The sequence below is a fragment of the Poecilia reticulata genome, chromosome 11 (genome assembly GCF_904066995.2).
Source record: "Poecilia reticulata chromosome 11, P_reticulata-male-v2, whole genome shotgun sequence".
In the NCBI taxonomy this organism is placed as follows: domain Eukaryota; kingdom Metazoa; phylum Chordata; class Actinopteri; order Cyprinodontiformes; family Poeciliidae; genus Poecilia; species Poecilia reticulata.
Genome location: NC_088840.1, coordinates 25,073,819 through 25,343,941, shown reverse-complemented (window position 1 = coordinate 25,343,941; position 270,123 = coordinate 25,073,819). Strand labels below are relative to the sequence as shown.

At 38.0% G+C, this 270,123-nt stretch overlaps 12 protein-coding genes across 29 annotated transcripts; 9 read left to right on the top strand and 3 right to left on the bottom strand.

Moving 5' to 3' along the window:
• The first annotated feature begins 4,963 nt into the window (after positions 1-4,963).
• On the top strand, positions 4,964-12,295 carry LOC108166090 (uncharacterized). The gene has a single exon (XM_081612904.1). The coding sequence runs from the start codon at positions 5,720-5,722 to the stop codon at positions 11,576-11,578; it is 5,859 nt and encodes a 1,952-aa protein (XP_081469030.1). The 5' UTR covers positions 4,964-5,719; the 3' UTR covers positions 11,579-12,295.
• Positions 12,296-33,529: 21,234 nt separating this feature from the next.
• LOC103472874 (voltage-dependent calcium channel gamma-7 subunit-like) lies at positions 33,530-60,969 on the top strand. 2 transcript variants are annotated; one of them, XM_081612129.1, is made up of 6 exons: positions 33,530-33,858; positions 45,138-45,333; positions 47,716-47,802; positions 49,751-49,891; positions 54,893-55,038; positions 57,881-60,969. In XM_081612129.1, the coding sequence occupies exons 2-6, from the start codon at positions 45,138-45,140 to the stop codon at positions 58,400-58,402; spliced, it is 1,092 nt and encodes a 363-aa protein (XP_081468255.1). In that variant the 5' UTR covers positions 33,530-33,858; the 3' UTR covers positions 58,403-60,969. The 2 variants fall into 2 exon arrangements, with proteins under 2 accessions (XP_081468255.1, XP_081468256.1); XM_081612130.1 differs by lacking the exons at positions 33,530-33,858; positions 45,138-45,333 and adding an exon at positions 45,344-47,191.
• A 4,228-nt stretch (positions 60,970-65,197) lies between these two features.
• LOC103472852 (voltage-dependent calcium channel gamma-4 subunit-like) lies at positions 65,198-79,254 on the top strand. The gene is made up of 5 exons (XM_008422704.3): positions 65,198-65,977; positions 68,938-69,192; positions 71,598-71,681; positions 73,503-73,643; positions 73,852-79,254. The coding sequence occupies exons 1-5, from the start codon at positions 65,947-65,949 to the stop codon at positions 74,697-74,699; spliced, it is 1,359 nt and encodes a 452-aa protein (XP_008420926.1). The 5' UTR covers positions 65,198-65,946; the 3' UTR covers positions 74,700-79,254.
• A 4,648-nt stretch (positions 79,255-83,902) lies between these two features.
• Positions 83,903-95,772, bottom strand: LOC103472851 (voltage-dependent calcium channel gamma-6 subunit-like). Of its 8 annotated transcripts, none has more exons than XM_081612131.1 (7): positions 95,506-95,772; positions 92,384-92,901; positions 90,059-90,169; positions 89,770-89,878; positions 88,058-88,132; positions 87,436-87,573; positions 83,903-87,321 (listed from the first exon to the last, which is right to left on the bottom strand). In XM_081612131.1, the coding sequence occupies exons 2-7, from the start codon at positions 92,591-92,593 to the stop codon at positions 87,101-87,103; spliced, it is 864 nt and encodes a 287-aa protein (XP_081468257.1). In that variant the 5' UTR covers positions 92,594-92,901; positions 95,506-95,772; the 3' UTR covers positions 83,903-87,100. The 8 variants fall into 8 exon arrangements, with proteins under 8 accessions (XP_081468257.1, XP_081468259.1, XP_081468261.1 ...); XM_081612133.1 differs by having other exon boundaries at positions 92,384-92,898; XM_081612135.1 differs by having other exon boundaries at positions 92,384-92,634.
• Positions 95,773-104,514: 8,742 nt separating this feature from the next.
• On the top strand, positions 104,515-120,572 carry LOC103472850 (uncharacterized). Its single transcript, XM_008422701.2, has 6 exons — positions 104,515-104,673; positions 110,972-112,202; positions 114,295-114,952; positions 116,127-116,377; positions 118,443-118,622; positions 118,716-120,572. Exons 2-6 carry the CDS (start codon positions 111,468-111,470, stop codon positions 118,923-118,925), a joined length of 2,034 nt encoding a protein of 677 aa, XP_008420923.1. The 5' UTR covers positions 104,515-104,673; positions 110,972-111,467; the 3' UTR covers positions 118,926-120,572.
• Positions 120,573-123,301: 2,729 nt separating this feature from the next.
• LOC103460997 (C-type lectin domain family 4 member E-like) lies at positions 123,302-127,590 on the top strand (the record flags this gene model as incomplete). Its single annotated transcript, XM_008403313.3, has 5 exons — positions 123,302-123,398; positions 123,999-124,163; positions 124,780-124,931; positions 125,443-125,567; positions 126,808-127,590. Coding segments are annotated over 5 exons (693 nt in total), but the record flags the coding sequence as incomplete, so codon positions are not given.
• A 98-nt stretch (positions 127,591-127,688) lies between these two features.
• Positions 127,689-130,902, top strand: LOC103460996 (cytochrome c oxidase subunit 6B1-like). Of its 2 annotated transcripts, none has more exons than XM_008403312.3 (4): positions 127,689-127,784; positions 129,108-129,222; positions 130,276-130,376; positions 130,771-130,902. In XM_008403312.3, exons 2-4 carry the CDS (start codon positions 129,117-129,119, stop codon positions 130,822-130,824), a joined length of 261 nt encoding a protein of 86 aa, XP_008401534.1. In that variant the 5' UTR covers positions 127,689-127,784; positions 129,108-129,116; the 3' UTR covers positions 130,825-130,902. The 2 variants fall into 2 exon arrangements, with proteins under 2 accessions (XP_008401534.1, XP_008401533.1); XM_008403311.2 differs by lacking the exon at positions 127,689-127,784 and adding an exon at positions 128,358-128,507.
• Positions 130,903-132,528: 1,626 nt separating this feature from the next.
• On the top strand, positions 132,529-150,366 carry LOC103472873 (solute carrier family 2, facilitated glucose transporter member 1-like). The gene is made up of 11 exons (XM_081612804.1): positions 132,529-132,765; positions 133,035-133,176; positions 139,108-139,209; positions 140,231-140,391; positions 140,514-140,754; positions 141,104-141,266; positions 142,156-142,343; positions 142,745-142,849; positions 142,935-143,033; positions 143,785-143,988; positions 144,596-150,366. The coding sequence occupies exons 2-11, from the start codon at positions 133,165-133,167 to the stop codon at positions 144,932-144,934; spliced, it is 1,614 nt and encodes a 537-aa protein (XP_081468930.1). The 5' UTR covers positions 132,529-132,765; positions 133,035-133,164; the 3' UTR covers positions 144,935-150,366.
• A 509-nt stretch (positions 150,367-150,875) lies between these two features.
• Positions 150,876-169,167, top strand: LOC103472849 (polyhomeotic-like protein 1). Of its 3 annotated transcripts, none has more exons than XM_008422699.3 (15): positions 150,876-151,194; positions 152,734-152,858; positions 154,572-154,688; positions 155,016-155,084; positions 155,942-156,070; positions 156,143-156,307; positions 156,407-156,488; positions 157,191-158,161; positions 158,464-158,599; positions 159,454-159,626; positions 159,719-159,809; positions 161,218-161,305; positions 163,377-163,614; positions 165,787-165,994; positions 166,510-169,167. In XM_008422699.3, the coding sequence occupies exons 2-15, from the start codon at positions 152,736-152,738 to the stop codon at positions 166,659-166,661; spliced, it is 2,742 nt and encodes a 913-aa protein (XP_008420921.2). In that variant the 5' UTR covers positions 150,876-151,194; positions 152,734-152,735; the 3' UTR covers positions 166,662-169,167. The 3 variants fall into 3 exon arrangements, with proteins under 3 accessions (XP_008420921.2, XP_008420920.2, XP_008420919.2); XM_008422698.3 differs by having other exon boundaries at positions 150,877-151,194; positions 152,701-152,858; XM_008422697.3 differs by having other exon boundaries at positions 150,879-151,194; positions 152,701-152,858; positions 163,395-163,614.
• Positions 169,168-170,184: 1,017 nt separating this feature from the next.
• Positions 170,185-180,390, bottom strand: LOC103472848 (tyrosine-protein kinase STYK1-like). Its single transcript, XM_008422692.3, has 10 exons — positions 179,180-180,390; positions 177,403-177,458; positions 174,869-175,117; positions 174,312-174,791; positions 173,936-174,117; positions 173,261-173,329; positions 172,939-173,150; positions 172,250-172,290; positions 171,312-171,408; positions 170,185-170,685 (listed from the first exon to the last, which is right to left on the bottom strand). Exons 2-10 carry the CDS (start codon positions 177,455-177,457, stop codon positions 170,490-170,492), a joined length of 1,581 nt encoding a protein of 526 aa, XP_008420914.2. The 5' UTR covers position 177,458; positions 179,180-180,390; the 3' UTR covers positions 170,185-170,489.
• A 1,917-nt stretch (positions 180,391-182,307) lies between these two features.
• Positions 182,308-221,545, top strand: LOC103472845 (chloride channel protein 1-like). The gene is made up of 24 exons (XM_008422691.3): positions 182,308-182,450; positions 187,015-187,303; positions 187,373-187,504; positions 187,697-187,825; positions 188,419-188,552; positions 188,659-188,736; positions 188,868-188,946; positions 189,247-189,372; positions 189,625-189,709; positions 190,088-190,189; positions 190,389-190,473; positions 203,931-204,086; positions 206,582-206,651; positions 207,900-208,010; positions 208,799-209,012; positions 209,752-209,885; positions 210,112-210,203; positions 211,677-211,769; positions 212,068-212,155; positions 212,998-213,080; positions 214,271-214,315; positions 215,410-215,514; positions 217,293-217,379; positions 218,627-221,545. Exons 1-24 carry the CDS (start codon positions 182,343-182,345, stop codon positions 219,146-219,148), a joined length of 3,147 nt encoding a protein of 1,048 aa, XP_008420913.2. The 5' UTR covers positions 182,308-182,342; the 3' UTR covers positions 219,149-221,545.
• Positions 221,546-222,964: 1,419 nt separating this feature from the next.
• On the bottom strand, positions 222,965-267,848 carry LOC103472844 (uncharacterized). 7 transcript variants are annotated; one of them, XM_008422683.3, is made up of 11 exons: positions 267,606-267,848; positions 248,866-248,903; positions 237,008-237,043; positions 233,279-233,384; positions 229,489-229,707; positions 228,917-229,051; positions 225,971-226,126; positions 225,694-225,866; positions 225,089-225,223; positions 224,187-224,318; positions 222,965-224,065 (listed from the first exon to the last, which is right to left on the bottom strand). In XM_008422683.3, the coding sequence occupies exons 1-11, from the start codon at positions 267,631-267,633 to the stop codon at positions 223,835-223,837; spliced, it is 1,389 nt and encodes a 462-aa protein (XP_008420905.1). In that variant the 5' UTR covers positions 267,634-267,848; the 3' UTR covers positions 222,965-223,834. The 7 variants fall into 7 exon arrangements, with proteins under 7 accessions (XP_008420905.1, XP_008420907.1, XP_008420906.1 ...); XM_008422685.3 differs by having other exon boundaries at positions 233,288-233,384; XM_008422684.3 differs by having other exon boundaries at positions 248,866-248,900.
• Between the last annotated feature and the right edge of the window lie 2,275 nt (positions 267,849-270,123).

Genomic DNA, 270,123 nt, shown 5'->3' with positions numbered 1-270,123 from the left:
GATTTTCATCATTCCAGAACATAAAATCCAAATTAACTGCCTTTCACCTAAATCAATTTAATAATCATTTATTCACTCTATGTTCTTTTGTTAACATCTTACTTCAGTATTCCAAGATGCAGAGAAGTAATTCATCACCTTGTTTTGCTAACAGTAGCCAGTCGGAGCAATGACCACATAAATAAACTGGTCTCACTTGTTTTCTGTCTTTGGAACTAAAATGTTGTTAGACTTTGTGATGCCATGATGGCGTGATAGGAGGAGGTCTGAATAAAAGGAAAAGAGCTAAACATGCAGAAAAAAATATGTGCGTTCCAGTTGGATAAAAGTCTTCATAAGGATACAAGCAATTTATTTTTTTCATTAAATCAGTTCATTCCCCCTTTTTTTCATTAAGGTTCAACCAGGATATAAGTCACAAGCAACTCTAAACTTGTTTGTGGTCACTTTGCAATAAAAACAATTTATTTAAACTGAAGAATGTACACTGCTAAAGTTTATAACATCATCCCACTCCTAAATTCAGAGTTATCCTGTAAACTCTGAACAAATGCTAACCATGTTCCTGTTCCTGGTTCACTGTCTACCTTAATATTAAAATATCAGTACTTGCCATTTTTCCTGAGTACTAGAAGCAGTGAAACTATCCACAGTGGTGTTTGTACCACAGTTTGAGAACCATTGAGTTAAATAATTTTCTTTTTGCTGCCATAATGAGTGTAATCTAAAACATTCTGTTTTATATCTTTAATCCTAAAACAAGTGATGTCATTGATCAATTTACTCCACATTGAAAAATGAACTCTGACCTTTGTAATTATGCTGTTTAATTGTTTTCCAGCACAATAATTAACGTTACAACTAACAGAACAGTGCAGCTTGTAGTTCCTTGGTGTGGCCAGATGGTAAATTACCCATTAAACTGGCATTTTCACATTGGTGTCCCAATTAGATGTTAGTGTATTTTAATCCTGGTTTGATTATGTTGAATTATTGAAGCATGACTAGAATACTGAGAGCTTAGCTGTGTTAGTAAAGATCAGGAATCACTTTCAGGCTGTTGCTTACACTTAGATTGAGGTAACGAAACAATACTTTCAAACACATGCATTTGAGTTTCATATTATTTTATTTGTGTTACAATAAGTCAAGCTCTTAGCCAAATGCTTTTCCTGTTACCAGTTCATTGGGAATTTGATTCAAGACTGTTTAATTATATTTACACCATTCTGTGTTTTTATTTTAACCTGAAATGTATAGATAGAAGAAGAAAATAAACTGTACAACTGTCAGGGAGACATATGCCTCATTTCATTTTCTTGTAAGATTATTTTCAAGTGACATATTAAAATCAGGGGTCAGGATTGCTTATTAGATATCTGTACATTTAGTCACTAAGGTAAAAAAGATCAACACTGTTACTAACATCTCACACAAGATTCCTGAGCATCAAAAATAAAACAAGAATTTTGTTTCATTAGTAAAAAAAGTATTATTATTATGTAGGTAACGGTTACTGGATGGGCTGCACATTAGCACAGATGGTAAGACGTTTGCTTTGCAACAATAATTGTTCTGGGTTTAAATCCCTACTTGGGGCCTTTGCATCTGGTTTGCATGTTCCCCCCATGCATGCGCGGTTTATCTCAGAGCACTCTGGCTCCCTGCCACAGACTCCATTAGGTACGAGTATGTGTGTGCTGATTGTTTGTCCTGTGTGTCTCTGTGTTGCCATGTGATGGACCAGAGACATGGTCAGGGTTTCCTCCGCCTTCCCATCTCCCACACGACCCTGAAAGGACGACTGGAGATAGAAAATAGATGGATGGGAAGGTGGCACATTTCTTTGACCTGTACAATCTGAAGTGTCCCATTTAGCAATAGATTTGATTTGAACATAAAGACCGGCCATAAACCTCATTGAGATAGAAGTCCATGTCACTTCTATCTGATTTAGACCTCAGTTCCATCCAGTTAGAGACCAATGAAAGATGCCTGGTGCAAACTTAGATTTAGATTTCAGAATATTCATATGGTCCACAAATGGGTTTAGCTCATACACAAATGCCAGATAATACTGGTTGAAGCTGAAGACAGTTTTTTTTTTGTGTGTGTGCTTATTACTGTAAAAGAGAAAGAGTCTGCATGCCCTGCTGTGAGAGTTTAACAGCCTGGTAACCACCCAACAAAATCACAAAAGTTTTAGTGCATGAAACAAAGTGAAAACTCTACATGTAGCTATGTGTATAATAGAGCCAAAACCTGAAAGAATATTGTTATATACAACAACATAATTGTACTATTGTAGCAAATTTAGACAAAATGCACTGTAATGTCACTAAACATTTGACATGTATGCAGGCAACAGGACACTTTCTGGGTATCACCAAAGACTCCTGTTTTCATAGCAAATGTTTTGCAGCAAGGGCAAAAGTTTCTGAACCGACTGATTCTCTGCTGATGTGTCAGAACCCCTGTGATCGGGTTTCTTGTGTCACACAGTGCTGCTGTACTATCTTTGAAAAACAAAGTTTATTTGGTATTTTTAAAAAGAAGTTTATTTATTCCAAAGAAACTGCAATGGAAATAATATTGGTATACTTTAAAAATTACATGTTCGTAGATTATTTGATGCATGCTTTAAACTGTAAATGTAATATTTGTTAATAATCAAGATGTTCTAAGTTTGAGGCCAGTTCATGAACCTTGGTTTCCTCTGGTTGCCATAGTAACTCTACATTACAACTTCTAAGAAAGATCTAGACATGTCAAAAATGATCTGGTCCAGGCAGACCAAATACATACCAGCTTTAGAAATTCCAATAAATCATTGTATTTTCTGACACAAAGAGCAATCACAAACATATATGTATCTTTCGACAATATGTCAGTTATGAAATTATATTTTTATAGTAGAAAATATCAGTTCCTTTGCTCAGGAAATGGCTTAACAAGCAACAATGTTTACTCAAAATGTCTGTGGTAAATGTGACAGTCGCTATATTCACATTAATAAAAACACTGTAAAATCAGATTGTCAGTTTTGTCACATTTATTCAGAGGAGTGACTGCCTGTCAAAACATTTTTCACATTTCTTGCCTTTCTTTTAGCATGTGGCTTTTGGAGACTGTTAGTGGTTGGGATCCCTTTTTTGTGAACATGTTCCAGTGTCATAGCGTGAAATGAAACCCAACAATGTTCTCAGTTTGTGTTTAGTAGATCATTTTCAGTAAAAGAATTGGGCCAAAACAGGGACTGGTTGGGATTCAGTGAGGGAATAATGAGGAAAAAAAGCAATGCCTGAAATAAAAAGACTGAGACAGACCAGGTTAGTTTGTTGGAGCACAAAAAGCAGAGATGTTTTTGATCATAAGGCATGACTCCTAGAAAGCTTGAGAGGTAAATGGAGATGAAAGGTAGGAAAAAGGAGACGGAGTGATGGATCAAAAAACAAGGGCTGGCACAAAAAAGGAAAGATCTCCACATATTCTTTTACTGGTTTATTTTTCTTGTTAGATTTTATTGCAGCACAGCTTACTATCAATGATTCGGATAGTTATGGTTTGACTTTGAAGAAACTTCTTGTCTTTTCTCTTTAGATGATGAAATACCTCGAAATAACCAATACTATTTACAGCCTGCATGGGTTGTGGCTTGAATTACACTGATCTTATATTTTCAAAGGTCATTCCTCAATAGGTGTTAAGAAGGCAAATAAAGATTTTCCTATAGATTATTGCGATGCGTTTCAGTAAGTCCACCTACCTGTAATTGTAACATCATTTCAGCATTTTTCATGTTGAAAAAAGTCCAGTAAGAAGTGTTTTTTGGAGTGTTTTCTAAAGTGAAGAATTATGCCTCGGCTCTTAAAATATGTGTGCAAATGTTATGCAGTGTGTTTGTCAGTTTCCAAACTGACATGATGTTCTGAATTGATTGTGATCTGGAGGGTCTGTCCTGTGCATCATACAGAACACCTGTTGAAAAATGAAGCATGTGCTGTTAAACATTCTGTATTGTTAAGTATGCAAAGCATTCATGATGTGCCCACATCATAAAGTTCAGTATGAAGGATATTAGATGGATGGGAAGGTGGCACATACTCAATTTGCTTTTTACTCTTTGTTCAAACCTGATCGTCTTGGATTTAAGGTTTAGTCATCTATCATGTTGAAATTCAAACCCTGATTTTTTACATTGACCAGGCTGTGGAGTGTAGCGCTAACCAAGACGGGCTACTAGTGATAGCGCTAACCAAGATGGGCTACTAGTGATAGCGCTAACCAAGACGGACCATTAGTGATAGCGCTAACCAAGACGGGCTAATAGTGATAGCGCTAACCAAGACGGGCTACTAGTGATAGCGCTAACCAAGATGGGCTACTAGTGATAGCGCTAACCAAGACGGACCATTAGTGATAGCGCTAACCAAGACGGGCTAATAGTGATAGCGCTAACCAAGACGGGCTACTAGTGATAGCGCTAACCAAGACGGGCTACTAGTGATAGCGCTAACCAAGACGGGCCAATAGTGATAGCGCTAACCAAGACGGGCTAATAGTGATAGCGCTAACCAAGACGGGCTACTAGTGATAGCGCTAACCAAGATGGGCTAATAGTGATAGCGCTAACCAAGACGGGCTAATAGTGATAGCGCTAACCAAGACGGGCTACTAGTGATAGCGCTAACCAAGACGGGCTAATAGTGATAGCGCTAACCAAGACGGGCTACTAGTGATAGCGCTAACCAAGACGGGCTAATAGTGATAGCGCTAACCAAGACGGGCTACTAGTGATAGCGCTAACCAAGACGGGCTAATAGTGATAGCGCTAACCAAGACGGGCTAATAGTGATAGCGCTAACCAAGACGGGCTAATAGTGATAGCGCTAACCAAGACGGGCTAATAGTGATAAAAAAATCTCCAGAGAATAGGTGAAACATAAGCGTGCAAAATGGGAGGCACTACACATGTATCTGTCAAAGCAAGACTCTACTTACTGAGTAAAATGGACAGAACAGAGTGAATGTATCATTTACTGTATGTTGCATCACAACGCAATGCAGAGCGACGTGTGGAAATGGCATGACGGACCTTTACACTGCAGGGGGCCGCTGGCTAATGATACAAGATCATAAGTCAGGCCAGGGCAGGAGTGAGACGCAGTCACATAAAAGTGTTTGTGCTGACTCCATCATTATGTTTTTGTTTAGTATTCCAATGTTACATTGTAAGTGAAAATATAGACCCTTAGTGACACCTAGTGGACATCGTTCACACACTTAATTTGGTCAGTCGAGCAGAACTTGTCCAGTTGCACGCATGGTGTCATCGATTGTCCGTCAGACACGTTTGTTCCTTGGACACTATTTGTCTGTAAGTTCATTTTATTAATTGTAATTTCAGTATTGTGTTATATTTTATAAGAAAAGTTTGATGTTTCCCAACTAGACTTTATTGCTACATCGTTAGCTAATTGGTGATAATTAAGAACCATCTGTTTGCTGTAGTCTAGTTGTTTTCTGTATATTATCTAATGGACATGTATGTGCTTTGTTACAGTTTTACAAAAATCAACAGTTGAAAATAAAACAACAAAACTATCAAGGACTGGATTATTTTCAACTAAAGTGTTAGCTAGCTGTCTAGCTTTGTAAGTACACACATCGTGAGGGCAGCATAGTAAAAAGACAACTACGCAGCGGGTTCAAACAAGTCATGAGTCTACGTTCTGGCAAGAGATATACGAAGGACTACGCCAAGGACACCATGGAGCCACCAAATGCGGCAGAGCAAGACAGAGATGCCAGTCTGCCAGCTGAGAGGAAAACCCCTCTGCAAGCAAGTTATGTTGCATCGCAGTCATCCAAAAAATCATCTCGTTCTTCACAACGGTCAAGCAGGACGTCAGTATCAACTGCTTCGTCAGCAGTTAAGGCACGGGCCAAAGCTAAAGCTGCTCAGGCTCAACTGGCGTATGCGGAAAAGGAAGCTAGCGTGATGAAACAGAGAGCTGACCTTGAAGCCAGTCTCCACATTCTTCAAAGCCAGAGAGTTGCTGCCGCTGCTGAGGCCGAAGCTGCGGCTTACGAAGAGGAGGAGATTGAAAGCGGGGAGAAGCTAAGAGAACTGCACACTCCAGAAAAACCACTCAGTCCTATTGAGCGTACTAGCAACTATATCAAGCAGCATGCAGAGCTATTTCGTGACGCTTCGCCACTGGAAAGAGCTCCTGATTCTAGAGAAGCAGTTGTGAAACATGAGGCAGAATCCACCACACGGCAAGGATACAGATATCCAGACTTGGAGAAAATGGAGTTGAAACGCGAAAAACCAAGCATGTGGCGTCAACCTCACACATTAGACAGAACTCAGCAGCCTCATCAAGCGGATAGAGGGTTTGAAGCAGAGCCACAAGGAGCACAGGATCTTGCAAAATACTTGATGAGACGTGAGTTTGTCAGTTCTGGTCTTTTAAAATTTGACGACCGCCCTGAACACTATTGGTCATGGAAAGCATCTTTTCGTGGTGCCACGCAGGACTTGAACCTGACACCCAGAGAGGAACTGGACTTGATGGTTAAATGGCTGGGGTTAGATTCATCACAACAAGCAATGAGAATTCGTTCTGTGCACGTTCTTAATCCCACAGCAGGACTCGGCATGGTGTGGCAACGTTTAGAGGAATGCTATGGAATGCCAGAAGTTATAGAAAATGCACTATTCAAGAAAATTGAAAACTTTCCAAAGCTAACAAACAAAGACAATGGAAAGCTACGAGAACTTGGTGACATTCTACTGGAGCTAGAATGTGCAAAGGCAGAAGGATATTTGCCTGGCCTTGCTTATCTGGACACAGCTCGTGGCGTGAATCCCATAGTGGAAAAGATACCTCACAGTTTACAAGAAAAATGGATAACTCGAGCATCCAAGTACAAAGAGGAATATGCAGTGCCATTTCCTCCATTCTCTTTCTTCTCTCAGTTCATCAGAAACCAGGCTAAGGTGAGAAATGATCCTAGCTTTGTGTTTACCACCTCAAGCAGCTACATATTCTCAAAGTCAGATAAGAAGACCAGGTACAACAGCAGTCTTTCGGTGTCAACACACAAAACAGAAATTCCTTCAAAATCTGCAGATTGCACTACTCTTTCCTCAAAGAAAAAGCTCATAGATCCAGCTCGGGAATGTCCAATTCACAAAAAGCCACATCCACTTCAGAAGTGCAGAACCTTTAGGAACAAACCTATTGGAGAACGCAAAGCTTATCTTAAAGATAACTATATCTGCTACAGGTGTTGCGGATCGACTCAGCACATGGCAAAGGATTGCAAGGCAACCATCAAATGTTTTGAGTGCCAAAGTGAGGCACACGTAACAGCTTTACATCCAAATCCTCTTTCAACTACAACTGAGAGCTGTGAATCGGACAAAGAGGAAAGCGGGGAGCCAGGTGAAGATACACCCATCACAACAAAGTGCACAGAGGTTTGCAATAACCTGAAAGGTTCACGCTCATGTGCTAAGATTTGTTTAGTTAAAGCATACCCTGCAGGAAGACAGGACAAAGCAGTTAAAATGTATGCCGTTCTTGATGAGCAGAGTAACAAATCGCTCGCAAAGACAGAGTTTTTTGACTGGTTTGGAGTTAAAGCCAGCACAGCTCCATACACATTAAAAACCTGTTCTGGAACTACAGAGATGTCCGGCAGAAGAGCTGATAATTTCATTCTCAAGTCTATGGATGGAAAAGTACAGATACCACTTCCTACCTTAATTGAATGTGACATGGTGCCAGATGACAGACTGGAAATACCTTCACCTGAAGCAGCACAACATCACTCTCATCTAAAGTCAATCGCCCATAAGATTCCAGCAGTGGACCCAGAGGCTCCCATCCTACTGCTGCTAGGAAGAGACGTCCTACGAGTCCATAAGGTGAGAGAGCAAATAAATGGACCTCATGACGCTCCATATGCACAACGACTCGACTTGGGTTGGGTTGTAGTGGGTGATGTTTGTGTGGGAAGTTTTCATGGATCTACAAAGGTCAGTGCTTTTAAGGCTAACGTGCTGCAGACTGGGCGCACATCCTTTCTCAGTCCATGTCCAAATGGTATCCAAGTAAAGGAGAGCTATGGCACCTCACAACAGCATCAGATCCATTCCCTTGTTTGTGGAGACATTATTCAACCTATGTACTCAGAGAATCAGGACCATTCAGTGTTCGAAAGATCCAAGGATGATAATAAATCAGGATTGTCAGTAAACGACAAAGTTTTTCTGAGCATTATGGACAAAGAAGTCTACCAAAATGAGGATCACAGTTGGGTAGCTCCTTTACCATTTCACTCTCCAAGACAGCTTCTTCCAAGTAACCGGAAACATGCAATAAAGCGTCTTGACTCACTCAGGAAAACGTTGGAGAGAAAGCCAGAAATGAAAGAACACTACAAGGAGTTCATCCAGAAAATGCTTGATAAAGACCAAGCTGAACTAGCACCCCCTTTAGAAGAAGATAAGGAACACTGGTATCTTCCAACATTTGGTGTCTATCACCCAAAAAAACCAGGACAGATCAGGGTGGTGTTTGATTCAAGTGCTGCATATGAAGGAGTGTCTTTAAATGATGTACTTCTAAAGGGCCCAGATTTGAACAACACTCTGATAGGAGTTCTTCTGAGGTTTCGAAGAGAACTGGTAGCTGTCACAGCAGATGTACAGCAGATGTTCTACTGTTTTCTTGTCAGAGAAGATCATAGAGATTATCTCCGTTTCCTCTGGTATGAAGATAACAATCTTGACAAGAACATTGCAGAGTACAGAATGAAGGTCCACGTGTTTGGAAACACACCATCACCTGCCGTTGCTATATACTGCATGAGACGAGCTGCTGAAAAGGGTGAAAATGAACACGGTTCTGATGCAAGACAGTTTGTGGAGAGACAGTTTTATGTTGACGATGGACTAATTTCAGTGACCACACCTGATGAAGCAGTAGACCTCCTGAAAAGGACAAAACAGATGCTTGCAGAATCCAATATAAGACTGCACAAGGTAGCATCAAACAGCAACCAAGTCATGGAAGCATTACCTAAGGAAGACCGAGCAAGTGACCTGAAGGAGCTGGAGCTTGGTGCAGATCCACTCCCTCTCCAGCGCAGCCTTGGACTTTCTTGGAATTTAGAAACTGACAGCTTTACATTTCAGGTTTCAAGCGAACCAAAGCCATTCACTAAGAGAGGCATTCTGTCAACAGTAAATAGTCTTTTCGATCCTTTGGGATTCGTGGCCCCAATAATAATGCAAGGAAAAGCACTTCTGCGTGAACTCTCATCACAACAAGACGAGTGGGATTCTCCACTACCTTCTGAGAAAGAAGCAGAATGGAACGCATGGAAAAACTCTCTGAAAGCCTTGGAGGTTTTACACATCAGGAGGAGTTATTTCTCCATTTCACCCACATCACTGCAAAAGAAAGAGTTATGCATTTTTTCAGATGCATCTACACTCGCGATAGGAGCAGTAGCCTACATAAGAGCAGTTGATGTTGATGGAACATATCATGTTGGCTTTGTCATGGGTAAGTCCAAGCTAGCTCCAAAGCCTGTACACACCATTCCACGCCTTGAACTCTGTGCTGCTGTGTTGGCTGTACAGTTGTACGAGGTGATCCAAGAGGAAATGGATGTTAGTGTGGATGCAGTTACGTTTTTTACAGACAGCAAGATTGTGCTTGGCTACATCCATAATTCTTCAAGAAGATTTTATGTTTATGTTTCCAACAGAGTGACAAGAATCAGACAATCCTCTTGTCCAAACCAGTGGCGTTATGTTTCCACAAATCAGAACCCTGCAGACCACGCTACCCGGTTTGCTGCAGCAGAGTGCTTTCAACAGACCAGCTGGTTTACAGGTCCCAGTTTTTTGACATCAGACTCTGCAGAAAAGCCCCCTGAAACCAACAACTTTAGTCTGGTGGAACCTGAAACAGATGTTGAGATCCGACCCATTGTGACAGTGATGACCACCAACACCTCATCAGGTCAGCTAGGTTCGCATCGATTTGAACGATTCTCAGATTGGACAAGACTCGGCAACACTATCGCCAGACTCATGAGTGTTGTTGTTTCCTTCAAGAAGAACCACGAGGATGCAAAATGTGAAACAGGAAAATGTTTTACAAAAATACTCGGCACAGAGGAGCTCAAAAAGGCGGAAACTCTAATAATTTATGTCATCCAACACGAGGCTTTCAAAAAGGAAATTAAGAGCCTGGAGAAGGAAGAGACATTTCCTAAACAAAGCCCACTTAAGAAACTTAATCCTGTAAAGGACAGTAAGGATTTACTGAGAGTTGGAGGTCGTATTTCATCTGCAGAGATGTCAAACGAGGAGAAACATCTGCTGATCATTCCCCGAACATGCCACATTGCTACATTACTTGTGAGATTCTTTCATAAGGAGGTGGCTCACCAAGGCCGCCACATAACGGAAGGAGCGATTCGAGCCGCCGGCTATTGGATTATCGGAGCCAAGCGTCTGGTGTCTTCTGTAATCCATAAATGCGTTATCTGCCGAAAGCTACGGGGACATCCACAAAATCAGAAAATGGCAGATCTGCCTACAGACAGACTTGCGCCTGAACCCCCTTTCACAAATGTGGGCCTTGATGTCTTTGGACCATGGACCATCAGTACACGTCGCACAAGAGGAGGAAGTGCTAATAGTAAACGGTGGGCCGTCCTTTTTACTTGTATGTCTACCAGAGCTGTACACATAGAGTTGGTGGAATCCATGTCAACAGATAGCTTTATCAACGCTCTGAGGAGATTTTTCGCTATCCGTGGTCCTGCCAAACTTCTCCGATCTGACAGAGGAACCAACTTTGTGGGTGCATGCAGAGAACTGAACATCAACTCCAAAGATGCAGCAGTTGAGTCCTATCTCCAAAGCAAAGGATGCACATGGATTTTTAACCCTCCGCATTCATCGCACATGGGTGGTTCATGGGAGAGACTTATTGGTGTAGCCAGACGCATTCTGGATGCTATGTTACTCCAATCAGGACACACTCATCTCACACATGAGGTTTTGAGCACTCTCATGGCTGAAGTCATGGCGATCATGAATGCCAGACCTCTGGTGCCTGTGTCTAATGATCCTGAGATGCCAACCATCCTCACTCCAGCTATGCTGCTTACTCAGAAGACAAGCACAGTGTCAGCTCCGTCTGGTGAATTCAAGGTGGGTGTTCTGCAAGGCAAACAATGGAAACATGTCCAGTGTCTTGCAGACACATTTTGGAAGAGATGGAAACAAGAATATTTGTCCACTCTACAAGTGCGCAGGAAATGGACTCAGCAAGAAAAGAATATAAAGGTGGGAGATGTTGTTTTGCTTAAAGACAGCCAAGCCCACAGGAACGACTGGCCCATTGGGATCATTGTGAAAACCCTACCGAGCAGCGACAAGATCGTACGCAAGGTAGAAGTGAAGATAACAAAAGGAGGACATGCCAAGATTTTCCTAAGACCCGTTTCAGAGATTATTGTTCTGCTTTCTGAAGGAATTTGAATGGACAAGAGACAGTTTTCTGTTATTATGGTGACAAAATAATATTTTGTCAAGCGGGGAGTGTGCTGACTCCATCATTATGTTTTTGTTTAGTATTCCAATGTTACATTGTAAGTGAAAATATAGACCCTTAGTGACACCTAGTGGACATCGTTCACACACTTAATTTGGTCAGTCGAGCAGAACTTGTCCAGTTGCACGCATGGTGTCATCGATTGTCCGTCAGACACGTTTGTTCCTTGGACACTATTTGTCTGTAAGTTCATTTTATTAATTGTAATTTCAGTATTGTGTTATATTTTATAAGAAAAGTTTGATGTTTCCCAACTAGACTTTATTGCTACATCGTTAGCTAATTGGTGATAATTAAGAACCATCTGTTTGCTGTAGTCTAGTTGTTTTCTGTATATTATCTAATGGACATGTATGTGCTTTGTTACAGTTTTACAAAAATCAACAGTTGAAAATAAAACAACAAAACTATCAAGGACTGGATTATTTTCAACTAAAGTGTTAGCTAGCTGTCTAGCTTTGTAAGTACACACATCGTGAGGGCAGCATAGTGTTGTTGAGAATTAAAACCTCCAACTCAATGCTGTAATATCTCTTTGATGGCTTTCGCTTTGCTCTGAGAAAATAGGGCCATGAAACACTCACACTTCCATCACTCAAACACATCACCAGACCACCTGGTCCAGTTTGTTATTGACAACAAAGCTGATTGAATCACTCGGATACCGGCCCTTCACCCTCCCCCCTACCATCACTCCATATTATTTTATGGAAGAGGTAAAAAAAAAAAACTTCCAGTATTTCCTGATAAATTGATAAGCTACAAGTCAAAGGAGAATTTCATTTGACCTTGTAGCCGTTTAATCAGACTTTCTATTTCAAAATGTATAATTTAATTTGTGATATGCTTTAAGCTCTAGTCAGGAGCTTCACATTCTCATCCCTTAAGTATCTCAAACATCACTTTATTTTGATCAGGTCATGTTTCTGATTTAATGTTGACTGGATATTTGCTAAGTTTTCTATACTTCACTTAAATGGCTTCTTGCTGGCTTTTAGGCATGGTTTACACATTTTCTGTAATGTTGATTGTGGAGCCTTGGTAAGACCTTCAGAGCTTCTAACAATGTATCTGTTAATGGTAAAACTGGCTTAAAGCTAGACAGTGAAAATACGGGGGTTTCATTTGAGGGTGACAGCTTGAGTTATCTACGTCAGCAAAGCAGGGGTAAAATACAAGTAATGTGTTGTCATTTACAGCTGCCTGAACTAATAATTTTGGAATCAGTTTGCTTGTAAGCGGCCCTAGAAATATTTTATCTCATATTAAACTACATTTCTCAATCTGAGGTATTTGGGCTTTTCCCTCTGTTCAGATTTTTGGTCAGCATAATGATTATCAAACTACTCGAGCTTGCAAAGAGATTTTACCAGCAGAGGTGAGTCATGGACATTAATAAAAAGTCAGGAGGCCTTGGCCTTTGTGAGTTAAAGCACGTCTTATAACATACCTCAACACCTACTAATTGAGGTTAAACTTATGTACAATTTTGTGTCGTGTGGATCACAGAAATTCCAGAAATCCAAACATATGCATCTGATTTGTGTTTTGTCTTTTTAAAATCATAATGTTTTCATGTGGTCTGAGCATTTCAGCATTGAAGAGTCAGAGAAATTATAAACTGTTAAATCAAAATGAGACGATGTCAAATTCTGCAATAATGAAAGTTGGATAAGTTGTAAATGTCACAACTAAAATGTCACATTATAAGCATTATTACTTCATTTTCTAAAACCTCTCAAGATTAAGACCTTTAAAGAAGCAGAGTTTGTAGTTTCTCACAAAATAATGTTTTTATGCGAAAACATTATTTTTGCACAAAGTGTGATGGAAATTTTCTCTTTGTTGTTATCAGAAACAACAAGATAGTAATACTTGAACTGCTGTATGTGTGCATTTCATTACTTACATGCTATTATGTGGAGGGATAATACTGAGTATTAACCTGCTGGATTTCAAATTGGAATCAATCTGTAACGTCTATAGTTCAATTATTTCTACAACAGCTGCATCCACCTCATCAGCACCTCAATTCAAACCAAAGCATTTTCACATTATACTCTAGTAGATGCTTGTGTATGTATGTATTATTATGCGTGTATAGAATAGTGCACAAAGCATGAGTAATTTTTTTGTGGACTCAGTCTGGAATGGAAGCCATGCTGTTTACAACAGCTAAATTGAGTTTGATCGAAGCTTCATGGGGCAGACGGGTTGTCGTGACCTCACACACACACTGAATGTGCCATAAATGATGTATTTCTGATTTCAGTGAGGCGAGGTGAAAAGAAGGTGTTTTGATCAACGGGTAAGGGGCCAAAAGGAGGCAGAACAAAACTAGAAAATAGAGCACAGACAATCCATCAATCTCCTGTCCTAACAGCTTCCACTCTTTTCTCTTTTTTACAGCAGATGTTTGACTGTGTCTTCGGGGATTTGCTCCCATTCAGCCACAAGAGAAGATTAAGGCTCACGCTGAGCCATCCAGTTCACCCCAAAAGTGTTGGACAGATCTGAGTTCATACAAGATACGTTGCATAAAGCGCATTACATCAATGGCTTTAATAGTGTCGCTTTAATTCTGACTTGCTTCAAAAGCTTTGTTAGAAATGAACAAACATTCTTTAGATTACTGATTAATCATGCATTTTATATATGTAGCATGCTTATTATTGTTTGACAGATTGCTTGCTGATATTCCTGTCAAAGATTCTGAACTAGTACTATATCTAAAAATATGATTGAACAAAATTAGAAGCAATTTCTCTGAAATGTGTTTTGCATTAGTTTTGCATCTGGCAGTATCCTGCCTAATGGCTTCCCTTCTGAGGTCAAAGCCGCTATAAGTTAAGTAGTATTTAATCATAAAATGATTTCTGTCAAGGCAGAGTTCCTAAGAAGCAGTTTAACATCTGACCTTAGAAAAGCTGTACACTTCAACAATCTGTCCACTAGAGGACGCCAGATGCAGGAACTTCCACATTATGTAAACCTTTCGTGGCTGAACACTTAATCTTTGCTTCAACCTGATGTGATAAATCATATTACGGGGGCCATTGGTGTTCGAGTCAGACGTGGTGGGTATGTGAGTGTGTGTGGGCTGAACTCTGAGTGGAAATGACAGAAATCCAATGGAGCAACCGGAGCCGGATTCAGGTGAGCTTTAATAAAAAGAGAACGACCTGGGAAGTCCACCACAGACAATTCTGCTGCTGTGTCAGAAGCCATTTAGTCTGTTCAGTGTTTAGCATATGTGTGGGCGGTTTGCATGTAGCCGTTAGAGGCTCCCCAGTTTAAACTTAAGTACCTTGATGCACTACTAAGGAATTGCACATTACATTCACTTTACATGTTTTAAGATAGGAGATTAACCATTTGTTGACCATTTGGAGACATTGATGCATGAAAATCAGTTCCAAAATATTTGCAGCAAGGTTGGAATGTCAGGAGCTGAACAAAGCTTGCCCCTTTCAACTCTTTACAGACTGAAAAATTGACAAGCGATGACAGCACAGTGAGTTCTTTCAAACACCAGTCAAAAACAGGTAGCTGCTGAGTTTGTCACCGTTTGTCACTTGAAATAACATCTATTTCAAACAGAGGGGGACTGTGACATTGGTATGAACTTTTTAAAATACTTTTTTTGGCACCAGTAATCTAGCCTCTGTGTGCAGGACTCCTGCTCTAACTGCACCACCCAACGCTGCCATTCGTATGAACTTTAAAGACCTTTAATTCTGGGAGCTAATGTCCTCCTAATGTAACTGACCCAGTATTTTAATGTGCAAAGCACATGAAATCAGAACTATGGGAACATTAAATGGAGAAGGATAGTAAAAACTTTTAATCTCATTATGTGGTTATATAGTCTGATCTTACACACTTATAGAATAAGTTGAAAAAGTGTAATGGTTTGCTAGTGAAACCTTCACCTCACCAGATCTTTGTCCTTCTCTGTGGAGTCTTTGAAATTGTGCCAGAAACATTTGGATCAACAAATGTAATAGAAACTGGATCAGAAGGTGTGTTGAGATTTTTATTGTTGTCTGAGTCAGAAGACCAACCTGTTTATTTCAGTATCTAGGTTAATGCCTCTACCTAGAGTTAAGATAATGTTTGTATAAGGCATAAAATAAACACAAGGATGACCATTTACTGAATATTGTTCTTTCAATATCCAACATTTAAAGTAGAATTATTTTTAATCTCCTTGAAATGGGTGAAAGCTGTTTCTTTCCATGTTTCTGAGAGAGGATGAGCTTTTATCTGCATCGGCGTGTTCAGGAATACAAACATCTTAGTTTTTCGGTGTGTATGTTTGTATGAAAGAGGTGCCTTGGTTGATGACAGCCAGCATGACGTCTAGCACACCCTCTGAGCCCAGCTCTGTCTGAGAGAAAAGGAGACGGGCAGAAATGAGGACGTTGCACATATAGGAGAAAAGTGAGATGCTCACAGCTTGTCATGTGATGATTGTGCAGTAAAATGGCAATGTTGTTGTAGATTTTGTCTTTGACAGTGAGACGAATTGATCTTTGGAACACACCGTAAATATTTATCATAAATACATCATGGAAAATGTCTCAAACAAAACACTTTTTCTGCTTTATGACTGCTGAGAATATATCACTCTTTAAAAAGGATGATCAGGGTTGAGAGTTTAAATACAGAAAACATTAAAAAATTACCAGGGGGGAAGACTTCTTCATTGTTTCCTCATGCATCTCTTTTTGTCCCTGCTTGCACTTCAGACTTGGACAGACTTGGACAGGGTAACCAAAAGTACGTTTTTAACGCCCTCTCTTTCTTGTTACTATGATTTTCATCATTTGGAGTAGAGTAAAAGTCAAAATTGTTTGATTGTTAACTAAAACCTAAACAGTTTTATGAAAAATAATACCTTTAAACATGCATACTGCCTAAGAAATTGGTTTATTTACCATTTTCTGTAGCAACAGAAACTTTTTGAGTTCTCAGTGGGGCAACTTTCAGGAACAGACAGGAAGATAATAAAAGGCAGAATGTAAGTCAAAATAGAATAAGACATTTCTTAGAGTCTTGTTTTAAAAAAAAATCAATGTCATTCAATTTTTTGAGGTTAATCAGAAGCAAGTCTCGTCGTGGAATTGCCAATTGTGCTTCCATTAAACTCCTTGATGATGGAAGCTTTTCTTCACTGCTCTGTTTTTCTTCGATTTTGAAAGTACCTGTGGAGAAGAGCTTCTGTTTTTTTCTGTCTGGTCTGACTCAACCCACAGCGGCTCGCAGCAAATGGCTCCTCACTGTGTTGGTTCTGCTGAATGTTTCTTAAAGTTTAAAGGGCAGTGAATCAGGATTGCAGCAAAGTTTATGCCCAGTTAGTGAATCAGCCATCCTCTGTCATCACATGCTTGCAAAACCAAACCCTTGATGTAATTTGCTTTCTTAGATAGACTGCTCTTGAATGTAAACTGGATTTGACTGCATTACATTATGAGTAGGAACAAACTGGAATGTATATAACTAATAAAATTATGAATTAAGATTCTGATTGTGTTTAACTGATTTGACTAGATAGCACTCCGGCTTTTTCCCAAATTCCAAAAACATAAATTCGTGGGTTTATTGGTCTCTCCAAGCATTCCTTAGGTAGGTGTGTGTACTTATACTTCTGTTTATAAAAGGGATTTATTTTGTCTTTCATAATCTTTCAATAATGTTATATTTTGGTTTTAACTAAACTGAATGTATTCCTTTGTGTATGCCAAAAATCATAAATAAATAAATACAGAGATAGACACCAGGGGGCTGCACAGTGGCACAGTTGGTAGAGCTGTTGCCTTGCAGCAAGAAGGTTCTGGGTTCGATTCCCGGCTCCGGTCTTCCTGCATGGAGTTTGCATGTTCTCCCTGTGCATGTGTGGGTTTTCTCCGGGTACTCCAGTTTCCTCCCACAGTCCAAAAACATGACTGTCAGGTTAATTGGTCTGTCTAAATTGCCCCTAGGTGTGAGTGTGTGTGTATGGTTGTTTGTCCTGTGTGTCTCTGTGTTGCCCTGCGACAGACTGGCGACCTGTCCAGGGTGACCCCTGCCTCTTGCCCGGAACAATAGCTGGAGAGGCAGCAGCAACCCTCCCGCCCCCACCAAGGGACAAGGGTGTAAAGAAAATGGATGGATGGACACCAGCACTCCTGCCGACGCCACTAGGAATAAACGTGTATGATAATGGATGAAGGGATGGATTGAGGGATGGAGTTTTCAGCTGCTCAGTAAGCCTCACCACCAAATGACACCTATAATTAATCATTGTTTAAATGTGAGAGTATTTATTGAGTAACAACTTTAATAAGTATATTAATGTGCTCATGAAATGGTAAAGCAACTAATTCTTCCACAGTGAATCATGGAAACTGACAGTTACTTAGCAGCAGATGGTGGGACTTCATGTTAAATTCTCTTTCTAATTTATTATGGCACAGTGTGTATCTTTCCTATCATTGTCATTTAAAATAAGATCTTCTGAGAACTTTTTATCACATTCTGCATCGCAGTTAAAGCTTTATTATACAACTTTATCTGAACTGTTACAGCAGATTATCCCTTTCATTTGCTCACAAATTCAAATATAGCAAAACAATAAAATAAAAAAAAAATACTTTTTCCTTATAGGGAATAAAACTATTTGTTGCATTTATTTTATTTTAAGCAAAGTTGCTGGAATAACACAACTATGTGTGTAACTATGTGTGTGTGTGTTTTTGTATTACAGATAATTCTTTTTTAGATGGTTTGAAGTTTTTAGGCTTGTATCCCAAAGCTCATTAAAATTGTTTCAACAGTAATTTCCCTGCATTATTTCTCTCACTGTTTTGGACTTGTCACGTTATTTTCTTCACTGGACTGAGTGGAGTGGTATGATTTAGCTGTACGCGTTCAAGTGATACGGTTTTGTTCACAAATGTGTTGAACCTCATTGAGGTTCAAAAGTAAAATCTTGGCAGTGGAAACAGACAGTAAAATCAAATCAGAAACTGAGTTTAATAAACCTTATTTATTTACAGTACTATGAGATCTATAAAGAAATGGAATGTAATTTTTTGTTTAGATATTTCTATGTACCATCTGGTCAAACAAAATGCAATCACATCCTTGATCTCTGTTTTGCACCTGTTCTTTCTCCACTCATCTTTGTTAGGAACGGATAAATAAGCCAGTGGTAAGAGATGCGCAGATACTGAGGTGGACAGATGTACTTTATCATGGAGGGATTATAAAATGTACATGATTAGACTATTAATAAGAAGATGGTTTGCTGCCAGCTAGTGGTAACATGTCTTTACTGCAACCTTCGTTTTTTCAAGTTTTCATAACCTTGTCTCCAGCAAGGATGCAGAGAAAAAACTCTTTGTAGTTTTTGTGTATTTGTGCATTTTTACAAGTAGAAAAACTCAGAAAATGACTTCAATCATGTAATTTTACTAGTGTCATACATTTGACCGTTGATGTTGAACTTAAACAAGAATGATAAATGTTTAGCTGACAGTTCAGCTTCAGACCATCGGTGAAGAGGCTCTCCAGGTCCAGCCTGCGGTCCAGCACTCTGTCACAGATGTGCTGTAGCCGAGTAGCCGAGGGCTAAAAAACAGTCAGCCGCTCAGCCATTCGGCCTCTTATTTGGCTGAGCAGGAGGCCCAAAGTGGGTCAGGAGGCATCACAGACCTGAACACACACACACACACACATGCTTACATGTGTGCACATGCACTGGAGCAGCGATATTTTAATATTCATGGGTCACATTTCAGAAATGTCATCATGAGGCTTCTCTGGAAAAAAAGTCATTATTAGTAGATCTCATTTGTCATCAAAGACTTTTATTACCTGATCTGTTTTATTCATTTTGACAGAATGCCTCATGTCATATGGTATTCCATCAAATGAGAGACAAACATTTTTTATTTGTTAACCAACGCAAGCATTAGCTACTACTTTGCATTGGTGCATCTGAATTAGCTTGGGCAAAATACATAAAGTGCATGTCCTTATCATCTATACACATCTTTGCATTGGGGTGATGAGGTTAAATATAGCCCTTTGGAGAGAAGGAGCAACATGAGAGCTTCAGGGTCCTTCAGGCCTTGGCAGCTTCTGCAGATCCAATGTGGCCCCTGGCATTTTCTGAGAGGAAATAGCCAAGCCGTGGAAGCTGAGGCATCAGTCTGGCATTTTTCGGGAAATGCAAACACTTCCAGTTATGTAAATAAAAACAGCATCTGTTTCACTAGATTTACTTTCCTTCAAGATGAGGCCAGGAGAATTATGTTTGTCTTTTTATTCCCAATGCCAGAAAACATTAGTTTTATTTTACTGTAAGTAAACAGACACATTTCTTTTGTCTTTATGCAGAATGATCATCCTTCAGAAAGTTGAAACTCTGTGTTAGCCTGTAAAAGATTTGGGCATCTATGACTTCACCCATTTTCTGTTGCTATAAAAACATCAGAACACCTTGAAGCTATACCACCGTCTCTCTTTATCCTGAAAATGTTGTATTCAAGGTGATGTGCAGTTTTTTCACAACACATAGCATTTTGTGGCCAAACATAAATGTTTCTGTTCACAGACGCTGTTGTCTCAATTTGACAGACCCTGAGCTTTGTTGAAAAGAAGAATAGATACACTTCACTCTTTTGATGTGTAAAGATGGTTAGACTCATACTTCAGGATTTATCTCCACCACTTGTGGCTGTTCCCCTGTTCAGGGGACCTAAATCCAAATGCGTGTCGAAGTCTGTTCATTTTGAACTTAAGGATTTTTTTCCTTTCAGTTCAAAATAATGCACTACTTTGTGTTTGTCTCGCTTGTTAAATCAAAAGAAAACAAAATAAATGTTTTTGGTAGAATACAACGAGGAAGGATATTTTTACAAGCGTTTGCCTATGTCAGGTTTATTTTTTTTAAACCTGCGGTTCACAAGGTTTAAACTGAGACTATTAGCATTACTCTTAAAACTCGGACTCATCAAAAGCTCTTGAGGACACAGGGGCCGTGTCACATCTTATGTAACTGAAGCCACGTCAGTGCGCTTCATCTCAGCCTCTAGCTGTGATCACAGCCATATTTTACTTTAAGAGTCTGGGTGCTCTTTGATGGAAGCATCCTGGGGCGAGATGCTGCTGTCATCATATTCATCACATTAAAACATTCCACAAACTTCACATCAGTGCACACGCTATATGGGTTTGACACTGGTATCTTAGCTGCTGATTGCCCATTTCTCGGCTTCATTTGCTACACGGCTCCCACACCTCATCTCTTCCTTTATTCAAATTTCTTCCATTGTTATTAGTGCACTTTCAAAGCTTTTATTAGTGCCCGAGATAAGTTACTCGGGCACTGTAGTGGGAATATATTAGGAGGTTTCTCACAGTTGTCTCTGCTGCAATACAGTACATGAAAGTTGGAAGGATTAAGAGAAAGAAAAGCCTTAGCTGAGACATAATGCCTTTCTGAAATCCTTCACACACCATGCAGTGGACTAATTTCCCATACACTCAAAATGAGTCTTACTCTCTATGTCTTTCTAAATCCACCTGTCTCTCATTATAACAGTTGTAACAGTTAATATTTTCTGCTATATCACTTCTTTTTTTGCTCAAAGTATATGCTAAACATTTTAAACAGCTCATGAAAACCCAAAATCCCTGTCTCAAAAAATTAGCATATCATGAAAAGGTTGTCTGAACGAGCAGTTAACCTCATCATCTGAATCAACAAAGTAACTCTAAACACCTGCAAAAGATTCCTGAGGCTTTAAAAAACTCCCAGCCTGGTTCATTACTCAAAACTGCAACCATGGGTCAATGATGACCTTCTGCTGTCCAGAAGGTCATCATTGACACCCTCAAGCAAGAGGGTGAGACAGAAAGAAATTTCTGAACCAATAGGCTGTTCCCAGAGTGTTGTATCAAGGCACCTCAGTGGGAAGGAAAAAGTGTGGCAGAAAACGCTGCACAGCGAGAAGAGGTGACCGGACCCTGAGGAAGATTGTTGAGAAGGACCGATTCCAGACCTTGGGGGAAGCAGTGGACTGAGTCTGGAGTAGAAACATCCAGAGCCACTGTGTGCAGGAAAGGGGCTACAGGTGCAGCATTCCCCAGGTCAAAGGTCAAGCCACTGTTGAACCAGAAACAGCGGCAGAAGCGCCTGACCTGGGTTACAGAGAAGCAGCACTGGACTGTTGCTTAGTGGTCCAAAGTACTTTTTTCGGATGAAAGCAAATTTTGCATGTCATTTGTAAATCAAGGTGCCAGAGTCTGGAGGAAGACTGGGGAGAAGGAAATGCCAAAAGGTCAGAAGTCCAGTGTCAAGTACCCACAGTCAGTGATGGTCTGGGGAGCTGCTGGTGTTGGTCCACTGTGTTTTATCAAGGGCAGGTCAATGCAGCAGCTATCAGGAGATTTTGGAGCACTTCATGCTTCCATCTGCTGAAAAACCTTATGGAGATGAAGATTTCATTTTTCAGCACATCCTGGCACCTGCTCACAGAGCCAAAACCACTGGTATACTGACCATGGTATTACTGTTGGCCTGCCAACTCTCCTGACCTGAACCCCATAGAGAATCTGTGGGATATTGTGAAGAGAAAGTTGAGAGACGCCAGACCCAAAACTCTGGATGAGCTTAAGGCCCATCGAAGCATCCTGGACTCCATAACACCTCAGCAGAGCCACAGGCTGATTGCCTCCATGCCGCATTGAAGGCTGCAAAAGGATTCCTGACCAAGTATTGAGTGCATAACTGAACATAATTATTTGAAGGTTGACTTTTTTGGTATTAAAACACTTTTCTTTTATTGGTCGGATGAAATATGCTAATTTTTTGAGACAGGGATTTTGGGTTTTCATGAGCTGTTTGCCAAAATCATCAGTATTAAAACAATAAAAGACCTGAAATATTTCAGTTGGTGTGCAATGAATCTAAAATATATGACAGTTTAATTTTTATCATTACATTATGGAAAATAATGAACTTTATCACAATATGCTAATTTTTTGAGAAGGACCTGTGCTTCTTATCTTTGTTTTTCTGAGTCTTCTTGTGGTTTGGATTTGTTGAATGGGTGGAGAGTTGGAAAGGGCAAAGAAGAGGAAGATTAACTAGAGTCTGTTGTTTCCTTGCATTTCATTTTATCACACACAACCACTACTGTACTGCTGACTATTTCATAAGTAACAAAATCTGCTTGTTTTGAATGTATTGGAGTGATACGAGTGGAATGAAATGAATCTGGACTCTATTGGATTGAATATGATTATTCAGACGGACAGTATTTATCTTGGAAGCTGCCTTGAGTTTGTTCTAAATTGGTCCCACAAGAATATAAAATGGAAGTGAAATGCAGGATGGAATGTGTTTCCTGTTCATTAGGGCTGGAGTCTGGATTTTCAACTGGATTTTCTAATTGACCAATGGCAGCAGCTCTAGTCCTATATTATGTCCTGTGCTTGTCAGAAAGTAGATGAACTAAAGGTTCCCCAACATTATTTTGTCTTTCTCAATAAGCAGAAGTTTAATCAGGTTTTTTGCATGTTCTCAGAAGAGTGCTAAAGCAGCACTTCTCAGTTTATATAAAAATGCATGAAAAAGAAGACCTACTTTTCTCATTTCAATCAGATTATGTTAATTTATGAAATTACTGACTGTTGTTTTATGTGTAACATGCATTTTAAAAATAGTCTCATCTCTTTTTCAGTTTAAAAAGCAGTTTACAGATACATCTACTTGCACTTTACATTGACTCATAATATTCAATATCTTCTAAATGTTTTTTAGTCAAGGTGTAGTTTTTAATCAGACTCTCTGCTCAGAGGAACTGGGAATTTGATCAAAAATCTGTCAAATCCAAATCCCAGGTTCAGCATGGCAGACAGTGGTTTTAGCTCTGTTACTTCACGCCAAAAACATCCAGAATTCAATTTCATGCTCTTTCTGTGTGGATCTAACACGCTTTTCTGGTGAGATGGACTCCAGTTTCCTTCCCACAGTGTGACAGCATGCTTGTCAGGCTAAAAATCGCAATTTCCACAAGTGTGGACTCAAGTCCAATGACTTGGACTTGAGTCAAACTCAAGTACCAAATTTATCTAACTTTTTTCCAGCACCTGAATCTCCATATCTAAAAAATACTTGCTGTTGCAAGTAAATAAATGGATAAGGATTAATTGTTAATATTTTAAACTACAAAAAGTTTGTCCGTTTAAACAACATTCAACATTTGGTGCATGGACATGTCTGTCCACTCACTGCCACCCACAGCCATATAGACGATAGATGGAGGGACGAATGCCAGCCCCTGCTGTCTGTTCTGACAAAGGTAAGAACATGATTTAAGGATGATTCAGCTTCCATCTTGGCATCCAGTTTCTTCTCTGTTTTATTGTTCTGCCTGGCCTGTCTCCCCTCTTGATTGCCTCTCCTTTCTCTTCCCTCCATCTTCTGGCTCTTTGCTCGACAGTGACAATCATAATTGGTGAAAAGATGAAAGCCACTGTATTGACTGCTTGAACAGGGGCAACAATGCAAATGCTGATACATTTTTTTTAAGGACAGACAGACTTCTAAACTCTACACATGGCTACATCCACACTAGCCTTCACTAAACATATCAGTTTTTATGGTCAAATATTGTCATAAGTTCTCGCACGTCTTGTTGACAACCATCTTGATTTTACCCACTTCCAGTTTCTCATGAGTTTGTCGTTTCTTTGTTGTCTTTTGAAGATGCTGACCTTCCTGTTTTGAGAGTCTTGGAGTAGCAAAATAACTTTACTCCTTCAATCAACGTGCTTCTGTCATAAATTTCCTCTTTGATCCTTTTCCTCTGTACTAGATCTTAGATCAACAGTTGTGTTCTGCTTTAAGTGCAGCAGTCTTCATTCTCTTTTAGAGCATTACCTTCGTCTCTTGTTCAACTTTTAAAGTGAAATATGATTGCATGACAAAATGTTGCCAAAAGGTAGGAGGATGAAAATCATCCAAACAGCTCAAAATGAATGACGTGATGTAAGTATTAAGACATTCAATAATTTCAGTTCCTTTGAGTGCTATATATAAATATATAAAGTCCACACAACTACCAGGAAGTGACCAAAATTCTCCACAAAATTTCAAGACACTGTGGTAGTTTATGATGAGTATTGGGGTTTACTTTGTGTTTTGGTGTCCATTGTCAAGGACATGATTTCATGTTCATATTTGACCATGAAAACTGATCTGTTTGTTTATTTTTTTTTACACACACAAGGGCTGCACAGTGGTGCAGTTGGTAGAGCTGTTGCCTTGCAGCAAGAAGGTAATGGGTTCGATTCCCGGCCCCGGTCTTTCTGCATGGAGTTTGCTTGTTCTCCCCTGTGCATGCGTGGGTTTTATCCGGGTACTCCGGTTTCCTCCAACAGTCCAAAAAAAGACATGAATGTCAGGTTAATTGGTCTGTCTAAATTGCCTCTAGGTGTGAGTGTGTGTGTGCATGGTTGTGTGTCCTGTGTGTCTCTGTGTTGCCCTGCGACAGACTGGCGACCTGTCCAGGGTGAATCTCGCCCAGAACGTGAGCTGGAGAGGCACCAGCACCCCTCCCGACCCCACTAAGGGACAAGGGTGTAAGAAAATGGATATATATATATATATATATATATATACATGTGTGAGTGTGATTTAAATATGTTTTTCAGTAAAATCTTTTCTATCCCTGCTTCTCGATTCTCTCCGCTCTTCAAGCCCAATGTTATTTTCCTGGTGAAATTATTTTCCTAAATACCATCTCTGACAGCAAAGTGGGGATGACTTTGAAATATGTTCAAAACAACCTTTCTGAAAAGTCTTGCGGGTAAAGGTTATTGTATTATATGGCAGCAGAAGAAGGCAATTCAATCCGGATTACTATTTCAACAACACATCATTCTTCCCATACTGCATATGTATCATCAGACTGCAAGTTCAATTTCTTTTTTATGTGATAAAGATTATGAAACCAATTGATCAAGTGAGTTCAACACTTTTTTGATGATATTTGTGATGTTGCTTAAAGTTTTCTCAGAATATATCCATCTACAAAAACAGACTGAAACATACTAGGGAATTTCTTGCCAAAATCATAATAATACAAATCCTTAGGTGTCCAGCTGCATTTTCTATTTTCTTCAGTAAAACCTCAGTAAATAAATAACCTCAGAGGTTAAATAACCTCTGAGGTTATTTATTTATATTACTTAATTTGGAAAAACTCTTTAAATCTAATTTCAAAACGACAAAAGTCTTCCAGTCCATGTTATTACACTGTGAATACTGATATTTTCTCACGACCTTAAACCAGCATCATCAAAAGGTGTTTGATTGACTGACCAGAATCAAATACAACCATAATTAGGAGTTGCAGGGCTGCACAGTGGCATAGTTGGTAGAGCTGTTGCCTTGCAGCAAGAAGGTTCTGGGTTCGATTCCCGGCCCCAGTCTTTCTGCATGGAGTTTGCATGTTCTCCCTGTGCATGCGTGGGTTTTCTCCAGGTACTCCGGTTTCCTCCCACAGTCCAAAAACATGACTGTCAGGTTAATTGGCCTCTCTAAATTGTCCCTAGGTGTGAGTGTGTGTGTGCATGGTTGTTTGTCCTGCATGTCTCTGTGTTGCTCTGCGACAGACTGGCGACCCGTCCAGGGTGACCCCGCCTCTCACCTGGAACGTCAGGTGGAGATGGGCACCAGCAACCCTCCCAACCCCACTAAGGGACAAGGGTGAAAGAAAATGGATGGATGGATTAGGAGTTGTTTTATATGATGGGGATTTCTCTCTTTAGGAAAACTGTCAGCGAAACTCACTGAAGCACTAAAATCTACAGCTGCTTGTCAGTTTCTTAGGAGACTTGTGTTTGTTCTCAGCAGCTCCGCCCTGCATAGTGCAGGATTGAGCTTAGGAAATCCCTTTATGGTCTTTATCTTGAACACACTCAAGAAAGTTCCTGCTAATATAACATGAAAATATTCAAGCACTTTTACACAAATACGAATATAAAAGCATCCATTAAGGATGTGTTTAACTTAGATAATTAGATGATTTTTACTCTAGAATTAAGCAAAACATGGATATAGTTCAGGGCTGTTCATTGTTCTGTATCTGTTTTCTTTTATCGTTCCATCTTCCTTCCACAGTAAAAGAAAAATAAACAAATTAAATTAATGAGAAGGTACTGTCGGGCTGCACAGTGGCGCAGTTGGTAGAGCTGTTGCCTTGCAGCTCCAGTCTTTCTGCATGGAGTTTGCATGTTCTCCCTGTGCATGCGTGGGTTTTCTCCGGTTTCCTCCCACAGTCCAAAAACATGACTGTCAGGTTAATTGGCCTCTCCAAATTGCCCCTAGGTGTGAGTGTGTGCATGGTTGTTTGTCCTGTGTGTCTCTGTGTTGCCCTGTGACAGACTGGCGACCTGTCCAGGGTGACCCCGCCTCTCGCCCGGTACGTTAGCTGGAGAGGCAGCAGCAACCCTCCTGACCCCACTAAGGGACAAGGGTGTAAGAAAATGGATGGATGGATGGATGGAAGCTCCTGTCTGTGCTTCCATGGCAACCTGTCTTGAGTGTTTCCCACCACGCACCAACTGAGTGCTGCAGACAAGGCATCTCCTACAGAGAAAAAAAACATGCTGGACATGTTTAACCTTGAAATGTGTACAGCATAGACGACACAAATAGTGGTTATTTATACAACATTTCACAAAAGTAACATTTGGTAACTTTCAGGTTTAAATTTGTATTATTTTTTAAAATAATTGACACAACTTTGATGAATGGAAGATTATGAAGCCTGCCATCTGTCTCTCCTGCAGAACAAGCTGCTCCAGTCCACTGATGCAGAAATCCTTCGTTTCAACACTATTGCTCACATGTGCAGATCAATGTACGCTCGGGTTATATTTAGCTCTGCTCATGAATTGGAATTCCCTGACAGGAAGCTATAAATAGAGGATAGGGCAAGAAAGCGGGGGCGAGAGGGATCCCAGGGGATTAAGACAAACACACAAAGATGAAGGAAAGACAATCTATAAGGACTCTGCATGCAGTGCAGCTTCTTTGCATCCCCTCCTTCTATGCCCATGTTTTTGTTGGTACATTTCTGCTCTGATTAGAATAAGCTGTATTAATGATCTGTTTCTATGACAGAACATTTCATGTTTTTGAAATGGAAGAAGAAAAGGAATTTCTACTTGAAATATTCAGTGTGACAGAAAAATGGACAATGTGGAATTTGTGGATCGGTGCACTGGTTACCCCTTTAACATCTGGGTGCCAGGAGAGTTTTACTTCAATTACCCCACAGAGGAGCTCTTAAAGGATGCCTCAGGCACAAGTAGTAGGTTTCCATGTCCACTGGGAGATTTTTATGTGCTGTGATAAGCAGAAGTTTGTTCTCGGTGCTGACGGAGCTGCTGCTGCTGCTGCTGCTGTTAAGGCAGCCTCTCTGCCTGCTGACGGCCATTTCACATTTAAGAAGGAGAGGAAGTGGCTCCAGAAGGGATTTCCTGGAGATGGAAGTGAAGTGGTGCTACTAGCCATTTTATTTCAACAATCAATCTTAATCTATTATATTCATCTGAAAAATGAAAATGCCTACCACAAGTCTTATTTTTGTATTACATTTTTTAACCAACAAACTGAACAATAAAAAAGTTGAAGCCACAATTGTAGCACTGGGTTTGTAGTGAAAATATTGAAGCTAAGCTGTTTATTATACCAAGTCATTTAATGTCATATATTTCAGATGTAGGGATGATGTCAAACTGTGTTCCAGTTCTAAATGAAAGAAAAAAGATTTGCTCTTGGTTGAGGTCAACGATCACCTTATGTATTATTAGCGATGAGTGACGGGTGAAACAAAAACGCCTGCCCTAATTAGATCTTCCTAACATTTTATTTGGTATTAATAAAGGCCAGTGTTTCTGTTTGACTGAGGATTCTGAACTTTTAAACCATTGTGTTGTCGCTGACATCGTGGGAAACATTATTGCTCTGAAAGTGGCACTTTGAGGCTGTTACTGCGTTTTGTAACAAACCTAACAGAGTTTGAGGGATCAGAATGAGGATACTTGAAAAATGAAACTCTAAAATATATACATCAGCTTAAGAAATGCTGTTGCCTTACCTTCCAGGTAGTTTCTCTGTAAATGCATAAGCGTTGTTACCTGTCACTCTAACAATCCTAAACTGTGCAACAATCTTTTTAAATTTCAAAAATTAAAGATGGCAACACATGAATGAGCCATGAAAGAATGACAAAAAAAAACTTTCATGGCTACAAGGCAGCAACCCTTTGTTTTTAGTTCTTGATGATATTTCATGTTTCTTCATGTATTTCAACGATTCTTTATTTCAAACTGTTATAAATAATAATCAAATTGCCTTAAAGAATTATTAAGAAAGTCTCTGAAATAATTCACCAACATTTCTATATGAGTAAAACTAATGGATATTGTCTTTTACTTTACACAAATTCCATTTGCTTAATACATAAAAGTCACAACGACTTTAAGTTTGACATTTGCTGCTTCGGATTTTAAGCAGATGGCGAGAAACAAAAGCAAATGAAAGAACGACGGCTGCACTTGCAGATGTTTTGTGTCCCCTGATCTCTGCAGCAGCAGAAGGCATTTTGACTCAGGACCAATTGGCCTGACTCGGGAATAACCCATTAACTAGGCCATGTGCTCCCTCGCTATTACTATGTTTGTGATTATGAGTCACACATTACACCATAAATGGCAGGAGGGTTCCTAATTCTTGGCTTTAAATTTCATTTGAAAAGTCGCCTATCTTCTAATATTTATGATTTCCCAGTCTACCCCAGCCTGAACAGCTTTAGCCATCTGCTATCAAAAAATATTTGATGGTGATCGGAGAAGGATGTGTGACACAGATATATGCATCAACACTATCTGATCAAAAACTTTTACTCTACTATAATGTGCAAACAACTATAACAACATTCAGTTTTAATGCCTAAAATAATTTGCATGGAATGTTGCCTAACATCTTGCTGAGAGTTTCTGAGGAAAGCTTTACAGATTTTCCCTGCAATGGTACTTAGTGAGGCTGACTTAACCTGAACAGATGAGAGATACAGCAAGAGCCCACCTAAGGTGGTTGTGACCCATTTTACAGCTGTACTTTTCATCACACTGATTGATTTGAATGGATAAAGATGTAGGCCAAAGGCAAACTTTGACATGTATGTAGGATAGGATTACCGGTGAGCTTGTATCCCACACAGAACACACAACACTTGCCAGATTGCTGCTGAGTTGTTACATTTGAGCTCCCGATGTCAAACAGCTGCAAACTCAAACAGATCCAAACTCTTTAGATGATGCATATCGTTTCTCATGTGCAGTTCGTATCATACTGGTTTGATGTTGTTACAAAAATCCTACTTCTGTATTTTTGTGTTTTGTTTAAGTGGCACTGTAAAATCATAAATGTTGCATATTTTAAGTCAAAGTTACTCTTTGTTTTAATAAACTAAAAAGGGTACTACATACAGATCCAGCATCCAAAATCTTGAGGAAGTACCCAGTAATCAGGCAGACAAGAAGACAGACAGACAGACAGACAGACAGACAGACAGACAGACAGACAGACAGACAGACAGACAGACAGACAGACAAGACAGACAGAGTGGTACTTGTCAGATAGGCGAAGGCGAGACTCGGAGGTCGTGATGCAGAGCGTGAGTCGTGGTCCAGTTATCGGAACAGCAGGAGAGATCCATCAAGGGCTTGGCAGAGAGGAGAAATATGTGAGCATAAGGGAGCCTATCAAACCTCCAGAAGCTTTGGAAGGTTATGTTGAATCACCAGTGGCATGAGGCGGTCGATAATCTGGTGAAGAGACAGAGACTGAGAGGCACTAAGTAGAGTGAGACTCAGGTGAAGCAGGCAGCCAATCAGGCAAGGCACAGGTAAACTGAATGATGGTGGCACAACACAGCTTGAACATAACTCGAACCGTGAATCATGACAATCGTTTTCTTTTGCCGTGATATCATCTATTTGCTGAAGTCCTCTTGCCATTCTGCAGCAAACGCCAACACCACATGATGCTGCCACCTGCGCTTTATGAAAGATATCTACACCCTCATCTTTTGTCAAACACTTTCATTTTAGTTTCATCAGAGCTCAGGATACGTGTCCAAAAAAAAAAAAAAAGATGCTGTCGAAACAATTCTAAACCTATCAGGAGGGTTAGGATTAACGGCTTCGTTGTTTCTGAGTGGACATTCAGCCCAGGTCAGCAAAGGACTCGCTGACGTCGTTAAACGTTTTACCCAGCAGCTTCACAAATGTTTCTGTTTTTGTACTTTGTGTAATATGGACATTTTTTTCATCTCATCAGTGGATAAACCAGTCGTCACATTTCCACGGTGTTTATTTCTGTGCATAATTGCATAAAAAAATACTTGCAACCAACAATGAACCAGAATTGTGGGCGGCCACAAAGCTTTTCCAAAGTCATTGGCTGTTTGCTTAAACTTTTTCCATGATGGGAATGAAATGTGTTTAAGGTTTATTCTTAAAAGAAATTCACAGGTATGTCTCAAGGTTGTGAATTAACATGTCAGAATCTTCCAAGCCTTAATTGTACAAGGCCTTGTACACTTTGAAATCTTGGAATAATGATCTATATTCTTTGGTATGGTTTTTAACATAAATAAATACAGGTGTTAATCCTAGTCAACCTAAAAGGGGATAAAGTTATCCTGTCTGCTTTAATGAGAGATAGCAAGACAAAAAAGCTGCATCTTTTTAAACAATGCTTACTTTATCTGTGTTAACTAGCTGGAGCAATTTCTTTATGGTCCTCACAAATAAAGTACCCAGACGTTTACAAACAGGAATCTGTGCACAAAATGAGTCACAGCCCACTGTATCAGTCTGTGGGTCGCCAGGAGCTGATGGGGCCGCTCAACCATGACGGAGTCTATGGAAGCAGAACAAGCTCAGATAAACACACGTCACATGCAACAGCACTGGGAGAAATGCACAAAGAGCTCTAAGATAAACTTGTCAGTTGCACTGTTTGCTCCAGCATCTGCTGAATTTACATAAACTTCAATTGGTAGCTAATATTTCTTCAAGAATCCTTAAGAATCTATGTCTTTAATTTACTGCACATCCACGAAGAAAGTCCTGAAAAGCTCATGAAGGGATTCATGACACACTATTAAATCTCCTGGTAAGTGTTTTGACACTAAACATTGAAAACATTATGCTTTCGAGATGTGTTGTCTTTATGGGACATAAAGAGAATTTCACTACACTGAGAGGACAATGAAAAGGGTCAATATCTGCTTGAAATGTTGCACAAGAACCTTCTTTCACCAGGCAGAACACTGACAAGTTGTGAAAAGATCTTCCAGCAGGACAGAAGCTTCGAAAACATAACTAGTGTCTTCTTTAGCTAGTGGCTAAAGAAGAATCCTGCTCATGCCATGGAGTGGAGTAACTTGCTTCCCAATGTCAGTTCAGTTCAGATTTGTTAGAGGAGATAACGCTTTGAGTTGGCAAATAACATGAAAAAAACACTAAGAATTTAAAGAGGTTCTATAAAGAACTGTGGTCCAAAATCTCTCACAAGTGTGCAAAGTGGTGACCTATTGTAACTGTGTGCTACATTTTTAATCAGAACTCAGGAATTCTAAATTCCCAATTGGAAAAATCAACTCAAATGCCACCAGATTCCCCACTGGGAGCAACTCCGATCACCCTCCGTTCTGACTTCTTCCAAGTTCCGAATTCTGACTTCCGAGGTAATTGGAATGCAGCTCGAGAAAATGTCACACAGCTGCGCTTGCCAGCAGAGGTTTATCCACTAAATGACATGCAAATTCATTTCTACCGTTAAGCAAAGTGTTTCTCACGTTTTCAGATGTTTGGTCTCATATTAGAATAAAACCACCGTAGAACTGAAAGAACATTTGTATAAAAAAAATCAGAGTTCTATCAAATAATGATTTCCCTCAATGTAAATACATGAAGTAGAACAGGTTAATGTGCATAAAGTCCATCCAGAAGTCATCTGCAAATATCTGCGTTATTATTTTGGTGCAAATATATACTGTACTGACTTAATAAATTGATGTGATAATAATATCTACACCCTGTTTTGGAAAGTATTTTGTCATAAACAGTTTCTTATAGAAATATGAATAAATAACTTGATGCTAAAAAACCCTGTATAATATTGTCCACATTATGTATGTCAGAGTCAAACGGTAAAAAACAGAAACAAGTTAATAACGTTAAACATCAGGTGATTCAAGTCTTGACATGACGTGGATACTTTTGGACTTTGACTGGGCCATTCTAAGAGATACATAGAGCTTGATCTAAAGGATTGCACTGTACCGCTAGCATGGCAGCTTGTGACACGTTTCTTTTAGGATTTCGCTACATCTAAATTCCAATCAACTCTGACCAGTTTGTCCTTGATGAAGACAAGCGTCCCCTCAGCAGAATACTGCCACCACCATGTTCTACAGTGGGACAAAACATGTGACACGTTTCCCCATTTGGCTCTTTAATTTGAGTTGAATTAAGTCCCCTTTCAAACATTTTCCTGTTATTTTATCTTTTCCCAATCACATTGGGGAGAAACGTTGGTGTGTTCATTAATGAGTTAAACAACGTTAATAGCCGCTGCATGTCTGAATCCGTCACGCTGTCAGAGTGCACGATGTGTCCTCAATTCCAGGCACCGCGCTCTTGTGCCACGCTGCTTTTTCAGTGCGTGTACGCGTGAACCTCCTTCTCCCTCTAGCCTACATCGCTGCAACCCCACCGCCACCACCCCACCCCTTTACTTCACACATACACACGCGAACACACACAAAGAAACACACCAGTCCCACCTCCCTGTAACCAAACTAGTGAAGCCAATCCAAGCGATTCTCCGCAGTGCTGAAAGAGCAGCGAAGTAAAGGAGAAGGAAGAGGAGTGAGAGAGGAGGAGCAAAAGAGAGGAGAAAGAGGGGAGATTTGGGGAAACACGAGTCAGAGTGGGTGTGTGGCGAGAGCAGCAGATACTGTAGGGTACGGGAGAGATAGGAGGGGAAGAAACTGCAAATTTGGTGTTTGGCTTCTCAGCGCACATCATCATCTCAGCTGCACTGTTCAGTTCTTTGCTCTGCAGGGTGAGTATTCATTCTCTTACTACCCTCTACTTCCGCTCAGCTCTTAATTGCAGAAATATGTTTGTTTTAAAATCACACACACACTTTTTGGTTTCCAAAGCTGTCCCTATCGGCAGCTCTGGCTTGTTAGGACTTCTTCACCTTCAGGGAGAAATGATGCTGTGTGTCTGCATGCATTTCTTGAGAAAACCTTCCTCTCATAATGCAGCGCGTTTGCATGAGAGAAGAGTGTTTCTGGGTTGAGGACAGATGTGCGCTGCCTTGCTGACGACCGGCGGTCCCTCGCCCGTTAGTGGAAGAATGTGCTGCGCTGAGATTAGTGCAGTGCATCTGGAAGCAACTCGCCTTAGCGTCATGTTGTACAGTCTCAACAGAGTCTGGAGAACAGCAGAGTGAAGCTGCTTCGCTCCCAGTGGTGCGTTGAGGAGAGAAGACAGAGGGATTTGAGGGGAAGGAGGAGGGATGAGGTAAAGTGTTTGAGGATGATGTGATGGTGCCACACATCTGAGAGGTGAAAAGCTGAAATCACGAGCTCAGTAAGCATGAGGAATAACTCTTGGGTTCTTCTTGGGGAATCTTTTCTGTTTGCAGCTGAATCAAATTGGGTTTCTTCGTTTTATGTTGGAGAAATTGGAGAGTTGAAAATGTTCACTTTTTTTTTGTAATGGCCAAGCAGTGATTAAGATTTACACAAATAAGAGGACCAACAATTAGATCTGATATTTGAAACAAATGTGTAAATACAGCAGAGGAATCCCCTCCAAGATTTGATAAAGGTTTCTGTCTCAATGTTTTCATGTCAGGTTATTATACGGTGCTCATGGAAATTTTTTTTAATTACCTTGGATACAGTCTGGCAGTCAAATGTTTTGAGCTGCAAGCAGGGTTTCATAACTCACGGCTATTGCAAGATGCTTCATTGTTTGTGTGTCCAGGAGTTCAGTCACAGGTCAGACAGCTGGATTAGAAGTAATGTCCAGGTATCTCTTATAGAAAACTGTTTCCATTAAGGAACTATCACTACCAACTGGAAGCGAGACACAAAACTCCACTGGGAGTCATGGAAAGAGCAGCACAGTCTAAGTTGTTTTTTTGATATTAGACGAGTTTGGATTTTAAAGCAGTTCTTATGTTTGTGAGATTATGACTTTATGCAGTGACAATTTATTTTCAAAAATTCTGCATATTTATAGTTTTTTTTAACATGTTTTATCATAACTATGAATAATATCACAAAACAACTCCTGATAGCCGACATCACCGTTCCCTACTGAGATCCTCCTTTTCCCAACAACCAGCTACTTTTCAGTTTATAACAGGTTTGCTAACGGGCAGAACTGACCTGCTGTTAAAGAAAAGGAGAATGTATTTAAGATTATCATCCACAAGCTGTCCAACCCTTTTACCATCCATTAACGTGTGATTCTCCTTGCATTCTTCATTTAACAACTTGTTTGATTGGTGCAAAATCCTATTTTATTGCTGGCTTCACCACTAGATGTCATCAAATCATATGTACTTCAGAACTTTTGCCTCTTTGTTCTCTAAATTTACAAAAGTTTCTTTCTTCAGTTGAATACAGAGATTGGACACACAATATTTATCACACTAATGCACAAGAGAAAAAAAAAACTAACTCACTAACATACATGGGCTGCAGAGGAGGAGCATCCAGTGGGGTCAAAGCCAGAGGTTTGATTATGCTGTAAAAAAAAAAAAAAGAATTAAGAGCAGGAGATTCTTCAATCCAGTTTTCATTGCAGCCAAAATATTAAAAACATCTAAGCCAAATATGAGTTCCTCATATGTATGAACTACATGCACAAAGACATGTTATTGTGTTTCTCCTAAGTATGAATTTAATGATTTGATGCTGCCAGATGCCCTGGACACCGAAGGGCAGATTTAATAAACATCTGCCTGTTTCATTAAAAAGATGTTTTCTGGTCTGTTAAATGCTTGTATGAGGCGAGAGGTAACATCACTATCAGCTGCCCTCTGAGGTGAGGGGGAATGAATCAGTCACTAACTTGAGTTGTTTAAACAGCTGACTGATGATGTGAGTCATTCACATTGGCAGGGTCAGTTTCACTACAGGAACTCAAAGAGCTGCGAAGCTTTTCAGATCCAACAGAGACAAGAACACGTCACCTCTGTTGTTGTATGACAAGCAGCTCTATACTAAGCTACTAAGGTGAAAAATTAAGCATCAAGGGTGTCCTAATAAATGTTTAAACGGTCAGAAAGGACAGCATCATCTCTCGTTTAATCTTTTAAGTTGGATTCATTTTAATACCTGAAAATGCATGTTATGATTTAAATATTTTTTGTCCAAAATAACTGAAGGAGTCACCTTCAGACTCTGAGGCTTTCAAATGGTTTCATGCTTGTATTCTAGTATTGTTTTTTATGTAAGTTTAGAATTTAAATTCTTTCATTCTTGACAGCTCCCAGATGTCGCTGCTCGTCTATTTTCTAGCCTCCACATTTTGGCACCTGCTCCATGTTTCTAATCAGCTCACCTGTTCTCACTCACTAATCACCAGCCCCATTATTTAGGTGCCTTGATTATTCACTGCCAGTTTTCCTCTGCTAATTATGAAAATATGCTGCAGGGTCAGGATTGCCATGTGTCTTTGTTGTTCAACATAAGCTCTTAATTGGAGTTTTATCTGCCTCCTTCTTGCATCACATCAACTGATGGGGAAATATGTATATTATAAAATGAAGTTACGCAACAATGTGTATCATTGGATACAAATAAGTCAAGAGTGAAAATTACAACATACATATCTGCCATTTTAAAATATGGTTGTTTGCACCTATAACTGATAGAATATATGTTTGGACTACAGGGACTTTGAGCTCCAACATCTTTCCATATGAAATTGATTTATTTTTAACAAAAGAGAGGATAACAGATGTTGGTTGGAATATAGTTATGTGACTAAAATTCTTACAAGATGAGGACAAATGAGAGCAAAAGGACCAATAAACCATAAACAGTCTTTTGCATGATGCTGATTTGCATTGTCTGACTATACAATTCACAATTCAACGTGATGTAATGCTCAGTGGATTATACTAACATTTGTTTGTTAATCCTGATTAAATGTATTTATTTCACGCATGAAATAGAGGGTTGGTCCATTAGTTGTATAAGCTTGCTGATCATTACTTTTTTTTAGGTTAAGTGTGCTTAATAATTATGAAATACTAACATCAAATTCAGAAATGCTTAATCAAACTCAGAAGGAGGTAATATTATCTATACAACATGCTGCATAACTACATATTCAATGATGTGGATGTTTGACCATTTGATGATATCAGAAAAAATGTTTAAGAAAAATACACTTATTAGTTAAAGATTGTTTTTAATGTAAGATCATCTACTAATATAGTTTGTCTATTAAAAGCTGTGCAAAGCACCTTTAGTTTTCTAAGCAGACATTTTTATAGGTTTAATCAGTATTGTGCAAATAAATGAAAGAGGATTGGAAAATCTTGAGAAAAAGCAGCTGAAACAGTCACATTTTAAGCAAATATTTTCACATTTGTGTAGAAATCAGCATTTTTATACATTAGGATAATAAGGGGAGATTATTGCTGAATTCATTTCTTAAAACAATTTATAGAGATTCTTTTTTATGTACTTCACATGTTTGTTGCATGGATGAAGCCTGTGTCATGTATGTGTGTCACACACACTGTGTGTTACAGGGTCTGTCCTCAGTCTTTGGGTCAGGCTGTCTTTTCATTCTTCCTCCTGTGCCGACACCTTTCCACAGCACATTTCCATGCCTTTCACAGGCCCAACCTCCTCAGTGTTTGTGTGTGCATGTCCTTTATTTAGCAACATAAGCTCATTATCGTTATCAGCCCGGCAGTCGTTCTATAGGATGAGTGTTTGTTTCTCAAAGCTTTCCTTGTCTTAAGTTCTGCTGTGAGAACTAAGCAGCTTCTATGTCTCTAAAAGTGCAGAAGCAAAATATTGCAGAAATGTCTTGGAGCAAATTTCAGCTAATTTGGAGAGATATGTTCTTTTTGGCAGCATGACGGCAAATATTTACATTTCCCCTGCTCACTGATATTTTTATCATCTCTTTCTTAATTCCTTCCTAATTTAATTTACTTGTTCATTTAATTTCTTCTTCTTAATTGGCCTGCATTGTTCCTCTGACTGGTCTTTTATTTTTTTTATTTCTTCATTTTTACACAGTTAGTTTTGAGTTCAAAGTTTCCCTATTCCATTCCCCTTTTCTCTATTAATTTATTTGCTTTTCTTGCCATCATTCCTGTCCTCCGCGACTCTTCATATTGTTTCCCATTCTCTAATCTTTAAATATCACCTCGTCTCCTGCCAATTGGCACAAGCTACTCTGAGCTGATAGAGGGACATATTGCCTCCTCCACGGAAAAACACCCCCGCCCACCTCACCCCAAATGCTAGCTAAACAAACCCAGGAACGCCATCTGTGGATCCCCGCCTGGAACCATGGGACGTGTAGTTGTGTAGTGCTCAGCAGTTGCTTTACCCTGTGCATCGTTGACCCAAAGTTGATGCCAAGTCTTTTATCTCTGTCTTTTTTTTGCTTTGTTTTTATTTTTATTTTTTTGTTATAGATGCCAAAATGGGAGTCTCTCTGGGTTTCTGACAACTTTATGTTGTGACAGGGTTTTTCTTTTAGAAAGGATTTCCCTTTAGCATATGAATATCCTTTTCTTGCAAACTTTGTTTTGGAGAAGCGATGGTAAAAAAGCTTCACATTCATCATGTTAAATTCCAACCCAACAAAGAAACATTATGTTGTAGCTACGGCTCCATGTTCTACTGGAAGGTAAAATCCCACCCCTTCATACTTTAGTCACCTGTAACAGTTTTTATTTCTTTTTCAGTGTTGTCAGTACTGACCTGTTTTTAGGTCCACACATTTTCCAATCAACCTTTCCAAATAAATGCTTGTCTATAGCATGATGCCATCACCACCATCTTTTTATATGTGTATGGTACTGTATGACCAAGGGGTTGTTGCTACCACATGTAGCTATTTTTTATTTATTTATTTTGTTGCTATCTCTCCGTCTGTCCTTCTTGGTTTTTTCTTGTGTCCTATATTGGCATTTCAGGCTTACTATTTGGCAGGTTGCCTACATGTGTCACAGCGGGATATTGATTGTCTGACGGACTTAATTAAGTCAAGACTGGATTCAACATAAAACGGTTGCGTGTGCATTCGTGTGTGGGGGAATCATGTGTGCTTGTGCTGAGTTTGTTTTGAGGTACACAAGTGGTAAACCAGTGAGAACAGCATAAAGCATGCAACTCATAGCGCCAAGGAGCAGCAAAGAAGTGGACATGACTTTGGAAAGTGACAGCCACAGAGCAGCTATATGTTCCACATAGGGATAGGTGGTCATTGAAGCTCAGCTCCCCTGACCCATCTCTCAGGCCAACCCCAGTCCCAGCTCCTGCACAAATCCCCATCAGCAAGACAGCCCAGTATTAAGCAGGTGAGAGCCCCCAACATGCTTCTACTCAGAAGAATGAAGAGAGGAAGGGGACTTTACCAACCTGCCAGGTGAGTTAGAAGAAGAGATGCCCACCACAACCCAGCTTAGCTCCTGCAGCCCACAGCATGTCTGACACACCCCATGCTACACCAAAGGAGGTGGCTCCCCCTGTAGGCCTAATGGGGTTCTGCATGCCCTGCCTGCACAACGTCAGCCGTGGCTAAGGACCCCCCACAGCTCTCTCAAGGAGCCTGGGGCGACTCCCCAGAGGGAGAACCAGGCCACCTTGAAGGCTTACAGAACATAATTTTTGTACTGAGATTAAAGTACAAAATGGTGGAATCTCATTAGGGAGTTTCTGAATACAGCCGGTTGTAGCAGAATTTTTTCTATAGTATGGGGACTGAATTTATGCTTTTCACACATTTCACATTTTTATCTGTAAATAGTTTTTAAAATCATATAACTTTAACTTTACAGCTACACTATTTTGTGTTTGTATATCAAAAAAATCCTAACAAACGTTTGTGGTTGTGAAGGCATTTTTTAAAAGCCTTTTCAAATAATACGTTTATGTTTCAGAATTTGTTCTTTGATCTGTGCATAAATCAACGTGTTTTATTCTTTGTAAATCAATGAAGATGAATTTTTCGCAAAGGACTGTACATACTGATGAAATGCTGCATAAATCAAGTCCATAATATCAAATTAATTTAATGCATCTTTCTTCATAAATTTGAATTCCCGATATGGTTATTGACCACTTACATTTTCAAGCTGTCATTTATATCTAATAATGAAAAGATATATACAAAGCTATACCTGGGGATTTTACATCATAAAGGATGTAAAATATTTAGTTAATTTATTTAGAGAGATAAAAATATGAGAAACAATCCTAGTGATCATTAGATTTAGGGAACAAGTTTCAGTCAAACGTTGTTTATGTTCCCCACTTTTCTTTGTTTTCCATCTGACTTTTAATACTTTAGTTTCTTTTAACATATTTACTTTACAAAGAATAACACAAGTTGGTGTGTGATGTACAGCTTAAAGGACAAATTCTCACACATAATTGTGTCATTTGAAAAGGCTTTAAGGAAATGCTTTGCAAAATATCTGAAATCAGCTGCATGACCTACTTCACAGTGATTTTAGGAAAGTCAAGAGCTTATTGCAGCTAACTGAATGCTAATGAAACAGTCAGACAAAGTGCATTTTTATTCATGGTAATTCTTAAGAATACATGTATAAAATAAAAGCAGTCACATCAGGGCTAATGAGTTTTTTTTTGGTAACACTTTATTTGAAGGGGGTGAATAAGGCTGACATGACATCGTCATAAACATGACATATCACCTGTCATAAACATGAATAAGCTTTCATGAATATTTATGACTGTTGTAATAAAGTGTCATTCCGTAAATTATGACACTTTTAATACAAAGTTGACATTATTCAAAATGTCTTTGTTATGACAACTTGACATTAACCAAGAAATCATTACTGTTTAAACTTTACCTTTAATATAAGTTACCTAATTTTTAAAGTGCAATCAGTAATACTTTTATAACAAATTTATATCAGTAATGATTTATTGGTTAATGTCAAGTTGTCATAACAAAGACATTTTGAATAATGTCAACTTTGTATTAAAAGTGTCATAATTTACCGAATGACGCTTTATAACAACAAATGTTCATGACATGTTATGTCATGTTTATGACGATGTCATGTCAGCCTTATTCACCCCCTTCAAATAAATTGTTACCATCCATCCATCCATTTTCTTGCACCCTTTTTCCCTCAGTGGGGTCGTGAGGGGTGCTGGTGCCCATCTCCAGCCAACGTTTCGGGCGAGAGGCGGGGTACACCCTGAACAGGTCGCCAGTCTGTCGCAATAAATTGTTACCTTTTTTTTAAATTTCTGACAGAACTAGATTTAATAAGTGAGACTGTGCAGCTGCATATATTTACTTTAAGGCAGAAACCTCCTCAAACCTGTTCTGTTGTTTCTATATTCTTACTATGCACAATGTTATCCCTACTCCCCATGTCATTCATCTCATTGTGATTTATGCTATCCACAAACAAATCTTAACCTTGTCCTTCCTTCCAGTTTCTAATTTCATCCCAACCTTCCTTCTCACTAGCATCACGTCACTTTTTCCAAAGTATCTCCCATCATTACGTCATGTCTAATTGTCTCTCCATTCGCTGAGTTATTAAGCAGCTGGTACATCTTGGGAATTGTTGCCATATTCTCAAGGCTTATGCCTCAAAAATAAGCTCAATTCAACCCAAATGTTGTCTGTTGTCTCAGCAAACAGGCCGGCTGTAGCTGGAGTGGAAACCTGTGTTAATCACATTTGAAAGGCAGAAATTTCACAACAGTGTTTGGATTCACTGCCCTTTGGGAAACATGCATTATCAGCCCATAAAGTTAAAAATATGGGAAAACTTTGTGTGTAATAATGGGGTGTAAAAGCTGAAATCAGGTATGTAATGCTAAAGGACAGGGGAGGTTGAGCCTCCCAGGAATGACTTTAAATCAGATTATTGCGTCCTTTGGAGTGACAGGACCCTGGTGGCGAGTGTGTGGATAATTAAATAAAACTCCAATCAACAGGCCTGTAAAGGCACTTTCCATCAAGATTCTGTCTCTCTTTACCTTTTTACGTCCAGGAGAGCACTTCTGTTCATTACTTAAGTAAATTTTCACCGAGTTACCACCCGATCAGAGGAACCAACACCCTCACAGATTTACATATTCATCACTGTGTGCCTAAATACAGAACAACCATATGACCCATAAAGCATACAAAACAGAGAAAGAGGAGATATTTTGAGCTACACTTAACTGCAGCAGTGGGCTGAAAGCTGCTCCACAGTGCTGACTCCACACACTTGTCTGTTCAAATTAGCTAAAAAAAAAGTGCAGCGAGACATTAAATGTTCATGTCATACCTGTAGTTCCACACCTTTAGCAAAAAAAATATTTTATTTAATCAACTAAATGTTGTTTAGCTTTAGAAAACCATGATAAAATTGATAATGACTCATTAAGAATGTTATTGAGAACCAATTGTGTAAATGATAAATCTCTTAATATTAACATTTATTTAATAGAAGAAAAATTATATATTTTTCCTGTGAATATGGAAAATTCACTGCTATATTTACTGTGGGAAAATCAATAAAAAATTCTAAATCCCTCATAATGCAACATTTAGGAGGGAAATTGAGTTATAGTTGAACTATTTATGAGAAAAACACAACATTTGTGTTAAGCAGCAAAACTTTGAGCCAGATGAGTCACAGATAGTTTTTTTTAAATTATCCTCCTCATTAATATATGCTGTAACTTTTAGTTTACTGTATATTGGAATACAAGAGAAAATGACATCCAGAAGGTGAGACGGTTACCTGACACACCTGCCAGCTGTGTCTCTTTACTTGTAAAGGACTGACCGATCTGAATGTGTTGACGCAGCAGTGTAGAGCGCCGGCTGCAGCTTGCATTGAGATTTGGCTTTTTCAACACTAAGACTGATGCTTATGTACAAGAGCCAAGCACAAGTCACCTTTTGTTTTACTCAGACGACGTCACTTTGAATGGCGGTGATGTCTTCTTTGAAGTACATGCAGCAGAAATACACAAGGTCCCTGAATTTAATTTTTCATTTAGATTGAAGAGAATATATTGAAGAACTGTTGTTTACCTGGAATACCTGGAGAGTCACAGTATTTTAATCAATTCACCTAAGACTTGTAAGAAAGTTTCTGTACCAATCTGTAGTAGTGCAGCAGCAGTAAATAACTCCAGTCCTGCGGTTTTTAGATTCCTGGTCCTACAGATTTGAATCAAATGGACAAATTAGTCAAGTTCCTCAAGGTCCTGCTAACGACCTGATTATTTGACTTGGGTTTGTTGAAACTGGATGACACTGTCCCTCAAGACTGAAGTTGAATACCCCTGATGTGCACAAAAGCATGACTTAGCATGATAACATGCTAGTCAGCATAATGTTATGTAAACGTAGCGTCAAACCTGAGTGACAGTCCACACTCCGTTCTTCTTCTGCCTGACAGGAGCCTCCTTTGTGCATCTCATCTGTCCCGTTGTTGTCTTGTCTGCTGAGCTCGTTTTCTGCTAGACTGCCCTCTTATCAGCTTTCAGCTCTGAAAGCTGATATTTTGAAGGTTGAAGAGCATCCTTCAACGCTTGTTTCAGCTTTGAATAGTAGTTTTAAAGCAAACATGTTTATGTTTCAAGCTAGAAAAAGCAGAAAACAATAAATAAAGCAGACAAGCACGTCTTTATATATTGCTTTAACATAATATAGCAGTATAGGTGGTAATGTGCTTTTAGGCTGCACTGTTGAAATTTTATCAAACTATAATTAAGCTATAATTACCAACATTATGCAAGATTATCCTGCCACGAATTAAGTTTAAAAGGTGTAGATAGCATTAAAAACTTAAAAAGCTGATGAGAGCAAAGTAGAGATTTTTGGCCATAATATATATATTCATGTTTGGAGAAAAACAAGAACATAAACCAGCATGAAATTATGAAGCATGGTAGTGAAAGGAACATTTGGTACATGTGTTTTAGAAACATGATCTTGGGACCTGCTCTCATTCCTCCCCTGTAGACCCAATGAGTCCCAAATTAAAGCACAATATCTTGAAATTAAACATCTAAACTGTCAGCAGTAACTTCAAATCACAAGATGAGGCTGTTGGGAATATTCTAAACCTGATGCCAGACACTCAACATTTAAATGATGTGAAATACTGAAGGCAGAGACTGACAAAGAAACAGCAAAGGAATTCGTCACACACTTCTTTCTTAGCCACAGGGAAAGGGTTAATTGCTTAGTGACCATGAGTATGAATACATCTAATTTAAAGGCTGCCTCTCATGCATTTTTATAAGTGCACATTAAGCCTGTAGCATGTTCCTTTAAACCATATCAGCGGAATTCAATTTCCAGTTTTTAATAATTTATGCTCCTGCAGGTGATGAGAGCTGCAGGTGGCATAGTATTTAACGTGGTTTTAATAAGAATAAGTACAAGCTGCCTGCTAGCTTAAAGGCTGCTTTATTTTCACATACTGCTTCATGAAGAAATGTAAAACAATCATTTCTAAAAACGAAGGTTTGGGAGGACAGTTTCTTCCGTCGGAGTAGATGGGTGTTCTGGGTCAGTGTTTTGTTTTTGGATCATTGAAGGCATCACATCTGTTACATCAGGAGAGTTCACTGTATGATGAATGAGACCTCCATTTTGACTGGATGGATGAGTGTTTGTGTGTGTATGAGAAGAGGATATGTCTCACAGTGTCAACAGCTACGGTGAAGCATGACAGAGGAAACTATTCTGCCACCTAGTGAGCGACAGGCTACACTGCATGCTACCTGGAAACCTCATGAACAGGCCTCATTTGGTGCTGCAGAGGAAGACTTTCATTTTTCACAACATTTCAAGCGGAACATCCACCAAAACATAAAAGCATTGTCTGCTTTTAAAGAAGGCAGAATGTTGGATGTGTTGCAGTATTAAGTTTCAGTCTTTCTATTGTTTAAACTTCATAACACGATTCAAGTCACCTTGCAGAAATCTATGAATTATTCAAGCTGCCACAAAAAACACACATCTTCTCACTATTCAAATTTAATATTTTTGTTCTGTTACACCTCCAACGATAACCAAGAATCCCCACTAACTATCACCAACTCTGTCCTCTTTGCTCCTCAGATGAGTTCGTTCAGCACCAGAGCGCTCACTCTGCTCTCGTCGGTGTTCGGAGCTTGTGGGTTGCTGCTGGTGGGCGTTGCTGTATCAACGGACTACTGGCTGCTGATGGAGGAGGGAATCGTTCTGCAGCAGAACCAAACCATGGAGGTCAAGATGGCGCTCCACTCCGGGCTCTGGAGAGTCTGTTTTGTTGCAGGTCTGCAGCCAGAATCAGTAAACGTTAGATGAATATGTGGTCTAAAGACTGGATGGGATTTGTATTCTTAGAAGAAAAATGTTTTCTTCTCAAAAGCAGAGACAAAGAAACGTATGAAATATTTAGTCCAATTTTACCCAAAACTACAATCCTTTTTTTTGCGGGAAGGAGAAAAGATCAGTGAGTTCTTTTTTAATTTTTTAAACATTTTAATTAGAGTTTCTTCATAATTTTTCTGAGATTACTATTATGTTTTTATTAGCTTGCTTTAAATGGTTCACTGCAGAGAAAATGACTCGTTTAAAAGTAGCGGTTGCAGCATGCTGTCCTGTATGTTTTTGAGGTGTATTTGCACCAATGCCTCTAATTTAAGTGCATTAATTACCTTCACAGCAGGTCATTAAATTCTCCTCAACCCTGTTAATGAGCCATCATTTTAAATCAAGTTTGATTTGAAACACGCAGAGCTGCGTGCTATGAGGATCATGATTAGGAGGAACTGGTTCAAGGACTTTACAGCTTTTTCTGAGGAGTGGCAAACGCATGGGGTCGTCTGCGTGACTGCAAATTACAACCACTGTCGTCTTAAAGCACTTTACTGAACAAACAAGTTTGATCCAAAACCACTGCATAAAAAAATCCAAATCAGTCCAACTTTAGCTATTTTTAAGAATTATCCAAGGATTTATCAGGATCTATTTGAGTAATTTCCATCATGCTGCACGATTGAAGATTCCAGACAGAATGACTTGCTGCAGGAGAATAATGCCAGACAGATCCGGCAGACATTGGTCCAACAATGAACGGACACCAAGCAAAATGGGTTTACGTGCATCGATTTAGTGTTGGACTGAAAAGCAAAGGGAGACAGTGGCTGAAACACTTATATTAGGGCAAAATAGGGAAAAAATAATCAGATATTGGCCTCTGCTGTAGTCACACTGCATGGTTTTCCCAGAAAATATGTGACACTGCTTAAAATTTGCCCCAGGGTTTGTTTGTTTTTTGGTTGATAGAGAACTAAAGAAGCAGTTTGTGCATCTGTCACATCAGAAATGTTCTTTCACGACAAGATTTTGGCCCAGACAGAAAATAATTACACAATGTGAACCAGAGGCTAAGGAAGCCCAGTAAGCACATGGCAACAGCGAGCAGCTAATTACATCGCTTCATGAAGGAAAATCTGGTCCACATTCCAGAACAAAACTGGGTCAAACTCTATGGATAGAAATTATGAGATGGTAGTCAATCCCCTTATTACCAGTAAATGTAGTTTTAACAGAACAGCGGAGAAGTTAGGGCCCAGTATTGTGGCTGGTTTTATCCTTTTTTGTCAAGTTGCAAAGTTTGGAACTAGAAAACAACATAATTCAAAATTTGTTGTGAGACTCCGGAGTAGAACTAAAGTATTTTATAAGGTTATAAATCAGCACGTTTCTAAGTTTTTGTTTTATGACTGCATGCAGAGGATGCTGCAAACTATTTTAATTAGTGACACCTAGATGTGGGTAAGATGTCTGAAGGTGATGTCATGTTTGGATCTTCTAATTTTAACAACTCACACTGCAAAGAGAGATTATTTAGACTGCATTTACAAACCTGAGATTTAACCTAAAAGTACATTAATAACTTGATAACATGTAACTAGATCAGTATGAAACTAAGAGTCAGTGAAAAGTTCACTCTTTTTTTTTTTAGATGTATTGTCACTAGACACAAGTGTTTTCATCGAGACACACACACAAAAGCCAGGCGGTCACAAATGACTGTCCTTTTTCTGCAGTAGCTGTCGCTGTGTTTTGGTCATGATGGTGTCGCTCTGGGGAGGAAGCCATGTTTCTGATGCTTGGTACAAAAGGTCAGAGGATGAAAATGCTGATGGCATTTTGAAGGGCCAGTCGTGTGTTGGTGCGTGGGTGAGAGAGGGAGGAGCCGTATCACATTTGTCTTAACATGCACGCATCACTTATTTGGCATATTTTTGCACAGACACGTTTTTGTGTATGTGTGTGTTTTTCCCGCAGTGTGACCACAGTTTGAGGTTAATTGTTGTTCAGCTCTCCTCTCTCTCTCTCTCTCTGCTCAGGTCTTGTTTTTCTCAGAAACCTTCTGACCTCCATCTGTCTGTGTCTGTAATTCTACTCTCTGCAGCTCTGTGTCGGTTTATTTACGTTGTTTTTAAATTCATCTGTTCGATGGTATGTTTTCAAAATCACTATGTTGTCTGGCTCCTCTGCTGCTCAGTCTGGCCCTCCCTGTCTGACCTTTGACTGTGTTTTTCAGCTGTGGTTCCTGTTTTGTTCGTTTTGGACTAGTTTTTTTTTTTTTTTTCATTTCCATATGCAAATATTTTATCCCACCCTTCATTTCTTCCTCTCTTAGGACCTGAGAAGGGCAGATGTGTTGCATCGGAGTATTTCACTGAACCAGAGATAGAGATCACAACAGAAAACACAGCCAACATACTAAGTAAGTAAACATTTATACACTGGATCAGCTCTATGTGGTGCAAAAATCCGTATATGCTTTGATTAAATAAAACAATCTAACACTCATTAAAATGTTTGCTTATTATTTTTATTTTTATGTATGGGTATGTGTTGTTTAGGAGGGGATATACTAGAAAAGCAGGGCTGTTTGTTCATTTTCTGATCAATTTAAAATCCCAATCAAAATGTATGAGCAGTGAATGCACCGTACCTTCCACTCTTTGATGTGGAAGTTATTAAACTAATAGTCAGCCTCTGTTTTACTAAGACTGATATCTTGGGGGGAACATGCTCCAGAAGCAAATAATGAACAATTGCTCACAGTAGGAAGGTTTTTTTTCATGCTGCTTTTAATTAAACCCTCAAGCGCAGAATTTTTTCCTGCTTTTAATGTTAATAATGAAGTATCTTGCATTGGCATGGAATAACTTTTAATATGTTGTTAGTGTGTCCTCACAGTACAGTTTCTTATTATAAATTTTATTTCTATTTCTATTCTTACCTTTCTGCTTCAGTTCACCTTGAACTTGTTTCTGGTACACCAATATTTCCCCACACAATTGATTGTACTATCTGTATTTACGAAAAACAAAAGAAAATCACACGTTTTTCTTTTTTTTTTTTACTTGTTTAGTTTAAACTTTTAATGAAGTTGTTTTGCAAAGCTACTGATATTTGAGTAGCAATCTAGATAATGAATGAACTCTTGAACAAAACAAATCAAATTCTGGTATTACTCCATTGTATTTTCTGAGAAAGCTCAGTTACATAGCGGTACATGCAACTTGCAAGTTATTTAGCACGTAAAAATTCAGGGCAATTCTCAAGAATAAATTAAATATTATCAAATATTTTAAAAGACAGGGTTTCTACTGCTGCAAATAAAAAGCCTGCAGAGAACTTGATCTATTGTTATCAAAATATGTGTATCCTAAAACATTACGAAAGAGAGATAAGTGGATTCTGAGAGCTTCACAGCGCCCCCAGTGGACTTTCTCTATCCCTAAGCTACTTCAATAATTTAAAATATTGACACAAAAAACCAGCCTGAAACGTGTTTTACTCTCTGCAGTTTATTCTTCCACTGAGATGTAAATCACACCTTGTTGGAGGAACCTTAGGGAAAATCTGTGGTCTGGTAAATGGTGGATAAATATTCTTAGGTAGATGCACAAGTCATAACACCACATCACGTCTGTGGATGAAACTGAATAAATCATAACCTTACTCAGCTTAGCCCTGAATGAGCTGTGGCGGATCAGCCTTTACAGGAAATAAACAGTCATTTAAATAAAACACATTCTGCTCATTCTTTATTATTCTGCACAGTATTTTAATTTTCTGTGTAGTTGTTCTTGTTCAAAGCATTATAAACATTTCTTGACATTGCAGAATGAATAAGATCTAATAAAAATGTGTTAGTTTCAGCCAATGTGTGTATTCACTTTCAGTGTATGCTTTGGAAATGAAAGCCTCAGATTCACACAAGCCACTCAAAAATAAGTGTGATGTGAATATATTTTGAAAAATAAGCATCGTAACAGAGGCTTAGGTTATCTGAAGAAAATATTAGGTTAAAATCAAATGTTGTGATATATTGGACAAGCAGACATGAACAGAACTAAAACTTTCTTGTTTTAAACCTTTAACAATTTGAGAAAAGCCAGATGATAATGTCATCTTTTTAGCTGCTAATTTAAAATCAGTATTAACTATAAAACAAGTCATGAAAGACAAAACATGAGCTGTCATGGTGATGGAACTTCACAAAGCCTGTAGACATTATTATGGTAATCCTTACCAACCTAAAACAAGAACATTTGAGTATAATTTAAAGTCCAACAGTGAGAAAAAGAAAGGCTGTCTTTTTTAATCATTCATGTTCGTTTCATTAATTTCTTCTTTTGTCTTCTTTGGCTGTTTTTCAGAAATGGTGCGGACAGCCACACCGTTTCCCATGGTCTCCCTGCTCTTCGTCTTCACCGCCTTTGTCATCAGCAATATTGGTCACATCCGACCACAGCGCACCATTCTGGCCTTCGTTTCTGGGATATTCTTTATACTATCAGGTAATGTTTACACGAGAAGGGCAGACAGAGGAAGCACCTCGCAGTCCAAACATTGGTGGCAGATATTTTGTGAACTTGTGGGGAAAACAAATACGGCTTTAGAGATCTAAACCTCCCAGAACAGTGATTTAGGAATGGTGTTGCTTATTATTATCATCATTTTGAGCCATAATAAGTACGCATTGAAATTTCCCTTAATCTTCTAAATAAAATTCATTTTTAGCTTAAAAGGTTTTATGTCCCTTATTGACTCCAACTTCAGAATCCAATATGGCTGACTCATTCATGAAACAAGATAATAAATGTCACTAAATTTGTTCTTTTGTGATTTTGAGTCCATAAACAGACTTTTACCATTTCTATTATGTTAATGCATTTTATCTGTGATTTAAAGAATGTGGAGAAAAAACACTGTTGTCTTTGTTAAGTTGGCCCTGTTGCAAAATGCTACAAAATCATATTTCTATTGCAAGTGGAACAGAATGAACTGGAATGTGACTTTATTCCATTAGATGTCATTTCAGCTTCCTGGACGATTATCAAGCAGCTTGTAATTTTCAGGAATAAATCCAAGATTTCTTTCAGTCTTCTCCTCGATTTTGCAATTACTTTTTACTGGAATTATAGGAAATCAAGTTACCACATTCCATGCCTTAATAAAGGGTCTGTGTGATGTTAAAACTATTCTTTATCTGAATATGTTTTACTTATTGTTTTTATGCTAAAACTTAAAGTGAACTTTAAATTATCTGTGGGACATTTTCTGACACTTTTTTTTAAAGGTTTTATAAGAAATATTTTAAATCCCTCCTGCTGCTTTTCGGTTATTCTCGTCTCGCCAAACTCGCAATAAAGGTCTTCAAAAGCCACGCTACTGAGGATTTAAAGCTTATCTTTGCATTAAAGATAAAAAGCCTTGTGATTAAAGGGGTGCAGAGGTTGAAGTCAGTCTTTATATAGAGGCATAGTCACTTTACGGTGCTCAACTTTAACAGCTCTTTTGTTGCAAAGGAATCTTGTTTTATTCCTGCTACAGCATAAACACTTTGAAGCAAACAAACTCTTGAGGAGAGTAGAGTATACATCAGTGGAACAGCAGACAGAAGGCGTATCATTTAATGTTGTGAAAGATGAGTTATTTCAAATGGATGTTTATTACAACAGCTTTAGGAATGGGAGACCTGGGCAAAGACTTTCACCATAAGTAAGATTTGAACAGAAAGACTTGAAGCTCTTTAGTTGATTCAACCAGAATGTAAGAATTTTTGCAGTCCAGATTGAAAGTATCAAACTCCTTTTCGCTGTTGGCTGAAATGAGATACTGGGCTGCACAGTGGCGCAGTTGGTAGAGCTGTTGTCTTGCAGCAAGAAGGTTCTGGGTTCGATTCCCGGCCTGGGGTCTTTCTGCATGGAGTTTGCATGTTCTCCCTGCGCATGCATGGGTTTTCTCCGGGTACTCCGGTTTCCTCCCACAGTCCAAAAACATGACTGTCAGGTTAATTGACAGTCATGTCTCCCTAGGTGTGAATGTGTGTGTGTGCATGGTTGTGTGTCCTGTGTGTCTCTGTGTTGCCCTGCGACAGACTGACGACCTGTCCAGGGTGTACCTGCCTCTCGCCCGGAAAGTTAGCTGGAGAGGCACCAGCAACTCTCCCGACCCCATTAAGGGACAAGGGTGCAAGAAAATGGATGGATGGATGAAATGAGATGTTAAAGAGCAGCAGAGCAGCTCTGAGATGTGCTTGACAACATTTGTAGGGACAAATGGTAAAAAAGACAACTCTGCAGACGTAAAAGTCCCTTTGCTTCTCTTATACATCTTAGCTGACATCCTGCCAAGCTGGACCGTATCCTTGCAGCAGGCAGTAGCGTCAAAGTGATTTAATCCCAAATAATAGCTTCCTGTCAAGGAAACTATACAGGAGTAGTGTCTTTATGTTTCAGTGGATGCTTTTGTTTCCTTTTAAAACAGAAAGTCAGTACTTTGATTTTCATTTTTCTATATGAAGGTCTGTTGCTGATTGTAGCCAAATGGCTGAAGCTTCCTTGCTGCAGTAGATTGTCTGCATTTAGTATGAATATATTCCAAATGGATTTCAGACAAGCATCTGCATACAATCCTAATATTTTAATCTTCATTGTCCAATCACATGTTTTTAGATTTTGAGGAGTTTTAGATACCACTAAGATATCACAAACAGACATAGGATGTGTGTCAAAACTTTCAGCTTGTCTACATGGCAACAGCCTGTCATTGGTGCATTTTTTTAGTATGCTAAAAGTAAGATAATCAACTAAATAATGTACTTGCTTTGTTGTATTCTTTGGCAAAATACTCATGTTATGAATTCAGATGACGAAGAATGACTTGTAAAATAAAACACACATTTCTGAGCTAAAATAATGCCTCTAGGCACATCAATCCCTAGAAGCACATATTAACAGTTTTTGTCTCATTACTGGACTTTGAGCGGTGTGTGTCATTTGGATCAGACTCCTGTTGGAGACAGAAATCACCGCAGCCAGCAGGATGACATCACCTCCGTATATCACTGCAGGACAGCTCTCGCTAACGTTTTTTTTCATCTGATAAATAGATTACTGCAACTTTTTGGCTCTCATGCTTGGTGGGCAAAAATCCTCATTGTTGCACCTTTTATGTGCATGAATGTTAACCTAACAGATGCTATCTTAGCATGGTGGACTGCTGACTGGACACATGATGTCATACTAATGTTGGAGAGCCAGCATGGAGAGGATCATGCTATCATACCAAACCGTTCGGCCCAATTTGTCATGCATTTTAGCCCCTGGAATCCATACTGCAGACACAATCTATTTTTTAAAATGTTGCAGGAAAATAAGCAGGTTTTACGTCCACTGGACTGCAGTGACTAATGTAGGGTATTTACGACTAATAAATAAACAGTAAATATCAAATGTAAATGTTTTTTTCATTTTAAAAACAGTGATGTTGTTAATCTACAAGTGAGCAGCCATGAAAGACTTTTGTAAAGCTATGAAATTAAAAACAAGTGTAATATATTCTAGAACCAAAAACAAATAGTCTCATGAATCCTTAAAACTGTTAAAAAAAGAGAAAACTTTATTAATTGGGTGGTTTGCTGCAGACTGTGTGGTGATTATCCAAGCGATCGAGCATGTTGTTTTTTTGTTTGTTTTCTTTTTCAATGTTTTCAATTTGCACATGATTTTCTCAGGTCTAATTTTCTGTGGGATACAACAACCAAGAGCTACTGAACGCATTAGGCTACAACACTGCCATCTAATGGTCAAGACGAGACATTACAACTTTTTTCTATCAAATTATTTAAATCCTAAACTTTAGCACAACGGAAAGGAATAACATAAAATTAGCAATTACGTACATTAAAAAACATTTCATTGTGATATGGTAATTGGAGACTTCTTTTTATACATTTGAATCTTTATTAAAATGTATTTATATCTTTGATTTGGTCTATGCTCAGTATGGATCAGTAATTGAGTAAAACAAAATTTACTTAAATGCTGTTCTTTCTTTTTACTACTTTCTATAAGCGCTGTGGGTTCTGTTGTCTTTCTAACAGAGCGTGGTGTTGGGGCTTTTCTGGTGATTTCTTCCTTCCTGTGCGTATTATGCCAGGTTTTCCTGCGGCAGGTCTGCTGCAGTGAATCTGTTGACAGAAGAGGTTCTGACACACTCCTAACGAGGCTTCATTGTCTTTGTTTTAATGTGTGTTTGTGTAAGCAATGGGAGTCCATATTTGTGTATATGTGTGCCTTTTGCATTGGCATTTCTTTAAACCACAAACAGACACGCAGGTCTCTCAGTGTGTGTGAGACTCTGTTCTCTTTTTATCTCTTTGCTACAGCTCTGCCACTTGTTAAGGTTTTCTCAGCCTATTTGCAGCACCGTCAGGACACATAATCATTAGGCTTTCCAGGCTTTTTTCCCCCAGAGAGCACAAACAAATACAAGTAAAAAAGAAAATCCTATTCAGATGAGAACAGCATTGCAGAAAAACAGGAGATCTAAATGCGTGGTTAAATCAGTAATTTTCTACATTGTTATGTCTAGAATGTCTGACCATTTTCTTCTTTGTTTTTATGAGATGATTTAAATCCCTGATCTCAAAGACTGACCATTCAAACGATCAAATCATTTAAGTTCAACTTGTACTATTAAAATTTAACTCTTCCTTTAATAGTATTACAGAAAATGTTTATGTTATGGAATGCATCAACAATGGGTATGTTACTGGGAAGCACTTTCATCTTTCAAATATTATGAACAATAAACAGAACTTATTTTAAAGGATGACAGAAGAACCAGGTGCGGAGCTATAGGGGGGACTGGGGGTGGGGGGGGGGCTGCCCCCTGGCCCGGTCCGGATGGGGGCCCGGGTCTGGAGGTGCCAGGGAGGGAGGAATGGTTTCAAGTCGCTTAAATGTGTGATTATAGACGAGGAACGTGCGCCCTCACCTGTTAAGAAAGGTGTATTTAATGTTAAAGTCAACAGTTTCAGTTTCGCTTCTCCTCCCCCCACCCCCGCTCAACAGCCTACAGCAGCTGATGCACGTAAGGGGCCCGGTGATTCGTTAGGGGCTCGGTAATTGGCCCCGCCCCCCGGCCCGACGCTGACTTGTTCCGCTAGTCAGAAGAACTGTTGTTCCAGTTGGTCTGAAGTCGTAAAGAAAGTATTATACGGAAGAAGATTCCATACAAAAAAAAAAAAACTGACTAATTTCAGATTTCTGACTGTTTTTCACAGAATTTTACAGGAAAAAAAAATAGCAGAATTCTGATATTGAATCAGTGGCGCTAATTCTCTTCCTTAACTCCTGGAGATAAGAAAAGAAAAAAGATCTATATTCTCAAGACATTGTCTCTGTCTTTATTCCGGTGTTTGTCAAGTTAATATAAAATGATTCTTGTTATAAAGTATACCATGATATGTGGTTTCAGTTGCATGTGTCTGTTGGTTTTTGTCTCCTCAGGTCTCAGTCTGGTGGTGGGTTTGGTTTTATACATTTCCAGTATTAATGACGAAGTGATGAATCGACCCAGAGAGCCAGAGCAGTTTTTTCACTACCACTACGGCTGGTCCTTTGCCTTCGCTGCCTCCTCCTTCCTGCTCAAAGAGGTAATTCAAGAAACACTCATGTATGCACACACATATTTCTATCGCATGCAGTTGCAAAGTTACTTAGTTGCTAATCCTCCATCTAGATAAACACATGGCAGAAGCATTTAGGAGCTGTGTTACTATTTTGTCTGCAAACGTTGCAGCTGCAGCACACACGCACACACACACGGCTGGAAAATTCAACTGAACACATTAGACCCTTTTAGCCAGTTAAGTTACTCAAATATATGCTGATGCTTAGGATTTATAGAGTCAGTATGCATATTACAGACACACACATACACACACACACATAGATTATATAGGATCTGGCTGTTAAACAAACACAGTTCAGATTAACACACTCATTTAAGACGACACACACACATAAATGCACGCACGCTCACTAGACGTATTCAGCCAAACACACGTTTGAAAGTGGAGCTCGTCATTCCGCTCACATCAATATTCATAAATGTTAATAGCTGGAATACTTGAGGCCAGCAGCTCTGTTGCAGCAGCACTTTGCATCAGAAAATTCCTCGCTGGCGGAGGCGGGGGGTTCTCTGCTACACTCACTCTTTCATCCTTCAATCTTCTCATTTTTAGATCTTTCCTCCTCCTCCTTCTCCATCATCTCTTTTTCATCTTGCCTGTCGGCCTTTCTTTTCAGTCTGGTCTTGTCTTTGGATGTCCTTTACTTTTATCTTGTCTCTTCTGTCTTCTTTAATCTTCATTGTTTTAATCTTCTTTTGTCTCAACCCTGTTCTGTTTTTCTTCTCTTTCCTCCTCTTTTCCTCACCTCGTCCTCTTTCCTTCACTGCTTTTGCTGCATCCCCTTTATGTCACTCTGACATCTTTTTTAAATTTGTTATCATTTCACATTAGTTCCTTTTGTCCTTTTCTTCCACCAAATGTAATTGTTTTTACATTTGCACTTCTTCCCATTTTCCAACTTAAGTCTTTTCTCTATTTATTTCTACCCTTTAGGCAAATTTTCAAATTTTTTTTGATTTTGTTTCAAGAAAAAGTGACATTTTTTTAAAGCTTTCAATCTTTTGATAATTCCCTGTTGTCATTTAATGTTTTGTATTTCTTTTCTTTTCTTTACCCATCTCATTTAATCATCCACATTTCCTTTATCTTTGTTATTTTTGATCTTTTTTTGTACATATTTCTGTTGAATTCCTAAGCAGTTTTTCACACACAAGCTTTATCTCCAACACATCCTCTCTAACTTTAATCAGCATTCAAGTTTGTACATGTTTTTGTAGTCATGATGTTGTGGATGAATAGTGAATGAGCTGAGGAAGCTCAGTGAAAGCCCAAGTGAAAACATGAATACATTTTGGGGTAATTGCGCATTCCACCCTGCAGCTCTGAGGCCTTTTTGTCAACTCTTTGCAAAATTATGTCTGATTTATTCATCTTTTCCTCTCCTGATGGCTGTTTGAAATCTTGCAATTTACGAATAAGGATGCTGCAGGTTCTGTTAGTTCAAAAATTACCTGAGTATTATTTCTCATTTTCTACTACCTGTGGCAATACAGACGCTATTATGAAATAAAAGGTAGAGTCCGCTTTTTCCTTTTGTCAATTTCGGTTTTCCGAAACAATTTCCTGACAGCCTAAAATCCCTATGGACTCAGCGAAGATAGTCCTGCTATTGCTGTCTGTTATTGGACTGAGACCATTAATACATGATTGTGATTGGACTCCTGCTGAAGAATGCTAAACGGAAAGCCAATTTTATATGAAAGACTCAATTTGCAGATGTAATAAATACATGTTCTGGTTTCTGGGCTAACATTTTGTTGCCTCCCTGATTATCTTCTTCAACTTTCAATAACTTTGTTAATAACCGATGGAAGTCAGCTACAAATCTAAAGATAATCTTGCCGGAACATTTTAGCTAAACCATAAAGCGGAATTTTATACTTTATGCTTTTTAGTGTAGTCAGATAAGTTCCTGCTAAGATTTGGTTTATTTTTGTTGCAAAGAAGCAAAAAATAATATCAAACAATGGTATGCAGGAAACGACACATTATGTCCCAACAGAATGGATGTAGAAGGTGTAACATTAAACAATACGGTTTGGTTACTAAAAGCTTTTATAAACAGTTACATTCCAGTTGGTGTTTTGAAAGGATTCATCTGGTTTTAGATCATATTTGTTTTATTGTTTGTACTCCATTTATGTAGTATATGAACTGCACTTATGCAGCACCTTTCTAGTCTTTGAACCACTCATACTCATTTTAGACTTGTGTAACACTTATTCAAACTAATAAAATTCACTTCTCAATCCAGAATATCGCTACTCAAGTTGATGTTCTGTGGCTAATTAAATGTCAACATGTGGTGGGGGAAAGCTTGAATCTAACTTTCTAGTTGCCAGCTGACTGCTCTTCCTCTCTTGGGCCAGAGGTTGTTGATACAACTGAATCACGAGTTGAAATCCAGCGGGAACACAAATAAAAAGGACCTAAATGTTGGATTTATATATTTTCCTTAACTGGAGCCTTAATCTTTCTTGTGCAAACTGAAATACCCCGATTGGCCTATTTAAATTTGAAGATTAATATATTCTAAAAATATCTGGGGTTTTGAACTATGCTTCTCCATTTAGGTTTCTCTATGTTCAAATAGCAAACGACTGTTTAGATTTAAATGACCAAACCAGTTTTACATGAAACTCTGCAGTTACCTGTGATATGTCTGTCTGGAATGTCAATTTCGGGGGTGGGGAAATAGGCAGCATTTATAGTTAATTTAAAAGAAAATGACTACTTGCCCATCTTCGTCTACATCCACAGAAGATAAAATAAACCTTTTTATGTAACTCCGTCTCCTTCTCAGGGTGCAGGAGTGATGTCTGTCTACCTCTTTATGAAGCGTTATGCAGAGGAGGAGCTCTACCGCCCCCATCCAGCACTCTACCGCCCCCGTATGTCTGACTGCAGCGACTACAGTGGCCAGTTCCTTCATCCAGACTCCTGGGCTCCACCACAGCGGGGCCGAAGTCCCTCTGACGTCTCCTCTGACATCTCCATCCAGCTCAACCAGACCCCGCCGCCTCAGCAAACCCTAAAGGGCGGCAGTAGCTCCCAGGCAACGCCTTCTTCTTCCGGACCTTCATCAGCTGCCAGCTACCAGCTCCATCCTGCGTCTTCCTCCTCCACATCCTCCTCATATCCTCACCCCCTTCACCCAGGTGCCACCTCTACCCTGACTAGGGTGCCACATGCTCTCGCCCACTCGCAATCACATCCCCATTCGAGCGGGCCCCCACCTCAGTCCCTGCCGATGGTAGCACCTCCCTCTGCCGTGCCTCCTCCTCACTACCACACACACACACGAATGAGTGCCTCACCATGCTAGGCTGGGTGAGCATGGAGTGGGGTGGGGGGTGGGATACAGCTGGGGTTGATACACCAGGTGGGGGTTGGGGGGCTTGCCTGTGTTATAGCTCCTAAGGCACTCACCAGATGCACACAAACGCTAATCCTGCTCCCTTAAAGTGTGTGGGAGGAAGGATACAGCAGAGCAACTGAACGAAGGAGGTTCAAGGAGCAGAAAAGAAAAAGGGGAGAGGAGGAAAAAAAAAGGAGGGAAGGGTGGAAGAAAAGCAGGTGGGCGAAAGGATGAGTCACTGTAATGCTGAGCCTGAGATGAAGACAGACGCTTAACAAAACTTTAACATGCTGGGAGGGGAACACGCGATGGGAGGAGAGAGGAATATGATGATTAGTAGCAACAAGACACTCATGGGGTTTTCTGATGAATACATTCATCATCATGAACTTGATACAAAGGCAACAGCGTGAAGCAGCAAACAACTTAGGGAAGAAAAACACTGACAACGCTGAGTACTGTGGAAACAACAATTGATCAACATAAAATGTATAATTTAAGCATTTTATTATTTGAGTAACCAGATAAGATTTGATATATAGCATGGTGGGATAGTTTTCTGACTTGTACATTTCATAATAAATGCTGGTGAATATTTTTCATCCCTGATAGTGATCTCAGTTATTTGGGACCCAGTCATTCATCAGCCCTGAACATTTGAACAGTCTTTCATATTCAAAACTCATTAGTTTTAAATAAATAACCCATTTTATCAACATTTATTTTTCAGTATAGACTCTGTAATAACTCAGAACAATATCAATGGCCTAACTACGTTTTTGTAAGAAATGTAGCCGACATAAAGACACAGACATTAGACCTACAAAGTCTACTTTAATATGAGTTTCTTCTTGGTTAATTTAGACACCTTTGATCAGAGACATGATTATCTGATCAATATTTCCCTAACTTTTTTATTAAAAATGTTTGTGGTGAAAAATATATTTACCTATCAACAATAAAACTGTCATTTGAAAATATGAGAAGAGTTTTTTTTATTTATTTCTGTTTTGCTAAATGTTGACAAGACTGCTTTCCCAGCATCTTGATAACATAAAAGAAGAAAGTAAACATGATCCGCGTTGCTTTCACCTTTTGCCTTTGTATCATGACCTACCAATACAGCTCATTATGAGGGGTTAACTGTACATGCATAGAGAGTTTTACGCCTGATAGCTTCTTGTATAGATTCTTCTTCTAAATTTTTGCCAAAACAAGAAAATCTAAACCCAATCAAAACTTGTTGGGTGGTAGCATTAATGGATAGTTTTTGTACTTAAAGAAAAAAATAAAAACTTTGGGAATGAATGTGCTGCAATTTCTGGAATGAAACTAAATATGTAACTCAGAGACTTTCTGTGGATCTGGATAGCTGGGGAGCCTCCGTAGAATCGAAGGCTTCAGTGATTTGCATGAAATGTGGAAATCACTAATGGTAAAATCGAGATAAAGGATATTTAACAATCAGTTAAGCTAACTGTTTTAAGGACATATTATGATTAATTGCATTTGAATCCATTTGAGTGACATTGTACTTCTCAGATTGGTAGATTTCAACGAAGTTTGATAAGAAGCAGAAAGTTTATAGAAGAAATGAACAGAATTACTGGAAGTGCACTTTGAGTAACTCAAACTTGTTGGGGAGCAAACTGGAAACTTGTGTTTATTTCTTGTGGTGTTTTACTAATGTGACAACTACTATAGTCATAAGTTCAATGCTGAAAAGTGATTCAAAACCAGTGAAAACAAAGTTTTGCTGGTTAAAGAAGTGCAAATATGTGCTACTTTACAATTCAAATCCCACATTTTAATTTGTCTCCGATCTGAATTGATCTTGTTTCACAGTAACTGCAGTGATTGCTTGTTTTTGTAGCCGAGTAGCAATCATGCTTAAAATAAGCCATTGTTTTTAGCATTTTTAGATTTATGGGGAAAAACTATATGCTTACAAGCTGTGATACTATGATAAAAAAAAGAAACATTTAGCCGATGCAGTGTTAAGAATATTTTATGATTCTTTGTTATGTAGCTATTAGATAAGAAATGATTTAGCTGATGATGAGAAATTTTGAATATATTTTGCAGATGTATTTTTTATTTTGAACTGCTAAGAGTTGAGCATCCATGCTTATGAATACTCACATGCAATCATAGTACACAAAAGCTGACCATAGAGATCTCTGCAAAAATCCAAACAAAGTGTTTATTTTGAAAACACTGCAGCAGAGAAAGGAAGCTTTAAAAGATATTTATTTTTATTTTAACTTCTTTTGTTAAAAGCTTTATTTTTTATTTTTTATGAGGCTGTGATTTGGTGTAAAGGTTCACTCTGCAATCAACCCAGGCTGAATTATGTAAGAGTTGGTGGACATCTTGAGTCAGTTATATTAGACTCAATTGATACCTATTGAAAACAATTTTTTATTTAAATGAGCTGCTTTGTTGCATAACTTTATTTTTTGTCATGCCTGAAAGTGTACCATTTGCAGTGTTTTGTTAACTTTGAACTCAATAAACTTTTGCCTTGCTCTAGACTTCCCTTTGCCTATTTGTTAATGATGCTGATTTTTAATGAACACACTCAAATCAGAATAGTTGTGAAGCATCACTGCTGTGCTTAACTAAGAATTATTTATCCAGCGATAACATATGAAAAAAATGTTTCGCTTTTTATTGCAAGGCAAAAACAGCTGCTGAAAATGAAAAAAGTGATTAATAAAATCCTCTTATATTCTTATTAGTCATTTTTATTATTCCTTGTGATGGTTTATGTGTTAGTAAATAAGAAAAATGGAAAAAACCTTCATTCATATAGTGTCAAGAGAAAAACACCTTTGTTTCTGAGTTTCTTGGAACCAAGACCATTGCCCATAAATTTGGGCCCTCTAGGAAAGAAGGGGTTAAAAATGATCACGGTGCCACAAAAGGGTAACTTTGTGTTGTGAAAAAAAACAAAACATTTTTGAATAATTGTTGGAAAATAAATGTTTTTTCTTTCTACAGTATAGTAAATGATTCATAACGTCTTAGACATCTAAATCGAAGGAATAATCTAACAGGCTGCCATTCTCATTGTTTTATCTGACTCCAGCATCCATTCAGCCATTTGCTCTGCCAAGCTAGTTGAGAATGTATCTTGTAATTAATCCAGTACTGACAAACATTTGACACGACTCTGTGGGCAAGAAATGTACCAGAACAAAGAACATGTCAATAAAACAGCATTTTTTATACCATTATTCAGAGCCCTAAAAATTAAATGCACTGTGTTGCATCATTGTTAAAGTGTGACTCAGTCATTGCAAAACACATTTGCTTTACAATTTTTTTTGATGATTTGTTTGCAGATTATTAAGTGAAAATGAAACCCATTATTTTTTTTTCTGTGGTGTGTTTCACAATGCCAGATCTGAGTGCTTCATTAGAACTGTGCTGCCGAATTCTCGTTTTGTACAAGGAAGACGTAAACAGCAGAGAAGAATATTTTTCTCTTAATATGCACCTTTTTTGCCCATGGTGATGTATTTCAACATGCTTGGCTCCAGACTTCCTTTTACCTTATTTATTAATGCCCATTTGATATATGTTAAAATACATATGCAGGTTTGGTGTCCTTCGCAGTCTTTCATCCTTACTGTCATGATTTGAGGTGAGATGAGAGGACACAGGCAGACCCAGGTAAAGTGATGATGAACAGTGGTTTTAATGATAAATAGAAATGAAATCCAACAATGGGTGCACAAGGAACTGGCAGACGACATTTGATGAACACAAGGAAACAGACTGGTAAACACGACGAGGATCTGACAAGAGACAAAGACAACAGGTGGACTTAAATACACGAGAAGGGTGATCAGGAAACTAGACACAGCTGGGATCAATCAACAGGGAGGACAGGACTAAACACAGAAAATCTCAAAATAACTACACAGAAAACACAGATCACAACACTTTCAACTTCCATTTGAACCAGGGTTTCAACTTTACTGAAGATTAGCTTGAGTCAGAACAATAGTTTGACCTGATGATGGAAGATGTCAGTCCTTTGTGGTCTTAAATACTTTTCTGATAAAATTACTTATCGGTTTGTTTCGCATGTCTTCCTAGTACTGCAAAAAATCTCTGCTCCAGGCTTCTTTTGAACAACTTTATCACTATTATTATCAGTGGTAGATTTTAACTCACCTGACACTAATTATAAAGTTCAAAACTTCCTCTTAGAAGTTGAGGTCGCTTCTGCCTGCGACTGATTTAATGCTGTCTGTGCCATTGAGCTCACAGCTGCACTTTTAATTTGAGCAGCAGGAACAGACTGTTCTCATCTGAGGAGGGAAAGTTGCAGACATTTTGGGGGAGACAGATTTGGGCAGCTGGTCTGTCCTAATTTGTGCAAGTTATTTAAAACAAACTTAGCTGCAATGAGAACGGTGGATTTAAATAATTCAAGATGCCAGCACAGTAATGTGAAGTAATCAGAAAGACAAACTTATGGGTGAGCAGGTTATGTTTATCCATTACAAAGAACATCTAAGGCTTCCCCAGAATCACCTTGTTTGGTTTGCCTTAACCATGGATTTAAAAAATAGTCCATAGAACAAGATGTAGCTGAGGTTCTGTCAAACTGAGACACTCAAACTATCAGCTGCTCTCCAATAAATCTTGCATTACACATCTTAAAACATCTTAGTTTTAAGAATCGAACAAGAATAGTGTTACATTTTATTTGGTTTTGGCATAGATAACAAAAAAATTAAACAGTTTAAATGTTACATTTAAGATTTTAAGGAACCAACAAGTTCGCTTTGTAAAAATATAAACAATAACATTTGTTGTTTTATTTCTATATTGCTACAAGTTCAAATTGTGCTCAAGGAAGGTTTGTTGATCTCGGGTAATAAAAAACTACTTTCCATGACTGTTTTAGTTGTAGCCAATTAAACCTGACCCTCTCTGGCAATGCTGCCTGCATGGAAAAATAATAAGTTCAAGTTTTTGTTATGGGTCCTTGAGCACCTGCACACTTTGAACAATTGTTTTTCATACCTGCTGTAAAAACCTAATTTCCACCCACAAGTTCTCGTTTTTTTTACTGAATGAAAACAAAAAAGCCACATGTGAAAAGTATTCAACACTTTAAACTTAATAATTAGTTGTGCTCTCTGTGCACATTTGACAGGAGAAACTTCCATAAAGCGTTTGGAATAAACTGCATGGAGTCTTTGCACTAAGCCAGGTTTTACAATCCACATCATGCACAGGCATTTTCTATAAATTCATGCATTTTAGTGTCTGTTTTAACTGTTAAATCACAAGAGAAATAAAAATGGTCCCATCAATGTTTTGTTCCGATTAGCACAAACCTGCTTAAGAAAGTGGATGATTGCATCTTTAGTTCCAAATTAAGGGCCGTATACAAACTGCTCTGGGTCCAGCGAGACTGCTACTTATTTACTTAAGTGGGTCTTTAACAAGTTCTCTGCGGCTTTCCTAATTTAGCTTGTTAAGGCAACTGGTAACGTAATTATGAAGAGCAAATTACACAAAACATTTAAACAGAAATACTGTATACGGAAATATATCAGACATTTTGATTAAAGCAAAGTATGGAATTCAGTTTTCCTCAACAAATACATTCATATTTAATAAAATATACATTCTGTTGAGGCTATTTTACCAGAGAAAAAGTATAAGGGTTAAAATGACAACCTATGGGTAGGTTTGGAATAAACTTATCATTAAACCCAAATGTCCACATTAAGGAATAAAACAATTCCAGCCTGAAATTTGAACCCAACTACCATCTGCCCCACCATTTTACCCTGGATCTATAAAAATGCTTGTGACAAAATGTGAAACGGTCAAAGAAGCGTCATTGTCTTTGAAATGTCTGCTTTCCACTCAGCTCATACAAGGTTGCTTTCTTGGTCCTTTCAGAAAAAAATGATTTGTGTTGTGAAGTAACTCTACATCTGCTATTCACATCAAACAACTTAACATCCCATGCTGCGGTGGTGCAGCTACCTCTCATGTGGGTTTAAGATGCCCTGTGGCTTTGGCAACAGCTTGTAAGAAGAAAATGAAAACTAAAAAAAAGCAGTAAAACCTGACCTCCCGCCAGAGCTGACGGGGTTTTTCTCTCCAGGAAAAATGTTGAAATGCAGGATGGAAGTTCAGGGTGAAAAGCAGCTGTTCTGCTGGAATGCCCTTGGGAAAGCTGTCAAATCTCTACTTGATGTCTTGGCTTTGAAAAATTCACATTGTGCAGTTCAAAGTACGATCCAGGGCTAAGTCCTTGTGATTAAGCTATCGCACCAACAGGAAGAAAGTTGGATGGATGAGGCATGCCAAGATGCTGTGACCGCAGCACAAATGACTCACAAGTCTGTCATCTCTCCTGTGAATGTTCATTCCTCATCTTCAGTGAGGAATCAAACATGTCCACGACAGAAATCCCTGTGTTTGGGCAGCCAGTGTCAACATCTAAGCTTCTCTGTGTGCGAACACAGTTTACACTGTAATTTTTCTTTAATCTCAACAAAATCCTCTCAGTTGTTACATCCATCGCTTTATTTCCCCCGTCTCAGCACTACACGCTAACAAACACACACACACACACACGCACACACACCCCCACACACACACGCACACACACCTACACACACACACACACACACACATGCACACATGCCAGCTTCACCATAGACTTTGGAATTCACTGTTGCCATGGCAATGGACTAGAGCACGCTCTCTTGCATCGCTTGTTCTTTTTTTTGCTTTCTCTCTCTCCTTCTCTCTCTTTGTGGAGGCAAACCAGCTTCTCTTATTTACAAGGTGGCTTGATTTTGCTGTTCGCTACAGGTTACAGGTTTTGGATATTTGCTGTTTTTTTAACTGACAAAGAAATCATTTTAGACTGAGAAAGGCTTGTATTCACAGGGAATGCTTTTGCACAGAAGCATCCCCTGGTTTTCATACTCATTTCTCATCTGTTAATCGAATTCACCGCCCACCTCATCTCATCTTCTTTCTTTCAGTGTTTGCTTTCTTCACTTTATATTCCCCGTCCTTTGGTTCTGTTCATCTCTCTCTCTCTCTCTCTTTTGTCTTTTCTGGCAGTCTCTCTCATTTGCTCCCTCCTCACTCCACCTTCCCAACGCCACCTCCTTCTTGCCTCTCTCAGTTGCAGAAGATGACTGCCATGGCAATTCAATAAGAGGAGCGGACAGCGAGTGAAGCACCCACCACTTGCTAAGAACAAGCGAAGGAGTGCCCAAAATAAAAAAGAAAAAAAAAGAAGAAAAACAGAGAAAACTAAAAAGAAAAGAGATCGCAAAAGAAGTAGGAAGGGCTCAAATTCGAGGAAGTGGCAGTGAAAAGAGAGAAGGAGAAAGGGGAGAGAAAGCAAAGGATAAACGGTGGATGGAGGCGGTTCGGACCGGGGTTACGAAGCTCTCTTCACTGACGAAGAAGAAGAACAGCAGCAGCAACAGCAGCAGCAGGGGGGACAGGAGATGGAGACGAAAGGAAGAAGCATGCCCCCAGGTAATACACTTGCATACGCATGTGCTTTTGCATACAACCTACATACATCTGGATTTGTGTAGGTACACATATGACTCATGCATCTGAATTTAAACAGATAAATAGACGCACATGACTTACTGCCATTCAGGAAACGACCCGCATATCCACATTCACACCGGCTCTCACCTTAAGGTGCAGATGTGTCCAGAGGTCTGGTTTCAGCTTTGGTACATATGATAGCTGTGATCTGGTACAGAAAGCTGAGGTTTTGGTCATGTTTGGGTCAGAAATGGATCAAGTGACGGATCTTGGTTAGGTAATACAGTTTAACACAGAGAGCAATTACAGTTACATAAGTGATAGTTCTTTTAGTTGAATTTTTATTTGAGTTGTCTTTAGATGCATGTTCTCAACCTGCCGCAGCTTTGGTTGGTTAAATCCCCTAAATTGCTTCTAATTTGACCCAATCAGAATCAAGTGCAGCCAGGAAGAATCCATAGCTCTGCTGTGATCTCTTGTTGCACACAGTTAATTGTAGACATTTCATTTTTCCACATGAAAACAAGTGTTTCATTACAGCATCATGCAATATCTAACACCTTAAAAAATATGTATTTACATTTTTTTGTTTTGATTTGATCCTTTGATTGTCTGTTTTTACTCCTGCTTATTTGAATTAGACCAATTAGAACATGCATCCACAATTTAAGAAACCTGCATTTCAAAACAGTTACTGTTTAGTTAGGTGAGATGTAATGTCATCAGTTTTAAAGAGGTTTTAAATAACCAGTTTAAATGTGAGCAGACGTATGGGAAGCCTGTTGCTGCCACATTGACTTGTCGGGGCCAACATGGCAGCAGGTTGAGCAGAGAAAGAAAAACAACAAGACAAGTTTCAATTATACAGAAGTTATTTATTGGATGGATGGACTTTTAAAATACAAACAATACAAGGGTACCTTGTATTGTTTGTAAGATGAAAATGTTAAGTGTTTAGATGAACAAACAACTTCTAATGAACTTGATTGAGCTTCTTCACCTTAGTTCTCACTTCATGTTGCTGCAGTAACAAACCCCAGGGCTCAGAAATATTATCTTGTTCTTAATGTATCTTAAGTCGTCTGTCACAGTTATAGATATAATTTTTTTATTATTTTCTGCATTTTATTCTACGTTTTTGAAAACTTAAATCTGAGACAGAAATTATTATTTTTTTTTTATAAGGATGAATGAATAATTGAATGGAAGATAATGTGTATAGGAGGTGAAACAGCTTTTGAGTTTCAGTTTTTACTTCCTGCACAATAGTTAGAATGATGAATACATCTATGTTTTCCTTTCCTCTTCCTATGTCTGTTGACTTCTAAAGTAAAGAATACTGTACTTTGTTCATACTGTACTTTTCCCTTTTTCTCTCTCATTTATCATAATTTTTGACTGATTTGTTATTGGATTTTGTTTTCCTTTGATATTCCAGCTATAATTCCAAACAAAATTTCCAAGAGATTTTAAATAAGTTTATGTTTGTTCGACACATTTTTTTGTTGAAAGGAAAAGATCATAAAATCAGTCTCTGTGGAGAAACTCGTTTTTAAATATTAGGTGCTTTTACAAGACCTTCACTCATTTAACAAAACATCTTCAAATGAATTGTTGAACATATAAAACCTTTTAAAAACATTAAAGGAAAAATAAAAACTAAATGCATTTTTAACTGTTTTGGATTTTATTTCAGCTCAGTTTAAAATAATTATGCCATAAATATGAACCATGATATGGTAATTACAGTATGTCTGTACTTGATACTTAAAACAAAGTGCATCAGAGAACATTGTGAGTTTTATTATTTTACACAAAAATACCTTGGTATATTTTTCAGCTTTGTTGCCTTTAATGAACAGGACAAAAAATCTGAATTTTCAGTATTCGACCTGCCAGGCTCTGGGCAGAATCAGTTACTGTATAATGGACCAATGTTGATCAATGACTGATTGACTGGTGCTTCGCTCATCATAACCATAACTTAACTGGTAAACAGGATTCTTGAAAATATAAGTTTTTCATTTAAAGGTTCCAGCCAGGACATAATTACTAATCTACACACTTAATATATCTATTAGAACATTTTCTTCCAACACTCCATGTAATAAATTACAAACAACTACCAACATTTGTAACTGTCCTGCATCCACAATTGCAATTTTCACATCTTGCTCAAGCGATGTGGACATTTTGTTTCCAGCTGGCTGCACCTGCCAACGTTTCTTCACAGCTTTGGGCTGTATATGCTGTGTTTTGATTAAAAACTACTCGAGTGTGCTTACACAGAATGTAGCGAAGGAGTCAACGCCATCAGCAGGTCCCACCAGTCCCCCACAGTGGGCCCATCAGGGACAGTAGATCTGTTTATGCATCAAAAGCTAACAGTTTAATTTACAAATAGAGGCAAACAACTGAAAGCTAATGGCTATTGTTTAAGGCTTTTTAAGGTTTCCCATCCTTTCTAGAGAAAAAAATAAAATAGAAGCTTTTGATCGCTTCAAGTTTGCTCATTACACAAAACTTGATATATTTTCCACAAGGATAATTAAAACAGTGTCAAACTCATTTACTTAAATTGCAATGCTGAATAAATTAATGACAACATTGAATCTAAAGCGTCATAAGAAAAAAGATCAGGATAGACAATGGAGTGGGTTGTTAAATATATTTGCAAGAGAGACGAGCCTCTTCTGGTTCTAAGTAAAGGTCAATAGTTACCTGATGCTTTTCTAAACAACTTATTTTCTCCCACTTGACGTTTTATCAGCAGGTGGTTTTTATTAACATTCAGCACTGAGTTTTTAGCTAAAGGTGGGTGAGAGAAAAATAGCTGAATGTAAATCAATATAAGTAGTCATCTCTGTTTATTGCATTTTTGGGTATCAAACTGAAAAATGAAAAAATACCTTCTGATGCTTTTCCCTTTTTTGTATTAGACGTCAGTTTCCTTCCACGCCCTGCGATGGTTTGGTGGGAACGAGGCATCCAGGTGCTGTTGACCACTATGGGGGCCTTTGCGGCATTTGCTCTCATGACGGTGGCCATCGGCACAGATTACTGGCTGTATGCCCGCGCATTCATCTGCAACAGCACAGCCAACTCTTCCCAGGAGGATTCCTCCAGCAACAAGGACAAGAAAGACCCCGGGGCTCTCACCCACTCTGGCCTCTGGAGGATTTGCTGCCTTGAAGGTACAGCTGGTTTCAGCGTGTAAAATAACTGTCTGGTGTGATAAGTATGTATTTTTATGTATTTAGCAGCTGAGTGGGAAGAATGAGGGACTTTTTGAGATGAGTGTGCTCATCAGAGTAATCAGACATGACATAAATAGGTGTACAATCACAGACATACTACAAACAGCACCCGTGTGGTCATGGTAAAGGATTCATCAAATCATGGTCATTTTGTTGCTGCCACTTTTCATGGCTGGAGAAAACCCACCAAGCATTGACTATTTAGTATTACCACATGTTTCATAGCACCAAATTAGATCTTGCTTACAGAAGCACTCAGGCCTTAAAGTCGCAGTCTCCATGCTTTTTGACATCAAAGTGCTGCTAAAATGTTTTTGTTTCTTGTTTTGTTTCTTAATGTTTTAGGAAATTTCAAAAAATTTTGAAAAATCCTTAAATTCTCTAAATATTTTCAGGGGATCTGTTTCTTGACATAACATATGAAAGACTTTAGATTGCTAATTAATGTCCATGCCTTCATGTTCTTTGCTCACTCTGTGGGCTTTGGACCCAAAAAACATAGTAATTTTGAGAAAATACTGCAAAAGCTCACAGCCAGAAACAAAATCCCTCTAATGTGTTTAGCAGAACAAAGAGCGAACGATACAGGGACATTTGCATAAATTAGGAACTATTGCTATGCATCCTCTGTTTTAACATTGTACACCTTCCTCACGCTGTCCATGGTGCTGAAGAAGCAAACTGCTTTGCATGGAACTAAGTTATTTCTGCTTCTGCATCTATTGAGTAATAACCTGCCAATACAAGTAATAATAATTAAAATTTTCATTCAGTGCTTGTCTTGCCAGATTTGACAAAACAGTCACCTGTTTACATTGCCCTCAAAAATTGGATTCCCTTTTGGATTTATTTGATATTTTAGTCAACATTTTTAAAGTAAATTGTGTCTGTAATCTGTGATCTCTTCTAAAAATATGCTGTTGTAGTGTCAAAATGTTTTTGTTTCTTGGTAGATTTTTTTATAGGTGCTGCTGAAGCCTTAGCCTTTGGAAACATGGGATGTTTTTGACTCTTTAACTACAATGTTAGGTAAATTCATATTTTGACTTTGATGATTTTTATGCAAGATTTTGACTCCAACCTGTACAAAATTGCACCCATTTGGATGCAAATGGATTTAAGCAATTAGGTGATGTCTGTTTGTGTAATTAGGTTGGTGTGGCCTATGATCAACGTCATATGTCAAAATTTCCCTAATTACGGTACTAAGCAAGATATATTCCTCGGGTAAAGTGGACCAAGTAGGATTTAACTGGTTCTGAAAATTGTAAAAATGTCCTTCAGAGGGACTAATAATCTCATAATAACGAAAATATTGTGTGTGAGTACAGAACCATTAAACATTGTTTCAAAGAGTCAAAAGCACTCAAAGAAATGTGGTCAGAAAAAAAGACACAAAATGAACTGCCAATGAACTTGAGACGGATAAAAAGTGAAGATACCAGAAACCCTAAAGTGCAGTCATAACTGCAATCTACCTGAAGTACCCAGATGTACGATGTGTTCAGCAGTCAGAGACAGAGGCTTAGAATGGAGGGCTGAAACTCAACCACCACTGACTAAACTGTATGCTGAAATAATTGAAGACTGGTCAGGAAATTTCCAAAGAAACATTTTTCAAATGAGAATGGAGTGACTCTTGACAGGCCAGATGGATGAAAGTGTTATAACTGAAGAGGAAGTAGTTGGAAGATTTTGGGCAGAAGGTGGACTCAAAATAATCAGAATCTTATAAATAGACAACTCTGATTAGGCAGAACAATGCTGCATTGAATAAACTGGGTGGCTTCTCAGAAAAAGACTTCAAAGATGAAAGAAAAATGATATTGTTTCCTTCTCACCTGGCGTTAATCATTGTGGTCCCTCCTTAAACATTAGAAGCAAAGAAACTGACAGACTATAAATTTAACCCTTCTGTTGTTGAAAATATGGATAGTTATATTATTGACTGGTTTTATCTTTATGTCAGAAAAGTTTATTTGTTAATTTTGAGTTGTTTGTTCATTGTTTTCCTTTTAAAAATATTCAAATCAACAAGTGAGATAAAAATATTTCCCCTTTTCTTCCACTTGCGTAATAATTGTCCATACTGTTGATTGTCCAGTAATTGTGCTCATATAGCTGTTCTCCCACAAAAACAAAGATCTCACTTCTGCTTGCTTAAATATGCAACTATAAGGCTCATAGTTGCATATTCTTGCAACTCTTGGATTGATTGCAGGCATTCATGAGTAGATATTTTAGAATAAAAAGAATCCTCAAAAATACAGCTTTGTACAAAGTGTACTTCCATATCCTTCATCATTGTCTCTTCCTCATCCTCCCCTCTGTGTTGTGTTCAGGCTTGAAGAGAGGTGTGTGTTCCCAGATCAATCATTTTCCCGACGACGCAGACTATGACCAAGATGCTGCAGAGTATCTGCTTCGTGAGTAACGCTTACAAAATGCATCATAAATTCACACAAAAAAATGCATCGAGACATAAATAACAGTTCAGTGGCGTACCCACACACAGCACAGCGAACAGCACACACACATAAATGTTTCAATTGCGCAACGACACAAAAAGGACCAGAATGGGGGTGGGGGGCGGACACCGATGCACGGATGTCAAATTCAAGCAAAGTGTTGCTGAAGGTGTGTGTGCGTGTGTGTGTGTGTGTGTCTGCAGGGTTTATGGATGCACAGGTGCATGGGGCTTTGAGTCTGGGGGTGTACGCAAGGCTGTGGTTTTCACAGATGGATTGAAAGAACGGTCTTCACTGATAGATTATTTTTAGCCAGGATTTATTGTGTTTCAACATCCATTTCTCTATTGTAAGTGCAGATCCATTTTACACCACCATTAACCTTTTACTTTGCGAGGTATGTATTGCATTTATGTTATGTGAAAGTTGATATTTCTGGGAAGGCAGCTGGGAGGCTGGTGTGTTTTAGTTTACTAAACTGAATAAACTATTATGTCCAGAGCACCTGTCACATTGTTGCATAGTTATTTTGATTTACTTAAGTATGTAATGAAAAAACACATTTTTATCTTCTTTCAATCCAAAAAGCAAAAGTAAGGTAAAAGTAAAACATTTATAATTTAAGCAATATTCAAGAGAACCTTATGAACATGTAGTTTTTATTCTTGTAAACATCAGGAAGCTTGTAGATTGCTATTTTAATTAGATGAGCTCCTTGAACGACGTTTTCATATGCTGAACTGAACATCTGCTACATTTGGCCCAAACGTACTTATTTAAGGCTGCAGTATTATGTTTACATTTTTTTAAATAAAGAAAAACAACAAAAATGAATAAATGAAAACAAATCAGAATTACAATTTTCTTAATTTTCTTTACCCTCATTTGTTTAAACAAAAATGAGAGTTATCTTCCCGTGTCCTAAGAGTTTAAGTTACCGGTCCAAAAGGTAACGATGTGTGGTCTTATCCACTGGCCACTCAACATCAAGTCATCTTACCCTTTTAGCAGAAAAAAGTGTGAAATGTTGAAGCTTTGACCTCTGACAGCTTCTTTGAATTACATTCAGAAATCTTCTCTGAATACAGAAAATGTTCATTGATAACATTTAGAGAGGCACATGATGCTTTCATTCAGACATTAATACATTTTTTACTTTCATGCAATCAATTAAACTGTCAGGAACTGGCCATCAACATGAAACCATAGCAGTCTGGCAAATGGAAGGTTGTGAGTTTGACTACAAATTTATTTCACCTACGTTTATCTAGACCTGGTCAAGACACTTAACCTTAATTTCCCCTTTAACTGGGTGTCATTCGTGAACATTGTGTGACTGTCAGTTAATTTTAAAGAAGATATGTCAGATGTATGCTAGAGGATGCAAGTTAAGTCCATTTACAATTTCATCTCAAGTTACATAAGTTTAAAATGACAAATTCTGCTGCATATCAGGATTATATCTGAAATGGAACAATTTAGCATTTTAATCCTCTCTAATGTCTCCTGATAATTAACATTTTAAAGGATGAGATAATGTAATGCTCAGTTTCCAGAGACTGAGAGCTGGATTTTGAGTTTTTTGGTTATTTGGTCGACAGTAAAGGAAAAACTCTGTTAATGTTTTAAGTTTCAAAGGGAGAGCTTTTCCACAACAGCAGAATTATGTTTTATGATTTAAAAAAATGTAGTGCTGATCTTTTGGGAGAAAAAGTACCATCAGTAGTGGATCCTGTCAAAAACTGTCTGAAACAATAATGTGTCCATTGCCGTCTGCAGGTGTGGTTAGAGCTTCCAGTATCTTTCCAATCCTCAGTGCCATATTGCTCCTGTTGGGCGGAGTGTGTGTTGCTTCCAGCGGCTTCTACAAGAGCAAAAGGAACATTATTCTCGGAGGAGGAATTCTTTTTGTAGCAGCAGGTAAGACTGGAGCTTTACTGCAGGTGTTTTTCTACTGTGAGACATTAGTGAGATCAATACATTTACAACAAAATCCATATTGACATTCTTACTACGCCTGCCTTTTTCCAACTGAAAAAGTTGTGCAGTGTGTCAACTTGCAGAGTCCCATAAAGCTGAGCACGATTTGTGCGACAGGAGCACATCAATTTTTTGTCTATCTCTCTAGGGCTTAGCAACATCATTGGCGTGATAGTATACATCTCTGCAGCTCTCAGCGACATTTCTCCAAAGAAAGACGAGGATAAGAAGTGGCACTACTCTTACGGCTGGTCATTTTACTTTGGCGGTCTGTCCTTCATCCTGGCTGAGATGGTTGGAGTCCTGGCTGTCAACATCTACATTGAGAAGAACAAGGAGCTGCGCTGTCGCTCTCGCACTGACCTCTTCAAGAGCACCACGCATGCCATGCTGCGTCTGCCCAGCTACCGCTTCAGGCGGCGCTCCCGCTCCAGCTCCCGCTCCACCGACCCGCCCCGTTCACAGGAGACCTCCCCCGTTGGAGCGTCCAAGACCTTCACTCTTCCTCCGTCTGCTCCTCCCTTCTCTGTTGCCACTCTGCCCAACCCACACCACAGCAGCAGTGGCGGGAGTGGTGGAGGTGGTGGTGGTGACATCTCCATGTACACCCTGTCAAGGGACTCCAAGCTGGGGAGCCTGGGAGGAGGAGCCCCACCTCTCTACGGCACGGTGGACCGGGCCACGCTTTATCAGCTTCACAATTACTTCCCGAAAGATTCCAGCGGCAGCAGCGGAGGCGCGGGCGGAGGGGCGGTGATAAGCAGTGGTACGCTCCCATCTCACTCCAAGTCCAACTTGGCAGCTGCAGCAGCTGCTGCTAACGCTGCGCCACTGAATACCTCCACCGCAGCTGCTGCCCCGGCCCAGGCAGCCCCAATCTCAACAGCCACAATGGAGCGAGACAGGGGCAACGTTGGAACCCTGGACCGGCTGACAGCCAAAAGGGACAGGGATAGCAACTCCGACACACTTAACAGGAAAACAACACCTGTTTAAAGTGGAACCTCAGAGAGAAGGGCTGGAAGAGCCTCAAAAAGTATAAAAAGTTAGGGCTTAAAATGGGTGGGCAACATTTCAACAGTAAGGGTTGTTGTCCTTGAGTCTGGGAGTATCTAGCTGCCATAGATAGAATATCATAAACAGTCATAAAAAACCTAATACTCTGTGGACATTGATGACAACTGCCTGCCTTAAAACCATCGAAACATTCAAGTCAGTGTTTTTTACTTTTGTTTTCTCTTTTACTAAACCAGTTGTGCAAATCTGATAAAATAACCCCAGAGACAGAAGAGAACAGTTTATACCTTTAATTGCCCTGGTATGAATCTGTAGAGTTTACTCATGTAATGTCCCATCTGGCTTTTATAATGTCCGTAAGAGTCCAGAAACACTCAAAGATGACCAATAATAAGACATGCCAAGATGATACAAGCCATAGTTTTGTCACATGTCTGTTCAAAGGAACAGAATGTCACAAATTATTGCCACGTTTAGAGCTTTTCAGGGACCAATTCTAGATCCTAAGTAGCTGCTTGACCTCTGGTCCACAGAGTAACACTTCACTCACATCTAACCCAGTGTTAATGGCACACAAGGGAGCAGTGTGACTCACTACAAGACCATTCATTTTTAATGACATGTTAGAGAAATAAATGTGTCCAGGACAGACTTCAAGCTTCACTTTGAATAGTTCTGCACTCTCTGTGACTCTGCGTCTGCCTTGCTAAAGCATTTCTACTCAATTTCTTTGTTTATAGTCACAAACTTTAATGTATTTTATTGGAATTGTGAAGTGAAGCCAAATTATGCATCTGTGGGGGAATTCCCCAATATGGCTTTTAAAGAATGTTACGCCAATGAAAATCTAAAACTTATTCGTACTAAACAAAAATCCAGTGATGTTAACTTCCTTCAGAATTCGCCTAATTACTGAATAATTTGTGAAACTTAATGTCAATGCACCTTTTCTATGCAGGCTTCACGCATATATAGGGAGATATTGCTGAGCAACTTGCTATTATGACCCCCAGTCTCACCATCAGACAGGTCAGGGATCTTGTCGAACATTTCAGTTCCCTTTTCAGTCCATCATCTGAAATAGAAACAGAACAACTACAAAGTTGTCACGACACGGAAAAAGCAGCCATGACCCATGGTAACTCTGGAATAACACAAAGTCGACCTTTATTGAAAAGGTGCAAGAAAAATCAAATCTTTCATAGGACATGTTTATGGCAAATTTGAAGGAAGGTTGTGCTTAGGTGAGACCAAAAATGACTTAAATCCAAAACACTATAGCTACAAATCAATATGTCACATCATCACTGCCCACATAAATATTATGGTATCAGGATGATGCTTTTAAATTATTTTCAATACCAAATCAAGCCATACTTTTAAGATTTGTCTTTGAAAACCGGAGTTAAATCATTTTAATTTTACCATTATGCATAACCGTGTATTTATTAATTTCTCCAAATCTGAGTAAAATGCAATACAGTTTGTGACTGGATGTGACAAAATGCAAAACTAGTTCAAGAGGTATGAGGACTCCTGACCTTATAAACAAACAACATAACCTAATATTCATTTATTTATTGTTTAAACAAGAGACTGTTAAAAGTGCATGTATGCCCAAACTGAGACTGAACTTAGATTACTAGTTTTTCAGTGTCTGTCAAGTATTTCCTCTTTTCTTGTGAAACATCAGGATATCCAAGATATTGTATAGGTAAAGTTAGGGCAGGTATCAGCTGTGGAAAAGTATATTTTTTGAAACGATCAGCTGAAGTTTCTCAGTTAGGGAATGATCATAATTGCAGCTATAAGTGCAACGAAAATTAATTGCAAATCACGAGTGAGCAGCTGCACTTTTGACTCTGCTCATAAATTATGGTCACGGTGTGTCATCAGGAAGCCTCAGAGTCAAAGGAAGTTTTATTCTCATAGAGAGAATGTTGTGCACATATATGATATTTAATTGGTTTAAATGTTTTAGGGCATTTTATGACTGCTTATGACAATAATTAGATACTGGAGGCTCAAAGGCAGCATCTGTTGAATGTTCTTGCTAAGGGCTGAAAAAGCAAGCAACAGGCTGGGGTTGGGATCAATTTACACTCAGGGGGTGAAATTTTATTTAGAGTCAAAGGTTAAAAATTACAGTCATCTGTTGCTCTGTACAAAATATTGACTTATTCAAACAATCTGTGTAACAATAGTATCTAGCACATCACTAAATAGGAGAATTGCAAGAAGTTAGTCAAATTTCAGGTGAAGCACATCCTACAGGGTATTTTTAAGATGGTATACTAAATAGTTAAAATCTGAAAAATACATTTCTGATTTGATTTCCCAGACATTCAGCATTAGACTCTTAGATTGATGTAAGTTCCAGACTGATGTACAGAAATCTGAATGCAGTTTGAACTGAACACATTAGCCCAACTCTTGCTATGAAAAAGGAAGAGAAAAAGAGCCTCTGCTCCAATTCCTCTCCCCTCTGTCTTTCTATAGCTATAACTATATACTGTTTAACAAAATAGAACAATAAATGTATTATAAAATAGTAGAAAAAAAATCCACATATACAAAAACACACAAAGTCTGTAAATGGTAAACTTTGAGTTTTGACATCATTAGTGGACATGAGGAGTGACGACCATCTCTGGGTTACAGGAGATTGTAACTCTGAGTGTTGCCATCATGTTCTTGGTGTTTTTATGATCATGCTGGTTGTTGCAGGGTATTTATACATTTAGATGACATTGTTTTTATTTTATTTTCACAATCATCTTCATTTCTTTTCTCCTGCTGTTGGAATCAAAAGTTGTAGTGTCACATCAAAACTGGTGCATAAAAAGAGGACGGTTAGTGAGTCTACATATTCTGTTTTTATTAAATATCTTTATTGTTGTCTTTGCATTTGTTTATGCTGGGAGAGGTAAATGAGCATTTATGCTCCACATCTGCAATGCTCTGCTACGACCTAACGCGCTCGGACTGGGCACTGCCCAGTTCAGCCTCTGTGGCTGACTGGTTAACAGCTAACCTGGGTCAACTCGGGGTCACGTGCCATGCTCAAGAGCACATCTATATGTTGTTTTAGAAAAGTGTTTACTTATTTTTTTCTTCAAACGATCTATTGTTCTAATAAATCCATGATAATAAATGGACAAATTTTAGTGCACTTTTTTTCAAAACTATTATGCTTTTTTAATACCTAATATTATTTTACTGAAAGTATAACACTTTGCTTTACTTCTATGTTTTATGCTATGGGTTTGACTTTTTAAAAATGTATTGGATTATTTTTTATCAAATATTAGGATTGGTTTTGTTCTCTATTTATTATTTGTCTTCACTTATTCCTGTTAAATGTCTATTGTATCTTTTTTTTAATCTTTTCTGTCTTTCTTCCACTTTATTGTCATCATTTCCTCGTAGGAAATGCATAGATGTTTTACTTTTGAAACATAACCAACGTAGCCTAAAATCTGTGTTTTTTATTGTTCTAACTAGTGTATACCTGTAGGTGATAGAGTTTATATTAATATATTTATTTTGCTGGTGGTATGGATCAATATTCTTAATGTCATATTCTTTCAGAGTTCCAACTCTTTTATCTTGGGACTAAAAAGGTGACAGTGGTCCCTGCGACAGATATTTGGAAACCTTAGTGCTGGCAAAGTGAGCTGCCTGTAGTCTGTGTTGGTGATGCTAAATGTGTTCACACAGTAAACATTAAGTACAACAAGCTACATCTGTTATTGCTAAGGCACAAATGTGTGTAAATACTGAGATGTAGGCATGGGCTGGTAAATTTATCACTGTTTCTTGGTACTGTGGCATTTGTAAAAAAAAAAATGTTTAAATACATTTGTATAACATGATCCAATATCTTGTATGTAAAGCAGATAAGCACCAGTTATTACTGTTCCTGCCACAATAATACCATGTGTGGTGCTCCTATAGTTTTCTTCTTTCCTCTGTTGTCAGAAAGGAAAAATATGGTTGTCTTCTTTCAACCAAGAAAACACCCAGCAGCAGCTGATTGGCAGCAACAGGTATTGCTTTTTGCTGCACACAAGAGAAATTGCTTGTCATTCTAGCACTTTCTCTGGCACATTTCAAATTATAGAGAGTAATGACAATGTTTTGAAGCTAACATTTTAAACTTTGGTATTCCTTGATACCTGGTAGCCACCCCGTGCCTACTGACATGTGTCCTAAGCTTACATATGTTTTGTGACGTGTTTGTAATAACTTTGTCTGCTAGACATTGTTTTATTTTATTTCATGGTTTTGTACCAATGTTAAAGCCATTCTGAGGCCAATGTGAAAACCAAGTTCCTTTTCCAGCACTTTGGCTACTGACACAAGCCCAACTTGAAGCTCTTCAGAGAGAAAACTGAGATGGATTCAAGAAAGGAACACTAATGATAAAAGGAAGCAATACAATATACAGATTCTCTCTGGAAAAGACGACAAAATACAAGTATATACAAAATATAAATATATAGATATATTCAATAAAGATCTCTATGTATAATTTCTTATGTCCGGTGGATTATTTACAATAAATGGTTCTAGTAATGTTCAGCTGTCCAGGTTGAAAAATAAACACAGAAAAGCATGGAAACAACTGAAATTATATAATTTAAGAACAATGTTAAGACGGTAACCCCTCTGTTTATCTGTGAGAGCCCAGGTCAAGACATACATGAACACTGGACACAGGTGTGTGATTGGCTGAATATGTTAAACAATAGATTTGATGTTAAAGGTTTAATTGGCTGATTTCCATTATCATCTTTCTGCTTTGTGCAGCAGGAACAAGCACAACTGTGTTTGGTTTTGTTTTATTAAACTCCCATTACTCAACCCCCCAGTATGCAACAGCTAAGCACTGATTCAACACACTTTCATTTTTCTAACTTGCATCTGACTAACACAAATAACAATATTTGGCACTGAGGATCTGATTACGTCTACTCTTTCATGGAGCGTTTGTTGTATACAGTACTGTGTAATAATACAATAAAACTAAAATCATTGCCAACTTTATGTTGATTAATTTTGCATTTGCAAATTCTAATATAGTGTGAGAAGGTGCACTTCTTCAGATCATTTCAACAAACTTCTTCAATTAAACAGTTATTTCAGTGCTTTTATCAAACTAATTGGAGAAAAGCACCCAGAATGAATGGTTCGATTTGGATGTGATTTGGTTCACATGCAGATCAGTGACAGGTGATTCAATCTGCCAAGAACTGGTAAGTTTTGAACCATTGGTGGTGACATGTCATGACTCAACCATCAGTCACCAATGACTGTAGACATGTTGCCCTGACATCTTACATCATGAAGTTCCTGCAGAAACTCCTGTTTCCCCAGAGTAAGTAAAGCTAATGTCAGGATCCCTTGCATGTTGCTTATCTCTGTGGATTTGGAGATGAAGAAACAATACACCAGGTTCAACAAACTCATCAAAGCAGGCAGCACTGTGAAGAGAATGTTCTTGGATTTCTCCAGTGGATTTAACCCAAATCAGCCTGATTTGCTTAGTCAGAAACTCCAGAAGACACAAGTGGAGGCCTCAACAACTGCCTGCATCAATGATTGCCTGACAGGCAGATTTAGAAGGTGAAGGATTTTGCATCAAACTAGGTGGTCAACACCAAAGGAGCGATTTTCACAATTTATTTTTATTTTGTATGTATGAGACTTCTAGCACAACACATCACCTGGAAAGTTAGCTCAGTGTTCTGGCCTGGAGGTTAAGGGTGGAAGAGGCTTCTGGACAATATAAAAGATTAGTTTGATTTTAAGAACATAAAATTTGTGTTTCCTAGAGTCTATTCCCAACGGTTTTTTGGCTGGATAAGAGCCTCCATTCTGTAGTCTGTGTTCCAAATTAAACAAAGCCCAAAACATGCTAAAGACTTAGTCTGTCTACAGTTAAGCTGTCCCATGTGGCACCTTGCAACAATGTTGTCATGCATACAGTAAGAGCCAATTTTAGATATAGCCTTGTGTCAGCCTATAAGAGTTAACTGGAGTCTGCCACCTGAGAAGACACTTCACGTTTTAATTTCCTCACGTCATTCAGTTTGAGGCCTGCGGTCTGCATGTCTTGTCTTTTTATAGTCTGTGGTGGTGAGGAGCTCATGCCTGCAGTTATTGATAACAGCTTTTGGCCCATGCAGACATTTATATGGGGCTGACAGGAAAGGCATCTGATTGAGTTTGTCACTGAACATTTCATGTCTGTTTTACACTTGACCTCAAATCCTTCTTCACTTGCAAAGAGTTAGATCCACCAGTGGAAACCCAGGTGAGTTGTGGAATTCCAATGGCAACCTAACCATCCACAGTATTTGTCTTGTGAGGTTTGCGTTCTACACTGTAATGTTCCTCACAAAATTACATGGAGCTAAATGTGGCTTAGTAGAAGGAGTGGAAAGAATAGTCGTCTTGCAGTCCAGTTGTGAGCTTGATACCTGTGTTCTCCATGTTGATGCTCCCCTGGCCAGGCTCTTGATCTGAAATTGATTACTGAACTGTGAATTGGAGCACAAAGTTATGAGTGTAATTGGGTGAATGCGGTTCTAGTATTTACCATTTCTAATGGGATTTTTAACAGTATAGTTTGGGACTTTTAAAGTAAGATTCTGTTAAAAAGTTGGAAGAGATTATTATCTTACTATCAGCGGAAAACTTTTCTGTCCTCATTCAGTTTCCTGCAGGATGACGCTATAACAGCAGGTTGGCAAAATAAGTTATTATCTTAAAGGAAGTTTGATCTCAAAATAGCACTGTAGTTTATGCACACTATTTTTTTCACCTTTAAATTATCGTCACATTTTCATGGAGTCCTTAATAAATTAAATAAAATAGAAGCCAGTGATATTCAACGAATAAAGCCGGTCGAACTTTATAACTTTTATAAAACACATGGTGAGAATATAATATGTAAAGCATTCACAGCCTGCTGGTAAGCAGGTAAGAAGACAATCAAATTAAATAAAAAAATGTTTTCAGTGTCTCCTTTCTCAACCTTGATCATAAAGTCTTTGCTCAGTTATTACTTATTTCTGAGTTTTGTCAGAGTTTTACTTGTAGTCTCATTATTTCTTTCTTCGGTGTTCATTCCAGAAAAAAATGGGAAGAATCTTTATAACTTTCAAAGCATTGCAGCTTAAATCTAACCTTGACAAAATAACAATCAAAAACAAGCTAAGCACAGACTGAAAGCTAACCCCCACAACTCACTTATTATTTAAGTTTAATAGATAGGGACAGACACATCGACGTAGACAAACTGAACAGAACAGCAGATCCATTTTTGCCTCACAGTGCTTATAGCAACAGCTAATTCGCAGCACTTGTCTCTAGATGGGCTTTTAAATAGTACATCTTGAAACTAGTAACAACATAATGTTGACAACATCTACACAATCATGTGTATAAAACAGTGAGACATAAACGTGAGACATAGAAGTGTAAAGACTGAGGGGTCTTTACACTTACCAACAGGAATTTTACTATTAACATTGGCATTGTTTCAGTTTTTCCAGCGTGTGATTGTAAAATATTAGGTGCCAATACGCAAAGCATCATTAAACAGGTTGTGCTTCAGAGTTTGGTTGTCCTTTTTGTAATTTACAAGTTAACAGTGTCTTGTTATTCCAGAGGAAAATGTGCCAGAGGGAAGACCGCGCTGCTAGGGGTGGAGGAGTATGAGAAAGAGCCTATGATAGACTGCTGACTCCAATACACGTACATTTTTACTGCAACGGATACAGGCTCAATTAAGTTTATGACTTCTTCTTTTATCCTGAAGGTGCATAATCTGATTCTTTGTAGGGCAGTAAAGCAGATCTGGTGACAACTGAGCTGCATGATATAAGACATTCAGCATTGCGCAACTTCAGGCTGTGTACATCTTTATATTTGTTCCTTGTGATGCACATAAGCTGATTAAACGGTATGGAAGCAAAAGCAAGAGGGCAACGTGAGCGTGTTTCAGCAAGTAAATTTGAGTATGTTTGTAGGCTCAGCTTTTCTCCAGGTTTGTGTTTCTCTTGTTACGTCAGTCCTATTAGCTATGGTCTATATTTAGCAGGCGTTCTTAGCCAAACAGTGTGGGAGAGAGTTCTGAGAGATGTGAGCCTGGAAAGAGGTCAATATGGTGACAAAGATGAGCTGTGAGCAGCAAACGAAGAGCCAAATGATCAATAAGTGATCAACAAAAGGCAAATCTCAGCCAAATAGTAATATTCTATTCTATTCTATTCTATTCTATTCTATTCTATTCTATTCTATTCACTTTATGTTATATATAATCAATAAATCATATTACGTCTAACCAGATAACAATTACCTCATTTAGAAACTAATAACCACGTCTCAAAGTTTCCCGATTATAACCATTTGTTAGAAAAAGAAAATAAGTATTCTGTAATCTTTTATTCACTAAAACTATAGTGCATATAAGGAAATAAATAACAGTCAAACCTGCGTCCAGGCCTGCCCAAACATGCAGGTGTCATATTGCAGTATGCTACTGAAACATCCGAGTTCAAATTTAGCCTGGAACCTTTGTTGTGTGTCATTTCACCTCTCTTATCTGCTGCTGGCATTTGTAGTATGCTGCAGAGAGAATGTGGTTGTTTACAACAAATGGGTCTGGGGTTCACAAGTTAGTTAAAAATATACTTCATGCTCATGTATTTTAGCTTTTTGCATTCACTCATGGTCCTTAACTCTCACCAAAACGGTCGCAATGCAAATACCTTTTAATTTCTTATGTGCATTCAAAAAATTCAATTGCAGCTAATCAAACACTTTAAGAGCTTATATTGCATATATAAGCAAGTTTACATTTATGACTAAAATCTGTATTTTTATTCTGTCAAAGGGCTGAGTTTGAGTTTCTACATCTACAAAATAATTTGGCAGTAAATACTATGCTAAATACAATTACATAGTCCTTTGTTACATAAAATGCACAAGCAACAGATTCCCAAAACAAGACGTCAAAAGCACAGCATGCAGCTGTTACCCCAGTCATTTATATTATGAGGTGTAAAGTAGGATTGGTCATAAAAGCAGGGACAGTGGAGGCAGTAACTGTAAGAGGAGAACGTGTGGCGAGCGCAAAATAGGAGAGAAATGGAACTTGAGAGAGGACGATATTAATTATTCATGTCATGTTTAATAATAAAATGAACTCATTCATACTCAATTGATTCAGATCAAAAAAGGTGCATAGATTTTGCACGCTCTATCCAGGCATTGAGAATCATGAGTGCTAACATAAATCATCAGAAAACAAAAAAGCTTAAATAAAAAAAAACATGGTAACATCTCACAGCTTCCACATTTTCACCATCTAACAATGTTTTCTATTGTATTTATCCAACTCTTCTTTTGAAAATGAATGTACTTGTTCTTATGGTTAACATACAGTGCATAATTTGACTAATAGAAAGCTATCAGACAGATATCAAGCATCACTATAACAGTACAAATTGTCAAATCCTGGTTTATGAAAATACAACAGCTAAGCAGTTGCAAACTAAGAAAATGTCAAAAGGTGGAACAACAGCAGGACACAATGGAGTAAGTCAGATAGAAAACCAAATATCCTAACAACTAAATAGAACCCAGTGAGTCTGGTATATTCCTTGGTTTTGATGCCAGGGCTATGTTTTGGTTTGGCACAACAGCCAGAAACACACAAATTTTGGATTCTTCTTTTCTGTTTTAGTATTTACAGATAAGGTTTAAGTTTACATGTACACCAAGGCGAGCGCTCCCTGCTAGTTCATTACTTCAAAATGAAAAGTTCAAACAGTGTCTACATCTAAGTCAAAAACTAAAAAGTTTATGTCTTGAAATTATAAAAGAAGAAAATATAGGTTTAAATGATTTTTACTAAGGCCTCATGCAAATCAAAAGTAAACCCTGAACCTGATGTAGTATTAAATAGTATCCATTGTACAATATTATTGAGAACAGACAGTGACATTACTTTGGTATGGAGGACTTGAAATACTGTAGTATCTTCATTGAATGAATATTTGTTTGGTTAGTCACATAAAGTATTAAATTTGGATCTTCCTTTGAATGAGAAGGAGGGCTAATATTTTTTACTGTTTTCTTTGCTTTGATTATCTCCACTGCACTGACAACAGGACTCTATGACAAAAAATCAAAAGACTGCAAACTAGTATTTAAGGCATACAAATGTAAACTGTGTAACTATATTCAGCATAAGGGGGTTATAAATGCCAAAACATTAAAATCTTTTTCAAAACATTGTCTAAATAAAATGTTTAACGCAGTACAAGATGTGGACGTTGTGCTGAATGCATTGTGTTTATTAGACTCCTAGAAATTAACTGATTTGTTTTGACAGGCAGCACTGTAATTCTTTTATGTACAACAGCTTTTTTAAGTAAGACATGTAAGAAGAGTATCAACATTGTGGAGGATCAATGTTAAAGTCACCTGTCTGTAGTTTTATAGTTATTGATGATCTTTGCTCTTATAATCATCAACCTAACATCAAATGTACAAAAACAAAAGGTAACACAGCAAAAGTTAGGAAGTACAAACAAAACAAAAAAAAGTTTTCTAACTGAGGTTCTCAGTTTGGAGGTCAATGTACTGTTTGTTTCGTTAGGAACGTTTTTGTTCATATTGATGTTGTCATTTATCAGGATTTGTCAAGTGTGAAGACCAGAAACAGGAAAAAAAAAACAGAGAAGTTCAAATGAATGCAGTCAAATCAACATAGCTGGCAAAGCCAAATATTTTCATAAAACACATTTTCAATATTGGCATATTTAGGAGAAAACACATTGTAGTTGAATACAACCATTTTATGTAAAACTTTGAGAAATTTAACAACTTTAAAACCAGTGACTGGAGTTAATGTGAATTAAAGTTTGCCTTATTAGAGTTTTTTAAATTTAAACATATAATCAGAAACATGAAGTTTAAGAGATTGTCAAAATTTCCAGATGCCATTTATTGGTAAGTAACAAATGCAACAGTGCATTTCCTCCAAACTTTGTAGGTTTATAAGACAATATTCATGTTTCCCACACAAATCTAGTCAGAAAGGTCACTATATTCATATTCTATCCTGTACTGCAAATTAATATGCTATTTATCCAAATAGCAAAGGATTTGCTTTACTGACATAATCTTATTCCAAATGATATAGTTATGAATATAAATTTAATGATGAGGGATACAACAATTAATTTGCCTCCGATTACCACTCTAAGTTATTTTAGAGATAAAATTCAAACAACTGGCAAGATGAACATTTCCTTTCTCAACCTGGTGCAAAACTATTTATATTCTTACTTATAGTTAGTTATTTGATTGTTTTGTTAACATGTTTGCTACTCATATATACCATATGGTGTTGCTATTACCTCAACTAGCTATGCAGCATGTTAATACAGAAACAATACAGTAAGTACTCTGCACAGTAAACAGTGTGTGGGGCCTTATTTAGTGATCTGTGCATAAATTAATTGTTAGTTGCCCTTTAAATGTTTGCTTGTTGTTGTAATATCCCTGGGATCATGTTTCATGCGCAGGCATGGCAGGGCTAACTTGTTTGACTGGAGCCATTGTGTCATTGTTGACAGCTGTCGCAATGATGCGGCAGTTTTGCATGTCATTCCAGTCTATTCTGATTCTCATCACAAATTATTTTCCAGTGTTTTTTGCTACCAACTTATGTGGCAACCTATTAAGGGTTTTGCTGCAGCCATAGATAATAAAAACAAAATGCAAGCAAGTAGTTGTACTTTGTTTACATTCGTCAGACTTAGCAATACTCTGTTCTGTATTTAGAGGATATCTGTGACGTCTCAAAATAATGTACACAGAAGTTCGAATTTGTCTTTTAGGAGAGCTTGTAAAGGTAAAGGTATTAAACATCTATTAAGCAATAAAATATTGTCATGATAGATTGTAAACAATATTTAAAATGAATTTGATTGACCTAAAAATCTTACTAGAAAATTAACTGTGATGAAACAGAGTTTACACAAATTAGTTTGTACTAGTAAGAATGTTTGAATCAGCAGGTCAGACCTCAAAGGAAGTTGAATATCAGTATCAGTTAGTAGGTGTTTGATGCATCCACTAGACATTTGTGATCTTAATTCAAATTCATTTTTTAAAATGAAAACGGTCCCTGCTATTTTTTCCTAAATACAAAATATCTAAAAAGTTTCTACTGTTTCAAATCTGTGGTAAACAGAGAAAGTGATCTTTTTGCTTGGATGTGTGAGGGAAACATCCTCACCTTTCCACTCCTCCTTCCTTTCAGCAGGTAAAGTGCAGAAATCTTCACCTAAAAGCCACTAGCTGCTGCCTTCCTTATGAGGGAGACACCTCTGCCACGGGCTACAGGGCAGCGCCAGCAGCAGGAAGAGGATTCCACCCACAATGAGAACAGCGCCTGCACAGCCGATACATGACACGGACCAGGAGAGCTCATGGTGGAGAGGAACCGTGTGGTCACTGGCCAAGAAAGATAGGACAGACTGGTGGAAAACCAACAGAGTCATGAGCACCAGAACTCCTGTAGGAGGCAAAGAGAAGAACGAGATATGAGAAAAAAACTTATTTTCTAAAAAATAACATTTAGTTTAATAATTCATATAAACTCGACTAGTCTGTGGCTACCTTTACTGACCTGACAGGATAAAACATATGGATGCTGGCTTCAGAAAGAAGAGAATCTCCTTACTGAGAGCCATGGTGATGCAGATGGCTCCCATCACCATCAGGAAAAGGCTGAAAAGGGCCAGCATTGCTGCAGCCACATTCAAATCTGATCACAGGAAGAGGAATACACCATTAAAGCATAACAAATCAGCTATCCCTACCATATTTATCAAAATTACTACATGGAGGCCAACAGAGCGAGAGGGATGGGGCACCAATGTGATTTATATGTACGTCTGTCTTTCTTTGTTCAGTCTATGGCACTGTGTAATCTTAATACATTATGAAACTGCCAGAGAAAATGAGAGGTTAGACAGCAGCGCAGAGACACTCAAACAGTGTGGGTGGAATACATATTAAGCACTCAGAGTGCAGACAATAGCCAACCTGAAAGAGTGAGGCGAAGAGGTGAAGGAAAGCACATAAAACACAGAGCGATAAAGAGGGGAACAGAGATGATGGAGAAGAAGACAATAGTAGCAAAGGAGGAGGGTCAAAGGTAAAAGAAGCAGGTATTCAGAGGTATGTGGGAAAAAAAACAATGAAAAAGAAGGATGTGGGTAGATGAGGTGGGACATTATGTGACTCACTCTTGTGTGTTGTCTTCTGAAACATGACAGTATTTTCCCCCGTGGTGAAAAATTTGAAGTAGGTGCAGTTGGATTCTGCAGCAGTAAAAGGAAGAACAGCTTACTGTAACTGACATGGACACAGACTCTGGCCAGGTGACAAGCACTGGCCGCAGGCAATCTTGATCAACAGCTTATTGAAATTCAAGGAGCCACATCTCACATCTTCTCTCACATCCCACCCCTGTACAATTTGATTTTAATTGTTCTCCATCAACCATAATCAGCCATGAGCGTCAATGACGAGCTCAAGGTGACAACCTAAAGCTTCCTGTACAATTTGTATTCTGCTGTTCAGATGATGTGTTACAGCAATTAGTGTTTGGCAGTCAAATTGATTCTGACACCTCTATCTGTTCCCTCGCACATTTGCAAACACGACTAAGCAAACACACACACACACACATCACTCTTAATTAGTCTGATGAAAGCCTCATCCTCAAAGTGTTCTGCTGTGCGTTTTTCATATCTCATCAGCCATCAGAGTTCCAGTGTCTGCTCCACGGTTGGGGAAATTCAAATCCTGACATCAAGTAAGATGAAGATGAAGCTACAACTTGCAGTGAAGATCAAAATTACATCTTTTACCTATGGTCATACTTATTATGGTTTTGGATCAACAATAATTTAAAAATCTGTTTTCTACCGAAGTGTGACAATTGTAGTTAGTTTACTTAATTAAAAAGCAGAAAAAAGGTACTTTTCATGAAGTTTTTATTGGTCTGATGTAATATTCTAACAATAATATACATAATATCATATTTTATTACCTGGAGGTGGAAAATCGGCCCAAGTAACAGAAAGAAAGGGTTTGAAAATCCTGTCCATGTGTAAATATTCTATATAATGTGCTTCACTTTGTGAATTGAGTTGCTGAAATGAATTACCTTTTGAATGATATTCAATAGGTCATGGAAAACGGATTGAGTGTTTAGTGCATCCCTAATGATCTTCTGGGTGAAATATAAAACAGAAACCTTTAAGGTGATTTGGGTCAGAGTAACTACATAATGGAAAAAGTAAGACAATATAAAAAGCTGTGAAATAGTAAAATTAGTTAACACTGATTTATTTGGGAGAAATTAAAAAATAATTTTGTGTGATTGCATAACTAAATTTTGATTTTAACATATATAAAAAACTTGAAGGAAAAAAAATATAGAAACTTTACAGAAATCAGTATGCCCATTATATCAGTTAATGAAACCATTAACAAAACGTTCTGTTTTCTAACTTGGAATGTTGGTTTTGTCTGATGTTTCCTATGTGCTCCATTAAACATCATTTTCATGGGACAAGAGTTAACAATTTCTGAATTGTTGACTGTAAAGAGAGCCTCGTCAGGAGCTCAAGTATTTTTGTACCTGTTATGGAAAAAGAGAGGATCATTTCAACTTGACATGGTTACAGTGACTCAGCCAGTTACTCAGCCAAACTATTCAGACAAATCGCTGTCACACTATGAGCCAGACGTGATTTGTCTAGGCCAGAAAGTCAGGTGCACCTCTCAGACAAGCTTACTCACTCCCTCAAGCTGAGCTGTCCATTGGGCTTCACAGTCGGCCAGTTGGCCTGTCAGTCATCTGCCTGAACCTCACTTCCTCAAACAGAACATGTAGCCATCAAAAATATTCCCATGAACCCATCCAAGTAGTCAGATATCTTTAAGTCACCTCCATGCAGCTCCGCAGGTCCACAGCTCTCACGTTCTGGGTCGATATCAGACACCCACAGGGTCTTAGTGCAGCCCTTCCACAGACCATAGTGAGCTGTCAGGCATGTCTGTAAAAAAAAAAACAGACAACACAAGACATAAAGCAGGGTCAGTCTCTGTTTTGAAAAACAAAAATAAATAATAGATTTCAGTTTGTTTTTTCCTCTTCCTGATGCTGACCTCCTGTTACATGCTTTATTTTTTTACTTTTAAATCAAATGTCATGGAAGTGCTGTTTGATGTTTTACCTGATTGTTATAAAAATTCTTTGGGGGCGCCAGCTCCACCCAGAACTCTGTCCCGACTCCCAGGACTGTCAGGACGACACCAACTATGGCCACAAAAAATGCCAGCTTGATCTTATGAGAAAAACACAATAAATAAGAATGTATGTATTTATAAATGGCTTGAAATTCTCTTTTTTTACGTCTCTTGTAGACATCTTTCAAGTGCCATCTCAGTTACAATATGTTCATGATATGGTGCACCTAAAAATGCCACCACATTATTTTGGTTGTTTTATAATTTTGAAATATTTTCATGTATAATTTATTTAATTTTTTTCAAAATGAACTAATTATATTTTGTTTGCAGTTCAGCATGCTAATCTGCCTGCATTTATAATGTTTTCCTGAGGTTGGGATGGGAGCAGTAGTGGCGAAGCGGAACCTTTGTTTGGGGGCGTTGCTTCCAGGTTGGTTTTGGGGCGGACTTCCGGTTTGCCTCAAACGCAATCTAAAGGCAGCGCTTCGGTCGTCATTGCTGACTTCTATTTTATTATCCTGTAGGTCAGTACACGGTGAAAACACACCAAGACTACTCTTTAAGGTGTTTACCACTTATTTGACCAGAATATAGCACTGTGTTACGATTTTTGTGCACCGTTTTGCCAGAAGTTGCCAGTTTTATCAGGTGAAGCTAAATTTGGCAGTATGCTAGCCCGCGCTGGTAAAGTTCTGCGATGGGGGGAGTCATGAGAAGGCCGTGATATCTTACTAACTCTATGTTTTATGAGTTTTATTTTGCTTTTGTTTGAATAATATTCAGTTCTAGTTGCTTGTTGACTCATAAAGTAGTTCAGAGCATGAGCATAAAGTGAGCCCAGCCACTTTATGCTCATAAAGTAGAATTGAGGTTAACCCTTGTGCGTGTGAGGACTGAGACAAACAGTGGAGGACTGTGACAAATGATACAAGTTTTACGTGTGTGGGGTTGGTTGGACCCCATTTCTAGACCCAAGGGTTACAGTTGAATGCCAAGTTAAATTCTGTATTTGTTTTGTAAGTCTTGTAATTTTATTTTTGATTGGTATTAAGTTAAAATCAGTGTACGCTTTGATTATTATGCCAGTCAATATAGAGCTACATGCAGTGAGGCTTTAAAACAGTTGATTTATCCTGTTTGACACACTATCGCGTGGTTGTCCTCATCCAACCATGCGATAGTGTGTCATTGCGCTATCTTCAAATTGATTGATTCTGGGTATACAATTTTGGTGTATATATTTATATTCTCAGGAATGAATATAGTCTTCAGTTGTTGAATAAAACTTGTGCATTCTCTTTCAATCCAGCTAAGAATTGGCAAAAAACAATGCTATTTCTATGCCTTTTACACTGAAAATAACAGAAAAGGCCTCATGTCCATCACTACTACACATATCACAACACCGCATCAGTTTGGTGCTTACTGTAGCCAAATCATGGCTTCCTTTCTAGTGCCTGAACGGTTCAGCCCTCTGACGATCATTGATATTCCTGATTGTAATTCATAGTATGAAGATTGAATAACCAAAAATGACCACACTGCCTTATTTGGATGCAAAAAATGATTGAAAACCAAATAGGGTTGGTCAGCTGGACTAAACAAATCTGACTTTCCACGTCATTCTGAAGTCTGACTTTGATGATGACCTTCATTCTCATTTCTTTAAGCCTTATGGCAGTCTTGGTAGGAGCTGCAATTAATTTAAGTGCAGAACATAATCACTTTCAAGGTATTTTTTTTTGTTTTGCTTGACATGCTTGATTCCATGATTGATTGTCTACACAAAACAGAAAATAGTAGCTTGATTTGATAAAAAAATTAAAAGAAAATATACTAACAAGTCCAAGAAAGACAACTTTGCTAACATAGCACCCATATAATTTTTTATGCTGTAAATAATTTAGTTTTTAGGCCTGATTACTTTGGTCATCCACTGGTTGAGTTATTCTGTTTTTTTTTTTCATATTTTGCTATGACCAAGAAAAAAACTGAAGTTGTAGACATAAACAGACAAAATCAAAATAAAATCTTTGAAAGATCTTGATCAAATGTAAAGTGACGTTACAGTGTTTATCCACAAAGCCACTGTTGGGGGAAAAACCATTCAAACTTATTACTGAGACACTGCAAATAATCAACCAATAACACACAAACAGTATTGGTACATATTGGCCAGTGGCCTTATATAGTACTACAAGCACTATCACTACAGTTTGAAGCTGGTGTTTCAAACAATATTATTGCTTTAATTTAAGAAAATTTCAAACTACTGTAAAAATACATGAACACTATCCAAAGCCTCTCACCTTTCCCTCCTGGGCTTCACTCATGGCATGTCCAGCTGATGTTGTCCTGCGTCTCTTGTTCCCACCAAAGGTGCTGCGTCCACCCATTAAACTGGCCAGGCCCCCTGCGCCTTGAGCTGGTCCTCCTGGTGCAGCCATTCCACCTGCTCCTGCTGTTCCTGGGACCACGGTGCGGCCCTCCTCGTCAGTCAGAAAAAAAGTTGACCACATCTCGTTTAAGACAGAGCGCAGCCCCAGCTATAAATCTCAGTCTGTTGGGTGGTTGAATTGATTTGTAGTTTTTTAGGGATAAAAAAGGAAATGGATTGTTGACTCTCACTTTGTGATTGTCCAGGAAATAAAAAAATGGGGGTAAGAATCTCTCTCTACAGATGCATATGACGCATAACATTGAGTCTTAGAATACAAAAGGTTCAGAAAAGATTAGTTTGAGGCAGGTCATGATGCAAAAATAGACTACAAAGGAGTTTTTAGGAGTGTTTCTGGTACTTGAGTACTGGTGGAGTGCAGAAAGGCTACTGGAAACAGGATTGGAAAAAGAGCAAGGGAAAATTTAAAAATAGAGTCGAAGATTATGGTAAAATAGAAACATCAATATTAACAATGTTAGCTCATAACTCCCCCCGCCCCCAAGACAAATATAGCATACTGAGATTAAATTACACTGTGATTACATTAAATGTTAACAAGTAAGTTCATTAAAGTGAAGGTTGGGCTACTATACTGTCTGTAAAATTACAATGACACTGACATAAAAAGAAAACATTGCTTGTAAATGTGCAGTCGACACAATAAAATGTTAAAAAATATTTCAAATGCATCAAGGTGAAGTTAAAAAGTTTTATGGGTGTGTAGTTTGCATTATACTAATTTTATTGTAATTTTGGTTGCAAATTCCTATAAATATTGATTCAATGTGCTAGGAGGTAAAGTTAAAACGGCAAATATAAACAATCTTTTAAAAAAGCTTCTCAGCTTATAACCTTCAATATATATTCTGAGACCATTTGTAAAATAGAAATCATTGTCAAGTCAAAGGCTTTTACATTGTTTTTCTGAGACTTTCTGAGTAACTGCTGCATGGATAGGCTGAATCTGGGAAACTTCTTGCTGGTTCTGTAAGTGAAGCAGCTGTGCTGCTGCATTCCACACGGACGTAATGACAACAGACTTGACATGCAATCCCTTTTGTTGTTTGGAAGAACGAAACACATCCCCCAGAGAGACCACAATCCTTCACCGACACCGCAGCATCTGTCTTGTTAGCAACATAAAGAGCTGTAACAGCACAAGTTTTCAGAGGTGCTCTGAAAGCTCCATGTAAGTGTGACAATACCAAAAGCAACACATTATTTTAACTGCACATTTTTCACAATGTGTAACATTCCTGAATAATTTGACAAACAATCAAGCCTTGCAAAAATAATTATCACAAAAGTAATAATCACACTGCTTTTGTCAATTTTTTTCACATCACAGCCTCATATTTCAGGGTGTTTTATTTAGTTTCTTTATATGAAAGATCAACTCAGTAGCATAGGATTGTAAAAGGAAACTAAAACTCTGTGATTTGCAATAATATAATAAAATCTACAGGAGTTGTTTTCTTGACTGTTTGATAAATGCAATCTTACTCTGGCCTAAATTCACAGTTGTGCCTCTTTTCATTTAGTTCTGTAAAATAAGATTGAAGTATTGTTAAATCTAACCCTGCATATTTATTCAGTTGTGTTGATTGGTATTCATGGTGTTTGTTCACCGAAAAAAACCTCTAATGCATTCAAAGAGCAGCTTTATTTATATTTAGACTAACTGACACTGTGATTACCAATTAGGTTCCTTCTAAAGACAAAGTTTACAGTAAAAACATCAACATATTTAGTAGCACCAGGACAAAATATGAAAAGGTGAAGAGGCTTGAAAAGTTTTACACAATACTGTATCTGTCTTGTACTACTACAGTGTCGTTTCACTTTTTTTTTACAGCTTCTCAATGTCTAGCATCACACCAACATTAGCAAAGTGACACATGAAACCGCCTTCATTACACTACGGTACAAAAATTTAACAAAGCAAAAAGTATTTTCGTACCACTGTCAAGAATTGAAGTCTTGCTCCTGGTTACTTCACCTCAAGATGATGTGTTGCCAGGCACAATAATTAATATGTAAGGAAGAATATCTAGACAGACGTTCCTCCAAACTACTAAACTGCAACCAAAACAACTGTGTGAAAATCTAAAAAAAAATAAACTTTTTTTTTTGTTGTCTCAACAATATGAAGCCTAAAGACAAGCATAAGAGCAAATCATGCTACCAATATAGAAAGTATTTAAAACTCTGCAATAAACCAATCTATGTCTTTATTTAAAATATTTTACTGGGCATTTGAGTTCAAAACAACCTGGTAATTTTTTCCACATGTAAAACAAAAATGAGTGGTTCTATTTTCGGAATAGTTATTTACCATTACATACTTTCTTAATTAGCACTAAAAATGCAACCAGCAATCCTTTGTCATAATGACAGTGATAAATACGCATCTCCTGGGTTTACGAATGCACAGCAGTAATCATCAACAACACCAAAAAGTATTCACACCTTTCATTGCAGCTTATTATAGACTGATGCAGGTGGTTTAGAGCATTAGAGTGTTGAAAAGAGTATTTGTACCAGCTAATCATATGTAAGAATAAAATATTCTCTCCATTCTTCTTAAAGCTGGTAATCGTGCTCCATATAAGGCATCCAGTAGGACAAATTGGAAAACCAAGAAAAAGCTCTCTGTAGGTTTAAGCAACCTCCAAAAACTGGATTAACAAATCCACGTGAAGGTCTCACAAACATAAAAAGCTCCGTGGGGTTTTTGAACCACATCTCAGAGACTACAGACACTATTTGCAGGCAGCATTTGAAAACGATGATCAGCGGCTTTTTTCGCTCCAAGCCCTGCCCTCCCATACACACAAAACACATTTGAGAAGCTAAAAAAAACACCACCATGCCAAAGTTAGACCCATTACTTTTATTTTGTCACACTTTAACACTTGCTGCAAGCGTGCCTCACAATATTCGCCGTCACTTCACAAATATCACAACAATGACATTAACGAGGTAGCTGACCTGTTTGCTGACCTGCTTTTTGTGTGTGTGGTTCTGCTCGGAGTGACGGAGGGCGAGGTGAGGCGTGGAGAGGGAGTGACGGAGGGTGTGAAAGGGGTGGAGGTCAAAGTAGCTTGGTATTAAGTCTGAAGCAGGATAGGTTGGTGGGCTGGAGGGGTTGAAAAATAATACAAGTTAAATGCCACTGTGTGCGTATACACACTGGAAAAAGCGCGCTCTGTGGCAATTTCCATGTTGCGTGAGTGTATTTTCTGGTGCACATTTGCATATAGAGTTTCAAGAAGAAAATATATGTTTGTTGGTATTTGTTTGAGGAAGCGTATGCACATCCCTCTCTTTTAGCTAAAAGACTCAAACTGAATGCCTAAAATGTGTTTGCGTGTGTGAGGTACACAGCCACTCTGAAGCTTTTGTACGTCAATCCGTTTGTTTATTCTCACTACAACAGTTGTGCAGAATGATTTTTCCATTTTTGACCATTTTAAATACACTTGAAATTGTATCAGATTGCACCCACTCAAACCCCGTCTCTGTAACTGTGTGTACATGCGTGCATGTGACTCCTCCATTGCTATTTTTGCCCCCCACCTGTTAATGACTATGAAGCCGACTGAGGGAAAAAGGCCTGCAGCAGGGGGGTTGTGTCAGCTCAACCCTGGCTGATGGTCTTATGTCTGCAGTTCCCACTACCATTCTGGTGATTGAAGAGGCAATAGTAGAGTCAACACCTCGAAGACAAGTATCACAGCCGGTGGGATGTTGGTGGGCTCACATGGTCCGCTGTCAGGGTGTAGAAATCAGTTTCACCAGACAGTGAAAACCTGATACTCCTCTGCCTGCTGACACAGGCACAAGCACTCTGTCACGTTTGCTACAAGGGGCACCAAGATGTGTAAATGCTGATCTGTAAAGTATACACTTGGAGAATGATCAGGTTTAGGGTTGCTTTATACTGGATTTCTGTCCATAGCAAGGTACGAATCTTTTCTAAATCGTTTTTTTTCCAGTGAGAAATGTCAGATACAATTATATAAACTCATTATTTCAACACCACATTTCTCTTGCAATGGTAAAAATGAAGTATGTTTACACTTATAGCTTACTTGGACTTTCTTCAAAAGAAAGATGTAACCCTATTGAAATTCTATAATTTTTCAAATCAAACACTTCAAAACATATTTTTAACATTTTCCTGGAGCAAGACTGGTTACTGCGAACTAGCACACTGACATTTCTTGAACAAAACGGTGAGCAAAAAAGCACTCTTTCATTGTCATTTTACATTGCACAGGTGAATAACTAAAACCCCATAATTTTGCCCACAACTGCTATTAGCTGATCATTTGTGGAAAAAAACAAAAATCATTAACGGTCTTGCTTTGCTCTTCGGTCCAAAGATTGATTAAGTCTTCCATGTTTTTAGGGTGCCTCTGAGTGTCTTGTCCTCCTGTTGTCTGGGAAGAAAAGAAAACACTGCAGTCAGATATGCTTGGCATTGTGATTAGGTGGTGCAAGTGCATGCAAGAAGGTCAGACACACAAAGATGGAGGACTCAGTGTGAGGGGTAGAAAATGAGGATAAAAAAGGAAAAAGTGAGAAAAGAGGATAACTCAAAAATGAAGGACAGGGAGACAAGTCATGCAGAGAGAGTTGCTTCCTTTCCCTCTAAGTCTGAGCAGACAAATTAAATGCATCAGGAAAGTTATTAAATGAGTGGGTTTTAGTTATTCTTAGTGCTCAGTCCACAATTAATTGGAAAATATATTAGCTTGTTTATTACTGTCATGACATTTTGTGAAAATAATGTATACTTTCCGTTTGGTACTTATGATGGATAGGGACTGGGATGCCAATGGAAAACATCATTGTCATACTTATTTTAATAACAATGAGATTAAAGTACATATTCTACTGCATGAAACATAAAAATCTGTGTAGTCTCAGAAAGTGAAGTCTCCTCCAGGCCTTTATTGTGAAATGTTGGTGACACCCAAGGTCAGATCGTTCTTTACCTGAACATCCACAAACCTAAAGGTTGAGAACTTGTCTTCACACAATCCACATCTGTGATGAGGGAACGAATGCTAGTTTTGTTCCTCCTGCAATCCACAACCAGTTGCTTAGATTTTTGTGTGTTAAGGGCCAGATTGTTGTCTCTGCTCCACCTGGCCAGCTGCTCCACCAGGACTCATCCCTGTTCCCCAGGAATGAGTAGTGCCATCTGTAAACGTTACAGTAGCGTTATTTTAGTGGACAGGAGAACCGTCATAGGTGTAGAAAGGAAAGAAAATGCAAATCGCACTGTAAAGCTGATAAACACAAGTTTGTGAAAAGTTTTGAATATATTTGAAATGTTTACTGTTGCATGACTCAGATTATTCAGACATTTTATTGTGGAATTCATAGATCTCTTATAAATTTTATACTCTTTTGTCTTTTGGTATGACCTAATTATTATTATTATTATTATTTGACTCATCACTTGACATTAATGTCTTTGGTTAGATTATTCTGACATTTCTAATTACTGCAGCTATTATCCTATAATATATGCAATAGTATGTGTGTGATGGTGCACAGAAGTCACAGTTATCGGACCTATAAAAAGTTCTCACCTCCTTGGATGTTTAACACTTTTTTATTGTTTCCACAAATCAAATATAATCAGTAAAACTTAGCTTTTTGAACAAAATAAAATGACAAAAACCCTTAATGTCATGGTGAAAAATGATTCCTACAAATCAATGATAATTGATTAAAGATGACTTTAATTATGTGGTCCCATATAGATATTTAAATTGACTGACCTATTTCAATACAGGTCCAGCTGATCGGTGCTAGTAGTCTCACAATGAGTAGAATGAAGATCAGCTGAGTGCAGTGGAATGGTCTGGAAACTCCATTTACAAGTTAATCAGTGTTCCTGCCTTACACTACTGTATAGAGACAAAAGATCACTCCAAGAAAGTCAGAAACAAAGTTATTGAAAAGTATAAGTCAGGGGATGGATACAGAAAATCTCTAAAGCCCAGTACATCCCTGGAGTTCAGCTAAATTAATGAAGAAATGTAGCACATATGAAAATCTGTCTATATTAGGTTATAACTTTTATCTTCAGAAGTAGTTTTTATAGGTTTGATGCAGTAGGAAAAAATATTTAAAGGCAAGTCCCAACATGTAGAGTTACTTTAGGAATGATAAGAATTAGATTAAAAATTTGAGAATATACTTCTAAAGAGCATGTTCTTGCTTCCCACTGACTTAGCAGAACACCACCAGGTTATGTTAATTTAATCCCTGATTATTTTTTAGGTGTATTGTTGGATTGTTAAAACCCTAGCAGCATGAATAATTTAAATATTACACTCAATCACTCATGAATATACAACTAAATAATTTGCCATTTTCCACCTGCAATCTTGTTCTCAAACTGGGACAAAAAAACTGCATCTTTTTATTGATTCCATTGCACTAACTGTAGCAACAAATTTGTTTGTCAAAAATGTATTTTAAAATAAGCCTTTTAATTGTAAGTGCGGCCGCTTTTGGTCAGTCTCTCGTGCAATAGTGACCATGACCAATTGATGGCACCATGTGAAAGGGAGGCACACAAGTAGGGAGGAGTGAAGGGTGTAAAACTAAGCTGCCCTGATCCCTCAGGAATGCAGGGAGTTAGAACACTGACGTTGTGTGCTGCAGGAGGTGATGGGATTACACCGACACAATGGGGCATCTGGATGTGGAAGCTGCCAATTTGGTGCACAAGTACATGTTTATTACTGTAGAGCAAAAATTGACAACTGGACTTCTTGTTAATCTTGTAAAGTGTGCTGTTGGCAGTTTCAGGGAAGTTCTGTGTATAACCTTTTTTTTTTTTTTTTTGCAACTTCATACTTTCTCCTGCAGCAATATTTGGCAGGAGTTTATTCAATGTTGTCAATCAAAGATGGAGACCAAAAACAGCATACTGTATTTACACCATCACAGAAACAGAGCACAACATTGCAATGTCATTTCCAAACCTTTTAACAAACAGAATAAAGATGAGTGTTTCATCAGAAGTCTTGCAGCTTCTGTTTATTTGAGATGTTTGGGTTGTATTGGTTCCTTTCATATGTTGTCTAGATGATGTTTTTCAACTTCAAAATGCCTTTGTGAGATTTCTCCAAGAAGGGCTCTGCTGAAATTGATTAAATTGAACAAAAGAGGATTTTATTTCAGTCAGCTTGTGTTTCTGGAAGTTTCTTACACTAAATGTTGAATCTCTGCCCCCTTTTTTCCATCTTTGGTATCCCTTAGTCTATAGCTTCTACTTCTTTAAGCAGTTCAGGCTTTCATAACCCTCGTCTTTCTTAAAAGTTGCTTTCCTAAATTGATATTGATTTAAAAATAATCATGTACGGTGCCTTGCAAAAGCTACTACGCCACTTGATAATTTTAGCCACAAGCTTTGATGGACTAACACGAGGTAGCACATAATAGAATGAAAAGAAATGGATACAATGGAAAGGGCAACTTGAATTTGAATTTAGCTCCCATTGCTCTTACACCTCAAAATAAAATCTGGAGCAACCAACTGCTTTCAGAGATAATGTGATCACTAAACTTGTGTTATTTTAGGATGGTGTCTGTCACAGCTAGCTGCCGATCACATACGCTCTAATTGCTCTTTACAACATGTTTTTTCTCTCTTCTAATTTAGCTCTAATTGACTGTATCAAAGACTTGTTAGTTTCTAACATGGCAAAATATCAAAAATAGATTCATGTAATAATTTAACAAATCTGCCAGTGGATCTATAGAACATTCTGGATTACTTGTGATTTGGCAATGCCCCATCCTACTTCAGGCTAACCTGAGGTTACATTTTCAGGTTAACCTTGTAAGGCTTTTTCCATCTTTGTGCTGGCTGTCTCCTGAAGACGTCAGTATGACCATATTTTAATATGTGGAGTAACAATATTGGCTCATTTAATTTCACACACACTCAAATCTGACTGTTTTTTTATATGTTTGTCTATACTTTGGTGTTTGACAGCAATGAACACTCTGGATCGTACAATGAAATCACAATACAAACATCTCCAATTCTCTGTTGAGTAAATCACAGCTTTTCTCCCTTTTCAAATTGGACGTTCACAAATCTCTCTTACATGACATTTTGAAAGCCATTGTTCTACTAAAACCCAAACTGAGCTGAATAGAAATTTGTCCCTGGAAAAGTATTTAGAGGAAAAGACACAAGATTTGACAAGTTGGACATTTTACATAACAGCTCATTAAATACCAGCAAGTTGTTAGGTCTTCTAACATTACTTATTAATCAAATGCTGCTGATAGTCACATACTCTTGTTTTTTAATGTTTTAACACTATAATGCTGATCATGTTAGTTAATCTCCTGGCCTGTGTGAAAAGTTTTATAAGATTTTGTTGACAAAATATCTACTCTGACACCCTCTTCAGTCCTGTGTGTCTCAGAAACTCCTGTATCTACTTCAGTCTCAGCCACCATTTAAAAAGTGGTGACTTCAGGTATGAAGGACAGGATTCAACCTTCCACATTACTTTCATCTATTTAGAGACATGTAAGGACAGCTTGGACTAATGAGTCTTATATTGATGACTCATTAGTGTTCTTTGGAGTTTAGTTTCAGCAGAGTCTGACATCCTGTTGGAGCAGATCGTTTTCCCTTAACTTTGCTAGAGTAACTTCTTTAAATATCGTTGTATTGCAACATGCATGTGTAATCTCAGTAAATAAAGTTGTTCTACGAAGGTTTCAGTGTCTTGATGAAGAACATCCTCCTCTACATGAGCAGGGCAACTACTAGTTGTGAATTTCAAAAATCTGAACTACATGGAAGTTCACTCTTAGTTACTAACCAGAGATCTGTGATTTTGACCCAAAAGACATTATATTAATTCTTGAAAGAATGAGAACAGCAAACATGCTCAGTGTCTGTTCAGTCTGATCTGCTCTAACTAGACATGGTCACTGCCTTTTACACTTGGCTTATCAGAAGGTTTCTCACTGTGAGTTTGGGAAACAATATTTCTGACTCAGCATTGTAACTCTTAATTGGGATGGCCTAACCTTGAACATCACGGAGCGCTCCATCCTTATCTTTTGTGGTACCTGTGGTACTTCCTGGCATCTGTAGGGTAAAAATACAATGAACTTCACAAGAATGAAACTGCTGCTGCTGCTAGAGGTATTTAATAATATGCAAATTATTAAAATAAGTTATTCTCTAAAATTCCACTAATAAAGGCAATGGATGAACAAAGTTTGCATGTGTAGTGCCGGACAGCCTGTTAGATCTTGAGGCCTCAGTTTGGGCTTAGATCATATGTACTTCTACACTACAATGATTAAATCAAAGTGATTACCTGGCACCACCAAACAGCTTTAATGATTCAAGCACAAGGCTGGGTATTAGTACAGTTACTTAACCAAAAAGTTATAATAAAAATGGTTAACTGGTCGGCTGGCTCTCAACACAGGTCAGAGCAGGGAAAAGACCTGGATTTAGCCTGGCTGAGGGTTATGAGTTCAACCTAACAGGATTATGAAACATGCTTACTGTACGGCCCAGACCAGTGTAGAAGCTCTAAAGTTTTCTGGGGCCAGCAAGCATGTGACCAAGACCCATTTAAAGATTAACAAAAAGAAATGCAACATTTTATTTATATTTCCTTTGCAACTCTATAGGTAAAAAATAGGGCCATTTTTTGTCTGCAGTTTGTTAGGTGATTATTTTCATTACAGTCAAAAATCAGATCCTTCTACATTATTCATTTTATCTCACACCACTGGAGTGTGTAAATTACAGTGTTGTTATTATTTCCAAATCCATAGGAATGAAATGAACTGATGTCTTGGTAATTTTCCAAAACCAACAGAAAAAAAAAACATTTTGCAAAGCCAACAGTGTTAAACATTTGCAGTCAGAAGACCTTCACAGATACATGAACACGAAAGTTACTCTTCACCCACATGCAGGTTCAAAAAATAGAAAAATAACCCAGTGCTCTCAGAATATCCTGCTTCAGTTTATTCTCACTTTTTTCTACATTCACTTGACTTTCACACATGTATTCCTACTACCACTGCCACTCTCCACCTACATGCTCAAGTGTGCGAGCCAGCAAGGCTTGAGAGATCCCAGTGGTGGAACAACATGATCTAACTAACTCTAGTTTGTGTGTTTCCCTGTTAACACATTCTGTTTGTGTCTAAAATCTGCTGCGTGTGATTTACACTACGGCATCTGGTGAACAAAGGTGGCATTGTGTCATCTGTTGTTCTGCGCTTTCAGTCTCTATCTGCTGTCTTTGCAGTCCTGATTCTTTTAATAATCCTGTACAATATTGTATTGCTGCTACTCTTTCTGTTATGTATTTTTCATCCCATGGATTTTGCTAGTGATTCAAAGTGTTCTTGTCCTAAATGAAGCCTCAAAAGGAGCTACTGCTTTCATTAGTTCTTTAAGGTCTTTAACATAGAAAGTATCCCTGGGATATTTCTCCTGTTAAGGATATTTCTCCTTTTCACTGCCGTCACATACATGCTCAGTATGAGGGTGAGAGGAAAGGTACATCCAGTACCAGGCCACACGGACACGCACTCATACCAACATTTTAGAGTAGACAATTAAACTAAAAGGGTTTTTTTTTGTTTGTTTTGTTGGTTTTTTTGCTGTGAAAGGAAGCAGAAGTACCCAGAAACAACTCAAGCATGCACAGGCATGAATTTAATTCAATGAACAAAAATAATTTCAACTGTAAAACCTGAATTATGTGAATTATGATTTTAGAAGGCACAACCGGAAAACCTTCTGTATTTTAATAAATACACTACAAATTAAAAAAGCACTAAAGAAAAAGAAATTATCTCAACTAACAAGCTGTTTTAAAATGTTTAAAAATGATTTATCCCAGGCTTTTTCTAGCCACTGTGCTCATTGTTACTTCAACAGCTCTTTGTTGTTGTGTGCGCTAATTAGTGCCATCAGTGTTCCAGACACGAGCAAATCACTTAAGTGGGACTTTCCGCTGCAAATCTTGTGCACATCCGGTGACGCACAATGCTGCAAGTAAGTGAGCTTATTTAATACACCAACAGACTGAACAAAGCTAATAGGTCTAGCTTTTTATCATCAATTAGACTTTAGAAAGCTGGGAGATTGGCGTGATCTCTACTTGGGCTTGGTACCTGGATTTCAGGATATGATTTTGTTTTATTAAAGGTAGAAATGGTAAAGTGTATTACAAATAACCTACAAAAATTACTTGAATTCTTTCTATGATTTGCCTTTGGAGGAGCAATGGGAGGAGCAGATAATTGTGGTGGATCTTTATGTAGGTTACTTTTCTTTTCTGGTCCATTTGGAACAACAAGGGAGAAATTGTTTTTATTTTCTAAATGTGTATTTTCAGTACAGAGTATGTGAAAAATATGCTAGTCAGAGCTGCACATTAACGCTGGTTATTTCATTCTGTTTTCTTTTATTTTAAGTTGTCTCAGCAGCGCCCCCTTCAGGCCCTAGTGCTCCAGGAAAATGCCAATGTACCCAGCTCTGCACAGACTCCCAATAATTTGACTCTGTGTGATATAAATTTTTCTTATGTGTTGTGTTAATTTTATATCAGACTGAAAATATGACTGAAACAATAATTTTTGTGTTTACCCAGGTAATCTTGGCTTGATTTACATTCAAGTGAAATATTCAGTTCAAAAGACAATGACTGCATTATTAGGTTTTTGGTCACATTCTATGGATAACTTGATGTAGACAAACTTACTACTTCAAATCAGAACATCTGTCTTGAAAAAGTATTTCAAGACAGATTTTTTGATATGACTCCTATCATATCAAACATAATTTGCATAAAGTAAGTAAAACTACACAGACTGACAGCAAAGAAGACGATGAAAAGGAGCCGAGACAAAATAAAACAGAAATCAAACACGTTGAACACTCTGACTGCCCTTCTCATAACTGAGAGCTACATCCTCAGGTTACTCTGCATCAATCAAGGAGAGAGAGAAAGAGAGACGGAGAGGGAGAGCGAGTTAAAATTATCCACCTAAAGCCAATCCTCCTCAAGCTGATCACTGAGCTGAATGGACTAACAAGCTCAGGGACTTCAAAACTACAGGCAGGTAAGAAAACTTTGTTTCTTTCTTGAATAACTAAGTTGCTGTTTTATGCACACAAAAAAATAAATAGTTGATTGAATCTAACCTTTTACCCACAGCGAAAGGTTGTCATCCCAATAAAAAAGTCTGGAAGTAATGCTGCTACAGTCAGAGATCATTTCCATTTGTTTAGATTATCTAGAGGAAAAGTATATAGTTTTACTGGTTTACAGACAGTTCTAGGACAGGATAACTAGACTTGAGGCTCAACTTCATAGTTTTCATGTATTGAACTCTGCAAGACTAACAATCCCAGTTTGTTGAAGGAAAGGGGATCCAGCCAGTTTGGAGGAACAAATGACATATTTTTTTCTGTTAGTCTTGCAATCCAAACACAATATGTGTTATTTCAAGACAAACTGGGATACCTGAGCTATTAATGTGTATATATAGACAGTGAGGATTAGTAAAAATAACTCTTTAGTTTTCCATTTAAATGAGCTAAAAAAGCATGGCTGAATGTCTCACCTATGTGTTGGATTAATTCAAATCAGTTTTCCTTTTAATTGCAACAAGATTTAGTAATTTGGTCATTGTGATGTTTTAAAATTATTTCTTACAGAATTTATGACCAACAGCTCCTGATATGCTAATAAATTATAGGAAATTGATAATAAATGACATTTTGGTATGTTATTAAATTCTATGATTTTCTTGAAAGAATACCTCTATCCTTCACTTCGTAATAGTTTGATTAGTTTGAGGTCATGCGCTGCAAATTGCACACAACCTCAAATAACTGGATAAATATAGAATTATACAAACTTCTGATTTTTTTTTGTTTACTGCCTTAAATCTCCCAATATACATTTAATAAATTGACAATTGTAAATTTTATTGGTACTGGATTTTTTTTTCGTTCAAAATGCAAAATAATGCAGTACCTGCATTCACTTATCCGCTGGCTTATTTTTGTTATGTAAAATGGTTTTGCTTATGTTAAAAATAAAAAAGTAATCTGGATTATCTTAACTGTGATTTTAATTGATGTATTTAATTTGTGATGTTGATCTTGAGTGTTTGATATTCCTAGTGTTGTGTTGAGTTACTCAAAAATGTGTTGTTGTTTTATCTAATTTTAAATAAACAATAACAAGATATGCTAAAAACATAATTCACAATTCTAGCAAGGAAAGCACAAAATGCCAAAAAGGACAGTTGGCTAAACATTACAGTAAAAAGACATCAAATTAATTTAATTTTTACCATTTATTTATTTGAAATATCAATATGTGAAGCAGAACCATCCATCCATCCATCCATCCATCCATCCATCCATCCATCCATCCATCCATTTTCTTTACACCCTTGTCCCTCAGTGGGGTCGGGAGAGTTGCTGGTGCCCATCTCCAGCTAACGTTTTGGGCAAGAGGCGGGGGCACCCTGGACAGGTCGCCAGTCTGTTGCAGGGCAACACAGGACACCCAACCATGCACACACACTCCCACCTAGGGACAATTTGGAGAGGCCAATTAACCTAACAGTCATGTTTTTGGACTGTGGGAGGAAACCGGAGTACGCGGAGAAAACCGAAGCAGAACCAATGAGACTTTATTACTATTATTATTTTTCATAAGTTTGATCCATCTTTGAGTCCTTGAGTTCTTGAGTTCTTGAGTTCTCATCGCTGATGAAGTTGAAGCCACGTGCAGCTCTGGGACTTTAGCTTGACTCTTCTTCACGGGCAGGAGACAGATTAAAAAAGCCAAGCAAATTGTCAGGATGATCCAGTCTCTTTTCAGGTGTGAAGTGCACTTGTTGACTCGCGTGAGAGGCCAGCTCTCGTGAAATCAACTCGGCAAATAACAGAAAACATCATCTTTTGAATTGAGTTATTTCTTCTCAACACTTTATCACTGTTAACCATTTTTCATGTCATTTGCCTTAAATGCAAGATTGTTCACAAACTAAAAAAATCAAAAATCAGGGCACAGTTCACAGTGAGGTCAAGTGTGACAACAATTAATATATAAATATAATTTTGCAAAAAAATTTAAATTTCTGATTTGTTGGATGTGATGTTGAAACACAAAATATCTTTATTAGACATATTTATTAAAGGCTCTTTAGATTCTTTAGCCTGCTTTTTTCAGACTTCTGAAAAAAGCCTGAAAGAGACATTTTTGTACTATGTTGCTAGAAACCTTGCATAACCCAGTGGGCCCAAACCCTTTCATGGCATTGAACATTCTCCAAAACAAATGGCAGCGTGGAAAGCTAAAATACTTAGACACAATCTTACTTGGCACACAATTTACTGGCATTTTTGTGACACATCAATTTCAATTCCCTTGTCGCTGATTGGCTGTACCCCCAACCACAGAAGTAAGTAAGCATTTTAGAGGGAGTCTCAAGTATTTGAGGATTTTAGTTATTCACAGGCACATGAATACTGGGAGTCCACTGTTTTGTTAATCTGATACATTTGTCACAAAGTATTTCAATCCAGTTAAAGATTACTCAAAAAGGTGTTGCTTTAACCAGTTTTCACTTTTCCCACCAAGGAAGACCTCATTTTTGAAGGTCAACACTGCCTGAATGTTAATTTCATTAACTTCATAACCTTTGATTTCTTCAGTATAGATTGTTTTGACTATAGATAAAACTTTGAGCCTTTGTGAAAGCTTACCTAAATGCCTCCTTCTACTTTCATAACTTTACTGGACAAATAGTCACAGAAAAACGACTCAAAAATGCTCATCATGCAGTGAAGACGCAAGTTACAAACGAGTTTATTGGAGGTATGCTTTTATATGGAACGTGCTTCTCTTTGGGCAAATGAAAACACACATTGTGAAAAGATTACCATATTTGGATTCAAAAATTTGGATCTTGTAACATTCTTTCTTATTTTTAAAGTCAGGGTTATTGAGGTATCGGCCTCTAAAGAGTCGTCATACTTTACTCAGAAAAATAAAATGGGTTTTATTTTAAAAGGATAATTTACCTTTTTTTTTTTTTTTTTACTAGATTCCAACTTTAAGAGCAGGTCTATTTTCACTCACCAAACCATCACTTTACTGTTTAGACATAAGGAGAAAACATTTGCATTGGTAGAATATTATATATAACATTTCTTACCATATTAATTAGCTATCAAGTTACTCTAAATTAGAAGAGAATCTTTTACTAATATAATGTCAATAGTTATTTTATTTAGGTAAAAAAAAATAGAAAAGTATTTAAACCGAAATAGATAATTTCAGAAAAGAGAAATTTACAAATGAAGTTGAAAGAACATAAAATAAAATTGAGCACCACCAGAAGTGGTTATATTTGCAGTTGCCGATCAAGATGAGGTATAACTCATGTTCCTTTTAAAGTTAACCATGCAGCCAGAGAACCTAAGGGGGAGAGTTGAATCGTGCAAAGCACGAGGTCAAAGTTTGCACAGGAGAGGCAGAGCATCTTTAAGCCTCAGACAGGTCAGGACCCTGTGTACATGTACACCTATAAAGCAACTGGGTAGTCTAGGCTGTCTTAAAAAGCTAAACTGACACACAGAATGACACAGTATGTCAACAACGTCTAAGAAATCTTTCCCAAAGCTGTGTAAAGAACTTTCTTTAACTTCAAAATAAAATGCATATCTTTCAGTCTATTCCTAAGCCTGGTTAATCACAGGTTCTAAACATGTTTCGTACATACAAGTGTGATAATGAAATAACACTTTCAAAGTTGATCATCATTTAAAAATCTAAAAAAACAAAAAAGAAACATGTTAGGCACTTTGTGATCACTTATGAAGAGAAATGCAGAAAAGATATTCCTAGTGTTCACAAAACAGAACACTAGTCTGTCTGTTTTTTATGGGTTTTTGTTTTTTATGTGTTTTTGTTTTTTATATTACCACAAAAAAATGACAGTAGGGCCTGGGAGACAGTCTATTGTTTTCCTCCAGCTGTTATTGAGGGAGATGCGGGTTACATTCAAATCACCAGATATTCAAAACATGACTTTTATGAAAGCCATGGAATGTTTTCTGAAAGGAATATTAGTGTTTTGTGAAAAAGATACTTTTTTTTCTGCAATTAAACCAAACACTGTTCTAGCTTGTCATATTATTATTGATAAATTTACCTCTTTGCCACTGAAGAGGTATCTGTTTTGAAATTTGATTTGTTCATTTTTTGTTATCGTTTTTTTATTATCCACAGTGGCATTGTGCTTTATAGTATTCTTGTGAAGAAAAAGAAACAGATCTTTGCTTGCGGGGCATCAATGTGCTGCCACGTGTTGTTGAGAAGTATCATGTCTTTAAAGCTCCCCTAATGTTGTCTTTAAGTATGGCTTGTTGTCAGGTTAAGTCCCTCATGTTGTTGCTAAATCTGTTTATCACTCACTCAAAGGTAGCCAATCTACTGTCTGAAGAGAAAAAAAGGATGTCACGCCTTTCGGGTCAAGCTAGAAGTTGCTTATTGTGATTTCATATGCAGCAAAATACATAAAAGCAGCAGGAGTTCCCTAAGAAATCCATGTGACTCTTTGGACTGCAATTTTCCTCACCAGCTTGCGTATCTATGGCAACTTACTGCAATATTGTTTAGTGTTGCTAATGCCATCTGATAGAGATTTTTTGGTATTATCATTTTGTTGTTACTTTAGTTCATATTCAGGTTAAAGTGTTCTCTTGTTTAAACTGTATGTGTGAACTGACCTGGAAGTCACAGCTGCCTGTTATCTTCATGTGAAACAGTTTGACCGAGATTTGAACCGGGCTCAGATCAGGGGCCAGATGTTAAATTGTTTTACGACCTTTGCTTTGTTTAGGTAAAATGTTTTACGACCTTTGCTGTTTTTCCTCTGCTGTCTATCTTGCCTATCCTCCCTCTTTGAAGTTTGATAATAAAAGACAAGCTGTATCCAAAGATTGGCAGAACGCTCTGTGAACAGCTCGGAGGAGCTGACAGAGTTTTTCTCCTTCTGCAGAAGTCGGCTAAAAATTCATATACGTTGTCTGTGGTTCTTTTATGTAGGTTCTAGGAAATTACCTATCACCATCTCAGACTTTAGCTCAGAGTTGTACCTCAAATTCAGGACAGACAGCCCAGGCACCAGGTCTGCCATTTTGTTGCCTCTAAGAAAGGATGTTGGCTGCTAGTTCTACTATAACATCATTTCAGGTTTTACTATTGAGCCAGTCGAAAAGGAAAATGCAGCAATCTCTTACTTAGGGATGTATATGCATACTTGCAGAGACAGGATGACCAATAAAAAGCCATGTTGTAATATTTTTATGCAGGTCAGCTCTAAGTGCTGCATGACTAACAGCTTTGTTGAAAACTTAAACTTTAGCTGAAGCAATAGTGGCCACGGGTTGTCTTGAGTGTTATTTTATTGAAAGTTTATCCGTTTATTTTGATGACTACTTATATGTCATGGAATTTTTTTTTTTTCTGCTCAAAAGCTACTACTTAAACTTCAAGCCAACATCTGTTCAAACATAAATTTTCACAGTAGCGCAGCAAAAAACTGGAATTAGTTAGTTTGTTTATATTTCAAAGCCCTTTTTTTTTTCAAAGTCACATAAAGGGCATGGCATCAGACTCAAATGTCCATGCTCTCAGTGGGTGTTTAAACTGGTGATTGGCTATAAGGATAAGGAGCTTAAAAGGAGCAACAGCTTATGTGTTCTGAAACCTTTTTTCTTGGCTTCGCATCACACTCTTTGGCAAGACTCACAAACATCCTTAAGTTGTTTTAGAAATGAAAACATTCACTTTTGTTCCACTTCCGTAAATTTAGTAGAACTCACTCAAATTGTGCTTTTAATACTTTTTGTTGCTTCAAGTTTTTTCCCCTCTAAGTTTAGCAAAAATATGTATTTCAAAAAACTATTTGTGGAAGATAGTTAAGTATCAAGGTATAAAAGAAATCTATTAGTAGTCAGAAGCTGATATTTGGATAGAGCTCAAACTAGGTGTTAACACAAGAAAACACAGAAAAATGAGTAAAGTACTACAATGATTGTAAATTTGTACATGACATTTAGAAGAGACAATAAATAGAATTGTGATTTTAGATTGTCAGTGGATATAAATTTAGTTTATACTGTTTCTTTAAGACTCGACAGATGTGTGATTGTTTAGTGGGATCTCTGTTGGTAATAAGGTAAAGTCATCATTTATGAAATGAAAAACATATTTCAACAAAGCATCTAATAAAGTTTAGCAGTTTGCATAAATTAATGGTTTTGTTTCAATATGTTTCTGTTTGCCCAGACTGTTTTTTTTTCTTACCTTGTTCTCTGTCTGTGCAACAGGAAATGTTACTCCAGGATCTGATGGATGTTTAGAAGCTGAAGTTAAATGGATTACACTGAGCTGTCAAGCACAGGAAGTCACAGGAGCCAAGACTGATCACTTGCCTGGCACTGGCCCAACACCACGTCCTCGAGTGGGTGGAAGAACCTTTCACGATACATCAGCCAAGTTCTCACAGCCTGTTGACTTGCCATGGAGCCAAGAAACTTTGTCTGATTCGAATAGGTTAGCTTAAGGGCGAAAAGATAAACAGTTTGGCAGCGACCTTATTACATTTCTGGATCACTTCTTTGCTCTCTTGGCATTTGTGTTACTTATAGTTTTGTTTTTTGTCATTCAAGAGGAAATTATGTCTCAAGTGAATTTATTGAAATGATATGCTACAAAACACCTACATGCAACACAAATGACATTCATTCATGGTGTTCTTCAAAGTAAAGCTAATTCTTGGGAAAACTGTCATCTATCAAGGGACTACATTCATTCTAACAAAACATGGCCAGAGACAACAGCCTTCTGAGCCTCATGCCTTCCCCAGTGAGGCATGAGCAACGGTGTGGAGCACTCCTGCCTCTTTTTCCCCTACATTCTCTGATTTTTTATTACTTTTTGTCATGTGCTGCTGCTGTGGGCACCATAGAATATGACTATGGAATTAGTCCCAAATTTGTCTGTACCCCCATTCCCCCAGAAGCAGATCCCAGCTGTTATTCACCACCTTCTGTGCCCCATGGACCAAGTAGTAGCAGTCATGGGAATGACCACAGCACTGGCAATCATCGGGGCATAATGTCAGATGAGGCAAAAGCCACCATTTTGCACCTTCGTGAGAGCCTTGTAAGACAAAAGGAAACAATCCTGGACCAGAGGGAGACCATCAGAGAACTGACTGCCAAACTCACATTGTGTGAAGGGTTTGGCGGTCACCACAGCATTGGTCATCACGACAGTCATGACAATCATCATGACACGCACCATAGCAGCCATCATGATAATCATAACAGCCACCATGATGAGCACCATGGACATCATGGCAGCCATCATGGGCCCTCATCACTGCACCATGGGCCCTCAGCACATCATGGCAGTGATCATCACTCCTCCCATGGCAGCCACAGGTCAGACCTCCACCACCAAACGGGCTCGTCATATGGCAAACACAGCTCTTTTTCGCCAGAACAGACTGGAAAGACGCTACAGACATTGAAAGAGAGGCTGGAGAACTTGCAGGTGAGTGAATTTCAGACATTTTCAATGTTCACATTGACCTTAATTCTAAACTGTTACCAAAATGCTGTTAATCGGTTGCCATGTCATGGTTTTGAAGTGTCAGAAACTGAAACTTTTGTATTTTTTTGGATATTTATGTTAGCCTTGCTATTCAAAGTGCTTAAGTTTATCATGCATGCACAGGGAAAAAACATAAATTGTTTACAGGAAGAACCTCACTGAGAGTCAAACCAAGAGCTTTGTTGTGGCAATCCAACAATGCTGCTAATCTTTCCAACCGTGCAGTATCTAAATAAAACTACAGAAACATGCACGTTGTTTCTCATCTTGGCATTTTGTGGGGGCATTTTGACACTTGTGTTTTGTTTACATTGGTCCAAATCAATTTACTTTAACTTTCACCTTTTTCTGGTGGTTTGGTTTCTTGAAATCTTGAAGTTGCAAAGGGATTTGGTATTAGCAGAAAAGACTTGCAGCCTTTGTTTGTTTACTCTACCACATTCGACAATTCACATGCATACCTGGATACAGGAAGGCATGTGCATTGAGGTTGTAGCATGTATCTGGTACCGGAGTTGTATTGAGGTTGGATAGCACACAGTAAGCAAATCTTTCTGGATTTCATTTGTAATCGTACTGAGACTACACCCTCCCAACAGTCTTGGTACTTTACACACCCCAGTGCAATTGCTGTGTTTATATCCAAGTTATCAAAAAAACCAAATGGGGGAATGAACCAGAGTTTGTTTTAATGGGGCTCCAGCTCCAGTCCTCAAGGACTTGTGGCCTCCCATTTTTAGATGTCTCTACTCCAACACAGCTGATTGAAATGGCTCAGCTGTACCTGAGCATGCTACAAAGTTGTGCAGAGTTGTGCATTATTTGATTCACGTGAATTGAATCAGATAAAAGAACTAAAACATGCAGCATACCCACTCTTGAAGACAAACATTAGACACCACCATTTTAAATGGACCAAACACTTTAAGTATAAAAACATCAGAAGTGCTTATGGGGCGCTTTCATTTACTCCAATCAGAGTAAATAAAAAAGACATTTAAAATTTGTTATAGTTAGAACTGTAAAAATTTCAACAACAAGTCTTGTGACTTTGTGAAAGCTGGGATAATCTACAGGTAATGATGAACCAGAACAACATAAATCAGGGACAACAGTTGTGCAGATGGAACAATATAACAACTGCACAGATTTTTAAAACAGTTTTACAGTTACAGTTTTTACAGTTACAGTTTTTTAAAGTAGATAGATCTTTAAGTGCTAACTGGTCTCTTCTCAACTTCAAGTGAATGAGATATTAAAGTCATTAAATATATTATATATATTATCTATTTTCTTTAGAAAACAATCAAAATGTGATTAAATATTCTTATCTTTCCAATTCAAAAAATAGGCACAAGGACATATTTGCTCTTAGTCAAAGCAAACCTGTCTTTTAGAGACACCTGACACAAAAGTATATGCTAGTTGCTCCAATCTACTGGCGTTGTTGGGCAGGACGGCTTATGAATGTAGAGCCTGATGCTTTGGGGAACTTTTTACCTTTAACTTCATCTTAGTCATTCATACAACCCATCCACATAATTGTGCCTATGTACATGTATGTGAAAAGCCTCATTTAGTGTGCAGGTGGTCCCAGACTATGCTCAGAGAAATCTCATTCAATCTCCCTTAAAGGTGCTAGTCAAAACATAATCACTGCCAGGATTTATCCTGTCTAACTCCCTCCTCTAACAAGATGTCTACACCGCTAGCCCCTGGTCGTGCACCGAAGGGTGCTAGCCAGCCTCACCTTCAATTACCTTCATCCCTCTTGATAAGGCTACTAACTGTGGCGTGTATTGGCAGGAAACAAAGCCGGATTTGCCGGTGAGGAAGATGAGAACAAGCAATGGGGAGAGGGAATGAAAGCTAATAAAGGCAGCGGTTGAAAGTGCTTTGAAATTTAAGGATATTACTGGAATAGAAATAAAAATACCATTTAAAGCTTGATTTCATTGTTTAGATTAAGACTCAGGCCTCAGGTATTAGATGAAAGAGCAGTTGATAATACTATGTATATTTTTATCTTCAGGCAAGAAACTCCTCCAGTTCCTACTCAAGCTCCCTCAGAGAACTCCTCCAGCGAAAGATCAATGCTCTAGAAGAACAGCTGCACAGTTACTACAGAGACCACCATAATGACCACCATGCTGATCACCATGACGACTTGCATAATGACAACCACAACGGCAGCCACCATGATGACCACCATTCTACTCACCATGGTGGCCATCCTGAAGATAGCCACCATGATAGCCACCATAGCAGTGGTCACCATGGAGACCATCACAGCAGCCACCACGGTAGCCATAGATACAACCATCACAGCAACCATCACAGTCGCCATTATGACCCCCAATATGGTTGGCATCATGGTCATCACTATGGTCACCATGACGACCATCACAGCAGCCACCACAATGACCATCATAATGACCACCATGATGACCATCATGGTGGTCATGATAGCCATCATGGCCACCATGATTCTTTCCATGGACCTGGACATCATGATGACCACCACGATGATCACCATGATACTCACCATGACACTGAGGACCATGAGCACAATCACGAAGGGGAGCACCCGCCCAGGCGCCTTCCTTACACTAGCAAGGAAACGAGTCTGCGGGGCCCTGGACACAGCAAGCTGGAAACGGTTCTCAGCCAACTACATCACAACGACCATGGTAAGCACACACACCCACATGTTCTGGACTAAGCATTTACATGAATCAGTTCCTATTGGTAGTTAGGTATTTTAGATTATTCATCAAAGTTACATCTTCACATACATACCCAAATATCCTGCAGGTTACCTTTAATTCTATGTTTAGCAAATATTGCATATACATAATGTTTCCATTTGTTACTGTTCTGATCCGCGTTTGAGCCACTCATCTGTGTTGAAATGTGACAGATTAGAGCTCCTAATAAAACAACAAATAACATTACGAGATCTTGTGGTAATAGGTATTATTCAGTGGAGTCTGTGGAATAGTGCAAAAGTATGAAACAGCTGAAACGACTGCCTTCATCTCTAACTTCTGACATGTCTCCCACTAAACTGCCCTCTTAAGAGGATTGGCATTCACCAATCCCTGTATATTTACTCCTATGTTTCCTCTGTCCTTTGTGGAGTTGTCAGCAATTTATATTAACATGTGGGAGTTACACAAGGAAGCACTAGGTACTATTAGCCAGTGTTGACAGGTTTCCTAATCCTCGTCCCCACGGCACACACTGCCGTACATGTTTTAGATGTTTCGCTGCTTCATGACCCCTGATTTTAATTGATGGCTGATAAACAGGCTTTGCTGAACTGCAATCATCTGAATCATGTGTGTTAAAGCAGGGAAACATGTAAAACATGCTGGCAGAGTGCCTGGTGGAACAGAGTTGATATAACACTGATATAACACCTTAAATTATGGTGTACTTCTTAAACCTTACACTTTAATGTAGGAGCCATACTTTGGTCAGTTAGCTCCAGCTACTTTTGTCATTTTATATGGTTGTTTTATTCATAATTGTATTTGTTTACATTTTATAAACTATCACCAGTCATGACTTGGATTAAATTATACATAAAAAGAGATAGACATCATCTATTTCTACTTATGATCATGTTTAATGTGCCTCCTAAGTCGTCTCAGTTCATGTATAGTGTGCTAAAACAATTATTAAACGTTTGTAGTTAACAAAAACCAACAACTGTGAAAACTAAGCTATGGAAAGGTGTTCCACTGCAAATCTCTAGCCTGCTAATGGTCAAAGGTTTTTTTTGTGAGAAGTGCAGAGCTACGTATGTTTGATTTTTAGATTGATTGGAATTAATCCAATCTTTCCTCCCAATCTTACCAGGAAACCAAAAGAAGCTTAAGAGTCCAAGTGCTTTCCTGCTTGAGTTTCCCATGAGGACCAACTACATGTATGCCAGGATGAAGCGATCAGTGGTCAATGAGATCTTCGCCCTGACCATCTGTCTGTGGCTGAAGCCAGGGGAAGGTTCTGGCCTCGGAACACCCTTTTCCTACGCCGTGCCTGGGCAAGCTAACGAGCTGGTGCTAATGGAATGGGGCAGCAACCCAATGGAGCTGCTGATTAATGACAAGGTGAAAACATTGTAACATGGTCATATGTGCAAAAACATCTACCATCAGATATAGCAGAAACTGAATGTGGTTTAAGCACATGTAAGCATTTAACCAAAAGCTTATATGAGGTCATTCCTTCTTATAGATTTGCCCATGCATAATTTAAAAAAAATGACAGTAAATGTACAAAAATATATATTTTTACAATACATCTGATTATAAAATAAATCACCAGCTGAAGAAAGTGAGCAACAGGGTCAACTTCTTAAAGATATATTCCTGTACTACTTTTCCCGACTCAAATATGTTTAGTTGATTTACCCACATGTTTCCAGTTCCTCGTAGAATACTTCAATACTAATCTATACAATAACATCAACTTATTTGCTTCAGGTATTCTTTATGTTGTATTTTTAAAAAATTCACAAGCCTTTTTGGATTTTCCTATGAAGAGAGGTTTGTAAATCTAGTTGTGTATATTGTGTTTCTCCAGGAAATTAGTTGTGGAAATCTAGGTTCGCCTGACACTAACCTACATACAAATGAGTGACCTACTAAGATTTCATTATACTACTAATCCCCTAATCTTTTTTCTCTGAAAAGCCTTTACGTTTTTTTCCTTTTGAATTGAAAGTAGACGGTTGACTATGTCCCTTCCTTGCACCAGTACTGGGTGATCACAACAAACAAATAAGCAAAGCAATTAATCCTGTTATAGTCTTGTACTGACTGACCTAATTGTCTGTAGGAGAGACCAGTAAGATAAAACTATCATGTTTGTTGTCTGTGAGTCACATGCACAGTCATGACCAAAACAATTAATGACCCACTTATGTCCATGAATTCAGTTAGCAAGGTTTAAAATAATTTGTCAAGGTGAGGTGATCTTCTTCAGTGTTCACCTGAAAGGCTTATTGTTCAGAATATTAACCATTTTTGCCAGTCTGCTCTTTATAGGATATTGGTGAGAGGACAGTAAGCTGACATTGACAGGTATCTGTCAATGTCTGGGTATTTAAACAGGGTATCTGTTTAAATACCCAGGCTGTTCTTGGCTTCATTACAAATGCTGCTCATAGCTTTCTAAAGGGACTAATAAAACTAAATTCAAATGAAAAGAGTAATGAGCAGTGTATCTTTAATTTCAAAAATTTTACTTTCAGATATATACACTGCTCAAAAATAAAAGGGAACACTTAAACACTTAAGTGAACACTTAAGTGTTCCCTTTATTTTCTTGAGCAGTATATTTTCAAACACTTGAAAACTTATGTTTTTATGCACATGCTGTGTGTGTAATACCCTTTTTCATTTAGTTCATCTTTAGTGCACAGCAACACATGTTGAGGTCCATCGCTTGCTGATCTGTTTCATCTTCATATTATGATATTTATGCAGAAATTTAAAACGCTATTGTAAATATTAATCTATTACTAGTTATAAACAGAAAAGTTTATTTCCCCCCTATTGCTGCTAATAGACATAGGTGGCATTCTGGTGATCCACGGTTTTCTTAAGAGAAAAAGAAAATCCAAATAACCAAATTTCTGTTTTTATTGGCAAGGGGAAATAAGTGAACAAGCTTTATTTGGGTAGTTAGAGATGTGGGGGTCAGGAGGCATTATTTTATAACTTGCTGCTACATACAGCTGGAGAAAACTCTAGTAAGTCCAGCACCTCCTCTACCCTGGCTTTAAATCACAGGAATCAGGTGAAAATTTTAATCTGCTTTGAAACTACAGCTTTAAAAATGTGGCATAACTTGATATCTGTAACCAGCTTGTGCCTAGTGGCAAATCAGCGTAATAAAATAATTTCTCAAAAACAGTTCACCATGTCCACCATGTTGGACATGGTGTCCACAAATTGACCTATTTTATTCATTTATTTTATCATGTTGCACTTCAAGATGTCCACCACACTAGTAAAAATGAATGAAACTGATAAACTGTTTGGGTCAGAGTTACTGACAGGACGTAACAGGCGTTTGTGAAGACAGCAGTTTAAAATTCTTCAGTTTTAGTTTAAATAACAGTTTTTTGTGTATTTTTTTTCTACCCTTTCCTTCTTTCCTGGTTTATAGGCGGTGACAGTACCAATAAGTTTGACAGATGGAAAGTGGCATCATGTGTGCGTGACATGGTCGACACGTGACGGCGTTTGGGAGGCTTACCAGGATGGAGTGAAGAAAGGTTCCGGACAGAACCTGTCAGCCTGGAATCCCATAAAACCAGGAGGGATCTTTATGTTGGGTCAGGAGCAGGTGAGCCGTTTGTTATGAGTATTATTGAACTGTTAGTCTGTACCTCCTCTTTGAAGTTTTATTTACTTATGTGCCTTCTCCTCCACACCACAGGACACAATGGGAGGTCGCTTTGACATCACTCAGTCGTTCTTGGGAGAGTTGTCAGATCTCCAGTTCTGGTCCAGAGTCTTGACAGCCAATGAGATTCACACCCAAGCATCATGCGGAAGCCACATCGTTGGTGACGTCATGTCGTGGTCTGAAGAGCAATTGGAACTTCATGGAGGGCTGACTGAGCTTCCTTTTGAGCCTTGTCACTAAAGAGAAACATTGAATTCTCACAGGCAAAGCAGTAGGATTATATGATTAAATGCATGTGTCAAAAATGGATGGGGAGTGGAGAAATATAATCTTTCTGCCTTCTCCACCTACACGCTCACTTCCATGTTCTCAGCAGGACTGCTTTGAAAGCTCCCAAGAGTGCAGCGCTTTGGATTTACTGCCTGTATGGTCACGACTGCGGCTGCTCTGATGGATTCAACACACATAATTGGATTTCCTTTCAGCAGAACAGCGACAGAAGTTGCTGGATGCTATTGACGAGCTTGCTGCAATCATCACAAACATTAAAAAAGGCTGAAGAAGAGAGTAAAAGGGACAGGAAAACGAGCCTCATCAGCTCCTCAGCAGGACTGATGTTGTCACAGGATGTGTTTCTTTTGCAGGTCAAACCTGGCGTTTTTATAGCATTACTCGATAATGTTAACTTGTATACATTATATTAGTATTTCATATTGAAAATAATGCAGGCTTTTTGAAGAAAAACAAATACAATTAAAAAGAATTAAATAGATGGGTTATGTGTTGTACCAAATTATGCATGTTGTCAAATGCTTTTCAATTGACCGCTGTCGAAGGGTTGTTGCGTAACAGTGAGATGGTTCGATGTCAGGTGTGACATGCTATGGCTTCAAGCCACCTAACAGCATCAAAGCAGGTAAACCGGCCTACAACGTGTCAGCGCTGTGAAGCCAACGTCTCCTCATCAACTGGTGGCTTATGATAGGATTTACCTGTGAACATCTGACCTGATCCTGCCTATTTCCAACCAGCTCAAACCTTAAGGCAAAGGCAGACATGCCAACACTTATGCAGTTGCACATGCTCAGAAGAGCTAAAGAAGTGAGAGTATTGCTGATCCCATGGTAGCAGCTTGTACCTTCAGTTCTTTTTTTCCCTTTTTGTACATGTACATAATAGTAGATGGTCTCTTTCCATTGATTAAAATACTTTATGACTGTATTTGTTACATTGTAAATAAGTAAAAAGAAAAAGAAAAAACATAGCACTTTCCTAATCTTTGCTTACCTCATTTTGTTTTTGGAGCATATCTTCTGTAACAAATTGTGGAAATCAGTCTAAGTTCGGCTTTAAGTCAGGCTTTATTGCTTTGACCGGTCTGTGTGTTAAAAAGGGATATTAACTACAGCATTTTAAAAAACATTTTAGCTTTAAACATCTTCTAAATCTTTTTTGTATGCCAAAGTATGAAGAACTTTGAAATGTTGTTCCTGTTTTTTCTGGGATAAATAGTGGCCCAAATGTGTTACACCTCTTTCAAACTTTTCCTTTGTTTTCGTCACTTAGACTACATATATGTACTGCAGAGAAATGTTTGCAAGCTCTTAACTCCATATGTAGAACAATGTTAGCATCATCATCATTAACACTAGATCTGCTTATTTTCGCCTTTGCTGTATATTCCAGCATTTTGATAGCATTTGTTTTGTTCATTCCTGTGTTTGTCTGTATGTATATAACGTGTTTTAGTTCAAAACAGTCCCTCCCTCAAGTGTGAGCCAAAAATACACACAGATTTGTAAAACTTGAAGGAGGAAGATTATGAATAATAAATCTGGAAAATGTTTGTAAATATACACCAATTTTGAATAAAACAATTTAAAATAACATTTCTGTAACGTCCTGTGGAGAACATAGAGTTAGAGTGTACCCAGGCAGCTCATGAGTCTTAGTGGTGTTAGTCTCTTTTACAAAAGTACAAAAAGTCAAAAGTTATTTGGTGTTTGAGGAGTTAGTTCAGACTGAAGTGAGCTTCTTAAAAGTTACTATCTGTGATAACTTGCTTGCTAAATAAAATTGTAGGATGATTGAAGTTGGCTGCTAGTCAACTTCAATCTGGCTTTAGCAGATTAAACTATTAAAACCAACAATAATGGTCATATGCACCTAAGAACAGGTCAGTGAAGCTATAAGTTGCAAAGGCTCACCAAAACTGGACAGTAAAAGATTGTAAGAAATGAATGCCTCGTCTAATGACCTTTGATTTCAGCAGTGGCACTCAGGTGTTATGGTCAAAAATTTATACAAACATAAATAAGCATTTTGGTTATATCATGGTTTGCATCAATAGGTCTAAATCTAAGAGCATGTAAAATGAGTAATTTTCCTATCACATAGACAGTGTGCCCTCATATTGAAGACCAAGTTCTAAAACAGAAAACAAAAAAAGGTGTACACGTTTTAAATTCAAAGTATGAGGTGAAATGAGGTGTTATTTAAACTATTGCTCAGCCACCACAAGGACATAAAAATATACCTTCCATCAATGCTAGAGGAAAATGACAAGTTTAATCTTGAAAAGAAATAGAACACTTTCCACAAAGCATCTCAACATCTCACCCTAATGGACTGGAGTTTAAAACTACAAATAAATGGGATTTAATACTTGGATGCATCTATCCTTTTATCAAGTTTCTGTGCTTGGTCTCATGTGGCTTAAGGGGAACTGGAGCAAATGATCAATGATAAACTGACATTTTTCACCCTGTAGAGGTCACAAGCCACCACATGGAAACACACAGACATACAGGTAAAATTTAGGGAAACCATCTTAACTTAACATCAGTGTTTTGGATGGTGGAAGGAAGCTGGAGTACCCAGGAAAACATGCATGCAGAAGGTGAACGTTCAAGGTTCACGTGTTCTTGCTGTGAGGCAACAGTGTAAACAATTACTCCACTGTGCACCCTGCTTCAAGGCAGCAACTCCAGCACGAGCACCAGTCAGAGCATTTCAGCCCACAGTCACACAAGTCAGTTAACGCATACAGGTTATTAAAACATTTAGGCAATAAAATGACAGCAAATCAAGGGCAACACTAACATCAGTGTTAGATCTATGTTTATTTAAAGGCCATGTTTGTCACCAGTTTAAGGGGTATTGTGGAGACACACAAAAAAATGTTCATAAATAAAACTAAATATTTTAAGTAAAACTTTCTTAGCGGGCTGCACAGTGGCACAGTTGGTAGAGCTGTTTCCTTGCAGCAAGAAGGTTCTGGGTTTGATTCCCGGCCTGGGGTCTTTCTGCATGGAGTTTGCATGTTCTCCTTGTGCATGGTGGGTTTTCACCGGGCACTCCGGTTTCCTCCCACAGTCCAAAAACATGACTGTCAGGTTAATTGGCCTGTCCAAATTGCCCCTAGGTATGAGTGTGTGTGTGCATGGTTGTGTGTCCTGTGTGTCTCTGTGTTGCCCTACGACAGACTGGCGACCTGTCCAGGGTGTACCACGCCTCTCGCCCGAAACGTTAGCTGGAGATAGGCACCAGCAACCCTCCCGACCCCATTAAGGGACAAGGGTGTAAGAAAATGGATGGATGGATGGATGGATGGATGGATGGATGGATGAAACTTTCTTAGCACTGTTAAAGAATATCCATTTTCAGTTCCTATCGCAGCCACTAGAGGCTGCACATTCCTTGATATTCTCTAAAATAAGGGAAAGATTGTGGCTTTGGTCCTGCCAGTTATTTGACTATCACAGTCACTTCTACTTTACATACAGTTGGAGAGCCATTAATTTGGTATTCATATGTGACACTGCGTCAGACTCTTGATCCTCTCTTTTGCTTGTTGGTTGTAGGAGCTTTTGAGCTTTTCAGAGGTTTACAAGCTTTGGAAAGCTAGCTTAAATAGAAAAGTTCAGTTTTAATGGAGCAAAAGAGTGAAATCTAACTTGCATATGACGAGATCATAATGGGAGTAAGCAATGGATTAACTCTGCTAGAAGGAGAAACAACTAAAGCCGCCCAAGGAAAAGGTAATTCAGTTTTTTTCTTTCTCTATGGTGTGATTGAATGAAAGCCCTTTTAGTTTTTATTTCCAAAACACTAATGAATTTTCACATTCAGAAAAGATCAAGTGCCTCATGTGGATTGTTCGTGTACTTGAAAAATCAGTTATTTTGCATCAAAATGTATTAACTATGTCAAGTGGTTTTTAAAACCTCCCTATGAACTCATTGTTCATTTAGTTATTTTTTCTAATCATTTCATTTCTGAGTTTTTCTTGCTTTGAAGTTAAACCTGTGGTTTTTTTTAGTAAATTACATGGAAGGAAAACATTAGTGTTAGTTTCAGTTTTAGTACACATTTTAAAATGATTTTTCTTTCAAAGTCAAAGTGAGAAGGTCTATGTTGATATTTCTTAGAGAGACAGTAACACATGTTCTTATTGTAGTCTGCATCTTGTTCTATATGAACACATTTCACTCCAATATTTCTCAAAATTCAAGTCAAAACTACCAATGTCGCTTGATTGTAGGCTAAAAACATATGCGTCTGCACTGCTGAGCTGATGCTGGGGATTTAGCTCATACTTTTGTTTGGGTTTTTGACTTTTAGCTTCATTCAGTGACCACAGACAGTTGGCTCATTACTTATCTCTGCTCTGCTTCCTGCTCACCATCGTGACTCTGCTGCAGACTCTCTGCTGTGAGTATCCCATCTTACATCTGCAACAGTGACTGTAATATAGAAATGCAAACAGAAGAGCGTATGTGATCATCAGTGTGGATCATGTAAGTCTCTAAAAGCCCACTGGAGTACAATCTTAATGAAAACATTACTCTGGAAGACAAATCCTCATTTCGTGTTCAACTGATGTTGCAAAGCATTTTGAGAGACTGTTCTGATGTTCAGCTAAGTGTGACAGCTATGCCATTTTATTTAAATCAGCTTTCTATTAGTCAAAGACTATTGTGACCCCGTGGGTTATCCAGTAAATTATTTTGTTAGGATTTTACATATTAGAAAAATGGAAAGTAGCGTAAAGTAGAAATAGGCATCCATTGTTCTCAAAATGTTTTAGAAATAAAAGTTTCAAATGACATTCAAGGTACTTAAATTTTAAGTTAAACAGATGTTGATAAAATGTGCAAGAAACAGTTGGACTGTTGGACTGTGATGAAACATTAAAAGAAATATAATCTTTTTAATACAGAAATGTATTCCTTCTAACAATCTACTAACAACAATGTAAATTAAAAAAACTTGCTGAATAAAAATTTGAAAAAAATGTGTATGATCCCACAGTGGTTCAGATTATGTTGACTTCTCAGTCTCAGTCATCTCTGCAAGAAAATAAACTGCAAGAACTGACAAACCGTCTGGAGAAGCTGAACCAGTCCCATCACCTCCTGTTCGCCCAGTATCCTGCTCTGAACCAGTACTGTCCCATCAACAACTCTTCCACTGGTGGTGAGTTTGTGTTCAAGCTTCAAAATTCTTGAAAATGCACTTTGTCGAAAAAAGAAAACTGCTGATAATTAATGAGAGGTGATTTTAAGCTGAAGTTCAGAATTAAAAATGGACTTTTTCATTTGACTAGAAGGCAACACATACCAGCGAGGGCCCAACAGACGGTCTTAGACTAAATTAACAGAACTAATAAAGTTGAACAAAATGTGTTTTCCTAGATGTCCTTGTAAATTCTTCAAGCTCTGTTTTGATTTTCATGAAAAATGTTCATTTATTTAACATTTTTTCACATTTTGAAGAATTAATCGTTTTAAAAGAAAATAGTGAGAAACTGAAGGGCGTGTATCTACCTTACTTTGATATGAACTTTAACTCCTAATGTAAAATGCCAAATGTAAGAATAAATAGTCAATAATTATGACAAAGATAAAATAGTGCAATGTTATGTTTTGAAAAGGGGAATTTAAAGGACATTCTGGAGCTGGGGTCAAAATGAGATGATTTCACAACGGCAGTATTAGAAATCCATGGAGAACTTCTGACAAAAAGGGCTTAAAGCAGCTTATGACAATTTCTAAAGCTTTTTTCCTCTCTGGGATTTTAACATTTCAAACAGAGAGAAAGTGCAGGCCATGTTTGACTGACTGGACACTTCAAGGAGAGAAATGTTTCTACTTCAGTGAGGATAGAGCTGACTGGATCAGTAGTCAGTACCTCTGCATGTCACTGGGGGGCGCTCTGGCTACAATCAAGACAGAGGAGGAGCAGGTGATCACAGACATATTGCTCTCTCTCTCTCTCTCTCTCTCTCTCTTTCTCTCTCTCTCTCCATTTTTCTCTCTCTCAAAAAAAAGATTAAGTTGCATTCAGTCACAAATTCAATGGAAACCATCTCGGGTCTCACAGCTTAAACATCTTTTCATATATCTTTATAAGTGGGTTAATGGAGCTCTGTTGGGATTTTCTGCATCTTCTGCACATATTTGGGGTTACTGTGCAATAAGATGTTCCAGAGTTTATATATGCACAGGTTCCGCATGTCCATATATAGCCGTGCACATATACATGCATAGCAGCAGCAGTGAGTTTGGTTAAGAATAGCTTTACGACGACTAAAAGGAGCGGGAGGCAGCTTAAGGTCATTGGAGGTTTAGTCTTTCATTAAATTTACAGCTCATGTAACACAGATTACATCCAGAATTTATTATCATAAGCCAAGTTAAAGCAGAACTACTGAAGAAAATGAATTTGACCCCGATGTTATCAACTTTTTTCTCAGGAGTTTCTATTCAAAATGGCCCAGAGCCGGAGCCAGGGAGACTCATACTGGCTCGGTCTGAGGAGCAGCGCTGTGGACGGGACCTGGCAGTGGAGTGACGGCACCCCGCTGCAGAACGGACCACAGTGAGTGAAAAGACAGGGCTGAAGAGGCGGAGGGGTGGAAGGAGGGCATAAGAGGTTAGAAGCCAGCAGGTCTTTTTAAGCTTGTGACAGTTTGATCACATGTTTCAGGACAACCTGTCAGGTTACACAGATATAGAGAGAAAGGATGGTAGTTTAGTTTATCATTTAATTAAAAAGACGTCGTTTCTTCCAAGCAGTTCTAGGTTTCATCACATTTTAGATACTTTACTGTCATTCAGGATATTCACTACAAGTGCACACATGAACAAAATCCCATTAAAGCACAACACTTAAAATATATAAAAACTAAAATGAACAGAGGATAGCAGAGAGAAAAGTAATAGTGTACATACAATGGAAATACAGCAGGCACTGCAGAATGCAGCTGGATTGTTGCATTTAATTATTACACAGAAATTATTACCCTTGGTTGTCGACATCCTGACAACAAGACTATAAACTTTTACATTAAGGAAGTCTTATGGTTTGAGATATGGAGATGTTGCATATTCTGGCTATTCTGGATTTCATGCTGCAGCACCAATAACTGAACCTGAAGTAGATGTGTACAATCTCTGACACTTTTAACCACATGCAACAAGCAGTTCCAGCCCCCAAGTCCTTAATAGAAGGAGGAGGAGTCTCTGTAATTTCCTCTTCTGTCCTCACCACTCTCTCAGGAGCCTTCCAGTCTGCAGCTGTGCTGCTGATTGACCATACAGAAATCCACCGGTCAATATGATCCCTATGGGGCATCGACAGAATGTGCTGAGGATGTTGGTTGGCAGGTGAATCTTCTTGATTCATTGCAGAAAGTGAAGACTCTGTTGAGCTCATTTGATCAGAGATGTAATGTTCTGCAGTCCAGGATAAATTATTTATTTGACTTCCCAGAAACTTTCAAAAAAATCAAAATAATTTTGGGGGCACATTTTTGTTGTACATAATTGAAGTAAATATTCTGATTTGTTTGTCTTCTGGTGGATTTAAATATGACTACCTGCAGCACATTCTTTTTAATTGTTTGTGTTGCAGCCCATAGATTTAAAAAAAGGAATTATTGAAAGTCATAATCTGGATGTTCAATATGAAAGAAATTATACTTGCATCTCAGTAAACATAACTAACATCTTCAGTGATAGAAGATACTAGCAAACTACCTCAGTAACAATATGAGTGAGATATGTTGAAGTAGAGGTGGATAATATAATGTTTGAATTTATTTATCTTGTCTCTGCAGGTTTTGGGAACATGAGCCAGACGTCACAGGAGAGAGGAAGGAGCTCTGCGGTCGACTCACACCAGGAGACAACTACCGGAAGAGCTGGTTCAGCTCCAGCTGTTCTGGTCAGCTGAGGAGGATCTGTGAACGCAGACAAGCTTCTCTACAGTGACCAAACTCAACGGCTTTTTTTATTTTTATTTTTAAATATACCTCCTAAATCTTTTCTCTTGTATGTTAAGGTGGTTTAACATAGAAAAGAATATATTAAGGATCAGTCATATTTTCCAACATTTTCTGTCACTGTATAAAGACGTAGAAAATCCCTAGAAATTAGAAGCAAATATTAGGATTGTGTTAACAGGACTAATTAGAGAACAGTGACTTTTATTCAAAGATGTTTTTTGTTACTCACTCATTTTGTGCACTTGTTTAAATCCTACTTATTCTTTCTACTTTTATTTTTTTTTTAATGGCGGATTCTCTTTGTAATTTTTCTTTGTGATTTTTATAGTTTAGTAATTTCATTCTTCATTTTGTTTCTCTGAATTGTATCTTTTGGCTGAAAAAAATATTACAAGTAACATTTTCCAACTATCACTGCCATAAAATGTCGAAGGCTCTTTTAAATTTAAATTGATATTAACTACATTGTAATCTAAACAAATAAAATAGATTATTTTTGATTTGTTGACTGAAATTGTGGCACGTTTGTGAAACTATTAGTTTCTATCTGATTAAAATAACTGTTAATAAACTGATATGTCAATGTTTAATTATTTTTTCTTTCATTTTAACTGGCTTTCTTCAATACTCTGTCAAACATTTATTTTATTTGTATAGTCTATGTGTACATTCTCTGTTTGTCCAGTAGATGGCAGTGCTGCACTGAGAAGTACGTTTTATAGACTCCGTTTCCCAGAATGCTTTCTGAGTGAATTTGGTTGCTGAGCAGAAAGAACAAGCGCGGATTAGAGCTGAGATTATTTGAGAAGGTATTGTAAATGTTTTTTTGTTTTTTTTTTTCTAAAGAAAGACAATCTAGAATTAACTTTGCTATTTAGAAATACCACCAACGAATGAATTTAATTATATAAGAGTGTGTTCTTCGTGTAAATGCTACGTGAAATAGTAGAATTTACTTGTTTGAAGAGATTAGTGACCGCTGGTGACCAGGTTTAACCATAATTTACTAAATTTATCTCGTAGACCAAAAGTAATGGACAGATTTAGAATCCGGCGGGGTGTCTCTAGCAATTTGGTTCCACTGTTTGTTTTTTGTTTTGTTTTTCTTTAAATGTCACTTAAATAATAACAGCTTTATAGAAATTACAAAATGTATACTTTTCTCTGCAGAGAACGGTGCATACATATAACTGTATTTTTTGCAGAGGGCAATATAAATCTCAGTTTCTTGTATGTAAAGCATTTTAATAATCTGGTAAATAAGTTCATAGGTAGAAAATTGTATGACTAAATTCATGATAAGAATGGTTCAAAAAATGTGGGGTTGGAAATTTGAACAGAGTGGAACATCTGTATTACAAACTATCTGTCATTTTGGCAGAAACATGACCGAGTGAGGGCTCTTAGCAGCAAAATGAATTTCTCCGGTTACCTTGTCAACAAGAATTTAGGCGGTTAGTAGAAAGTAAACGGCTCGTGAACGCCCACTTTAGTGCACTTTATACGCTTTACATTAGAAAACTTTCGTCTTTGTAAGTATTTATGTGTTTGAAAGACACGTGGGCTTGTGGTGTTTTTTCTTTGGTTGATAAAGTATAGAACAGTGTACATAATTTTTGAGTGTAGCGATGCGATATGTATACTTGCTCGTAATGTAGTTTTTCTGTTGTATTTCAGTTTAAAAAAACGGTCTTAGTGTATCATTAAGATAAGTGCATTAGCTAGTAATGTAATTTTGTTTCTGTTATATTACAGTTACAAAAACGTTTTGAGTGTAGCATTGAGATTTGTATTTGCTTCTAATGTAGCTAAATCCATTTATCCACAAAAATCTTATTCAGTTAAGAAAGTCTTGTGTGTTTGTGTAGTTGTTCGCCGTGGTCACGTGTTGCGAAGACGGCACAAATTCGCTTACGTTAATTTCACTTATGCGTTCATTTTAGGTCTAAATTGGTTTGATTTGATTTCAATCTGAAAAATAAGCATAGGTTTAATATTGTTTGACATTAAGAGCTTGCCCCATATGCCAGAAATTATCTTCCTAATTTGCATTGATTGCATTTTGCCTGTCATGTAATCCAAATACATTATTGTTCTTACTACCATGCTGTTGAACTTGTGTTGATTTACAGAGGCTGAAAATGTCTGGTAAGTTTGAAGAGAAGATCAAGAAGTACAGGACAGCTCCTTTTGATGCCCGGTTCCCCAACACCAACCAGACCCGGAACTGCTACCAGAACTACTTAGGTAAGCAAGACAGTGTGCTTTGTTTTATTACATCCATTTAGGATCACTAGCAGGTTTTCTCATGTGCTTTCTGTTTTTATTTTGTGATAGGATTACATTTTTTTTAAGAATGGAGAAAAAAAAAACAAGCTTTAGTTCAGTGTGTTGATGTTTCTTCCTGTTTACACTTGGAATTTGCACTGTTGGGTAACAGTATATAAAACTAGATATCCCAGCTGTAGTATAAGCAGCCACTATTTGTATTATAATTTAGTCATTTTAGCACATAAAAAAAAACAAGATAAAAATGTAACTCTTTAATATTAAAATATAGCTTATTTTAATATTGAAGGGAAATCCTGCCTCAAGTCAAGATACAGCTCACAGAAATGTAGGTTACATAATCTGTTATATTTCTGGGGCAGAGATGCTCTACAAAGGAGAGGCGAGATGGAGCTGTTGGAGCATGAATAAAATGCTGGCTCCATTTTAGACCGATAGTAAAGCTTCTTCAATGAAACCTTTGAAAGCAGCTAAATGTTCCCTGATGAGACCTGGTGCTGTTTTACTGTCACTTTCAACACATGTTTGTAGTAGTAGTTTACATTCCTGTAGTTTACATTCTGGACTTTCAGTCACAGAACATTTTACCAATAATATCAATAATAAAATGTTGGCATTCCTATATAATAACTACCCACAACAAATGATGAGAACTAGGCTTCTCTATGCAGAACAAATGGCATATTATAATTTCTTACATTTTTTCTGAGATTTCTTGAAACTTTTTGGGGTTTTGTGACATCTTTTTTGCAAAACTGTAAATATATGTAGGACATCATTTGTGCATCCATGCTAAAGCAGTTTTTCCACATCAAAAATGTTTCAGATTGTGCAAAATTTATTGAGTCATATATTTACATATTGTGGTTTTAGCATAGGATAAATATGCACAATTAAAACTGGGGAAAGATTGAAGTTTCGGAGGTTCTCAATAATACAAATTACTACTACTGTTTGCCTTCTGCTTCTTAACTAAACGTTTTTTTTACTGCTTTCATATTCTCTCAACAGATTACCACAGATGTAACAAAGTTCTGTCTGCTAAAAAACAGAAGACGACTCCTTGTGAGTGGTACCGCAGGGTATACAAGAGTCTCTGCCCCATTGCCTGGGTATGTGTGCCGTGATATGGATTAACAGAAGAAAATACAAATAGTTTTAGTGTTAAACATTTGCAGCAACCAACTTAAAGTTTTGTTGCTAATCCAACAGGAGTCACAGGATTTCATTTTATCTTCTTAAAATTAACTGCCTGAATGCTTTTTGTTACAAGAGATGTCTTTTGCAGAGTTCCACATCCCAAGCACTTTGTTCTCTTTTACCATTTGATCCTGCCAAGTCAAGATGATCTGTTGTATGATGTAGATGTACTTTAAATAAAATGAATGAATCCAAATTTATGATTTCAAAAGTAAATATTTTGGAATTTTTTTTTCTTCTTTCAGTGTGGTATTTTCATCTGTTCGTATTTTGATTGCCTCCTGACTTTCTTTACTTGTTTTACAGGTTCAGAAATGGGATGATCAACGGCAATCAGGGACTTTTGCTGGAAGAATTTGAAGGCAAAGTGTTCATTGTTTCTTTTCTCATCCCATAAGCTTAATATGAAGCTTAAATAAAACACTGTTACTGTGAAAATGTGTTTTATTTCTTTGAATATTTATTTTTTTACCAGCAGGTGCTTAGATCTGCTTCATATTCGGATCGGAAAACTATTAGGACAATTGATTTTTATCCATTTTTTATTCCGGGTTATTTCAGGTTTTGTGCCTTTTTTTTTGCATAAAAAATAAGCATAGAAGAAAAACTAATCTCTTGTAATCAACATATGTGAGGCCTCAGAAAAGTAAGTTATTTAAAAAATTCAGTTTAAAGCTACTGGAGTGAACTCAAAAAAGTTCAATTTGTGGCATGAGAAAGTTCTGAAAGCTTTAGAGATGAGGACCAAGTGACATGTTTTATGTTTCCAAAATGAGAAAAAGTTTAACTCAAGCTGGAAATGAAATCCTGGTTCTACAGGATTTATATATATATATTTTTCACATTAAAACCACAACCTTAAATGTATTGCTATTTTAATGGGATTTTATGAGGTACAATACACAGGAGCACATAAATCTGAAATGAAAAAAGTGATGCATGCTTTAAAGAAAGGAAATTGGGGGGAGTTCTTTAACAGTTCTAAACGTGGGCACAGTTGATCTGAAGAAAAACTGAGTTAAAAGCAGCCCAGTCATTTAAGAAAACATGGTAGTTTATGCAACAGACTGGAAAATAGGAAGGAAATTTACCTTATAGCAGGACAACAACCCTAAATATGCAGTCAGACCCGTAATGGGACGGTTCTAGTTAAAATCATTGACATGTCTTGTAAAAGCCAACTTAAAAGCAAAATGTTTTGTCCAACTGAAAATCTGGAAAAACCTAAAAATATATAGATGTTTCAACCCAACTGACTGAGTTTATGCAATATTACCAATGGATTAAAACTGGTCTTAAGTGTGAAAAGTTAATAGACTCTTATTCCAAAAAACTGGAAGCTGCAAATCAATATTTTTATATATCCTCTCTGCATATTTTGCAAATATTTTTTGCAAGATAGTGATTTAGGGGGACTGATTACAAATGTTCTATTTATTTTAACTAATAAAATAATGTTTTTGTTTAATTTTCCTTTGAAACAAGCAGTCGAATACAAATATGAGGCAAGAAATAAGTAGTTTAGGGAGGTAGCCCACATTTTCAACTGATTATAGCATATTTTGTTAGAAATGCTAAGATGATGACTTACTTTTTCTGAAGGGACAGTAAAGGTCAATTTTGTTTTTAAATACTGACTAAAAATGCGAATTCAGGATATGTTTCACAAGCCTAACTTGGCTTGATTTTAGTAACTAAATGTAGCAACAAAATTTCTATATCAATTTAAAAAACGATAATCATAGCTATAAACCAAAATGCTTTAAGGAATAATTTTTATTGCTGAAGCATCCTCTGAGCTGCATCACATGACAAGATGTCCCATAAACGGGCCGAGTTGCATCAGCAGCAGCGCCAAGGTCAACTTCTGGAAGCATCATGGAGGACACCGGAGAGAGAATGTGTGTGTGTGTGAGAGAGAGAGAAACACAGAGAGTGGAGCTATACAAATACATCCTCACGACCCACTGTGACACACCCCATCCCCCCACGGGATGCGCATGCGCCTGTTGTGACCAACTAACCGAGTAAGGGCTTCAGCCATGATTGGACGCGGAGGCCTCAGGATGCGGTGATGCTGCGCTGGAGTCATGATTTTTTCACGCAAAAAGAGGGGCGGGACTACATCACGACACGCTGGCGTTGCCGCCTCTCATAGGCCGAGCTGAAACGGGAGAAATCATAGCGTGTGGTTACGTGCCTTGTTCCTCGCAGCCCCCTGCCAGGGACGAATTGTGTGAGGCAGTGCTACCAAAAAGAGACCTGCTGCAGCCCGTAGAGGGTTTCCAGCAGTCACGACAGGTGAGTTCCCTCTGACTGAGCAGGCTGGGATAATATTTGGGATCTTGGAAAAGCCTCAGCTGGGGAAAACTATGTTGCTTAGCCTCTATTTGACTGCAGAGGTAGACGTTAACATCAACCATCTGTTTCTTTACCTAAAGCCTACCTTTCTTATAAGACTTTACCAGGATTTATAACGGGTTATTTTAAGGGAGAAGAAGGCGGAGATGTTTTTGGTACCACGATTAGTACCACGGACAGCGACTAACGAGGTTTTTCATGTTTTACAGCTGGCGGTAAGGCAGAAGCACCAGCTGACTCTCCCTCCCTCTCTTCCTCCTCCTCTCTGCATCCTGCAGATTCCAAATCTTAGAAATCACCCTTGACAACCGTGAGAGCATCTATAGCATCTTTGGGAAGATGGAAGGCCAGGCAAGTGATTTTTAACTTATGTGATCCTTATTTAAATGAAGGGTATCAGGCCTTTGATTATTATAATGTAATATAAATGTATATAAAACAAAACTGAGTTAAGCTCAAATAGCTCGTTGATGTAATATCTTAGTCTTTCTAAATCAGTTGGGTCTCTAAGCAGAGCTGTGTGGGTGGTAATGTAAGCCATATTGCTTCCATGAGTCACTCATTACTGCACATGCTGTGGATGTTGTGTGAGTGGAATATCAGGCTTCCATGAAATAATAGTTTATGAGTGGATATCCATTAATGTGAAAGCCTGATTTTGATGATGAATTTTAGCGATGATTTTTGTGAAATATTCTTGCTTCTATAAGTTGTCATACAACGAATAAAACAGATTGAGTTTTGAGATCACTGCTAACATACCACACCCACTTTATCTCTGAAATATTTAACGTCTTGTTAATCACAGATAACTACAGGATAATTTTTCCCCTCACTTTTGACTGTGCGCGTGTGTTTCTGCATGCACATGTGAATTCAGCATCAGCATGGCTTAATCAGATCTATCCTTTGGGATTTATAGAGAAAGCCAGATTCAGTAGCTCAAATATGCAATTCAAGCTAGAAAACAGACTATAGTGTTCTCTATGAATAAGGCTCCAAAATTACTTGAAATAAATCACAGAAACTGACTAACTACATGCAAACTGTGGCTGATATAAATAGTATACTGTAACACATAATAAAAGTGAAATGTGGCATGCAGTGACCCTAAGGGAATATTTTGTAGAAATACCTTTTTGCTACTTTACAGCTGCATGTCCATTCTGCTCCATTGTTTTTTTTACCAGCTAAATCACATTGGATTTAATTTATCTCTAAACACAATTTTTCACATTTTGCAACAGATCAATTCACAGTATCAGTTTGATTTAGGTCTGGACTTTGACTTGACCGTTCCTCAGACATAGAATCCGACCTCTAGCAGGTTATCTTCCAGGACTGCAATATGTTTCTGTATTTCAATCCATCCATCTTCTCTATAACTCTTATGAGCTTCCCTGGTCCTGCTGAGGCCCACAGCATGATGCAGCCATGTTTCAAAGTGGGGAAAGGTGTGTTTCAGATTATGTGCAGTTTTACCTTTCTGGCACAAATAACAATTAACATGTAGGTCAAAATGTTCAGCTTTGGATTCATCTGACATCTCAATCTTTGCTATGTCACCAGCATGCCACCATGTAGTTGCACTGAATTTTATTTTAGCGGTATCAAAGTAAAGTTTATTTTGAAAAAAAAAAAGTTTTCTTTTGCTGTTAGAAAATATGAAAAAGCTTAGTTTATTTAGCTGCTCAAAAAAAATTTTATTCGCACTGTTTTACTGCTAAAACGATTCTCTGTAGGGTTTTCTATGAAAAAAAACATGCACTTCACATTGAAAGCATTTATTTTGATACACAAAGGAACATTACTTCTAAATCACAATCATCTACATGTAAATAAAATGGATTTATTAGGAGTTGAGATAATAGAATTATTTTTTCATCTTGCGTCTTTTTAGCATCCATGTTGTTCTTGATCTGCTTCTGATTGCAAATTTCTATATTCCACATCCTATTACTTTACTTGTCTGATGCTGGTTCCATTATTTCTAATCACAGAAAACACAACCTTCATATATACTAGCATTGTTGTCCAATTGGTGATTTTTTGTTGATGCATTATCTCATGTAAAATGGTTTGCTTTTGTGATTTTAACAGCATAGCATGCAACTTGCCTGTCCTTGAGAAAATGTGTCAATGCATTGACATGCTGGTCAATATCTGGCATTACAAACCAAATGTTACCAGAAGGTGTGTGTCAGAGAACAGGGTTGGGAGGGGAGTGAGGCTGCCTTCAGGGACAGATGACTAATGGACAATGTAAATAAGCTGGAACAAACATTTATTAAGCTTGTTAATGTTTGAAGACACACACAGATTATCAAGAAGAAACTGAATATGGGGGAATCACTGTTTTAATACCAAAAGTAACAAAAAAAATATTTTATTGATTAATAGCTGATTAATAGTCTGTGTGTTCTTATTTAGAACACATTTTGTAATTTTGTGCCTTTTTTCTTTCTTGGATAAACCAGACTTAAAGGGAGGCGGCACCTGCAGCACTTTCATTAAGTAAAAACAAACAGCTGTACATTTTTAGATGTACTTGTGTTTTATTGGTGTGGCAGGAAGATCATCAGCATCAGCCTTCTTTTTGTACTTCCTTATGACTTCCTTAGTGTGAGTGAGGTCCCTGATTTCTTTATTTAATGCATCTCACCTTGTTCATTTTGTGTGTGTACGTGTTCTTGCACCGGTAAAGCTGCTCTGTCGTTTCAGGAATCTTACATGGTTTTATTTTATGAGACCTGTGTGCATATTGCCCTGTTGCAGCTAGACGCCAATTATCTTGCGTCAATAAAGCAGCAGTTTCCAGCTCCGGGCAAGAATGTGTTAGGGGGGAAGGTTGGGAAACTAATGACAAACAAACACAGATTTAATTTATTAAAGGGCAGTTAGCTGGTTTAAATAGTTTTGATTCATGGGTTTCAGGGCAGCTAGTGTCATTTTAATCTGTTGTAGTTAAATCTGAATAAATTTAGATGACTCGTTGATCTGTATGTTAAGACTGCAAGACAAGATGTGTGATAACATGGTTTCCATAGTAACGCAATGTCTGTTCGGCTAATCTCCCTGCTGCAACAGGGTGCTGCTGCTGAAAGTTACTGGTTATAAAAGAAGCATTAAAGGGTCTCAAGTTTTTATTTCTTTTTCCTGTTGGCAATTTGAACCAAGTGGGGATATATTATTACTTCCAATGAGCACAAAATGGTTGAATTTCAACTGAGTTTTACAGATAGAAAAGAAACTATTCAAACCCGGAAATCTGTGTGAAACATTTTAGATTAGGAATTTAAAAAAGCAAATGAGCAGTAATTTGGACATTTGACCTTCAGATTTCCTATTGATTTTTGATAGAGATATTTGAGTGCAGTCATGTGACTTGTAAATCTTACTGAGTCACTTTTACATGACAAAAAAGTTAGATAAATGCAGCAAATCAAGAAGAAATAGAGAGAATGAAGGCCAAGAACCTCCTCATTCTGAGCGCGTTGAGTCTTCACTGGATTAAGTTTTATGTGTTTCCTACTGTGCTGGCGGCTCTCTCCTCAGTGCATCTGTTCATTAAATATACAGTGATGTTGAGAGTTTCAGACAGATGATGAATGATCAGTTTCTTTGCCAAAGGGTGGCTTAGTAATAATGTGGAAAATTCATTTATGGCTAAAACAAAGTCAATGCAATTGTATTTTTTTTAAAGCAGCAACAAATATTAGACTGTTTTTATTTATTTTTTACCCAGGCTTCCATTTATGTGGTTTATTGAGTGAGTTAAAATCTCCCTGTTAGGAAATGATTATTTTCAACAAAAATAGAAGTTTTGCAAACTCTTTCAAACAGCCACTGACTAACCGCTAATGTTTTGATACTAAAAAAGTAATTATTTTCAGAATTGTGGCTAACTCTATATTTTTAGTTAATTCTGCATATGCACTTTGTGTTTTAGATTCCACTAATTAGAAACAATTGGAAACAACAGATTTGTCATTTTTTATATTACGTTCATCTTTCTACAACACACAATCATCATGGATGATTTCATCCTCTGAGCTCGGGTCCTCTACCAGAGGCCTGGGAGCTTGAGGGTTCTGCGCAGTATCTTGGCTGTGCCTAGAACTGCACATTTCTGGACTGAGATGTCTGATGTTGTTCCTGGGATCTGTTTGAGCCACTGCTCCAGTTTGGGGGTGACTGCCCCGAGGGCCCCGGTGACCACAGGCACCACTGTGGTCTTCACCTTCCAGGTCTTTTCCAGTTCCTCCCTGAGGCCCTGGTATTTCTCCAATTTCTCATGCTCCTTTTTCCTGATGTTGTAGTCACTTGGTATTGCTACATCCACCACAACGGCTTTCCTCTGTTCTTTATGCACCACCACAATGTCCGGTTGGTTCGCCATTACCATCTTGTCTGTCTGGATCTGGAAGTCCCACAGGATCTTAGCTCGGTCATTCTCCACCACTTTTGGGGGTGTTCCCCACTTTGATCTCGGGGCTTCCAGTCCATATTCTGCACAGATGTTCCTGTACACTATGCCCGCCACTTGGTTATGTCGTTTTTTTTTTTTGTTTGTTTTTTTTTTTGTTGTTGTCATAGTACCTCCAAGAATTTAAAACTACTTTCACCCCTGGTTCTACCACCACATCATCAAATTCCAACTAATCTACTAGTGCTTTTTGTTTAGCTGCTACCTGATTAGTTTACATCGGACCTAAAAAAAAATCCAACCCGACTGATGAGGTTTTCATCAACGGCTCTGTTCTTTCCCCCCCAAACTGATTCAGTTTGGCCAACACCCTTTACCTAAAGCAACTGCAGTGTATTCACTCTGCTAATATTGTTTGACCTTATTCTGATATTGCTGAAGCAGAGGCAGAGAATCACCTGAGGTGGACCTACATCTCTGTCGTCTCATATAGCAGCAGCCAGTTCTGCCCTGTCAGCATTCTCCGTCTCTCAGCTACAGACTTTTTGCTGAAACGTCGTTCAGTCTGGCCCAGCCACTAAATCACATGAGGTGCATTATTTATTAATGCTATATGTTAAGAGTCATTTAATAAACATTTCATGGTCTGGGCTGGATAACAGAATGGCTTTTGCTTTTGTCAGAAATGTGTAGTTGACCCCTAGAAGGGTGTTTATCCATGGACTTCTTCAACCTCATGATTTAATGCAAGTCCATTTAAAGTTAATTAAAATAACAACATTTAAGTCTAACCAACTGTCCAACAATTTGATTTTAAACAAAATGTTCCCCTTGGATTTAACTGAAAATTGATTTTAATATTCTTTTTTATTTTCCATTGTTTATTAAGGTCCAATCATGAATTGATTGTTCAAAATTATAGATGTGGAAATAAAACATTTTATATTCTGTTATGTGGAGAATAAATGACCTGTAAGATTAACTGCATCCAAAATGTCACAAAACTTACAAGCTTTTCAGTTTTAGCTAAAAATGTAAATACTTAAAATGTGTCTTGAAAATCAAACCTCAGTTGAATTGGAATGCATTCCATCTTTTTATTACTTGTTTTTGACCTTCCAGCTTTTGAAAATATTCATGATTTACCTTCAATACACTGTGGCCTATTTATTTATTGATATGGAAGTATTATTTGTATTATTATTTGTGTTAATGTAGTATTGTATTTTCTTCATATATTAAATGTTCCAACATGGAGAGGTAAAAATAAAAAAAGAAGCGAAATAGGATGGAGTAAATTCTTTAGAGCTCTGCCGAAGCCCAGTAAGCATTCAAACATCTTGTTGTCATTAAGGTTGATGTGGTTTTCTTTAATTATGCAGATAAATCAATAATATTAAAGGCCGTGACACAATTACAGGCAAATGACCGTGGAAACAAATTTCATCTGAATTTATCCAATTATGTTCAGGAAAGAGACAAACTGAGTCATGAATGCTGTGGATCACAGAGACACTGAATTAGCTTGATCATTTTCATCTTTCTTTTGCAAGGCTGTAGAAAAAAAATTTAACATTTGTTTTTTGTAATTTTACTTATTTTGAATTTTACTTGTATTTTGTGGAAGATCTTGTATGTATTAGCAATTAGATGTGGGGAGGCCAAGCTCTAGAGTGTGAGTTCACTGCTATGCTGCTGAATCACTGACTTGTTTGCCATCCCAGTTTATTGCATCCAACCTAGCTCTGTATTTTACATTGCCATTAAGATCTCAGATTTCATATTTATCTTTTATCTTTTGCATCAACCTCAATTATCCTTCTTGCTCCCGTTCTTTCCATCACTCTGCCCCTCAGGGAAAGCAAGTAACGGGTTATCTGTTGTTCTCGCTGGGCACGGCTGTCATCGGCTCTCTGCAGTTCGGTTACAACACAGGAGTCATCAATGCTCCGGAAGAGGTTGGTGAAGTTTGCTACCAAGATATAGAAATCTTGCTGTTTTGCACATTCAGATGAAAAAGAAAACAAATCAGGCAATACATTTTCTCACTGCCAAAAGAAAAAAAAATACTGTTATGTAAAATATTGTCAGTTTAATGATAATTTTATTAATCTTTATAGAAAGTTAGGTACACTTTCCCCTTGAATTTACTTTAATTATCTTTCTACTGCTTCACAAAATGCTATAAACAGAAGATGGTCACCCACCTCAAAAGTGAAATGGATCTAAACATTTAGATCCAGTTAGATGCTAACTAATAGTGTAGCTCCTGCCTGTTGTGCTCTGCAGTAATGAAATACGTAAGGATGTACGTCTCATGCTGAGATCACGTTTACCAGAACATAAAACAAGAAAGGGTCACAACCTAAAGGCTGTTTATCAAAACTTGATCTACTTGGTGTTTTTATAGAGGAAGCAAACACCAATGATTAACAGTCCTTGTAATAGATGGAGAAAGACTCATAATTCTCAGGTCTTGTGCTTTTATTTTGCAGGAAATAAATCAGTAATTGCACTTAAACTGGGAGTTTTATCCTTTGAACTTTTACCCTAAGAGTTTTAATTATGGTGGCAGGATTTTTTTGTTTGCTAGGTTTTTCATAGCTATTATAACTGATATCCTATCACGGAGATCACACTTTATGGCTTAGTCATTACAAATTCTATTTATATGACGTGCAAGACAAAATAGATTCAGTAAAGTTTTTATATTTAAGTCCTAAAGTTTCTCTCTTGAAACTTCCAGGTAAAAATGTTGTAATTGTGAAATATTCATGCTCTAAATACATCTAAACTTAAATTAATTAGCCAATAACTAGTTCTTTTTAAGAAAAAAATGTCAAAATATGGTTTTTATGTTTAATTGAAACTGACATGTTCAAAACTAATTTGTTTCGGTTGCGGAGCCACTAAATCGAGAAGAAGAGAGAAGTACTCATCTTTTATCTGTCTTAACCCATAAATCCACTTTTTATTTAGAAACTACGGTCGTTCTTCAACCAAACCTGGTTGCAGCGTTACAACGAGCCCATCAGTGCAGGGGTTTGTACCATCGTCTGGAGCATCACTGTTTCCATCTTCAGTGTGGGCGGCATGGTGGGCTCCTTCAGTGTGGGCATCATGGCCAATAGATTTGGCAGGTAGGAGATCAAATTTCATGTTAGCATTTAGAGATTCGAGAGTCCTCAGCCAGAAATTGTTTTCCGTACCACTAGTTCATGTTTTTGTCCATTTAGTGTTTCTTTACTCTTCCTCTCCTCAGACGGCGCTCCATGTTCCTGGTGAACATCCTGGCTGTGATCGGAGGCCTCCTCATGGGGTTCTCCACCATCTGCTCCTCCTATGAGATGGTGATTGCGGGTCGTCTGGTCATTGGCCTGTTCTGCGGCCTCTTCACCGGGCTGACTCCCATGTACGTGGGGGAGGTGTCACCAACACCTCTCCGAGGAGCATTTGGTACTCTGCATCAGCTCGGTGTGGTAGTGGGCATCCTGATTGCTCAGGTTCGAAACTTTACTCACCTCCAATTACTCAAGTTCTTGTAATTAATGACTTTCCTCTATTTATTTTAAAAATAATTAGATTAAAGTCCATTTATAAATAGAATAAAGACACAATTATACAAGGCAGCAACAAATATCAAACGCAATGTTGAAATGAACCAGAGCAGATGCAAAATCAAATGTATTTTACATTTATTTAACAAACAGATCAATAATGGCTCTTGGTAGGTTATTCAACAACTTAGTGACATAAATAAATAATCTTTCAAGAAAATACACAGCCATGAATCATGTTCAGCTTAACCTGATAGAATCACATTAGTTCTGCTGGTGTGTCTTTTCCTTTTAGATCTTTGGTCTGGAGGTTCTGTTGGGTTCTGACAAGCTGTGGCCCCTGCTGCTGGCCCTCACCGTGGCCCCTGCTGTGCTGCAGTGCATCTTGCTTCCCTTTTGTCCTGAGAGTCCCCGCTTCCTTCTGATCAACCTTAAGCAAGAGGAACAAGCACGCAAAGGTAGATGCTAATAGATTACTGCTTTAACTGCTCCTACATGCAGTACTAATGGAGGACCGGTCGCTGTTGAACAAGAGGAAAGTCATTCAGAAAGGCAGAGGGGCAAACTCACAGCTTTGTGAGAATCTGTTCTTGCAAAGCTTTGAGAATCTGAAATTGCAAACTTCTTGGACAACTTGGAAAATGTTCTACAAATGTCTAACTTTTATCACTGCAACCTGTTGTTAAACATAGGTAGATTTCATCTGCAGTGCCATCTACTGTTTGAAATAAGAACTGTGGATCATCAAATTGCCTTTCTCTCTTTAAATACAGCTGCTGAATGAAGGTTTTACCACAGATTCAGATTCAGTGATTTCCTGCCACTAGTGTGCTTATGGCTGAAGAGAGAATAACTGGGACCTGATGAATGAAGAGTCATGTGAGAGCTGTAAGAGCTCTTCTGAGGGAACCAAGCCAAAAGTAGGAAATATTAGAAAAAAGCTGGGTCTGCCACTATTATTGCAGATTGCTCTCTCAGGCTGGACTTGATGTGTATTTGGAGCAGCACGTTTAAAGAATCTGGAAAAGAAATGAAACGGATAGCATACCATAAATGGGCCATACCAGGCGAACCATAAATGGAGTAAGTAGTGGAGCTTTGTGAATCTGTTCAAAACAGAAACAATCGGAGGTTGGAAGGAGGCTTAGCAAAAGCTCCTAGAAACACATGAGGTTAGACAAGTCAGGAAGCTGTTTTTCCCCCCCGTCATTTTAAAACACACTTTGCTACTCATAAGTTACCTTCTCCTTACATTTCTGTCAAAACTTGTTTTATATAACTCTCTCTTTCAAAATCAGTCCATGTCCAACAGAAGTGACTCATCCTGCTATATAATTCTGCTGACAGCTCTGGTTCGTCTCCGCGGCATGGAGGATGTGAACAAAGACCTCCAGGAGATGAAGGAGGAGAGCGCCAAGATGGCGATGGAGAAGAAGGTGACCATCGTTGAGCTGTTTCGCTCAGCGACCTACAGGCAGCCCCTCCTCATCGCCGTCATGCTGCAGCTCTCCCAGCAGCTGTCGGGAATCAATGCTGTGAGTGCGGAGAAACATTCTCACATGCTCACACTTTGTAAACACACAGCTCTGCTCTATTGTACTCCATGTTTAACTATCGACAGCATAGCCAAAAAATATTACAGTTGCCGTTTTTTTAAGCGTAAATACAGCAAGCACAGACGTGACATTACATCATAGGACAACATGAGAAAATCAAGAATAAATCAGAGTAGGAAAACATCTGAAAAAGTTCCCGTAACGTGACTTCAACATTTTTATGAAGACGGTTTTTAAATAAGATATGGTTTTTATTTTTGTTTTCTGTCAGAGATTACCGTTTATGAATAAAAAACAACATTAAAAGCCTGTTTCTAGAATTTATAAGTTGCATTTTAACCACAATTTTCTTTTTTTCCTTTCCTATTTGTATCTCTCAGGTGTTTTACTACTCCACAGGGATCTTTAGCTCAGCTGGAGTGAAGCAGCCCATCTTCGCCACAATAGGAGCCGGAATTGTCAACACTATCTTCACCGTTGTTTCTGTAAGTGACTCAGCAAACGCTCCACTTCCTGCCTGCATTCAGGTCCATTCTACAGAGGATCACCGTCTCCTCCTCTGTCCTTCAGCTCTTTCTGGTGGAAAAGGCCGGACGAAGGACTCTCCATCTCCTGGGATTGGGAGGAATGGCTGTCAGTGCCCTGGTCATGACAGTCTCCCTCCTGTTGGTGGGTGGATGCACAGATATGATCAAATATTTACATACACAGACAGACAGACAGACAGTAACAATACAACATTTTACCAAGTATCTTTGTTATAGTTTCCAGTGTAAATATCTTAGTACACTTGAAATAAGACAAAACTTAGATGTAACTTCACCAAGATATATAGAAACTTGTTCCTTACTGTTGATAAAAAAAAGCACTGGTTCCACTGGCAGATTATTTCACTTATAACAAGACATTTTTCCATCTTATATATGAAATAATATGCCAGTGTAACTAGTACTCTTTATTGATATTCAAGAATTAGTGATTTAAAACAAGCTAGTGTGTCTTGCTGAAAAGTTACTTACTTTTGAATTAGTTTTGTTTTATTTCAAGTGTAATAAGATATTTGCACTAGAAACTAAAAAAAATACTTTTGTGATTTTGTGTTTTTACACAAAATAGTTCAAATGGACTTTGTTTTTTTGCTTTCACATATTTTAGATGCATTTTCAGCTCATAAAATAATGAACTTCTGCTATAGTTTAATATCTTTTTGTCCTGATGTTTGGTTTAGATCGACAGAGCACTAAACATTGTTGCTGAAATGAGAAATAACACAAAGAGTCATGAGAGACAATCAGAGTTGTGCTTTCTGCAGCAGATGCTCTAATTATCATTAGCTTCTAATCAACTTTTCCGCCAGTGAATAATCTCTCACGTGTGTTTTTGTCTGATCATTTCCTCTTTCTTCCCACTTTCTGAGCAGAAGCACATCCCAGCTATGAGCTACGTGGCGATTCTGGCTGTCATGCTTTTTGTGGCTATGTTTGAGCTGGGCCCCGGTCCCATTCCATGGTTCATTGTGGCTGAGCTTTTCTCCCAGGGGCCCCGTCCTGCGGCCATGGCTGTAGCAGGATGCTGCAACTGGACAGCCAATTTCCTTGTTGGAATGAGCTTTCCTAAACTAGTGGTAAGAAAAGAGAATGCTGCCCTGATTGGCTACACTAAGTTTAGACTTCTAGTGTTTCCATTTTTCTGTTTCTGACTTGATTTTGAACACTAAACTCTTTAAAACTTTGTATGAGTTTTGTTTTGTTTTGTTTTTTCTGGGGGGGTTTTCAGGGTCGCGGGGGATAATTACAATTCAAAACCATAAAATCTTAGTATTTTTTTGTCTAGTTTCTAATGCAAATTTCTTAGCTCACTTGAATATAAGACTAAACTAACTTACAAGTTAGGTTGGATGTTTGAACAAGATACAGGAGCTTGTTTGCAGTAAATAATTCCTTAATATCGATTTTAAAAAGTACTAGTTTCACCGGCAGATTTCTTTCACTTATCGCAAGACATTTTTCCCATTTTATGTGAAAATAACCTGTCAGTGGAAGTAGCACTTTTTATCAATATTTAGGAATTATTTACTGAAAACAAGCTGCCATTTCTTGCTGAAAGTTACTTGTAAGTTAGTTTTGCCTAATTCTATGTGTACAAAGACTAGAAGCTAGTGAAAATTACTTGATAAGATTTTGTGCTTTTGCAGGGCAGTTATTCTGATTTCCCCTCCTGTCTCTCCACAGGAGTGGTGTGGACCCTGGGTGTTCCTCATCTTCACTGCCTTCCTCATCATCTTTTTCATCTTCACATTTATCAAAGTCCCTGAGACGAAGGGAAAGACATTTGACGAGATCGCCCGTGAATTTGGCGGCGCTCCGCCTCCTGCCACCTCTTCCGCTGAGGATCCTGGTGCCACTTCCAGCACCGCCATAACGCTTCAAGCTTCTTCTCCTGAGAAAGAGAAGGTCCCGCTGGTGGAGGCGCCGGCTGCAGCTCCTGCTGCCGCTCCTGCAGTCGCCACTCCGGCAACAGAAACCACACCTCTTAAAGATAAATCCGGCGCACAAGGGGAGCAGGTGTAGACAGGTTTTAGATTGGCGAGAGAAATTACAAGTAACGGAAGAATCACAGAATACAAACATGCTGAAACAGAGGAATCAGTTTCAATATTTCTCTCCAACTTTATGGTACATTCCTGAAATCAGCTGCATCCATTTAAAGGGTGAGTCAAGGTCAGTGTCTCTCAAGTCACGATGACACTCAGATCTGGTTACTTGAAACTTAAACATGGGTCAAAAATGTGCAGCTAATTTGTTCATTAATGCAGTTTATAAGCAGGGTGACTTAAGGTGAGTTGTGCAGATTTAGACATAGAAAACAGAGGTCAGTTCCATGTCATATGAATTAGGTGAAACGATTAGCAAAGATCCACATTTAAACAAATTTATTTGTGTGTTTTTTTAAGTGTCAGATGACTTAATGTGTATTTTCCCCTGGTTTAACTCCTAACAGGTCCTTTGGCCAGTTACTTGTTCCCCCATTAGGCAGCAGGTCTAATATATCTAAATTGTGTTCTTTACCTTCCACTGGGAATGTTTGCATTAACAAAGTGAATAACCACCTGATGAACACATCTAACCTCATAATGTAGTCTGCAGAGTTCACAGCAGCTGAAGGTACTAAAATGCTTCATTGTTGTTCAGATTTTAACATCTACAATCATTCATTATTCAGTAGGGGTTTAATTACTGACTCACCTGGTTGTGTTTTGACATGTTGGCCTATTTAAGTACTGAATGCTGCTAAAATGTAACCATAGCCAATACAAAAAAATAGACATAACAGTTTCCTCAAAGAACTTTCACATAGGCATATATATACATGTGTTCAAACACAAATACAACTTCAATAAGATTCGTATATGTGGCCTAGAAAAATAAACACATACAACACCCTTCACATCCTTGTCAATCAACATACATCTGCTTTAATTTAGATGACATGACAGAGGAAGATTTGACCCAGAGTCCTCAGTTGTGTAAACTGAGGATTCTGGGATCATAAATAGACTTAAATAAATGAATTGAGATTTTTTTTCTTCATTTATTTAAGGAGCTTTAATTAAAGGATAGATTTTCGTCGTTTTTCAGTTTGAGATTATCATGCCACAAGGAAAATGTTATTTACTTTTAGGCATTTCATACATTTTTACAAGAGGTGCCAGTAAAAGTGGTGGGTGGTGTATGTGCTGTATGTGCAACCATGAGAATTAGTCGTTTGTCAGATGTTCTTCTAGAATCTAATTATTCCAACAGAGAAATTTTATGACAAATTATTTATAGGACTGTGTAAGATCTAATTTTTTTATTAATTATTTTAGATTACATAAAGAAATATAATTGTTTTTCTGGCTTCAAAAGATGAAAAGTGAGTCTTGGGCTTTTTGCTTTTAGTTGAGGAGTAACTGAATTACTTGAGGGGAAATTTTAGATCAGTGTCTGTTTGTACACTTTAGTAAAAAAAAGAAAGTCTCTAATTTATGGTAAAATATGGTAGAGTCCATATTTATATGTTAAAATTCTGCCTGTATTCTACTGTAAATTAGAGACTTTTTAAGGCGTAGTCAGGCAAGCTTTAGAGTCACTATTCATACTATAAGTAGTAGAAGTAATGAGCATCACCGTTCTTTCCATCAAACTAACACAGCGCTAATGATCTGCATTGACATTAATAATAACAACCATATATCTAAGCAAGCTGTCAGTAGAACAGATAAAGACTGTATGAACTGTGCAATCATTGTTGAAAAATAACTCTTAGCAGATAGAGGCAACTAATGGGGAAGTGCTAATACTCTATTAATCCTGGCAGTTTAGCTTTAAGTGAAACATGCAACTAACGTTAGTGGTTTAATAGATAATTATGTCTGATATTACCTTAATGTTTTGCAAAGCAAGAGACTAATGCTTAAAATCAAAGAAAACAGATCTGTGAGGATTACTTTGTGTATAACCAAAACAAAAGAATGTCAATTTAAAATTATACATGCCCCATTTTTAGTCATTAGAGCACTTTCTATAATTAAAATAGTATATATATTTTTTTAAGATGGAGTTTAAATTAGATTATATAAATTTGAATAAACAATAAATAAAGGCCTAATGGGAGAGTTTTCAAGCAATTAGTTTATATTTTGGTTGAAAAGCTAATTGACAGACTGTTGTCTTTTACAGTCCAAAGGTTGTGGGGTCGGCTGTAGGAATTATGATTAGCAATTTTATTTTTCCTAGACTGCATCTGTTAACACATTTCAAAAGTATATCAGATTTCTAACATGACCTTCTAATAGGATCCAAAAAGAGAAAATCTTCAAAAGTCTACAAGCTGAGAATGTAAAGCTCTGAAATCATTTTTCTCAGATCAGTAATAATTTCTTTGTTTCACAAGAATTTTAGCTCATATCTTCTCATCATTACCTGCATATTTCAGGGAAACAATGCTTGTTTTCTATACGTTTCACATAATTTAATTATCTCAACCAAAAAATCTGCACTGTTGTATGAAACCTAATCTAACTTATTATTGAGTAAACGTTAATATAAATGTAACATACCTTGCTATTACAACCAAAAAACAAGGTTTTATATCTCAACACACAGAAAAACAAAACAATATATAGTGATCTTAAACTTTGGCCTAATTCATCTGTGTCCGTTAGTTTTATTTTTGAAAGCACAAATGCACTTAACAGAGTTTTAAACATGTGTTACAAAGTTTCTGGATAGCCAGCAAATACTTAAGTCATTTTCTCGGACCAGCTGCTGCTCACCAATAAAATCCAAATCTGTTAAGAAATTAACAGCAGCTTTCAGAGATCATTATATTTCAAATATATTTAAATTACTATGAAGAGTATTGTAAGTCAAAATGTATTTTAAGCTTTTTGTGTGGGGTCCTGATCCTGTCTGCGCTGTGACACTTTGTCTGCGTTGTTTAGTCTCAACAGATTTATGAAATGTATATCTAATACCGTATGACATGTGACGTGTGTATGTGAGTAACACAAAGTATATTTTCTTTACTCTGTTATTGTGTGGATTGCTGTTGCTACTTGAACTCTATTCTCACCCTTGCAGACCATTTATTTATTTATTTCTGTATATTTACGATAGAATTTACACTTGAAGAGGAAAACTATCTATAAAGAGATAAAGTATCTATAGAGAGATTTAAGATTTAAACCACTTGTATAATTTTAGGACATAACTTTGTAACTTTGCTGATATTTAATTTTGAATGGATGTCAGAAGGCTTGTTAAGTGAATTATTTTTTTCACTGGAAACATTGGACATATGTCCATGATATTGGTGTATTGTTCTGTAATTGTGGATGGTGATGTTGTGTTTGCACTGAGGGAGGATTGTTAGTGTCTAGTGGAGATTAATGTTATATTCAGTGTTTCCTGTTGAGGTGCTGCTTCTGTCTTTGGATATTTGCACTGCTCCCTTTTTACCCTAACAAGGATTTCACTTCTAAACTCAAAATGCTTGTTGTTCCACATGTTGCTATTGCCTTTTGTGATGTCACAAACTCAGAAAATTCTAAGCAGGCAAATGGAGGAATATGTTTATAATAAGGAAATATGGACACGTTATTAAAATATTTTATTTATATATTATCTTTATTTTTTTTTAACCAATTTTCCAAAAGCAAAGTTGTGTTAGTGTTTCAAACTTGGCAGTATATGACTGACGAAGGAGCCATTTTTATTACGGTGGCTATTGATTGAATTGGCAATACTGAAACATAATCTTCTTCAATAGCGAATTGGCTACTAACACAATCACTACAAGTTTTATCTGCCTAGTGACAACACACCAAACTAAATGCTCACATTAAACTCATAACTTTTTAAGCAATGGCTGCTCTTGCTTTTCTAACTTCCTGTAGTAGCGCAGTAGCCACTACCAGGTGATGCTGCAGTACTACCTCTGCCTAACATTCAGTGAAGCTGCTGTTTTATTTAGTCACAACTATGGTACCTGTGGAACCAGCAGCCTCTGTTTTCCCACTTGTGCCTCCCAGATTGGTGCTTCTCGTGTCTTAAGATTGAAATTTAAGTGTCAGACTTTCATGTAAAGGAAAAAGTGGGGGACATTATTTAGTTTGGTTAATCAACCCAAACCCTGCTTCTGATTTTGAAAGATTCATTTTTGTCCATAAGCCATACTGTTTGGTACAATTGCACTTATAACAATGATTTATTTTTTAAGGTCCAAGTTGTTAAAAATAATTTGCAACCATTTCCTAAAGTTTGTAAAACAATCTGTAATATAAACTAACCAATATATATATATATTGTTGCCAACAATCTGATTTTATTGTGCAAATTCATGAATTTGGTAAGGATTACATGAAAAATGCAGAGTTGAGAAAAGAACTTGGCATGACTGTAGTTCTCTATGTTCTCTGTAAAATGGGACAGTTGTCTTAAGGTTTTATCTATTTTATCCATTACTCACTATTGTCTTTATCTTGCGTATAATTTTTGGTGAAGATATGCTACTGCTAATGAAATTTGCAAACCACTGCCATGGTATGTGACTGCGGTGATGCAATAAAGTATTTGAAAGAATTTAATAAAGGAATAAAAAAAAGGACCAAAGTGCAGACTGCTGATAATTATAGCAAGCAACTGGATGTACAAACTCAAACCCTTTCACACTGTACAGAGAAAAATAGAAGCTTTCATTATTTTGTAAATCTGTATATTTTATTGAACACCGATGCATCTGTTGCATTGTTCCATGTCGTTTTAGAGTGCACATTGTCTAGATTCATACACTGCTCCTCACTTTGGTTAAATACATTTCTATGCTCAGATTCAAAAGTCTATTTTTAAAGGTCTGATTGACGACTGCTGCTCATCGTCTTATTTTCCTTTTGTGTTTGTTCATTCCTTGGTTGCAGCCAGGCCTCATCAGATTACATTCTTAGTTTGGGCTGTTGTGTGTTTGCACCACGACTCTTTCACATGTTGGCAAAAAGAGCAGCGGAGTGGCAAACACATTAACTCAACAATGAACTGTGACTGCTGCATATTATTTATCCGTTTGTTCTTCACTGTGATGTTGCGCTGTAAGTGAGTTTTTTTTTTTGTCTACATTTTGTGATTTCTCACCTCACCTTCGTTTAAACTGATTTTCATTGTTTTGCTTATGTTTTGAATCACTCTTTCATTCTGGATGATGCTGAATTTGTGTCCCCACATAAAAGGAGTTTGAGAACAGCAAGCTACATTCATTCTGGGCTTCAGTGCTGTGATTGGAGAAATATTTGATGTGTAACAGCTCCATGTGTGTTGCCTTTGTGTTTTAGTGGCTATACTGGATGAGTACATGATGTGTAGCTTTCTATCTTTTCTGTGTGCAACAGCAGTGATGCACTCTTGACTGTTTCATTTGCCCTGTACATACCACAGATGTTGTTGTTAAATAAAGTTGCCATCTTGTATTGAGGAATATTGTGAAATTATTTATATTTTGTGTGTCTCATACAGTCTTTGGTAAAACTTGTTCTTCATTCAGTGCACTTAATCACAGTTGGTGGAGTTTTCTGAAATTTTACTCAAGTAAGAAGAGTAGTGATATTTAATAATATTACTAAAATAAAAGTAAAAAGTGCAGTTGTGTAACTTAGAAAAAAAAGTTCTACATTCTTCTTCAGCTTCTTTCTATATACAAAATAAAGTGATACAAATTCTGACAACAATTAAATTAACCTATACTGTTAATCACAAGTAGGTTAAAAAATACAGGAAAAAATTATTGCAATAATGACGTTGAAAAAATACGCAATTTTGCATATCAAAATACCAAACTAAAATTTCTAACTTGCACTTTAATTTATGTTCGTTGTCTGTGCAAAGTAACAAGCAAATGTTATAGTAAGTAATACAATGAAAATGCCCGATTGTTTTTTCCTCATTTATTTATATACATGCAATTTTTAAAAAGATCAAAGTTGATGCCAAAGTCGACCTGTGTCTAAGGTGTTCTCCCCTCGTTAATCTCCGTCATCCCGTCGCGCCGGAAAAGGCAGAGCATCGGGAAAGAAGGAGGCGTTTCCATCTAAACAACACCGCACAATCAGCTGCAAATTTATGCAGAGCAGGGAAATCTGTGCTGCTGCTGCTGCTCCTGCTACTGCTGTTGTCCTGCAAAAGAAGAGCAAGGGGAAAAAAGAGGCAGCACCACCGGGCACCGTGCATACCCACCGCCCGGGAGGCCGCTGAGTCCGCTGCGGGGAGCCGGAGCAGGAGCAGGAGCCGGAGCGGCGACGGTAAGGACGGACCGAGCTGCCCCGTTAACGAGCCAGACAGCAGCGGCGGCGGCGGCGGCGGCTAGCGGGATACTAGCTGGAGTAGCCTCCAGCGGATCTGGTATCAACTGGTCTGAAGCATGGGGGGCAGCTAGCAAGCGTTAGCTCTGTGTTTGCTCCCCAGCTGATTGCTGCAGCGAAAGGAGGTTTTATGGGTTTGTTGAGGCTGCAGACTGAATGGTGTGCGGAAGGAATATTTAGAGGATGTGGGAGAGTGATTATGATCATGCAATAAGAAAATGGGTTGGGGACACCTGATTTAAATGGGTCCTACAGGATATCCAGCTCACCTGCAAGGTGATGCATAGTTAAAAGGAAAAAAATATCTATTTTTAGATAAAATGCATTTTTTAAAATCGGATTTAGTCCAAATTTGAAAGCTTTGGGTTTGTAGGTAAGTGCATCAGTTTAGCTTATGTTTTGAAACTGCAAAATTCAAGAGAGCAACAGCATTACAACTGTACATCATTCATTACATCTGCTACTGAGATGCTGAGAATAAATCAGAGATGCATCGATCAGATTTTCACCGGCTGATAGTAACTGTTCCTCTTTTAAGTCTGAACTAAAAGCTGAAAAAGATTCAGCTTTTCTTCCCAGGAACTACAGTACATACAAACTCATTAGTGTAAACTTTGTATTCTTTACCATTTAAATGTTGTGAAACATGGACCATAACAAAAAAAAACTGCAGTGAAGTCTCCTGGGGGAGGTAATCCAATAAAAAATTAAGAGATTACAAGACTCATTATATTCGGTTTGTTTTCGTTCTACAAATCAGTGAGTTGTGTTAGTTTTTCAACTTTAATGCATTTAATGCACAGAAAAAAAAAAAGAAAAACAGATTTTCAGAATTTGACCTTTTGGTTGATGAGAGCTGATCAATGGGAAATTGGCTGATTTTGATCACTGATGAATGCATTTCTCAGAAATTGGACCTATAAATATCATCCTTACAATGTCATGAAAGGACTGGTTGAAATAAGATATGTGTTTCCTGTCAGAAATTCATGTTTTGCATTCCAATAATATGTTCAATCTGCTGGATGGAGTCTCAACCCAGTGGTTGCCCCCACTGGACGCAGATGACAGTACCCAGAGGTTAAAGGTCACTGAGAGAGTTGAAGCATCATGATGACAAATGAACAAAAAACCAGTGAGGAAAATATTAACCAATCACAACTGACAACATCATTGCAGTATTTTATGTTATTTTGCCATTGTTTGATTTTCTAATATCCCCTAAAGATTAATAGCACATTAAAAGCCTTATCCATCAAGTATTTCTGCAAAATGATATGAGTTTGTTAACAGAGCACATTCACTAATAGTTAATAGCCAACAGTGTGACAACACAGAGGGGTGATATTTGTCCTGAGGTGAGACAAGGTTTTTTTTTTTTGTCTTAGTCTTATAAGGAGGAAATTCAGTTTTGTTTTGTTTTTCTTCTTCTGTGTTTTACTTAAGGTTGTCTCAATAGTCTCCTGTGCTCATCTGCAGCCATGGAGGCGGACGGAGAGCAGAGCCAGCAGGGAGCCTCAACCAATGGGAGCGCAGCGTCTGGGGCGAGCTCCCGCCCCTCACCAATGAATTCCATGTCTGCGTATGAAAGGCAGGCGGTTCAGGTAGGTCTCAGTTTGTGTGAGTAATACGCCATCGGCTTACCTCAATAGCTGTTTTTATTGTAGCAATTTAAGGCCACAAAGTCGACTTCAAAGTTGACACAGACATTTAGAAACAATCTGACGAGCCAAGCCCAAGTTTAGTCACAAAGCCAAACTAAAGAACTGAATTCAAATCCTGACTGTTCTAAAGGTTCTGTCTGTTTACAGAGTTTATCGCCTTCCTTTAGGTTTTATATTTAATGGTGAAAGATTTTTGCCTTCTCATTGTCAGAACTGTGAGTGAAGCAGTTGGATCCGTTTTACACATGCAGGTTACAACCACTTGTGTTGCCATGGCAAAGAGCAGAAATTTTTCCTCTCTTGCAGTGTTTCATGTCCCACGTTTTTTTTATTGGGTAAAGTTTCACCTAAGTGACCAAGGTAGGATGGTCAGGCTCATGTTGGACAAAAACAACTCTGCATGCCAGAGGATTACACATAGTACATTTAATTACATTATCTTGACTCCAGAAATCTGTTAGATATAACATGTAGTAAGCCTAAAATAACTTAAAGTGACTGGTGTTTTGTTGTTGTTCTTTTTGATTTCTGGTGGCAAAAAATACTTTTTTATTCACTGTTAATATGCAGATTAAATCAGTACAGAATCAGATTTTGTTGGGTTTTTCCAAATCCAAATACGTACGGAGAAAAAAAGAAAGACAAGTATGATTTTTTTTTTTTAAATCAACTCCAGACTTTATTCTGATTTTGGTCATTTTTTTATTGTCTTGCTTATTTTCCACCATTTTTATTTCTTTAAAATTTCCCCTTTGTTGTTTTTTTTTAAATATTTTCCTTCTTTTTTTCTTCTGCCATTCTTTCCTTTCTTTTTTTACATATTTTTTTCTTCTTTCTGTTCTTCCTGACATATTTCTAGTCTTACTTTCCTGTTTCTTCCACCTTTCTTTCTTTTCTTCCTTTTATCTTCCTTTCCTTACTTCCTTTCTGACCTGATTTCATTATGTGCGTTTGCTGCCTGAATTTAAAAGCCTTTTAAAAAGCTTTTATATTTATGCTTATAAAAATAGCCATAAATATACAGAAAAGTGAGTCTGGATAAGTATGAAATGTGAAATTGAAACTGTGGAGGAACTCTGGTTATTTAACTCTAAAAGGAGGGCCATGAATGTTCTTTGTAAAAGAAAAAAAAGGTAATTGTATGCATTTGTTTTCCCAAATCGTGTCTTTGGGTGGTAATCTTTCTAATTTATGTCTTACGCTGATAATTAGTGAGAGAATCGAGTAGGTAAGGAAAGAGAGTGAGACTTGGAGGAGGCTGGGTGTTATTTTCTCGGGCCTTTGTCACCCTCCACCGCCATCTGTCTTTGTCACCCTGCACATACTAATCCAAGCCGCCGCGCTCGCATTCATCCTCTCAACTTATTACTGTATGAGGCTCAGCTCATACATCAGGCAGCTGGCAGGAAGCTGCAGCAGCATCTCTCCCTCCTGGTCTTGTTGATCTCACTGTGTAGTTTTCTTCTCTCATCTAACCTCTTTCTTCCTTTCCTTGGACAGCCTCGTTTTAGATTAGTTTCCTTCTAACAGACCTCCACCTAAATCACTTTAGTTGCTTCTACTCTTTTCTCCTTTATATCTGCTGTTCTCTGGTCTCTCCCTGAAACTGCTTGTCATAATTCTCAATTTTAATATTTCTGCCATTACCTCTAGGCCCTGCAGGCATTGCAGAGACAGCCTAATGCAGCTCAGTACTTTCAGCAATTGATGCTGCAGCAACAAATCAACAGTGCTCAGTTGCAGAATCTGGCCGCTGTGCAACAAGTCAAGGTAAATATGATGAAGCTCATTACAAAATCCCACTCTGTTTATTGCAAAGATTTGTTTTAAATTGATCAAACCATGCATGAATAAAAAATGGATTGCAAAATAAGGCAGGGTGCAGTAATACAATCCAGTGACAGAAGTTTAAAATGCAGGCAGTGTCCTGGACAGATGCTGTGTTATATTGGCAGACGTACGACCAGAAACACTGAGCCACGTCCGTCGTCAACCACACGACGGCCTCTGCAACCACGTTTGTTTGGATTCAAGCAAAACCTCAAACATTTTCTCTTCTTCTTCTTGTTTTTCTGCTCTTTGTCTCGTCTCCTACAGGCAACTCTGGCTGCCAGTCGTCAGTCCAGTCCGTCCAGCAGCTCTTCTCAGACCAGCAGCACTACAGTAGTACGCTTTGTTTTTTGTTGCTAGCTTAAAGCAAAAAAAAAGGAATAATATAAAAAAAAAATTTTTATGACAAAACCTCATTTTTATGGACATTAATTAGCTAAAGATACACTGATCTCAGCTCTTTTGGGCCAGTTCCAAGTCCTAATTTTAATAAATTGATTATTTCCAAGTCTTTGATATTTCCCTGAAAACTGTACTAGGTTAGAATTTTCTCTTCAAAAAGAGACGTGAACTTGTCGAATGAAACTATTTTATGGAAAAACGTAAAAACCTCACAGCAGATCATGAGTAGATGATGGGGAACACTTCCAATCTTAGTTGAAAAAAGTCAGATGCAAAACAACCAAAGCTGCATTAAAATAAATTGGTGAAAGGGCGAAAAAACAACAACAGGTAAATAAAAAAACATTAATCCAGAAAACTCCTATGATTCTTACAGGCTCCCAGGTATTAATGAGAGGTCTAATGGTTTACAGATATCCAGATTTCTGATATTTATGTTGGTCTTGTCAAGCAAGGCGTGAAATAATTTCAAAACCTAGATTTCTAGACTGATTCAAAAGCATGACCTATCATTGATCCAGAGCACACTTTCTGGTTAGATAAATAACCTCCCAGCACAGATAAATTATATGTGTAATAACCCATCTTGATTATTAATTACTTGGTGAGGTTACATTTAAAATAAACTGTCCTAATTCAGATCCAGTTCAGTTCTTAATTCAGTCAAGATGATGCGGTTTGATTCTAGCCAGAGCCATCAAACATTCTCCAAACAGAGAAAAAACTTCAAGAAAATTCATTAGGAAAAGAACGATTTCCACATATTAAAGTCTCACATTGTTGCTCTTCAGGCCAGTGTAACATCTGGAGCAGGTTCCACAGCCAGCAGCCGTCCTTTAGGTGCCTCAGCGACGTCCACCATCAGTCAGTCCGTGCTGCTCAGCGGAGCGACAGGCGGTCAGGGACAAATGTACCTGAGGGTGAGTCTCCCTCAGACAGCCGTATTCTCTGATCATATCAGTGTCAGCCATGACTTGCCATTTGTCCTGCAGGTCAACCGCTCCCTGAGACCCCCCATGTCCCCGCAGCTCATCTTCATGCCCGGTAGCACGGCGACCGCTGCTGTGGCGACCGTCGCCCAGCAGCCTCAGAGTCAGCAGCAGCAGGAAGTAACTCCAGCCTCCTCCTCTTCCAGCGGCCAGTCGGATAATGACCAGGTTTGCGGAGTAACTGACCCGACGGTTTCAAGTTGCGGTTTTGTCAGGCTGTGTCACAGAAGTGCTAATGTCACTGAAACGTTTCCTGTGCCTCTGTAGGCGCAGAACCTTGCCATCAGAGGTGTGACGAGTCCCAAAGGTGTGGGTGTTAAAACCGAAGCTCCAGACAGAACTGACTCAGGTGGGGAGAAAGAAAATGGTTTTGACTCACCTCATTTCTTAGTTTCCCCTTGTGATTATTTTACAGCAGATGCTTTTATGGTAATTAAAAATGTGGGACTCCATTCCTTCTGTCTAGAGCTGACAGGTTTGATTTATAAAGGTTTTCATTTTGATGTCTATTATACTTGTTTCATATTTTGTCTTATTTGTCTCTGCAAAGTGACAAATAAGTTATTTAGTTCCACGCTAACAATGAAAATAGCTGTCTTATAATAATTAAATTAACAATTTGAACTGACTTGTATTTTCTAGCCTTGGAAAAAGTTAGAACACCCTACCCATCACAGCTAGTCTTCTCACCTGGTGGAAATAAGTTCAGTAAGAGGCTTTTTACCAGCCTCTAACATCGGTCTGAGGAAAAATTGCCTCATTCCTCACTTTCAGCTGTGATATATTAGAGATATTTCTTGCATGTACATCCCATTTACATTATCAGAAAAGGCTAAAGTTCTGGGCTTTTATTGTGTCCAGGACCTTTTATTTCAACCAGTCCTCAGTGGAATTACTGCTGTATTTATGGTCTTTGTCGTGTGGCAGGGTCTAGTTTGGTTTCAGCTTTTATTTTGACAGAGGGTTTTATATTTTCCTCCAGCGTCCTCTATTAGACTGCAGATGTTCTGTTTGATTGTGACCCGTATTAATTTTTTTTTTCTTTGTTCAGCTTCCTACTCGCTGATCCAGCCGTCCCACCCATCAACCCCCCAGTCCCCAACTAAACCCAACCCACAGCCGCCTCACATCAAGATCCCTACCTACCCTCAGCCTACGAACCTTAAAGCACACCCCATCTCTTCGTCCGGTGCCTCCTCCTCTTCCTCCTCCTCCACCTCCTCCATCCCTCTCTCCCAGCTCCTGCTTCATGGAACTCGAACACTGACCACAGGGACCACAGCTCATACAGCGGCACACGCACTGGTCCTGACGTCCAACGCCACATCACAGGCCCATGGCTACCCGGTTGGCACGGCGACCATCAAACCTGCGGTCAACGCTCAGACTCTGGTAGTGCAGCCTTTGCAGAAAACGGCACTCGGCACAGAGAAATCGGGCCACTCTAACGGACCCATTCCCATCCAACCGAAGACTTTTCAGGGTCTCCGCGTTCCCCTTCAGCTTCCATCCAGAAACCCCCCTCCCATCTTGCCTGCCCCACCACCTGCTAGCAGCTCCAACCATTCGTCCCAGCCTCCTCACATCCCGGTCCAAATCGTGGGGGCGAGGCAGAGCACGCTGGGGGGCACCCAGGCCTTGGCCCTGGCCCGTGGCAGCTGCAGCCAGGAAGGAGCGGCTGTGCTCAGCAGCTCGTCCAGCCTGCTCACCATGGTGGCCTCCATCGCCTCCAGGGAAGCCGGGGTTGTGGGCAGAGGGGTGGGGCTTAAGACTCTCCAGACTCCCCAGGAGGCTGCTCCACCAACCCAGGCCCCTCAAGTTCATCCCCAGACCAATCAAAGCTCTGCACAGAGTCAGAATGGACCTGCATCTCAGAGCTCCGCCTCCTCTCAGTCACCAACCGTTACAGCTCCTCCCCCATCGCAGATCCGCTCCACACACTCCCTCCCACAGGTGACTGACGAGCAGAGAAGAGCTGGGGCGACGACCAATGGAGACTCATCAGGCGGCCAGACTCCACAGGTCAGATGGTTACTGTCTTTTGCCAGTTATATCGGGACAGATGATGGTGATCAGCACCATGCTGTGCTCTATATAATGTTTACAGCTGTTACAGCTCCTCCCCATTGCTTCAAAATGACATATTAGTCATTAATCTTTAGTAGTTTGCATCTTGCATCATTTCCTGGGTAATCGCGTTCATGAAGTCTTTTTCAGATTGTGGTGCCTTTTTTGTTTCCAATTGAAATAATTCCTCGCATTTTGAAAAATCTGAAATCTTGTTCCCAGCTTTCATCTTTTCATTCTGCTTGTTTTGTTTTAAGGGAAAGCAGGTGAACGTCTCCCTAAAAAGAAAATCAGACTCTGGTTCAGCAAATGATGAAGACGGTCCATCTCCTCCACGGCTCCAGCCAGTCAGAGACCACAGCTCTGCACCCCCAGGCAACCCTATCAGTGCAGGTAACTTCACAGTAAACAAGGGGAGCATAACATTTTTTTATTGCCAAAACAATAAAACTCTCCTATCATGAACTAGGCTGCTGTAGCTCACTGGTTGCATGACGTTGTGTGATGCAACTGCGTCAAGTATTTTGCCCAAAGTTATCAATGCTGGCAGATTTATGCCTCATTGTGGTCTTTTCATTCTGTTGACGTGTTTCCTCAAATTGCTTCTCATGGAGGATCTGAAAAACTCAAAAATTCAGACCTCATCCCCAACAGTAAATGATCCATAAAATAACAAAATACCAGTGGAAACATGCAATAAACTAGTTAGCAATTACAAGAAGGGTTTTTAGTACCAGTAAAGATTTTCCACTGATTTGGAAGACTAATCACTAAATATCTTTTGTCTTGCCTTTTTTAAAAATAAAAACAGCTAAATATATATTTTAATTTATACACTTTTTACTTTCCTTACTGCCTTTTGAGAAAAGCAGTCTCATTTCCTATCTCTAACAAACTTCTTGATTACAGTAAATTAATTACAGCATTTTTTAAATCAAAATCTACAAGAAGGATTAACAAAAATAAATAAATACATTTGGCCTAAATGTAGTTATCGTTGCTCTCATGAAACAAAAGGCAAATAAGTATTTCAAACAGCAAAAATTACAATTCCAACCACATTTGGATTTGGGGGTTGCAAACATTAGCAAAGTAAATCACAGTTCATTCGGTGACTTTCTTTTTTTTTTCTTTTTTTTTTGCTGTAATGATAAATATTGGTCCACACCTCCTTCACAAACACCTGCTTCTTTAAATCATCCTGAACAGGTAGTGGAAAAATCTTTACTCCTTCTCTACCTCTGCAGGTTCTGCTTCTCCTCCTCCCGCCTCCTCCTCTCCCACCCCGATCCTGTCCGTGTCTCGGGGGGCTTGCAGTCAGGGGGAACGGGCGTCCCCGCCTCAGGCTGTAGTTAAACCTCAAGTTCTCACTCATCTAATCGAAGGCTTCGTCATCCAGGAGGGAGCAGAACCGTTCCCAGTGTGTACAATACATTTTTTGATTCATTAATTCCTTCCCATGTGCGCAGCCCTGTGTTATTACCGATTCTTGTTTTGCTTCTTCACCGACAGATTTGTGGTCCAGCGAAGGACTCGGCTGGAGAGGATCTAACGGACGATAGTCCAGACACTAACCAATCAGAAACGGTCACTACGGCAACAGGTATCACCTGAGCTGACTTAAAATCACTACTTCCTTAGTCAATTTGTGTATTCCTCAAGAAAGTAAATCCTTATCTTGGCTGAGATTTCCAAGAGGCGTCTGAATTTAGCCTGTTGAGAGACTGGATTTGAAAGCTCAGAAAGCTAAAGCAGAGCAACTTTACTGAACTCTGCAGATGTTTCAACATGTAGTAGAAAATAATTTCCCTTTTGCAACTCAGACCTTCCCCTTAATTTTTTTCTCAAATATCACTGATCCTGAAGATCATTTTTACTCAGCATCATTGCCCAGATTGATTGTTGTTGTTGTCATGACTTTGGGGAACTTATTTTTCGGACTATAAGCCATTACTCTTTTTTCCCACATTTTGAACCATGCGGCTTTTCTGTGGATTTCTCTTCCACCACCAGGGGGCTCTTTAGCAGGAAGTGAATCATTGGAAGTCCAAATTGGAAATCAAAGAAGAAAGTGCTAATTTTCATTTAGAACAAGCACATGCTAGCAGCAGGCACCACGGAGAAATGTTTTAAAACTCATATCCCCTCATCATTAGCTTTTAAGTTGAGGGCTACCGATCTTGTAGCACAGGAGGGAAATGGAGCTGCTGTGCGTAAGCTCGGCGTGAACGAATCCTTGTGAAAAACCGAGAGCGGCGGAGATACCAGCGGCTTATAGCCAGGTGCGGCTTATATGTGTACGCTTCCTGTGTAAAAAACAAAAAAAAAAACTTTTAAGGTGCGGCTTATAGTAAGGTGCTCTCTATAGTCCGAAAAATACAGTATTTATCGCATATTCACAGGATGTCTCCGCATCGTTAAAAAGTCTTAAATTCATTTGAAAAAAAAAAAAAAGTAAGTACATAATCACAGGTTTTAATTTTTTTGGTGGCAGGACTACTTTATCTTGCATATTCTATGTAGTTTATTTTTCTAGTGGGACTTTTTTTGTCAGGCAAAAGTTTTAGCCACACGCCGATATCTTCTGTGAGTGATTGGTTGAGGCTACTGCTAACTAGCTTTCTAGCTTGCTGCTTTTGTGTTTACAACCAGACAGTCAACAGAAATCAAGCTGAAAATTGGCCTATTCTGCTCTCACACCCTTAGTCCATCTTACATTGTTCTACAGTTTGGACCCTGTTTGACTTTGCGACTGCGTTATAACAACACAGTTTTAATTACAGCTTCCAAACTGGGAATTTCCACTTCTGAGTTTAATTGCAAGAGAGCTGAGAATGGAAGAAAAAAACAATCTCAGCAAAGTATAACCCTTGCCTTCTCTCAACCCTGTGATTATGTACATTAGGAACAAAACCTTGAAAGAATGAGTCTCTTTAATTCATATTGTCACATATTTATGAAAGTTTGGTAGCTATTTTAAGTAACTTCTGTCTTCTCTTTTGAAACCTCAGTGCTGAAGTGTGAGTACTGCAAAAACTTTGCTCCTGCCAACCAGTTCAGAGGCACCAAAAGGTTCTGCTCCATGTCTTGCGCCAAGAGGTACTTTACATGCATGAAACATGTGACACAATATATATACAGTAGACATAAGATGATGAGCATCATCTTATAAACTCACTTCATTTCAAGCTGCTGTAGCCACTCATATTTCATGGTTCTCTGAATCCTTTCAGCTATTTTTACCATCGATATATCAATGTCTCTAGAATTTAAGCAAATTAATTTAAATTGCAGCAAAATACATTGATTATTTTTTGTATTCACTCATTGCATTTTAAAAGTGTTTATCCCCTTGAACTTTTGCACTCATGTTACAACCAGAAACATCAATGTGTTCTGTTGAGGTTTTATCTTATTGACCAGAGAAACTCAATTGGATGCTAAAATGAGTCAGATTTTCTAACTTAGGAATTGGCCAGACTTTGCAAAACACTGCACCACACACTCATTGCAAATTAAGCACCGCGGACGGGCATTTGGATGTGATGGCATAATAATATTTGTCACCTTAATCAGGATTAAATTTAGTTTAATCCTGATTAGTCTTCATGAAGACATGTTGTTTGAATCAAACTAATTACTCTTCAAGACACAAAGCAATGCACTGCGTTGAGGGTTTATGATGCCACAGAATCATAAACCCGGTGCGTTCATGCTCCTTACTATTGTAGGAATTTTCATTTTTATAAGATATTTTAAAGGTTATCAAAATGCATGGATTTTTCTGTTGTTTTTCTAGCTAAACCATGATCTGGGCCATTTGGAAAACTGTTCTGAGCCGCATGTGGGCCTCAAGCAAACAAAAATCATAGCAAACTCAATAAATACGAGGTTTATCAGTGAACATTATTACAGAACAAACATCATGAAGACTAAGGAAAACAGAGAAAAAAAAGTGACTCTTGTTCATTAAAGACGAGGGGAATCTGGTTTGCTGTGTGGCAGCAGGCCATGCAGGTAACACGATAAATACATTCTGGTCCGGTGATATCAAAATTAAACATTTCGGCCTACTATCAAAATACTCTGTTGAAACTGGCACTTCGCTACCCAGAATCATGGTGGTGGCAGCATCAAGTTGTGGGGACAGGGAACTTAATAGCAGATGATGTAATGATTGACGGAGCTAAATACATGTTCATTCTGGAAAAAAATAAAAAATAAAAAAAATAAATTCTTGCAATAGAGTTGAGGCCAAGATGTAGATTTAATTGTTAGCAGGGTAAAAAACTTGCACATGCAACCAGGGCTACAATAGGCTGGTTTAGAGCATATTCATGATTTAGATTGGCCTAGTCAAATCTAAAGTCTTGCCTCAATAACCTGAGGCAAGACTTCAAGCATCATTTTGATGCATGCTGTCCATTATATCTAACTCATGATCCAAGAAAAGAAAGAAAATGATCCAAAATTCCAAAAAAAGTTCTACAAAGCACAAACACATGCAACATTTTTCAGAATTTTATTTGCAAAAGTTGTTGGAAAACCATGTATGTAACTTCTCTTTCACCTCACATATTATGCACTTGTTTGTGTTGGTCTATCGCATAAAAGCCTGGTGAAAATATACAAAAATGTAAGTTAAAAAAGTTGAAAAATTGTGGAAAAGTTCAAGGGGTGTACTTTTTCTAGCAACATGCCTTACATAACGTAGAGATTAATCATCATCAGCATGAATCCACAGAGGAATCACATGAATTATCATGTGGCTTCAGCTGTATGTTCACAGCATGTGTGTTTTCTGTGCTTCTTAAATTAGTTTTTTATGTTTAAATATTGCTACAGCCCAACTTCATTCATGTTGCAATTCCTATCTGGCTTGGAAATGTTTGTCTTCTGGACTTTCTATTGAACTGGCATCATTTTGTGAATTTTATATTGTATTTATTACATTATGTTTCACAATATAAACAATGCATATTTTGCATTGTTTGGAACAGTATTTTGTCAGCATATGAGTTTGAAATTAATTTGCTTCTGCTTTGCATTTGTCTCCTTGCCCGATGCGTGTGTATAACTTCTATACCACACACGGTCCAAAGAGACAAAAACTGTGTGTTGCTCGTCCCGGCTTCAGTACCGTATATGTCACTCTTTGTCTACGATACAGTATGTATTGGTTCCCCAGGTACAACGTCAGCTTCAGGCAGAACTTTGGGATGCGACACAGTCACAGCCAGCGTCAGGATCAGGACCACGCCACGGACCGGGACCAGGACCAAGACCAGGGCCAGGGTCACTTCTCTAACTCGGATGAGGAAGGAGGGATTGCAAGGCGGAGGGTTCCTCGTAGGACTAGCTCAGAAATAGCCAGTGCAAAGATCGCAGGAAGACCGGTACCTGCAAAGGTGAGAGAAAAGTTCTGTCTAAAACTTTATTAAATAATCAAAAATGGGTATTAATAAGCAGGTTTTTGTCAGTTCTTTCTATGCAAAATGGAATAACAAATGATTTTAAGGGTAAATTTAATCAAAGTGGTTTCTGTAACAATTAAACTTTTGAGAAATGAACCATCAAACTGAATTTGGTGCCATCTGACATGTGACACTGGAGGAACTTAGAGTTTGAGTTGGTTGAGGTTTGGTGCCATCTAGTGGCCACAACAAACCCACCAAATTGCAGTTGTTTTTGTAATCCTTTACTTTTATTGACATTAGACCGTCTTTAAAGTGTATTTAGAGATGCATCTTTTCTTAAATTGTGCCACTTTTGTCTTTATTCGTGCAACATTTTCTGGTAGATGGGCTGTGTTCATCTGGTTAGAGTGGTTTTATAGCTTTACTGCTATTTTCAGGTAATCATCCAAAACCACATTTGCTCCAGATTGTGATTGGTGTTCTGCTGTTGTGGACTTGTGACATACAGATACAGGACAAAGAAAGTTTAAATAATAAAACAGTGAAAAAGTGAAGGACATACAAATTCTGATTAGATCTGTGAGTATGGTGCTGTTATTCAAATGTTTCATTATGGGTGTGGCAACCTCTGTAAAAGCAGCCGTTTTGTACGTGTTTGTGCTGAGCCAATGCCAGGATGGGAAGGCATCAGCAGTGGCAATCAGTTGTTGTCCACGCTGCAACAATTTTCTAAATTTGTACTACATACAATGTTTTATTATGAAAGCTAACAAAATTAAACCAAAATATATTTCCCGTGGATTTCTATTTTCAGATTTTAGAACAAAAATTATTCCTCTGTTACAAGAGATTAGTTTAGAATGAAGTGAACTTTTTCTATAAATATAAAAAATGAAAGAAGATAGGTGGCACAGTCTGAAGTTAGATACTTTTATGAGCCAGTTCTAGATATTAAAAGTGGATTTTGCATAAGAATATATAGAAAAACAAACACAATGAATATTTCTTTCTTCATTCATAGTAAAAGAAACGCCACAGTGAAGTGGCAGGTTGCAAGTCGTTCACTTTGCAATTAAAGGAAAACATGAAGGATTAATTTGTGAAAATGACCATGTACGATTTTGCTACCAACTGTGTTTTTTCAAGCTAATAAACGATTGCAGTGTACTTAATATTTCACACACAACTTTTCCAGCTTCATCTTCATTTTTTTTAAAAAATGTAATCTGTTGTATGTTTTTGTATTCTTTAGATTACATTCAAAAATTTTTGAGTATATGATTCTGATGGTTAAACACATACATTGAAATGGTTTACTTTTTTTAGATTCACTTGTAGCGTCTCCTATAAATAACAGTAGGAACCAATTGGGAAGCACGTAGAATAAAAAACAAATCAGGCTGATTTTAGGTCAACATTGGCTCTGTAATGAAACATGAGGCTTTCAAACGTGTTTGCAACAAAATTTGTAGCTGAATTTGGCACCAATTGTTAGTAGGGCTGTAGTGATGCAATAATCTTACGATACACGATGTTCTGCTCACTATTTGATATATATTGCGATATTCAGCAAACGATACAATTTTCATACACTTTTGCAATTTTCTGAAAGATTTTAGAGGGACAGAGTGATTTTGGTGACATTTTGTGACTGTTATAGAGTTGGATTGAATTAATTTAACTGAAAACTGATTAAAAGCACCAACTACACAATACCTGACTCTGGTTGGACACAGGCTCAAAGTCGACAGCTGGACAAAATGAATCAAAGAAGTGGTGAGAAAACATGTTTCTTTTAATTGAAACAGTACAAACTGTAGCTTACATGCATTTGTAAAGTAAATAAAGTGCACCAAGTACCTGCTCTGAATAGTTTGATACCTTTTTAACACTTAACATCTGAAGGAATCACTCTAAGCCTGATGACCTAATCACTCTCCTGGCGAAGCAAGCAGTGAGTGAGCAAGGTGACAGTTGGATGTTACGACACTTGCCGACGAATATCGATTTTTTTTTCCTAGGAAAGAAAATAACGATATATATCGCAAAATCGATATTATTACACAGCCCTAATTGTTAGCGGATCTCATTTAAGATTTTGTTCAATAATCCTACAGTTTCTACATTATGAATTGTCCAGTCACTCTCCTCTTCCACCCACAGTGCCGCTCAGAGTCCAGCCATTCAGACGAGGAGTCCAGTGGACAGGAGGATGAAGAAGACGCCATGTCTCTGTCACCTGCTTCTTCGGCTTCCTGCCACCAGCCGCCTCCACCGGCTGCAACCGAGAGCTCAGCACCCAACTGCCTGCCTACTAGCCCCACCCAGTGGACAGTGGAGGAAGTGTCGCAGTTCATTTCTTCACTACAAGGTTGGAAGATCCGACTTCTGTCTTCCACCTTTTTGCTTTCTCTTTACTCATCCACTTCAGTTAAATTGAATCAACTTTGTTATTTGAGTTAATAGTGGCCTACTTTTAAAATTGATATCAGTTGCTTCTAAATTTGGAGTTGGCTGGTTAAATGTGTCAAACTGGAAGGTAATTGTCATGATATGAGGGGATAAACGAGAGGTAGTGGTCGGTGTAAAACCGTACTTCTTTTATTTAGCTAACGCATAAGGTAACAACATAAACTGCTTCTTATTCAAACTCGTTTTTATGTATAGTTCCCTCGTGCTCCCCCAGAGGTCAGGAAACCAAACCACCGTGACTCCAGATAAACAATAGAAACTAATCTCACAACAGTTTTAATCAGTTTTCTGTTAAATTAAGTAGTTAAGCGGTTTACTTTCCTGTGTTGGTGTTTCTACAGTTTGAATAAGTTCTGTTAAGACGCAGTTTTCTGTCCTTCCTTCCTACTTTGCTTGTGTTGCTGTTGCTCTCAGGCTGCGAGGAGATCGCTTCCCAGTTCTTGTCGCAGGAAATTGACGGACAGGCTTTGCTCTTGCTGAAGGAGGAGCATCTCATGTCCACCATGAACATCAAACTGGGTCCAGCCCTGAAGATCTGTGCTCACATCAACAATCTGAGGGACTAACGGACGAGATCCTGGACCAGGATCAGACGCGGAGCTGTTGAAGGGGGGAAGGAAGGACCTCCAGGTGAATGTCAATGAGGTTCATTAAGGTTTCAAAACAGACTCTCCACTTGAACTGAGTGCTTCAGAATCGGAGCTTGCTGTCGGATTTCTCTCCTATTTGCGAAGATTGAAAGGAATATCTGCTTGGTAATTTATCTAAAAACTGTGCTGGATGAAGATTTTTGGTGACGGTACTGATTGCTGCCCAAAGTCGCTCCATACAACACATAAATGAAGATTTTATTTTCTTATTGTTTTGCACTTCAGAAACAAATGGCTGAAACATTTTTTTCCCCCAACATGTAGGAAAATAACTCCTCTTTTTGAAAGGTGGGGCTGTCATATTTCATATATTTGTGAAATTGAGTTTTTCTAGATCACGTTGATTTATTTGTGAAATGAAAAATGGTTGCAGAGACAGCTATTGTTAATTTGGAAGGAAGCTCTGAACTCTAAAATGGCTCCTTGCGGGTTTTTGTGCAGAAAAATGTTTATTTGGATCAGTGTTTATATACTGAGCTGTTACTCAGTAGGAATGACCATCATCATGTTTAAATGCTGGTCTTTTTTGATGGGTTCCCTCTAGCTAACAGGGTACAGAGAGAGAACAGGGTACGAAAAGCTGAAATGCCAGATAAGACTCCAAATGAAACCCAAAACGGTCACGGTTCTGGGAGTATATCACATGTAGAGAAGACTTGAACATCCTAGGAGTTTATTTTACATGATGTAAAGTAGACAAACACGACAGCAGCAACTCTTTGATTTCCAACTTATTTGAGAAAATAAGTTGGAATTTGCTTTGATCATTTTCCAGAAAACACAATATGAAAAAATATTTGAGTTTCAAGACATAAGATATAGCAATTCTTATCTCTAAACCGTGAATACTTACCTTCATTTATATTTAAATTAAAATATTTTAAATCTTAGAATTTCTACACCTTAAAGTGATTTTTTTTTTTTTGTTGACAAACTTAGTTTTTGGTTTGGTTTAGAGTTACTAGCTGACATAACACACAAATTCAAAAGGAATATTTCAATTATTTTTTGCATCTGGACCCTGTGGACCTGTGTGTTGCTAACACTGAGTCTTGTTAAGGCGTCAAACCGAACATTGAAACCTCCCACAGAACAGATAGTTCAACTTTACAAACTCTGCTTTAAGGAGGCTGTATTTACAGAAGGATAAACCAGTACAGATTTACCAAAACAAAGTGTTAAAAATCAATTGCAGTTGATTTAACTTGCCAAAAAAAAAGGAGAAAAAAAAGGATGATTGCTCTTTGCCACACCTCTAGATCAGAAACCAACCTTAGCATAATTTTGGTACATGATTATTTTTCTTAATACAGAAAATTAAACCCAATTAGTTTTTTTTTTTAACTCAAAAGTCCAGAAAAATCTTGAGTTTGTAAAAGCATTGAAGTCTGAAATGAAAAACATGCAGGAAACCTGAATTTTACACCTTGTCTCGTTAAGCTTTATTTAAGGAGACCTACTGTTTTATTATTATTATTATTATTTAAACTGTAACAGAAGCTTGTAGGAAATGCTGTCTGAAATGTGAAATAAAAATAAGCAGCAGACACGGCTAAATGCCAGCTGGTAAGATATCTTTCAGCTGAGTTGTTGTGAACCGTCTTGAGGAAATGGAAAATGTGGACCTACATTTGTCACAGACTAGCAAACAATTACATCAGACTGAATGACTGTGTGAATAAGAAAACCTTAAGCTATACTGTAGTAAGTGTAAAAAATTGCCTTTATATTTAATTGCACATTTGTTTGCTCGACTTTTTAATTTGAGCCTTTTTTTATGTCCAAGTTTTCTCATGTTCTATCGTGGCCTTTCTTACTAGATTTAGACGAAGACTTTTCATATCATTCCTTCTTTTCTACGAACATCGTAATTTTTAAAAACTTCTTCTTTCAAGCAATGACGTCCATTGCTTTTTCCCAAAGCGTGACTGAAATAGTAGCTACCTTGATCAAGGAAACTTCTCTGTCTTCCTCATAGCTTTGTCATATATTGTGTACTTACCACCAATATTTACCTTTTTGTAGCTAGCTAATTTTGGCTTTATTGTGACTGGTTGTGGCTGCTTTCTTTCAAGAAGGGATAATCCTTGATGTGTGTTTTTTTTTTCAGTTTTCCCAGGATTCTGAAGTATTTAAATTTGCAGGTCCTTCCACATGTAAAGTTGGATTAAAAGGACTCATTGAATGTGTCGTGAGCCTGTTAGTTCCTGTGTAATGTTTTTATTAGGTGCATCCATGCAGATTTGTTCATTTGATCTACATTTGCCCAAACAAGCAGCACCTTTCATCCCTAAATTACTGAAGATTCTGCAAATCTTTCATTTGCAATAATCAGAAAAACTGCAAAATCTTGAAGGAGTGTGTTTGACGAGGAATGGTTGATACTATAATGCAAATAAATAATCAAGAAACTGTTGTAGAACTTTGATTTCGGAGTCTTGATTTTTATCCAGACAGTTGTTTTATAATATAGCTCCACTTCTCCATCCACTGGCTTAGAGTTTATATTTCCATATTGAACTGCAGGGAGGTCTTGAATTTTGTGTGGCATTTATTTCCCTGGGACGGGCATCAATTTTATTTTATCATCTTTTCTACGACTTTTGTGAGTCAAGTGACATAACGGCAATGCAAACATTGTACAATGTCATTCACAATTCTACAAAATCTATTACTTATTGTAGATAAATATTGTTCATGTTTCTTCTCACATTGTTGGTAAATTAATTTCCCAGGAGGACTTGACACCATTAAGGATGGTGACATCTGATTCAATGACTATGTTGTCACTCTGATCATCCATCAATGATCAGATTTAAACCCTGTATCAGTCTTTATTCAATCACTAGCACTTTTTTAAATTTAATTTCTCAAAAATGTTACTTTTTGAGATGCGGCTGCAAATACACATGCAGCAAGTATACCAGTAAACAAGAAAGATGGCTGTGTTTTTGTTTTTGACTGTTTTTATAGAAACTTCTCTAATTCTATCTAGATTTTCTTGGAGCTAATAGCTGAACTGATGATGAGTTTGCTGTGAGATATCCTAATGCTGTGGTAACTCTGATTCATAACCAGATGCAGTATGAATGGCGTTAAAAAACACCAATTGGCCAGTGCAACATTTGGTTACCATGGAGACTGGTAACCAAATGTGGTATATTTTTTTGACAACTTTTCCACTTCCTCGAAAGTAAAGAGATGCGTCAGGTGCCGTTACTCTACCAAAACTTGTTTGAGAAACAGAGATCAGGTTTTATTAATATTCTACAGACAATAAAAAATCTGTTACATTCTACTGTATGTTTATGAAGTCATAATTTATTTGTTTGAGCACTGCACATAAACCCTGCATCATATTTCTTTGTGGTGATATGGATCAAATTAATAAAATAAGCAATACTTTTTGGTATGTCTTTAAAAAGAAGACAGGACTGACTTTATGTTTTAACTGCTTTGTTTATTAAGTCCAAGACAACCAAGGTATCATTTACCAAAATATATCCATATTTAAAAAATAATAAGTTACCTAAAACATACTACATGGTTGTGCTTCATATTTTATGTTCCAAAACTACTTATAAATATAAAAATATGTTTTCTAAACAAACAATGTAATTGGCATATTTAGTTCCCCTCACATTTTGTGCTCCTGCAGCAGTACTTGGTACTTTAAGGAATTTGTTTCGCTGGACTGTGAATAATGGCTCCAATAGAGTTCTTTGTCACAGCGGTTCCAGCCAATCAGAACACGGCGTAGTTGAACGCCTCTCCATATCCCGCCTCCCTCATGTATCTCTCCACGTTCAGTGGCTCAGGCGCTCTTAGAGCTGTGCTCCCATTTGCCGATTGCTCTCCTGCATGAAGCATCCGACTCAGTCCGGCGACCGAGGGACGCCCTTGGGGGCTCCAGCTGCAGCACGATTTCATCATGGAGTACCTACAAACACAGTTAAAGAGTGAAAAACGCAAACATGTTATATTTGCAATTTACTTAAGCAGTTGCAGAAAAACATGAGTTTGCGTCCTCAGAGTTTTGAATGCCACAGAAGGGATAACCTGCATGTTTTATGAGAGCTGTAAATATGTTACTAATAAGTTGTTTGGTAATTCCTGTGAAATACCTTAAAGTAATTTCTGTATGTTTATTTGTATCAAATATTTTCCACATATGATCTGCTGTTGTTTCAGCTTGAGATCCGGTAATTTAAATCTTAGACTATTTTGACATAAAACTGATATGATCAAGATTTTGTAATTTCTTGTTTCTGTAAATCAGGTCATTAAGTACCTTTTCTTAGGCTAAAATTCACTAATATACTCCAAATGTTTTTAGAAAGAGAATAACCACAGAAACACAAAAAACGTGTTTCTGTAAATCTGTAAAAAATACAGTTTTAGATCTACACTGAAAAAACTGAAATCTATACTCATTTTTCTCTATCAACATACATTTATAAAAAGATTTTCTGACCAGCTACTGCACTTTTTACCCTTCATGTGTAGATATGGGGTCATGGTAATGTGTGTTTCTGCATAAAGCCTGTTTTCAGCAGCCGTTCTTACAGTGTGTTGGAGCAGTTGGTTGGTCGTTTCAAAGTTTTTCCTCTTTGGAGATACTGCAGAAGTTCAGTCGACATGATGTGAGCAAAAGGTGGGTCACCTAAAAGCAGAGAAGTTTTCATTTATTATTTTATGACTTACTGGCTATCTTGTTTGTAATTGTTTAATTAATGCATTTGCATGACTGATGTTAAAATATCACTAAATCGGTTGACTTGCTAAGGAGATAAATCATTTTGATCAATTTTAGACATTTTTACTGCTCTTTTTTTAAGACATTTGAAGTATATCTTTGAGTTGTATTTTTTTTTAGATTTGACACTTTTCTCAAATTGTGCAGTTTCCTCGTCTTTGTTGTTCAAATCTAAACTTTATATAGCTATGCACAGTAAAAATGCCAGTGTTGAATTAACACCCAAACGTGTCTATATGTGTCCAAGTCAGCAGGTGTTAAATTCAACAATACAGAGTGTCACATTAACATTTCAGCGGTATTAGTGTTAAAATATATTAAAAGTAACACCAGTGCAGTGTTGATCACAAAACATAATGTGGTGTTAAAAAAGTAAATAATTGACCCACAAGGTGTCGATGTCAATCAAATCCAGTGGAAAATATTCAAAACAATACACAGAAATGGAAAGTTTAACTTTTCTTAAACCCATTTCAGTATTATAGACCAATGTTAATTTAACAAAAAAATGGGTGTCAATCTTTTAACACTTTTAAAAGTGTTACTTTAACACCTGCTGACTTGGACACATATAGACACTTTTGGGTGTTAATTCAACACTGGCACTTTTACTGTGTGTGATTTAAGAAAGTGGAAGAGATGACAAGTTGTGACACAAAATCCATAATATGGAAAAAAAAATCTAAACCCAGTAAGAATTGAGGATATTTTGACATTTGTTTCTCAGTAGTGCTTGTAGAGAACTCACCCAATGAGACCATTTCATAAAGGAGGATACCAAAGGACCATCTGTGAAAATATTTGAAAGGTAACTTTAGGTCACTGAAGTTTTTACCAGATTAAACTACAGCATTTGCAAAGTCCAGATGTGCAACAAAAATGTCTGAATGCAGCAGATTAACAGTGAAGTGAATCATTCTGACATATTTCGTGATGCCACATCCTGACACACAACGTCCAGATCCATTCTCCCCGGTCGGTCAGTAACACGTTCTTATCGTTATCTTTCTTATAGGGAACTTAAACACCTACACGTTTGGTGTTTATTCAAATGAGGCTGATTCTATGTCAATTCTCGTATTGTCTCTCAAATCCATGGATTTCCACACCCTCTGCCAGGGCTCAGCTGTCTTCTTGATGTTGAAGAATGTAAAGCTACTGTTGAAGTTGAACAAATCCCATTCTGGTTCTAGCACATTTCAAGGAGTGGTGTGAGTGGTGTGAACACTGAAGTTTTTACCAGATTAAACTACAGCATTTGCAAAGTCCAGATGTGCAACAAAAATGTCTGAATGCAGCAGATTAACAGTGAAGTGAATCATTCTGACATATTTCGTGATGCCACATCCTGACACACAACGTCCAGATCCATTCTCCCCGGTCGGTCAGTAACACGTTCTTATCGTTATCTTTCTTATAGGGAACTTAAACACCTACACGTCGCTGCTGTTACTGGCCGTCCTCCTGGCCAGAACTTCAGGTGCCTGCCATTTCTTCAGCTCCATTTCCTCCACCAGCCCAGCAGTGTCGACCTGTGTTCTGTGATAAGCTGGGCCCAATCCCCACAGTTTGGCCGTCATGTCGCCACCAACCAGAACGCTGCGAGCTCCGATGTTCCCGTGGATAGATCCCTGACTGTGGAGGTAATCCTAGGATGAGAAAGACGACATACGGTGGAATACAAGTAAAAAGTAAATGGCAGAGTAGTAGGAAATTTCATAAATGACACCATATTAAGAAAGACAGCAGTTCAACTAACCAGAGCAGAGGCCACTTGTCCTGCCATGGTGAAGATCCTCTTTTCTGTCATTTCATGACTTGTGTTATCCTTCAGTGGGGGAAAAGTGAGGGGAGTTAGGGGTTTCCATGTTTCAATGCATGTTTTGAGGTCTAAGCAAACTGAAAGTCTCCAGAGGGCCCTGAATACATTTAATATGGTGTGACATTAGGGCCAAAATTAAGACTATTGGGCACCCGGTGGTGGTTACGTTAGGGCATGTTGACCAACGTTCATAGCTCAAAAGTTATGTTAACATATTCATAATTTAAAGATAATTTAAATTAACCTCTGCTATTTATCCCTGTTAAAGAAATAGAACATAATGATGTCAGTAGTTCCTTTAGAGAGCATGAACAAAGCTAAACAAAAAGAAACCTCAAAGCTTAATACAGTGAAAAAACAAACTGGAAAAATATCTGCTTTGTGTTAATAAGTGGAAAGCATAATTTCTAAATAATTAAATGGAACCTTCACCAAAACAGAAAAAAAACCTTTTTTGTTGATTGTGTTTTGTAGCTGATGGCTGATTTGGTTACAGATATTATTACACCTTCTCAAACGAATCACAGATGATGCCGTTTTTATTTAAACATGAGTCTAAACCCACATGTGACAATATTATCAATCTTTCTGAGAAGAACGATGGTACTCTACCTCTCTGCACTTCCACAGGAACCCCAGTAGGTCTCTGTGCCTCAGCTCCTCCAGCACTATCACCAACGGCGACCGTACAGAAACCACGCCCAGCAGAGCAGGGATGAAAGGGTGAGGGCCCAGTCCTCCCAGGAAGGATGCAAACCCCAGAAAGTGCTGTTTCTCACGGTTACTCGCATTTTCTGAGGAAAAATGAGGATAAGAGAACTGATTTTTAAAAAATGTATTTTCTTTTTTTCACCTGAAAGTTTTAGTAGCAAGTGCAGCTTTGGAGCTTTCATTTTCTAAGAAATTTTAAATTAATTTTTGATTTTCCAAATAGTTTTGTCAGTATTTGGGGGGGAAAAAACAAACAAAACAAAAAAACTATGTTTACCTTTTAGTGCTCTCAGGATGATATCCTTGTTGTCCATGCAGGCTCTGTAGAGGCTTACTGTGTCATTGGGTTTGGTGTAGGAAGATGGAGTCAATGCAGTGACATGACTAAAGTTTCCAAGATGCCTCCTTGTGGATGTCTGTGGTTCTGCAGTCATTTGTCTCTCTGGAGAGCGATGCCTTGTTGCATGTCTTTCTGGAGAGTGATGTCTGGTTGTATGTCTCTCTGGAGAGCGATGCCTTGTTGCATGTCTCTCTGGAGAGTGATGTCTGGTTGCATGTCTCTCTGGAGAGTGATGTCTGGTTGCTTGTCTTTCTGGAGAGCGATGCCTTGTTGCAGCTGCATGTCTGTCTCTAGTTCTATGTGGTGCTGCAGTCCCGTGCCTCTCTGGGGATTCGTGTTGTGGCTTTGCATTGTGATGTGTGTTTTGTACTCTCATTGGCACCTCTTCATGTTCAAGAGGGTCAATCCCTGGGGGCGCTTTTTGAGAGAAAAAATACAGAATAAATCATCTGTTTGATTGGTATTTCACAGAGAGTAGACCAAATTGAGCGTACCATCTATTCCCTGTAGGTGATGTCTGTGGTGGGGGTGACGGTTGTTGTTGTGGTGGTGATGGTGGTTTCGCTGTGTGTGTCTCTGGTTTGTGGTGTGCTGGTGATTGTGGTATCGAGTAGGAGTTCTGACTCGTGTCCGCTCACTCTGATTACAGCACAGTAATATGAAAATGATCAATAATGTGATCACGGTGAGCGAGACCAACAACGACGGGACGACAATCACTCCAAGCTGATATTCTCGTGTTACTGTGAGAAGAAAGACAAAGGAACATGTATTAGCGTGAAGTCCAAGAAAATGCAAATCTTTTAAATGTTTTAGTCCTTTTGTTTCATTCCGTTCGGCTGTGTTTTCTCATGCTGACGGGAATTTCTGTCTTGACATTGTTATCTTCTCTTCCCACCAAAGATTATAATGTTCACACTGTGTGGAGCTACACATGGCAGTAGTCTGTGGTTTAAAACATGTTGTCCTACTGTAAAGCTTAATTTATGTAATCAACTATGAACATTATTTTAAATACTGAGGGATCCTTATTGTTTTTATTTTAATAGCATATTTTCTTTGTCAGACATTGTGCAGTGAATATAAATGTCATTCTTTGAAAGATCAGCCCTGATGATCAGGATTACTGGAGAAGGTATTGAACAGAACATAGAGCATCATAGATGTCTGATTATAAGTACAAAATACAAATCAAGATTTGATCAATTGTTAAAAATATTAATGACATTTTTGTTTCCAGTGTTCTCCCAATTTTTTGCATTATTTACCAACAAAATCAGCAAATAGTCTTAATCAAGTTAGCAATAAACTCTTTGCTGTCATATATAGTTAAGCCTCAAACTCTTAATGTCTCTGAAAGACTGATTAACAATGTATTAAAGTGAGATATTTAATTCTGATAGAAAATTAAACGGTAACCACTTAAAAGATTTTTTAAAAACTGTAGATTTTATAGATTTTACAGCAAACTTCATAATAACCCTGGAAGTATTTAGATGTGTATATTTTTTAATTCCTTGTTGATTAATAATTTCTTTGTTTTTATCAGTTTCTGTCCCTTCAGTTGCTCTCTGACCTCCATATTAATTCTTTTCTCCACCCTTTAACCGTTTGGTGTTTATTCAAATGAGGCTGATTCTATGTCAATTCTCGTATTGTCTCTCAAATCCATGGATTTCCACACCCTCTGCCAGGGCTCAGCTGTCTTCTTGATGTTGAAGAATGTAAAGCTACTGTTGAAGTTGAACAAATCCCATTCTGGTTCTGGCACATTTCAAGGAGTGGTGTGAACTTTGTGGAATGATATAAATCATTCTGTGACATTCTCATTAAAGGCTTGGCTTTGAGCACAGAGCTTTGACCACCAAGGATTTCCAGCATTCTCCTTCTGCTCATCTTGAATCCAGGAATATATTTTTTTAATAAATGTTTTATAGGACAAAGATGTAAAACCAGTTGCTAAATAACTAGAATTGCATTGAAAGGCAAACCTGAGACTTTCTTTCCACATACATTTTATCTGTGGATGGTTTCTAGACATTTATCAAATCTAGACATGGAGAAGAAAATATGTTGCTTCCTTACTCCGTTTCATTTCCCGTCCTCCATTCCTCCTCTGTTTTCTGGTTTCGAGCAACATTGATTTAATAGCACAATAAAGTATCTACTTTTTCTTCATCTAAACTTACTGTGGTTGATTAGTGTCTCTTGTTGTACTAATCACCTTTAATCATTATTATGAATCATCCACCTTTAGTTTCTTTCAGTCACTGCTGGTTTATCTGCTCTCCTCCATTGTCTGTTCTCTGTTTGTGAATTTTTATGTTTCATTTCCTGCACTTTGTTTGAGGTTTTTAGAATTTGAGACTTTAGACTTTTTTTCTTATAAGTTTTAGTATAATGTATTAAACATTTTGTTCCCTATTCATCTCTGTCTCACTCGATGCCTGTATTTGGGTCCCACAGTCACTGCTTATAAAAATGTTAGCTGTTGTTGGTTGAAACATGTAGGCTTTAAAAAAAAATGAAAAGAAAATTAACGTGTCTTGGATTTTCAGGCAGTTGCTGCATTTGAAGATTCTGGTGTATTTTTGTCATTTTTCCATAGTTGTGAATAGTTTCAATCTATTTTCATCTCAGAAATTATCCAGTCTAAATTAGACAATTTAGACTAATTTTGCATAATTCACATTTGAAAGTCAGTAATCAAAGAGATTTCTATAAACATATAAAAGTGTAATCATGTCACTTGCAATGCAAGTACTTCATTTACAGCCAAACTGAGCTAATGTTTTTATTCAGCAGTTTAGGTTAGCTTCAGCATAATGTGCAACAATCGCATTTAAAATGGCTCATAACCAGAATAAAAATCTGAAATGAAGTTTACAAAATGTTTTATTTTGGCCTTTTTGTCAGCCTAAAACAAGAAGATAAGTATAGATTTTAAACAACCGGAGTGGAAATGGCATTTATCAGATAAAGCTTCGGAAATGTTAAGTATAGTGAAGATGCAGTTTTTATTACTTACTACAGAGCCTGTCATCTGGAGCACAGGGACTAATGTCCGTGTAGTTGGTCGTCATCCTGCGGGAAACAGGAAGAATATAAAACAGACATTTCAGCGTTGCTAGAGGTCAGGCAGACACATTTCCAGTGTCCAGCAGCAAAAGACCAAGGCCTTTATGTCAGCCTTATGGTGTTTGTTACATAATGCAACACACACTTGCACATGCCTAAAATTAAGTAATAAACCTTTAAATAAAGTTATTTTCTGTAAACCTGAAGTCTCAAAAGAATATAGAAATAATTGCATTCAGAAACATGAATACATGACACAATAAATAATACGTTAATATAGCAATATCTTCAGCCTAACAGTTGACAGAGATGCGTTTTGCAAACAAGACGACCTCCACCACTTTATGTCGCAACCTTACAAATTTCTGTAAAACATTTCCAACGTTCACTTTAGTAACAGCACGGATCAGGAGAACAAAACTAAAACGTAGTTACAAGATAAAACATGACGATAAAGGGGAGAAGTAGAAACACACATGGAAAGGGGGTTCCCTTTGTGTAATATCTAGATGCAACACCCATTTCCTTCCACCAGAACGTGTTTAAATATTGAAGTTTATGCATCAGATTACAATTTTAAACCTCTTCAATCACATTCAATAATTTGAATTTATGCCCAATGAATCTCATTTGTCAGATTAAAGGTATAATACGTTTTTTATTGGTCTGATGAATTATTCTAATTTTCATCATAATTGACAGAAGTAAGGGCATTCAAACAGCCCTTATAGAAAAGAAATATATGTATATATAGTTCTTATATGAATATAAATAATGTGTCTCACTTAGTGATGACATCCTTAAATGAGCTTTTCAATAATATTCAAATTTATTGAATGTGTCTGAATAAGACCCATCCCCTATTATCTGTTAAACACAAAATAATGTCATTTATTTATTTATTATTTTTTAATATATAATAAAGACTCAAGTAGATAACCATCAGCTAATGAGTTATAATCCTTAACAGGATTGAATGTTTGGTTTTTTGAGAAATGATGTTATTTTAAGACATTTATAAGATACGTTTTACATTTTTCTTTTAAATTGAATACTTGTTCATCAGATTTTCCTGTTGCTTCTTACCTTCAAAGGACAGTTTTACCAAACATATTTAACTGGAGCAAAAGTCATCACAGTGATGGAGCAATATTAATATACCTGCACCAAGACCAGACAAACATCCAGCAGTGCTGGATCATCCAAGACCTTTATGGTTTATAACTTATAAATCTACTACGGAATATTTGCACATGAGTTAAAAAGTAAAACACAGCATGTGGAGAAAAAAAATCAAAAAACATTTGTACAGAAACAAAACACAAAGTCACACCTGACGTTGTTTGCATTCTGACTTAGATAAATGTCACTAAACCAGTTTGACGGCATTGTTCGATGACAATCATGTCTCGTTGCGACTGCGATGAGCTCCTACTGTACTAACAATCTTAGTGAAAATGACATTTCACAGTTGGAAATTAAAATAAAAGTAGTACTGTAAAAACATTCAGCCATATTGAAATGTTGTTGCAAATTTGTGGGCCAAGACAAAAACACCCTGAACATGACAGAGTGCACTCAATAATGTTGAGATTGAAAAGTGATGCTATCTGCTTACAGGAGCAGAATTTGGGTTAGATTTTAATCAACTATAGATACATTGCTGCATAAAATGCAAAAGCAGAACAAAGGAAAGTATTCTCAAAGCCACCATATTTCCATCTTACCTGGCCACCTAAGTGAGACGCTGAGGTGTCAAACTCTGTGTTGTGGGAACAAACGTATAGTTTCCTCTTTAACTTTCCGTATTTGTTTAGAGCTGTAGAGTAAATTCCAGTCCTTCCTCTCGGTCGTCATTGTTTTCGGCAGGTAAAACCACAAGCAGACACATTTCCATTAGAGGTAGAAGTTTTTTAAAGTGTAGTTTCTGTTGTGTTGTCACCCGCATAGTACTATTCTCTCACTCGTCCTTCCACTTCAGTTTCTCTCTCAGGTTTTCCACACCCACATCCCGCCCAGCACCCTGAGCGCCTGCATGCAGTGTGTCGTTAGACTGTGTTGTATTTTCTGTATGTCATCCATTGCATGCGTGCGCTAGGAACAATTCAAATCGAGAGTATTAAAGGTTGGAATCAGCATTTTGAATACATTATTAAGATCTGGCTTTACCTGGTGTCACATTATGTCTGCTGTTTGTAGGCTGCCGTTTTAATCTGTTGTTTTAAACTAAAACCTAAATTATGGGCATTAGTAGAATGTTAAGATATTTAGAACGAAGCTCAGGTGTGTTGCAATGATTCTCATTCATCTAGCTTTTTGACTTTTTTTTCACCAAACTGAAATGTATTTTGAAATCTCATTTAATAACCCAAAGCAAAGTGGTTTATAATTTAGATCCCAGTTAGTGATTTAAAAATTTTGTGTGGTCACAATATAAATGCAGCTAAACACAAAGTAAATAATTTTTTCCAGTTGGCCTCTCACATAAAATAACAATGAGATAATCTGATGTGTTTTAACTTAACACGATGTAAAAATATTAAGAAGAGCAAACTTTTTAGGGTACTCTACTCTTCCATGCTTAAACCAGAAAGTGTTTTTGCAAGTTTGAATGTACTAATCTGGGTATAGACTCTAGATTCATCCTGCACTTCAAAAATAGACAGTATTGGCAACATATCCTTACATTTGTCATTGCAATATGCAGAAGCATTATTTATGATTTCCACAACAAAGTACTTTAATAATATTGCAATATTATTAAAACTAGTTATCATCTAGGGTTATTTAATTTGGACTTATCGAGCAGAAATCAGAGGGATTGGCAGAAATTCATACATTTTTTTAAAGGTGAAGGCGTGACCACAGCTAAATGAACTTTTCACTTACTTACTGAGTCACTTCCAGTTCTTTGTTCCAAAATCAAGTCGGTACAGTCACACACCCATTAGCAAAAATAGCCTTTTGCTCACCTGTCATGTTCCTGCCATGTTGATTTCCATCAGTCATGAGAAATGATTGCATGATAAATAATCTTTGCTAAAGAAATAGCTTGGTTCTTTTTTATATATTTATAAAAACACTCCCTTCAGTCAAAAGCTGAGTTTTATTAGTTAAAAATTGAACAAAACTTTAATGGAAGAAAAATGTGGTCAGGTTACAACTGCAAACATATTTTGCTTGATGTAATGGAAAAATCTTGATTCATGGCTTTCAAAGAGCGGAAAACACTCAATGTACCTATGATTCAATAGGTTGTACAGCCAACCATTGGCTGCAAAGAGATACATCCTTGTCGGGGGACTTTTTTTTTCTTGGCTCTGGTTCAATAAAGTTGCAGGTTTTTCCTTATATACAAGTCAAGTCACGTCAAGTTTATTTGCCTAGTAAATTTCAGCAACAAGGCAGTTCAAAGTGCTTCACACGATAAAAACACAAAAAACAATTATGAAACAAGCAATAAACGCTACATTTTGTCAAATGCCATCATCAAGAATATGCCGCCTCGAGTCCTAATTAAGTTCAGATCATTCTAAGTTTTGTCTGTCACACAGAAATTTGACTCTAGAATACTTTGGTATACGGAAAGGTTGATGGTCATCTCATTATCTGTGAAATGCAGAGGCAGAAACGAGCCTAAATCATGATCCTTCCGCTGTTGTTTGTGACAGTGGGTGCAGTGTTTCTGTGCTGATGCTTCATTATGATGCTGTGAATGATGGTCAAGCTGCATTACTTTTGGTCTCATCTGTCCAAAGGACATTGTTCTAGACTAGACCTTATTTTTCAAATCCAAATATGTTGTTGACACACAACTTTAAATCTGTCTCACCACGTGACCATAACCCACTGTATGGGTTATAATCACTGACTCTGTGTTAATATCATTTGGTCATCTAGTTTTTTACAAGACTCTGTGGATGGTAAAAGTTCTTTATTTATTGGAATTTAATTGGAAGTTGTTTACTTTGTTTCTTAATAATGTGAAGTACCACTGCCAAGTTTTTGAACTACAACTGCTTATGTTGTTTCTAATGACCAGCAATTTGCTAAACTCCTAAATACACACAGTTTATTTATTTTATTTAAATTCTTTTAAGGATAAAACAATGATTCTAAGCAAATAGATTTGTAAAAAGCACATATGTAATTGATCTGGGAATTCAACGAATGGATAAGACGGTAAAACATTTGCATTTTTCATGAAAAACCAATCAGAAGCATGTTTAAATGTGAACCAAAACTCATCTAGGAATGCTGTTGGGCGATTGCTACCATGTTATGCTTTATAGTTTGAACTCAGGAATCCTGACAAGCAACACTGTCACCATGACGAAGCCTAACACACTGGTTTCCGGTATCTATGGCTGGTACAGGAAGAACATTGAATACTTTCGGTGTGACTGACTTCAATTTGTGCTCTTTCTGTAATGGCACAAATTTACAAAATGGCAGCCGCAATCTGAATCTTATTTTTTTTTAAAAAAGACATACGTTTAAAAAAAGGATTTATTTCTTAGTTATTACTAAGTAGTAATATATTTGTCTGTCAGAGTGGAGAGTTTTCTCTGCACTGTTTTTAAAGGAGCTTAGGTGAAAGATGAAAGCAATGTCCACTGGATGATGAGGTTAAACTAAATACTCTGGTAATTATCAGGGAAATATTTGAACTGAGACATTCTGCACCCCCAGTCCCTCCTCCTACCACCGGCTATTCCATATCGTTGTGGAAAGCCAATGCTACTGTAACCGCAGCCGGAGATAATTTACACCATGTCCGAATGCGAGTGTGTAACAGAGTGCGTGTGTGTTGGTGCACATGCTGATGAGAGGATGTGTGACTTTCTGTGTGTGCATGTGTGCGAGGGAACGTCCAGAGCACTCCTGGTAATGCTGAGACTCCCCGTGAGCGGATGGGTTTATTTTTGGGTCAGTGACAGTGTGTCAATGGCTGCAGATGCGTCGGACAGGAAGGCTCTGAGGTACAAGCAAACGCTGGTCAGTGTCCTCCTCTTTATTTCCTCTTTCCTGTCACTTTTTCTCACTCTATCTTAGTTCATTTGTATCTGTCAAACATCGTTAAGCCACGTTTTGGTTCATTTTCAACGTGTCAAGGGCCTTTTCCTGAATTGTTCCCTACTCATGACGCACCTATATGGGCAAATCAAAGTTGTGTGGATGGGGGGGCGGTCCTCATTTGAAGTGTCAAGACATCAAACGAGGCCTTCAGCTTCTGCGGAGAGCATTTACCTAAGACAGGGTTCTACACATGGTAGAATATAAGGTGCTGAGACACTGTGCACCCCTTGATCTTGCCATGTGCGTACACACTTGCGCACATAACACGTTCTGTCCATCTTGCTGCTTCCCACCGTTGATTCCTCCACCTGTTCTCTAGCCTCTCTGCACCTCATTTCTTAAGCCCTGCCTGGACTTAACACATGTCAGAACAACTCCTGTGCTTGATCCCTGTGTCTATTTTACACACAGTTTACACACAGTTACCATACATGTAAATCTATGGAGCAGTGCTGTTTGAACCTTAGTGTGTGTTTGTGTCCTTGATGTGTTTTCCAATGAGGAGAAACCTGATCTTGGAGTCTGACCCCATTCATGTAGGTGTGAGGAATGCAGCGTGAAGGGTGAACATCTGGAGAAGGAGATTTCATGCCAGATATCTTTCAAGCTGTGTTGGTGCATGGTAATATTTTGCAGGAATTACTTTTTTTGGCATGAAAAACAATGAAATTGTGACAAACCCTAAATTTTGACTCTTGAATATATGGTGAAGTTGTGTATTTAGAAACTGAAAGAAGCAAATACTGGAGTGTAAAGTCAATTTCTTACTTGCTTAGTTATACGTACATGATTTTAATAAATGTTCTTATAGTGGTTCACAATAATTATGTAGCAAGAGTGAACCCTCGTTGTGCTTGTTTTAATAGGAAATATTTGCAGCGAGATTATTATACCACAGAAAGGATTGTTCCTAATTAAAACAGTGTGAGACGTTGGGATTCCAAAAAGGCAATGAATGCCCCAGTAGCCACTGCTCACAGCAGCTCTTACGAACATCCTTTTAAGCTGTTCCACATGGAAACACCTCTTTTAATTTGTTCAGTTAAGAGATGCAAGGATTACATATAACTTACAAATCCGCCTTGTACAACAAGCTTTTTTTCACCTCATCTTAATATTATTGAAGCGAGGAGCTGCCCATATGGATCTCAAAGTAAGCGCTTAAAAAGTTCTCAGATTTTCTGAGGAGGTCCAACTTCGATTGGGTGTTTCGATTGGTGTTTCTGGAATTCAGAATTTTAAAGTTCAAACTACAAATAAAACACAGCATAAGTAGATTTGTAAGCTTTATTCCGGCTTTATATGATGATCATGAAGTATTTTTTTCCCTTCCTGAGCTAATGTTTTTACAGCACAGGCTGTTGAAAATGTAAAAGCTCTGGAAACCATATCCACAGAGTCTTTTGCTGTTGTCCTCAGCTGATCAGCTGTGGGACATTGAACTATTTTCTGTCCTGAATGCTACGATGACTGGGCGTTCCCATAGTATTTATGTTAGAATGTATTGTTTAAACCGATGCGCTTCCAGGTATCTAGGACTCACACTCAAGGATGAACCAGGCATCTTTGATGAAAGTTTTCAGCACAGTCATCTTTTTAAATATTTATAGTTCTTATTTGCTAATAAACATGTCCCTGGAGAGATGCTTCTATGTTTTTCCAAGTGGTTGCCTGATGAGACACTATTGGCTGAGAAAGTGGGAATGAAGTGTTGGAAGTGTTATGAGGAATATTGTGTCATGCTGATACTAAATATAGTAAACAGTAGTGTTCTGTCTGCTGGAAAGTAAAGAATAAAATGAAATGAACAGTTCACTGAACTATAGATGTAGAGGAAAGACGATTCACGCAGAGTGAGAAAAATGGTGACTTCTATTTGATTTTTGACAGCTAAACAAAATGATCTGGGAGCAAAACTGGAGTTCTTCTCAACCTGCAGGGTAAACAAAAGGAAACAAAATCAGATTACAATGAACAGAATTTCTACTAAATGACACTTAACAACAATCGTCATGATCTGGTACCATCACTGACATCACTGGTACGTTTTTGTGAAGATGAATCATGTTGAAAATGTTCAGCAAAGGAAGCGACTTCTTTCATTAGAAGTTTCACAAAGATTCCAAAAAATGTGTTCAAGCACATGAATATCCAATATATATATATATTTCTTGTAAACAATTATTATTTAATATTATTCTAGAGCACAGTATTGTACTGATACTGCTTCCTGCTTCTTTTTGGATGAGTTTTTCATGTGCTCCTTAAAATATGAAGCACTGCAATATTATTTACCCGTCTTGGTAAGTAAAATAGAATGAGAACACAATTTCCTTAAGATTTTCTTTTTCTTTCAGATAAACCGTTTCTTGCTTTTTAGGTCTATCAATCTGCCAATGTAAACATTCCGAGTTTGTTTCTTCGTAAAGAAATTTAAATGCTCAAACTATTTAAAGTTTCTATGCTACAGTCTTCAGTCAATATAAACAGCCATTAAAAACAGCAAAGGACTGGTTATACATTACATTTAATATCAAACCAATAGGCACATCCTACTAAGTCAAGCCAACTGTGCATGCTATTGTTTGAGTCTGGCATTTAGTCACAGTTAATCGTGTGTTGCACTCCTCAAGTTTCAGTGCATCGACTGGCATTTCTGCTCACGCACGGTATCTCCAGTGCTTTAAGTACATGTGCATCTAAATCCATCTTTTACCAGCCTGTCCATGAACCTGTTAAATTAGAAGCTGTTGAAAGGTTGCTGCATGGAAGTCATAAGTATCAGCGGCACACCCAACTTACCAGCTTGTCACTTATATTCCTGAAGAGCCATTGTCTACATGTGTTGGAGGACCTAGAACACTTATTTGCCTATAGCCGTTACTGTTGCTTGATTATTTGTTGATGATGATAATTTATTAAGATCTTGTGCATCCCATTATAGACAATAAATTCAAAACATGAATACTAATACTGAACAGAATTGATTTTACAGTGGATTCAAGATTTTGTTTTTATATTGCAACACAAATTCAACTATTTTAAAAGCAATAATTTGGTGCATAAATAATTGATGTTTCCTTACAATTTTTTTTTTGCAGTGCAAAAGCGTATAATTGTGAAGTGGAAACAAACAGTACATGTTTCTCAAAAAGTTATGCAAAATAAAAGCTCAATAACTGTGGTATGCAATTATTTTCAGCCTTTTACTTTGATAAGTAAAATAACAATCTTCAGAAGTCACCTAATAATAAGTCCACCTATTGGTTATTTAAGCTCAGGATAAACACAACTTCAGAAGTTTGTTTGAGAACATTAGTTAAAAAACAGCATCATGACAACCAAACAACACAGCAGACAGGTCAGGGATGAAGTCCTGTGAAAACTAAAGCAGAGTTAGGTAACAGTAAACGGACCAGCCTGTCACTGAGAATGTTTATCAGGTAGCCAAGATGCACTGAGAAGCTGCAGAGATTCACAGTTTAGGTGGAAAGTAATGTTGAGAACTCTACAAGTCAGCCAATTAAAGTCCATGCATCATTTGTCTTCCACTACGAAATTTTGGAAAACTTAGTTCTGCTCTATTACGCAAACCAATAAAATACAGGAAAGTTTCTGGCTGTAATGTGACAAAATATAGAAAAGTGCTAAGGTTATTGGTATTCGCTAAAGTCTCTTAACAAGGAATGCTGACAAGTAACCTCACAACTCCAAGGCTTCTCATTGATAAATATTGAGTGTAGCATTTTGTACTTTGCCAGTATAAAAATTATTTGCTGACCAAAAGTAACAATGGAAAAATTTAAAGGGCTAAAAAAAAGTTCTAAGAAGGAGAGCTGGATGATTTTTTGAAATATTACTAAATTAATAAATATTTCAAAATGAACAGTTTATGCAAGTACAAAATATCTGGTTTTCATCACAAGATCTGGAAGACAGTCCAACCTTTTCCCTTCAAATGATAAAAAAGAAAAGCTTTTTTGTCATCATTCATACTCTGAGAAATTGTCAAAATATCAGAAATTCTGCCGCTGTATGTAAACTAAGCACAACTGTATCAGCTGCTGTATTAAGAAGGCAGCTAAGTCTGCTTTCATTGATGTAAAATTTAGAGAAGAGGAAGACTGTGCTAAGTGCTAGGCTAAGGCTGGACACATGAGAGACGAGATGAGGACATCTTTCAGTTATAGACATGTTTACTTGCGATCCAGAGAATTAATCTCTTCCCCAGATGTCCTGGGTAGTTTTTATGGAGCCCGTCCAGAGGTGATAAATCTAGATGCCGAGCCCATGTTTCCGCTTCCATTAGAGCCTTTGAGGGTCAACACATGGTTCTGTCTATTTTTAAAATGGACCCCTCTCTGCCAGAGTACTATTACGCTCCACATTCTACCGGTGCATGTTGATGGGTTTCAATGATGAATGCCGTTCAGATGTGATGTGCTCTGCTTTGTTCTAATGGAATGGTCTGCCGGCGCTACAGCTGTATGGAGAGTACCAGGAGAACCAGGGTGGCTCGGGCAGACGGGAGGCCACACGCCTGCTGACGGAGAGGCAGATCAAGAAACATGGAAATCATCATCATCATCATCACAGCCATGAGAGGACACAACACGGACATGGTCGCCATAGCCACGGCCACCAACATGGCAATCACAGCAGGCAAAAGACAAGATTTCAGCCCAACATGGAAAGTGAGGCTGCAGATGAGCAAATGGCTGATGATGAATTTACCTCCACGAGGAAAATGCGATCCTACTCTAAATGCAGAGGTTAGCATCATCAAATGAAAATATTCAAGATGTGGTCCATTTTCTAATCTTCTGCTGCTTGGTTTTCAGACTGCATAGCACGGGTGCAGCGGTTTCTTGTGACGAGGCTGGGAGAAGACTGGATCTTCCTGGTTCTACTGGGAATCACGATGGCTCTGGTCAGCTGGACCATGGACTATGCTAGTGCAAAAAGCCTGCAAGGTATAATTAAACACAGATGAGTGGTTGCACAAAATGGAATCTCTCCCTTCATGTTTTTCCCTTTGTTTCCCATTACACTTTCAATCCTCCGTTTCCATTTTCTAGCATAATAGCATCATCACATTTTTGGTCATCATTTTTGTCTCAACTCCCTTCAGTTTTTTCTCCTTGTCCAAATTCCTCTTTCTTTAGCGTATAAATGGATTTATAGGGAACTGAAGGAAAACATCCCCCTGCAGTACCTGGCCTGGGTTTCCTATCCCCTGATGTTTATCCTCTTCTCCTCACTTTTCTGTCACCTGGTTTCTCCTCAAGCTATCGGTCTGTACCAACTCCACCCTCATGTTTACCTTCACGCTTCTCTGTGAAAACCTGCATGCCCAGGAGAATATGTTTGCTCTTACCTTAACTTATACTGGCTAAACCAATATTATTATATTTTATGATGTTTAGTTTAACTATGTTAATTTGCTCTGTGTCAAGTTTGGTTGTTTAAGCTGATTGCTTGAAAATGAAGTTGAAATTCCCATACTTCTTCATATTGTCCTCTGTCTTATACCTCAAAACAATATTTTGTTACTTGCCCAACTTTTAAAAGATATAAAGAGGTATACAGATTTCAGTAAATTGTTCTCCAGCATTGCCTCCCATAATGTGATGAAAATCTGAGCCAATCTGGCAAAGATTTTACTAAGTCTAAAATTACTAATTTTCTTTTCAAAACATTTCATGATAAGAGTATCACATCTTAGAGATACCCATTCCAGAAACAGAAATAACTAATAACCTCTGTTGACCTTTTTCTGAAGAACTTTATCCAAACATATAGTGTGAGCTTAAGATGTAAAACAAATTGTTTTATTTACAGAGAAGACTGTGCTCCTGTAAACTTAAGTCTTGCCTTTTATTGCAAGGTTCTGGTATCCCTGAGTTGAAGACCATTCTGAGAGGGGTTGTTCTTAAGGAATATTTGACTCTAAAGGCTTTTATTGCAAAAGTCATCGGCCTGACTGCAGCTCTGGGCAGTGGGATGCCCGTAGGAAAAGAGGTAGGCAAAGAAATAACCCTAGTCCCCTTGCTTTTCTTTTCTTTTTTTGAGTTCAATGGTCAGTTTTTACTATTGGATTCAAATGTTCCTGTTGTCCTCCACCCAGGGTCCTTTTGTACACATCGCAAGCATCTGTGCAGCAGTTCTCAGCCGCTTCATGTCCTTCTTTTCAGGAGTGTATCAGGTAAGCTAAAGTCAGGAAACTCAAGGTTTTCCATGTAGATTTTCCCTGTAACTATAAATAATGTATATGATGGAAATATCTTGCAGTTTTTCCTTATTTTAATTACCTCTCCATGCTCTTTGGATCAGTAGAATCCCTACTGTTATACGGACATCCTGACAGTGGGCTGTGCTGTTGGGGTGGGCTGCTGCTTTGGTACTCCACTTGGAGGTAGCCAACCATTGTCATTTTATTTGTAATTTTTGCTTGTTTCCTTGTTTGTCTGTTTGTTTTTAGCCAACTTTACTTGCAATAAAACAGTCTTACACAGTAATGATGCGTGGAAAAGTATTTATTTAAGATAGTTCAGAATCTGACTGAAAAATCTGCAAAACCTTTTTTAAGGACAAATGTTTAATTTAGTCTGAAATATATAATGACATTTTTAAATGTTGAAAAGAAAAAGCTGCAACATTTGATATGTTCTGCATGTTTTCTTTTTTTTGTGCCTTTGCTCTTTTTCTCCAACAGGTGTGCTCTTTAGCATTGAGGTAACATCCACATACTTTGCTGTGAGAAACTACTGGAGAGGATACTTTGCTGCTACATTTAGTGCCTTCATCTTTAGAGTGCTCTCTGTGTTTAACAAGGATGCAGGTATGGATCAGAGAGAAATATTTGCATGTACTGTATGAATAGGATCATGTATATCTCTTCCACAAGGTGGCGCCATTTTTCTACTTTCCGTTATTAAACAAATTCGACTCTGTTTATGGGCTAAAACGTTCTTCAGATCAAAAAGTTAATTTTTCTGATTTTATTTTTGGACTGAGTTGCAAAAGGATTTATAAAATGTTCCCTCTTTTTTTCTAGATTTTTAAATGTTGAGTCTTTTTTGTTGTTTTCTAGTGACCATCACTGCTCTGTTCAGGACAAACTTCCGTATGGATTTCCCCTTTGATCTTCAGGAACTTCCTGCATTCGCAATCATTGGGTGAGTAATTAAAAAACATAGAGAGACATGTGGAGCCCCATTTTGAATGAATCCACATTTGAACCAAAATGTTATTTCAAATGCATGTTGGTTGCCTCAAAGATTTTTTTTTATTTTTAGAAATTAAGAAAACGTTTGAGGATATAAAATGTACCTCAGAAATCAATAAATATCGCTAATATAATTTTTATGCCCCCATTTGTTCAACAGTAAAAATCAAGAGGTTTCTTCTCAGAAAATAAACTTGTGTAGAATACTAGAGACTTTTGAGCTTTTACTTATTAGCTTACCAATATTCCAGCTATTTTAATATAAAGGAATATATTTTTAGTAAGCCGTTTTGCTGAATGCTGTAACTGTACGTTCCTCTCTTTGCAGGATTGCCTGTGGATTTCTTGGGGCGTTTTTTGTCTATCTGAACAGACAGGTGGTGCTGTTCATGAGACGACCAAATGCAATGACCCGCTTCCTGATTAAACAGTGAGTCTTTGTATGTTACAGTGTGAAGAATTTATTTGTCGTATATGCTTAACACAGATTTATGAGTTTTATTTGCAGGTCATAATATTCTTCAGACATATTGAAATAGTTACTTGTGTTTTTATGTTATTAATAACAGCTTTTTTCTTCTCTTCCTCTGTTTCTTTCTTTGTGTGCGTGTGTGTTTTAACACTTCAAGTCGACTCATCTTTCCAGCTACTGTTACACTGGTCATTGCCACCTTGACCTTCCCACCAGGGTTTGGACAGTTTATGGCTGGAGAGGTCAGAGTGCAAATTTGATCATTTTAGCCCGTCTCAAAGCAAAACATAACAAAACAAAAAAACAATTCTGTTTTGTTCCATAGCTACAACAACCAGTAGTTTCTATAAATAGGTACAATGATAACTATGTGTCTGCTTTCCACTCATAGCTGGTTTAACATTACATGGTTTTTTCCTGAAGTTCAAACGTAAATTTGAATAAAATTTGTTTTATTCAAATTTTGTGAAACAGGGAACAAGAGAAAAAATAATAAACAGTAGTGGGACAGAAAAAAAACAATGCAATAAGTTAATTACTGAAACAAAATATTTAAAATAATATAATGCATTGATGCAAAAATAGAAAATAAGTTGCAAAATGCAAACTCCTGCTAAGCTATTCATACCCCTAAACCATTCTACATGTTGTCACATTGCAACCACACAGTCAATAAATAGAGATGTTCACAAATAAATGCCTGGCAAGGAAAGCACGATTCAGAAAAGCAGCAATTTGCCACAAGCAAACATGTGGAAGAAGGCGCACGAGCCAGATGAGACAAAAGCTCAATCTTTTGCAAAATGCTTTGACAACCAAAGTTGCAAGGAAATAGTTTTGATTGTTGTCTACACAGAAGCACAGTTAGCTTTAGCTATCTTGCGAATATAAATGGGTAAACATTTCAGTCAGCTTTCAAAGTTCAAAGCTTTAAGAGATATCTGTTAAAACTTTGTGCTGCAGTTGCTGTGAAAGGTAATTACGTAAAAAGCTGAATCACAGGGGCTGAATATAGATGCACACCTTTCAGATTTATTTTCTAAAAACATATAAAATCTTGTTTTATTTCCCTTGTGTTTCTTAGTAATACACTATTTTGTGTTTATCACATAAAACTAAAGTTTGTAGTGGTGACAAGATAGAAAAAAGTTAAAGGGATGTTAATGGTGAGCAAAAATCTGTTATGTACTCATTAAAATATCAATACAAATGTTAAATTGGAAAACTCTGAGAAGCATGTCTGAACACCTAAACATGTAAAATAAACCATAAATTCAAAAATTAACTTAAATATATTAGCAGCTCTGAGGTTCACAGATGCTCAGAATAGATCACTTAGTGAGAACCAGGTGTGTTTGCATCCATCTCTCTGTTTATGTCACTGAGTAACCACTCACATTTACCCTTGTGTTGTTTACTGGTAGAAAAAATATCCTAAACAATCTTTTTCTGACTTGAAATTTTTATGACTTTTTCTAAATTGATCCCACCATTACAACATGTGATACTGTACACCACTAGGGTACAAGATTGTCTTATGGGTCATTTCTGACCCGTTAATTATTAAAAACCATTTACACAACAGAAAAAAGTTCAAAGGTCACACAGAAACTGTCTCCAATACATATAAACACACCTACACACGCACAGTAGTGTGTGTGTGTACATATATATATGTAGTATATTAATCAATATATAACTATATATATAGGAGAGTGGTCTGGACAGCTCTTTTTAAGGGTCCAGTCTTCTAATGCCACTTTCGTCAAAGCAAAATTAGATTTTTTGGACCCAACAGTCTCCTTCTCACTGGGAAGATTGACAAGGTGTCTCCATAGTGTTCCTTAAAGAAGTATACAGACAATATATAGAAAAAATAAAACCCCAAAATAATCACTAAAGTAAAGAGAAACTCGTAATAAAAATAAAAAGCACAAGCAACACAAACCAAAAAACAATAACAAAAGTTGTTCCCATATATTTTTGAGAAAATACAAAATTTCTCTCTCCGTCACCTTATCTTCTTTCTCCTGTTGAAGTTTGCTAACCTCCCCAACCGGAGAAGTTTGCTCTTTTGGCAGATTGGTGAACTCGTTCCCTCAGACAGTGGTCTGGACAGGACTCTCTTCATGGGCCCAGACTTCTTTGCTTCATCAAAGCAAAACTTTATATTTTTTTTTTGGACCCAACTGTCTCCTTCTCACTGACAAGATTGGCAAACTCGTCCCCTCGGACAGTGGTCTGGACAGCGCTCTCTTCATAGCTACAAACTTCCCCAGCCGGGGATGCTTGCTTGTCAGTCGAGGAAGGATCCCGAAGAACTTCCCCAGCTGGGGAAGGTTCATAAAGAAAACATCATACACAGAGAAGCAAACTTCCCCAGCCGAGGGAGGCGTTTATTCTTTATATATGCCTGTTGTTTCTTTGCTAGCTGTTTGGACATTTTCTGCTCTATTACTCAGCTTGTAGCAGGTTCTGGTTTTGGTTCTAATAGATAATGTCGTGTAAACAAAAACAAACTTACAGAGTTGTCCGGGTCCTCCAGAGCTGAGAACCGTTACCGTCGTACATAATGAACCGATGGTCTGCGGAACACAATTAGCACTTCGCTCAGTTCAAACAATAGTTGTTTGTAAAACAAAACAAAACATAAATAAATAAATAAAATGAAATAAATACTTCGGTTGTTGGAAAAAAAAAACTAACAGACTGGTTCCGACAGGTAGCATAATAGCATAGTTAGCTTACCTGACTTTCCACCATGTTTTCCTCTTCATGACAGACTTCTCTTCTCCAACCTCAGCAGGTTTTCACCTCAGCTTCAATTAAAAAAAGGTGCTTAATTTCTCAAAATGACCTTATATTGCTTTACCTTAAATTTAGGGGGGAGTTTTTATTGTTAAAAAGCTTAATGTGCAGCTTCTTCGGGTCATTTTCTCCTACATGTGGCGCCAATCAGAATTCTTCAGGCTGCACCTGCAGCTGTCCAGATGGTGCGTTTGCTGCTTCAGGACATTCGAGCACCACTCTGCCACACATCGTTCCAGAGTCACAAACAGCCCAACATACAGTGGACATTTTTAATTAAAAAATAAAACGCAGCTGCATAAAATAAAACTGGTTGAAGCGAAGCTGCAATCCTAATTAACAAGCAGCATCACAGCAGTTTTACAAATGTTCATAAAAAGAGTTTTATTATCATCAATATTTCTTCTTCTTTTCCTTTTTTTTTTTTTTTTTTACAAATATTAATGTTGTGCAACTGAAAAGGACCTGAAAATTCACAGTCAGAAGCCTGACCGTGGACAGAGAGGGCTGCAAACAGTGGACAGATAGGGACGAAAAAGGCAGGACACAGCACACACACGCACATGCACACACACATCAAATAAACTGGATTGATATATGAATTGAACTTGTACTTGACCTGCACCTGCAAATGTAGCTAACCCCTCACATCACACAAGCTCCCAAACACAACAAAAAACAATCTGAGGCATAATATAAACAAATTCAGTAAAGAGAATATAAAGGCCCTAAATTAGCGGTCCCCAACCTGGGCGGTACCGCCCCCCAGGGGCGTTCAGAGGACTGCAGGGGGCGCTGGCGGACATTTTTACAAAAGGGGGGCGCTGGGATGCCTTTGGGGGGCGTTTGGCCGAAGGTAAACTTTACACCTTAAATGCACAACAATGCCAGTTTAGACTTTGAGCAACTTGGTAAAACTGTATTGTGTAACAATAAACCATGCTTGTGTCGATGGCAGCTCTTCTTCTATCCAGTGTTTGTTAGCTTCTGTTAGCTGCTTGGCGCAGCTCCGTTCTCCTGCTACTGTTAGCAATAAATCAATGACTCATTAGGATTTTATTAAGGAACAGATTTGTTCTTTGTAATTTCTGTCCAGTAAAACTATTAATCTATAAATCAATAGTTTATATAAAGATATAATCCATGTTTCTCACTGTGTATCCCTCTGAAAAATGAACCCATTTAAATAAAGAAATAAAGAAATCCCTCCATGGGTGAAACCTTCATTTTATATCGTTAACACGGTGCTGTAAGTGGTCCGGTATGAAACGGGGGTGATGGAACAACACAGCCCTTTTAAATTTCAATAATCAGAATGCAGAAGTTGTTTCCGTTGTTTTAAAAGGTTTATGACAGTCTGCCTTTTCCCCATAGATTCTCTTCCCGACCGCTCTGCACCTTAGGGGCTTAAAAAAAGACGCGCACATTGCGCAAAACTCTGAAACAGGAGAAGCGGGACATAAAACGGAGCTACGAATTAGATGTGAATTATGGCATAAAAACAGAGAATCCGACGCTGAACAGTGAAAAAATCAACACATGATGTGAAACACATGATGATTAGGCGGCGCAGCAGGTGATGAGATTACTGATGGTGAGCGTCAATAAACGATAAAATAAATGTAGCAACAGGAAAGAAACTAAAGTGGACATAGCAATAAACCAAGAGAGGATAATACTAATAAAATGAAACTAAATGGAAATGAATGAAGAACAAAATGCAAGAATAAACTAAGAAACAAAATTAAATACAGAGGAATAAGCTGGTATGGCAAGACCTTTCGAGCAATAATTAATACAGAGACTGTATGGCAAGAATAAACAGATACTATTTCCACATAAAAGGTAAAATAATATTGTTGAAATGCCATGGATTTGTTGAGACCACATCTAGTACTGAGAATAAATATATCTTACAGACCATAACAGTAAAGAACTGATCCTTTATTTATGTTTTTAATTAGATTTGATATGTTTATTTGTTCAATATTATTTTTCATGTCAGTGTTAATGTCATGAGGCTGATGACTCCATGACACTTTCAATTTGACTCATTAGGATTTTATTAAGAAACAGATTTGTTCTTTGTATTTTCTGTCCAGTAAAACTATCAATCTATAAATCAATAGTTTATATAAATATATAATCCATGTTTCTGTCTCATATTTGTATGGCATTAAAAGGACCTGGAACTTTAGTTTTTCCACTGAAAGCTCTGGTTTGCACAATAAATGCCATGTGGGTGAAGTTTTATGGATGATACTCTGATGTCCCATTCTCCTGAAGGCAGCACAGAGCTGCACCACCAGAAACTGACAAACACTGAAGAGAAGAAGAGCTATGATTAATGTAGTTACAGTTCTATCCATGTTTTAATGTTGCAGAGCTCAGTCATTTTGCAAATAAATCAAAGTTTAAACTGGCATGTTGAACATCTTTTATCTGGTCATTTTGTGCAAGATTTAACAACTAGAAAATGGCTCAAAATAAGAATAATTGTTTCCACTCTGATTGGCTGCTGTTAGGCCTACCAATTTTAACTTGAATGTTCATTAAATTTTTTGTAGACACCTGTGAAAATAATATCTATTCCCATGGCTTTTTTGTTCTCTGGGAAATTATTTTTGATGATAAATACAGAAACAAGCATAAAAATCAAAACATCTACAATAGTGATAGTAATATTAATGATAAAATAATGGTCAGTGCAAAGTAGCCTGCAAATTCTTTGGTCGGGGGCGGTGAGGGACCTGGATAAAGGCTGGGGGGGGCGCTGGGCCAAAAAAGGTTGAGAAACACTGATCTAAAAGATCTTGACGGCTTTCAGATTTTCCACTGATAATACTAGTTAGGCAAGACATTCAATCTGAACAGATACATTTCTGGGCTTTACCTCCACCACCCAAAATAATTGCCAACATTTCTGCTGAAAAAATTGATAAATTATCTGTTCTTCTTTTTATAAAAACTTTTTGTTTAGGAATATATACTGCTACTCCTGTTTTACCATTTTCCTCTTTAGATGCATCTGTATACATTTGTATCATACTTTTATACATTATTTCTAAATACTGCTGAATAATTTGATACAAACCTCCACAAGACTGTTCTATTTTTTTGGTTTCTAAATTTACTATTGGCATTTCAAATATCCATGGAGCAATTTTAGATTTACTTCCAGTTTTACAGCATGCTATATAATTTATCCCCAAATGATGTGCATGAATATTTTCATCCCATCCAAAACTCCTTATGTTATGACCATACTCCCAACATTCTCTAAATACCTGTTGAGTAATGTGACTTTCCTCATGCCCTTGTAAATTTAACCAATTATTTGCTGACATTTTCTTCCGCCTTAAGTCCAGTGGCATTTCTCCAGTAATAACCTGAAGAGCAGGAATTGGAGATGTTCTAAAAGCTCCACAACATATTCTGAGTGCTTTAGTTTGTATTCTATCTAAATCGACTAACAATGAATTTGCAGCTGACTTGTAAACGATACATCCCATAGTCCAACACAGAGCGAATTAAAACATCATTCATTCTCTTTAAAGATCTACTTGATGCCCCCAATCATTGCCTGACAAATATATCCATCCATCCATTTTCTTTACACCCTTGTCCCTTAGTGGGGTCAGGAGGATTGCTGGTGCCGATCTCCACCTGACGTTTCGGGAGAGAGGCGGGGTCACCCTGGACAGGTCGCCAGTCACAGGGCAACACAGAGACACACAGGACAAACAACCATGCACACACACACTCACACCTAGGGGCAATTTAGACAGACCAATTAACCTGACAGTCATGTTTTGGGACTGTGGGAGGAAACCGGAGTACCCAGAGAAAAACCACGCATGCACAGGGAAAACATGCAAACTCCATGCAGAAAGACCGGGGCCGGGAATCGAACCCAGAACCTTCTTGCTGCAAGGCAACAGCTCTACCAACTGCGCCACTGTGCAGCCCCATCTCAATATATTAATACCCTTTTTACATTCATCAATAATCTTCTGTATGCATCTTAAATGGAAGCTTTTCATCAAACCTTACACCTAGATACCTTACAATATTTACCTGCTTTAAATTTTGCCCATATAACCTAAGATCTACTGTAGGATTAACCCTTTTCTTTGAAAAACATATTACTTGTGTCTTCTCAACAGACAAATGAAACACCCATTCATGTGACCCTGTTTCAACCTTATTAATTGCTGATTGCATTCTATTTTTTAAAATACTAATATTGCCTCCTTTCACCCATAATGCCCCATCATCTGCATATAATGCTTTACTAATATCATTAATAATTATATTAAAAAGCTACAGACTACATACACTACCTTCTGAAGTTCCATTTTGTATAGCATAAATATTTGAACAATTTACCCCAACTCTTACTTCTATCGTTCTATTCTTTAAAAAAATCCTTAATCCAATTAAACATTTTCCCTTTTATTCCCATTTTATCCATCTTAATTAATAAGCCCTCCTTCCAAAGCATGTCATATGCTTTTTCAATATAAAAAAATGTAACTGTCTTCTTCTGTGTTCTATGCTTTACCTTTATGCATTCACATAAACGCATGCTTGCCACCTAGTGGACATAAACATAATTCATTCAATCATCACAATGACCTGAGTTCGTTGGAGTGAAGTTCCCATAGCACCACAGTCCTGCGGGCCTCAAGCTCTCCCTCCAACATCTTTCAAGTGATTAGCTCTTCCACCATCAGCCCCCAAGTGTCAAGCTCCGCTGACACCACAGTCCTGCTGCCTCAAGCTTTTCTGCCACCGACAATCAAGCATGAGGCTTGGGCTCTCATGACACTTCTTTATACTAAAGTTGAACCCAATACCTCAGTGTGCCTGTTTTATACATTTTCACAAGTGTATTAGTGAAGCCCCTGACCACTCGTCTGAATACAGATGGCTGCTCCTGTGGCTGGTCTGTAACCGACTGGATGTCTTCATGGGTTTTTTCTTCAGATGGAAGCTGGTTCTGCTGCTCCTCTACGTCCCTCAGCCTATTGTTCAGCTGTTCCATTTCAAGCTGCAGTTCAGTCATTATATGCTCCAATGCAGTGTTTTGCTGCTCCAAGGCAGTGTTCTGCTGCTGCAAGGCGAGGCTTTCCTGCTGGAGGACGATGCGATTGACCTTCAGGGCATCGTTTTCCTCCTCCAAGATGTTGTTTTTCTGTCTGAGGATGCTGTGTTTCTCTAGCAGCTCATTGGTTTTCTCCAGCAGATCTTTGTAATCCTCCTCCAGTTCGGTGTAATTCTGCTCCAGTTCGGTCTTTTCCTTCTCCAGGATAGTGTTTCTCTGCTCCAGGACGGTGTTTCTCTGCTCCACGGGGGCATTTCTCTGCTCCAGAACGGCATTTCTCTGCTTCAGGGCAGTGCATCTCTTCTCCACGATGGCGTTTCTCTGCCCCAGGTCGGCGTTTCTCTGCCCCAGGTTGACATTTCTCTGCCCTAGGGTGGTGTTTCTCTGCTCCAGGGTGATATATTTCTGCTCCACTTCGGAGAGTCTCTGCTCTAGAGCGTCGTTTATCTGGACCAGGTTGGCGTTTACCTCCCCCAGAGCATTGCCTATCTGCTCCTGGGTGATGTTTGTCTGCTCCAGGGCGGTGTTTCTCTGCTCCAGGGCGATCTTTTCCTTCTCCAGGGTCTTGTATTTCTGCTGTTCTTCGGTGATACTCTGATCCAGGTTGATGTTTATAAGCATCATGTTTCTGTTTTTATGCCCCATAGTGGTCTTTTTCTGCTCCAGGGTGGTGTTTTTCTGTACCAGGGTGTTGTTTCTCTGCTCCAGGGTGTCGTTTATCTGCTGCTGGGTATCATTTATCTCCTCTAGAGTGTTGTCTGTTTGCTCCTGGGCGGTGTTTGTCTGCTCCAGAGCGGTATTTCTGTGCTCCAGAGCGGTGTTTCTCTGCTCCAGAGCAGTGATTTCCTTCTCCAGGGCAGTGTTTCTCTGCTCCAGAGTGGTATTGTCCTCATTTAAAATTTTGTTTACTTTGAGTAGTTTTTTTAATTCTTCTTCTTTCTCCTTAAGCAGCTTGTCATTTTCATATGCAGCCTTTTGCTTTTTAATCTTCAGTTCTTCATTGAATTTAGTCAAAGTCTTTCCCTCAATAGACAACTTGCTGACTTCTTTCAAGATGCCTTCGAGTTTCTTTGTCTCTCCAGCTAAGTAAAACGATGGCTTACTGCTCTCACTCATTGTTGGTCCGTTAGCTAGAAATTGTTGACAATCCTTCTCCTTCTCTTGACTTTTGCAATGGTTATGATGGTGCAGCTTGCTCCATAAGAGTGACATCAATTCTCTTTGTGACATCAATTCGCGTGATGTCACAAATTGATGTCACTACCTCAGCAGAACAACTAGAAAACTGCTGAATTTTGAATGAAAACAAACTTTAAGGCTGAATGCAGCTGTGCTTAGCTGATGGCCATTGGAGACAGTACAACTGGTAATATATCACCAAGGCTAAAATCCGCACTTGGGAGACAGTGGCTCTTGAGGACAGTGGACTGGCACAGCAGGGTGCCAGGACCAACAGTCAAAAGGAAACATTGTGCCCGAAAACAGAAGAAGGGGAAACGGGTGGGTGTGTTGACCCAGCTGATGCCTAGGAAGCCACCAATTCTGACTCTCTTTCTGGCCAAAGTCTGCTCACCGGGTAAGAAAGTGGATTTGTTAGATCTGAGATTAAGAGTTTCTGCAGAGATGAAGAACTGTGCCGTTCTTTGCTAACAGATTTCTGGCATAACAACAACATGCCAGACTTTAGCCTTCTGGATCAACGGTCTTCAGTTATTCCAAGCAGACCAACTGTCAGGAAAAACACGGGGAAGAGGACAATGTATGTAAGTGAATGAAGGTTGGTGTACGAACTGTGGCCTGGTTAAAAGCTGTCAGCCATCCTATCTGCCTTGGGAGTTTACTGCGGTGTTCGTCACCATTGTTTACATTCCGCCGGGTGCTAATGGCAACAAAGCATCAAAGGAGCTGTATGACACTGTTAGCTCACTGCAGATGAAGCACCCGGAGGCGTTTTACGTGGTTGCAGAGTCTTTAACCATGTGAAACTGACTGACACTGCTCAGTTTTTATCAGCATGTCATCCTTCTTACACTCTGTATTGTGTTACACCAACATTCATGGTGCGTACAGAGCTCTTCCTCGCCCCCATCTTGGCCCCTCCGATCACATCTCCATCCTGCTGGTGCCAGCATATCATCCGCTGATGACGCAGATTAGGGCAAGGAAGTAGACGGTCACTGTGTGGCCCAGGGATGCAGCCTGTGTGCTCCAGGACTGTTTTCAGTCCACAGATTGGCAGATCTTCAGAGAGGTGGCTCCTTATGAGGGAGAGATGGACCTGGAGGAATACACCTCCTCTGTTCTTTGCTTCATCTCCAAGTGTGCTGATGATTTCTCCACCACCAGGACAGTAACCCATTACCCGAACCAGAAACTCTGGCTGAATGTTGAGGTGAAAGCTCTTTTGATAGCTGGGGACAGGCGAGGCATCAGCACTCCGAGAAGCAACCCGTAAATCGAGAGTGAAAATTCTCCAACCTAGGGTTAGCATTAGCCTAACCCTAACCCCTCACTGCCAGATGCACTTAACAAGCCCTATTCCCGCTTTGAGCATCCTAACACCCCCCTCAGTACCAGACTAATACCACCTCCTAGTGACATGCTTCTCCTCACATCTTCTCACAGCAGATGTGAGGAAGTCCTTCCAGGAAATCAACCACTGTAAGGCTGCAGGCCCCGACAAGGGAGGGTTCTGAGGGAATGTGTACATCAACTGTCTGAGACATCTTCAACACCTCACTGTTACTGTCACCTGTCCTCTCCCGCTTAAAGACCATCACTATTGTCCCTGTCCCTAAAAGCTCTACAGTGACAGGCCTGAATGACTGCCGACCAATAGCCCTAACATCAGTAGTCCCCACTAATATTTAAATATGCTGACCCATGTATCAATTCAATTTAAAAATACTTAAAAAAATACAAGGAATAAACTGGTATGGCAAGACCTTTCTAGCAATACTTAATACAGAGTGTATGGCAAGAATAAACAGACACTATTTCCACATGAAAGGTAAAATAATAATGAAGTGCCATGGGTTTGTTGAGACCACATCTAGTACCGAGAATAAATATATCTTACGTTATTTAACTTTATAGTCTGTATCACTTATTTTTATGTTTTTAATTAGATTTGATATATTTATTTCTTCAATATTATTTTTCATGTCAGTGTTGACGTCATGAGGCTGATGACTCCATGACACTTTCAATTTGAGTCATTAGGATTTGATTAAGAACCAGATTTGTTCTTTGTAATTTCTGTCCAGTAAAACTATTAATCTATAAATCAATAGACAGGTCTATATAAAGATATAATCCATGTTTCTGTCTCATATTTGTATGGCATTAAAAGGACCTGAAACTTTTGTTTTTCCTCTGAAAGCTCTGGTTTGCACAATAAATGCCATGAGGGTGACATTTTATGGTTGATTCTCTGATGTCCCATTCTCCTGAAGGCAGCACAGAAACATTGAAGAGAAGAAGAGTTATGATTAATGTAGTTACAGTTCTGTCCATGTTTTAATGTTGCAGAGATCATCCATCCATCCATCCATCCATTTTCTTGCACCCTTTTTCCCTCAGTGGGGTCGGGAGGTGCTGGTGCCCATCTCCAGCCAACGTTTCGGGCGAGAGGCGGGGTACACCCTGGACAGGTCGCCAGTCTGTCGCAGGGCAACACAGAGACACACAGGACACACAACCATGCACACACACACTCACACCTAGGGGCAATTTGGAGAGGCCAATTAACCTGACAGTCATGTTTTTGGACTGTGGGAGGAAACCGGAGTACCCGGAGAAAACCCACGCACGCACAGGGAGAACATGCAAACTCCATGCAGAAAGACCCCAGGCCGGGAATCGAACCCAGAACCTTCTTGCTGCAAGGCAACAGCTCTGTTGCAGAGATCAGTCCTTTGCAAATAGTTCAAAGTTTAAACTGGCATGTTGAACATCTTTTATCTGGTCATTTGGTGGAATATTTAACAACTAAAAAAAGAATAAGAATATTGTTTCCACTCCGATTGGCTGCTGTTAGGCCTGCCAATTTTAAGTTGAATGTTCATTAAATTTTTCGTAGACGCCTGTGAAAATAATATCTATTCCCATGGCTTTTTTGTTCTCTGGGAAATTATTTTTGATGATAAATACAGAAACAAGCATAAAAATCTAAACATCTACAATAGTGATAGTAATATTAATGATAAAATAATGGTCAGTGCAAAGTAGCCTGCAAATTCTTTGGTGGGGGGCGGTGAGGGACCTGGATAAAGGCTAGGGGGGTGCTGGGCCTATAAAGGTTGAGAAACACTGCCCTAAATCAAAGTGCCCCTAGTTGATTCCTTGCTGAAGCCGTGAGTAGATGTTTCACTGCCCAACAGGTCAGAGGTTGTACATTCACACATACTGTCCTACACAAGATGTTGAACATCTTATATAATTTTGCAGGATAATAAACATAAGACTTTGAACATCTAATGGTCAACATCTTATGCTAAAGATGTTCTTATGTTGTATGAAAGAAGTATTTTCATAATTGACGTCCTAAACAGTATAAAAGAATGAACTGTTGACAAAAAATGTACCGATTGTTGACTTATTTCCCTTTCAGTGTAGTTAATTCAGAAGTGGTTTGTGTTGTATAACAAAAAAATACATGATAAAAATTAATTAAATTGAGTTGAATTGATAAATTACAGATTGTTTCATCATGCAAAATAGATTTTGGATTTCAAATTCAAGTAAGCTGCTTTATTTTGGGGTTTTTGTTAAGGTGGGTCATTTTTGACCTGCAGGACAAGGCAAGTAAACAGAATGTTAAGATAGTACGAGGGTTAATTAAACAGGAAAAGTGATACCTGCAGCTGCAGAATGGATCATCTAACCTTTTACTTTTACTTATCTATCACTATGTTTCTTGTTTTCGTGAATAAAATTCTTACTGTCCAAGGAGAGTAGTGTAAAGTTACAGAAGCAACAACACAAGAGGAAAGTGAATGCTAAGAAGTAGGATTAGACCCAAAATGTCAAAACATAAAATTAAAGACTCTTGCAATTCAGACTTTTCTGTTGACTTTCAAGATCCATCTTACATCTTCCATGGTGGGCATCAATTTAACCCCGACACAAGCAGGAAGTGCAAAAGTGGAAAATCAAAATGACACTGGCGTTGCTGTTTTCCCTGCAGAGGCATTATGCAGATGAAGCACTATGGTTTTCTGGCTCAGAGCAAATTCAGAGACATCTATGCAAATGTGGAGCAAAATGGTTGAAGTGAATTAGTCATTCATGAGTCATCCAAAGGGAATGACTCATTTGGACATGGCCACCCATACCAGTCTACATCCCGCCTGATGAATGACTTCCTGCATGTTTATTATATCCGACTTCTTTTCACTTTTATCTAATCTAAAATCTTTTATTTCTCATCCTCCTTTTGTTAAGCTTCACTCTGTCTCAAACTGTTTTCCTTTTTCTTTCTCTTATTGAGACCAAAGAGTATTTCTTCTTTTTATCTTAATTTTTTCTTCGGTCTCTTTCCTCTGCTTCACTCTTCTTGATAATTTTCTTGTCCCACACTTTAATTTCTTTTTTTTTTACCTCTGTGCATTCAGTTTTTTGCATAATCTTACCTCCCATCTGTTTCCCCTTGTTTGCCTCATGTCTTTTAGACTTTTAAGCTTTTTTGTATTCCATTTTTGCCACTGACTGATGTCTTTCTGTTCTCAACCCTCTTCCGTCCCCTTTCCATCGTTCTGCTTTGTTTCTCACCTTTCCTCCCAGCTAATGCCCAGGGAGTGCATCAACTCTTTGTTTGATAACTTTACGTGGACGAAGATTTCGGGATCTCCCTCTCCGGCTGGTCTGGGCCTGTCTGCTGCATGGCTGCACCCCGACGTTAGCGTCTTTATCATCCTGCTGCTCTTCTTCATCATGAAGGTACGTGCCTGCCTCCTGGGAAATTGTGTGTGTGTGTGTGTGTTTGAGTGGTATTTGCTGTGTTAGATATTTAGGTGTTTTATTGTTTGGTGTCTGTTTTCTGCTTGCGTTGCATCTAACCCCTTGGATGCGACTGAGGTTGTTTGTGTGTGGCGCCGGTGCCACCTGACGTCAGCATTTTCGTCATCCTCCTCTTCGTCGGGGACAATTGTTGCAGGTCACTTGTGTTGTGTCCGTGATTGGGACATCTGTGTATGCGTGTGTTCTAGTGTGTGCTCGTCTTCCACATTTTATTCTTGTCCAAGGTCAGCAATGCTGGCAAGCTTCCAGCGCCTCTTGCTGTTTTATGATTTCTTAGAAGCTTGTACACACACGCACACACTTCCTGTGTGATGACGATTCTAATAAGCAAAGAGATTTACTCTTTGTAACCTGAACAAGGAGATTAGATAGCAGTGAGACATGAAGGGCAGAATTTATTTTCCCTGATGTGTATCCTGGGTCTTCCCAAAATGAGCCTCAGTGATGTGATCCCAACCTGGAAGGAGCAATCCACTTTTTTTTCTTTTTGGTTAAAAGCCTTTGACTCATATTTAAGTCATTACCTGACATATTGTTTTATTTTAACTGTTGACTTGATCCCCAAGGCTGAAATTTTCCTTAGCAGGATGTGTATAACGTTACCCATCTGATGACTCAGATTCAGATTTAACACCATCCTTTGTTTAAGTTGTTTAAATTATTTAAACTGATTCAACTGGAGTGTCTATCTGACTGGGGTTAGTGGACTATTGACAGCATTTTTAGAAATCACCTCTTCAAAAAACACAAATTATCTTGAGAAAATCATTTGCAAGTACAATGTGTTATGTGATATGACAACTTGGTGCCATGCAAGTGCCAAAAAACTTTTTTCTTTCAACATTTAGGGTTACAGCAAACTAATGCTCTTCATTTCATAGTGTATTGTCCACAATGGTAATCTGTGTGCTACAGTTTCCACTTTAGTTTCTAAAGATACATCTGATCATCTCTGGCATAAAGTGATTAGTTAATGCTAAAACTAGAAAGTATAATCTCTTTATTTAATTGGCTCATTGATAATTCTGCTCATAATTTCATTGTGGTGATGGATGAACATGTGCAGATACACAGCAGCAGCCAGTCTGATCTAAGTTTTGCTGTAATTTTCATTGTAAAGAATGAAAAATACTTTGATCAGTTTAGTTAGATCAATAGCCTGTATGTTTATGCAATGATGCCAATCAAATCTGGACATCCCTGGTTTAAACCTCCACAGCGTCTTTCTTTATTGGTGTCCTAAATTTTATTTTACTTTGAAACACACTTGGACTTCTGCACTAATTTCATAGCATGTTGCTAGTACCATCTGTCAAAGGATTTGTGACACCGACGAAAGAGCGTGTGCTGACTGACATGTCTTTTTGTGTGTGAAACTGCTTTTTGTGAGTTGTGTGTCTTTCTGCCTGATTGATTTTTGCTGTTGAGATTAAAAGAGAGGAAAAAACTGAGCACATTCTTCTCTGTCATCAGCAGAGGAGCTGCTCTGTGAGAGACGTGCTAATGAGTTTTTATCTTCTTCCATAGTAATTTAGTTCTCAAACACTGATGAGAGATGACACATGGAATAGTATTCTGGACTGGTGAAAGGGTAATGTTATATTTCCAAAAACTCTTTTCAAATGAGGGCGGCGGTGCGCAGCAGGTGTTTTCAGGTAAATGCCAAAAAAATAAATAAATAAATCCACCGCTAAGGTTGTTATTATCTCTGATGGGGACGAGAACAAAGCATATTATTATAAAAGCAGATTTGAAATTACATTCAAATTAAGAGAGTGTTGTTTTGAAAATAACGCAATTGACGTTTGAAAGCAAAGTTTAGCACAAATCCAGAGGAGTTTGTTCATTCTTCATCCCTCTTTTCACCCTTTCACTGGTAAGCAGCCCACATTAAGCTGGTAAGGCTGCAGCACCGGCATCTGTAGCTTCTCTGGGGCAGATGTTCATTAAGTGCCATGCTCAAGCATACCCAGGGATGATTGAATCTCCTCCCCTACCTTACATACAAAACAGCACAAACGCCATCACTGGAACTCATCAAGCTGTGGCTGAATAGGAAGATTTTTTTTCCCCAACTCAAATGGGGAAAAAAAGTTAATAAGAAGCTCGAATTGTATGGTACTATACGCTCTTGTTGCTATGCGACGTGACACCTTGGCTGCAGTCTGAATGTAAGGTGGGCAACATAATGAGAGTAAAAGAGCAGTTATTAAACGAAAATATAATACATTTTTCTTGTGTCTCATAATGTCTCAACATTAGCTATTCAGTTTGTCAAAACCCTGTGAATGAATGCTGCACTACATATACAAACAATTTATTCAAAACGGTTGTCAAATTTGTATTCAATCATTTTAAGATGTGGTTCAAACTCTTTTATTGGCAGATTATCAGCATTTCTTTCTTACATGCAGTTCTGGATGTCTGCGGTGGCCACCACCATGCCCATTCCATCTGGGGCCTTCATGCCTGTCTTCATACTCGGTGAGAAAGAAACAACAAGTGATTATTATTGGGTCTAAATTCTTTTTTCATTCCTCAACCATCAAACCATTTTCTACACAGTGACTATAGGGGAGAGGCTGAGTCAACTCTGGTCAGGTTCCCAGCTCATTGAAGGGCAACACAGAGACAGTCATAGCAAATAACTGTTCGTAAATTACTATTTTGGATGCTGTCAGCTGTAGGAGTAATCATTTAAGTTGTAAACATCAACTATCAGCCATTAATGTGATTATAATGGTTGAAAACACTTTTGGGCTTTGCCAAGTCTTACACATGAAAACGGGCCATGTGCTATTTGTACAATTGAAACCTGCAACCAATGTCAATAAAAGTGTTTCCAAATGAGTTAGATGTTATTTGTGACATTAAACTAATACATTTTCATCACACTGTGTTCTAAAATATTAACAGTTTTTAACTTTTACTGGTTAAAAGCACATTTGAAATTTCAAAAGCTGGATTATCTCCATTGTACTGACCTGAACATCATATTCACCAAATTCCTACAATTGAAAATATGGTTCAGTGTGCAATGCACTGCTGAAGGAGAACTAAAGGCAAAACAGCTTCATGCTCTTCCTCGTTGTTTTCTGCATCCTTATATCTAGCTCAGTACCTCTCTAAAACATGCAGATGGATGCCCTATTTGCTCCCTTCACATTAAAATTGGACACAAATTTCAAATAGATCAAAAGCTGTTTTTAAAGATTGCCTCCGGGCTGAAATACATTATTTGGTCAGAGAGCCTCAAGTGAAGAACTTTGAAGTGGTAATTTCTAAGCGCTGCCTCTACATTAAACTTACTGCACTGTCTCGCTGTGTTACTGGAACCTGATGTGGATGTCTGACCTAGTTGAAGAACTTTTATTTGTTCTCTCTCATCCTTCTTCTGCCAACTGTTTTTATTTTATTTTTTTTTTTATAAAATTGAGCAAACACTTTTCATCTAATTACACTTCTGTGTCCGTAAGGGAAAAGTTTTATGTGTCTGTGTTGGCCCTGTAATGGACTGGTACCCTCTCCTGGGTTTACCCCGGCTTTCACCCAGTGACCACTGGAGATGAGCTCCAGCCTCCCAGTTCAACAACACTGAACAGAATGAAGTGCACATAGGAAGTAGAAGAATGTATAATTCACAGACATACTGTAGAAACGCTCTAGATGGTTCATATTTGAGTGTCTACTGTTGAATATGTATTCACTTTCACCATATGCTCCTTTTTGTAGGAGCTGCATTTGGGAGGCTGGTTGGGGAAGTCATGGCAACCCTGTTTCCTCATGGGATTGTGTTTGATGGCATTCTGTACCGCATCATTCCAGGAGGTTACGCAGTCATCGGTTAGTATGTAGTTTCTTTTCTCATCTATTCTTGCTCTGTTTTGTGTTAATGCTTTTGTCATGGGTTAGGGTTTTGCATAATTAAAATCCATATCCATTAAGTTTTGCTTCCAAACTGTCCATTTCTGATGTCGTCATGCAGTATCTCTTTATGGATTTCTTTTTCACTGCATCCTGCCAACTTCATGCATCCAATGATTTGAAAAAGTGTCAAGTATATCTCTACTGTCAACTTCTCTTCCACTTCTTGTCAAACTTGCTGGTCCTCCAGTCGTCACTTGCTGTCAAGTCGTCTTCCTGCCCTCCTGCCCACCTAATCCTCCTCACCTCCCCCAACTTTCACCGTTTGTTGTCTCTCTCCCCCCCTTTGCTCCCCTCATCCTTTCTTTTAGAACCTCTGGTTGCTTTGCTTTGACAGTTAAATGTCACAGTAGGTTTGCTCTGCAGTGCTCACCTCAGCAGCTGACTCAGAAATGTGGCCTCCCTTCAGTCTCTATCCTGTTGCCCTGCAAAGGCCATCTCTCCTCTTTGTTCACTGATCTCTCTAACCAGTCTTCTTCTGATCTCTTTTTTCCATCTCCATGCTGCGTTTGTGAAAGTCATTATTTTTATACAGTCACCACCACCTTAATATCTTTATTGCTCTGTGTCCTGACTTGTTTAAGTCCCTAATTTACTTTTCGTTATATCTTCTGTTTTCATTTTGTGTCGCTGGTCTTCTTTCCATTAATGTTCCTTTGCTCTGTGTCCCATACTTCTGTTATTTTTCCACCCGGTGTCTCTGACAGGTGCAGCAGCATTGACCGGAGCTGTGACTCATACCGTGTCTACGGCCGTTATCTGCTTTGAGCTGACAGGACAGATCTCCCACATACTCCCCATGATGGTGGCTGTAATCCTAGCCAACATGGTGGCCCAGGGCCTGCAACCTTCCCTGTATGACTCTATCATCCAGGTCAAGAAGCTACCGTACCTGCCAGAGCTTGGCTTTGGACACATGAGGTTTGTGTTATTTGCACCGTTATTTAACTAAAACTTCTATTATGGTTTTATATATTCTCAAAGATGTGTTTGAAAGACTAGAAAATGTGTTTGGTAAATTAGCTTAGCTTTTCTTTTGTAAACAGGGACAACTTCTTGTAATTTGCTAATTATAAATATAAGGAAATGAGCACCACATCTGGGGATCCCCAAAGCTCTGTTCTTGGGCCAGTTTTATGTTATCTTTATGTTCTCTCTATCTTCACTTATGGAGTTATACAACACTTTTTATTATACGTGTGCTGATGACAAGCAGTTTTAAAATGTAAGACAACAGTCAATGAGTAAGTTTGTCCATAACATAAACAAGTACACAGTTTTAAAATCTTGTTAATGGTCATTGAGACTCTGAAAGGTACTGGGCTTAAATACATTTCAGGATTGTTTGCCAGGTGAGAACTATGTTCAAAAGATCCCAGGACCAAACCTCAACAAGGGAGGCAGTATTTAGTTTATTTGCTCCATAAATCTGGAACTAACACCCTGAAAATCTGAGATGTGAAAAACCTGTTTGACTAAAAACATCATAACATACCGCTGCTTCTTCATAATGGCAGACAATTATTGTTATCAGTTAACTTTCATCATGTCTTAGCAATATATGTGTTTTACATTTAGGTTTTTTTTTCTTTCCATGTAATGCTTACATTGTCTTTTTTAAATATATTTCTTGTATTGAATGTATTTTTTCCCCCTGCAGCCAATACAACATCTTTGTGGAAGACATTATGGTTAGAAAGGTGAAGTTCATATCATCCCAGTCGACATACAGAGAAGTCAAACACCTGCTGGACTCCTTCTCACTGAAAACGATCCCTTTGGTTGACTCTAAAGGTATGCTTATTAGGTATTTAATCTAGGCGTCTTAAACTGAACTGAAGCAAAACATAAAGTGAGGTACAGTTAAAATAGATTCTAATGCAGAGGAAAATCTTCTAATGTATCATAAATGAGTTTGTGTAAAATTACATTTTCCAGCCTCAAAATCCTAAGGCACTTAAGTTAATTTTTTTTTTATTTGTTGCAGTCCAAGTAATTTATTTATTTTTTGTTTATTTAGATTCTATGATCCTCCTGGGCAGCGTTGACCGGGTGGAGCTTCTAGCGCTCTGTGATTGGTGGTTGTCCCCAGAAAGACGACTTCTGATGGAGGTAAATTAGATGTAACCGGGTCATTTATTTAGATTTTTTAGACTATTTTTCATTGTTGCTGCGTTAATGTGTAAGATTGCAAGTTTTACTGTTCACAACTTTGTTTAATGGCCCACATAATCTGGGAAAATCCCAATATGCTTTTCATGTGATGTTTCTCAAAGCACATCTAAAGTGCCCTTCAGATTGGATGGGAAATGTTTGCTCCATAAAACAGATATGTAATAGGTTGCATAAAACATCTGCTGAAGCATAATTGCAAATGCAGCAATTGGCCTAATGATTGGTCTAATTTGCAGAAGAGGTTATGTTTAATTTAAATCATGACTGTCAGTAATTGAAACTATTTGTTTGTTTCATCTACTTAGTCGAGGCTGTTTTTGTAAGGTAATGTAATTTTATTATCAGTTTGTGTCTCTATCCATTGAGTGACCCAACAAAGCAAGTGTTAAAATGAAAATGTTTATGTTTAGGTTATATTTGCTCTGATTTTATCTCTAATATTTTTGATGTGACAGTATTTATAGCTTTATGGATAAGTCAGGTGGATTTTATGAAAGTTTTGTAACAATGTGTTGATATGAAAAAATGATTTTAGTTGAGTTTATTGGAGAGGTTCAATCAAGGAAAGTTCATCTCAGGAAACAAAATAAAACACTCAATAATTGGTTTTGCATATAAATAGAATATCACCTCAAAACCTTAATACATAATTATTGGCCTTTTGAAAACATTTTCATGTTTTGTGCAGTAGCTTCACTTGATTAAGCCCAAAATTGTTCATACATCTACCAGATTTAGATGCAAATTATTTTCATTTAAGCAAGAAGTTTGTTTCTGATAGAATTTTATTTTTTTGTATAAAAAATGTTTCTTATTGCAGTTATAGCTTTACCTGTGCTTGTTTTGCTACCAGACTTTGCCTTCCACTTTTTCATTAATATGCTTAGACACAGACTACGTTAGAGGCCGGCTTCTTTAGCGATTTACTTTTGTGGCTTAACCCCCTTGGTTAGGGTGTCATTGATTGTCTGCTGGACAGTTTCAGGTCAGCAGCCTTCCTATGTATAACACCGAATTAAAAGAAGATTTCAGGGATGTCCAAGTCCAGCTCTGGAAAGTTTCTATCCTTCAGCTTTTACATGCATTCCGTCTCCAAGACACCTGAATCAAATAATTGGCTCCCTACCAGGACTCTGCATAGCTGGATGACATTCTGATAAGAGGATTCAGCCATTTGATTCAGGTTCGTAGGAGAAGGAATGCAGCTAAAAGTTGCAGGATAGTTGCTTTTGAGGACTTGACTTGGCCACCCCTGGGCTAAAGAATGTAACCCTTTACTATTTCTAAATGACATGACCATCACATTCTATCTATCTATTATATACCATGTCAAATGTGAAAATATAGATGTCTATTTATTCATAGAAAATATCCATCTGCTTTAAAATGTCTCTCTGACTGTGAGCTCAGGGTCCGAGCCTACAGGAGCAGAATCAGTGTCCAAAAAGCAGCTGGGAGTCATTCGCCTTTGTAGATGAGGAAGAAGATGAAGAAAGAGACAAGGTGGGTCAACAATTTGCTTTATTTTCTTTTATTCCTGATTACATCTGTTTATTAAAACAATGTATCGTTATGTTTCAAACCATAATAAAGACCAAGCAATTAAAAGAAAACCCTAAAAGTAGAACATAATTAGCTAAATAGATCATCCCCTTAACTGACAATTAAACCTAACAGTGGTATAGCATTGCAAATGAAAGATAACAGTCCAGTTATAATAACCAATATGAATGATAAAGTACTTATGCTGTCCAATTTGGAGCATCAGCTTAGACATCCAGAGCTGTCTTGTTGTTTTCAGGGCAGCCCTGTTCAGGAGGAAAGAAACGGCCCTGTACCCCCTCCGAAACCTCAGGACCCTTCCTCCAACCACACTGCACCTGCAACTGGTGAGTTCAAAGGTCAACACATTTTTGCATCATTTATTCACCTCTGAAAACATATGAAACATAATTTCACTGCAGTTGAAGAAAAAGAATTGGCAATTTCCTACCTTGTAACCCAAAGATAAAGTTTATGTTGAAGTTAATTACGACATAAATAACCAGTTTTCAGAGGACATGAAGTCAGTGTAGCATATTCCACTACATTCTGAGAGCCTTTCAGAGAAATATTGATTCTTTTATACAAGTTCAATCACTAGACTGATGTAAATTAATATCTGCTTGGTGTGACTATACTTCCTTCCTCTCCTAAAACGAAAAGCTGATATACATGCCCAAACAAACTGGTTTTTAAAAACAGAAAATTGAGTAAACTTTTTCTTCCCACTTCACAGTTGATCAATCAAACAAAATTCCAATTAAAAATAAACAAAACCATGCATCACCTGAATCTTGCGGCTTCACAAAAGCCAAACTTGGTAAGATTCGTTTAATTAATGTCAGCTTTTCATTAAACAGATTCAAACATGTTTGTTCCTCTGCACTCAACAGATGTCAAACAATCAGACAGTGTAGCTTTGTACTGCTAACAGCAATGACTTGGTTGAATGTTTGCAGGGAGGAGGCAGATGGTGTGTGTGGATGTGTGTGTGAGTTGTTGCACAGTAGCTTATCAAACTCAACAATTTGCAGCCTCCAAGTAAAGAGGTATCTAGGCAACCACAATAAAAAGGTCTCTTTGGTTCCTGCAGAATCTTGACATTCCATTTGCAGTTGGGTTACTTTCTTTAAGGGTGTGTTTGTATAATTCATTGACTCTCGTCTTGTTTCCGCCGCTCCTCTTTCAGAAAAAGGTCCCCTGCAGTCGGTGAGGAGAACGCTCAGAAATCTCTTCACCTCTAAAAGCAGACAGTCGGAGAAGGAACTGCAGGTGTGTCTGCGAATGCAGCTTTTGTTGCGCGTCACTCAATTTCTTCACGTGCTCCATTAACAATGCAGTTCCTCTGTTTTTTGCTGCTCTGCATGTTATTTTCTGGGTTGTAATTTGTTCCTTTTTCCTTCAATCATCTATTTAAATGTGACTCAGTAATGAAATGTTATATGCAAATAACTCTTCATCCCTTAGACATAGCCTACTGCCAGAACCACATTCATACATGGGTACTGGTAGGTGAACTTGTTAGCATTTGACCTCTATTCATTGATTGACAGAGATTTTAGAATAACAACCTGCTTCAGAAAAACCTCTCCAAAATCACACATTTCTTTCCAATCTTCTCTCATCTGGGAAGTTCTTATATTCGGCTCTGCAGTCAGTCTGACTCACCGAGGGAAACAAAGCTCGTCACCTGCAGGCTGGAAAATCACACTGTACAGAAGTGTGTGGTTGCAAGCTGGAGGGTTCAGAATGTGATTTCTGGTCTGCCCACTACTGAGGGTTTTGTCGAGCTGATTATCAATTCCCTCCAAGGGGAATGTTTTCACATCAAACAAAAATCTATTACTCAGAATATCAAGCAGACATGCAAGGGGAAATTTTCCACCAGCATACTTCCAAAATGTTGTTGGAGGTAGTATTTTACTGTTTAGACCACTATTTTTACCTGCATTCTAAGCCGTTTTGCAGGTGCTTTAGCGATATTGGATGAAAGTAGAAAACACTCCCCTTGTTTCTTTCTTATTTAAATGAACAGAAACAGCATTTGATTGGAGTAAGATTATGTTATTTCTGTCACTTTGAGGACGAAGCTTAGCAAGGCATGAAGTCAATGCATGCAGGACAGGCCGCACTTCTACAAAATAAGTCACAGTGGTTGTTGCCCTGAATTTCAACGCCTGCATCCATGCAGGCCTCTTCTGCTGGATGTGCTGTGCAAACTGCAGAGACTACAGGCCAAAAATAAAATAATCCATATAAAATTCAGCCTGTTCAAACAGTGATTCCAGCTTTTAGATGTAATTTTTAGAGCCAAGGCAAATGCTTACAATTACCGTTAAAGTAACATTTTCATTTCACTTGCAGTCACCCCAAATAAGGTTGTTTTATTAATTTATTAGACAAACTTCAGATTCAGAAACTAATCTCTCTATTTTTTGTGTCTTTTGTTGTTTTATCTCAAGGAACCCTGTCCTCCTCCTCTATCAGACTCGATGACTTCAGACGAGGTAGGTCAATGACCAGTGAGGAATATTAGAAGATTTTCTAGGTTATTTTCAGGGTTTTTTTGTATTTCTTTTATAAACACTGTGGTCAATTTACCACTGTCTTAAATCAGTTTATTTTCACAATAAAGTATCATAAAAAAAACATAAATTTTCATTCTATTCTGCTAATTGTTGATGAGAGAATCCCATCATCCACCGATACAAATACTGATTTCATCTGACCAAAGTGTTTCATCTGAACATTGATGAACAACAAACAAAATCTGCTGCAATTTGACCACAGAAAAGCTGAACTTGTGCACTGACAAGTAATTTTAAAGCAAGGAAACACATCCGTGTCCTTGCAAAATATTATTACTGCATGCACGGTGAAATCATTTTTCTCCTATGTTCATTTTTTTTATTCTCTCTCAAAGAGACATATTCAAGGAGTCCACATTCTGATACAGAACACTGTTTAAAAGTTGTTTAATCATAGACATATCACCAATGAATTGTGACTTAATAGGGTTGCAAATTTGCTGCATTGGAGATTCAAAGCATGGAGGTTTTTCTGTGCTAATGCACCAAAACACCATTTTTCCCTCTGGTGTTTTTCTATCTGCCAACCTGCTTCTACTCTTCCTGACGCATTCCCAAAATTCTCCACACCATTCTGTAAAAAAGCGCTGGCTCTGTCACAAGAGGCCGAGTCTCATCGATAAAATCCAAAAAGAGGCTAAAAGGTGTCACACCCTCTAAATCTCAGGGTAAAAACAGGACATGCAAGGACAAGACACAAGGTCTCAAGGTTTTTCAACGCCATTCTTATCGCAAAAGAAAGGCATTCTCCTCTTTGTAGCTAAAAATACAGTTTACAGACATGAATATTTTTTTACCCATACTGACATCTCAGTGTTTATAAATTATATAACGGCTATTTTTATTGCCTGATAGATTTGTTCATATGCTTTATGACTCCTCAGAAAAACAAATCTTGATGCTTCCCTCTGGCTAAAGTCATACTTCAGAATAAAATAACTTTGTTTCCCCCTGGTCTGAATCTGAGTCGGCTGATTCATCCCTGTGACCTTGGTGTTTATTTGCTGCTGCAGATCAAAGCGTGGGAAGAGGCAGAGATGGACAAGCCGATGGAAATCGATGAGATACGAATTGACCCTTCACCTTTCCAGCTGGTGGAGAGAACTTCATTGCACAAGGTTGGTGGAGGAAGGCTTCCCCCTGAATCCTTGTAAAACAGCTGTTCTCCTGCTCTAATTTCATTTCCCCGAAAGCGTTATGTCGAATCTCAACACCCTGGACTTTCTGCGCATTCGGAAATGTTGTACATAATTGGAAATGTATAATCTAATCAAAATACTGCATCTGTTGATTTTCTAGTCTTGTTTCAGTGGGTGTTTTGTGACCTCGTTGTCCACATATGAGCCAGATTTCTCCCCGGTCTGAAATAACAAATGTTCATGCATTAATCAGTGCCATATATTCAAACCATGATTTCTCACATCTGTACCTGCAAACAAAGATACAGGCATGTTGAAGGTGGATCAGGAAAAAAAGTAAAGCGCTGATTTTCATATTTATGCTGCTAATGAATGATAAAATATGCAAAAAAATAAATAAATCAAATGCATTGGCATTGATGTTTAGAAAAGCAGTTGTTACACAACAATAAAGGCCGAGGTTTGAAGTTTCAGTTTGAAGTTTCCATGTCCTCTTATACATTCATGAGTATCACTTGGATACGCCAGACTGTCAAAAACATGGTTGATTAATTCAGGTTGGTCAAGCCGATAGAAATCAATGAGATACAAACTGACCCTTCATCAAATTAAATTGTTCTTGCACATTCCTAGCTGTGTGTAAAGGACTGGTGACCTTTGCAGGGTGTAAAAAAAAGGACTTTTCATGAAACCAATACTATTCCCTATATGACCAAGATGCTTATTCATCATTCTTATTATTAAGTAAAATAAAGACGTTATAAAACACATATTAATTCATCTTGTTGTGAGAGCTGTCAAAAAAATTATCTGTACATGCAAGTATTTTATAAAGTAAATTTGATAATCCAAAGCATTTTTGCATTGTTGGTATTTGCACAGTTATTGTTTAACTGCTGCTTGCTGGTAGTTTTTGTTTTTCTACCAGCAAGCAGCTAATTTGGACTAAAACGGCCATCCCCTGTTGCAGAAAACCTTGATGTGTAGAATTTCCCAGGTTTGCTGATTGTGAGCTAATTGACACATTTTGAGACTTTTCTTAGAACTTCAGTTTTTTTTAATATATATTATATTATTTTTTTATTTATTAGTCATTATGATTTAAAACAAAAATATTTTACTACTTCATGGCTTAAGATGACTATCATTCTTTTCAGTTTGCATTTAAATAGCAGTGTGAAAGGCCACATAAACATCCCAGAAATCTCTTTTAGTTGCAAATTTTCTCACATTATGTAAATCTGCTTTCTGGTAATGCTTCCACACACTCATTAGACTTCTGCCTTTTTCATGTATTCAGCAGTTGGTACCACAGGATTGAATTCCCATTGTTATAAATCTTAGTGGATCCAGGATTTACTGTCATTTTCAGGAGCCAGAAGCGAATAAACACCATCTTTAGCCTTATTATTCTTTTTTGTGATTTCATTTCCATGGTAATACACAGAATACCGTGCTCATTCATGTGCAAAAGAGTCCTTGTGATTGAGATGTACTGATGCATACAAAGAGCTCCCCACAGTGGGACCTCAGCTGCTATGTGAAAAATATAGTTTGTGCATTCAAAATATGCTCAAGGACTTTCCCTTTGTGTTGAGTCTGAAGCCACTTTGTTCTCTTTGTGTCTAGACAGAACAGGCAGAGAAGCACTGGGCTTGTAAATCGTCTGAAGTCACAGACATATGAAAAGAAATGTCCTTTTAGGAGCAGTATTTTCTGACAGTTGGCTGAGTTACTTTTTCACCTTGTCTCTGCAGACTCACACATTATTCTCCCTGCTTGGACTAAGTCATGCTTATGTGACCAGCATTGGAAAACTTGTGGGGGTGGTGGCTTTAAAAGAGGTAAGAAACTTAAGTTAGAAAAGTCAATGTTTCTGCTTCTCTCTCCTACCATTGCACTACGTATGACACAAAAGATCAGCATTTTGTTCATATAACCAAATACTGACACCTAGCTCTTTGATAAATAAGAAAAACAATGAATAGATGCTGCACACATTTGTGGTCAGTTTCCAATTTGGCCAATCATTTGACCTTCTGATACCAACTGTATCCTATTGCATCAAAACATATTTCCTATCATTTCTGTCATGGTAAATAATTATTATTAGAAGCAAGGAAGAGTGTTACTGGGAGATATGGGTGGCAGAAAAGGAAGAACTCATGCATTATCTAATGACGGTTTTGTAGCCCGTGATTGAAATTAATATTTTTGATTAAATCAGTACACAGTTAAAGTGCCAGTGTTGAATTAACACCCAAAAGTATCTATATGTGTCCAAGTCAGCAGGTGTTAAAGTAACACTTTTGAAAGTGTTAAAAGATTGACACCCATTTTTTTGTTAAATTAACATTGGTCTATAATACTGAAATGGGTTTAAGAAAAGTTAAACTTTCCATTTCTGTGTATTGTTTTGAATATTTTCCACTGGATTTAATTGATATTGGCACCTTGTGGGTCAATTATTTACTTTTTTAACACCACATTATGTTTTGTGATCAACACTGCACTGATGTTACTTTTAATATATTTTAACACTAATACCGTTGAAATGTTAATGTGACACTCTGTATTGTTGAATTTAACACCTGCTGACTTGGACACATATAGACACTTTTGGGTGTTAATTCAACACTGGCATTTTTACTGTGTATATACATATATATATATTATTTGCATGTGAAACTGGACTGTGTATAAAGCCTGTACTCTTTCATGTAGTACAATATAAATATTGTATGGTACAATAACACATAAAACACATAGAGCAAAAATATTTTTGCTCTATGTGTTTAAATGTTGACACAGTGGTCAAGCTGATGCCTTGTAGAATAGCTTTAAGTAATTCTGTTGCATTTCTTTGACTATGAAGCCAAAATGCAAATGCTTTTTCCAATTGCTTTAGACATAAAAGTCTCTTAAACTGTGTAAAATTATTGACTTCAATAGTATTGTGTTTGTTAATGACTGGCTTTGATTTCCATAATTTTCTAAATGATTTTTTTCTTCTGTGTCGTCTTATAAATCCTATTTTCTTCATTCTTTTTCTTTTATTTCCAATTCTGTTTCCCTTTCTTTGCTTCCTCAGCTCCAGAAGGCCATCGAAGGCTCCACGCGCTCCGGTGTCCGGCTCCGGCCCCCTTTGGCCAGCTTTCGTGACATCAGCAAACACAAATCTGTCCCTAAACCTCCACCCTCTTCTTCCAGCGCTCCTTCATCTCCCACTGCAGCCTCTCCGCCGTTGTCTCAAATTACCCCAGAGCCTCCCCTCTCTTTAACCCCTGACCACAACCAACCCCATAATAATCATCATCATCATAATCACCATGAGCATGAAACGGAGGTATGGATTGAGGGTGTACCGAAGGAAGTAGAGGAGTGTAGCAGTAGCATCCGCCGCAGCAGCAGCACTTCAACAAGTGGCTCAGGAAGTAGAAGTTACCGTTACAACAGCGATCTCACCCTCCCTCCACCTTCCACTCCTCCTCCTGCCCCTCCTTCCACAACCCCTCCTCCATCTCCTTCTTCCTCCAGCCCTCTCCCCACCCTGAGGCCTTCACAGAGACTCCTTCAGGTGGTAGAAGACAGTGATGATGAGCCAATGATTTAGCTTACAAAGAATATTTTTTATACTGGAAATTTGTATTTAAAGATTTTTTTTTTCCCTTTCTTAACTTATCATCCTGGTATTTGGGCACTTTATGTACCTCTCTTTATCACACTGCTACAAATTCTTTGTGGTTTAGAGATTTAGTTCTCCAGCAAAACCTTTGCCATCACTTCTAAACACGATGCAGTGGTGTTGTACCTCAGGGATCAATCCTTTCCCCCTTTTGCTTTCAATTTACATACCTCCTTTACACCAGCTTAACCAGAACTTATAGCATATTTCATTGGTTGAAAATAGGAAATGAGACTTAAAATTATGTTTATGATTGTTTTAGATCCAAAGCAGCATAGAAAATTTTGACATAACGTTCACCATAACCTGTTTGTTGGAAATGTTTTGCTTTTCGTTAAGAATTCCATGGAAAACATGAAAAAATAAGTAAATGCATCCCATGCTGCTTTTATATTTTTATTAGTTAATTTGATTAATTTGTTTCCCAACCAAAATGAGGCTGCACTTTTATCTATTTATTGTTAGCAACTTTGTTGAAAAATTAGCAAAATATTGCCTGGCAAAAACCATCGGTGCTCCAGAGAAAGGTTCCTGTAGTGCCAAATTACCTGATTGTTCTTGTCTTAGTTTTTAAAATGACATCAGAACAGGTGAAGTTAATTTGGCACAAACCTTTTGGATAGCAGCTCAGTAATGAAGCTGCTCAGTCCACCATGGAAGACTGGCCAAAGCCCCACAACGACCTCTGTGCTGACCTTGTGGAAGCAGCCCCAGAGCTCATTTCTCCGTGGCTAAGTTGACAAATGAAGCAGCTAAAGGCGACTGACAACACCAAAACCTCTCTAACAAAGATTCCGTTTGGGTTTTTTTTTTTTTTTTTTACAAAGCCACGTCCCAGAATGACTCGCAGCTTCTTTGAATAATTTACAGGAGAATATTTATGAGAATCAAATCGGACAGAACAAATACCCATCTATGGCATCTTCAGCAAAGTGATGGTTAGTATCTATGACAGTAAATGACAGCTGACAGTTTGTTGTATAACTTGTTGTATAACTTCTACACATGATAGAGATTCAGACATCTGAAAATGTTGACGATTCCAGATGGGAATCTTCTAAATTAGTATTTAAATTTAATTTAATTTCAATATTTAAAGGATGAACAGTCAGGATGAATTAATTCAGAGGCTGGAAGTTAAGGGTCGCACAGAAATGTGTCTTGCATCAGGAATAGAAGGTTTTATGTTTCCTCTCAAATGCTGATCTGTGTTTGAAATCTACAGTTTTCTGTTACTGAAAGTCTGTTTATCTGCACATTGAAAGCTGGGTGCATGTTCTAACTAAAGTTAGCACCTTAGAGGACTCCTTCATATAACAAAGTCATTTCATTCACAGATAGTCATAAAAGGTATGCGAAAAGAATAACTTACACATCAAACCACACTCCAGCTACCAGCAAGGTTCTGAATTTTATTGTCTGCTTACTAATGCAATTTTTACTGAAATGCATCTGTCCTTATGATGCACCATTTCCAGATTTCATCTTATACGCTTGCACTATTAAGTTCTCTTAACCCAAAGTTAGTCCTCAGGTGCTGTTCTAAAAGTCTTTAAATTTATCTTTTTTTTTTTAAGCAACTTTTATGTTCAAATAAAAAATGTATCTGTATCTTAAACAGGTGTTCAGTCTGTATAAGTCTTGTATCATCTGTTTATCTGGGGTAATAATATTTATTTATTAACTTATTTATTTTTTGGTGTTTCTGTAGATTCAAATGTTTTCCAGATGTTCATATAACTGCAAAATAGTAGATTAATAAAGCTTTATTTGAATGTAGATTTGGAATTTATTTTGCCTTCACTGAATGTTAACTGCCTGCATGACTAAAACATTTTTTTCTTGTTCTTGCCACCTTGAGTTACTGCTTACAACAGAAAATGAGTGCTATTAAAGTGATGTATGGTTTTAAAGCCAGAAACGGGTAATAACTGATTTAGCATCTTAATTTTGTATGTATGATTTGAGATTATTTAGCTCCCGTACGCTAAAGCTAACAGCTAATCAAAGTGGGGTCAAGTCAGGTTTTTGATGCCCTCAAACAACGCCAGTCTCAAAAATTTAAAAGCGAACACAAATGTTATTTTAGAAACTACCATCACAAATGCATTTAATTTTTAATATGGTACCTGAGCATATATTGTAACTCTGTAACCACTTTCTACCTTATAAAACCTTTTCCACATATTTGTTTCATACAGAAAACTGTCAATGCTATGATATCCATGACTCCAGTGTAAAGAACTAACACATTTTTAACGGTTGAAGTTGTGTAACTTCACTGTTTTAATCAAGCAAAAATAAATACGAAGTAGTGTTGAAGAATGCATGTTGAAAATAAGGCGCCTTTTTAGTATCCTTCATAAATACCATTTGCTTTGTAGCAATCTGCAGGTGAATGTTCAAGTTCAAAATGTTTGTTGCAGAGAAACAAAAATAAATGTTAGATAAGGTACTGCATCACAGTAATCCCACAAAGTCTAAAGTAAAATCATAAATGAACAATGTGAATTAATGCATTTCCTCCCATGTACATTAAGTGGGCTTTTTTAATGACATTTTTAAATATATCTTACTTTCTGTGGACACTTCTAAAGGTTGTCCAGGCTCTTCAATTTATGACTGAGCCACAATAAGTGCCACATAACAGATCTCTCCTTATTAAAAGTCTTTTTATCTTTCACTTTATTGGAAATGAGTTGGTGAATTTTACCATTTTATATTCCCTATTTCCATGTCATTATCTAAGTGTCACTTCTGTAGTTGAGCTTTAGAGCAGCTCACAGGATAAGATCTCGGAGCAACATGAGGACAAGAAGAGGGCGGATGAGTATGAGAGCAATTAGGGGCTTCAGGGTGTTGATCGCTGGAGAGTAAGAATGAAATGAAAGCAACATGTTGCTCTGGCTTTTTCTTCACTTTATGTTAACGTTCATGGATCCATAGTTTTAAAGTAAATTCTGTCACATGTAAAGAAATTCAGAAACCATTTTTAAGTAGATAATTTAGCATGAATCTATATGGATTTTGCAAAGCTAAAGCATTCAAAATTATCGACCAGACAAGGACTTTACTGCCTTTACGAAGCAAGAAAAATATTTAGGTTAATGAATGAGGCAAATGTGCTGAGTGGAACCGTTTCACATTTTTTCTGTGGCGCTAATAAGGATCTGCTTTATTATTCATTTTACTCCTCAGAAATTAATTGGAAAGCAGACAAAACCAAAAAATGTAGATTTTGCATTATCTCTACAGAGACAATTGGTACACATTTAAATTATCCTTTTGTTTACAGTATCACAGCTGCCCACTATAAGGTTTGATAGATTTTAGAGTTGCACAGTTTATCATATATAGCAGTTATCCTTGCAACGTGAATATGACGTGTGTACTTTTAGTAGCCAACAAGGAATAGAGAGGACGTCATAATGAAAGTAGCAAGTCCAATGATCAATATTTCATAATATCATCATAATATTCAGCAATAGCATCACTATTAAAATTTTGTCACTTTTCAGAGTGCGATTATTTTATAGTAAAAGTAGTTGGTTGTTAAGAAATATTTCATTGATACAAACAAATCCCTGATGTTTTTCCTTAGTCTGATATGAAGCTGCAATTACAGCTGAAGCTTAGATACCATATAACCTACTGAAATATTATATGAATCTAAAATACACTGAACTACTAACCTGAATGTTTTTTTCATCATGCAGAACATACTTAAAATAACCAGCGCTGATATGAGTTTGTTTCCCAGAATATATATTTTACACACAAAGCAGCTACATTCATACACGCATACATACAGTCTTACATTCATACAGATACATATCAGTTTATTGTTTTTTTCCCTTTTATTGTAAAAAACAATTTGTTATATTATTACTTGTATACTGCGTTATACTGTTAGGGCTAGGTCACTGTTAAAAAGCATGCATTTTTTGGTTGTGGTCAGATGGTGTGTTTGCAAATAACTCAAAGTGCACGCCCCAGGTTGCTCTGAGGTTTGAGTTTCCACTCTGCATTAAGCAGGAATGCAGTCCAACCAAAATGCATCAATTAGCAAACCAAACAGCTCTCCAACAGTCTCTCTGAGACTTCTGTTGCTCCAAGGAACAGGAACCAAACACTCTGAATTATTTAACAACCCATTTTTCTATCCATAATTATTGTATTGCACAGATGTTTTTATTTTATTTTATTTATTTGCCCTTTTATTCATCTCTCACTTTTGTCTCTCTGTTTTGGGGAGTTTTGCATCCATCCTTTTATCCCCTATTTGGTTTCCAGTCCTGGCTCATCAGTCGGGTTGGTCCAAACATTAGTTATTCATTATATCTTCAGTTTCTGTGTTCCAGCAGGGTAAGACTTCTTGTCCCTCCCGTCCTTTAATATTACTTGTTCATAGTCTTGTTCAGGTCCACTTTTTTGATGCTAAACTGGGAGGCTGGGGGTTGATGGCATCTAGTTTGTATACATTACATCCAACGTTTCCAGCTGAAGTAGCGTTTACTCGGGTTTAGAAAGGTAAATATTTGGGAGAAGGAAGGAAGGGGTGGGGTAGAAGCTTGATTAATTATTGAAGTCTTAGTCTTTTTGTGGCCGTGTGACTCAGTTTGTTGAAACGACGACAATGGAGCCCTCCTCCGCCTCCTCGTCTTTCTCTTCGAGCGATTGGACGACGCAAGGGGTGACATCGAAAGGTATCCTCTCTGGAATGGGTTCTGCAGGCTGCGCTGGTGTTCCTGGGCTTGAACCTCTTGTCGTTGGGGCTTCCTCCCTCAGCGGGGATGGTGTTAAAGAGCATGGCTCTGGCTCTAAGGTCAGCGTTATCTCCTCTACCTGTAAAATGTAATCAAGGTCATTTATAATGCCATGTAATCACATTTATTAACATTTTACCTGCTCTTGTGGCACAAACATTTGACTAAAGGTTTTAAGGAAAGAAAAAGTTTCAGCGAACCCTTGTCAGTTCTTCCTCTTCATGTTGCTCCAGCATCCCTTCGGATTCAGGCTCCGGTTCCTCCCCGACCGTCTCTACAACCCCTCCAACCATGTCGAGCATCTGCGCACTCAGCTGGCCAACGATCTCCACCTGAAACCAGATGAGGTTACTGATTCCATTGAATTTCAACGTTTTGTTTCAAAGTGGTAACAACTTAGTTGTCATGTTTAACAGGTATGTATGTACTTCGATTTAAAACCCCAAAGAAAGGCAAGAATATGCAACAGAGTAAGTGGGGAAGAGGGGCAAGCAGTTTCCTGTCGCAACCCAGCTTGGCTTTCCTATGCAGGGCATCGGGGTTAAACAAGACTTTAGTGGATGCAAGAGGTGCAGATGCTGAATCCAAATGCCTCGAGTCGTAACCTTGCAGACTTTTAGACATGCCATCACCGAGGCCAGGATGATTTACCCAGGACCGTTCCACAAAATTTATCAAATCCACTGCAAGCTGCCATGCAGACCTTTGGGAGTTCGCCATGCAGACCTTCATCCTGTCTCCTACCTGGAAGACACCTCTGGCAGTTCATCACTCACTGCACTACAGTTGTGTGCTAAATAGGCCTGCTGATATAAAAAACCCAAACCAATAAGACAAAAAAATTAGTAGTACATACTCTATTTACCTTTGATGCAGTGAAACAAAACATAAACCTCTGTAACACGTAACAGGTTGGTAGTGATGGCCGTGACGTCTCAGCCTTATAGTGACTAAAGACAGATTTGTATGCTTGTGACTGCATGTGCTTCAAACACCCTTGTGACCTTGTTCTCTGTCAAACCTGTTCTGTCAAGACTTATTAAACCATCACCTATTTTGCAAATATAATCTGTTCATTTTGAGTCAGCAGGCAAACGCATACCTGATGGGCCTCCACCTGCGCAGCCCCCCACAGGTCCGCTAGCCGGGGGTGAGTGGGAGGACCGAGGCTGTGGATGGTGCTGTTCGGAGTGGCTTGGAGGGAAGGGGAGCCACTGTGTATCCTGTGCTCCAAAGACTGGAGAAACGAACGAAAGCAAAGGGACAAGCAGAAGACAGCCCAAGTCAAGTTAACTTTATTTGTGTAGCACATTTCCACAATAAGGCAGTTCAAAGTGCTTTCCCTCATAAAAAACATAATAAACCAGCTGCAGACATTACATTTTGTCAGATACGTTCATCAAAATCATCACGCAAATACTGCATATAACAAGTTTATTGATCACGGTTCCAGTTATCATTATGCTGAATGTTGCTTCTCCATGTTTGGTTCTGGTTCTGTAGCAGCAGAACAGGCTACAACTAGAAGAATAATCAGAATAATATTTGCTGTTTCTGTTAGAAATAAAAGCAATAAAATCATGCTATTAAGTTTTGCTTGAATTGACCCATAACTGCAGGATTTTTCTTATGTGTACAAATTTGCTTTTGTGATCCCTTGCATTTTAAAGAAATATAAATCATCTTATTAAAGTGTGCACTTCACACCTGTTGTTGTTGGTACTGCAGAAACTGTTGCTGCTGGTAGTGATGAAGCTGTTGTAGCTGCTGGAGTTGACTTTGTTGCTGCAGTGCAAGTTGAGCATGGTGCTGCTGAAGGTAACTGCCAACCGTGCCCTCATACCCATCTCCAGGGGTACCTCCTGCTGCACTACCACCACCTGCAACACCCGCAAAATGCCTAATACCTTGTGCGCACGCAACCATACATGCGCTTGGAGACTAATTTAGTACAAAAGGTTTTAAGAGGGTAATTAATCCTTACCGGCGGCCATGATGTAGGAGCCCGCGGCAGGTGAAACCACGCCCGAGGGCTGGCTGGTGATTGGGTCCCAAGCATCAGAGGAAGACAGGCAGTACAGGCCCTGTGAGACGTAGGTGTGAGGCCAGACATCTGCAGAGGAGTGATGGAGCACCTGGTCTGTTCAAAGATGCACAGAAACACGGAGATGTGAGGTATAAACAAAAAGACTGTTCAGAAGAGGAGAAGCAATTTCATTTATTGACGAGATTTACTCACATTGACTTTAATAGGAGTGTTATTGACCTATAAACATGTTTGTTATACAGCAAACACGTGGACATTGTGGAAACCCATCTCCTCTGTCCAATAAAGTTGTAACGGTTGCTGTGTTTATGTGCCGTACACATGTGTGTTGATGTTTTATGCTAAATGAAGCCTTGCAGAGCCCCATATGGTGGCGTTAATGAAAGCAAAGCTGCAGAGCTAAGTCCTTGTGCTAACCTACAGGGTCCCGCAGGGCTTAGACAAAGTTCTACACTGCTAAACACCAGTGAGAAATGACATTTATTCCTTTCACAGTGGCACTTGGCATAAAAAGTCATGGTTAGAGTTGCAAATTCATTACAGATTATTTTGGAGTAGCTAGTAGTTGTCATAGAACTCCTTGTTTTAATTATCTTTATTGCAGTTATGTAATGGTAGTCTCTTTGATATTAAGTAGGGTTTTGTAAACCATCCACTTTTTCCTGGTTCATTAATGTCTTAGGGTGGAGCTAAATCACAGCAGTGCCTTTTAGCTTGAGTCCATCAGTTTTTAGTTTAAAAACAAGTATAAAGAACGCTCTTCAATTATTTGTGTCATTCTCACTGTCCTTTAGATTTCTAAGTCAGTTCTCTCACAGAGCACATGTTAAACCCCATCTGATGTTTCAGAAATGACAGGCTGTCATCCGGATTTGTCATTTGGAAGTTCCTGACTAAGTGCCCTGCAGGAGTGAAATCCAGAAATGTGCAGCAATGTGGCTGACCTCCAAAAGTACTTGACTTTTGGCTAAAAGTGTGACTGACGGGGCTCCTTTTTAGTTTTCAACTCTCACATTCAGAAATGTAATGTGACACCAAAGACATATGACTACATAAGAGATATTTAAAACCATTTTGCTTTGCTCGCTGTAGGAGCATAAAATCTGTTATGCTCAGATTCTAGCGGCCTTAAGTATAAAGACTTGCAGGGATTTCCTAAATGTAGACTTTAATTGAGAAATTTGACACAATTCCATCTAAATATGCAAATAGTAGAAATGAAGAAAGATGAACCTAATCAAACCTTTATGTTTTTGACAACAGCAATAAAGTGCATAGCTCTTACTTATTCACTTATTACAGTACCAAACAGATTTTAAGCATTATTATCAGCAAAAGGTCAGGCTAGTAGCAATAATGTCACAAAGACATGTGGCATCTGGGGGAGCACAGGCTTGATGTTCAGCAGTAATAATAATATTAGGATCATTAAATATTTGCTTATTAGGAAAAGGACCATCTTACAAAATACCCGTTTTTATTCCCAAGGATGATGTTTACTGCAATAAGCAAATTGTGATGAATCAAGAACTCTTTACAAAAAGTCACACATCATACTTTCCCTGTACATTGGCTCAGGTTTTTCTGTTAACTTAAATAAATTCATACTGTGATGGTGCCTTTGTAGCAGTGTGCAGTCGACAGCTGTAATTAGATCAGGCAAATCAACTCCTGCTACAGTTTAAACCTTAATCTTGGTCTGTTAAACTGCCAAGATGAAAATTTGACAAAGGCATGCCTATGGTTAATTCCCTCACACACAGCGGGCATGGCTCGCCTCTGGCTTAAATGCCAAAGATTTAAACTGCCTGTGAACTTCATCTGAAATGTCCCTGTGGCCAAGAGCTCCAATGCAGTCAGCAGCTGTATGGGTAGAGGCAGCGAATGACTCTTCATCATGTTGTACGCTAAGACCAGCTGGATTTGAACACAGTTCCAAACTGACTGCCTTAGGAAACTAAAAGCAACTGATGAGCTTGTTGTCATTTTAGACCAAGAATCCTCTTGGTAACTAAATACACTCTCTCTTCATAAATCAGCATTTCCAATAGCTTCTATTAAGGCTAAAACTATCCATCCATCCATCCATCCATTTTCTTTACACCCTTGTCCTTTAGTGGGGTCAGGAGGGTTGCTGGTGCCTCTCCAGCTAACATTTCGGGCGAGAGGCGGGGTCACCCTGGACAGGTCGCCAGTCTGTCGCAGGGCAACACAGAGACATACAGGACAAACAACCATGCACACACACACACACACCTAGGGACAATTTGGAGAGGCCAATTAACCTGACAGTCATGTTTTTGGACTGTGGGAGGAAACCGGAGTACCTGGAGAAAACCCACCATGCACAGGGAGAACATGCAAACTCCATGCAGAAAGACCGGGGCCGGGAATCGAACCCAGAACCTTCTTGCTGCAAGGCAACTCTACCAACTGCACCACTGTGTAGCCCAGGCTAAAACTACTGATGTTAAATATATTTTCTGATTATTATATTTAAAGCTTTGCATGAAGTAAATATTTGTCAACATTACACTCTCATGTCAAAATGACTGTAAACAGATGAGCAATTACACAACTGTACATCTTTGAAAAGCAGAAGTGGAGCCTCTTGCACAACCAAGAAGAATGCAGCAAGTGATTTCTGGATGATTAGCCAACAACAAAACACTTTTCTTTTCCAGAAGCCATTGTACAGCAGTGAAACCAGCAGACCAAACCTGGAGATCTGCTTGGGTTGCTATGTGAGGGGTTTTATGGCATGACATTCAGAAGGGTTTTGAAACGGCTCACTTTGCAAACATCATGAACTTATTGCCAAGACATTCACTGTGTATTACCACTTAGGTAGAAGAAACATTCAGAGCTTTAAAGCTCATTTACCTCTGCTGGTAATACTCTCCTGGTTGACCTCACTCAGGTGAGCGACGCTGCCCTGGTTCGAGCCAGCTCCCATGCTGTCACCATCCATCCAGCCAAACAGAGTCGCCTCAGAGATTGCAAACTGCTGCATAATACCTGAGGAGGGGACAGAGAGCCATCAGTACAAGCTGAGAGGCAGCAGGGCTCATGTTAGAAAGTGTAACATGCAACAGTATGATGCCTTATCTTACTAATAATGGCTGGAGAGCCTAATAAGAATCTCAGACCCTGCTTTGCTGGTGCATACAGGTGTTAATTTGTAATTAAAGCAACAGAAGTAACAGCAGTCATTAACATGGAGAATCAGGCAGCTTTGAGAGCAGTGAAGGAGAATATGGAGGGGAGTGTTTACTCCAAATGGGAAATCAAGATTTGTTGAAAACAAGTAAATGTAAGCCTAATCAACCAGAATAACTTATTTCACCAGTATATTGGTAAACCATATAAACAGCTGGTCTTGAATATAGTCAATATAACACAATCACTTGTTTCTAGACATTGTATATTGTATAAATTAAAGCCCAGGTGTTTACCTGCTGCAAAGCGAGCCTCCTTCTCGCCGTCACTGAGGTCGCTGTAAGCATCGTTTTCCATCCTCCTCTCCTTTTCCCGCTGCAGGTTGGCACGCCCTGCGCCCCCGATCGTCCCCGTCGATGGTTTGCCCCAGCTCTGCCACTCAATCATGTGGGCAACCCGACCCTGGGCCATGGCAGTGGGCTTGGTCACTTTGTCCTTCATTGACCGTGTCACACCTACAGCAAGTTTGAGGGTGGCAAGCCAGCAACAGACACACGTAGACAGAGACAAACACACCAGACACACACACACACACACACACACACACACACACACACAAACTGTCAAAACATCTTCTGGCCCTCTGAAAAAAAAAACTACACCTCCAACTGAGGCATGGGGAGGAGGTAGAATGAGGATGAGAAACTGTAATGTAGTGGATCTTTTTAATCCTAGAGACTATGACAGAAGATGTCAGTGAGGCATTAAATGTACTGTAATGCATGAACTCAAGTGACAAGGTGTGAGATGATCAGTAAAACCGAGCACCTACTTTGCTTAGAACAAAAATACACTCACTCTGCACCAGTAAGTCACCTCGTTTTTAAAAATAAAAGTAGAATAGCTTAATTCACTTCCTTTTCATGCCAACAAAAGTTAAAGCAGCTCAGTAAAAGGCAGGAGCAGCTGTGACTTGAATGCCCTGCTCAGATGCACTGCCACTGCGACTGTCACATGGGGAATTGCTTGAGTAATATTGCAGTTTGACCAACAACATACTAGCAAACTCAATTCTGTCAGCGCATATGTCCGCTTATAAAAGCCTGGATGTGGTGGAGGCGTCTCCTTTCTTACAGAGAACCGTTCCTGTCCTCTGTCACTTTGTACTTTCTCAGGATGAGATAGATACACATTATCTAAGATTTTTTTATGGATTTTTTTTTTTATGAATCTCACTTTTTTTTAAATAAAATGATTAAAATGTTAATAAATTGGACAACTCTTATTAAGCTTTCTGCATTTTGTAAACTTTGAAGTTTTAATGTAGACTCGTTTGAGTCAGTCAAACTGAACTAATTTAGTTAAATCTTGTTAAATTTAACTGAGTTGAACATGTTTAAAATTTGTTTCTCTGCATTAAGATGAACACCAATTGCATTTGCTGAATTCATATGTTTTCTTTTGTCAGTGGAAACCCAAAAATTACTAACATTTTACAGTGTGAATAGATGTTCAGTTTCTTAAAAATGGTGCACTGTTCACTGATTACATAAAATAGAACCATGTAATGATTGCCTAAATAGTAACTATCCTTAATGTAACTTGACCTAAGGAGAGGCCTATTTAATAAAGCTGGTGCAGCTCCAACATTTCTGTATGTGGTGATAAATTCATCATTCCAATAAACCCCCAGAAAATATTCTCATCAAATTTTAGGTCCATATTTTGCTTTCTTAAGGAGAATAATGATTCCCTCTTAAATCTTTGTCCAATTAAGATGCAAATACTGGATTTAAACTAGGGGCATATTCTTTAAATCAAATGGGTGCAGAGTGGCTGATTGATAGAAAAAAAGTAATTAAAATCAAGCAGGCATGAATAAACAGAGACAGAGCTTTGGAAATGACTCCCCAGGTCCACGGGGCAGGTTTCAGGCTGAGCTATAAATAGACACAACTGTCCCCAAAGACAAAAAGAGCCGCCAATCTCATTTGAAAATCAAACTCTTACTGCGGAGCCTAATTGGGGGTGGAAACAGGAATGGAGTAAATGGGGATGAAGGATGAGGGAGGGTGTTGGGGGGTCTTGGCAATTCAAATGATTCTATGCACTGTGAAGCAAATCCAACACATTTCTTTCAAATACACTAGACATAACAATTGTCTTTTGTTACAAACACTAGAAGATGCTACACAATGCCAAGCACAGAGCGCTACAGTCGGAAGCAAAGAGCACAAGAAACGTCACAGAAGAAGAAGAACCAACCACTGGTAGTACAACACTGCAGCGACTTCACAAATATTTAACACCAGCACTGCCACATTACAGTACACTACATTCCCCAACACGCCTGTGGTGATGCTTCAGTAAGCACTTAAAGTAAGTTATATCACTTACTTTAGTTTCTTTGAAATCAAAGACCTGATTGGATTTCCATCAATGACTCTGACATGTGTCATTGACGTCAGCTGTTGATATCAATGAGAGAGAGGAGAAAAGTAGGAAGTGATATAGGAAGGGGCACCCACAGGGGCGGTCATGTTGGTTCCAAGCTCCTTTTCCTCCTCCTGGTCAAGAATGAAGTCGTCTATTGAAGCAAGGCTGGATTTATAAAATCTGACATTTGTTGCTGGGGTTAAGAGATCATTTATGTGCTTTCTTTGTGTGTGTCAGACGGTTATTTGGTCTACCAAGCACTCTATAAAACAACCTCAACCTCAATCTCAAACCTGAGATTGAGGTGGCATATGTAGTAGTTGTTAAAAGATGCTAAATAGGGAAATAACAGTTAAGCAGGAAATGTTTATACTGAGAAATTCACAGCAACGATGGCTGGTGATTGAATTCAGCTGGTTTTAAACCTGAATGTTTGGAAACTCAAACCTGAGATTGAGGTTGATTTGGGGAATCCTATGAACTGATTACAGCTTATATGTATCCTGTTTATGTTTTTCTTATGTAAAACACTTTGTGTTTAGTTCAGTAAAACATAAAGTGTCTCAAACCCTTCAAAATAAAAGTTTAAAATTGAACAGGCTTGTTGAAAATGTTTTCTTCAAGTCCCATCAAGTAGTAAAGTTTTAGCTTTAGACTCCCACAGAGTTTTTTCAAATAGACATAACACAATGAAAATAATGTAAAATAGGGACTGTGAATTCGCAAAGCATAAAATAATAACTTAATTCAAAACCAATTACTGTCAAAGAAAGAAACATGAAGAAAAGCAAACACTTTCTGTGAAATTATGATTTGCATCATTACTTGTGGTATTGCATTAACTCTTTACAGCATTATGTTGCAAATGGTGGATAGTCTTATAGCTAAAAAAACACAACTTATGTTCAGTGGTGTTGGTGCTGTTAGTGGTAGAAAGAAGGGAAAGTTGTCACATCATGCACATGAAGATGCAGGACTGTTTCCAAACATATGTTAATGAAAGGCGCTGGCTTGATCGCTACATTTTTCACAACATTTTAAGCATACTTAGATCTTCATCAAGTCAAGAATCAAAAAATGTTGATGAAGCCATAAGAAACAAAATGCTGAATTTAATTGTTGAAACATAATTACGGCCTAGATTTGCAGCTAAATTTCCATATCCTCTGTGCTTTGTCCTTCTCCCTCTTCTGTGATGGTATAAATTTATCTCATTACCTCTTTAGCAAAAGTAACTTTATTAACTAGCCAAGACAATGAATCGATCAGATTAAGTTGAGATTCGATTAGGTTTATTTGTTTGGAATAAATTTACTGACATATTTAGTTACAGTTTGTTACAGTCCAACTACAACAAACATTTGTTGTAAGATGGTGCTAAATAAACACTAAATAATTTGAATAATACATATTCTAACTAGTAACATAGTGATGTTGACAGATTATTACAGTTAAATCCGATCGTAAGGCGATTATTTAACGGCAGAAACCAATAACCGTTTGAGTAACACACCAAGAAACAAGAATAATCTTTTACACAAATGAAAGCTCAGACCTTATCAATCAACAACAACTTCATCCTTGACCCACTGTGGAGCATGTGGAGGCAACATGGGGGCTGTTTTACCACCTACTAGCACAGACACACACCTGACACACCTGTCAGAGAGGACTTAGCCAGGGCACCAATCCCGTAGGCGTTGGCGGACTTCCTCTTGAGTCGAGGCAGAATAGAAGTAGTATCCTCCATAGACAACTAAAGAAAGAAGGGAGGAGTACAGTATGGTTGAATCCAAATGTTAGTGAGCAAAGATGTGAAAATGGGGGATAAAGGATGAGGAGTAGTGAAAGATGTCGGTGATAAGATAAGGAGATGGAAAATCAATGTGACATGGAAAATGACAGAATAAGAATAGACAGGGAAGATGAATAAGAGAGAGGATTTAAAAAGAAATTGGGGTGAAAAGACCAGGTGATTGAAGATTCAGAGAACAGTTTGAAGGAGATGAAATAACAGAGGAGAGAGGTTACTGGGAAAAGAATAAGAAAGGAGGGTTAATTATTTTAGCACATTGTAACTGGAATACTAGCATCTTTGATTTAAGAAGAAAACCATATGATGGCTAAAGGAGCACTGACGATGTAAAAGTGATACAGCAAAGGTTTGACTGAACACACTTTGTATTTAAAATGCATCAACCCCAATTGAAGAAGGATTCTCTGCACAGAATAATATTAAAGATGTGGCATATGTAGTAGTTGTTAAAAGATGCTAAATAGGGAAATAACAGTTAAGCAGGAAATGTTTGAACGATACTGAGAAATTCACAGCAACGATGGCTGGTGATTGAATTCAGCTGGTTTTAAACCTGAATGTTTGGAAACTCAGAAATCTCATGATTTTTTTTTTATTATTATTAAATACACCGTACCGCCATTCATCAGGTATAGTTCTCAGTGAGGTATTTAAAAATAAAGTTCGCAAATGCACAGAGAAGTAAGAAGATTTTTAAAAGGAAAAAAATATATACAATTTCTACAGCTTATCAAGAACTTTCTCTATTTCAACCAGCTTGTCTGACAGGAAAAGAGAGCAGGATCTAAACCAGATAACAGGAAGGCCAAAGATAACACAGCAAAGTTATTCTATTTTGCCCTTCGAGTTTTCAAGCCTTCTCTTTCATGACACATACTAGATTTGGAAATGTTGGCAAAATTCTTCAGGTAAACTAATGACATACAAAACTAGACCAGGATTAACCACAAAATTCTGATCATTGCATCTTTACTAATAAAATCTTTCATCATTAGATTTTGTTTTTCCATAGATCGTCTTCAGGGTAGAACCAGATATTGAAACCAACTGCATCATCATAGCTAAAAGTTAATTTCAGAATAAAACAAAACCTGTTAAGTTGCCTATGAAACTGAATGTTACTTAACTCAAATAAAAATGTCGTTTCGGAAGAAAAATGTTGAGATTGTTGATAAAAATATTGAAAAGTCAATGAGACTAATAAAACATGAAGCATTCCTCCTGTAGCTAAACTTACTAAAAAACAGAAATTAAAGAAGTAAACGATTACAGTTCTGTCTGCAGCAGATTGATTAATCTCATTCACGCTTTCTGAAAGCTGAAGTCACTGTTTTCTTCCTAGCTGCTAAAAGATGTAATCTTTAAACATAAAGTGGTGACATTTTTTCTCTCTAAACATTTCTATAAAAACACATATTTTGGTACTTCGCTACCTTTGAGGATGAACATACTAACAAAAAGTCAATACTGATTTCTGAAAAGCATCTGAAACAGTTCATCAAACCAGAAAGGCTTTTTGGTTCATTGATTGCTTTCCAGTAACTAAGCTGGTGTTTCCAGAAGAGAAAATCCCAATAAGCGTTTTGCTTACATAATTAAAAAAAGAAATACTCATATTATTGTCAAAACATTAAAAGATAATGGCTATGAAACAAATTGCCAACTTTTGCTTATCTGTAAATATCACAAGAAGAAAGTCTTTTATTTACAATAAACATTTTCTCAATCAGTTGTTAATGACTGAAAACGAACTGATGATTGGGTTTGTTCGGCAGTCACCCTGTAACCCCGTGGTCTTTAAATCTAGCATTGACTTATATGTATACTACTATATTCTTCAATCACATGTTTTACATCACCTGACTGACTAACGTAGCCTGAGATTTACATCTGTACAGTGAGACAGCCTCATGATCTTTCACAACACAGCAGCAAATCTACAGCAGGACGACTGAATAAAAGAAGAATCAGACCAAAAAAGACGTTATCTTCTGATCTAATCTCCTTACTTAACTGCAAGACTTCAGACACTGCATTCATTGGTACTTTTCATTCATAGTTTAGTATTCTTTTTGTGTTACTCTTGAAGCTTTATTAACCACCAACGTACTGCTATACAACCACAGGCCATTTACCAGAGTTCCCATTAATCCTGGTTCTGGTCAGCAGGACTGAACTGCCAACTGTTTGGTAACATGTTAAGCTGAGAAACTTTAAAAATTGAGCCTGAATAAATAATTGTTTCACAAATCTAATGAACAGAATACAACATTTTGCCATTTCTAAGGTTAATATGTTTGATTATACAGACCATCCTTACATTTGAAGGGAAAAGGCGGCAACAGAGAAGCTCATCTCGACTGTGCCCTTCAAGTGGACAACGACACAAAGCATACCACTAAATTAGCTACAAACTGGAGTGGTCATCCATAACAAAGCTCTGATCTTGGTCCAATTGAAAGCTTTAAGATGACCCAAAACATTTGACCCAAGTCATACAAATCAAAAGGTAAATCTAGCAAATATTAAGTAAATGTAAGCAAACTCCTGAATTTGAAAAAATTACTTTTTTGGCGGCGGAGGGAATTTGATATCAGACATTTGGAAGAAAAAATCTTTTGATAAAGCGTATGTACTGTAAATATCATATTGTTATGTAACATCTCATTTCATCATCTCTTTACTACATGGATAATCCGACATCCAGCTCAAAACATTTGGCATTGACTAGACTGAGTTACTGTTGTGGTGACATTTCTTTTTATGAATACATTATAAAAAATAATTTATAAGTATTAATTTTGTATGCTTTGTTCCCTCTCTTCACTTTGCCAAGCAGCTGATATTTAGAATTCACTTGTAAAATATTTTTTGTAAAAATCTTAAGTGCTCTATCTTAATATTTTGCATCAAATGGTTTAAACATCCCAAACATATTCTGGTTTCTTGTTCGTCCTAAACTTTACAAATTGTTGATATCCTCATGATATAAATGTTATTTTTACTAATAGCTTTGCAGGTTTATGTTTGTCAAATGTGTTTTCAAGAATAACATGACAAGGTTTGGTTACATCACTGAAATATCATTTGCTTTGCTTCCGTGTAGCTTTCAGACAAAGCAAATTTACAGGTGGATATAAATTCTGCTGACAGTAATAAACAATTACTCAAAGGTGCATTTTATCCTGCTCTGCTTTCAGTGAAACTGGGACTCAGCTGTGGATGAGATAAGCCTATTACAGCCTGTTATCTGTGATTCTGTACATATGGGAAGTATATATTGCTTGCAGTATAGTAGATTAGTAGAGGACTTAAAAAGGAGCTGGATGGCTGAGAATTTACAGGTGGAAAACGAAAGAAACGGGGATAAGAGAGAGGGGTGGCGGCAAAGGGAGATAAGACGGAGAGAAAGAGTGGCAAGAAGGAGCGGACGGATAAACAAGCAGGCTGTCGACTTATGTTCGTACAGCTCAAACTCAGGTAGTTGGTGAGAGGTGGAGGGCAAAATGACAGGAGATTTAAAAAAAGAAAGAGGGGGGGGAGATTTATACTAGAAGACTTACATTGATTCCTTCCCAGGAAAACTCGGTACGGCCATGCTAGGAAAGAGGGGATGAAGGACAGGAAGGAGAAAAGTACAAGGAGAACGTAAGTGCAATGAGCAAAGGAGGGAAGACAAAGATTTTAAAAGAGGGAAAGTGAACTTTACTAATACTTTTTGTCTAGAATTACAGCAGTCTGATCTGATTATTATTATGTAGAATATGAAGGTATCTTTTTAAAATATTAAATTGGCATTTTATTATTGTGCTTTGCAACAAATGCATTGATGTAAATAACCTATTTTTCACATACTAAGCTTGAATAATGATTGAAGAACCTTGAATATGGATTGTTTTTTAAATTATGTCAGGGTTTTAAATTATAAAGCAATATGCAGATTAATTTTATGACATCATGCACCACATTATGAACTGTTTATTCTGTCGCCTCTCGATCAGTATTAGCCGAAACCTTTTCATTAATTAAAGTGAAAGTTTGTCTGTTGGATCCAAACACATGGGCCAGCCTTCAATTGTCATGTACATCTTTGGTTCAATTATTGTCAGATATTTAAAAAACTAATCACTCCCTTTATTAGTCCATCAATTAACTGGTTTAGCAAACTTGTTGAACAAGCGTGATTACTGCCACGCCTGTAGAATAAAAAAAAAAAAAAACATCTAAATAGAAACTGCATGAAGTCATTTAATGGAGCCCAATAAGTAAGCTCAAGCTAAAAATAATATTGATAAAAAACTGATTAGAAGTTAAGTCATCAACATCCATTAGCCTACAATGGCTGACAAAGCCATTTCAAATGTATTGAAACTCCATTATCTGCAAATGGAAAAAATATGGAACAGTGTAACAAAATTACTCCAGAAGTGAATCAAAGGCTCTTCAATGTAAAGAACCAAAGACAGCATCTGAATCAACAAAGAGCTCCTTTCAACCAATGTTCATTATTCAGCAATAAGAAACACACCGGACAAAAATGACATCAATGGAGGAATTCCAAGGCAAAAACCTCTTCTCATCAAAAACATAAAAAGGACATTAGCCAAAATATAACAAACATTTTTGGGGACCACGAAGACTTTAGAGAAATTATCCTGTGGATTGATAAAACAAACTAGGAACCTTTTCTGGAAAATATGAGTCCAGTTTCTAAAAACTAACAGAATTTCAACGTAAAAGGAAAATATATCAGCAGTAAACTATTGTAGTGATAGCGATAGCCAATGCCTGTTTTGCTGCTTCAGGGCTTAGTTGATGGAATCATGAATTCTGCTGTCAACCAGAAAATCCTGAAGGAGAAAGGCTGGTAATTGGCTTGTGACCTTAAGCTCAAGCTTACTTAGGTTGTGCAGCAAAGGTGCACCACTGAATAGCTGCAAAAGAATGAGAACAAAATGAAGATTGGACCTTAATCCAATTGAGACGTTGCGGTATGGCCTGCAAAAGGCTAGGAATAGGTGCTTAAATTATATAATTCTATGAAAATTGCATTTTGTATTTAGCCTAATTGGAAAAGCACCTTGCAGAATAGCAGGAGTGCCAGAAAAATGCGTAATGATGTAAGGTGCTGTGTTTCCATGTTGCTCCATCTCTCTTTTTCTCCACACCGGCCACAATGTTTAGGTAACCAATGGAGACCACTGATTGGTAACTGCATCACCAGGGGCAACAGCAAATGTGATGTGTGGCCCGACACGGGCACCATTTCTTTTCTGTCCACATTTACACACAAATACATGTAAAGTAAAAAAAAAAAACAACACACACACACACACTTGCAGAAATTCACAAGCTGTCCTGCATATTCATCACTTCAACACTTTGCATTCAGCACAAGCACAGAGGACTAACACCTTAACCTGTGAACGTTAAAGATTAGAGGATTTCAGCAGAAGCAGCAAAAACTGACGTGATTTTTTATACTCTTAGTCTTAATCTTCTGATCCTTTTATTTTACACTGAGGAGCTTCTCCAGCCGGTTCACTAACAGATTTTGTCCATTCAAAGCTGCAAATAGAACGTAAAATATCCTTAACTTTATGTCAAACTATTTATGGTTTCAGGTCAAAGGTGCTAACACGGCTTATGTGATAGCTTTGTGATATGAAAATTTCAATTTTGGTTGTTTTTATTTTGCAAAGCAATCCCTTCAGCTCCAATTCAAGTCAAAGTTTTGGATTAGACCCCTTCCTCTGGAGACCACTTTGTCTTGTAGTGATTAAACTCCGCTGAGAAACATTTTCTTTCTGTAAATCTTAAGATTTTCATCAGCAGCTGCTTGGCAAAGACACTCTAGTTCCTGATATCCAACATGCATAACTGTAAAACTGGGTTCAACTTGTTTTAAGGCCATGCTCCGCTGATTAACATTTTCATCTGGATTCGTAGTCCGGGCATGTTTGGCAAAAATGAATCCAAGGACAAGTGGAATGAGGAACCCAGAATGAATTGTCTTTCTGCTGGCTCCCTTTGCTTTCTGTGGAGCTTCAATGTAAAATTCATGTCAGAGATGTTTGTTTTTCAAAGTGAGTCAATGAGGAAAAAGAATTAATCCATCTCTAACAAAAAGGTTAGATAATTTCATTGAAAAGCAAAACATTTTGACAGATTGTCAATATGGTTTTAGAGAAAACAGATCAACTTCAATGGCACTGATGGCATTAACAGAAGAAATTATAGACAATATGGATAAAAAGAAATTAGCAATTGCTGTATTTCTGGATCTCAAAAAAGCTTTTGATACCATTAACCATGACATGCTGTTAAAAAAACTAGAAAGGTATGGCATTAGAGGGGTGGCATTAAATTGGCTTAGGAGCTACATTGGAGAAAGGAAACAGTTTGTAGAATTAGATGGTCAGAGGTCAGATATACTAAATATAACTTGTGGAGTTCCACAGGGATCAGTCTTGGGACCCAAATTGTTCAATTTGTTCATAAATGACATAGTCAACATATCACACCTTATAAAATACATTATATTTGCAGACGACACCAGTATCTTCTGTGCTGGAGAAAATATTCAACAACTTTCAGAAGTGGTCAACGCAGAAATGGAAAAATTACAGTATTGGCTCAAAAATAATAAACTAGCTGTAAATTTAGATAAAACTAAATTCATGATATTCGGAAACAATAAAAAACAGGAAAATAATCCAATTAAAATATCAATTGAAAGTGTTGATTTAGAACAAGTACATGAAATAAAATTCTTGGGTGTCATGTTAGACGATAAAATCAACTGGAAACCACAGATCAGCCTAGTAAAATCTAAAATAGCCAAAAGTGTAGCTGTTATAAGAAAAATTAGTTTCGTCCTGGACTATAAATCTTTGTTTATTCTATATAACACACTCATCGTACCACAGTTAACATATTGTGTGGAAGTTTGGGGGAATACATACAAAACAAATTTACAGCCATTACACGTCTTACAAAAAAAATCAATCCGTATACTACATAAAGTGGGATACTGGGAACACACAAACCAGCTATTTATCAAATCAAATACACTGAAATTCTGGGACCTGGTCAAATTTAAAACTACACAATTCATGTTTAAGGTCCGAAATAAAAAACTTCCACACAATATACAGGAAATGTTTGGTGACAGAGAGGGTGGTTATGATTTAAGAGGTGAAGGGTATTTTAAAAAACAACATATTAGAACAACCAGGAAGAGTTTTTGTTTATCTGTGTGTGGAGTAAATGTTTGGAATGGATTGAATGATGAGATTAAAAAAATTACAAATGTAAACCAGTTTAAAAAATTGATTAAAGCAGAACTCATTTCAAAATATGCTATATAACATGTTTGATGGTTTATGGTGTAGATGACTATATAGATAGTACTTAAAATAATTGCACATAGTTAAACATAGTGAAAAGTGGAAACAAGTTGTCTCTTGTTGATGTTCTGAAAGTCAATTGATAAATACATCGACAAGTATGAGGGGGGCAGGATATTATAAGATGTATCTTCTACCTGCTCCTTTTCGAACAGAGAATGTGGAATTGCATGTCACATGGGCAGAATGATTTGTTTTATATTTTATTTTTTGAGTTTGTCTCATTCTATTTTGTTTTCTTGTTCTTTTTTGACTGTTTTAATGTCTGTTCGAAATAAATAAATAAATAAATAAATAAAATAAATAAATAAAAGCATCCCCTGAGATGAAAAGAGATTTAACAAAGCCTAATAGCTGCCATAAGTCGCCTCTGTGGGGGTTTGTTCCTCACATTCACATGTGTACTAATGGAATCTCAGAAAGATGTGGGGAATAGTTTATAATAGTGCAGTAAACATTAAAGTCATATTTTATTATGGCGGTGTTACACTGTAGCATTAAATTAAAGATACACTGTTAAAAACTGATTTATTTAATAATTAAAAGACGTTTTCTATGCTTTTTCCAAAGGATCTGTTAGACAAACCAGGCAGAAATTCATCAATTATCAATTCTGTCGTCCTCTCAAACAATCAAAACTGTCAGTGCAGTTCATTGTCTGAGATCCATAAATGTCAGAAGCACATTTCGTGGCAATCCATCCAATAACTTCTGTCTGAACTAGAGTCATCACATCCCCACTGGAAGTCTGCTTTATATTAGACTTTAATATTAAAAATCCCACAGGCAGCGGAATGAGCCTTGAATTCCTAAAATCTCTGCTGTTGGTCTAGTAGTCAAAGTGTCCTTGGTAATAATCAATTACCCTGTTAACGTCTGATGATAAATTATTGCCTTTCAGTGCTACAGAGCAGAAAACTGCAGCCATAAGCCTTGAAATTATTCTGATAATTCAAATCCAACACAGTTCAAGGTCAGTGTGCTGTTTTTGAAGAAATTAACAAGCATCTGTGAGAGAGGGAGAGGTTTCAACCATGATTTCTAATCATAAGGAGATATCTGAATTCAACAGTCTTTACCCACACCAAGGACATCTGACTCAACACAGTGTTACGCTATTAGAGTAAGTCCTGTGTCATGACTGCTTTGCAAATGTGTGTAAGTACATTCTTCACACAGACTCCCTCAAGCAAATAGTTGAACTCCACTTTGCAGCAATGCTAACAGTGTCTTTTCTTAAGTCAATGAGGGGGAAGAAAAAGCCTCCGTGTGCAAAACTTGCTTTCATTCAAATTCAGCAGCATTGCAGCTGCCCAGTAACATTTCAGCTCACCATGCAATCACGACATTACACTGTTCATTTGGGACTCCGGTTAACCACAGTAAGAGCACTGCAGGACAGTGCTCTTACTGTTATTGTTGAATGATGTCCATCATTCAACAATAACAATAAGATCGGGCAAAAACTGCTGACCAGAAAAAAAAAAAAGAAAACTAGAATACCCAGAAAAATATTCTTTAGAAAAACAGCTTCCTGATACCCAAGTATTTTGGGAAAATTTTCTGTAGACGGATAAAACAACAAATCAACCTTTTTGAAAGATGTGAGGCTGTTTTGCAGTTAAAAGACCTGGACAACTTTCTATAAATGGTGAAGGCTGAATTCTGCTTTCTATCAGAAAATCTGAGAGGAGACTGTCCAGCCTTGTGACCTTGTGCCCACACTTGGGTTATGCAAGCAAGACAAAGCACACCAACCAGTGCATCTCTGAATGGCATGGTTAAATTCAATGTGGATGTTGTGGTATTTATGCCCAAGGAGACTGATATGGTCTTGATAATCTTGATGCGGTCCAAAATGAAAATGAGTTTGACACCCCTGCTGTAGACTAAATGCCGGCACAGGTGTCGTTGGCACAGAGAGAGTTCTTACTGTTCAGCTCTGAGTATTTGGTCGTTTCTGACTTTCTTGCAGCTCATGATGGTTGCCATTTGCCAGTGGGATGCCAATGTTAGGTAGCTGTCTTCTCATGCATACTGGGCATTTAAAAAACTTTAAATATTAAACATTTTCTTTTAGATCTAATTAAAACAAATGTAAACACACTAAACCGATGAAGAGGATCTTATAATTTTCTGATGGACTACAGCTACATCAAAAAAAAAAAAAGTAAGTCCCTCCTCACCTTTGTGTCATTTTATTGTGAATTTATTCTTGGTCATAAACATTCACAATTAATTGGATTTTCAGTAGAACCACATGAACCACCATCTGATCTTACTCATACTACGCCTTTCCTTCCAAGTTTCCTCAAAGCATTTAAAAGCCAATGTGACTCCAGTAGGACATAATCATGCTTTAGCTCATGACCAGCTAAATAAAAAAAACAAAGTTAAGCTCAGGCTCTCGCACAGGTGATGCAGATATGTGAAGCTTTTGCTAGCAAATCTCATTATTGTGATAAACAGATTTTTAACTGTATCTGATGCAAATATCTTGGCCATCCAGACCAGACATCTGTGTGAAAATGTTTGTTAATCATCAATATAGGATTGTGTAAAATATGATCCATTTCAAGGTAAAAGAGAAAATGAAGTGGTCAATCCTTTTATTTTACTGACGAAGCACACACACGACGTCAGTGGTGGCAGTAAGGATGTTGATCTTGAATCGTTATTTTTTATGTTTCCAATTTGTATCATGTTGCTATTTTTCACATAATAATGTCTTTGAGCCTGTTTGCACTACATCTATGCTATCAGTCAGTCTCTAGTGTTTTGTTTGCCCACACTTGATCCTCAGCCTTGTCTGGGTCTGAATTATGTCTCTGATCGCCCCCGTTTCACTCTGTCAAATCCCCACAACACCTGCTGGCCTTTTTCTGTCTGCAGTTCTATAAATTACACACGGGAGAAATGTTTGTGGAAGTAAACGACTTGAAGGCCGCTTTCAGATCAGTCCTCGAGACAAATGGCCCTCGATCAAATGGTTTTATTTTCCTGCTCCTGAAGCCACTAGAATGCCAACAGTGAAGCAACAATTTAAACATGTATAGTGTTTCAGTGGTTCTCTAATTTCAGGAGGTTTAAATGGAAGGAAGGAGACAGAATTCAGTCATTGATCAAAGGTCATTTCAGAAGTTTAAAAATATTTATACATATTTGTACCTTTTTCTGTCACATTTTGTCATCTTACAACCAGCAGTATATTTATATACTATATTGTATATTTTCACAATCAAAGTGATTATGAAAATAAAGATAAAATACTTAACGTATCAATTTAAAAAAGTGTGTCATGTATATTAATTTCAATATGATACCCCTAAATAAAATCCAGTGCAAAGTTCTCTGCCCAGATCAAGATTTAACATTTTGATCTTCATGCAAAATGTGAAGTGTGGAGAAAAATGTAAACTACACACTATGAACATATTAATAATTGTAGCCCAGTTAAAATCCTAAATCTTGTTGAGAGCCCAAGTGAGCTTGAGCCATTCTGCAAAGAGAAAGCACAAGACTTTCTGTCTTCATGTACAAAGAGGATGGCAAAAAAACTCAGAAAGACTTGCAGCTGTATAAGAATGTATCTTTCTCTTTTCACTTTACAATTATGCTTAGTGCCAGATTTTGTGCTGGTCTACCTAAAAAATCCCCCAAAATTAAGAAAAATGTGTGGTTGTAAGGCAACAAAAGTTGTAAAAGTTCACAGAGTCTGAATCCCTTGTAAAGCTCTGAATGCATTTTAGAGCTGAATCGCTTACTCTGAAAGCAATTTGTCAGAAAAAGCAGCAGTCATTCTTGAAAAACACTGATATACATGTTTCTGTTTGCTCCCCTCCCAGTGTCTTACTCCTCCTAGTCCTCCGTCTCTCTCCAGAGTGCACAGCTGAGAAGTGATACATGGCCCAGTAATAGTCTGGGCCCAAGGGAGAGCAGCTCTGTGGCTTTGGTAAGAGGCTATCAACAAAGACACACCTTCTCAACGAGTCATGCACAGCCAGTCACGAGAACGCAGTCATGCACTCAGGAGAGCACGCAGGTTTGATTAATACAGGTGTCTGCAGAGTGAGGCAAGTGCTATCCACCCTTAGTCTTCTCCTTTTTTCACATTTCCTCACTCAGACACATTCAGTGACTCAGCAGTCTTAAGCTAAGTCCTAATGCTGCTCTAATGCTTTAATTTAATATTTAAGAAAGTGTAAACACTGCAAACATTTTGGCTCTTTAACGACTAATCTTATTAGAAATAAAATGCTGACATAAAATCTTTCATTTGGTCATTTTATCTATTTGATAGTGAGCTGCTTAGTTGTAACAGTGTTTCATCAGGACAGTTATATTACTGTTGCAGTAAATGTCTGTGGTACATTACAATATGAGGCCTGTTTCATTTCAATGAGGCACCAGAGGAAAACAACAAGATTAAATAAGAGAAATAGGTCAAATCTATTAAGAATTTGAAACTATTTCAAGTCACTGAGGACTTCTGCAAAGTTTTAATTGAAGCATAGAAGTTGCTCAACACAAAAAAGAAATCTGTCATTCAGGATATCAATGCAAATCACAATTAGATCTCTCACAATAAAAAACGTTGCCAAACGATATGTTGTCCACGTACTTATTGCGTTAAATGGTATGGTTGTTTTGAGACCATTTAATAATGGCATGACAATGCAAATTTATCCTGTTAAAAGACCAATAAATTTTACTTTTGTAAAAACAAAACTTAACAAAATATACAACATAGCAACTTAAAACGATAAATGGAAATAAAACCACACAAAATCAAAACAATGGAATATAATGTCTCAAAATTGCCCTTCAAAAAATATTAATCATCAGAATGGAAGTTATTGACACGATTGATCGTGCGATTAACTGATTTATTAATTTATTGCTTACTGCAAGAGGCCTAATCACAATAAGCAAAATCTGAGATTTTTTTCAAATCCCAAATATTTCATTTTAGATGTGAGTTTTAATTTATCTGTTTGTTATGGCTAACTGTAGGAGCTGATTTCTTCTGTCTGTGTATCTAATCAAGCAACTGTTTTTCTTTCTTTTCTCAAAGACGATGACGGCAGCCACCCAGACAAATCGAAGCAGCTCCTTCATGAACAGCACTGACTCAGTGGCTCAGTGATGGGTAAAATAAAGTAAGGCTTTGGAAAAAAAACATGGATGATGCTCGAGAGTGACGCCCAAAAAGAGTATATTTTGGAAATAGGCTTTATAAAGAATGAACGTTCACCCTAGAGCTTAAAGAAGTGTCCTTTGTTGCCCAACGTAAATTAAAGCAAAGACTGACAGCTGTCTTAAATACTCTACCTTTCCCGAATTGCTTCTTGCTATTGTGGTAACATGCAGCTCTAGTCTAGACCGACAAACTACCAACACTCTTTCTTTCATAAAGGTCATAGCACTTACTGATGATCATGTACGGTAATCACATACTCTGATTAGCAGCCTCTTGCTGCCACTTTCCTCTTAAATCCTGTAGAAGTAGCAAAGGTGTCCTTAGTTTTTCACACTCAAGTTTCCCATTTAAACTTTATTGTTGCAAAAATAATTAAACTGATCCATCTAGTTTACTTTTAATGCTTATCTTTAAATTTTTCTCTGGCCGTGTGGTTAGAAAGCCTGCCATAGAAATGTTGGAGTTGGGGATATAATCCGTGCTCTTTATGATCAATGAAAGAGAAGATTTGAACTTCTTCCTTTTTAAATCCAGCATTAGTTGGTACAGGTATTATTTGAGCTATTGAGGTGATTAAAAAAAAAAAAAAACACTTAGCTGTAATGGGTACTTTAACAGCTGCCCAAGTGAAAAAGATAACAAAAATGCCTCCAACCTCACAGCATCTAAAGCCAGAGGGAAAAAGTGTACAATAAAAACAATGCCTCAACCAAAAAAGATGAAAAAATTTGAACTAAAACAAAGATTTATTCTACATGCATGAGCAGCAGAGTCCTAGAAGAAATCATTGCATCCAAAACATAATGGCTTTCAGATAATAAAAAAAAATCATCATCAAACAATAAACAATGTGTGGACAGAAACAGCATATCTTTGCACAGCAAAACTTTGTATTTCAGTAAAACTTGTTGGAACTGTTACTTTGATCTTTGGTCAGTAGTCTTCATAACAAATATTTACTTTCTGCATTTTCACGAGGCATTCTGAGTTTTTCCTTCTTCACACCAAGTGGGACAAGATAAGTTGCCAGTTTCTCACATTGCTCACATGTGCAGACGGACAATCATTCACACTTCTACCAATTAGGAGTCATTAATTAATCGTGGTGGCACACTTTGGGGAGAAAGTCGATAACATGCAAACTCTAGCCAAAAACAAAAATGCTCTGACTCAGCAGGAGCCGTCAGCAGAAGGTTTCAAGCTAAAAAAAAAACTTTCTGGAGAAAATCATAGGTAATAAATGTCATCTTCAGAATTTCTCCTATTTCATCATATTTTGGAGTTTCCTTTCCTAGGAAATCAACAATATGAAGACTGACATTGAAATAAGGGAAAACTCATGCAACAGACTGAAATGGGGCCACTGTGGTATTACTGCATGTGCCTTTAACCTGTCGTATGCCAGGACATTCCAATGTATTTAATGTTTTACTGACTTTCTGAAGTGTGCTGCGCCTTACAGACATCCCTAGTGACAGCGCCAGATTCACACAGCAGACACACTTCCAGGCCGCTCTGCCTTCAGCCTATTCATCACTAGTTATATGAATAATCATTTGAATTGAGGTCAGGAAACTGGCTCAGCCTGCTGAGAACATTTCACTGATAGGGCAAAAAACATGTTGGCTGCTTTGCTTGTAAGTTAGACTCATGTTTGGGTGCACTGACCTAAAATAATGCAGAATGTCATCATCTCCAACAGGTTAACTCTAAGATCCTGCTGTTGTAGAGGGTTAATAGGGTGTCTGTTATTATTCCTTCAGAATTTTCCATAGGGTTAACAGGTTAGAAAAGGGTAACTAACAAAGAGTAAGGGGGCAAAAGCGGCTCAGGAGGGATTCATCCTGTAACTGGTGGGTTGTCAGTTCAAATCCCACTCTGGGTTTTTTTTATACTTATTAGCAAAGTGGAACGGAACGTGACAATGAGTCAGTTCCACCATTGATTAGGGAGTTTTATTTCACTTTAAAGTTATTTAAAATTCAAAATTTAGCTCATAATCTACAGTAAGGATCATAAGGAGATCAGTCATAGTGATTCTCTGATGAGTTATATTTTACAATAATCAGAAACAAAACAAATAGAAGGAAGGAGCAGTAAGAAAATCATCAGAAAATTATTTACATAACTTTTTATGATTATCTATCTTTACAATCAAATAACATGCACAGATTTGTGATGGGAAAGTATGAAATGGTCTGTTATGGTTACAAAACATCAGTAGGTTGGAATGAGATGGTAATGCATGAGTACAAAAAGGTGTAAAAATTGTCATAGCTCTTTTTTTCTGTCTAAGCAGATCTCTAGTAACCACAACGGTTAAGCAGAAGTGGATGATTTTGTTCTCTGAGCTGTATTCATGTAAAATGTCAGATATAAAAGAAGGTTGGGCAGACAATGAATGTGTCAGGTGAGTTTTGTGTTTTTATCACTGCAGGCTTGTGGTAAGCTTTGTCCTCAACCCTCTGGTGCACAAAAGATTCAGGGATGACACACACAGACGTAGAAAATAAACACACACTTCACTCTTTCTTTCTTGCTGGTATTGTTGGTGTTTTCAAAGCTTAAATACAGGCAACCTTTTCAAGGCAGGGACCTTAAATGTAACATTATTATACAGTTGTGGATGGATAAAAATGCTTCTCTTTCACCCCTAGCAGAGAATAAACAACTTTCCCACAGATGAATACACCAACAACCATCTCTTTTGTAATTTGTCAAAGCTGCTTTGAAAAAAAAAAAAAAAAGCATGTTCATGTAGACTTATTTGTGCAGAACGGAGATAATGAAAGTAAAGGTAGAAGCATTTTACCTGATCCCCATCTTTCCGTACCGGCACTGCGTCTGCTGCTGGAGAGACAAAAAGAGAAAGAAACAGAGAAAATAAATTGAATGTAAGAATAATTCATTATCAGGAGCAATACTGGTGTCAGGTCCTGAGTAGAAAACACAGATGCAAGAAAACAGACAAGATAAGCCCAGAATTACTTTGTGTAAGTTGGACACAATGGCAACGGATGAGGGAGGCCAGGCAGAAATAACGACAGCGAGGAAGATAACAGCGTGTTGAACCAATGTACCCTCTGGCATCATCACTAGGGAAAGTGACAACATTGTCCAGTATTTCTCTCTTAGGCACACACACACACACACACACACACGCACACACACACACACACACACACACACACGCACGCACGCACACACACACACACACACACACACACGCACACGCACACACACACACACACACACACACACACGCACACACACACACACACACACACACACAAAACCGGGCTAAAATTAGATTAATTATCCATGCTGAGCTTTAGCTCACAGAGGGCACAACCAGCGCGAATCATGAAGGTTAAAGTTGATCAAGAAATATATGAGGATGATGAGCTATTCCCAAGGATCTCACAAAAAGTAATGAAAAACCACTTTAATAATTTAGGAGTCCTCTTATAAAACCATTATGGCAGAGCCCAAAGATTGCCATGAGATTATATTCAACATGTTACCCACATTACAGCGTGAAGATGAGAATGAGAAGTTAGCCATAAAAACATAAAACTGTCTCATAAACACAGCAAACCAAATCCATCCATCAATTGTCTGCACCAGCTCGTCCTAGCAGGGTTGCAGGAGGGGCTGTCTCCAGGAGTTATTGGGAGAAAGGCAGGATACACTCAGGAAAGACTGACTGTCCATCACCCAGTAAAACAGACAGACAGGACAAACCACTATGCAAGCACACACTCATAAATACAGGCGTATTCGAGAGACCAGCTAACGTAACAGTAAATCTCAAATACGTGGAGAGAGAACTAGCAAAGCCACAACCATGCTGTTGTTAAACAGACAGACATCTTGGATTTACCAAAAATGAAAGAAATGTATTTGTTTCTTTATGTTCTATGTGGAGGAAAGTACTGTATTTACACAATTACTAAAATTAATTATCTTGGCTTTTAACAAGCATTTTCTTGAAAACTGCAATCTGTGTCATATGACAAATAAAAAACATTATTGAATCTCAAAACAACAATAACAAAATCTTATATTTTATCATATAGAAATAGTTTTTTTTAATAATTTCTAAGTTCTTATTTGTGTTAAGACTCTTCAACCTTCTAGACTGTGATTTATTATGACATGGTAGCACATGGTTTCTGAAACTGAGGACATTTTGTTAGAACACATGCATGTTCAGGTTTTATATGAGACTGACCTACTGAATATATTTTCTGTTTGGTAGCTCATCATCTCTGTCTCTGTCAGGATATTACAGCTGAAGTGTTTACGTGAATGCATCAAATCCTGGATGAACACCAAAACAGGCTGTAATTCATAGGTACAAAGGTGAATTACGTGTAAATTTACTCAGAGTTCTGTGGATCATGTGAATCAGTCATCTCAGTATTATGTTTTTCTTGGAAGCGCTGTCTTTTATTGCAGCATTAAGATGAGTGAAAATGAAATATCTGTGCAGAAGAACACTTAGAGCCAGCTCTAAAATTAGATTAATTATCCATGCCATGCCTTGGCATAGGGGGTTTCAACCTGCATGAGTCACTGATGCCCGTGATGGTGAAGGATATTAGACTTAAGTGGCAATGAAAGGAGAGGCTTCCCCCTTGTTAACACAAATTATAACCTGCACCTATAATATCTAGTGGTGGAAAGAGCTGAGAAAGAAATTGCTCCTGCAGCGATAACTGGGTCCCTGCTGCAGAACTGAATTTCATTTGCTACAAAATTAAGTTCTGCCTGATAAAAACAGAGGTCAGCTGTAGGGTGCTTAAGTACAAGTTGTTAATATGAATCTCAGACAGTTGGAGTAACGCTGAGCTCCAAGCTCCTGTCATTAAAACACTTAATTCACACAAATTTAAGAATGATCTTTGAACTTCTTGACTCTACCCTTTGATGAAACCCTTAGTGAAGTGGATTTAAGAGTCAAAATCAATACTGCAGCTTGGACTCACTTACCAGTCTACCTTGCACAAAAGTCCATTAAGTGTAGTATCCCTAACAAATGACTGAACGTCTACATCAATGCAGTCCACATTGATTTGACGCTTTCTGCCAGGTCCCACCCCCGCTGAAGGGGAGTGTATTCAGTTGATGGCGCCTAAAAATACTTCAGGGTTTGTACCTCCTGCACTGGAGGACAAAACGTTTCAGTCCAAATAGGTATCAGGAGAACGATTCACGGTTAAGACTGTAGGCGGTGGGCAGTCGTGAATTAATCCTGGACAATATCCGAATGTTAAGATGAGAGACGGAGTCCCCAAAGCACAGGAAGGCCTTCAGTAGTCAGTAGCTCACGACAGAGTCATATAAAGACTGTAAAATTCTATCATTGTCTTGTTGATAATTGACATTGCATTGAAAGCGGGATGAAACAACTAAGACAGACCTCTGGTTTGGTTCCCAACCAACTTTCTTTAAATAACTTTAAATAAAACCAGATTTACACACTCCTATTAAGCGTTGTACCAGTAGAAGGATTGTTTCTTAATTCTTTGTTTTTTCTAAGCACAATGGTCAGCGATAATCCTAAATTACAAAAATGCTCTACTTCAACCGGGAGAACAAATAGCCTAGCAAAGTAGTAACAGTGGCAGCAGCATCTTCTGACGTGTAACAACATTAATCCTGTCTCAGTGGATGGGCAGTGGGATGAAGTTAGCTCTTTTCAGGGCCAACTTCTGGCAGCAGAAACCCTGCCTTGCAAAAACTTTCAATAAATTTGTGAAGCTGAAGCTGCTGTCAAAACTGAGATGGAAAGCAGCAGCTGTTCCGCTCTAATATGCAGTTATCTAAATGGGTGTAGACACACTGAGGACTTTGTAACCTAAAAATGCTTTCTACAAGAGAAAACATCAGGTTTTTTGCTGCCACAGTTTATGGTGAATTTGGAAAGGAAAGTGCAGGACACAAAGTGCCATTATTCAAAGTACAGAAAGTGTTGCAGGGGCAAAGGTGTCTAGTTATACAGGAATCCCAACAGCTGTTTAAAACAGACCAGAACAGATACTGAATTGGAAGCAACGAAAAGGGACAAGCAATAAACACAGACTTTCACAAACTTCCGTTCTTTGGAAGCAACTGAAGAACTTAAAAATACAGCAAAATTGAAGGATATCGCTTCTGTCACAGCAATGAGTTGGGTTGACTTGTTCAACTTTGCAAGCTCCACTCGCAGCATCTTTCCCTGTTTCTGTCTCTCTCTGTGTTAATGAAAGGCATGCAGTCTTAGTCATGACTCTGCTCTCTGTGAGCACATTTGATATCTAACCCAGGGGATCCCTGAAGCCATTTACTTCACACAACATACCCTCATGCACTCAGCCACTTTCAAACAGACACAAACACACACATACTGTAACTCCACCATGCATGCACCTCTGGACCTCTTGAGATGATGGAGCTTCCTCCCAAAGCCACAGGAGAGATGAGAGGGAAAGAGCAGGTGGGGTGGATAAAATGGAAAAGTCTCCAAACAACAAACAGAGAACGGGAAATAGTGTGGAAGCAACCTGGGGTAGAAATGCTGACCCAGAATCATGGTGGGGCGAAAGGTATAGGTCTGCTGAAGATACCGACAGGGCAAGCAGAACGCACTTGTGTGAACAAGTGCAGAGAGTGAATATTATTTATTCACAAATAAATTATAAAACAAAAAATACAAATGATATTCTCTAAAACAAATTAGCTTTTCTGTTTTGCTTTCAAATTGTGTCTGTTTCATATTTAGATCTACTTACACTTGGTGTTAAAAAATTGCTCAATGTTAATTTGTAAAGCTGCTCCTTCTTCAGTCTTTTCTCTCTTTTTTAGGCCTGATCTCACTTCTGCTGTGTTTCATTTTCTCAGTTCAATTTCAGATATCTGCTGTTGCTTTTCTCTCTTCAGATGTGTTTTACCCTTTATTTCATGCCTAAACTCGTCTGCCACTTCCCCTGTCAGATGTGTCTTTCCAGACTAAATACTTTTGCAGTCTGCTGTGTTTTTAAGTAACGTTTCTTTCCTCTGTCTTTACAGAAGTTGCAAGTTGGGTCAAAAACTGTGACATTCTTGCATAAAAAAAGATTTTTGCTCAACATTATGAAAGACACAAGGAAGGAATAATGCAACAATGGAAGTGAGAAAGTAAGGAGAAAGGTAAGAAAAATGACATTTTCTAGACATTAGGGCAGGGAATAGACTGGAAACACTAGTATTTTATTAATATATAAAATCATATTCCAACTCCAGGGATCCATACAGTTAAGATGTATACAAGAGTTGTTGTAGTTTTTCGTGTTAGAATAATTTCTGCATTACTGGTGCTAATTCTTTTTTATAAACTGAACATAAACCTGGTAATTAATCACAGTCTGATTGTGATTACAGTTTTTTTTTTTTCTAAGACTGCAGAGTAATTTTTGCTCGTTAGTCTGTAAACATGCAGCTTGCAGCTTCTGAGGTTTGGTACACTGTGTGTGAGGCTTTTAACCTTTGAGGGAAAGGTCAGCAGTGTTTGTGCACAAATCCAGACACTCTGCAGTGGAGTTGCACCAAAACAAAAATCCAGTTGATATGAAAATGAGTGCCTTCTGTATGACCTCAGATCTAATTTATGGACATGTTTGAAAACATGTTTCCACTGATAAAGCCTCCAGACGATTGTTTTCTTGTCATATCAAGAAGGTCATGGTTTTTGTTACTGTGATTGTTCTTTTATTGTTAATTACTAATCAGCTGCGACAAACTGGTGGTTCCCCACCCTGGTCCTCAAGAACTCCCTTGCCTACATGTCTTAAGGCGCATTCACACCAGCCCTCTTTAGTCCATTTTAATCCACAAACTCCATTTCATTTGCCTAGAGTATCTGGTTCATTTGGGGAGGTGTGAATGTGTAATCCAACTCTGATGCGGGCCAAAAAAATTTAATCTAGTCTGGTTAAAAACCTATAGGTCTTTAACCAGAACCAGACGAGGAGAAGCAGCATTCAGTTTCTATGCACCACAGATTTGGAACAAACTTCCAGAAAACTGTAAAACAGCTGAAACACTGGGTGCTTTTAAATCTCAACTTAAAACTCACCTGTTTAGAGTTGCTTATGGCTAAATTAGGGTTAGAGTGCGGGTTTTGATGTCTTCCATGTTTTTATGTCTTTAATGTTTTTAATTTCTTCTTCTTTCTTTTTGACGTTTTAATGATGTAATGTTTTTTGTTTTTATTTTTATTTTTATTTTTTATTTTTATTTTTATTTTTTTTTTATTTTTAAATCTCTCTCTTTCTCACTGATTATTTCTGTTTTTATTTTAATTATGTAAAGCACTTTGAAATGCCTTGCTGCTGAAATGTGCCATACAAATAAAATTTGATTGATTGATTGATTGATAGGTCTCTCTTTTTTAAAGTGAACTCTGCTGTGGTTTGAATGCATATGCAAGTGGACTGAAAACTGCCCCAAAAACAAGAAGTGAACTGTGGTGCAGGGCATTCTGGGTAAATACAACCAAGCCAAACATGCAAGTCTAGTGCAAGGAAGATAAAAAATTGTAGTCTTTTATCAAAAACAAAAAAAAATCCTACAACTGCTAAAATCTGTCAAAATGACCCTTTACAGCTCAATCCTTCATAAAGCCAAGTTGTTTTTTTTTTGTTTTGTTTTTTTTTTTACCTCAATCACCCTACAGGACAGATACATCTAAATTAAATCTTTCTTTTACATTTTGTCTAACACTTAATTTCCAAACATAAAATATTAAAAATCTTTACTATTGTGTTTATTCTTCTCCTGCCAAAAACAACATCTATGTTGAGACAGACCTCATGTATGAATAGTTTCTGCAGACCCATTTTAATGTCATCTGAGAGTGTAGCAAGTCCTAACAAGGTATTAGTGCTCCAGAAGGCTAAGAAAAAATAACCACCCATAATTAAGAATTAGGCTCATTTTCTTTTTTGGGGATATATTTTTAGCTGGATGTTACCATGTGTCTAATAAGAGGTAATATTAAAATGATCCGATATTTAAATGTTTAAGGTTTAAGAAAAAAAAATCAGAATTCATGCAGTCAGAACATCTTGAACAGGTTTAGGAGACACAATGTTTTCTTCATTACTGTCATAGTAAATTGTATTTCTATTCAAATGATTTTATATAACTGCAATAATTACTTCTTTTTTTTTCAAATGAACAAGTTTACTTTGGTATAGTCACACAATGTCCAATATACCAATGTAAAAATGTCGAATTATCACTGTTCAGCCATGAGTCAAAAAATAAAATCAAAACCAACACAGCTGCCAAGTGAACCCTGTGCATAGTAGAGGATGGAGCGATAAAATAATGACAATGTTGTGTTAAAACGTGTAACATTTAATGTGCAGCTCAGTTTAGTCACTCTCTGAGGAGCCATACAGCTAAATGTCTGGAGCACAGGAACAGTGGGAGAGGGAAGGAAAAGCAAGATGAAACAGAATTTAGGTGGTGAATTAATGAATGAGAGAATATAGGAGATTTGGGAGGGAAAGGAATTAGTAGCTTAGGAAAATTTATCAAAAGAATGTTGACTGATGAGTTTTTCATGGAGGTAATGTGGAGCGTGCAGAGAAAGCAGTGTGTGGCCCTGGATGCATGCACCTGTACATGTAGCCTGATGTATACACACAGAGAACAGCTGAGTGCATGTCTGAGGAAGGGTGGAACTGTGGGATGCAGCAACAATAGGTCCTGACAGCTCGCTGTGGCACACCCTCGCCTGTCGGCTGCCATCCCTGTGGGAGCTCGGTGTGTGTTTCTGTCTGCGCACATGTGCTCCTGTGTGTGTGAAGCGACATACGCAGCTTGTGACAATGATCCAAAGCGAAGTGAAGTCTGACTCACCTCCGCTTCAGTGGCGGACGCTCTGAGCCGACACCAAACACTGGGGGAGTCCTGCTCACTACGCCTCAATGGGGCAATACCTTCACCCAGCCATTCCTCTCCTGTTCAGTGCATCTCTCTGTGTCTGTGGGTTGTGCTCTAAACTCACCAAGACATCCTCACCTTACCTTCTTCATTTTTCAAAGAAATCCTCGCCAAGTAAAACTTTGCTAAAAATAAAACTTTACAAATTCGATTTTGTCTTGTTTCTAACCAGCATGTCAGAGTTGTTGAAAGTAAATGGTGAACAGATTTTAGACAAAGATGTTTGCTGATACCTGAATCTGACACAAGAGGTAATTTAAGTAGAATCAGATTAATCAAGCCACATTTTCTTTGTTTTTGTTTGAGCTAAATTTGAACAGCAGTTGGCTACACTAAAAAAGGTAGGTGTATATTTTTGCAATAGGGACAATTACTGAAAATGAATGCCCCTGATCTACTTTAAAAAAAAATTAAGATTGACAATAAAGTGGAGTTTTCTGTAATTATTCAGAGAATTTTAATTAAATCCAGTAACAATGATTTCCACTAAGCAGTTGCCACAGGATTAATGACATTATAGATGTCACTTCTGATGACACTGACTGAGAAAAATATCATTTTTCACCGACCTGCATGAATCACCTCTACACCCTGTGAAATTAGAGCTTGTTCAACACTTCATCCTTCCATCATTTTCAGACAATGCAGATTATTCAGTTTGTGTAGTAAGTGTATGATGACTAAAGAAGTGAACTGTGTTTAATGTTAGAGCCATCAGAGCCGCAGTCTAAAATACTGAGATGTTCACATCCACCGATTAGAAACACAGCTAAACTGTTCCTGGGATTTTGTATTTGTTTCCTCCAGTCTAACCTCCTCTATAAGCTGCAGTATCCTGACATTATTCCAAAAACAATGGACATTCTCAGCCTTGGTATAATATGTTGTCTTTGAACTCTCTCTAAGTAGGTTTTCAGGTTTAATACCTCATAAGGTCGGCATTAGACATCAATTTAGAAAGACACAGCTGTGTGTATTTACATGAGCCATATGGTTAAGATGTGAAAATAAACTGCTTGTGTTAAGCAGGGCACATTAAACACCAGATGATACATTTAAGTGGTGTGTCACACCAGCTCTGTTAGGAGCCCTTTATCTTTAAGCCAGACAGATAAAATTAAACATTCACAAAAACAACAACAGTAGGGCAAGTGAAATGAAGTCACAGGTTCCACACAAAAACAAATTTCCAGGATTAGACCAAATGTTCGTAAAGATCAACTACAATATATGATATAGTTGTGTTTCAATCTTGAGAGAAAATATTCTGCTTTGAGTGAAAGAAGTAAAGAAACTCTCTAGCAGTGCCATTTTACACATCTTTTCTTTATCATATGTAGTATAATCTACAACTCAGCCAGGCTGCTTGTGGTCATCATGGAGAAAACAATAAAACCAATACTCAGACAAAGGCAGAGAATAAAATGGTCATTAAATAATTTAGCTGATTCAGACAGCAGCTTTAATAAATACCATTAACTAACCTTGTGCTTCACTATGCGGGTGCTTTGTCTGCACTGATGAAAATGTACTTGCCTCTCCATGCCTAAGGCTTGAAGTGGTTCCAACAGCAGGACAATCTGATCCCTTTTCAGATTACTTCTATTAAAAATGATTTTGCTAATTTGAGACACTGATGGTCCATTTCTAGAGAAGAGGTATGATGCAGCAGTGTACTGCACAAAAATATACAGTACACAACACAAAATGGTGTGATTTGTTTCACAAAATGTGCTTTTCTTTAAGTTTAAGCCAATATAAAAACATTTTATACACCCCACCACACACAGCAGAGGAAAACAGAGTGACATGAGTTCAGGAAAATGTCTCTAGCATAAATTTAGCTAATGCACAAAAGAGCTGACATTAGAGGATTTCAGCTGCCAACCTGGTTAATTAAAAAGTTGTGTCTAGATTTTTTTTATTATTAATCATTGTTTTCAAAGCCTTTCAATTAAGAAATGTTGTTGATCACCGAGCATTCTTCTTTGCATCACCCACCAACGGCACCAAAGTCAATATTTCAGTTTGGCTCGGGGACATAAAGGCTTCCCTGGGAGAGCTGATGCCACACCTGACTGGGCAAAACCTAAAACAGATGTTAAACAGCTTCTGCTCTTTAATAGCAGCTGAGATCAGTGCAGTTTCATGCAGATATGCAAATTATCACCTCTTTTGCCTTCATGTTCATGCTCTGTATGGTTCATTATGAATTTGTTGTGCAAAACATGATGAGGATACCTCCAGAATATGTTAGATTTTATACTCCCTCAAAAAATGAAGTGAAAATGTTACCTTGAAGCAATGGGCGCATGTCAAGTCCTGTGATGTTCAAATCAGCCAGTGAACTGTCAGCTCTTGTAGTCGCCATTGTTGATGGAGGGGGAATGGGCAGATGTAAAAAAAGTGAGTGACTTATGGCATTTCATCTTGGTTACATTGTTCAGAAATAGAAATAGTTGTGGGTTAAAGTGACCAGATGTCAGAAATGAAAACAACAAACTGTGTATGATATTCTTTAAAACATGGCATGTCATGGAATATGGTACTAACAATGGGCGCAGTTCTTGCAGGTCCGTTATATGTGTTGGCTTATAACACTGTCTTTTTAAGCATGAATTATGACAATGATGAGGTTGATTTTTAATGGCATGAATGTCTACCACACAAAATTAATGCATAATAAAAACCAGTAGAAGAAATGATTTTATGTCCTTTTTAATCAGGTTTTCTCTTTTTCTGCTTCCACACTGGCTGCACAGTGGCACAGTTTGGTGGCGCTGTCGCCTTGTAGCAAGAAGGTCATGCGTTCAAGTCAGTAGTGTTTCTACAAGGAGTTTGCACATGCAGGTTCTTTTTTGGCACTACGGCTTCCTCCCACAGTCCAGACTATTAGGTTAATTGCTCTCTAAATTGTCCTTAGGAGTGTGTGTGGTTGCATTGTTGTGTGTCCCTGTGATGGATTGGCGCCCTGTCCAGGGTCTACCCTGCTTCCCCCACTATGACTAAAATTAGATAATGTGCATGTGGTGCTGTTTATCATGCATCAAGTGTTGTCCAGGATGATATTTAGAATTAGTAATAAGATGGAAAATCCAATAAGTGAATGGACAAATGATAGTATTAAGCTAACAGCCATAGAGAGCAGAATGATCTTAGCTTTTGGTGTCAACTCTGAGCAGCAGCTACTGAAACACAGGTTGAGTAAGAATCAAAACTCTGACGCAAAGAAAAATATATATTTAGTAGGACTAAAACTGAACAAAGTGCTTGTAACTCTTGAAACCACTGGGAGGCCATTCTTTAGAGTATTACTCTCCCTAAACAAACTGCATGTTCTTTTTGAATAAACTGAGGGTGCATTTGTTTTGTTTTTTTGAAAATTGAACCATTAATAAATGGCAACAGGAAAAAAAACAAAAAATTTGAATTTCCAAAGCAGGATGTCACCAAAAAGCTATATATTTTAAACACCTATAAAAGAAAAAGGCCTCATAATCAATTTGTTTTATGGTTTCAGTTGTCTGTGTTTTTTATTTCCGTTTTACTTATTGCTTTTGGTTGTTGTGTTTTATTTTGGATATTTAAAACATTTTAAAGTTCCAGTGTTCTTTACAAAATTAAAGTTCAGTGGTCTGTGAGGAGATGAACTTACATTATTGTCAATTATCAATATATTACTTAAAAATTCTCAAAACGACAACATTATTATTTATCACAATAATTCCTGGGACAATTTATTGTCAAGCAAAATGTGCTATTGTTACATAAAACAAACAACCATCCACACATTCATACATACGGACAATTTAGAGTACGCAGTAAAGTTAGACAAGGCTGAGGTTGATGTGACTGTGGGAGGAAAGTACCTGATGAGAACCCATACATGCAGAAAGTCTCCAGGCTGGGATTTGAACCCAAGACCTATTTGCTGCAAGGCAACTGTGCAATTGCTGCACCATTCATCTGTAAAATTACCAGAAGAAAAATGATCCGCTCAGAGGAGACAGACGTTGGCAGTGACCCAAAGCAAGGCTTCATTAAGGTGCCATGGGCCCTGAGGCAAACAATGTTGCCCCTTCAAATTGTGTCTCATCCAACCTATGCAAAGGCTGCAGAAAGGCCAGCTTGACACTGGCAGAATGTCATGTGTTGTGCTTCAGAGCATGCTACATGTGGTCCTTCCACAGCTGTGTTTGCTTATTAAATCAATGGAAACCTCGCAGAATTTGTCACCGTCAGTTCAAAACAACGCTGAACCGAGTTAATGAGTGATAAACCCACCAGACTGTATAACAATGCTAGACAGCCCTCACTATCAAAGTATGTTGAGAGCCAATAGATTAGCTTTAGCATTTGTTTTGATGGCTGCCTTTAATAGAGGAGAGTGAGTGCTGAGACAGACTCCAGCCTCTGTAACCTTGGAGAGGGGAAGTGGGTGGAAACAGTAAATTAAAGAATGCCCAAGGACAGTTTGGCTGCTCAAGCTTGAACAGAGTCCTGCTTTTTATGTGTAACATATCTATTTTTCTTTATTTAGAAAGGCTACATATTTCTGTTGCAAGTTAAAATGACTTTGTTGAGCAAGTCTACATATTTTTGTGATCATTACCTGACTTCTCATGTTAAATCGTAGGATTTAAATCCAAGATCTAACCTTCCATTGGCTCTTACAACATCCAGAATTTCTCATTGTAGTCTCGTTTCAAACTGCTTTGCATCTTAAAATTAATCAGGCGGCTTCAGGTTTTCCCGCTGAGAACCTGGAGCCCCAGCAGGAAAAGTTCAGAGGAGAAAATAGGAAAGGAGAGGCTCAGAAAAAAAGGAGAGCCCGAAGGAGGCGTCACCTTCGTTTTCCATTACTGACCTGAATCAATACGGCTAAAAATAAAACCAGCAGGACCCTGATCCTGTTGCATTTGCAGATGACCGCACAGGCCGAGTGTCACATCAGATGCGACTTGAATTATCCGACCTGTGTTTATTTATGTGGAACTCAAGCTGCTGCCTGCCAAACAGCGAGTGCTTATGTTTGTTTTGTTTTTGTTTTTTTCACTCGGTCAAAGTGTCTCCATCGCTTTCTTTATGCTGCTAAATCTATGTATGCTTCATGTATAGATGTTTTCATAGAGCACCTTGCAAAAGTATTCATATTTAACTGTTAACAATTTTTTCATATTACAATCACGAACCTCAGTGAATTTATTTACATTTTTACGCGATAGATGGTGGAAGGACAATGACACATCTTCCAGAGTATTTGGGATTTGTTGCAGGTATTTGATAAAGTCATCAAAGCGTTTTACTTTCTTGAGGTGTAAGGACAAAAGAAACAACAACAAAAAAACGAAGTTGATACTATGCGTCCAAATGTTTTGAGATTTTTGGGAACCTGAAATGTCTGATCTGGTCACACCTTTTTATGTAGAGAAAACAAGATGTTAAAATGATGGAAAAGAGCAAATAAGATGAATATATGATAGGTAGGTAGGTAGGTAGGTAGGTAGGTAGGTAGGTAGGTAGGTAGGTAGGTAGGTAGGTAGGTAGGTAGGTAGGTAGGTAGGTAGGTAGGTAGGTAGGTAGGTAGGTAGGTAGGTCATAAGAAGCTTATTTTTGCACTTCAAATATGGGGAATTTTGGTCTAATATCTGCTGGGATACAGTTATAGTTCAGAGTCTTTCAGCATATCAGACAGAGGTTTCATCCCCCTCTTTTGTGTGATGCTTTCTATTAGTGCCTGTTTGTGCAGAAGCGTCGCCTTTCAGACCCCAACTTGAAGGTGCTGAGACAGAGATGTGACTCTCTGCCTGACAGCCTTTCTGAGTGAAAGTCTTGCTGTCTGAGTGATGACTGCTAGACACCAGCCTTACTGTAACTGGAAGATAATCGAGTGTAATAAGAGGCAGTGATAGCTCAGTTAAATGGCACTCTGCGGGAAACGCAGCTGAGGGAAACAATAAAGTACCGAAATACCAAACCAACAATGATACTGCAGCATTGCCGAGATAATGGAAAGACCTAAAACAGGAAAGACTATGATAGAACACAATTGGCTTTGCTTTTCTAATCGCTTGTGTTCTTCTCTGCAGAGCACCAGGAGGTAGAGACGCGTGACAAAGCGAGGCTGGGAAGTGAAAGCGACACAAATAATGTCGGGTCAACTGTTGACCAGTATTTACTGTAACGTTTCTCCCTCCGTCTCTCGGTGACCTCCCTCTTTTACCCCTGATCTATTTTTAGCGGCAGACGCTCGCTCTCAGGGATAATATTAGAATAGATGTGGCTCAGAAGAAACACAGCAGGAGCTATTCTGCAGGCAGTAAGCTGGAGGAAAAGGGTGGTGTCTAGTCACTTGGACTGTTTTAACGAGCTTTGTCATGCTGGTTACCTCTGAGGCTTTGCAACATTTCTTCTTCTATTCAATAGTACTTTTATGCCATCTGTGGCGTTTGCCATATTGTGGTGTTTGGACATAAGAAGGTAACTGAAAACTGAAGACAGTCTCCTGTCTTCAGGGTGACGGAGACTGTCACCCTGAAGACAGGGTGACGGTGCTCAATAAGAAATTCTGAGTCTCCATTCTTCAAAATGGCTGCTGCCGTATTTTGAGTATCAAAACAACAGCTTCTCATTATAGTTTTAATAATCATCTCTAAATATTTTATGCATTACAATTTTATTCTGAATACCTCAAATGAACAATAGAAGGTGCAGAACATTCTCCGACATTAATTTGTTCACATTACATCAACCAGACATTAATTTTTGGTAATATCTCAACAACATTTGCAACAAAAAAAAGCAGATGAAGAAAAAAAGCTTTAGTCACACTAAACTGATATGTTTTTAAGTTGCTGGCACAAGTTAGAAAAACCTTTCTTGCTAAACAACAAACGAAAATGATTAAATCAAAGTTCATTTTTCAGGCACATTGAGGTCTCATCATGCTGTTGGCAATCTACAAGTCCAAGTTAATTAGTGTAGTTGCAATCAGACTTTCTGTTTGTAACCACTGAAGATGTTGAGCTTGATACTGTGTGCATGCGTGCATGAATTCACATTCTTATGAAGAATTAATGTCTGACTAAACAGGAAACAGAAGATGGGCAACATTACCACAAAAACTATAAATACCTAAGAATACCAGTAGATTTTTCCCCCCCAGTAGACCCTTCCTACATAGGAATATATAATTCAAAAAGGAAGATGCTTTACGTATTTTCTTGAAATCTGGTATCTTTACAACAGTGTGTTCAATTAGAATTTTGAAGTCTGACATTTCAAGTTCCATTTTTAAAAAATCAACTGGAATGCCATGTAAAAACAGAAATTTTACTTTTTTAAAATGCGGCTTCTGACCTTAACCTGAATCCAATATAGATAATATGCACATAAAAAACAGGGTCAAATGCAGACATTCGCCATTCATTTAAAAATGTGTGATCTGTGTGAAAACCAATACCAATGTTTACCAGCTGCATATTTTTAAGAAACCAGCTCACACTTTGATAATCATGAAAACTGTAGATCAGAGCAGTAAAAATGTGCATCTTTTGGCTATCTGGAAATGAAACGATCAAAATAAGTAAAGCACAAAATAGCAAAGCATCAAAATGACCTCCAGCAGCTCTGTTACATTTTCCTTTAGATAACTTCTTATGTTCAAGCAGAATCAAATGCTTTACCTAATAACTTATGTAATTAACTTATTACTTACATATTTGGTGATGAGTTAAAACATTTCTTTTAATGTACAGTAAAAATAGTTTTTGTACCTTCAGTGCAAGAAAGTAACAAATCATTGCCTTTTACACACAGGAACAAAAATTTGGATAAAAATCTAAGTACTTTCAGTTAGATCTCTGGGCAGGTATATGATGTAAAAACGTAATCTACGAAGTCACCCTGTAACAGCTCGTTCTCTTTGCTCATTCAGTTTAATTTTTAAACATGAAAAAAGAAGATGCTGAGCACATTGTTCATATAGTATGATTTTATCTACTCATAACACTGCAAATAGGGAGAAGAGAGCAGGGGAGAGATAGGGAGAGAGCCAGAGGAGACGAGAAAACCCACTTTATGAAACTAAAAAAGGGAAGAAGAAAAAAAAAACCTCTTGACTCTTCACACCTCAACCCTCTATCCCCAAAAAGCCCTCTGTGTCATTCCACAGCAGTCACCACTAGTACACCTCCCCCATCCTCAACATCCTCCATCCAGCCAGCTCAATGACAACCAAAGGTCACATTGTCCTTCCTTTTATTTATTGAAATCCTCCAGCTGCCTCCATTTGTTATCATAAAGGACCTGATGAGGCTTTGATGGTGCATTAACAGACAGGCTTTGGGTGGGGGTTGGTGGTCCACTGCTACAATGTGTGTGTCTGAATATATGAGCATGTGAAGACAGGACACTCCAGCTGCATGCTCCACATAATGGAAACTGACAATACACACATTTGAAGGGGCGACCACACTTTACTTTGACAGCAGTTTGAAGTCAGTCTGTTGGATCTTAGTGTTTGTTGTGAAAATGTCTCTAAATCATAAGTTTATATTTTGTGAGGACAAATTTTACAATTGAAACATGCAAACACTTTCATTTTTCTGCAGTTCGTAAGATTTTTTTATGTTCAGGCTTTGTCCTTGCAAGGACAAATACTTAACTAAGGTTTTTATATTATCTAAAAAGCTTTTTAGATGTTTTCACTAGTATTTTTGAAAACTGATCTTTTAAAATGAGTTCTAAGTCGTTGAGGTCAGAAAATCTCCTTCCCATAACTTTATCTTTAGCTCTCTCTCCACAGATTTTAGCCCTTAAACTGTCAGGAGCGGATTGTGTTTCAATGCATTTAGTGATATACAAAGTCAGTGGCAGAAACTTTTATATGAATAGGATCAGAAGAACTGACTGATATCTTCTTGATTCAAAACAGCACCTTAGACTTCAAATGGATATGATTCTAAAAAAAAAAGACATATTTTTCAATAGGTATACTCAATAAGTGTTTTAAAGCTTTTCATTTCCTTGAGATTGCAGATGCTGCACAACAGTCAAGCTATTATACAGTTTGGCCATGACAGTATGCCTTTCAGCCAGATTTATTCATAATGACACACATTATTACAACATTCAAAATGTTATGTTGGGAGGCCTAAAAATTGTTTATGCAGAAGTAGATGTGTGGCGGAGAACCTTGAAAGCAAACTGTTGTCCCAAGGTTTCCTGATCTGGCTTTTAAAAAAGTCAGATGGTGAAAACAGCACATATCTGAGAGACAATTAATCATTTATTTTCTTTTTCCAACATTAACATTTGCCACAAATGTACCTTCTGAACAGCTAAGCCTTTTATAAAAGCACATGGCTTAAAGCCTGGCAGGAGAAACTCTCTCAAAACTATGATCTTGATGAGTGTGCAAGACTCCAACAGCTTAGCAGAGCAAATATAAAAGTAGGGAAAGTCTGCAGGATACAGTCTACAAACCCTGGAGATTTTATATCTGCGAAATGTCCAGAGTCTTGCATGGTGAAGACAGTCTCCTCCCAAAGCTTGGATGAAGTTTCTGATCATGTACCAGGTTAACAATGAGCATTTAAGTTCATGAAGAGGTAACATGGGCTACTTTATTTAATAGCAAACATCAACTTCTTTGGCCTTGAGAGAGAGAGAGATGATCACAAACACTACTACGTTTGCTTTGTGTGTATTTGGGTCAGGGTTGTTACAAAAGTCGCAAGAAATAAGGTATTCAGCTAGCATTGGTAAACTTTATTACAAACAAACCATAAAGTATTTGTGTTGCATTTTAGCTGAAATAGTAGCACTGGATGTGGTTACTTTTCCTTAACCCACACCTTCTCTCTTTCTGCCTGCCAGGTGATGGGACTTTTCCCATTTGTTTTCCATCTGGTGTTATAATAGAACGATAGGATAAACTGTAGATGCATATATGGTGGTTTTAACTGTTGGGTTTGAACTCTTAGTAAGTTTATCATTTGTATGGAAGTGGGTATTAATTTTACTTCTTCTTAATTCTTCTTAATTTTACTGGAGCATGCTATTGCTAACTAAAGTTAGCAATAGCATAGGAGGCTGGCAAAGATGTGACATATAGTCCCCACAGGGTTTGGCAAAGGTCCAATTTCCGGTAAGCATCATAGTGTAACTTCCTTCACAATCAAGCTTAAATACATCCTGGCCAAATGTTAGCAATTGGATAATATTAGATCCAATCGTTTAAAACTTAAACAGCCTAAAGTAACCAATGGATTTTGAACAGCTGAGCAACCAGACCTTCTGTACAAAGCTTAGTGTAGAACAAAGGACTGGTTCCTAAAGACGAATATGACTGAAAACATTCAAATGCAAAATAACTCTGACAAGGTACCTCACGTGATGTCAGAAGAGTGATGTGCACATGGAAGCTTGCTTTAGAAGGGTATCAAACAATCATTTACAAGAAAATGGAACCACTGACCGGGAAACACTGTGCTATAGGTAGCAATCTATATGTAAAGTGAGTTGAATTGATTTTATAGAAAGTTTCAGGTGCAACTAAGATGCTAAATCCAAGCCTCATCAGCTGCGTGCAGCTGAAACCATGCAGCGACTCAAAAGACTCAAGAACTCAACCTAAAGTCACACAACCAAGACAAAAAAAAAAACGACATACAGTTTGCCATGTTTCCCAGCGAAGCTGAACCGACGGATGCCGGTTAAATAAAGTTAATGTATAAAGGATCTTCAATCAGTAGCAGAGAATAGTGTGTGAGCAGTTTCCACCTTTGACTTTGCAGAATTGACCTACATGCGCAGAGCGTTTAAGGCTCACACCTGAGTTTACCCAGCCAGGTTCTGAGTCATCCTGTTAGAGTCAATCACCGAGCCTCCCTCTTATAACCCGGAGTGTCAGTGAGTGCGTGTGTGGGGAGCGTGCACCCCGTATCTTCGATATATTACGTCGCTGCATGACGCACAGTAGAGAGAAAGGAGGCTAGGATGGAGGGAGGAAGGACTGGAAGGGAAGAAGGGGTGAGAGCGAGTGGAAGATGGAAGGAGGAGACAGGAAGGGGAGGAAGGAGGGGGAATTTTCTCAGACACCCAGCATGGAATGACCTTAGCGGCGTGTCAAGGCGGAGGTCTCTCTCCATCCCTCCCTCTTTCTCCTTGTCTGTCACAGAGAAGCGCGCGCCTTGGCCGCATGTCCGGTGTCATCCATGTGGAGAGGAAAAACGTCAAGCGGTATCTTATTCCGCTCACATCCCTGCCGCCTGTCTGTCCAGCCTCTCCCCTCCTCACAAACACCCCAAAACACACGCACGCACACTGAGGTGCTACAGTAATTCCTACAGTAAACTATAAATTCACTGCACCCCAAAAAAGACACACAAAAAACCCCTCGTCTGTAGCCCCAACTCGCTGCAAACCAACTCTAGGGATATACTAAACGTGTATTTCACTTCTTTAAAAATGAATTCTTCAGCCTTTTCATTTTCTCAGCGCACCCATCCATCCATCCATCCATCCATCCATCCATCCATCCACATGGCAGAACAGAAAGCGGCGTGTCCTTACTGATCGTCCGGGATCCAATGCAGCCCATGTTGTCTTACAAAGGCTCGTACAGCTCAGGGAGAATAAAATCCATCCGTCCAGCGGGCATTTCTCCGCTGATCTCTCCGTGCGCTTTCCCCTCTGCTCCGCGTCTCTCCACTCTTGTCTCCCTCTCTGTCCTTCTCTCCTCCGTATGTGAGAAGCAGGGAGAGTGTGTGCGTGTCATCCGCGTAGCTCCCTCTCTCCCCCTCTCTTCCTCCCGGTATACCGTCGTCACACAGACACACACACGCACACCCCGGTCTCCTGTCTCCTGCCGTGGCACGTTTGCACAAACACACTTTATGTGCATGAACACATTGTCAAAAATTCAAGTAACTTCAGCAAAAACAAAACAAAACAAAAAAAAAACATGGGTGCCCACGCTGAAAGTGAATTCATTAATTGTTCTAAAATCCAGATGCTTACATGTTTCAGATCAAACTATCAAATTAGTTTGATCAACTTTGACAACTTTCTCTCTAATGAGAAGAGAGATGCATAATAGCTAAAAACACATTCAGGCCCCATGTGAAAATATTTGCCCCCCAAAACATAATAACTGATTTCATCACCGACTCTCATCAGGCGAGATGACAAGGAGTCTTTTAAATCGATGTGAAGGAGTTTTCAAGCATGAACTGCTTGTTTACCAGCAAAACACAGCATCTAAATTTAGACTCTCTTTTTTTTTGACAGGACCTTAAAATCATAATTTTGTTTCTTGAGTTATGAGGAGGAGTTATTGATGTGTTTTGGCTCATTGTCTTACTCCATAACATAACGTGTCACCACCTGATTTCCACACATAATCCTTCAAATTTTTCTGATAGAAAACAGAAATAATGTCTTTTTTCTGGTCCAGTTAACTAATATACTTAGAACAACAACAAAAAACCTAACTCTAATTTGTTCATCTCAAATGATGACACTGTAATTAAACTTGATCTGCATCTTAAGCTGCGTCTGAAACCTCATCTGAGATGAAAGTTTCAGTTTCGTTTTAGCGCATTCCCTCCTACAAATAATTTTCTCATTATTGCATCTCATGTTAGGATTCAGTTGAGCCACTGCTTTTACAGAAGACATAACTGAGTTCAAAGGTTCAAGAATGCAAAATGTTTTTTTTTCCAGTGTGATTAAAAAAAATTGAAGCAGGGACAGCAGAAGAAACAAGGTGTGCATTCAGTTGAGATGTTTTATTCTGTTGTGTTGACCTGGGCCTCTGATTCCATGATACGTCAAAAACACTGACTGTCAAAGAGGTCTATGAGCTAGCCTCATCCTGTGCTATTGTCCAGCAGCCTTGACTATTTGTTGTCAAGGCAACCTGCATGGGTGCCGGGTTGAATAGGTCTTCTGTCTGTGCCCAGGATGGAAAACAAAGGAAATATGAACTGGTTCGTTTGTGTCTTTTAAAGACAACACCAGAAGATTAAAGCTACCAGCCACAGATTTCTGTAAAATAACTGAAATAGTTTGACATCTTTTCAACCCCATGCCATGGGCAGACTTTATATTTTTGTGGTATTTTGTTGTCTGTCATTGTTAATAAATACAAAAACCGAAACTCCAAAAAAACAAGTTTACCAGCACAGATCACAGAAAGCATCAGAGATGTTTTGAGAAAGTTCAATTTACCCCTTTATTTGCATGTTTTTGTCAAAAAGTGACAGGAATAGGAGGAAAAAGCTGTTTACTTGTAATATATGCAGCTGTAGTAAAACATTTTACCCATATGTCAGGACACTGCATGAATTTCAGACCAAAACACCAACAATAAAATTCAGGGAAAAGTTAGTGAAGACATCCATGAAGACATTTAAAATAGCTAAAATAGATATATTTAGCTATTTTAGCTAAATACTGTATATCTAGCTAAAATATAAATATATTTTAGCTAGATATATTTTATCTAGCTAAAAAAAATATATATATATAGCTAGATATTTTTTTTTTATGTTTTGAACCAAAATGTTTTGAAAACAATCAATCTTTGCTTTAAGTGGTAAGGTTGAACTTCTTGCAACCCAAATGATTCAGAATCTGTTTAAATCTGTCAAAATGTTCTAATCTGAAATAGTTTGTTAATGCCAGAGGATATGTGTAATTCTTCTACCTATTAAATCTTTTGTAAACCTAAATAAATCAGAACTAGTAGTTTTCTTTAGTGTACACGTGGCAGTGGATCAAATCACCACTCCTATGTGTTTTAACTGAATAAACCCAATGAACTCTGAGCAAGAAGTGTGCAGGCACTTGTAACGGATCACAGGGAGCTTTAAAGATGGATTTTCCTCAACAATGTTGCAATTACTACACTGAAATCTGCAGCACCTGCCAAATTAAGCTTACATTAGGAGAAAATTAACCTTTTTGTAAACTTTGCTAACATTAAGGCTCACTTGCATTCACTAATCTCTCTTTCGTTTTCTTCCCCCCCCTCCTCTTCTCAAGCTGCACAACACACATAAATGCAGCTGGCTGGCCAACTCAGATA

Excerpts from the sequence above, each read along its gene's own strand:
- LOC108166090 (XM_081612904.1), top strand. The coding sequence starts at position 5,720 with ATGAGTCTACGTTCTGGCAAGAGATATACGAAGGACTACGCCAAGGAC.
- LOC103472874 (XM_081612129.1), top strand. The coding sequence starts at position 45,138 with ATGAGTTCGTTCAGCACCAGAGCGCTCACTCTGCTCTCGTCGGTGTTC. Across the intron at positions 45,334-47,715 it reads GAGAGTCTGTTTTGTTGCAG|GACCTGAGAAGGGCAGATGT; the intron begins GTCTGCAGCCAG and ends TTCCTCTCTTAG. Across the intron at positions 47,803-49,750 it reads AAACACAGCCAACATACTAA|AAATGGTGCGGACAGCCACA; the intron begins GTAAGTAAACAT and ends GCTGTTTTTCAG.
- LOC103472852 (XM_008422704.3), top strand. The coding sequence starts at position 65,947 with ATGGAGACGAAAGGAAGAAGCATGCCCCCAG. Across the intron at positions 71,682-73,502 it reads TGCTGCAGAGTATCTGCTTC|GTGTGGTTAGAGCTTCCAGT; the intron begins GTGAGTAACGCT and ends TGCCGTCTGCAG. Across the intron at positions 73,644-73,851 it reads AATTCTTTTTGTAGCAGCAG|GGCTTAGCAACATCATTGGC; the intron begins GTAAGACTGGAG and ends CTATCTCTCTAG.
- LOC103472851 (XM_081612131.1), bottom strand. The coding sequence starts at position 92,593 with ATGTGGTCAACTTTTTTTCTGACTGACGAGGAGGGCCGCACCGTGGTC. Across the intron at positions 89,879-90,058 it reads AGAATTTTTATAACAATCAG|ACATGCCTGACAGCTCACTA; the intron begins GTAAAACATCAA and ends TTTTTTTTACAG. Across the intron at positions 87,322-87,435 it reads CATATGTTTTATCCTGTCAG|GAGTTCTGGTGCTCATGACT; the intron begins GTCAGTAAAGGT and ends TGCCTCCTACAG.
- LOC103472850 (XM_008422701.2), top strand. The coding sequence starts at position 111,468 with ATGGCCAGAGACAACAGCCTTCTGAGCCTCATGCCTTCCCCAGTGAGG. Across the intron at positions 116,378-118,442 it reads AGCTGCTGATTAATGACAAG|GCGGTGACAGTACCAATAAG; the intron begins GTGAAAACATTG and ends CCTGGTTTATAG. Across the intron at positions 118,623-118,715 it reads TTATGTTGGGTCAGGAGCAG|GACACAATGGGAGGTCGCTT; the intron begins GTGAGCCGTTTG and ends TCCACACCACAG.
- LOC103460996 (XM_008403312.3), top strand. The coding sequence starts at position 129,117 with ATGTCTGGTAAGTTTGAAGAGAAGATCAAGAAGTACAGGACAGCTCCT. Across the intron at positions 129,223-130,275 it reads CTGCTACCAGAACTACTTAG|ATTACCACAGATGTAACAAA; the intron begins GTAAGCAAGACA and ends TTCTCTCAACAG. Across the intron at positions 130,377-130,770 it reads GTCTCTGCCCCATTGCCTGG|GTTCAGAAATGGGATGATCA; the intron begins GTATGTGTGCCG and ends CTTGTTTTACAG.
- LOC103472873 (XM_081612804.1), top strand. Across the intron at positions 140,755-141,103 it reads TGGGCATCCTGATTGCTCAG|ATCTTTGGTCTGGAGGTTCT; the intron begins GTTCGAAACTTT and ends TTTTCCTTTTAG. Across the intron at positions 142,344-142,744 it reads AGCTGTCGGGAATCAATGCT|GTGTTTTACTACTCCACAGG; the intron begins GTGAGTGCGGAG and ends TGTATCTCTCAG.
- LOC103472849 (XM_008422699.3), top strand. The coding sequence starts at position 152,736 with ATGGAGGCGGACGGAGAGCAGAGCCAGCAGGGAGCCTCAACCAATGGG. Across the intron at positions 156,071-156,142 it reads AGGGACAAATGTACCTGAGG|GTCAACCGCTCCCTGAGACC; the intron begins GTGAGTCTCCCT and ends TTTGTCCTGCAG. Across the intron at positions 165,995-166,509 it reads GTTCATTTCTTCACTACAAG|GCTGCGAGGAGATCGCTTCC; the intron begins GTTGGAAGATCC and ends TGTTGCTCTCAG.
- LOC103472848 (XM_008422692.3), bottom strand. The coding sequence starts at position 177,457 with ATGACGACCAACTACACGGACATTAGTCCCTGTGCTCCAGATGACAGG. Across the intron at positions 174,118-174,311 it reads CATCCTGAGAGCACTAAAAG|AAAATGCGAGTAACCGTGAG; the intron begins GTAAACATAGTT and ends ATTTTTCCTCAG. Across the intron at positions 171,409-172,249 it reads TTATGAAATGGTCTCATTGG|GTGACCCACCTTTTGCTCAC; the intron begins GTGAGTTCTCTA and ends CTCTGCTTTTAG.
- LOC103472845 (XM_008422691.3), top strand. The coding sequence starts at position 182,343 with ATGCTGAGACTCCCCGTGAGCGGATGGGTTTATTTTTGGGTCAGTGAC. Across the intron at positions 188,737-188,867 it reads TCTTTTCAGGAGTGTATCAG|AATCCCTACTGTTATACGGA; the intron begins GTAAGCTAAAGT and ends TTGGATCAGTAG. Across the intron at positions 212,156-212,997 it reads CCACACTGCACCTGCAACTG|AAAAAGGTCCCCTGCAGTCG; the intron begins GTGAGTTCAAAG and ends CTCCTCTTTCAG.
- LOC103472844 (XM_008422683.3), bottom strand. The coding sequence starts at position 267,633 with ATGGGCTGCATTGGATCCCGGACGATCA. Across the intron at positions 229,052-229,488 it reads GGAGGCTCGCTTTGCAGCAG|GTATTATGCAGCAGTTTGCA; the intron begins GTAAACACCTGG and ends TCCCCTCCTCAG. Across the intron at positions 225,867-225,970 it reads CTCCTACATCATGGCCGCCG|GTGGTGGTAGTGCAGCAGGA; the intron begins GTAAGGATTAAT and ends CGGGTGTTGCAG.